This window comes from Haemorhous mexicanus, chromosome 4, assembly GCF_027477595.1.
Source record: "Haemorhous mexicanus isolate bHaeMex1 chromosome 4, bHaeMex1.pri, whole genome shotgun sequence".
NCBI classification, from domain to species: Eukaryota; Metazoa; Chordata; class Aves; order Passeriformes; family Fringillidae; genus Haemorhous; species Haemorhous mexicanus.
In genome coordinates, this window is record NC_082344.1 from 74,726,182 (window position 1) to 74,970,891 (window position 244,710).

General features: G+C 50.0%; 7 protein-coding genes and 1 long non-coding RNA gene across 20 annotated transcripts; 4 read left to right on the top strand and 4 right to left on the bottom strand.

The window, feature by feature from the left end:
• The first annotated feature begins 39,444 nt into the window (after window positions 1-39,444).
• Window positions 39,445-69,841, top strand: RNF24 (ring finger protein 24). 5 transcript variants are annotated; one of them, XM_059845452.1, is made up of 7 exons: window positions 39,445-39,519; window positions 48,467-48,543; window positions 57,779-57,928; window positions 63,992-64,034; window positions 64,926-64,967; window positions 66,948-67,027; window positions 68,556-69,841. In XM_059845452.1, the coding sequence occupies exons 3-7, from the start codon at window positions 57,786-57,788 to the stop codon at window positions 68,692-68,694; spliced, it is 447 nt and encodes a 148-aa protein (XP_059701435.1). In that variant the 5' UTR covers window positions 39,445-39,519; window positions 48,467-48,543; window positions 57,779-57,785; the 3' UTR covers window positions 68,695-69,841. The 5 variants fall into 5 exon arrangements, with proteins under 5 accessions (XP_059701435.1, XP_059701434.1, XP_059701432.1 ...); XM_059845449.1 differs by lacking the exon at window positions 39,445-39,519 and adding an exon at window positions 45,653-46,208; XM_059845451.1 differs by lacking the exon at window positions 48,467-48,543 and having other exon boundaries at window positions 39,468-39,519.
• A 2,891-nt stretch (window positions 69,842-72,732) lies between these two features.
• On the bottom strand, window positions 72,733-88,435 carry PANK2 (pantothenate kinase 2). Of its 2 annotated transcripts, XM_059845446.1 has the most exons (7): window positions 88,149-88,435; window positions 78,972-79,324; window positions 77,608-77,861; window positions 76,498-76,674; window positions 76,135-76,258; window positions 74,457-74,582; window positions 72,733-73,801 (listed from the first exon to the last, which is right to left on the bottom strand). In XM_059845446.1, the coding sequence occupies exons 1-7, from the start codon at window positions 88,357-88,359 to the stop codon at window positions 73,751-73,753; spliced, it is 1,296 nt and encodes a 431-aa protein (XP_059701429.1). In that variant the 5' UTR covers window positions 88,360-88,435; the 3' UTR covers window positions 72,733-73,750. The 2 variants fall into 2 exon arrangements, with proteins under 2 accessions (XP_059701429.1, XP_059701430.1); XM_059845447.1 differs by lacking the exon at window positions 88,149-88,435 and having other exon boundaries at window positions 79,115-79,256.
• Window positions 88,436-90,662: 2,227 nt separating this feature from the next.
• On the bottom strand, window positions 90,663-98,444 carry MAVS (mitochondrial antiviral signaling protein). Of its 4 annotated transcripts, none has more exons than XM_059845444.1 (7): window positions 98,287-98,444; window positions 97,092-97,221; window positions 96,801-96,981; window positions 96,234-96,451; window positions 95,304-95,877; window positions 94,113-94,267; window positions 90,663-93,673 (listed from the first exon to the last, which is right to left on the bottom strand). In XM_059845444.1, the coding sequence occupies exons 2-7, from the start codon at window positions 97,206-97,208 to the stop codon at window positions 93,026-93,028; spliced, it is 1,893 nt and encodes a 630-aa protein (XP_059701427.1). In that variant the 5' UTR covers window positions 97,209-97,221; window positions 98,287-98,444; the 3' UTR covers window positions 90,663-93,025. The 4 variants fall into 4 exon arrangements, with proteins under 4 accessions (XP_059701427.1, XP_059701426.1, XP_059701425.1 ...); XM_059845443.1 differs by lacking the exon at window positions 98,287-98,444 and adding an exon at window positions 97,861-97,960; XM_059845442.1 differs by lacking the exon at window positions 98,287-98,444 and adding an exon at window positions 97,359-97,847.
• PTPRA (protein tyrosine phosphatase receptor type A) lies at window positions 96,888-225,383 on the top strand. 5 transcript variants are annotated; one of them, XM_059845437.1, is made up of 24 exons: window positions 96,888-97,026; window positions 127,466-127,604; window positions 157,684-157,755; window positions 194,787-194,865; window positions 195,263-195,628; window positions 197,602-197,619; window positions 201,415-201,499; window positions 203,145-203,218; window positions 206,871-207,007; window positions 210,228-210,318; window positions 210,786-210,862; window positions 211,732-211,768; window positions 212,877-212,974; window positions 213,091-213,210; window positions 214,121-214,287; window positions 215,564-215,699; window positions 217,363-217,512; window positions 217,621-217,714; window positions 218,693-218,769; window positions 220,486-220,620; window positions 222,407-222,532; window positions 223,423-223,574; window positions 224,203-224,338; window positions 225,025-225,383. In XM_059845437.1, exons 3-24 carry the CDS (start codon window positions 157,744-157,746, stop codon window positions 225,097-225,099), a joined length of 2,442 nt encoding a protein of 813 aa, XP_059701420.1. In that variant the 5' UTR covers window positions 96,888-97,026; window positions 127,466-127,604; window positions 157,684-157,743; the 3' UTR covers window positions 225,100-225,383. The 5 variants fall into 5 exon arrangements, with proteins under 5 accessions (XP_059701420.1, XP_059701423.1, XP_059701419.1 ...); XM_059845436.1 differs by lacking the exon at window positions 96,888-97,026 and adding an exon at window positions 99,637-99,792; XM_059845440.1 differs by lacking the exon at window positions 127,466-127,604.
• On the top strand, window positions 138,469-143,363 carry LOC132326784 (uncharacterized). Its single transcript, XR_009486340.1, has 2 exons — window positions 138,469-141,264; window positions 142,584-143,363. It is a non-coding gene; the product is annotated as an uncharacterized LOC132326784 (long non-coding RNA).
• Window positions 225,384-230,723: 5,340 nt separating the features above from the next.
• MRPS26 (mitochondrial ribosomal protein S26) lies at window positions 230,724-234,324 on the top strand. Its single transcript, XM_059845454.1, has 4 exons — window positions 230,724-231,088; window positions 232,151-232,288; window positions 233,352-233,475; window positions 233,708-234,324. The coding sequence occupies exons 1-4, from the start codon at window positions 230,739-230,741 to the stop codon at window positions 233,837-233,839; spliced, it is 744 nt and encodes a 247-aa protein (XP_059701437.1). The 5' UTR covers window positions 230,724-230,738; the 3' UTR covers window positions 233,840-234,324.
• A 464-nt stretch (window positions 234,325-234,788) lies between these two features.
• Window positions 234,789-235,914, bottom strand: LOC132327010 (neurophysin 1-like). Its single transcript, XM_059845680.1, has 3 exons — window positions 235,785-235,914; window positions 235,493-235,703; window positions 234,789-234,838 (listed from the first exon to the last, which is right to left on the bottom strand). The coding sequence occupies exons 1-3, from the start codon at window positions 235,902-235,904 to the stop codon at window positions 234,789-234,791; spliced, it is 381 nt and encodes a 126-aa protein (XP_059701663.1). The 5' UTR covers window positions 235,905-235,914.
• A 2,951-nt stretch (window positions 235,915-238,865) lies between these two features.
• On the bottom strand, window positions 238,866-241,059 carry LOC132326964 (vasotocin-neurophysin VT). Its single transcript, XM_059845655.1, has 3 exons — window positions 240,834-241,059; window positions 239,764-239,965; window positions 238,866-239,126 (listed from the first exon to the last, which is right to left on the bottom strand). Exons 1-3 carry the CDS (start codon window positions 240,951-240,953, stop codon window positions 238,957-238,959), a joined length of 492 nt encoding a protein of 163 aa, XP_059701638.1. The 5' UTR covers window positions 240,954-241,059; the 3' UTR covers window positions 238,866-238,956.
• Between the last annotated feature and the right edge of the window lie 3,651 nt (window positions 241,060-244,710).

Genomic DNA, 244,710 nt, shown 5'->3' on the forward strand with positions numbered 1-244,710 from the left:
ATTTCCTATGGAATTGCTGTCTCACTCCCCATGGAGCAGAGGGAAGATGAAGGCAGCTCTTAAGGTAATTCCAAATTTAAGATCTTAAGTCACGAGGTCACTCAGGAGAAAGACTAAAAGAAGAAGCTAAAAAGGTAAAAAAGAAGCAGGATAAAAATCCTCCTCTATCACATCACAGGGCAGCCTTGTGTCAACTTTCACCTGAGGATGTGAAAATGCTGTAAATGCAGCAGGATGCTGCCCCTGTGCTCCTGGAGCAGCACAGTTACCCCTTTTCCAAAGGAACACAATAGGATGCTTCTTGTCCAAGTGCAGAGCTGGTCAAAAAAATGTCATTGCATCAGCTGTGTCTTCCTCCTTCTTTGAAGTCTGACAGGGCTGACAAAGAGGTTGCTGCCTGGAAATGTTTATGAGGGCACTTTTGGGAAATCACCATTTTTCATGATGGAAAAAAGCTGAGCCAGGGGATTCCTGTGCTGTTCCACCAGCACACAGAATCCTCCCCTGCAATGCAAAATGCACAGACACTGTGCTGGTGTAGGAAGAATCCTCCCCAAACTTCAGCCAGAAATTCCTTTGAGATATCACTCCTGGATGAACATGTTGATCCCTCCCACCCCTCTGTGTCACTCTGGATTGATGGACCTTCTGTGTTTCTTCTTTTCTTTCCCAGTTAAGAATTTCTGGCAGACCTTTTCCATCTTCATGGGTATCTGAGACACCTGACTGAGCACCTACAGAGAGTCCTCCTGGGCCAGCAAGCAGGTTTGAAAACAGGTGTCTTGGTTTGAAAAGCCAGGTGTCTGCTAAGGAAGGCAGGAGCCTCCCTTGAAATGGAAAATACAAACCCCCTCCCTCTGAATTGTTATAATTATGAAATTAAGGGGCTCTCAGGAAAAGATGTGGGAGCAGGAATAACAGTTCTTTACTAGGGAAGAAAAAAAAAATAAAATAAAAATGCAGTGATACAAAACAGCACTGCCAGAGTCAGAGCAGGCCCTGGCCCCCTGTGTGTCAGGGTGGTGGCACAGTCCCATCCCAGGGGGGCTCAGGGTGGTGGCACAGTCCCATCCCAGGGGGGCTCAGGGTGGTGGCACAGTCCCATCCCAGGGGGGCTCAGCCCTCCTGCAGTGCCAGCTGTGGTTCTGCTGGAGCAGGGATCCTGCACAAGGGGGGAGTTTTCCTCTGGAGCTCCAGGGCTGCTGGAGATGGGCCTGCTCTCCCTCTGGGAATGCAGGGCAGGAGAAAGCTGCTCCTCTGGGAATGCAGTGGGCAAAGGCTGCTGTGCTGTCCCAAACCTCAGATTGGATCCAGGTAGGAATGCTTGGCTCCTCCCCTGGGTGGAGCATCTCCCCATGGGATGGTGGAATTTGATCAGCCATGCAGGGACACTCACTGGCCATGGACGGAAGATAATTAATAATTAATGGCCCATGAACAGCAGAGATCTCCTGGAGGGAGGATTGGTTGTGGAAGAGATAAAGAAAACTGCCCAAAGAACAGAAAATAACTGCCCCACCTCTGACAGATGGGGATAGAACACACACACACACCTAGCTACACCTTTCAACCTGAGACACAGGGAACAGCCAGGAGATCCCAGGTCACATCAAAGAGCCCTTGGCACTCACCCTTCAGCAGCTGGAATGAGCTGGGGATCATGGAGAGAAGCCAGAGGGATGCTGGAGGCATTGGTGAGGCAGCTGCTCTCAAATCAAAGGTGTGATTTTCCTCCATTGGAGTACAGAAGATTATTTCCTAATGGATTTCTTCCAAAATCTAAATTCCCAACCGTGGTTCTCACCCTTTCTTCCAAATAATGGTTCTTTAAAGGGAAAAAACCCAAACAAATCAAGGACCATCTACCTTGGCATATCAGGGCAGTTCTACCCCTCTTCAGAGGACACCAGAAGGGAGACAGGCTGAATTGACCTGGTCATTCCCACCCAACTCCAAATTTTTGGGCAATGACCAGACATCAGGCTCCATAAACCCAAAGAAACTCCCCCAGTGAGGGGGGTGGGAGGATGTTTCTCCTCACCCTGACCTGTCTGTGAGGTTTTCCCCTATTTTTTTCACTGGGGAGCCCTAATTAATGACAGAAGCACAGACCTCCCAGGCTAAGTCAGCACAGGAGAGGGACCAGCCCTCCCTGCTCCCAGCTCTCTGGTAGAACCACGGTCTAAAATAAAAGGTTTCATGGTGCAAACTTTCCTGAGGAAGCAAGTTTTCTCCTGGAAAGAACAGAGTGTGTGTGGCAAGAGCAAATAGCTCCTTGGGAGCTGCCTGAGCAGGAAGGAAGATATTTTGATTTATTCTAGGTGTGAAACTTGGCCAGGGAAGCTTGCCAGGTGTTTGTGTTGGCTGCCCTTGGTCACCAGGCTGTGCTTCCAGCGGGAAGCTTTGCTTTTCAAAGCTGGGCTCTTAACATCCATAATCAGGAGAAGAGTGGACAGTCAGCAGCAAGGTCTGGCTTACACAGGGTTGGTGGAAGAGCTCAGATAAGAATGATAGAATCAGAATGATTTGGTCTCAGCTTTCTGTGGCTGAGATGATCCCAAGGTATTAAAAGTCTTTTTTCCCAGCCCGAAGACCAAAGAAGAAGTGGGGATTTGTCGGTTCTGCTTTCCAAGGTTGTTTGTTTTCTCTTATCTAATACATTCTTTTTCTGACCTGCTGAGATCTGTCCAGCAGGTCGGGTTGTGGCACACTGCCCACCCTCAGGGCAGTGTTATCTTTTTATACTAAAAACTACGTGTACTTTATTTACAATAATTTTCCAATACCTATCAGCTCTGTCAGACAGTTTGTCTCTACTCTAAACCAATCCAAAGTGCCACCATCACAGCAGAAGATGGAGGACAAGAAGGAGAAGAAGAAGGACAGGACACGCCCAGATTTCTCCATCTTCCCTCTTGAACCCCCATTCTAAAAACCCCAAAATTCTACTTTTTCATCCTGTGACAAATTCACCATCATTCTACTCAAACTCTTGTGGCTTGTAAATCTTCACACAAAGTTGGTAATTTTTTCTATGGACTAAAATCAAAGTCACAGATGTCTTTGACTCCGTGCCAAGGTCTCTGAGTCCCCTGCCAGGGTTTTGAATCACCCAGGGCAGCCAGAGGAATGTCCTGGGTTCCGACAGTTTGGGTTGGAAAGGACCTTAAAACTCATCCCATTCCCAGCCCAATAGCAGGCACACCTTCCACTATCCCAGGTTGCTCCAAGCCCTGTCCAGCCTGGCCTTGGGCACTTCCAGAGATCCAGGGGCAGCCACAGCTGCTCTGGGCACCCTGTGCCAGGGCCTCTGCACCCTCAAAAGGAAGGATTTCTACACAAGAGGTGACTCAGAGAAAACAGGTCTTTATTCTGCTCCAGGCCTCTCACAGCCTTTCCTTTGGGTGAAACTAAGTGTGCTGAGCTTACATAAAACATCCTGTACTTCCCTGACACCTGCAGCCAGAGAGGCAATTTAAGGACAGTCTTCAGCCACAAATATTCTTGGTTTCTTTGCTCAAAGTCAGACCTTTATTGTCATGGAAAGGATGTTGTGGTGAGCACTATCACTTCCAGTCACTGTCGAGAAGTGGGCCTTGCTCTCACACTCCCTGGAGCATTAACATTTGCTTTTCAGGACATTTATGAGCATCCCTGCCCCTAAATCACTACCTAATGGATTAAGAGAGACCTGCTGTAACAGAGACCTGGGCCACCAAACCCTCCTGCTCAGGCCCTGATGCCTCCTCCCAATTACACAAAAATTGCTTGAGCAAAACAAACTCCATGGCCAAGATCCCCCTGCAGCTGAGCCAGCAGAGCTGCAGAGGGAAGAACCTCAGCTGTTCATCCCTACCTCCTGTTCTTCTAGGGGAAAAAAATTAATTCTAATTTCTAACCCCATCTGTGGACCCTCCTGAGTCTGTGGTGGCTTCACCGTGATTAAATGGGACTACAGGCTGGGTGAGGGGACTGCCAGCAGTGCAGGGTGAACCAGGGTGGGGGGAGAGAGCTGTGCAGAACCATCCTGAAGGGCTCAGCCTTGGGACAGGCAGCAACAAAGCCCCAGCTCCACAGGAAAGCACCTGTGGCAGCCCTTCCCTGGAGAGCAGGAGATCAAACACCCAGGTGCAAGGGCCCCAGAGCCCATCCTCACGGCATGCCCTGTTCCCAGAGGGGGATCAGTGGGAGCCTCTCTGAAAACAGCCAGGTTTGCATCATCTCTTGTTGGGGTGGGGTTCACAGGGGTCCCAGGATGAGGGAAGAGATGAGAAAGTTGACTCCATGTTCAGAAGGCTGATTTATTATTTTATGATATATATTATACTAAAACTATACTAAAAGAATAGAAGAAAGGATTTCAGCAGAAGGCTGGCTAAGAATAGAAAAGGAATGAATCACAAAGGTTTGTCTCTGACAGAGACAATCTGGACAGCTGGACTGGGATTGGCCATTAAATAGAAACAACCAGATGAGACCAATCCCAGATCCACCTGCTGCATTCCACAGCAGCAGATAATCATTGTTTGCATTTTGTTCCTGAGGCCTCTCAGCTTCTCAGGAGAAAAAAATCCTAAGGAAAGGATTTTTCATAGAACATGTCTGTGACATCTTGTGAATCCTCACCACTGACCTGTAAAGAATGGGAGAGGGGCAGGAGGAGCTGCCTTTGAAAAGCCAACATCCCATGTTTAAATGGAATTTTCAGACTGGTTGGGCTAGGAATGACCTCCCAGTGCAGGACAGGTCTCAGATGCCATTTGCAGATCTCTTGGGTCATGCCAGAGCTCAGACAGTTGGAGAGAACTCAGTCTGGAAACCATTTCCATCCATGCTCCCTTTAGGCTTTGCTGTGGCACGATCCAGATTTCCTCTGCAAAGAACACTTCCCATCCCAAACAAGCCTGGGGAGGCAGATAGGGGCTGTTTATCCCACAGGGTGGGTTTTGTTTGAACTGGTTTGTGCTACTTGAAACAAACAGCCCAGTTCAGTGCCCTGCTACCACAGGTGCCTGAAAAAACAGCCACATCCCTTGGAAAAGGGAACAAAACATTGAAATGGGAAAAACAGAGATGGAACATGCACAGATTGAGGACACTGAGATTTTCTTCCTGGGGTCCCTTGCTCAGGGCACAAAGGGAGAGATCAAGACCCAAAATCTACTGTGGCCTGTAATCATTTTAGAGTCCCTCTCCATCATGGCTAAGAATTCCCCAGGCAGGAAAAAAAATTCCCTAAAACTGCCAAATGCCTCAACTTACCTTTAAAAGGAAAGAAAACATCCTGGTTTAGTATTCTGTGTCTTTCTACCCCCTTCAGGTCCAGGAAAGCTGCCCATACAGAAGGGCAGCAGTTATATCCCAATTTAAATCCCAGAGAAAAGTGATTTTCTGCTCAGGGCAGAAGGATTTTATGGAATTAAAGCCCCACATGCAGATGTGGGCAGTGTTGGGGACAGTCTTGCTCCACAGCCAATACAAAACACGTGTAAAAGTGCTGCCAGCACCCCTCATCCAGGGGAAATAATGTGGGGATGAAACAGGAACAGGTGAAAGCTGCAGGGTGTGATTGATCAGGTGTGGGATAAGACTCTGCCAGCAAAAAGGGCCCTGTGCCTCCTGCAGCCTGGCAGGGAAATGCAAAGTTCACACAAAGGGGATCAATAAGGAAAAACAAGGAATCAATGAGGAAAAAGAAAAATCAATAGTATTTTAGGACTCAAAGTAACAACCCCAGAAGGCACACTCCAAACCCCAACAGTTTTTCCTGGCCTGCAGGAGCAGTGAAGCTATTTCTCTCCCAAGGGAAGGGAGCAGAAATGCTGTGAGCAATTCAATAGACCCTGGCTTCCACCTGGTGAAGTTTTACAGTGCAAGGAATTTCCAGAGATTAGATCTCTGTGCTTTGTTTGCTAATTATCCTCTGCAAGCCACCCTTCATCTCTGGCTTTGTTTTGACACATTTATTGCGTTCCTTTGATCTCCACCTTCACAGTGACACCACAGATGATCATTGCCAACAAAGGATTAAATATTTTGATGTCTCCACAAGCAGCATCTGCTGTCACTCCAGCTCTGAGGCAGCTGCAGCATCTCACAGCCCTCATGCTCCAGGGCACAGGAAGATGATCACCAGCTGAGAACATGAAAATCACATTGAGGGGCTGGAGTGTGTCTAGGGAAGGGAACAGAGCTGGGGAAGGGCTGAGGGAGCTGGGAAGGGGCTCAGCCCAAAGCAAAGGAGGCTCAGGGGGGACCCTGTGGCTCTGCACAGCTCCTGCCAGGAGGGGACAGCCGGGGGGGTCGGGCTCTGCTCCCAGGGAACAGGGACAGAAGGAGAGGGAACGGCCTCAGGCTGGGCCAGGGGAGGGTCAGGGTGGGTATTAGGGAAAAATTGGCTCCCAGCAAACCAAGAGGTTCCAAAATGTGGTTTCACACACAGAATGACCATGTTGGAAGAGACCTTCAAGATCATGGAGTCCAACCCAGCCCCAACACCTCAACTCAGCCCTGGCACCCAGTGCCACATCCAGGCTTTGTTAAACACACCCAGGGATGGGGACTGCACCACCTCCCTGGGCAGAACATTCCAGAACTTTATCACTCTTTCTGTAAAACACTTTTTCCTGATATCCAGCCTGTGGAGGGAGGTGTGTGTGAAGAACAGCACCCTCAGTGGTGTTAGAAGGGAGAGAAGGGGGGGTCTGGAAAGGCTTTTACAGGCTTGAAAGGCAGAACATGAATATAGAAATATATCAAGGTATTTCCCTTGGTGCAGCTTGAGGCTGTGTGCTCTGGTTGTGTCAGTGCTGCTGGAGACAGAGCCCAGCCCAGCTGAGCACAGGCACCTTTCAGGAGCTGTGCAGAGTGATGAGGGCACCCCTGAGTCTCCTTTTCTCCAGGCTGAGCACCCCCAGCTCCCTCAGTGGTTCCTCACTGGGTTTGTGTTCCCAGCCCCTCTCCAGCCTTGTTGTCTTTCCCTGGACACTCTCCATTGGGGAGGTTCTCAGGGGTCCCAGGATGAGGGAAGAGATGAGAATCTTGACTCCATGTTTCAGAAGGTTGATTTATTATTTTATGATATATATTATATTAAAAGAAAATTATATATTAAAACTATGCTAAAAGAATAGAGAAAGGATTTCATCAGAAGGCTTGCAAGGAATAGAAAGGAATGATAATAAAATCTTGTGACTGACAGAGAGTCCAAGACAGCTGGACTGGGATTGGCCATTAATTAGAAACAACCAGATGAGACCAATCACAGATCCACCTGTTGCATTCCACAGCAGCAGATAATCATTGTTTACATTTTGTTCCTGAGGCCTCTCAGCTTCTCAGGAGAAAAGATCCTAAGGAAAGGATTTTTCATAAAACATGTCTGTGACACTCCAGGATCTCAAACAGAGGGCCCAGAACTGGACACAGCACTCGAGGTGCAGTCTCAGCAGTGCCAAGTACAGGGGGAGAATCCCTTCCCTGCTCCTGCTGGCCAGGGAGCAGCCAGATTCTCCAGACCAGTAAGAAGAGGAAGACAGACACATCAGATGTGCCTCCAAATTTGTCCCAGTAGGCAACTGGGAAAAAACCCTTCAATTTAGAAAATAAAGAAAAGGTTTTACTTACAAGCTATTGTTAATCTGTGGAACTCACTGCTGAAGGTACTTCTGAATATTTTTGAGATAATAAATTTCATTATTTATTGTTGATTTCCGCAGTAAATCAAGGTCAGGTTGGACAGGGCTTGGAGCAACCTGGTTTAGTGGAAGGTGTCCCTGCAATGGCAAGGGGGGTGGAACAAAATAGTCTTTAAGGTTCCTTCTAACCCAAAACACTCTGGGATTCTATGAAATACATTCCCTCCTGTAGGTTTGTTCCAGCTTTGTCAGAGTACTCACACAGAGGAAAACAAAAAACCCACATTGAGGTAAAACAAAGATGCTGAGTTTAAAATTGTGGGAGTTGCCTTGATTTGGTGAAATTCCCCTCCTTGCCCTGGGTGCTCAGGCACACAAGCTCACACTTGTCCCTGCAAGACCTTGCTGGGACAAATCAGCTCCAGGACTAAACCTGAACTGTGTCAAAGGAAATCTGTAGGTTGCAAAGGGGTTTGAGGGACAGTGTCACATGTGAGGGATGGGACATTAAAGATAAGGACAGCTGCTTTCCCTCTTTAGGCCACTGCGTGTGGGATGCAAGTTCTGCAGCCACCTCTCCTACTGTGACACTGTCACCTGAAATAGGAGGGGAGGTGTGTGAAGGACAACACCCTCAGTGGTGTTAGAAGGGTGAGAGGGGTGGTCTGGAAAGGCAGGACATGAATATAGAAATATATCAAATTATCCAGGTATTAGAGAGCATCCAAAGGAGAGCCATGAAGGGTATGGAAGGGCCATGAGAGGAGTGGCTGAGGGTACTTGGCTTATCCAGCCTGGAGAAAAGGAGATTGAGGTGAAATCTCATGGTGGTTTTCAGCTTCCTCACAAGGAGGAGCAGCAGGGCAGGCACTGATCTGTGCTCTCTGTGACCAGGGGCAGGCACTGAGGGAACAGGGTGAAGGGAAATTCAGCTGGATATCAGGAAAAGGTTCTTCACTCACAGGGTGGTTGGGGCACAGGAAAAGGCTCCACAGGGAAGTAGGCACAGCCCCAAGCCTGACAAAGCTCAAGGAGCATTTGGACAAGGCTGTCAGACATCCTAAGAGACAGCAATCCCACTGCCCTCAATCCCTGGGATTTGCTGACTGCCCCACTCAAAGCTCTGACTCCTCAGTGCTCGTAGCCAGCAGCTCCAGGCTGAGCCACGTGTCCCTCCCAGGAACTCCACCCCAGAGCAGGAAAACTGAGCTGCACTGGCTCACATTACAAACCCTGAACCAAACCCACCACCCTGGGGAAGCCCAGGGGCACCTGCCAGCTGTGCCAGGGCCAGCTGGTGACAGGAGCATGGCCCTGGTCCAGCTCTGGTGGCACTTGGCCAAGTTACAGTGCTTGTGTTCCCACCCTGCAGAGCACACAGACAGTTTTTTGGCCAGCCTCCCTTGGCTCCTCACTTCTTTTGGGACATGGGCCCACACAGCTGTCACTCACAGAGCAGAGCTGGATGTTACAACATTTGGGATGCTGGAGAAGAAATCACCTTATCAGGGTCTTGGTGCAAGATGTTGGCACAACCAGGGCAGAGGGGTTGGGAGCCTGAGGCTCAGCCCCAGGAACAACACAGAACCATTGTGGTGGTGTTTGAGGGTCCCAGGATGAGGGAAGAGATGAGAATCTTGACTCCATGTTTCAGAAGGCTGATTTATTACTTTATGATATATATTATATTAAAAGAAAAATATATCCTAAAACTGTACTAAAGAAAGAGAAAGGAGACATCAGAAAGCTAGAAAGGGATGAATAATGAAATCTTGTGACTGACCAGAGAGTCTGACACAGCTGGACTGGGATTGGGCATTAATTAAAAACAATTAACATGGAACCAATCAAAGAGGCACCTGTTGGGGAACAACCTCCAGCCCACATTCCACAGCCATCAGATAATCATTGTTTACATTTCTTTTCTGAGGCTTCTCAGCTCCTCAGGAGAAAAATCCTGGCAAAGGGATTTTCATAAAATCTGCCAGTGACAACCATAGAGTGGGTTGGGTTGGAAGGGACCTTAAAAGTCACCTAGTTCCAAACCCTGAAGGCCATGGATCCATCTCCCACTGGATCCTCACCTACCTCAGATTTTCCCTGAAGCAGCTCAGGAAGTGCTTCTAGCTGCTGTTTCCCCAGGAGATTTTCACCTCTAGGAAAGATGGAAAGACCCAGCAGGACCCAAAGCCAGCGTGCTGGTACCCCTGTCCACAGGCACCTCAGGGTTTGAGGCTTGGAGATGCTGGCACAGAGCTGGTTGTGGCCAGCAAACAAGAACCAGGGGGTTGTGCAGGCCCTTGTACTTCAGTCAAGGCTGGAAGACATCCAGGAGACCTGAAAACAAAGTCTCAAGACAGGAAAAAAAATTTTAAAAAGAAAGAGAAAAATTTAATAAAAACAAAAACAAACAAAAAAACAAAACCCACAAGAAAGGAAGGAAAGAAAAAAGAAAAAAAAAAAAAAACCCAGCTAATGAACGAACCCAAGACCCACACTCTTCCTGAGCAACTCTGCCCCAGGCTGAGCTCAAATAGAGCTCCAGGGCCCAGGGCTGGTGTGGAGGCTGCAGGTGAATCTGGTCCTGGCCATTAAGGCTCATTCATGCACTCACAGCCCTGACACCAAGGATGTCTCTGCAGGTGGGCAGGTTGTGGAGCTCTTTCCTGGTGGATTACAGCTGGGATTACATCTTTCCATCCAGCCACCATGAGCAGAACACCCCAGCAAAGGTGACTGGGCCATAAATGTCACACAAGCTCCAGAAAAGCCCATCAGGAGCCCTCAGAAATGCTCAAATACTTTGCTTTCACATATTACAAACACTCTCCTGCTGATCTCAGATATTTTAGGGCTGGTTCCCTTCAGCATCACCCCCTTCCAACTCTGGGGCTTGCACAGTGCTCAGTGATGGGTTCAGGACCCCCAAGCAAGTGGTGCCACCTCAGCCCAGAAGAGCAGCCCACACAGCTGTGCCATCTCCCTGGAAATCATCTCATCAGTGGGGAATGTGACTGGAAGTTAGGGAACTTAGAAATCTGGGCATTTTACCTTCCAAAGTGCCTGTTTTTACTGCAGGCCAGCAGGGAAATCCTGCAGCTCTGACACCAGCCGATGGCTTTGGGGATATTATCTCTTGTCAACATTAATACCCACGGGCACACAAAGGCATGTGGCTGGAAGGAAAGGAGTCCCACCCAAGGAAGGAAGGCTGCCTTCTTTTTATGCATTTACTCTAAAAAGGGATTCTAAACTCAGCTTTAGGAAAGGTCAGTTCCCATGCAAGCATCCATGTGAAGCTTCCGTGTCCACAGGAAGGATCAGGGGCTGTGACGCTGCTGCCAAGGGGCTGCTCAGTCCTTCAGAAGGTCTTGGTTTGTGTGAGAGAGCAATGGAGACTTCACAGTGAGCAAAACCCTCCTGCTGGCTCACAAAGCCAGAGCTGTGACAGTGTCAGCTGTCCCAGGAGTGCCCATGGCATTGAGATGAGTTGTGACTTCACATTCCAGGGACATCAGCACTGGGAAGGGGCAGAGCCAAGTCACAGCTCCCAATCTGTCTTAGGCTGGGGGTGTGTGTGTGTTTTATCACCGCCTGTCAGAGGTGGGGCAGTTATTTTCTGTTCACTGGGCAGTTTTCTTTATCTCTTCCACAACCAATCCTCCCTCCAGGAGATCTCTGCTGTTCATGGGCCATTAATCATTAATTATCTTCTGTCCATGGCCAGTGAGTGTCCCTGCATGGCTGATCAAATTCCATCATCCCATGGGGAGATGCTCCACCCAGGGGAGGAGCCAAGCATTCCTACCTGAATACAATCTGAGGTTTGGAGCAGCCCAGCAGCCTTTGCCCACTGCATTCCCAGAGGGAGAGCAGGCCCATCTCCAGCAGCCCTGGAGCTCCAGAGGAAAACTCCCTCCTTGTGCAGGATCCCTGCTCCAGCAGAACCACAGCTGGCACTGCAGGAGGGCTGAGCCCCCCTGGGATGGGACTGTGCCACCACCCTGAGCCCCCCTGGGATGGGACTGTGCCACCACCCTGAGCCCCCCTGGGATGGGACTGTGCCACCACCCTGAGCCCCCCTGGGATGGGACTGTGCCACCACCCTGACACACAGGGCCTGTTCTGACTCTGGCAGTGTTTGAGGGTTTTTTATTCGTACAATTGCATTTGTATTTTTAATTTTCCTAGTAAAGAGCTGTTATTCCTATTCCTGTGTCTTTGCCTGAGAGGCCCCCTCAATTTCAAAATTATCATAATTCAGAGGCGGGGGGTGGGGGTTGTATTTTCCATTTCAAGGGAGGCTCCTGCCTTCCTTAGCAGACACCTGTCTGTTCAGACCAAGACACCATCCTCTAACCCAAGCCCTCTTTTGAGCTGTTAGGTGGACCCTTCATCCCTGGAGATGTCCAAGGCCAGGTTGGATGGAGTTTGGAGCAATTTGGTCTAGTCGAAGGTGCCCCAGCCCATGGTAGGGGGTTGGAATTGGGTGGTCTTTTAAGTGCCTTCTAACCCAAACCATTCAGGGGTTTTATGAAACAAATATCTCAGAGACCTTGTGTGGCCTTCAAAACTCTAAAGTGAGAGAGACCTTGTAAGGAAAACAGCAGTGTGTGAGCTCAGGGCCCAGGGGACCCATTGTCCCAGATTGCAAGGCAAGATGTGTTCTGTTTGCCATCTGGATGGCAGCTGTCTTCTGTTCAGTGGGCAGTTTTCCTTATCTCTTCCACACCCACTCCTCCCTCCAGGGAGACACCTGCTGATAATAGGCTATTGATGTCACTGCATGGCTGATAAGAGCTACAGCATCCCATTGGGAGATGTGAGCCCAGGGGGAGGAGCCAAGCATTCCTACCTGGATATAATCTGGAGATTCTGGAACATCAGCACGGCTTCTCTATGGATTTCCCAGAGGAACAGCAGCTGCCTCTTCCACTGGATCTTCAGAGGAAGACTACAACCTTTTCTACAGGATCCCTGCTCCAACAGAACCACCCCTGACACTGCAGGAGGGCTGCAGCCACATTTCCAATGGGACTGCTGCCAACACCCTGACCCACAGGGTGTCAGGTTGAGTTCTGACTCTGTCAGTGTTGTTCTAGCGAACTGCATTTTTTCTTTTATCCTTTTATTTTCTTCCCTATTAAAACACTGTTATTCCTGCTCCCATATTTTTGCCTGAGAGTCCCTTAATTTAAAATTTATAACAATTCAGAGTGGGGGGAGTTACATTTTCCATTTCAGGGGAGGCTCCTGCCTTCCTTAGCAGGCACCTGGCTTTCCAAACCAAGACACCCCTGGCCAGGATAACTCCTGCCCTTCTCTGATCAGAGAGGGTAGGTCAGGACCCAGCATGACACCAGCAACAGGCTGCTTCCCTTGTGTGGATCCACACTTTATCACTTCACCCATGTGGATCCACACTTTATCTCTTCACCCTTTCCCACATGGAGTCACCCCCAGATGTGCAGACCTGGTCTGAATCCCACAGGAGCCCATGGTGCCTCTGGTTTCCATAACCAATGGATGTGGTGGGAAGGGGGAAGGAGGAACTGGGGTCCTTTTGAGGAAATTTGAGTTTTCTTCGATGGTCCTGGCACCACATGGAATTAACCTCTGGATCAGGATATTCAGGAGAATACGCACTCAGAGCTCTTCAAGGCAGGTCCTGGTGGGATGGGGGGAAATGTCCTTCAGACCAGCACATCAGCACTTTATTTGGAAGAAAAAAATTCAATGAGGTAATTGTGAGCACCTCACAGTGTGAACTGCTGCAGGTCCTGCTGACAACTGCAGCTTGTTCAGCAGCAATGCCCTAACTTTTCAGCAGGGCCTCCACAGCAGACAGGCTCTGGATTTGACCTCCTGCTGCAGGAGACTCCACAGACTCCCCTGCTTGTCTGGCTTGAGTTGCAAGCCCAGGGTGAAAGCCAGGTTAGGGTCACCACCCCACTGAGACCTGCTGAACGGGCCCAGACTTTGCCTTTTGTTACAGTCACAAGATTCCTTCCACCTGCCTCCCCTTTTTCACAGGTATCATTTTGAGCTGAGATGGTTCTCCTTCCTCCCTGGTTTGGGTGGTGTGGGCCTTAGCAAACCTTTCCTCCACCAGGGAACACTGCAATATGCTTGGCCAGCTAATGGATAAGGATTTTGACCCTCAGAAAATAGTTCCTGTGCCCAGGAGCTCCTCTCCTGTTTTCAGAAGGACACATTGATGATGGTAAGGTCAGATTTTACCTGAAGCAGCTCAGCAAGTGCTTCTAGCTGCTGTTTCCCCAGGAGATTTTCACCTCTAGGAAAGATGGAAGACCCACCAGGACACAAACTTCTGCTGGCAACCTAGGAGTGGGATGATGAGGTTTGCACTCCCTGCTGTGCAGACACCCTGGTCACTCCAGAGACCTCCTGATCATCCCAGCCTGGCCCTCCAAAAATTTGGCCCGCAGCTCCTGAGCCCAGCTCAAGTGTCTTGTCTGGCTGTGAGCCCATGGATGGCTGATAAAAAACCTGGAGGGTTTTTTTAGTGCCAGTGGCTCCAGCTGGTCTGACAGTGCTGGGGGCAGCTGGTAGGGCAGGGAGTAGGAAAACAGCACAGGGGAAAGATGTTGTGGTGTTGTTTTGTAATCCAAGGGCTCTCTGGTTTTATTCTGGCTTGGGAAAACCCTGAGGGATATCTCTGTGAGGAAAATAAAGAGGGAGAGCACTGAGCTCTCGGGGTCAGGCAGCTCCTCGTGTTTCCAGAGTGGGCAGGGCTGAGCCCTGGGCAGGATCCTGCAGAGCAGCAGCACAACCCACGCTGTTTCCATCCTGCTGGGGTGAGCTGAGGCCAGGACAGCCCCTGCAGCCCCTCAGCCTCTGCCCCACAGCAGGGATGAGCCAGACCTTGGCTCCTGGGAGTGCCCCAGTGGAGGGCATGGAGCTCCACTCCACAGCACTTCCCATCAGCAGTGGGGAAGGTGTCAGCCTGATTTTTTTAAGTTTTTCTAAGCCTTCTGATGTTTACATTCTTGTAATGAACTTTCTCACACACTTTATGTCAATAACTTATTGCTTTGCATTCTTTTGTGGAGGAGGAGAAATTTGATGGACTGTTGGTTTGTCCAGTGTCATTGGAGAGGTGGCACCGTCACCCTGCAATCCACTGTCACTTTTGGAAATCTATAAATGTTGGAGTCAGAAATTAAAAAACTCTCTTTTACCTTGAAAGAGCAGTGTGTCCACATCGTGTTATTTCGTGTCCTATAGTGACAGGAAGGTGGCACAGCAAGGGCTGGAGCAAGACCCTCAGCACAGGTGGGCTGGGAATTTATCCAATTTAACCCTTTGGTTCCCCTTGAGAAGGTGTTGCTGCCCAGGAAGGAACAAGTTAATCCCAGTGTCACAACATCCCTACCTACAGGAATGTGCCCTGTGTTGACAGAGTGACAAAACTATCCTTTTTCTCCTTAAAAAGGACAAAAGCCCAGAAGTTTCTCTCCTCAATAAAAACACACCTCATAGGACCTGGGGGACTTCACCTCAAACTTTAGGATGGCCAATGGGACAGAAGCCAAAAAGTCCCACCTGAGCAATTTATTAGAAAAAAAACAAAAGGAACTAATGGCTTTTGTGAGGTGTTTACCAGGAACAAGAACATCTTGCACCTGGCTCGTTTTTTCTCTGTAAAGAGTTTTGTTATTTTGCCTTTTATCCAAACCTTTTTGTTTCCAACGTCACAGAAGCCATCCTGCTGATTTTTTGCCTTCTAAGGTAGCTGAGCTATCTTGGGTGTGAAATAGGTCCCCAAGAGCCTATGAGACCTGGCTGGAGGAAACCATATATGACCTACCCAGGCAAGATGCCATCCTGCTTGTCCCAACAGGGTGAGGCCTGGAGCAGGTCTGAGGGCAGTGAATCCTCTGAAACCCAATGTCTGCTGCGAAAAATGCATATTTTATGATTGGCAAATATGAAAATGAATATTATGTGTTATATCAGAAAGTTATGCTGTGTTAATTTTCTTCAGTAGTGTGTTAAATATAGTTTTAGGTTATAACATAATGTTAAAATAGAAACTATGCTATGAAAGAGACTTTTTTTAAAGAAAGGACTCACAGCGAGGTAGCAGCACAGGACACCTAAATCTTTCAGAGAAAGAGAATTCATTGCAAATCCTTCAGAGAAAAAGAATTTATTGCTCCATTATCAGGAGAAACAAACTTCTTCCTGCCTCACTCAGCCCTGAAGAGCCGTCAGGATGCAGAGGAAGAAGCTGACACTGCCCAGACAGAATCCTGTGTTTGAATGGAATTTATGCATCATGTATGAGGTGTATGAATATGCAACAGGCTGTTGCTTTCAAGGGTTAATCCTCTGTTAAGGTGGGTCCTTTTTCAGGCTTATTTTGCCCAGAAAGAGGTACCTGGACCATCCATAACTCTTTGTTTTTATTGTCTCGTATTGTCCTAATACAAATTGTCCAAATTATTATTACTCTAATTATATTACTATTTTAATAACCATTTTATTAATTTTTTTTTAATAACCATTACTATTAATCTTTTAAAATTTTAAAAGAAGGTGATTGGCATTTTTTACATCTGCACAGAAGCTGAGGGACCCCAGAGCCCACCTGAGGTCCCACACTCCTCACACCACATCCAGGTGAGATCCTGGCTCACACAAACTCCTTCCCCACCATGCCAGGATTGCCATGAACATAAAACCCCACAGGGTTTAAACCCTACCAGCCTCCACTCAGTCTCATGTCAAGGCCTGGGTTGCTTCTTCCTGGCCCAAAGGGAATTTTGGGGCCACCCAGGAGTTTTCATTCCACTTGGTTTTGTCCCTTTCCTGCCCAAGTGTAGCTACAAGCCCAGGACATCATTTGGAAGATATGGGCACGTACCCACTCCTCTGTAAACCTCACAGGGCTCTGCCCACTGCCTCCAGGCTTCAGGCAGCCAGGGATATTTGGACAGACTTTGCCCCCAAAATCACACAATTTATAGTTATATATCTCAGGAGGGTTCATTGCCTTTCCCAGCTCAGGGAGCTGAAGGACTGCACACACTCCATTTTGCATCCTCCTGAAATGCAATGTTTTAGGTGGGAGGAGGTTTTTTGGTTTGGTTTTGCTGGTTTATTTCATATTTCAACAGTTATTGTTGCATTTGCCGTTGTCATCACACCAAAAGTTTGGGGTGGTTTACATCCCATCTGCCTGGGGGAAGGATTCAAATTCAGCCTTTCCTTTAGGACACACAGACTGTTTCTTTTCCAGATCAGGGATATTTGCAGGGCCCTTTGCTTCCACCATTCCCACAAACCCATGGCAATGGGAGAGCAGGTTTGCCCTGTCCCACCAGCACCCACCTTGTCTGCAGCAGCAGAGGCTGGAGGCAGCTCCTCACATGGCAGAGCTGCTCTCCACACACTGCCCAAACCCACCCTCTCAGAAATCATCTTCCGAGCCAACTTTTATCCCTTGTGCCAAGCTCCAAGTGTGTTTTCTCCCACCTCTCAGGCTCAAACAGGGATGGGGAGGAAGGCAAAATGTTCAAGAGATGAATCAGGAAACCTCTGGGATGTCCCACCTGCAGCTTGGAAGGAGAAGGAAGGAGGGAGCTGAAATCTGGATCTTTCCATAGCAAAATGGCCCAACTCTGCCAGGAGGGTTTTTTCCACTGTACAGCTACTATAGGCTTGATGACAGGAAAGCTAATTATATCAACACAACATCCTGTTTACCCAGAAACGAGGAAGAGGAGCCCAGAAACACTTGGGCTGTGAGGGCACACTCTGATCTGGTTTCATGACAGAAAAATCCCATCCATGCATCTGGCTCATTTTCTTCTGCTACCTGATCCCACTGCCCCAAAATGTGTCGGTTTTCCCAGAAAAAAAAGAGCCTGGAAAGCAAATTATGTAATGTCTCCCTGGTGCAGTTCCTCCCTGAGCTGGGAAACTGCTCAGCTCATCCTTGCTGGAACACGTGGGGTTTGTTGGAATCCCTGGAGGTTCCTGCCAACCCTGCAGGGAGCTTCCCCCAGGAGCACCCTGACCAAGCAGGATTTGCAATACCCAGAAAAAGCCACCCAGGAAGTCAGGGCACCTTGCCTCAGCTTCTTTCTCTGTCAGAGTTTTATTTAAAAAGTCCTGGTGCCTTTTTCCCACCCCCTCCCAGCCCCACACTTCACATTCCTGGCTGTGAGGCAGCTGGGTGTGCTGCAGGCTCTGCTCCTGATGTGGTTTCATTTTGGTTTCTGCTTTTTCACCAAATTTCTCACATCTGCCACATGCTCATCTGTGCTGTCCTGTTCCAGAGCTGGAGAAGGGAAAGCTCCAGGGAGATCTTCTAGCACCTTTTGCTACCTGAAATCCTGCCTCATAGATTCCTTCTGCCCCATAGATCCTGCCCTATAGATCCCCTGTGCCCCATAAAGGCCCTAAAGAGAGCTGATGGTAAAGGGGGAGAGTGACTTTTTACATGGACAGGTAAAAATGGGACTAGGGGAGTTTAAAACTAAGAAAGGAGATATTTAAACTGGATATTAGGATGAAGATATTTCCTGTGAGGGTGCTGAGCCCTGGCACAGGGTGCCCAGAGAAGCTGTGGCTGCCCCTGGATCCCTGGAAGTGTCCAAGGCCAGGCTGGACAGGGCTGGGAGCAATCTGGGATGGTGGAAGGTGTCCCTGCCCATGGCAGGGGTGGAACAAGAGATCTTTGAGGTTTCTTCCAACCCAAACCATTCTGCGATTCTCTGATTGATTTTATGATTTTACTCTTTTCCAAATTTCCCATCGTTTCACTTCTCCTCCTGAGCCTGAAGCACCAAGGGACAGCCCAGGGAGAGCAGGGCTGGAGGGAGGAGGATGATTTCTTCCTTTTGCCAAAGGAAGGCCCAGTCCTAATTAATGTCAGGCCAAATGCCATGGCCAGGGCTTCAGGAGCTCACTCCTGTTGCCAAATCCTCTTCCTTCCTTCCTTCAGGTCAGCTGCAAAACTGAAATGAGCATGGTTTGTCCCAGACTTTATTATGCATTAGCAAGGCCCAGATGTATTTATTATTAAATTTTATATTATAGTATATTGAATAAATTAAAATATTATAATTAAATAATTCTGTATTAAATATAATAAACTATACACTATACTATTATATACTATTATATACTATGCAATACTATTCTGTACAATATTATATTATATTATATTATATTATAATATATTATATTATATTATATTATATTATATTAATTATATTATATTATATTATATTATATTATATTATATTATATTATATTATATTATATTATATTATATTATATTATATTATATTATATTATATTATATTATATTATATTATATTATATTATATTATATTATATTATACTATACTATATTATACTATATTATACTATATTATACTATATTATATTTATCATATATTTATTATCCTGCACCACAGAAATGAGCCTGAAAAACACCCTGACCCACCTTCCCCCCCTTCTTTTGAGTCCTCTTGCTTCAAGACCATGTAAAGAGGAGGGGGAGGTCACTCCTCAGCCCATGTGACCTGTGCCACCTCATGGAGAACCAAAATAGGCTGTGGTGCCTTGGGAAGGCTGACCTAGAACAAAGACTGGACAGAGTTAAAGGATAAAGCAGGGATTTATTGAAAGGACTCCATGGATGCACCTTGGGCAGCACAGGAGCCCAGCCAGGGCTGCAGCCAAGATGAACCAAAATGATCACAAAAATGGACACCTGGTGTCGGAACTCAGGACATCCCTCTGGGAGTCTGGAGTTGCAGGGACCCCTGCCAGGGGGCTCAGAGACCCTGGCACACAGCCCAGAACTCCTGTGGGTTTGATTACAAACCATGGAACAAATTGCCACCTTTACACGAAGAGATAAAAGCCACGGTAGTTTAAATAGTGTAAAAATAAAGTACTCACAGGGTGTAAATGTAGGTTTTGGGATTTTTGGTATAAGGGTTTTTGGGGACAAGATGGAGGGGTTTGGGTGTGTCTAGCCTTTCTTCTTCTTCTTCTCTACTTCCATCTTCAGTGGTGATGTTGGCCCTTTTAGATTGGTTTAGAGTAGAAGCTCACTGTCTAATATAGATGATAGGAATTGGAAAACAATTGTAAATATTGTACACCTAGTTTGTAGTATATAAAGATAACACCACCCTGGGGGCAGGCAGAGTGCCTCTGGCTGTCCTTCCGAACGGATCTTGGCTGGGCAGGGAGGAAATTTTATAGATAAGGTGCAATAAACAACCTTGAGACCGAGAAATTAAGAGCCCTGACTCCTTCTTCAAGCACCGGGCTGGGAAAAGAGACTTTCAAACTTTTCTTGGGGTCACTCTGACCAGCTAGAGAGACTCCAACAACCTGGTCACAGGGTCTCTCACTTTGATCAGTTCTGCTCCATTTGCATCTTGCAGTTCATTGTCCAATTTGCCAATTTGTCCAATCTCTGCTCCATTTGTATATTGGAGTTAATTAGCCCAGCCAGTCCCTGCTTGTTTTTCTCTCTCCAGCCCACGGGGTTTGTGCTCTTGGGCTGAGATTTGGATCATTTGTCCTTGGTCCCAGCTAAAGAAGGAATTGTTTTGTCTCCCTGCTCTATGCAGAGAGCTCACCATCCCATAATATGAAGCACAGACCCACACACTAAAGCAGCACAGAATGTGAAAATAGAAAAGCCAAAACCTGAGGCATCAGTTGAATTCGGAGCAGGAATGGCAGAGCCTGGCAGTGCCAGCAGGATTTGGGGTGGGATGACCACCAGGAATACCTGCTGGATTGATGGAGAATCTCAGGTCACGTCTGCAAGGGGCTGGCTGATAGGACAGAGAGGGACAAAGGGACATGCACACCCCTCCAGAGCAACATCTGGAGGCCAAAGGTGAGGCAGGACTAAAGTCTGTGCCTGCTCCAGGGTCCTACGTGAGCCACTGCACCTTCATCTAGCAGGGTCTGGCTCACTCTGCCTTTTCCACTGAAAAAAAGTGGATTTAAGTGGCCAGAAGAACCCATGAATTTGGCAAATCTCTCTAGACAGATGAAAACAAAACAAGAAAAAATACACAACAGATGAAAAAATGGGAACATCTGCCACAGCTTATTCACACCAGCAGTACTAAATCAAAACAGGGTTAGGGCTAGAAACAAAAGCAAAATAACTCTTTTGGTTTGGGTCAGATTTCCTTTTTTTTTTTTCCAGTCTGTGTTTTCAGTGGAGGGGGTTCTTCTGTTTATTTACTTTGTTTGACTCAGCCTCAAAACTCCCTTTGATTTTTCAGTGGGAGCTGAGGGCCAGATGGGGTTGTTTGCACAGCTGCCTGCAGAGCACCAGCCCCTGGTCATGAAGAGTGCAGGGACAGACACTTGGGCACAACCCAGAAGTGCCACATGAGATGTCCTAGAGGGGACAGGAGGGGTGGACACAGCGTGTCCCAGCCTTTCCCTGTCCCCATGCAGCCCTCAGCACCCTGCAAGGGCAGGAGAGTGGTGGAGTCAGACAGTCCTGGAATGGTTTGGGTTGGAAGGACCTTTAAAGTCCATCTTGTTCCATGCCCAGGGACACTTTCCACTGTCCCAGGGTGCTCCAAGCCCTGTCCAACCTGTCCTTGGACACTTCCAAGGATCCAGGGGCAGCCACAGCTTCTCTGGGCACCCTGTGCCAGGGCCTCCCCACCCTCATAGGGAAAAATTTCTTCTTAATATCCCATCCATCCCTGCCCTCTGGCAGTGGGAGCCATTCCCTGTGTCCTGTCCCTCCATCCCTTGTCCCCAGTCCCTCTCCAGCTCTCCTGGAGCCCCTTTAGGCCCTGGAAGCTCTCTCCTGGATCCTTCCCCTCTCCAGCCTAGCACCCCCAGCTCTCCCAGCCTGGCTCCAGCCCTGGAGCATCTCCATGGCCTCCTCTGGGCTCTCTCCAGCAGCTCCACGTCCTCCTGCTGTTGGCCCCAGGGCTGGAGCAGCTCTGCAGGAGGGGTCTCACCTGCAGAATCCCCCTGCCCTGCTGGGGATGAGCACACAGAGGGCTCTGGGCTGTGAGTGCACCTGGCTGGGGCATGTGGAGCTTCTCATCCATCAACATCCCCTTTGCAGGAGGAACAAGATGTAAAAAAGGAGACCAAAGGAAGACCCTGAGGCTCCAGTGAGGGTCACAGACTCTGCCCTGGTCCTGGCACAGCACTGCAGTCCCATCCTAGCACTGCAGGATGTGGATTGGGACACCAGGGCTTGGCTGAGTGGGGCAGAGGTGTGGGGCTGGGATATCCCACCTGCTGTTCCAGAGGAGCTTCAGCACCTTGAAGGTCCTCTGCTAAATCCACCATCTCCACGAGAGAGAGGTGCCCCATGGCACGTCCCCAAGGCAATTTTTCCTCAGCTGAATCCATCCCTAGGGAGGGAGGAAGCACTGGGCCCACGGAATGCACGTAATACAAACTTCTCTGGGGCTGATAGGGGGTTTCAGGAGGATGTAAAGAGCTCCAGGGCAGCCTCCAACAGCCCTTTCTGCCTTGTCCCTGATGGAGCAGTGCAGGAAGGAGAAGCCTTGCTCTACCAGGAGCAGTCACAGCAGGCTCATGGCCAGCAGAGGCGAGTGGCTGCCAGACAAGGACAGAATCTGCTCAAGGACAGTCCCTTCCCTGGCAGTGAATCCAAGGATCTTCCCTGCCCCTGGCTTTCAGGGCCCCCTCAGATGCACACCAGGGATGAGATGGCTGCAGAAAACAGCTGGAAGCTTCCCACACAACTGGAGCAAAACAGTTGGTTTTTTTTTTTTCCCTCCTAATCTAATTCTTGCAAAATGCTGAACTATTTTAGCTGAAATTTTCCAAAAACACTTCAGCCTGGAGGCAGCCAGCCAGCCTGGGGGGAAAAGAGTGGAGTCTGGCAGAGCTATCAGTAATTAAAGGCAAAGCCTTAGAAAAACAAGGAGTGTGTAAATGATAGATCCCAGCTCTCCCTTTAGACAGGCAGCACCTCACCAGCCACTGAAATAGAGCTGCCATGGGACACCAGAAAGGAGGGAGGGAGGGAGGGAGGGAGGGAGGGAGGGAGGGAGGGAGGGAGGGATGGATGGATGGATGGATGATGGATGGATGGATGGATGGATGGATGGATGGATGGATGGATGGATGAGGGATGGATGGATGGATGGATGGATGGATGGATGGATGGATGGATTGATGGATGATGGATGGATGATGGATGGATGATGGATGGATGGATGGATGATGGATGGATGGATGGATGAGGGATGGATGATGGATGGATGGATGGATGATGGATGGATGGATGGATGAGGGATGGATGGATGGATGGATGGATGGATGGATGGATGGATGGATGGATGGATGAGGGATGGATGGATGGATGGATGGATGGATGGATGATGGATGGATGATGGATGGATGATGGATGGATGGATGGATGGATGAGGGATGGATGGATGGATGGATGGATGGATGGATGGATGGATGGTGGATGGATGATGGATGGACAGAGGATGGAGGGATGGATGGATGATGGATGGATGGATGGATGGATGGATGGTGGATGGATGGATGATGGATGGACAGAGGATGGAGGGATGGATGGATGATGGATGGATGGATGGATGGATGGATGGATGGATGATGGATGGATGATGGATGGATGATGGATGGATGGATGGATGGATGAGGGATGGATGGATGGATGGATGGATGGATGGATGGATGGATGGATGGTGGATGGATGATGGATGGACAGAGGATGGAGGGATGGATGGATGATGGATGGATGGATGGATGGATGGATGGATGGTGGATGGATGATGGATGGACAGAGGATGGAGGGATGGATGAGTGGATGGATGGATGAATGGATGGATGATGGATGGATGGATGGATGATGGATGGATGGATGGATGGATGGATGGATGGATGGATGGATGGAGGGATGATAGATGATGGATGGAATGATCAAAATGGGAAAAGAAAAAAAGCAGAGGAGCCCATTTTCCACTCAGACAAAGGGCATGATGCCCTTCATATGCTCAAGATGAAGTCCTACATGCAGAGCCTCAGTCAGAGAAGGTCCTCTCAGCCATCACTGAAGGTCCATCACAGTGCCATCAATTGCCCTCTCAGTGGGAGGAGGATAGAGATGCAAGCTAACCCAGTTTAGATTTTTATGGTATTTGCAGAAGCCTTTGGTTCTCTCCAGACCATCAGCAGTTCCTGGGGCAGAGGATTCCCAGAGGTGATGCTCTCTCTGAGCTGTGAACAGAACCACAGGGAAATCACACGTGGCCTTGGACCATGGAAAATGTCATCCTCAGCAGAAAACAGGTCTCTTCCTGAAATAAGAGGGATGTTTTGGGACATACATGGTTGAGACAACAGAAAGATGGTAAAAAAACTCACATACAGCCAGCAGCAGACAAAGATTTATTTGTTACAGAGGATTTTAAAAACTTTCTAGCCAATATTGCTAAAGCTCACAGACAATTGTTTTAGCCAATTACCAAAAGTACAAAAAAAAAATCATCTTACCTTTACTATTTCCCACAAGCAAGGGTACAACACAACCAAATTAATTCAAATGTGACAGCCCACATCACCTGAATGCCTGGCATATGGCTCTGAATTAGTTGCTATGATAATTTCTTTATTAATTGATGTTATTACTTTGGCCCCTAAGCTCTCATGGACCAGGATCACATTGAGCAAAATGCAATGCAACAAAAATGCATTTTATTGTGCAAATAAATGGATTTCCACCACATTTTTAAGCTGTATTTCAAATTTGCAAAAACAACAAATCTCTGCCTGGGTAGCTTGCTCCAAATTTACCAAGCAGCCCTCTTTGCTCTGTGAAAAGCAGGACCATGACCCATAATGTAACCACATTTCTCTTCCCAGAGAAAGGCAAGGCACAATTCTTCCCAAGAATATTTCTGGGTTTCACATTCTCTGAACCTCAGAGAAAGGAAAAACACAATTCTTATCTTATTTGCTGTGCCTGTGTTTGTGCCAAAGTAGAATGCAATGTGGAGATTGTTTATCCAAAGTGATGGGGTTTTGTTTCCTTGGATTATCAGGGCCAAGAGTGTGAGTGTGTGACAGCCACAAGATTCTGTGTAGTTGTGTGCAGGCAGATTCACTTTGGATGTAATGTAATATAGTGTAATATAGTATAGAATAATATAGTACAAGAAAGTAATTAATTAGCCTTCTGATAAGGTGGAGTCAGATGCATCATTTCTCTCTCCCCTCATTGGGGGCAAAAATATCATCTATACCACAAACCCCCAGTAATTCCACGAAAAGCCTCAGCAGGATGCACATCCCAAATGGCACAGGCTGACCTGGGGTTTCCAGCCAGCTCAGCCACGTGTGAGAACATCCCTGCAGAGCTCTGCTCCTGCTCAGGGCACTGGGAGGTGCAGCTGGAGCTGTAATCCACTGACAGGCAGCTGGAGGGAAGCAGATTTCCATCGAAACCACAGAATGTCAGAACTGCAGAGGCAGCAAAAGCTGTGAGCAACCTGAAACCCTGCTTTGGCCAAGAATATTCACATCTCATTTGGGACCAGCAGCAGGACAGGCCAGCACGTTCAGGCCTCTGGAACACTGACTCAGGAATTTTTGGCATGTTAAATTATCTCTTCTGGGATTTTTTTTTTTTGGTCTGTTTTCTTACTTTTGAACCATTTTTGCAGGCTCCTCTGTGCAGCTGAAGGGACCAGGCATTTTTGTTGCATGAAGATCCATGCCTGCAGTGTTTTTGTGGACACTCACACCAGTCAGGGTGGTAAGAAAAAGCACCAGGGATCTCAGGTGACAGCCCACATCACCTGAATGCCTGGCATATAGTTCTGAATTAGTTGCTATGATAATTTCTTTATTAATTAATTTTATTACTTTGTCCCCTAAGCTCTCCTTTCATGAACCAGGATCATGTTGAGTGAGATGCAATGCAACAAGAATGCAGTTTATTGTGCAAAGAAATGGATTTCCACCACGTTTTTAAGCTGTATTTCAAGCTTGCACCAAACTTCAAGAATTGAGTGAGATTTCAAACCTTTGTACTCTTGGACAGAGGAGTGGTACAGAAGTAGGATCAGGATCCAAAAGAATATTTGGCAACATTTCCATGCAAGACCAGCTTGGATGGGGCTTGGAGGAACCTGGTCTAGAGGAAGGTGTCCCTGCCCATGGCAGGGTTGTGGAAACCAGATTATCCATAAAATCACTTCCAACCCAAACCATTCTGGAATTCTGTGGTCATCCCTTCTTCCCCCAGCCCCTGCATCCCTTTCCATCAGTGGGTGAGCAGAGGGAAGGTCAGCTGTAGCTGGGAGAGCTGTGTCCATCCCAGCAGGAAATCCTGCTGTGGGATGGGACTGTGGCTGGGAGAGGAGGACAGGGAAGAGGAGACTCAGGATTCGCAGCAAATATCCTGTGCCAGCCTCATCACAGGCCCTGTGACAGTCATGTCCTTACCAGGCTTGTGAGATTTGGCTCAGGGCCCCATTTCAAGTCCTGTTTTAAATATATATAAATATATATTTTAAAAAAATAAAATAAATACTATATATATCCAAATATAGAGCTAAAATAAATATATATAACAATTAAAATATAAATATACCTATAAATATAAATCTATAAATGTATTTATATAAATATATTAATATAAAAATGGATAAATATATAAGTAGATATCTAAATTTGCTTTAGAGCTCCCTTCTGTGGCTCTCTCTCTTCTGTCCCCTTCCTCCTGCCACTCTCCCTCCCTTCCCTGCTCTGAGTTGCTGCTGTCCCCTGCTGAACCCAAGCCATGACCTTTCAGAGAGGCTTCCCCAGGGAATGGGCACAGCCCCAGGGCTGCCAGAGCTCAAGGACAGTTTGGACAATGCTCTCAGGCACAGGGTGAGATTTTTGGGGTTGCCTGTGCAGGGCCAGGAGCTGGACTCAATGATCCTTGTGGGTCCTGTCCAGCTCAGAGTGTTCTGTGATTTGGAGGTCACCACTTTTACCTCCTCATCTCCCACACAAACCATCCTGGGATCTCTTCCTGGTCCTGTATCCCTCACTGAAGAGGAAAGAAGGGTCTTCTCTGTCCTCCCCAACATGACACAACCTCCACAGAGTTGCAGTAGTTTCAACTCCAGAACACTTTGAAACTCTGTCTTTGAACCTTTGAAACTTTCAACTCTAGAGCACTTTGAAGATGGGGCTGAAGTAAAATGCAGAGATGCCAAGACCACAAGCTACATAAATTTCCCAAAGATGAGATCTTGCATTCACACCTAGCAGAACACTTCATTCCAGACATTCCCAAGGAATTTATCTGGATGAGTGGAGTTAGCAAATCCACCCATCCTTGGAGAACCAAACCCAAGACATGAAGCCCATGGAGGAGCTTTGCATCACTGACAAAAAAATACAAATTTACAAAGCTCACTGGGAGTACACCAAGCCCTTTTCCAGCAAGAAAAGCTGCCCCCATCCTTGCTGGGAGTGGGGGAAAGGGGAACATCCATGAATGTGGTCCCCACCCCACATTCCAGCCCCCAGGGAAGAGCCCCTTGCCCTGCCTGGTGGCTCCGGAGGTGTCTCCACATCAGCACTCCTGTGCTTCTGGACACAGCCACTAGAGGATGGCAGTGTCGCAGGCCACGCTGGGAATCACCAAATCCTGCTCTGGAAACCGGCAGCACGGTGATCCCATCAGTGCCAGGCTCCCAAAAGTATCCACCCCGAGTCATTCCAGCCCAGATCACAAGGGGGAAGTTCGCAGCCCCCAGCTCTTATTGCAATGCTGTGACGGCCCCGACGAGGGGAGAGAGTGATGCACCTGACTCCATGGATATCAGAGGGCTAATGAATTACTTTATTATACTATATTATTCTATACATCTAAAACTGAACCTGCCAAGCACTCAACCCTGCACACACTGCACTGAATTTTGTGACTGTCCCCCGACAGTCCTGACACACACACACACACACACACACCTGGCTCTGACAGGTCAAGGAAAAAAAACCCCATCACTGTGGGTAAAAAATCTCCACATTGCATTCTACTTTGGCACAAACACAGGCACAGCAAATGATAAGAATTGTTTTTCCTTCTTCTGAGGTTCAGAGAATGTGAATTTCAGAAATATTCTTGGGAAGAACTGTGCCTTGCTTTTCTCTGGGAGGAGAAATGTGGGGCTACAAGCTCTGCTTCACATCCCAAGCAAAGGCAGGCCCCTTGGAGACTGGAAATTGGGATTTTATAGGGGATCAGCCCCCAGCGTGCTTCTTGGTCCTCTGGGGACACAGCTGGCTGTGTTTTGATGAGTTACTCACTGTATTTCCAGATCTCACTGTGTCTCCTCTCCAGTTTCTGTGAGCACAAGATGATCAGAGCCCCGTTATCAGGGAGTTCCTGCCACCTCCATGGTTCTCCTGCATCCACCACCAGATGTTCTGACCTCTAGGCTCTCCATGGGATCATGATTTCCAGCAAAAAGCAAAGCCTGATGAGCCAAGGAGATGGAGGGAGCAAAGCATCCCCACAGGACACCTTGGAGGGGATTGTCAAGGCAAATATCTAGAAATAATGAATGCAAAGCAGAAGCCAAATTATGCCCAAAATATCCTGTCTGAGCCACAGCTTGAAGGAATATTCCCACTCCTGAGGAAGCATAACAACCAAGCTGAGCTGCAGAATGAGATGAGCTTTGAGCTGGAGCTCATTGGGGGATAAAACATCATCAGCTGTACCAAAATAAGGTCATGGATGTGAGTGTGGTGAGACTTGAGGCTGCCTCCTTCATGGGTGCCCAAGATCCTCAACAATCCACTGGGAATCCACCTTCCTCCTTCCCTGGGGCTGAATTCTGCCCAGTGGGGCTAGTGTTCTGCTCCAAGTAGAGAAGAAAATCTCCATTTCTTCATGGGTTTGAGCTAAGCAACCAGGCCATCAGGAAGAATTCATTATCTCAATATGCAAATCAGTCTCTAGTGTGCAAATAGACTGGATTTGCTCGTGTCTGCTGGCAGTGATGGTGACATCTTCTCACAGGTCACCGGTGGCTTTCCCATTCCCTCCCACAAAGATTCCAGGTGCATCCCACCCTTCCTGGTGGATCTGCTGGGCTGGTCCCAGCACACACCAAGGGCTCCCTTGAACTGAGGAGCCCAAAATGGAACGTGGTCTCCAGGCGTGATCTCACAGGGATCCCAGATCCTCTCTGCAGGTGTCCAGCCTGTCCCAGGATGTGGCATCAGCCTCTGCTGGGTCCTGTGGGCCTCACCTTCCCAGTGTGGTGCTTCCCAGTGTGGTGTTATCCACAAAATGACCCACTGTTGGCTCTGGGAAACACCAAGACAAACCTCAGTGGCTGGGAAAAAAATGGAATAAAGCTCCTTGAGTGCCCCACATGTTAGGGACCATCTTCACCAACCATTGGCTGCTTTGGGGGGGGCTGGAGGGCTATGGTGACACCTCTCCCCTCCCAAGATGTATCCCAGTCCTTGGGAGGGGAACCTGCTGAGACAGAATCCTTCCACAGCATCCCTGAAACCCTTTTTTGCTGCTAATTAAAGCCTCTGACGTCAGTGTTTTGATTCCAAGCAGTTGTGTAACACCAGGGCTCCGCGCCGCATCGAGGGCAGGGATGGAAATAGATCCACCAGATTCCAGCTCCCTGCTCCCTCCTTGCTGCCATGCCTGCATCCTGGCAGGGACACAGGTGGGATGGATGGCCCTGGAGAAGAGGTTGTTACTCCCAGAGGAAGGTGGGAGCAGAAGCACCCACCCTGTGGTGCCTTCAGAGGGGTGCCCAGCTTGATGCCACCTCCCATGGACCACCCAGAGGAGCATCCTGACCCCTTTTCTCTCCAGCAGGAATTTCCACGTGGTGGCTCAGCTTTCCCCACCCAAACAGAGTTATAAAAAGGCACTGTAAGCTCTGAGGTCCATCCAGCAAATTCCTCCAGCACCAAGGGTAGGTTTTCACAAGGGACTGGGCTGAAGCCTCAGAGCTGGAGCTGGGTCCAGCTGAGTCAAAGGTCCCTGCCAGCTTGCCAGCTGGATGCAGTGTGCCCCAGTTTTATGGGAAAGGCATCCAGCCAGAGGCAGATGAAGCAGAGCCCAGGTCAAGTGCTCCTCACCCGTGCACAGAACAAGGCAGGGGATACGTGAATGGAGTCAGGAGCCTCCTCCCCGGACCAGCCTCCTCTGCAGATCATAAATAACCCCAGGGATGCTCAGCTCAGAAATTCCTGCTGCCACATGGAAAAGATGCTGGCTGGAAGGGCAGAATGAGCTCTCCTGGCTCTGCCTGGAACAGCTGGTAAAGAGCATCTTCTGCACCAGGTTCAGGGTGGGCTTTGGCCACCAACTGAGCGAGGTCACCCAGCACTGCTGACCAACAGCAGCCCCAGAATTCTAAGGACACATCCCAAGTTTTCTGGGTCAAGACCACTCCCAAGGCCTTGGAACAGCCTTGTGTGGAGTGCAGGTCTGCTCTGCAGAGGCAATATTCCTCTTCAGCTCAAGCCAATGCTCTTGACATTGAGTTATCCAGATTTTGGGGAGCTGCAATGGTTTCCAGAGCTTCCTGCTCTCTCCCTTCCATGACATGGTGTCCCACACAATTCCCATGGGACCTGCTGATCTCTCCCCCTCTATTCCCATGGGCAATGTGAAAAAGCATCACTCTGTGCCCTGACAAGGACAACATGGCAAAGGCAGGTGGCCCCAGGGAGAACAGGTCACACCAGTGGGCTGTGCCTCAGTTTCCCAGCTATCAAAAGAGGATTAGTTTACTTCCAGGATGTGATGAGACCCAGGAAGGAACTCCTGGGGCAGGATCAAGCCTCACAAAGGCAGCAGCTTATCTGGACTGCTCCAAGCACTGCCCAGGAAGAGGAGATGTGCTGGAGCATCATCTCCCCACCTAGCCTGGTGACAGGCAGGGTCACCACGGGTGTGGACACGTGAGGAGCTGGCTTTCCTTGTGCCAAGGAACGGCTCCAATTGCTGAGCCCTGGTTGTATCCAGAGAGTAAACACAGAGAGGATTTATGGGGAGAGAGCTGATGCCACACCTGCCCTAGGAGACCTGCCACGTGCTGCTCTCCTGTCAAGGTGGGCAAAGAGGTGAGGCCCTTTCCTAGCACAGCTTCCATTTTGGGCTGGGATTTCCCCTGATGGAGAGATGTTTGAGGAGAATTTCATAGCAAAAGGGAGAAAACACCACAAGCATTGTCCTGTTTATGGAGCCCCAAGCACAATCAAGAGCAAGGAAACCCCCCTCAAGGGTTTTAATCCATTTTACACCTGGGGAAACTGAGGCACAGGGATGCAGCTGGGCCAGAGGGCTCACAGCCATTGTTCCTCTGCAAGCACTGGAGGATTTTGGGGTGCAGATGGGATCTTGCCTCTTCCCTCACTTTATTGCCCAGCTTGTCTCAGACACCAATCTCCCATCCAGCCTCTCCTTGTACAACTGCCCTGATTACAGCTCCAGCAGAGGATCCCACCCTTCCCTCCTCACCCACTGCCTCCTCTACCTGCTTTAAGTCCAACAAGGACCAACCTTCTCCCATTACAGGCTCGGGATCACTTCCCACAGCACAGAGATGACATCTGGGTTACTCTGCCCAGGCTCATGTTGCAAACCCAGCGCCACTTCCCATCTGCTCAGCCTCAAAAATATCTGAGGGACACCCATGCCAACTTCCCGAAAAACCACCTGCTGCTCCCCATGGCTCCCAGGGCCAGGGCAGCTTTGCAGGAGCACCACAGCTGTTGTCTGCACAGGGAAGTGCCTTCTCACCTCACTTGGGTGCCAGAGGGTGCTGGTGGGGTGGGGAGCTGCAAACCCTCATCTTGGGGATAAAGACAGATCCAGTTGGTCGGGGTGAGCATCTCATCATCCTGCTGCCAGCACAGCACACTGTGTTTTCCAGGTGTTTTGTGGCTCAGTGTGGACACAGAGGAAGAGAAACAAGCTCTTAGAAATGACCCATGGGCAGGATCCACTGATTCAGCAAGTTTGTGCAACCACAAGGCATGAGAGCTCCAAGAAAGGCCAAGACCTTGGCCAAAAAAAACCAACAAACCTTTGGAGGAAGGCTTAGAGAAGCCACCCACCTTTTGGGTGAGTGCTGATGCATTCAGCATTTCCTTCTCCCTGCTCTCCCAACCAGGCTGGTCCGGCTCCACCACAGGAAGGCTTGGCCAGCTCCCTGTGTTTACATCCCCTGAGATGCTATCAGGAGTCCAGGCTCTGCCTGTACTTGCAGGAGGTAAATCCATATTCAGTGCAAAGGGTGGGGACTTTCCTCCCTCCCAAGTTAAAGACAACTTCAGGAGAGCTGCCTCGGTGTCTGCTCTCAATGCACAGGCATTTGATGTCCACTTCCATGGATTTTCAGATGTGCAAGAGAGAGGTTAATCAGCCCCTCTGGCTTGTGGCAAGTGGTAGCCAAGAGAATGCGGCTGGAGATGAGATTTCTGGCAGAGGATTTATTTTTTATTAGGTTGTTTGTGCATTATTATCTGTTTATCTCAGAAGTTATTCTGTCTGCACAAGCATTTGCCATCATGCAGGACCTACACTTCCCATGAGGCAGGAGGGTGTGGTGGGGCCCAGATTTAATGTCCTCAGCTCCAAAAGCATTCAGCCATCAGACCTCTGGTCATCTCATCTGCTGGATGGTGGCCCTTTATACACAGAGAACTTTGTGGGGATTGGCACAAGATGAGCTTTAAGGTCCCATCCCACCCAAACAATTCCATCCCATGAGCTCCCCTCTCAATCCTCCCAAATTACACATTCAGGAAATCATGGAAGAATTTGGGATGGAAGGGACCTTAAGGATCATCCAATTTTCACCTCCTGGGAAATCTTCCCCATTTAAAAGTTGTCCCTGGCCTTATCCAGGAGCCCTGTGGATGCTCCTGCAAGGTTTTTCCCAGCTTAATCTTAAATCAATCCTGGCTTATCAAGTGTAGTCCCAAACAAAAGCAATCTGTGGAACAAGTCTGAGGAAGGGAAACTGTTCAATAAAGTTGGTCTGGACTCTCTTGCTCCTCTCCTCCTGCTTTGTTTCCTAGACTCTATTTCTGGAAAGAAAAAAAAAAATTCCAAAATGAAAATTACCCTCAAACCCAAATTTTTTGTCCTCCCTGCAACTAAATATATGTGTTAGAGGGAAGTGGCTGCTCCTAGTGAGGTGGGAATTTCTTTGTATTCCCAACACAGCTGCCCAGAGGGGAGGAAAATCCCAGAAACTGCTGAGTCTTGGGAGGCTGCCAGTGGCAGATCACTGGAGCTGTCAGCTCCAGCTCCTGGACACCCCAGAAATGTGCCTGGGATGGATCCCACCTGCAAACCCCAAGTGCTCCTGGACAGGATGTTCCTAACAAAAACCCAACCCAAGGGCTGGCAGAGCTCTGGGATGAGACAGTGAGTGTGTGTGTGTGTGACTGTCTGAGCCTGCAAAGGACAGCTTGGACCCCTTCCCAGTTTGGAGCATTCCTGTCTCTTTCTGGCTGATGTTCTCCAGATGTTTTGTATTGCAGCCTCATGTGGAAACCCTCTGGCCCCAGGGCTGAATCCTGCTCAGCCCTCCATGTTACACCCGGCAGAGAGGAGGAGGAGGGGGGTTTTACATCGCTCTTCCACATCATTTATTATATTTAAGGCATGAATCAACCCTGGGCTGCACCACAGCTGCCCCAAAAGTGCCTCTTCCCATGCCTGCTCATCCTTTTGAACTCTTTTTTCCCAAGGAAACACCACACATGGGATCACCCCCTCTCCACAAGCCCATCAAGTGCTGCAAAGCAGAAAGATACGAATCCAACCTCTGGCTTAGGAAATCCTGAAGCAGCAAATTGCCGGAAACTGAGAGAATCTAATGTGGAAAGCATTCCCTGGCTTGGCCCTGGCCTCACATTCCTGCAGAGCTGCTCCCCCCAGTCCCAGCCAGGTTTGGATACCAGCAGAGTGGGGCTGTGGCTCTGAGCCAGGAGGAGCTCCCATGCCACTGTGCATGCATGTTCCTTGTCCATGTTGTCCATTTCTGGTGGATTTTGTTGGACCCAAGGACCCTGCCCGTGTCTCTGACAGGTGGGATGAGGTGTTGGTGCACTCCTAAGGGATAAGGGGGAATCTGTCTACCCTCTTGGCTCTAGTTTGGTCCCTGAAGTGACATTCTAATGACACTCTAAGTGGCATTCTAGTGCACCATCCCCACCAGGGACATGGGTTTGGCAGCATGGCTGCAGTGGGACATCCCATTCCCGTGCACCAGTCACGGCCGATGGACACGGTGCCTCCAACAAACTGGTTTGACTTCCCATTAGGAAACATCCTCATCTACCATTAATAGGCATTGTAAGACACCCCTCCTTTATCATTCCTCCACACTCCATGCATCACTGAGGGTGAGAGCCATCCTGCCTTCTACCCTCTGCAATCTTCCCATGGCTGGGGCTGCTCCCACCTGAGCCCACTTTTCCCTGTGCCACTCTGCTCTTCCCTGCAAGCCCATCCTGGTGCCAGCGCTGCCTCCTGCCAGGACAAGGGCACTCAGCCTCAATGAGGGTCTTTTTCCCAGAGCAGGAGGGTGCAGGCCGAGCCCAGAGTGGTGTTAAGGGGGGAGGGAGGGTCAGGCTTCCTGACGGGAATTCCCGACTGCTTCCGCGCCTCTCAGGAACCACCTGCATCCTCCAGCAAATGCTCCCTGCTCTAGAAGAAGACACTTGAAAAGTTTTCCTGACCTCAGTGGTAGGAAAATCCTCATCTCCATCCTGACAGTGCTGAGCCAAACATCCCAAACTACCAGGGACATTCCCAGCAGGATCAGTCCCAGCCTATGGCTCTGAGTCCCCCTAAATGAAGCTTTCAGCATTGCCTGGTGATGTCCAGGTTGGTCGTTTTCCCCTGGCCCGTTTTTGAGGCAGGAGCAGGAGGAAGAGGATGGAACCACACAGATGCAGCTTGTGCTACTTCATCTCCAAGCACCTGCAAGCAGGCTCCACCCCAATTTACTTCCCAGCTTGGATGCAATCAGTGACTACCTGAACTCCCCTTTCCTATTAGGGCTGGCAGGATCCTGTGCTGCAGCCAAGCCCCTCGGAGCGTGATGAAGAGGAAGAGCTCTCCACCTCAATTTACTTCTCAGCTTGGATGCAATCAGTGACTACCTGAACTCCCCTTTCCTATTAGGGCTGGCAGGATCCTGTGCTGCAGCCAAGCCCCTCGGAGCGTGATGAAGAGGAAGAAGAAGAGCTGCAGGGTTTTGGTTGCCACACCTGCTCCACTGGCTCAGCGGGGCATGATCCTCGGGGTGGGATCGCCCCGGGTGGATGCAAAGGTGAGGAGGGAGGTGGGAGGGGGGTCAGCCCCGGGCAAGCCCTGCCAAAGCAGTGTCACTGCCTGACTCACAAAGTCATTAATGAATCAAAGCTCCCAAGTAATTGCTGTTATGAGGAAGAGGATGAGGAAGAGTGTGTGCCGCTCCACCCTGCTCTGCATTGGGCTGGCCAGGGGTAGAAGCAGCGTGGAAGGGGTGGAGAAGAGGTGTGAGAAAGCAGGGCTGCACCCTGAGTAGGGCACAGAGCTGGCAGTACCTGCTGAGCAATGCCACCACAGAGGGAAGGGAGACAGGGAGGCTCCCCACATCCCAGTCAGGGGCACAGATGGGATGGGCACACGCTGATATTTATAGAATCATAAATTCTATGGTATTTATAGAATCATAAATTCTATGGTATTTATAGAATCATAAAATCATTACGGTTGGGAAAGCACCCTAAGATCATCCAGCCCAACCTGTTAACAGAGAGTGTCCTTGGCTGAGAGGGGACAGGGATCTTGGATCAGCTGGCACAGCCACCCCAAAGACCTCAAGGGAAAGGAGGAGAGAAGGGGAGGCAGGGAGTGGGGAGAGCAAGCAGACAGGATGGATGAAGAAGGGAAAAAACAGAGGAGAGAGAAAAGAGAAAAATGAAGTGGATATTTTTCCAGTGAGGGACTGTCCAGGACATGGCAGGGCTATGCCATGGGACCAAGGAAGGGGGTGATCTGCAGGAACCCCACCCTTCCTCTGTCCACCAGGTCCACCATCCACAGCACCTCTAGGACGGGCTTGGCCAGGCTGGTGATGCTGAAGGTCCTCTTCACCACAAAGGAAAAGAGGTGGAGGTAGATCAGAGAATCATGGAATCATTAAGGTCAGAAAAGCCCTCTAAGATCATCGAGTACAACTGTTCCCCCATCACTGCCAATCCCACCACTGACCCATGTCCCCAAGGGCCACATCCACACAGCTTTTAAATCCCTCCAGGGATGGAGATTCCACCACTGCCCTGGGGACCTCTCAGGGCTTGACCATCCTGTCAGAGAAGAAACTTTCAGAGGAGCAGGAGATCCTGACAGGCTGTGGGAGGAAGCGATAGGGCTGCTGCCACCACTCCATCCTCCAACCTGCTTTCCAGGGACACTTCAGTGCCATCCCTGCACTTGTCACCCCATTTGAATTGGGGTGACAACAGATCTGCCGTGGCATTCATAGTCCAGTATTGCCAGAGAGGATGAGAGGAGAAAGGAGACACCTTCCACCTTCCCATGGGACAGACCCACCCTCCTTTATCACCCCATCTCCGTAAGGTCCAGGCATGCAGCCGGGCTGGATCACGAGTGCCTTCACTCATCAAGTAGGAAAAACAGGATTTTCTCATACATACAGCAAGGTGTTGGTAGCAGGAACACGTGGAACAGGGAGAAAGTGAGCAGTGTGGTTCCCTCCATGGCCAGGGGGGGAATCAGATACATCCCCACATCCCCAGTTAGCTGAATTTGGGTGCCTCCAACCCCCATCCTCCCTCTGCCAGCACGCAGGCAGGAAGGAGTCAGCCCATCCAGCCTTCCCCTTCCACTGAGGGGGACATCCTTGGCCATGTTCACATTCTCTGAAAAATCCCTTCACCCAGGATTATTCTCCTGGGAAGCTGAGAAGCCTCACAGCAAAGGAAAACAATTCTTATCTCATTTGCTTCTCCTGTGCTGTGCTCATGTGGAATGTGTTTGGAGATTGTTCACCCACAGGTGACTGTTCCATTGGATTCTGCTGGGAGTTGTTTTCACTCTTTGGCCAATCAGGGCCAAGCTGTGTCAGGACTCTGGAGAGAGTCAGGAGTTTTCATTATTATCTTTTTAGCCTTCTGTCTGTATCCTTTCTGTATTCTTTAGTATAGTATAGCATTCTTTAATATAATATAGTATCATAACATAATAAATTAGCTTTCTGAGAACATGGAGTCAGATTCATCATTCCTTCCTTCATTCATCGGGGCACCCTGCAAATACAGTATGTTCCCATGCAGGCAGCAGTGCTTCCCAAAAGGAAACTGAGGCAGGGAGGGTGGTGCACCACAGGAACCACTCTCTGTAACTGGCATAAAGCAATGTCCAGGAATTTATTTCTCCTGTGCCAGCACTGGAGTCATAGCAAACACCCTGCCTTGCCCATGTCCAGAGGGCCATTTCTGGGTGGTTTTTATTTTCTCTCATTCAGGGAAAGAGGCTGGACATGCCCCAGCTGTGTGTGCTGGCAGCCCAGAAAGCTCTGGGCTGATCCCCCAGCATGGGCAGCAGGGGAAGGGGTAGGATTTTGCTCATCTGTCCTGCTCAGGTGAGACTCCACCTGCAGAGCTGCCTCCAGCCCTGGGACCCCCAACATCAGAAGGACCTGGAGCTGCTGGAGCCAGTCCAGAAGAGGCCGCAGAACTGCTCCAAAGGCTGGAGCCAGGCTAGAGGTGTTCACCTGGAGAAAAGAAGGCTCCAGGGAGAGCTCAGAGCCCATGCCAGGGCCCAAAGGGGCTCCAAGAGAGCTGGAGAGGGACTTGGAACAAGAGCCAGCACTTTTCTCACCAGGAAAAAGGGGAATGGTTTCACAATGACAGAGGGCAGGGTTAGATCGATATTAGGAAGAAATATTTCCCTGTGAGGGTGGGGAGGCCCTGGCACAGGGTGCCCAGAGAAGCTGTGGCTGCCCCTCGATCCATGGAAGTGCCCAAGGCCAGGCTGGGAACAACTTGATCTAGTGGAAGCTGTCCCTGACCATGGCAGGGGGGTTGGCACAAGATGAGCTTTAAGGTCCCATCTCACCCAAACAATTCCATGACTCCGTGCCAAGGACAAGGCTCGCAGCACTCCCTCCCTCCCTCCCCTCCGGCTGCAGCTCCGGAGTGCCCAGGGCCGGCCCGCGTGGGAGGAACGGCAGAACTCGATTTCCGAGCGCATTTGCTTCCCAAATCCGTCCCGTCCCGGCAGCTGCCGGCAGCGGCTCCCCGCGGGGCTCTTCCCAACGCCAGGACTCCCAGCTCGAGCATGTCCGGGCGGATCCTTCCCATGCCGAGCGGGGATTCCCACAGCGGGAACAAGGCTTCACCCAGTGAAAACAACCAGCGGATCGGCTGCCTGCCTCAGCGCCCAGGAATCCCGAGGTCAGCGCCGGCGAGTCCTCCCACGGCAGCGCCGGGAGCCCGGGATGCGCATCCCAGTGTCCCTGCTGTCACAGAGTGCGGGATGCGCATCCCAGTGTCCCTGCTGTCACAGCACCCGGGATGCGCATCCAAGTGTCCCCTGATGCCACAGAGTGCGGGATGCGCATCCCAGTGTCCCTGCTGTCACAGCACCCGGGATGTGCATCCCAGTGTCCCTGCTGTCACAGAGTGCGGGATGTGCATCCCAGTGTCCATCCTGTCGCAGCACCCGGGATGTGCATCCCAGTGTCCATCCTGTCACAGCACCCAGGATGTGCATCCCAGTGTCCCTGCTGTCACAGAGTGCGGGATACTCAGCCCAGTGTCCCTGCTGTCACAGCACCCAGGACCGCCGTGTCAGGTCCTTCCGTGCAGCCTGGAGAGGGAAAGGGAGGGGGGAAAAGAGGATCAGCTTCCCTTGCACGTCTGGAACATCCCCGCAGCAGCGGGTGACGCTGGCTCTGGGTGACATCCCAGCTCCAGGCTGATGTCATTTCCCCCACAAGTGATGTCGTGTCCATGCAAAGGGACAGGGGTGGGGACAAGTGAAGGGGTGAGGGTTGTGATGAGCAGAGCGGGACACTGCCCACCCGCACACCACCCCCGGTGCCACCTCCTGTCCCCTCTGGGTCACCCCTCCTGCCACCTCGTCCCCACTGCCACCAACCCCTGTCATCTGCCTTCACCCTGTCCCTCCTGCCAGGTCCTGTCCCCATCTGCACTCGCTGCCACCCTGTCCTGTCCCTACTGCCACTTCACGTCCCCAAAGTCATCCCCTGTCTCCACTACACCATCCCCTTTCCCCAGTGCCACCCTGTCACTTTAAGTCCTCACTACACCATCACCGTCTCCAGTGCCACCCTCTGCCCAGGGTCACTGCAACGTCTCCTTATGCCCCCACAGTCACTCCCTGCCCCCTGTCGACCCTCCGTCACCTCTGTCTGTCCCATCCCATCCCATCCCCGTGTCACCGCCCGTCACCTCCGTTCGCTGTCACCCCCTATCACCCCATCACCCGTGTCACGCCCCGGTCACCTCCGTCACCTTCCCCTGTCCGATCATCCCTTTCCCGTCATTCCTTGCCACCTTCTTTCCCTGTCACTCCCCCGCGTCCCATCCTGTCCCCGTGTCACCCCCGTCCCCCCCCCGTGCTGTCCCCTCATGTCCCCTCGCCCCGCCCCGTCCCCGCTGTCACCGCTCCGCGCATGCGCGGTGCTCGCGGCGAGGCCGTGCCCGGCTCCGGGCGGGGCGGGGCGGCTCCATCCGGGTCCTGCCCGGGCCGGGCGGTGCGGGCGGCGCGAGCCCCGGCGGGACGGCGCGGCGGCGGGTGAGTGCGGGGGGCGGGAGCCCCCTGGGGGGCCGGAGGACCGGAACCCCCCCCGAGCGTCCGGATGGGGGGCGGGGATCCCCCCCCGGGGACCCCCATGTGGGGTGGGACCCCTCGCTGTGCCTCGTTCTGTGGGGAAGGGACCCCTCTCCATCCCCGCTGTGTGCCTGGGGTCCCTCCCTGTGCACCCCTCTGTGGGGCAGGGTCCGTCTTGCAGCTGCTCTTTGGGCAGGACCTCCCTGTGTGCCTTGTTCTATAGGGAAGGGACCCTCCTGCAGCCCTTCTGTGCGGTGGGACCTCTCCCTGTGCCTTGTTCTGTAGGGAAGGGTTCCTCCTCCATCCCCTCTTTGGGCTGTACCCTCTCCCTGCGCTTTATTCTGTGGGGACTGTCTGTTCCATCCCCTCTCCCTGTGCCTTGTTCTGTGGGGTAGGGTCCCTCCTCCATCCCCTCTTTGGGCTGTACCCTCTCCCTGCGCTTTATTCTGTGGGGACTGTCTGTTCCATCCCCTCTCCCTGTGCCTTGTTCTGGGGGGCAGGGTCCCTCCTCCATCCGCTCTTTGGGCTGTACCCTCACTCTGTGCCTTGTTCTGTGGGGTAGGGTCCCTCCTCCATCCGCTCTTTGGACAGGACCCTCTCTCTGTGCCTTGTTCTGTGGGGCAGGGTCTGTTTTCCAGCCCTCTGAGGGGCAGGACCCTCTCCCTGTGCCTTGTCCTATGGGACAGGACTCCCCCTCCATCCTCCCCCCCTGTGGGGCAGGGGCACCCCCTCCTCAGCAGCGCCCACGGGGGACAGGGTCCCTCTCTCTCTGCTCCACAGTCCCCTCTGGGACAGGGACCTCCACAGGGCAATGGAGCATCCCCCATGTCCCTGCAGACCCCAAAGGGGGCACTCTCAAGGGTCTGGGCTGTGCTCTTGGGGTGTCTGGCAGCACTATAGGGCTGCCATAAGGTTCTGCTTGTGGGACAGAGGGGACAGCCCCGAGGCTGGAGCCATGGACTGGGGCTGCATCACCCCGGAGGGATGGAGGAGGGGGCTGGGGCGGCACAAAGGGACAGGGGACATGTCCCCATCTTGTCTGGACCCCCTGATGAGGGGGAGCTCCTGGGGGTCCCACCCCACGCTCGGCTCAGGGTCCCCAGGTCACCTCTGTTCCCAGTAGTCGCTGGCTTGGAATCAGACACGTCCCCTTGCTTTCCTGGGGCCAAGACAGGACGCTGCGGGTTTCTTGTGCTTTGAAAGAAAACCAAAAAAAAAAAAAAAGAGCCACCCAGAAATGGGAAAAGCTGCTTTTTTGGAGTTACACTGGGCTGCTGTTCCTGCCGTGCCGCCACGTCCGTACCGTCCCTGCGCCCGCCGCTTTGGCAGGGGACCTGCGTGGGACCCTGGGGACTGGAAACCGACGGGTAAAAATGCACCTCCTGCGGTTTGGGGTTTTGGTTTTATTTTGTTTGTTCAGTTCAGCCTGGCTTTGTCTTCGCCGGGGTGCACGGAGTAGAACACGCCGTGGGTCTCGGTCACGCCACGAGCGGCGCCGGCTCCTTCGGATGTGCCAGCGTGTGTGTCTGGGGGCTGCTTCCCCCCTCCCGTGCACACCTTTGGCAGGAGGCTTGGATGACATCTTGCTCTGGCACGCTCCTCGCCTTTGATCTCGAGTTTCCTGCCATGGATAACGTGTTCGGCAACACGCGAGCCCGGCTCCGCAGCTGCCGGGGAGGGTGATGCGGGTGCCTCCTCCTCCTCCTCCTCCTCCTCCTCCTCCTCCTCCTCCTCCTCCTCGTCCCGGTTTTCCCCAGCTGGCTCCTGCCTACAGCTCCCGGCTTTCTTTTGTTTCGGGTGCCGCCAGGACGGGCTCTCACAGCCCAAGGATGCTCTGAACGGAGCAAAGCCAAACACAAAAAGACACCTCCCCCCCCATCCCTTTGTTTCCAAGCGTTTGCGAGCTCAGCTGGTTTTTACGCGGCGGCTATTCATGTGCCCAGGCAGATAAACCCGACTACTCAATGTCTCTCTTTTCTTTTTTTTCCCTATTCTAAGTTATTTTGGGTGCTTTAGTTTGCAGGGAGCACATCCCGGCTGCAGGCTGTGCCAGAGGGATGCAGCAGCTTTCTGGGAACGGGGTGAATTTGCCAGAAGCGTAACTGGAACATCTCGTGGTTGTCCTCTGGTGTCCTCCTCACATCTCCTCGGATGAGCAGAGCCATAAGCTCTCAGCACCACACTGAAATCTGGGATCACCAGCCCTTCTCCTGGGAGAGCTCTGACCCTGGTTTTCAAGACCTGCTGCCAGCAGCAGCTTTGGGGACAGAGGAAGGTGAACAAAACCCAGGCCCATGCTCAGTAGCGATGGCTGAAATCAGCTTTTTTTTTAAATATATCTTTGACTTTACAGAAAGCAAAATATAAGTTCTAATATTATTATCATCATTATTTTTTAGATTCCTACTGCTGTTTCATTTCCCTCAGGTGTTGGGTTTAACAGCAAAACCATCATCTGAATTCATTTGAATGCTATTTTTTTTTTTACACAACAGATGTACACAAAGCACCTTAAGCGTGTCAAACAGCCCCTGAGTAAATCATGTTGTTTGCTCTATTACTTTATTCATACAGGTTCGATGCTCCAGCTGATGCATCTGGAGTGCTGTGCCATCTGGAGCAAAAATTAAATACAAATTTGGCCCCTGGCCTGGAAAAATAACAACCTCGTGCCCCACTAATAATTGGCAGTGGAAGATTAGAGCCCCTGACAGAAGAACTGCTTGGGGGCAATGTGGAAGGAACCCAAAATGCACTAATTGATGTATTTAAAACATATTTAAAAAGGGAAAATAAATGCTTCCAACCCCATGTGCCAGAAGCAGGAGCAGCAATGTGATCCCGTAACCAAGTCACAGGGCTGTGCTGGCAGATGGTGGTCCTGATGGGTGGGTGCTGGAGCTGCTGGAGGTGTGTGGGGTGGTGATTTCCCACATCTCCCAGCCTTGCTGCTGGAGAAATCCCCTCCACAACCTCTGTTCCACCACTGCTCAGCTCAGGTTTGCTAATTTTGTCCCCGTTCACCAAGGCTGGGACACTCCAGGTCTGCTGCTTATGTTGCTGGCATTGCTGTTTGGTTAAAGGCTCCCCTTAAAGCTGAGTGTTGTATCAGATTTGGGGAGAACAAGATGTGGAGGTGGATCAGCTCTGCTGGAACTTACTGCTTGTGCATCCCAGGCTCAGATCCAGTCGCTTCCAGGTGTGATTGGGGATAAGTTTGATAGACCAGCCATGAAGGACACACTTGGGGTAAGGACACATTTGGGGTCAGCGTGCTCTGAATGTTGTGGGATCTGTTGGACCTTCAGATGAGGAATACTGTGTGCCACATGGGAAATAAGGTGATGGCTGGTGATGGCTGCTGGTTGCTGCCACTGTTCTTGGCTGGAGAGTGGTCCTGGCTCTCTCCTGGGGGAGAGGCAGGTGATGAGGTGGACAAGGAGGAGGAGGATTCCATGGCAAGGGAGCAGCAGAGCTGCTCAGGATTATGGATCTGAACCAAGCCTGGAGGTTCTACCCAAGAAGAGCCAACTTCCAGCTGCTTCCTGGACTAAGTGAGGTGTGGGATTACAGGAGGACTCCTGGCTTTGCAAGCAGGGCTTTTGTGCATCTGGACCATCTCTCCAGGCATTCCCTCTTGGGTCACCCCTCCCACTGACCTCCTGTCACCTCCACTTGGGCTGTGTGGCAGAAGATGTGTTGAGTGATTCACCCGTAGCCATAAAACAACTCTTGGATGTGGAAAAGGTGGAGAGAGGCACAGCTGGTGCTCGTTTCCTGTTCCCACCACCTGCACCTGGAGCCTTCTGCCTTGGGATGACCAGGCTGAGCCGTGGTCCTCCCCCACCTTGCCAGGCTCCTGCTGCACAGTAAACCGAAACAAGCCCATCCTTGGGGCCGTGGCAGGAGGTGCAGATCCTTCTGGTGGTCCTCAGCCAATTTGGACCTTTGGTGTGGAAGCTTAGAGGGTGTTTTTTGGGGTTGAAGCTCCCCCGGTCTCAGCAGCGGTTGGTGTGCCCGAGCTGGGTTTGTTTGTTTTTGTTCCTGCAATCATTCCCCTTAAAGCTGAGTGTTGTTGACACAAGATAAGATCGGCAGTCACAGCCATTCCCTCCCCTGTCGCTGTTGCCCTGGAACCGCTCAGACTCAGATTGGGAGTGGCCGTCCTGGTGTTCCCGTGTCCCCACCCCGAGTCGCTGACAGGGCTCTAAAGCGGCATCAGTGATGATGTGATACGGGGCTTAACTGTGAGTGAGCCCAGTCATCGCCTGAGCCCGACTTAACTGTGAGTGAGCCCAGTCATCGCCTGAGCCCGACTTAACTGCGAGTGAGCCCAGTCATCTCCTGAGCCCGACTTAACTGTGAGTGAGCCCAGTCATCGCCTGAGCACGACTTAACTGCGAGTGAGCCCAGTCATTGCCTGAGCCCGACTTAACTGTGAGTGAGCCCAGTCATCGCCTGAGCCCGACTTAACTGTGAGTGAGCCCAGTCATCGCCTGAGCCCGACTTAACTACGAGTGAGCCCATTCATCGCCTGAGCCCGGCTTAACTGCGAGTGAGCCCAGTCATCGCCTGAGCCCGACTTAACTGCGAGTGAGCCCAGTCATCGCCTGAGCCCGACTTAACTACGAGTGAGCCCAGTCATCGCCTGAGCCCGACTTAACTGCGAGTGAGCCCAGTCATCGCCTGAGCCCGACTTAACTGTGAGTGAGCCCAGTCATTGCCTGAGGCCGGCAGGTGCTCACTGCGTTGAGGAATGCCAGTGATCCCATGGAAAATGAGGAATGCCAGCGATCCCATGGAAAATGCACTTCAGGAGAGGATCCAAACCCACACCGTGGGCAGTGGTGATTTGCTTCCTGACCTGAGGGATGGGAAAACCTTGACATTGACAGTGGGCTGGAGCAGGGCCTGTTCTCCATCCCGGGATGCAGCAGTCCCCGCTGGAGATGGAGCTGAGTCATTTTTGGATGCTATTCCCTCTGAAACAGTAACACAGGGAATGTGTCATTTTTCTACTTGTCTGGCATGTTTAAATTCCATCAAAGAACAAAAAACAGTCCTAAAGGGTTCCAGCCCCATGTGGAGGGCTCCTGTGTCCTGCTCACGAATGGCTGCAGTGATGGAGGGATGGTGAGAGGAACAAGCCTGGCCATAATGCCAGTGAGTGGATGGACAGCAGGAGCTCATGGACCAAATTTGCTGGAAGCAGCTGGCTCAGTGTAGCTGAAGGCTGTGAGGTCTCACGTTGCTCCCATGCTGGACCTGCAGCTGGATCAGGCTGTGGAAAAAGCAGAGAGATCAAGAAACAGGAGGAGCAGCAAGGGCAGAGTGATGGGAAGCCTAGGCAGGGATATCCTGCTTTTTCTGCTTCATCTTCAGGACTGTGAGTGTGAGGAGCAAGAAGGAATGACTTCTCCAGGCTTATTTTGGCTTTAGTTTTGTTTTTTGGATGGGTTTGCAGGACACCAAGACTGCTGAAGAACTTGGATTCTCCTGGCTCTGAGGGGGAAAAGGATCTTTGCACAGGATAATCCTAGAGGCCCATCCCAGTGTTTGAGGGACAGCATGCCTAGCCAGGTCCTTTATGTGCTGTCTCCATGGAGGCAGGGGATGGATATCCATGTGGTAGCTCATGAAAGCCCTTGAGAATGGTCACATAGGAATTGGGACTTCTCCAGAAAGGTGGTGGGATTGAAAACCCAACTGAAGTGCACCTGCACCAACACCCACAGCGTGGTCACCAGCAGGAGAATGATCTGGAAGCCACTGTGCATCAGGAAAGCTGTGACACTGTGGTTGCCAGCAGAGAGTCATGTGGGATGACTCAAACAAATGGATTGCTGCAATGGATGGGGGTAACTTTCCGTGATTTACCAGCAGCCCTGGCTAACTGGGAGGTCCCAGCTGACTGGAAGTGAGCAGATGTGACACACAGCTACAGGAAGGGCAGGAAGGAGGATTTTACTACAGGGCTGTCAGTCAGTTGACAGGAGCAGATCACCCAAAGTGCCTTCACGCAGCACCCGCAGGGCAATCAGAGGATCTGGAGCAGCCAGTGTGAGTTTGTGACATGCAGGTCCTGCCTGACCAACCTGATCTCTTTCTGTGACAGGGTGACCTGTTTTGCCAGGTGAAGGAGAGGCCGTGGGTGTGTCTTTCTGGACTTTGGCAAGGCCTTTGACACCACGTTTTCGTGGCAGGGGCTGAACTCACCGTCCCTGGAGGGATTTAAAAGCCATGAGGATGTGGCACTTGGGGACATGGGTTAGTGAAGGCCTTGGCAGTGCTGGGTTAGCCTTAGAGAGCTTTTCCAACCTAAACGATTCCATGATTCTGTGATTTTATTATCCCCTCGGAGGATTAATGCCACCACTAATGCAGCTTTTCACTCGCAAAGCGCCTTAGAGGAAGTTGTGCCAGGAGAGTGCTTGGAGAGAGAAACTGAAAGTGCTGAGCAGGAGGCAGCTGCCCTCCTGATTCCAGCCTCTCCCAGCCTGTGCAGTAGGAGTGGGCTTCCCAGCTTCTTGGTTTATGGGAGTTTTTCGGGGAAAACACAAGAGCTCCGTGGCAGTGCAGCTTCCCAGGTGTGAAACCGGGGCATTTCAGCTCTTCCATTGGTCCTCTGAAATCCAGGAGGAGCAGCCTGGCAGGTAAGAAAGGGGGTGAAGCCAAATCACCCGTCAGAACTGGGTTGGAGGGTCAGATTCTCCCACCCAACAGCTTCAACTACAACAAATCCGCCCGAGTGGATCGAGTGGATCGTGCCTCCCGCCGACCGGGGCTCTCGGATTGTAGAGATCGAGTTAAACTTCTCTTCTCGCAGAGCTTTGTCCCGAGCAGGCAGATATTTCCTCGGTGCTTTAACGACTCCCATTTTCCTATTGTTCCCTGTAAAAACCCGTCGCCAGGCTGGGCTTCCCCCGAGGCAATTTCCTGTCTCTGCTCAAACGGAGCTGCGGGGTCGGGGTTTTTCTTTCGCTTCTTAGTTGAGAAGTGTTGGATTAGACCCCTTAGACCCCGATGTTTTGCTCTCTTTGCTCTCTTTGCTATCTTGTGAGATAAAAGATAAGGTTTTTGGAAATTGTGGTGGTGTTGGCCATCTGAAGTGGGATGGGATTGTGTGATGTTGGGTTGTTTGAGGGCTGAATAAATTGGGATGAGCTGGCTGGAGCCTGTCTGGTGGTGCTCTTGTGGGTTGGGTGCCTGTCACCTGAGCCCTGCACCCCAGTCTTGCTTGGCATTCACACCAACAGAGCCTCACCATTGTGCTGAGCGTTGTTTGGGGGTGGCACTTTGGGAGTAAAAGCAGGAAAAATGGATCATTTTCTCAACTGTGGCTTTGCCTGAGGGATGCTGAGCTGTCATGTGCTTCTGACCATTCCTGGGGCTTCCTCCTTGTATCCTCCTCCTCCTGAAGCATCTTCCCCATGCAGCTGCCAGTGATGCAGCAGGAGGAGCAGGTCGAGGAGGTGATGGGAAAGGCCTGGGATGTGTTGCAGCCAGGGGAGAGGGATGGAGCTGCAGACAAGCCTGACATCAGGTGGTTTATTCCAGCTTTTGATGCTAAATCTGGGAGCAGGAGTGTTGCAGGGAGATGGGACTGCAGTGGGGATGGGGGGGTATTCTCCCAAAGCCAACAGAGAATTTGTGCCTAAAGACTGAAAATGATATGGTCCTGCAGAAAAATGGGCTGAAGAAGAGGGATTCTGCTGCCATCCTTTCAGGCACCTCCAAAAGGAGGGGTTTTAAGACAAGCTGATGAAATTGTGGCCTTGTTTATCCTGAGGTTGGAACTTGAGTCCCTGTAGGTTTCTTTTTTTGGATGGAATTTAAAAGAGGAAAGAAGTAAGCACTGGCAAAAGTTTTGTTTCTTTCTTAGAAAACTTCTGTTTTCTAACAAATTTGTTTTTCCTCTCCAAAGGATCCCCTGAATCCTTTCTGCTCCCTCTAGGTTTGATTTATCTCAGCTATTGATGTTCTGAGCTGGCACATCCAACCTAGTAGCAAACTGCTCTATATCAAACCCCAGATTGCACACTGCCTGCTTCATCTTCTAAATCAAATAATTTATTCTTCAATATTATGAATCACTCATCATGAGGGTAGCTGCAGATCCCAGTCTGTTTCCATGAGGGTGCCATGTTATATTTTCCTTATTAACCCAGGTCCTTACCACAGAGCTGTGTGGATGAAGGCTGCTGTGTAGCAGGGCACAGCTTGGCTTTTGTTGCTCAGAGATTTTTCTCTTTTTTCTTACTATTAAAATGATGTTTTCCTAGGCCAATGCAGAACAAGTCAGGTAGTTGGGATAGATTTTTTTTTTTTTAGCTGAAGCATCCATTTCCATAAGAGTTGGAGCCCAAAGATGAGTTGTGTAGCCCTGGCAGGTTGCTTGCCCAGGATGGGATCCTGTCTTGAGCCTACTATGGATGGACTGATCAGGCTTGCCTTGGATACCCACATCATTCCAGACAACCCTGTGCAGCACTGGGCTGGAAATCCCCCCTTTTCACCCCAAAACCAGCCCAGATGCAGACTTCTCTGTGATGACTCGCTGTGTGGCAGCCATCTCTGCGGGCTGCTCCGTGCTTCTGTTTACATCTGGTAGAAAACTTCTTAAATTTCCTGGCAAGGGAGTAATTCTAATCCCTTTCAATGAGATCAAGGGATTAGTGTCTCAGATGCTTATAAAATTGTGAGGATTAGCCAAGCCTCCCCCCCATTCTTTCTATGCCACGTAACGTCATCAACGTGTTTTAAAAGGGGATCTCTGTGCTGTTACCAAGAGCTGAAACAATTTCTGGGAGCCTCTGCGAATCCAAGCATTTTAAAACAATGTCTTCATCCTCTCCCTTGCTGCCTCTGGATTTTTGTGCAATTTTTAGGGTGTTTTTCTCTTTTCTTCCAGCATCCCTGGTACCAAACCACGGTAGCTGTTCAAGCAGACACGTTGCGTGGCTTGGCTGCGTTGCGGCGCCCGTGCAGGTAAGTAGGGAGCTGAGCCCAAAGTTTTCCTTCACAGAAACTTGCAAATTCCCATCTTGAGAGGACCAGATCCTAAAAAAACCGTGTTATTTCACGAGTTTGCCCCTCATTTCAAAGGATTTGGGCTTTTGTGGTCCATTCCCAGAGGGGAACAGTGCTTCTGAGCCGACAGGATGCTCTCACCCCAACTGTTGGGAGCAGGATGAAACTCCACACACCCACATTCCTGCATCCTCTTAATTACAACCTGCACTTTCATTAGGACTTGCTGCCTAACCAGCTCGCAGGGAGCTGACAGGGAGGAGGGTTTAATTCAAACCCTGTTGCCTCTCCCCTCAGGGCAGTTTTTAAATGCCTTTTCTCCCGGGTCGATGGCTGTGTGGTCGCTTGACCTGTGTGAGCAAAGCGATCCCGAACTGCCGAGTGGTAGGAGCTCGGAGCCAGGAATTCCTGGCTCCAACCCAGTAGAGTTTCAGAGGCAAGCTTTTAAATATATACAAAGACAAGCTCATAATTTCCACTCTACTAATGAGGCCACAGCGTTTTCATTGAAATGTGCCAATAGGCACCGTGGTGGTATTTTAGCAGCCTTGTACTGTGAATCCAAATGTGATTTAACATGGCAGCCCCCGCAGAGCCGAGGAAAACCAGCTTCTCCCGCTGAATTTCAATGATGCTGCTCAGTATCACCTCCCAAAAATCCTCTCCATGGTGGGACCTCTCCTTGTGTTTCATCCCGACAAAGCTTCCCCCCGCCCCCCACCACGTTGGTGAAGGTGGGAATGGGTTGGGAAAGTCTTAATTTAAAGCCTGGGTGTAACAGATGTGTGGCTGGCTGGTGCTAGGCGGCGATTTAATAACCGGGCTGGCCAGAAATATCATTAAATTGTAGCAAAAAAATGGAACGTGAGGGCTCCAGACATCGTGTTCTCTCTTGACCTTTAAAAAGCCACTTGAAGCTGCCAGCCTGCTCGTTGCTAAGCCACCTCCTTAGTGCCACTCATATATTTTCCCTTCTAGTAGGCGATTCAACACCCGGGAATTCGTGGAGATCCACAGCAAACTGTTAAACGAAATTCCCACTGGTGGTTTTTAGCTTTGTAGCCTTGAAGCATTCAGAAAATATTTAGCAGGTTTTGTTCAGTCAGTTGCAAGAAAAATGTAAATTTTAAGTAACTCACAAAAGGTGTTTGGTTTAGTTTGCTTATTTTTTTTAAACAAGTTGTGCATCAGCAGCACAGCTGTAAATTGGGGTTTTGCTTATTTAGGGCTCAGTTTATGAGGAACCCCTGTAAGAAGCAGCATCCCTGGGCAAAGGAGGGGTGTGGGCAGATGGTGTTGAAAATTTGTCTATCACCTCCTGGTTACAGACCCCTGGGGCGTGGGTACACCTGGATTTTAGAATCACAGAATCATGGAAGGGTTTAGGTTGGAGTGGCCCTTCAAGGCCATCTCATTCCACCACCCTGCCATGAGCAGGAACACCTTCCACCAGACCAGGTTGCTCCAACGTGGCCTTGAACATTTCCAGGGATAGGGAATCCACAACCTGTCTAAACAGCTGTGCCTGTGCCAGTGCTTCACTCAAGTTCCTTCATTTTCTGCACCCCACTGAGGTCAGGCCACGATTCCAGGAGAATAGGGAAGAAGGATGGTATCCCATGGCATCACACCTGGTGCTGAGAATGTGACAGAGGAGGAGGTGCATTTGTTGGTTGGTGAATGTTTCTCTCCAAGCACCTCACTTGGTTGTGCAAGTCTGGCTGTGGAAAAGTTTCATTTTCCATTTCCTACTAAATTTTGAGGAGTTTTCCATCCTTGCAGCCACCTTTCTTGTGGCAATCCCATAGAGGTGAAGCAGTTTTTGTCCTGCTTCCATATGACTCCCAGGAGGTTTTTTTGCTGGACTCTGTAGAATGTTGCAAAACCATTCCAGTCTCTGTTAGCAAGGGAGAAGGAATGATTTAAAAAAAAGCTCCCCTAAATCCCAGGACTTGGGTCAAAACCAGGAAAGGGTGGACTGTCTGTGCAGCTCATTTTTTGGAAGTATTAGGAAAAACTGGAAGCAGCAGTGACGTGGCATTGGTGTGAATTCCCAGCAGGCTGGGATTTGGGATTGTCTGGGTTTCCCTGAAGCCTTTTTCAGGCTGTCAGGATTGTAAAATACAAACCTGGCTGGATCAAAAGGGGCTTGGAATGGCTGCTCCGTGGGATTTGTTTAGGGACCCTTTTTTCCCTGGTATCCAGTCACCAGCTTTTTCACTCTTCTCCATCCAGCTACCTCTTCTTAATTTTTACCTCAAATGTAAATGGTGCAATTAAAAGGGTCCACAGAGTGCATTCCTGAGGACTGAAACCCAGGATCCAGGAGCAGACAGCAGCAGCATAAAGAGGAATTCTTCCCTCTCTGGCCTCATGCTGCTTTTCCACCACAAGGCTTTACAGCCATCTGGATCCCCTTTCAGATTATACCCCCCCTCACAAAAATCCATAACCTAGCAACCTTATTTAGTGTCAGCTAAATCATTCTGCCTTCCTGTTCCCAAATTGTGCTTGGCTCTTCCAACTGCCTTTATAGGATGGCTGCTGGCAGCTGTGATCCCATCACTGGTTCAGGGTGCTCATCTCCAGCAGGGTTTTGTAGGATTATTGATCCCTGTGTGTTGCACTTATCATTATTTTTTTCCCTTATTAAAGGAGCTTAGGAAATGGGGGAAAAGGGGGTTTAGGAAGTTGTTTAATCCATCTGCTTCTCAGTATTAGAGTAGAGAGGGCAAGTTGCTCTTAGGCTCCATGGAAAGTGATTGGTTTTGGTTTAGCCTGAAGACGACTTGATCAAAGTGGGATTTTTTTTTTTTCCTTCCAGATGTGGTATTTTGGGAGTCCCCATTGCTTCCCACAGCTCTGTGTCATCACCCAGGAATTTTCAAATTCCCTGGAGTGTTTAACACCAATTTCTCTGCTCTGACCCTTCAGCTGCGTAGGCTGAGTGTTTCTCATGGAGTTTCCAATTTGTGTTCCCCAAGGAACCTGTTCATTGGGGAGCACTGTGAACAAGGAAAACCTACCACAAATGAAGGTGGGAGATTATTCCCACTTGCCTGTGCTCTCATTGCTCTTTTTAGGCTAAAATTCACCCATATTTAATAATGTGTGTCCTGCCACCATCAGCCCATAAAGGGAAGTGATGGCTCCTGCCTCCTCTTTTCACCTCGGGAGTACAAAGAGGGTTGGGGGCAGGAGGAGGCAGCAGCACATCCTTTCCCACCACACTTTGGGGAGGAAGAGTGAGCTCACCAGGTCGTGACGTTGGAACTGCATGCCAGGAAAAGGGGGGAAAAATAATTACAAATCCCCAAGGCCAAAGGGGAAAAATTCCTCAAGTGTTATTTCATCTCCGACAGCGAATTGGGCTGTCCTTGGGCAGCTCATGTGAGCCTTTCCGGGCAAGGCTCTGCCAGCTCTGCTTCAAACCCTCCTGGGAAGTGATTCCCAGCTCTCATTCCTGATGGGAGCTCAAGCAGGGCTCTCCTCCAAACTCTCCTTCCCCCTCCTCCAGACTGTGTTAAATCATGCTATTGATTTTATTTTTTTTTCTATTTATTTTTGCCTGTTTTCCTGGAACTTGCAAAATCAGCCCTGAGCAAACCTCTAGTTTGCTTTTCCAACAGTGCTGGGAGAAAGAACTTGACTTTACAGTGGGTGATGGGAGCTGCAGTTGAACCATTTCTGCACGTTTCTCTGCCAGTGGTAGCAAAAACATTTTCCATTTAAAGGTTCTCTTCAGTTTTAAAGGTCTGGGATTAATTGTTTCTTCAACTGCCTGGAATCAGAAGGGCTTGCTGGAAATTGCAGCAGTACAGTCGTGCTGTCGGATATTGCTTTCCTTAGACTTTCCTATTTTTTTCCAACTGCTTTGTCGTGATGTCACATCACTTTCTGTGTCCCCTGCCCAGAGGCAGTGGAGAGGGTTAAGGTTTTGTGTTTGGTGTCAGCCAGCTGGGGAACACAGCCAGGAAATTTCCTGATTCCAGTTCAAAAAAAGCATTGGATCCGCTCTCAGGGAGGAGGGATCAAAGGTCCATAGCCCTTTGTGCTTGGAGGTCAGTTTGGTCCCTTGGATGTCCAGGCACACAGCAAAAACCCACCAGCACCCCCAAACCTGCAGGCAGCCAAAATGGGTGAAACAAATGCGTTTTTGTACTGTTTGACACCCAGAAGTTCTTTCTGTTGCTGTGATGGTGCCGCATCACCCCAGCCAAGCTTTGCTGGATCCTAGTACAGCTCTGCCTGTGGTGTGAGGGACCTGTTGGGATGTTCCCTCTTCCCTAATCAATAACCCTGCTAAGCTTTGCACCATCCCTCACGCTCCTCCATTCCCTGCCAGGTTTGTGCAGTGAAGGATCTGGGCCAGGTTGGCTGCTCGGAGCTGGCAGTGGATGTGGCATTCCCATGGTAGCATCGTAGCCCTTTGAAATTGCGTCATGCCAAGAGGTTTTGTTTTCCCCCCATGCTCAATCCTGTTGTTCCTTGGTTTTGGACAGCAAAGGCCATCACTCCTGGCTGGAGCAGCAGTGAGTTTTCCCCTTGCTCCGTGATGCAGCTGAGTGGCATCTCTGGGGCGATGGCGATGCTGCTTTGGGGCTGGCTCTGCAGCTGCCTGTGATTTTCCCATCGCCACGCTGCGGATCCTGGCTCTGGACCAGCTCCAGAGACAGAGCTGAAGGAAATTCCTTCCAGCTGCTTGAGGTCAGGGCTTCGCTTTGCTTTTGGGGTCCACGAGGGGGATTTTTTGCCTGCAAGTTAAATGAGGGCGTCTCTGGCTGCTGCTTCTTAACACCTGGAAGAATCTTTTTCTTTTAAATATTATCCCGTTAGTCACAGCCATTAAATAACCTTCCTTTTGTAGAAACATTCCATGGAAGACTACCCTGCTTTGCAACACAACTCGGGCTGTTTCAGAAAGGTCTTGTCAGCTGCTCCCAGTTTAACTTTCAACCAGTTAATAAGGCTTTTGGTTAAACCTGTCTGAAACACGTTGCGAAACGCCTTTGAAACTCGAGACACCGTTCACGCCCGCTTGAAACCTTTCCCATCGATAAAATATTCCAGCTTGGAGTTTGGCCACAGCTTAGCATTCATTTTTCCCTGAGATTCATGATTTCAGCCTGCCTGTGTCTGGCTCTGCTGGGTGTTTGAAGCTCCTGGAGATGGGTTGGCTTTGCCAGCCTGGCCGGTGGGATGCCCAGACCACCAGCTCCATCCAGTTAAAGGCTGAGGAGATTCAGTCTGAGTTTGCTTTGAACCCCTGTGGAGAAAGTTGTTTGTCTTGAAAACATAAAGTAAATCCCTCTAAAAACAGGAGTTTATTTACAACAGCAGAGGCAGAAGCCACTGCTCCACCCAGCATGTGGGCTGTATTTAGGTGTGAGGATGCACAGCACATGCATGGCCCCTTTATGCACTGATGTTATAAATAAATAATAATACATTTTTTTGAAAAAGGACAAGCAGCTCCTTTTAATAAGTAAAACCCCAAGAAGGATCACACAGTTCCAATCCATGTGGCAAAGCAGCAGGGAAGCAAAAATCTGCAGCTTTCAGCCCATGGCATTACTTAAAGTGGCATCCCTGGTGTCACCCTCTGGCTTCAGGGACCACAGCTCTGCCTCACTCCCCTCCTCCTCCCTGCCTCAGTTTCTCTAGCTATGAGAAGACAATTGCATGCTGTATTAATCCCTGTGAGATCTCTGAGGAACGTTCTGGGTACGAGGTTGGCCCCACGTATTAAGGGCTTGCTGTGGCTCTGATGGGGATTAATTTGGGACGTGGCTTGGTGAGGTTTACCTTTCACAGCCCAACTGTAATCAAAGCCCTGCCACGCTGGAGCTCGCTGACCTGTGACACTCCTTTCCTTGGCTGCTCGATGGGCCATTAACCAGCACTTTGGCTTTTAATTAAAGCTGGGGTTTGTCCTCCTTGGAGAAATGTGGATGTGCTTGGCCCCACGTTGCTGAGTCATTGGAGAGTGTAAGGAAGGAGATGTGGAGCTCAGGTTGTTCTGCCATTTGTGGCTCTCTATATCCCAGGAAAAAGACCCATTGTTCCTTGCTAATTTTTACAGAATCATGGAATTACAGAATCTTGGAGTGATTGGGGTCGAAAGGGGCCTTAAAGCTCATCTCATTCCACCCCCTGCCATGAGCAGGGACACCTTCCACTATCCCAGGTTGCTCCAAGCCCCATCCAGGCTGGTCTTGAACACTTCCAGGAATCCAGGGGCAGCCACAGCTTCTCTGGACAACCTGTGCCCCCCATCCCAGAGGTTTCAGGGACCTACTGGGAGCCATGGATGCCCCACAAGCATCATCTCCCTGCTCTGAGGTGCCTTGACCATGGAGAGAGCAACAGGGAGGCTTTTGTTCTGCACCAGAAACTTTTCATCCTTCTTTATTGCTCCTTTTTTATTTCTTTTGGCTGCACCCTTGCAAATCTGAAGCAGCTTAAAATACAGTTCCCTCCCCCCAACTCCCCTTTAAAAAAAAAAAAAAAACAACCCCAAAGCTTGGCTGCTTGAAATCATCAGATTTCACTGGAGTCTTTTTAAAGTTAACAGTTTCCTGGATCCTGGGCAGACTGACTGATTTTTCCCCTTTAACCTCCGTGTTTTTTGCTGTAACGTTTCTCAGCTGTTGCAGCAGGAGGGAGGGAGGACCAGGGCAGCTCCAATGTGGAGAAGGTTATTTCACACGGGGGTTGGATGAATCTGGTGTGGGATTCCCTGGATTTGCACCACAGGGGACAGAAGGGTTGTCCCCAGGAGGCCGAGCCCCCACGACATGGCTGGCAGGTAGGTCATGGCTGCGTTCGTGACACCCTTTTGGGGCAAAATATTATGCAGGTGGTTCCATTGGAGAGGATAGTGGGGTGCTGGGGGTTGCTCTGAGCTCTGTTTCTGCTGACTGTTTATTTGCTGAGGGCTGTGATGGTTCCTAACTGTGCTCATGGATGTGGGGACTGCTGCAAGAGCAGCACAGCTCAGGCGCACATGAGCATGAGGAATTTTCCTGGCTTCATGGGATTTGCTGCAAATGCAGCCTTGGATGTTCCTTACCCACAGAATCTCTTAGTGGGTTTGCTGAGAAGAGCATCACAAGTTAAAAGAGTTGTAAAGGGAAGAAAAGCTACAGTCCAGTGCTGGTTGGTTTTGTTGCCTGTCCTCCAAGAGTTGTTTCTCCTTCCTTGCAAAAAGTCACCTGGAGCTTCCCCAGACTGAGGACGTTTCTCTGGGGTGGTTGAGGAGCTGGAGGCAGCCAGCTTTGGCCAAAGGCAGTGATTATCAGCACGAGGGTGAGGTGGGGCAGCATCCTCCAGCTGAAACATCCTCATGCCAGGAGCGTGACCGAGGGGAGCCCCTGACCCGTCCCAAGTCCCAAATCCCTCTGACCCAGCAGGGCTGAAACCCAAAGGCAGCCCCGCGACTCCAAGCTGCGCATTAACTCCGCCAGGGCTGGGAACAAAGGTTTGGGGGCTGGATTGGGCTTTTTAAAATTGATTTGCAAAGCAAACCAGCTCAGCTGAGCGGAACAGGCGTCGGTGGAGGAGCGTGAGCTGCCTCCTGGGTGGTTGCTGGGCTATAAAATCCCATCCCCACCAGCGCTGGCAGGGAGATGTGCCGGCTCCCCGAGCTCTCGGAGCGTTTCCACGTTGGCCAGGAGAGGTTCTGAACATGCGTGTTGGTCTCTGGAGGCTTTAATCAAATCCAGGCTTTACCAGAAATCGCCTCGAAACTTCCAGAGAGGGAGGAAACTGAAAGCAGCCGGAGCAGGGAGGCTCCCGGGCGGGTGTTTGGGGCTGGCAGGGATGTTGCCTTCAGCAAGGGGACAGTCCCGGTGAGGCAGCCGGGATGAGAGGTGAGTCTGCTCCCCGTGGGAAGTCAGAGGAAAACCCTCAAGGTTTGGCAAAAAAGGGGGCTCAAGGGGGAAAGGAGATTTGGGAGTGAGGATGCTGCTTGAAGGGACTCTCAGAGGACCCTTGGATTTTGGAGCTTCGCTCCCTGGCATGTGTGGGTTCAGATCCTGTGGTTTCCCCACCGTCTTCCCACCCCGTGCAAAATGAGGAGCTGTGCAATTACTGCACCGTGGAAAACTCCCCGCTCCAGGGGAGGGTTTTGTTATCCCTTGGTGATTTTATTTGGGAAACAGGGCTCAGACTGCAGGTACTTTCCTTGCTTGTAAAACTTCATCACACGTTGCTCTCCCGTGGGCAGAAGGGAAAACCAGGTATATTTTTAACTTCCTTTTCTAAGCTGGGGGCAGGGGAACTTTATGCCTGGCCAGCAACAGTTGTGATCATCTGAGGGCGAACGGTTCAGAGAATGATAGGAAGATAAGAGATAATAAATAAGAGCTATTAAAATCCTGGGGGAGAGGATTTGCTGAAATTGTTATCCCAGACAGCTGCTCAGGGTTTAATTGGGGCTCTCCAAGGGGAGGGAGGTTTTGGTCACGGGTCCCAGATGTGGGATATGACAGCCAAAATTGCTGCCTCTTCCTCTTGGCCGCCTCTCGCTGGTGCCTCGGGGCTTTCCTGGGGGGAAGGAGTCTGGGGCTGTGCTGAGGAGTAAAGCTGAAACCTGCAGAAGTGCTCTTAAACCACCAAACCTGTGTCTCAGATGGGAAAACAACCAAAGCCTCCTTTACAGAGTCCATTGTCTCCCCATAATTTCTCTCAGAGGCACTGCTGTGTGTCCTGGGAATGTCCTTGTCCTTTTCATCTTTGATGATTTTGGTGCAGGATTTCTATGGAATGAGGAGTCAGTCTTAGAAACCACTGGAGGGGAAGGGAAGGCAAACTTGCTCCAAGGCTTTCTGGCTGCTCTGAGTATTTTTACCAAGTTACTGTGGGGTTTGAGGGATGCTGGCTGCAGCTGGGGCTGCTTGGATGCAATTCCCACCCTCCATCTCATCCAGTGTTTAACTTGAAGGATGATGTGTGAAAGGAAAAGAGCTGGAGGAGAAGCTCACAATGGGAGAAGGAAAATCCCAGCTCCAGCTGATCCAGCCCTGCTTTGTTTTCAGGGTTACCAAGATGGGAACTTGGTTTTGGGCAAGGAGGAGTGGATGAGTGAGGAGTCATCTCCAGCCCTCTCCACATCCATTCAGGGGGACCACTGGTCTGCAAAGTGCATCCCTAAGGAATGTCACATCCCTGTGTTTTCTCCCTGTCTCCACAGCCTACCCATGAGCTCAGACTTCCAGCATTACAGTTTCAGGATGCCGAACATCGGGTTCCAGAACCTTCCTCTCAACATATACATCGTGGTTTTCGGCACAGCCATCTTCGTCTTCATCCTCAGTTTGCTCTTCTGTTGCTACTTGATCAGGTAAGGGAATATTGTAAGGGAATGTTTCCCAAGAGCTTCCCTGCTTCCAGGCCCATCACTGATCCCTCCATCCCAAAAAGAGGATGGCAGCATCTTATTTCCTTGGCAGCACCGATTTCCTTGACACATCTCATGTCAACCTGATGTCCCACAGAGCAGTGACATTATCCACTTAAAACCAAGAGATACATATTTGCTACCAAAGGGATGGAATTGTGGTCAGCTTCTCAGAAAACCTGGAAAGGGATGTTTCATGGTCCCTGCTTTCTGCTTAATGTTTCAACACATTTCCCTCTGTAATGAGTAACTCGTGTCCTGCGTGCCTAAGGAATGTTTAATACCTGCTCCGTTGCTTATTGAACACAAATTGCTCCTTCAACGGCACAGTTTGGAGATTAATGATGCAGAGTTGATGTGCTAATCTGAGCAATGGGGGAGCAGGATGGCAGGGTGAAAGGTTGCTCCTGTTTGGGGCTTGTTTTAATTATTTTATGGGCCATTGGGGAGATTGTTGGGCTGCTAATTGAGAGGAGAAACTCTTCCTGACCAAGGGAGAATGAGGCAAGTGGGGAAAAACCACAGTGCCTGAGAATTGAGGTGGTGATGGACATGAGTTGTGCTGATAACCCAAGATGGGAGGCTGGCTGTGCTTCAACCTGTGTCTGGGAGTAGAGGTCATCATTCTGCCAGCAATGGTAGCCAAAATTCTGCATTCCCAGAGCTCTCCCCTCCAGCTTTTCCATCCCCTTTCCTTTCCCTCTGTCTTTCCAGCTGGCCCCAGCTCCCTGCAATCTGTGCATCCATCACATCCCTTCCTCATGTTCCTGTAAAACAGGTACCCAGTCTCTCCTTGCACCACAGCAGCCAGTCCCACCAGGTTATCTATCTAAAGGGTGTTGAAAATATTTTATCCTGTTCTTGTAGACCAGGGAAATGAGATTTCAGTGTCAACCTTCTAAATACTTGATAATTCCCACCCATTTTCACTTCTGTATGAAGCAAAACCTCATAAAACATGCAGACAAGCCCAAACCCAGGTTTACTGAGGGATGATTCGGGCTGCTTGGACATCATATCTTAATTTTTTTCCCCACAATTATGAAAATTGTGTTTTGAATGTGTATGAAAATAGACCAGAGGTGTTCAGAGGGCTCAAGGACTTGTTTTGCTCAGGTGGAGCTCGAGTCTATATGGCTCACTTAGAAAATTGCAGAGGTGTTTGGACTTTGAGAGTATTTTCCTGGGCACTCACTGGGTGTGTTATGCCCCAAAGAAGGAATAACAAGGAGTAATGTCTGGAAGGTCAAGCCAGAAAATCTTTAAATTTAGAAGCTGGAGGCGTGTTTTAAGAGAGAGAGGGTGAGTAACCGGTGAGAGAAGCCAGCAAGGAAGTGGCAAGTCCTCAGCCTCCTCATGTCTTTAAATCAAGACCGAGGACCTTTCTGGACGAGACGTTTTGGCTCCTGTTCCAGAGGTGCTATTTAGCAACCCATGATAGATGTGCAGTTGGATTAGGTCATCCAGTGATCCCTTTATAGCCCAAAACCCTAGAGAGACTCTACAAATGGCTCTTCAGCCCTCCTCCCTCAGCTCTTTTATTGGCAGAACAGAACCAAAACAGGATCCTCCAGCCCCCATTGGGGAGGGTTTTTGCTGTGCTGTGGGTTTTAGCTGTGCCAGTGTCCCAGGAGCATCCACCTCCACGGATGCTGCTCTGTAATCTCAGCTCATCTGGGATATAAAAGTCTGAATTTTGGAAGCATTGTAGGTGGACAACAGGATGAGGACCACCCACCTGCAAGGGCAGAGAGACCAACAGAAGGGCAGGGTGGTCCTCTCCAGAGCTCCAGGGCTCTGCTTCCATCCGTGGGGGTTCTTTGCAGGTAACAGCAGCTCCTGGCTTTCCCATAGGTGCAGCCTCAACACTGCCCTTCCTCTCCCTCCTTTCCCATAACTCCACATCTCCAAATATTTGGTAAACACCAAGCAAGGCTCATGACACCACCCTCAGGCCCTGGTTCTCATTTCTTGCTCTGGATCAGAGCAGCCCCTGCAGCTCTCCCCATATCCCCAGCTGGGGAGGCATCCAGAGTGTGGAAGAGCCAATATCAGGTGTATTTACCCCAAATCACAGAGCTGATGGCATTAAATAAAAGGTGTGCTGGGGAAGGATAGGACATGGCCTGTGATTTGCAGCTGTGTCAATATAGGCTGTGCTGCCTGCTTCAAGGGAAGGAAAAGTGACATTTTTAATTGGATTGGCTGAAAACAAGAGTCCAGTTTCACAACAAAAATCATCATTGCCTGTGTATTGTTCAGGTGAACCTTGAGCTTTTCTGGTGCTGCAAACCACTCAGGTCAGAGCTCAGGTCCCTCATGGCTGCTGCCTCTGCTTGGCAAGATTACAGATAAAAAAGGAAGAACAAGGAAATGAGATTTTGCAGGCAGCTGGTCGTGTCTGATCTCTGGTGAATTAATGAAAGTGATAAACTCATGTTGCCTTTGGTCCCATAAAACCCAGTCCAGAAGGAGGCTGAGCTGAGCTATGCCACCCCCACTGTGGGTCAATTCTGCAGCATCCTCTCTCTGTGCTTTGCTGTGGATCATCCAGGGCTCATCCCTGCCCAGCCTGGAGCAGCTCCAAGTCTCTGGGAGGCTCAGGGTACACAGCACCTACAAAGTCTTTTTTTATAGGGTTGTTTCCTTCTGCATTCAGACTTGCCAGGAGCCAACAGTGGTTAGGTTTTGTGTTCAGAGAAAGGAATGGAGCTGGGGAAGGGTCTGGAGCCCCAGGAGGGGCTGAGGGAGCTGGGAAGGGGCTCAGTCTGGAGCAAAGGAGGCTCAGGGGGGACCTTGTGGCTCTGCACAGCTCCTGCCAGGAGGGGACAGCTGGGGGGGTCGGGCTCTGCTCCCAGGAAACAGGGACAGGAGGAGAGGGAACGGCCTGAGGCTGGGCCAGGGGAGGGTTAGATTGGATATTGGGAAAATTTCTTCACCCAAAGGATGTTCAGTCCTGGCACAGCTGCCCAGGGCAGTGTTGGAGTGCCCATCCCTGGAGGGGTTTAAAAGCCATGTGGATGTGGCACCTGGGGACATGGTCAGTGGTGGCCTTGGCAGTGCTGGGGGACTGGATGATCTTAGAGAGCTTTTCCAACTCAGACAATTCTGTGATTCCATTAAGAGCCCAAGGAGCCTGGCTGAGCTGAGGACAGCAACACAATGATGGGATAAAAAAACAGTGCCCAGGGCCTCTCTTCTCCTTCTACTATAAAGCATCTAATATGGAAATCTCAGGGGTAAACCTGCTAAACATTTTTCCTCTGCAATTTATCCACGTGCTGTAGGTGATTCAGTCACCCAGAGAAGCAGGGAGCTCCCACTCCTGCAGGAAGAGATCCCAGAGCCCAAGAGAGGCAGTTGTTCCTTCAGGGAGGGTGACAGCACACAGGATCAGCAGCCAGGCACTGTGTGGTCCCTTATCTCGGGCAGACATCTGCCAGGAATTCCTGGGGAGTCACAGCACTTGACACGAGATGGATGGAGGGAATAGGATGGAGGGAATAGCGCTTGCCAGGATCCGGGGTCTCCTCACACAGCTGCACCAGGCCCCACCAGATCCATCTGGCCCAGGATCCTGGCTCAGAGCAAGGAGGAGCAGGCTGAGCTCGCACGCTTCAGCACCAGCTGTGCTCGTGCTGCTCCCCAGAACCTTCAGGGAGGAGGTTTTTTTTTGGGAAAATCTCCCTGGCTAGCTCAGCACCAGCCCAGGGCATTGCAGATCCGTGCTTCCTGCCACATCCACAGCTAGCTGGTCACTTCTTCCCCACCACTGGTCTGTGGAAACCCAGGGCACTGGGAATATTTCTCTGTCTGCTCTGGGGTGTCCTGACCCCCAGGGGTGCACTGACTTTGACCCTCATTCATGGAGAAAGTTTCCCAAACTCCAGAATAGACTGGAATCCACAGAAGTGTGAAATAGATTATAGAGAGCAGTGTAAGTATGTCACTTGGTGAGAAATTTAGGGTTTGGGATTTTTAGTGTGTTGTGGATGGAAGCAAGATGGGGGGCACAGGGTGTCATCCTGGGTTTCTTCTTCATGCTTCTTCTTCCTTCTTCTCCATAGGTCTGGGTGGCATTTTGTAACTGGGCAGAAAAGTCTGCACTGGGAGCTCTGTGGGATCAGTTTTTGGGTTAAAAGGGAAAATAATCCAGGTGTCAGTTCTTAATTGGATAGTTTAGTCTTAAAAGCCCTTGGAACAAGAGACTGTTGGCCATTTTGTGCCTTCTAATGAAAAGCTGCAGAACTCACAGCAGTGAGACTGTTTCACTGATAAGAAATAATAAACACCTGAGTCCCAACACGAATTACTGTCTCAAGTACCTCCAACCCAGACCCAGAAAAACCCACAGCTGGGACCCCCACCACTGGTCCAAAGGTGCTCCAGTGGCTTTGGCTCATGGGGGCCAAACCCTGGTGGGCACTCAGTGCTCCATACAGAGGGATGCTGTTTCCCATTCCAGGCCAGTTTTCCCTTCCCGTGGTCTCCAGCCTGGCTTCTCCCCATCTGTGTTTCATAACCGCCTTCCCAGCCCCGGATCCCTGCGGGTCAGGCCGGTTTCATCCTGTTCCCTCTATTGTTCCTGCATCTTCTGCTCATGTTTCTGTTCAGGGTCACTGCCAGAGGGATGAGACCCCAGTCTCCTCCTCCTCTTTCTCTTCCTCCTCCTCCTCCTCTCCTCTCCCTCTCCTCCCTGCCTGCTGCAGTGTTTTCCGTGGTTCTGCAGGCGGGTTCCTGCCAGGCAGCATTGCTGGAGCAGGAGGGATGGCTCCCTGTGAAATTTGGGACTCAGGAGCTTTGTGCATCTCTCCCTGCAGCATTAAAGTGCATTTTTACCCATCCCTCACCTTCTCAGGCCCACAACATTTTGGGGGAAGGTGTCAGACATAAGGAAATACTTTTCCATCCCACTTTTGTACCTCCCCCACTGCAGCATGGCAGGGTTGGAAAATCCCCAGAAGCTCAGGCTGAAGCAGCCAGGGATTTCAGACAGCCCTCAAAATATTTTTGCAGAATAAAAATTCCAGGCAAGGGGGTTTCCTATCTGAAACCACTTGGGCTGGTTGGGGAAAATATTCTTGTGGCTCTCCAAGCCCTGCAGCCACACATTGACTCTGTATTGAAAGTCCTTGGCCAACTCTTCAGCCCTGGGGACTTACCTCCTGAGTTTTCCAAGCACTTTATTAAATGCCGTGTCTGGTAATGAGAGGCAATATTGGTTATTTTAATTTTAAGTGTATTTATTTTAGGAGCATAATGGGTTTCTCCAGCCAGCAGATGCCTGTGGAGCGCTCTGCTGACTCTGACTCTGGAGAGGAGAGGAGAGGCTGGGGAGGGAGAGGATGGAACCAGCACTTTGCTTGTGGCCTAAAATTCCTGCTGGACTTCCCACTGCAGCAGGTGTTCTTGGAACTGGCCCATCCCACTCATCTCCATCCCTCAGTTTGCTCCAGGAGTGGATGTGGTTTGATTGATCTTAGAATTGAGGATAAAGCTGAGTTTGAGGAACCCAGTGCAACATGATGGGGGCTTTGGTGGGAAACCTCTGGGCAGGGTCTCCTTCCCTGTCCCTGCTGGAGTGGGAGCAGGGCTTTCCTCAGGTCTGAACCCCCCTGCCTCGAAAAATGGTGCTGCATTCAGTGCTGGAGTTGTTGCCAGCAGAAGTGGTTGGAGACTGAGGGGATTTATGGCAGACTGGGATTTCCTCACCCACTTTTTCTGGTCTTAACTATGTGGTTGATGTGTGCTTGGAAAATCAGGGAGGTCAAAAGAGGGATAAGGGAGGAGTTGTGTGCTTTGGGATGGAGACATTGCCCTGCCAACGACAGGGAAAGCTGGATGTTGCCTAAACATGTCATTTCCTGTGGCCATTCTCATTTCTGAAATAAAAAATGTAAAATATGACATGTTAAAGCTGGAAAGGAGGGAAATGGAATGTCTGAGGTATTACAATAATCCTGATGTTTTTGCCTGCCCTCACGTTTCTCCCTGGTTTCATTGCAGGCTCAGGCATCAGGCACACAAAGAGCTTTACGCCTACAAACAGGTGAGATGATCCTCTAACTTCTTTTTCCTTTCCCTTCTCCTTAGTGCCAAATCCATCCATTTTTCTCATGCTGTTCCTCTCCTTGGGAGGTTTCTGGCCCTCAAAGGGCAGTTGTAACACCTAGAACCATCTGTCCCTGCTGATTTTATTGTCCCCTACCAGCTGGGCCCCCCAGGGCCATCCCTCACCTGCTCATCCCCAAGTCTCCCACTTTTCCACTGAGGTCCTGAGCAGTGGGAACATCTCCACCTCTGGAGCACCCCCACCTCTCCAGCCTCACCCACTGCACAGCAGTGATGCCATCACTCCCCCAGTCACCAAACTTAGATTTTGTGGGGTCTGGATGTGCTCCCAGGGTTGGATTTGGCTGCTCCAAATCCCTGAAGCCACAGGGCTTTTCCAGGGAGCAGCTCCATGGCAAGCCCAGCTCTCCCCTGTACCCACCTGCACTCACCAGTTGAAATAAACACAGCCCACCCAGGGGTGGGTGTCAGGCTGCTGCTTCCATGTCCTGTTTTCTCCAGGATTTGTGGGATTTTCTGCCTCTGACCCCGTGATCTGTGCAAGAAGCTGGGTGGAGTTGGGCTGAATGCACACAGTTGTCCTGCATTTATAGCTCTCTCCAGGTGCTCAGCTTGGATAGTGGGGAAATGAAGTGGTAGCCCAGGAGGCTTAAATTTGGGAGAAAACCTCCTGGATTTGGTCCTTGTGGTTTTATCTTTCCCCTCCTCCTGTCCCTGCACAGGGCCCCTCGTGCTCCCTGGCTGTGCTGGGTTTACTGGGGGGGTTTCCAGTTCTACTGGGACACTCAGTGGGATCCCTTTGTGGAGATTTTTCCTGGGAATGCTGATGGCAGAAGCTCTGTCCTGACCCCAGCTCTTTGCCTTGCAGGTCATACTCAAGGAGAAGGTGAAGGAGCTGAACCTCCATGAGGTGAGCACTTCTTGGGTTAACAAAAGCTCCCTCTCCCTCCTCTTCCTCACCCTGGGGAGGGGGCAAACCCTCAAATTCAACTCCACAGGGAGCAGAGCGTGCAGCCAGCTGGGCTTTGGAAATGGGGAAAGATCCTCTGCAAAAGTCTGGATGCATCTCTCTCCCTCCTCCTGTCTCCCCTTGGCTTTTCCTGCACCGTTATTGTTATTTATTGTGTTCTTCTTATCACAGTGATAAGAAGCTGTGGATAAGGAGAGGCCAAGGCAGTCTGGGCCGTGTATAAACAGTGTCCCTGAGCAGGGACGTTCCCTCTGGCCCTGCCAGTCGGGGTGTGACAATACCCAGCACAGCCCTGGGCAGGGAAAGCTGAAATCAGGATAAACAGAGGCAGATCCCTGCTCCCTCCCTGCCCCCTGAGGGCTCAAACACCTTCCTTTATCTCCATGGCCTTCCAGGCTTTTTGAGGCTGAGCGTTTCTATTCACAGCCCACTTTTCCTGATGAATTTGAGCAGGAGTCTGCTGAAATCCCACGTCAAAGCACGGCCTGGATTGATTTATTCCTCTAGAGACAACAAAAATGCCCACCCACATCTGGGCACGAGGCTGCTCATCTGCTCAGCACCAGCTCCAGTTGTTTCTAAACCACTGTTTTATTTTATTTTAATCCCCTGAGCAGAGCCCATCCCACGTTTTATCCTGAGCCTCCACTCCCCACAGCCCCCAGGGTAAATCCCAAGGGCCCGGGGTTGGGAGCAGTCCCTGCTGCAGGCCCCTATTGCTGATCCACTCCCTTTAAACCGACCTGCAGAGGGGTTTTTGTCAGCACACAGGCTTCAAAGCACTTCCTGGGGTGAGAAATAGGTTGGAGGAGGGATTTGGGAATGTGCCAGAGCCAGGAATGGCCTCAATAACGCTCAGCCCTCCTCCTCCACCTCTGTTCCCAGCTGTCTGCAGCTCCCCCAGCTTTTGGGGAGGACGAGGCCTCTGTGGGGAAGAGGACAGAGCTGTTCAAGCTCTTCCCTGGGATTTGGAAAAGCCTGGAAGGGTTTAGCTCAAAAAGATCCCATTTTGGGCATTTGTATTTTGGCATTTGCTGGCAGTGTTTCTGGAAAGCAGAGGAGGGGGTGGGAATTTTCCAACAGGACGGGGCCAGAGCCCTGTGGAGGGAAAGCTCCCACCCAGCTCTTCCCTCCCTGCCTGTGCCTCTGGTTTTCCCCTTTTCCCATCACTCTGCCTCTGGCAGGCCCTGGGGGAGCTCAGGATGTTCCTCAGGGGGTGACCCCAACAGCTGCACCTTGGCCCTGCTGCACTGAGAGATCCCAGGCCAGGGAGGCCAGGAAATCCACCCAGGAATATCCAGAATCCCCTGGGATATCCAGAATGAGTCAGGAGGAATTGGCTGTGAGGGTGAAGGAGGTTTTGGCTGAGAAAACAGCCAGCAGCTTTCCCAGCCCTGGGACAGGCATGGCAACAATCCCATTGCCTTTTCCTCTTCCCAGAGGTGTCCCTGTGGATGCAGTCAGTCCCAGGGATCAGGCAGCAGCGTGGATCCATCCCCGTGCTCCCTAAAACCTCCAGCACATCCCAGCTCTGGGGCTGTTCCCTGGAGGCTCCGTGGTTCCTTCCAGCAGGAAAGGGAGACCCGAGCCTCAGCCTGTGATCCTGGAGTTTAGGAAGCAAAATTTGGGAAGGCTTTAGGGAAAATTTCATTCCTTTGAGGATGATAAGGCCCTGGCACAGGGTGCCCAGAGAAGCTGTGGATCCCTGGAAATGTCCAAAGCCGGGTTGGACAGGGCTTGGAGCACCCTGGGATAGTGGGAAGTGTCCTTACCCATGGCAGGGGGTGGCACTGGGTGGTTTTTAAGGTCCTTTCCAACCCAACCCATTCCATAATTCCATGACTTTGGCCATCTGGTAGTTCTAATTGCAAGTGTTGCTCCCTGAGCACTGACACTCCCTGTGTATCCCACCCCCTGCAGATCTGTGCCGTGTGCCTGGAGGAGTTCAAGCCCAAGGACGAGCTGGGGATCTGTCCCTGCAAACATGCCTTCCACAGGAAGTAAGTGTGGGCCCTCCCACCCCATCCCAGGGCAGGAGGGGCAGGAAAAGGAAAAAGGGGCAGGAGAAGCCCCTTTGGATCACCTGGGGCACGTGGAGCAGCTGCAAAACTGAGTGACAGTTGGGGGAGCTGGGGATTTGTAGGATGCCCCGTGCTGAGTCAGCACTTGGCCTTGGTGATCCTCATGGATCCCTTCCAACCCAGTCTGTAATCCCATGAAAAATGTAAACATATATATTTTATAGAAGTGTGGTTTATGTAAAGCAAACCCACTAAAATTGTGTGTATATATATATAACAGTACTATATAATATTCCATATGCTAAAACTACAGCATATCCTACTGTATATTACAGACATTTTTATATTCTTTGAATGTTTATATAGACATTTTTATATATTGTTTATATTATTGTTTATAGACATGTTATATATTGTTTATACAGACATTTTTATATTCTTTGAATGTATATATATACATTTATATATCTGTTATATATATTATATATAATATACATTATACATTTATATATACACTTTTATACATTTATATATACACTATACTAGATATATTATATATAATGTATATTACCTAATATATATTATTATATACTAGGTAATATATATATTATATAAAATATATATATTATATAAAATATATTATGTATATATTAAATGTCTGTATATACATTTCTATATACACTATGCTATATATACTGTATATACTATATAAAACTATATATAATATATATTACATATAATATAATATAATATAATATAATATAATTTAATATAATATAATATAATATAATATAATATATAACATAATATACAATTGTATATAATACATAAAATCCATAATAGTGTGATTATATCAGTTATTTACATAATTTTTATTTAGCCATACACCTTATATACATGTTTGTGTATTATGGTATATTATTTACAGATTCTGTGTTTATCATTTCACAGACACTTTTTCTGTGTATATTTTGTTTATTTTTGGTAGGTGTATGCATTTTATATCCCTATAATATAAATATAAATATGAATATAAATGTAAATAATATCTAAAACATATCTATACAAAATCCCTGTATATAAACACAGAGAATCTCCCCAAAAAAAATCCCATAAAACATAAAGGCACCCAAATGGTGAATTAAAAACTGGGCAGCAGCAAAGCTCCAGGGCAAGGTAAAGGGGCTTGGGGGGGATTTTTACAGCTTCACATCAATGTCAGGTGTCCCCAATGATGTCAGGTGTGTCCCCAATGATGTCTAGTGTCCTTACTGATGTCAGGTGTGTCCCCACCTGTATCAGGTGTGTCCCCAATGATGTCGGGTGTGTCCCCATCAATGTCAGGTATCCCCAGTGATGTCAGGCATGTCCTCGCTGATGTCAGGTGTGTCCCCACCAATGTCAGCTGTGTCCCCACTGACATCAGACGTGTCCCCCATGATGTCAGGCATGTCCTCGCTGATGTCAGGTGTGTCCCCACTGACGCCCCGTGTCGCGGTGTCCGCAGGTGCCTCATCAAGTGGCTGGAGGTGCGGAAGGTGTGTCCCCTGTGTAACATGCCGGTGCTGCAGCTGGCGCAGCTGCACGGGAAGCCGGACCCGGGCCCTCCGCAGGTGCCGCTGCCCGGCTCGCAGAACATCGTATAGAACATCCCTCCCGGGCCGGGCCCGGCCCGCGCCCGCCCGCGGCGCTCGGACACAACCAAAGCACTTCGGCCGCAGCTGAGCGGCCCCGAATCCCGCCGGGATGAAGCCTGGGCTCGGATCCTCCGCCAGGGCCAGGAGGGGACTCGGCGTCCTCGGCACGACATCCTTCTTCCAGCACCTCCCTTCTCCAGCCCCGCGGCCGCCGGGAAGCGGCGCGGTGGCACCGGCGAGCTCCGGGAGCGGCGCCGCGGCCCCCGAGCTCCGGCACCTGCTGCCCCCGAGCGCGGGGCGGGCCCCGAGCGTCGCGGCCGGTTCTGCTCCCTCCTCTTCGCCTTCGGTTCCTTTGCCTTTGCGGCTCCCAGCAGGAAAGGGCATCTCGCCCCCGGAGTCGGGTGTCCCCTCGGCACCCGGTGTCACCCCCGGTGGTGGCTGAGCGGGGTCTCCCGGGTTTGGATTTCCCCCCACCCTCTCGAGGGTGGCTGCCCCTCTTCCTCGGCTACCTCAGGGGCCTGGAGCTCCTGTAAGGGGCACCATCCTGGCCTCAGCAGCAGCGAGAGCCATGGCGTGGGGGGCAGCAGCAATCCCGGCCTTTGGGATCATCCCGGCGCTTCCAGCCGGGCTCTCGGGGCAGCGGTTCCCCTTGCCAAAACACCCAAACCCCTCATCAGCGCCTGGGGGGAGCTGGGCCACCCCCGGCCTCTCGGAGCACGGTTTTTGGGTGTCCCCTGCCATCCTCAGCAGTCGCATTCCCGGGGTGGGGGAGGGGGGTGTCAGTATTACGGCAGCGGCTTTCCCGGGGGCAGGGCTGGGGAAAAAACCCTCCCAAAAAAACCCGGGACTGTTTATGGAGCGTGGAGCCTCATAGACGTGTTTGTACACTACAAATTCTGCAGCAGAATATTTTTTAAAACATTCGCTGGTTTTGGTTTTTTTGGTTTTTTTTGTTTTCCTCTGTTTGTTTGGTTTTTTTGTAAGCTCTATTTTTGTATATTTAATTGCTATTTGAAAATTCTAATAATGCGTCTTTTTTGCTAATCACACTCTTCTTAAAGAAAAACCAGGAAAGAAAAAAAAAAAAAAAAAACAAAACCAACCAAGAGTTTGCATGTGATTTGACTTGAAATGTAAATAAAAGCAGGTTTTGGAAGCGGGGGTGTGTTTGCAGGGGGTCTGTTCCCCCTCCCTTGTTCGCTGTCACCCTGGGGATGTCCCCAGCAGGGGAGGGACCACAGATGGGCGGGTTTGGGGTTGGGGTCACGTTGTCCATGTCCCCTTGCCCCAGCAGCATCCCATGGGGACAGACTGCAGAGCACCCCAAAAGCCCCAGCCAGGAGGGATTGTGCAGGATCCAGGTGAGCTTCCCTGCTGAGGGAGAGGATATTCCTCTTCCCAACCCAACCCCCGGCCCAAATCCCAGCCCAAGCCCCCGATGCCGACATCCCGCGGGGCTGGGCAGGGTTCAGCTCCCAGCTCAGCGCTGCGGGATCCCCGGAGCTGCAGCTCCAACCCCGTTCTCTGCTCACTTTGTTCCACTCCTCCTCTTCCTCAAGGCTTAACCAGGCGGGTGCCAAAGTCGCCCTGGGTTGTGCCCATGGGGGTGGCCGAGCTGGGGTCACCCCGGGGTGGGGTCCCTGCAAGGACCCCGGGGTGAAGGGGGAGGCGGGACTCCCACGTGTCCTGTGCCGCTGTCCCTGTCCCCAACCCTGCCTGCGGGGCTGCTGCCCTCTAGTGCCGGACGCACCTGGGCACCACCCAAACCATGGAAACCTTGGGATGAGCAGGAACTTTAAATCCCATCTCATTTCACCCAGCCCTGGTCAAGAGCAGCTCCCACTGTCCCAGGCTGCTCCAAGCCCCGTCCAGCCTGGCCTTGGGCACTGCCAGGGATCCAGGGGCAGCCACAGCTTCTCTGGGAAATCCATTCCAGGGCCTCCCCACCCTCACAGGGCAGAATTCCTTCCCAATACCCCATCCATCCCTGCCCTCTGGCAGTGGGAAGCCATCCCTCAGTGTTCTGTTCACCTTCTCCAGGAGGATCCCCAGGGACTGTGCTGCCCTTACAGCCATTTTTGGGACGATGAGCTCGCTGGGTGCCTCCCCCCTGCTGGGACAAAGTCTGGATCTCATACAGAGCTGCACAGAACAGTTATTTTTGGTGCTTCCACCCACAGCTCCTGCTCTGGATTGATGCTGTACCCTCCCCATCAATCCCATTCTTATCAATGATCAGTAATGAAGTTTTTCATCAAAGCCAAAACTGTTGCAATTTCCCCAAAATAATTAATGCTCTTTAAAATTTTTTTCCCCCTTCTTTAAGATGTTTTGAAATACAGCTGATTCCCAGAACCTGAAACATGTAGGATCAAGGACTGCCAACAATTTTAAAAAAGCTAAAAACCAAGTGGGGTCAACCCAAATTTCCCCAGCGCATTCCTGCTCATTCCCACCACCATCCATCCCACTGTGCTGGAGCTCCAAGAATGAGACATAAAGCAAACAAAGGGTTTGAAGCATATAAAAAAATAGCTAATATTTTATAACAAAGAAAAAAATCAGGAAGTTTACAAAAAAGGAATAGACAATAAGCCAGGAACTTTGGTGCTGGGATCAGACTGTGCTGGAGCTACTCCAAAGTCCAGAGAAAAAGGAGTTACACAGGCTCATGTCCAGAGTGAGGAAGTGAAACTTGCAGGATGCTGAGCCCAGGAACTCCAGTGCCTCAGGGCAGGGACTGGGGTGGATCAGGCTCTGGAATTGCTGCTGGGAATTCCCAGCTCACCACAGCAGAACCCTGGCAAGGTGGCTTCTGTTCCCAAGGCTGCTGTGCTTAATAAAAGCCAGGCTTTTTCCTGTGGATCTGAAGGATTCCCACACCCTCCCCAGCCCAGGCTATCACTGACCTGTTACATCAAGGAGCCACACAGGTCCCGAGAACACAGACATTCCAAAAAGCAAAGTTTCTGTGCCTTTTCCACGAGTTTTGGCCATGAGGGTGGGTGAAAGGCCAGCCAGGTACAGGTGTGTTAAATTTCAGGTGGTACAGCAGGAGCTGAGTCCAGAAACCCTTCAGTCAGCACTTTGGAAATGGAGATGATTTTAATGGAGAGTTTGGGAACCTTTGTGTGATTTCACAAGGAGTGAAGAATAAATGAGAACTTGAATTCAGCTGATCCCAAACAGGGTGCCCAGAGCTGCTGTGGCTGCCCCTGCATCCCTGGGAGCACCCAAGGCCAGGCTGGACAGGGCCTGGAGCACCCTGGGCCAGTGGGAGATGCCCCTGGCCATGGAATGAGAGGGGCTTGGAGGTCCCTTCCCACCCAAACCATTCCCTGAGCTGTATGATCCTGCTTCCAGCCCTCAGCTGTGCAGTAGCACCTTGTGGAACAAAGACCAGGACACAAATGCAACTTGTGTAAGGCTGCAGGAAAAACAAACATTTTCCTCCCCAGCCAGCACAGATCACCTTCCACAGGGGCCCTGTGTTCTTTTCCCTGATTTTACTGGGATCAAATCCCTGGTTGTGTCCAGAATCCCAGCTCAGGTCAGCCCAGGTTTAGAGGTTTAGAGACAAACACAGATCTCCCCAGCAAAGCAAACACCCTCTGAATCTGTTGTTTCCTCCCTTTTCAGAGGGAGGTGCCACACAAGGAACCCACCTTGGAGTGCTCAGATCTCAGGATACAGCAATGAGCAGAGCTGGGCAGGATTCATAAGACAGGGAAGGGCTTGGGGCTGTCCAGCACTTCCAGCCAGGCTCACAAGGGAATCAGAAAAATTGGAATTGGAAAAACTTCCAATTGGAAAAAATTCCAAAGAACTGGAAATTGGTTTCTGTGGGAAGAAACCAGGACTGGAAGGGTGTGTTGGGGTCAGGGTGATGGTCACTCTGCTATCCTGGGATAAACCCTGACACCATGACCTGATCTGAAGGATCTGACCAGCTTTCCCTGTGCTCCACAGAGCTGCTTGCTGGGAAGCCAGAGCACTTCCAAAGCTGTGTCTCCATGAGCTCCCATCCCCAGGGAAGGTGCAGATACCTTGTTGCTTTTAGAGAGCATTTATTGAGCGTGCAGGATCCACTCCAACCCCCCATCCCCAGGGTGTAACTTCCAGAGGGGCTCCACGCTGCAGTATCCTGCTCACAGGCTGTGTGGCAGCATGCACAGGGAAAAGAGGGAGCACAGCATGCATGGAGAGGGGAGAACTCCCCCAAAACAACAGGAGTGCAGCCATGAGAAATGTAACATGGAATATTACAGAGATCCAAGTGTGACTGAAGGAAGTGTCTCTTTGGTGGAGTTTGGTAACAGAGAGAAAACCCCAGACAAACAAACAAATATCCCTATTCCACCCTCAAATCTAGATCTCGAGGCTGACTGACACCCCTGACACCATCCCAGAGGGTGCTGGTGAGGTGCAGGAGGGCTGGAGGCTGCAGTGGGACTCACCCTGAGGCACAGACCCGTGCTGTGCTCTACCTTCCATCCCTGGACTGGGACAAGGACTTGGGGAACAGGGATAAAGCCTGGCTGGCAGCACAGCTGTGTCCCAGTGTGGATCCAGCGGGCCATATGGAGTCAGTTACACACACCAGGCCTGTGCTGATGCTCTTCCCCTTTCCCAGACCATTTTCCAGCACATGGAGAACCTCTGATTGTGAACACAGAACTGACCTGGGCACTTGGCACTCCAAGGGATCCCAGTGGAAGAAGCAGAGCACCCCTGCTCTGCTTTGTCACCGTCATTAAACATGGAGTAAAACTAAAAAAATTCCCCTAAAAAGGGCAATTCCATGTGATTGAAATGCCCCCCAGACCTTCCCATACAACCCCAGGTCCAGCCAGTGTATTCCAATCACATCCTTTGGAACAAACCTGCACTGTAATCCCAGATGGATTTCAGCACTTCCAGACACCCATCCCCACAGGCCACCACAGTGGAACAGTCTCAGTGGAGGCTGTGACACAAAACATGGGCTCAGTGACCCCCAAACCAGGGGCTCAGTGGCCCAGGGAGTGCCCTGAATCCAGAGGTCCAACACAGATCCTGCACAGAGTCAGGCTGAGTCCAGGAGTCCCAGGAGAGCTCCAACAGCGCCGAAGTAACCCTGGGGAGCAGATGGGGACATGCAGTGAAAATCCATGGAATGTGTTCCCTGACACAGGAACAGCAATGCCCACAGAATCAGGGAATGCCTGGGGTTGGAAAGGACCTTGCAGATATCCAGTGCCACCCCCTGCCATGGACAGGGACACCTCCCACTATCCCAGGGTGCTCCAAGCCCCACTGTCCAGCCTGGCCTTGGACACTTCCAGGGATCCAGGGGCAGCCACAGCTTCTCTGGGAAATCCATTCCAGGGCCTCCCCACCCTCACAAGGCAGAATTCCTTCCCAATACCCCATCCATCCCTGCCCTCTGGCAGTGGGAAGCCATTCCCCTTGTCCTGTCACTCCAGGCCCTTGTCACGTCCCTCTCCAGCTCTACTGGAGCTCCTTTAGGCCCTGGAAAGTCACCCTGGAGCCCTCCCTTCTCCAGGCTATTACACACACAGTTTAATTTTAATAACATATAAATGAGAGGAGAAAGATACAACTACAGGGAGGTACATTATAAAATAGAAAATAAATAAAGCTGTGGCTGTAGCAGGAAAGCCCTGAACTCCTCCTGTACTGCATGCACCCAACAGCTCCACATGGCTCTTTCCAGAGCACTCCATGGATTTGTATTTTGCCATGAGACAAATTTTAAAAAGAAATTTTACCTCATGTTCCAAGAAAAGTGCTTTTAACTGTCCCTTTGACCAGTAGTCCAGGGCATAGGCCAGGAGCCTCATGGAGATGGTGTTGATCCGAAGGAAGTTGCCCACAAACACCACACGGTTGATGTTCTGCAGGTGTGAAGGGGAAAAAAAGGAATATTAAGGCTAAATTCTATCTTCTGCTTGCAATGATAAAAACCCCATGTGGGGAAGGGTCTGGAGCACCAGGAGCTGGGAAGGGGCTCAGCCTGGAGCAAAGGAGGCTCAGGGGGGACCTTGTGGCTCTGCACAGCTCCTGCCAGGAGGGGACAGCTGGGGGGCTCGGGCTCTGCTCCCAGGGAACAGGGACAGGAGGAGAGGGAACGGCCTCAGGCTGGGCCAGGGGAGGTCTAGATTGGATATTTGGATAAATTTCTTCTTTGAAAGGGTCGTCCAGCCCTGGCACAGTTGCCCAGGGTGAGTCCCCATCCCTGGAGGGATTTAGAAGCCATGTGGATGTGGCACTTGGGGACATGGTCAGTGGTGGCCTTGGCAGTGCTGGGGGAATGGTTGGACTGGATGATCTTAAAGGACTTCACCAACCTAAATGGCTCTGAAATTCTATGAATTAAGTTCCTGCTGAAAGTGTCTGGCAGAACATGCAGAACACCACACACAATTCCACCACAAAGAAGGACCAGGCCATTTTAAGCCACCCTCCTCCTCAGACTCTCCCAGAAATTCCCAGCCCAAACAACAGCCTTTCTAACTCAGGAATTTGGACAGAACAGCTGATTTTCCTACAAAATCCTTATCCTGCCTGGGAACACTGATCATCAAGTGCCACCTGCTTCCCCTCCTCCCAGCTCTGGCCTTTGATCCATCATGAAATAGCTGAGTGACTCTACTGTTAAACTGGGGGTGGGGGGGAGGGAACTGATTAGGAGCCCATAACCAAAACAATTTTTAAAGAAAGAAAAAGACCAACCACGCAGTGATTATTGTGGATTTAAACCAGACCTCCAGCCTTACTTTTCCATCCCAAAGTAGTTTTGATCCAAGCTCTGAAGGTTTCTTGTTCTCCAACATGAAAACAATTCAGTTCCTCCTCTTTCTGAGGAATCAGATCAAGTCTTTTACCTGCTCCTGCACTCATATCCTTCTGTGGATTTTCCTTCCCTCCCCACACTGATTAACACTTCCCCTGAACTATTCAGGATCCTCTTTTCATTCAGCTGAGCTCCAGAGCAAGGAATTAGCAGATATATTATGAGCAAGGCTGTTCAGGACAAGTCTTGCCTCTTTTTGGCTGCAGAGCCAGAGGAGTCAGGAGGATGCTGGATTCCATCAGCCCATCCCATGGAAGCAGGCTCAGGATGGAGTGCAGAACATGTCTCTGCTCTTTCATAGCCCTGTACAATGCTGCTTGACATGAATGCAACAAGGCAGCACTGTAAAGAAGCTGAAAGCACAGAGATGCAGCAAAGGACGTGGCAGTGGTGGGACTCGGCCAAGAAATCCAGAGCAACTCATAAAAACAGCACAGGAGAAGATATCCAGCCTCTACACCCCCCATCCCTCCTTTCCTCCTCTCCCACTGCTTCCCAGAGCTGTTCCCAGAGAGAGGCACATCCCTCAGGCAGGCAGCAGCACACAGGTGATGTTTCAGGCAGGGAGCAAGGGGAAGAGATTCCCAAAATACCTCGTTAAGGGCACACATCCGTGCTATGGAGCCAATGTTGTTGGTGATGGTGATTAAAGTGGCCCTGGCCAGGTCCTCCTTGCTGACAGATTCCCTCTTCTCCTTGCTCATCATGTTTCCAAAGCTGTAAAGACAGTTTTGGGGTTAAAGGTCCCATCAGAATTCTCGGAGAAAATGAGAACTGCTAATTTAACCAAAGTGATTCACCTTGAAGGACTGATTTCTAACTTCAAAAAGCATTGCTATCCATAACTTATATCTCTTAGGAATGGTTGCTCTCCTAAGGCACCTAAATCCAGTTTTTCATCCTTGCAGGATCTCCAGGGGAAACAAAACCAACACGAGGCCCAGGCAGGGGGTTACCTGGATGCCACAGCCCAGCCTGGCAGCCCGAAGCGCTCGTAGTCTCCTCCGTAGATGTCCCTCACCAGTTTGTCCACCTTGGTGCTGTCCCCGTGGGATGCCATCTCCAGGGCCTCCTCAAACGTGGAGCAGCCTGTCAGAAGGCAGCAGAGGCCAAAGAAGGTTCCCCCTCCAAGGCTGCAAGTAAAGCAAAATGAAAATGAAAGCTCAGATTGTTCAACTCTGCATCCCAGTTTGCTCAGGTCACCCCATTCCTGACCTCTGTTTTAGGGAAAACCATTTTGGAAAGGCAGCATTTTCCCTCAAGTCTGCTCCTCTCACATGACCTAGAGGCTGTAAGGAATCCCTCACAGCCTTCTGCACAGGCCATGCTCTGAAATGAGACCTTGATTTTTTTTTTTTTATGTTACACTGTCCACTTTATTCCCAGCATCCAGAGATGTTAATCTTAAAATAAATGTTAGTTCTGAGGGGTAACTGGGGTGTCAGGGCAGATATCCAAAAGTTGGGGCAAAAACCCTGTCTTGTTCACTTCACAGCACACAGATGCTACTAATGATGTCTAGTAAGAGCAAGAACTATACTGAGGGAATTAAAAATTATTATCATTACTACTACTGCCTTTCAGGGAATCCAGGAAAGCTTAAAGCCACAGAACTCTATGGCTTTGCCAGGACACAAAAGCCACATCTTCAAGATGGGCAGCAGCTGGGGAACTACTGCTATGCCATTATCCCTTCCACCAAAATCTGGCAACTTCTGGAAGTCAAGATGGAAATCTCAACTTCTTGGATCAAAGCTAAGAGTTGTTAAAATCCCAAACAACAAGACCTCATAAAAGAAATAAATAAAGCCCTTAAATTCCTGCAGCAGAGCAACTGTAAAACCAGCTTTGATGGAGACTGGCTGCAGTAAAGACACCAAACCATGAAATCCACATCCTCTTTTCCAGGAGGGATCTTTTCTGGCAGGGAATAACCGCAGTAAGAGCAGGAGCTTGCTCACTCCCCTCACCACCTTTACTGCAGTTTGTCCCTGAAAATGCCATTTACAAGGCAGGAATGTGCTCCAGACCCTAAAATCCAAATCCCTTTACCCCCCAGCACTCACCTGGTGCCCGTTACCCGTTTATAGTTGTCTTTGGAATAGACAGCCAAAATGCTGACCCCTGAGCCAATGTTCACCAGAAGGAGAGGATAGGGATTCTCCAGGTTGAATGGAAGCTTCTGGCACCTCTCAGCATCCGTGGGGTTCTCAAAATAGTAACACTCTGAGTGGCCATTGAAGCCCACGGAGTCGATGTACAGCACTCCTTTAATAAGGCAGTCCAGCTCATCAAGCTTACAAAGCTCAAGGTCACCCATCTGGTGGGAAGGAAAAAAGAGGAATATTGAAGATTAGCCAGGGATTTGAAGTATTTATGCTCAGGGCTGGAAAAACGCATTCACTGCCAGCTCAGTCCAGCTATGTCCATGCTCCCTGTGGAGGATGAGGGAGAATGGATCACAGGAGAGCTCAGGGACTCCAAAGTACAGCAGCCCTGAGGTGAGGAACAGGGGAAACAATCTGGATGCACAGATGGACACTGAGAGAACTCCAGCAACTCCCACAGCCCTGATTTAGGCTCTGATGCTGAGGCACTGGTGTGAAAAGCTGGGGAAAATGAGGGGGGACTCACATTGTTTGATCAAAACATCCCACAAAACCCACCCAAAGGAACATCAAAAAAAAGCAAGGATGTCATTACCTTGACCACACAAAACTGGATATTAGGAAAAACTTAACAGAAATAGTTGTGTTGCCCAGGATAGTGGCAGAATCCCCATTCCTGAAAGGATTTAAAAGCCATGTGGATGTGGCACTTGGGGACATAGGTCAGTGGTGGCCTTGGCAGCACTGGATTGGATGATCTTAGAGGGCTTTCCACCCTTAATGATTCTCTAAAAGCCTCTTTATTTGCATTTTTCCAAGCCCTGACTAAACAAATATTTATCACATACTTTTCACCATGAACAAGGATCCCACTTAGAATGAAGCCACACGATGATGTCCAACCCCAACTATGAACTTCCTGACAGTTACATTTACCACCAAATATGCCTGAACCTCAACCAGCTCATTCACACAGGTGTTAGAAATGAAACCAGGCGAGCAAAGGAAGAAAACAAAGCAGGAGAAAGACAGCAATGAGTAAAAAAAAAAAAAAAACCACCAAAAAGACTGAGATTAGCACCAGAAGAGATTAAAAATAGAGAGGAAGATGTATAAGAAAGATCATAGTGAACAATTTTAGAGTTACATTCAGGGCAGGAAGTGTTTTAATTTGGAGATGCCAACTTGAACTGGAGTTAGGGACAGCATCAAAACACAGATTTAGAGAAATCTGAGAGCGTGCAGAGCAAAGTTTCTAGTTTGAAGCCTTCAAAGCAACGTCACTACCAGATCCTAATGGTATAGAAGCCAAAAATGCCTACTGTGCGAAAGTCCTGCTCAAATTTGTACGCTCCACCTCCCGTGGCACATAAGGTAGTGTGGAGGCTCGAGAAGTGCTTTTCGCTCCCCATTTGGATAAAAGCAGGCATGTCATGGGTAGGAAAGCGTATAAAGTGCAGATTGCCTTTACGTCCACACAGGGTAAGGTCCCTGAGCTCAAGGTGCACATCCCGAATGCCTGTGGAGCCATAGGCTACGTTTGAGGTCAGGTATTTGCGGATGCTTTTGAGGTTTTCCACTTCTTCCTCTTCTTCTTCGGCCGTGATGTCCTTGGGTTCAAAATAAACCAGTTTGACCAAGGTGCCTCCGATGTCCAAGCCAAACCAGGGAAAGACTGGAGAGAGAAGACAAAGAGTAAAGTGTTGGGGAGGATGAAACAGGAAAGCCTTATAAATATGATTGCCTGGTAAAAGATTTTGAGAATATAGAAACTATAAGTGAGATTGAAATGAAAGCAAGCTTTGAGATCCCTCAGTTACTGAACAACTGGAATACAATGGTATGGCCAGCTGAATGTAATCCCCTTTTGATCAAACAATTCCATCTGCTTGCAGACAGGTCTGAGGGTCAGAGCAGACACTACTAGCTTGGCAGAAGGGGCCCAAAGAGGAGATTTAGGGTTTAAAATGTAACACAGTATGGTAATGTAATGATTCTTATAGGCTGTATGTAAATGCTATAGGATTTGTATCTTGTACTAGACCAGTTAGTGAGAATTAGAATATTCAACACAGAAGATTTATTGTATTGTAATGGGAACCTCACTCTCTTACTCTCTCATCTCTCTCTCTCATCCTCTTTACCCCTCTCTCTTCTCTGCCTGCTCTGAGCTGTGGCTGGCAGCTCCCAGCAGGGGCCCTGCAGCCAGGCCCTTTGCAATAACCCACAAGTTCCACGACCTGGCTTCAGAGATCTCTCATCTCTGTCCGTCCCAACCGTCCCACCCCCGACACTCCTACAGTAAATGAGACAGGGTATGGCACAGCCATAGCATGAGCACCTTTCTAGTGCCCCTACCCATGGGGGGGGGGTTGGAACTTGATGGTCTTTAAGGTCCCTTCCCACCCGAACTGTCACAGTCATATTTTCTGGAAAAATCCCTTTGCCTGGGATTCTTCTCCTGGGAAGATGAAATCCTCAGCGAAAAAGGAAAAGAAGTTCTTATCCCATCTGCTTCTTCTGTGTTGGGCTCACATGTGGAATGTGTTTGGAGATTGTTTATCCAACTGGTGCTTGTTTCATTGGTTTCATGTGAATTGTTTTGGCTTATTGGCCAATCAGGGTCAAGCTGTTTTCATTATTATCTTTTTAGCTTTCTGTAAGTATCCTTTCTGTATTCTTTAGTATAGTTTAGTTTAGTATTCTTTAATATAATATAGTATCTTAAAATAATAAATTACCCTTCTAAGAACAGAGAGTCAGATTCAACATTCCTTCCTTCATCTGGGAACCCCACAAAAACAATACCAAAGCACCCTGTGATTCTATGGAAACGGTTTTCACTGAATTAAATAATGCAGTTCTCTAAGGACCCATGCGGTCTCTCCATTTTCAGGAATGCTGTCTTTGACAAGAGACTCCTCCAACATGAGCACAGCTCCTGTTCAGAGATCCCCCATGTTCGAATATTTGCTGTACAACACCCCAACACTGACATCCCTCCCCACACGTCTGACAGCTTCCATAGCCCTGCCAGATCCTGCGGCAGGTTTAATCCCCAGCTATTCCTTCTCCCAAGTTCTGAACCAGAGCCAGAGCCACGGATAACACCAGTGCTTTTACATCAAAGGATGTACAAACGTTCCCTAATTACAACACAGAGCTGAGGTAGACAAGCAATCTAAGATGCCGCAGGGAGACAAAAACAAATGTCTAATTGGATTATTTTATTAGTCAAATTCCCCCATGGTACAAAATATGCATCAGTGTCAGGCCCAGCAACATTTACAGCTGTGTTAGATAATGAGCTTCTTGAAAAAGATCAAGAGAAACCCCTGATCTGATGGAATCTGTGATTAGAGCTGGGAACTGGAAGAGATTAATATCACTATTAATGAGCTAAAGGAGAGGCTGGAGCCAACGAGATGCACAGGATCCAGAGCAAAGGGGAAAATGTAGCCACATGTAAGAGCTTATGGGAGCAGGATTCAATCCTTATGGTAGCTTCCAGAAGGAAAAAAGGAACTTTTAGAAAATAAATCTGAATACTGGAATCATAAATGTTGGAAAAAAACCCCATAATCCCAACCATTCCCCCAGCACTGCCAAGGCCACCACTGATCCACGTCCCCAGGTGCCACATCCACATGGCTTTTAAACCCCTCCAGTGATGGGGACTCCAACACTGCCCTGGGCAGCCTGCTCCAATGCCTGACCACTCTTCTGGGGTGAAAACTTTCCCAGGATCCAATCTAAACCTCCCCTAGCACAGTTTGAGGCCATTCCCTCTCCTCCTGTCCCTGTTCCCTGGGAGCAGAGCCCGATCCCCCTGGCTGTCCCCTCCTGGCAGGAGCTGTGCAGAGCCACAAGGTCCCCCCTGAGCCTCCTTTGCTCCAGGCTGAGCCCTTTCCCAGCTCACTCAGCCTCTCCTGGGGCTCCAGACCATTCTCCAGCTCTGCTCCCTTCTCTGGACACGTTCCAGAGTAGATGCTACCAAAGTTCCTTTGGAAAACAGGATCTTGTGTTTTAGTAAAATTCCTTATCTGCAAACAGATAAGGGTGGAACATGGAGAAGCCCTCATTCCTCTCCCTTTGGAGCAAGAATCCCTCATGCCGGGCTCCTCAGGGAACAATCTTTGCACAGGCAGCAGCCTGACAAGTTGGAGGACACATTCTCTCCTAGGCAGATTTATCTGGTGGCTGTACAGGCCCTTCCAAAGCTTTCCAGCTCCCAGGAGCTGCTGGCACTGGCAGCTCCCCACAGTATTTTTAATCCACCAAGTTATATTTATGTATTTCCACAGAGGCCACCCCCAACCATCACCAAAGGAAATCTTGAAAGAAGATGCAAGCTCTATTTTTGGAGACACATCCAAACCCCAATCACTCTCCATTTCAGAGGCATTTACTTCAAACAAGAAGAGACACAAAAATAACTTTTCATGAATGAAAGGGAAAGCAATCTGAATGGCAGCCCAACAGAGGGAGGGAGCAGGAGCAATCCAAGGACTTTTACACAGGCAGATAGTGATAAGACAAAGGGGAAAGGTTCTAAACTAAAAGGAGACATTTATGTATTAGGAAGAAATTCTTCCCTTTGAGAGTGGTGAGGCCCTGGCACAGGCTGCCCAGAGAAGCTGGCCCTGGATCCCTGGAAGTGTCCAAGGCCAGGCTGGACAGGGCTTGGAGCCACCTGGGATAGTGGAAGGTGTCCCTGTGTCCAAGGCAGGGGGACTGGAAGCAGAAGGTCTTTAAGGTCCCATCCCACCCCAACCATTCCATGATTCTGGAATGTATTTGTTCCTGTCAGAACATGCCATTTGATTTCTGCATTCTGAAGTCCACTGTGTTTTGGTTTTTTTTTAAGCATCCCCACTGCATTTGGATAACAATCTTCCCTCATACTGTCAGGCTATGTAGGGGTAAAAATGGGGAGAGAGCAGAGGCTGGGGACTCAGAGATGGCCTCAGATGTGCAGCAGGAAAGACAAACATCCAAAACCACCATGCTCTGAAGCCACATGCCTGAAAATGCCACAGGGGCTGCTCCATCACAGGCCAACAGGCTCCCACTTCCCAGCACTCAGCTGGCAGCACATGCACAGCTTCAGTAAAATAACATATTTGTTTTAAAGTTGCTAGTGAAGCTCACAAACTCCTACACTCAGTGACATAAATCTTCCAGATTTCAGGGCAAACACCAACTGGGTCTATCAGTTTAGGCAGCTTTCCTGGTCATAAAAAACAGAGCAAGCAGCTCCTTGGAAATTTCATCCCAAACCCAGTACCATCAACATCTTCAGGTTTTTATTAGACGTAAATTTAGTTTTTATTTGGGCAGAACATTAGGCATGGAGTTAAACCACACCAGTTATCCACTATCTGTCTCACCAGGAACAGGAATACTGGAATGATGCCAGCAGAGCTGGGAGTAACTGCAGCCAGGCTGGGCTCAGGGGTCACTATCTCCACTCAGCACTGGCCCTAAAAAGCAAATCCAACCCTCTGAGGTGGGACACAACTTCCGAGCAGAGCTGGCTCACACCTCCCTGGGGCACCAGCTGGAAAAGCTCCACACTGAGCAGCTGGTGTTCTCCATCTGCCAGGAGCTCAGCTGTACCTTCCTGAAGTCACCAGGGACAAATTCAAAAAGACACACTATTAAGGTAATTATCTTACCCCAAATGATTGTTAATTATGGAGTCCTCATTATATACATCCCAGCCACAGGTTAAGAATCCAAGGAAGAAGCATGTGAGCTCAAAATTAAGTACTTCTTTCCCAAGCTGTGAAGGATTCCCTATGCAGTAACACCTGTTGGAGAACTCAATCCATTACAGGGATAAAACTTCCCTATAAACCCTTTTTTTGTAGGAAAGGGGAATGGCACACAAACAAGAGGAGAAAACTATTCCAAGGACATGAAGAACTAGGAATTTTTTCCTGAGACTTACAGGAACATGCAGGGCTGCAACAGCTCTTCCATGTCTGAGAACTAGAAAAATCCAAGGGAGGGAGGAGGAAGCTCTCCTGGATCAACGCCATCACCATCTGCCACCAAGATTTCTCCTGAAACACTGATTTTTTTTTTTTCCCAGCAGATGAAAGCCATCCAGAGATTCCTCCCTTGTAAGCCTCTGAAGCAATTTTTCCAAGAGAGCTGCTGCAGATCTCCAGGAGCAGCAGGAGAATTGCTGGCATGCAGGAGCCCTCTGGGCATCCCCTAGACTGAATTTACTCAGTCAGAAGGTTCTGCTGGAATAACCAGACACCAGCAGAGATGCAAACACTGCCCTTCATCACCTCCTCCCTGCTGCTACTTGGAGAGCTCTGGGTGAGGGAAGAGCCTTGCAGGTCTCCTTTAACAACGGGAAGGATGGCAAATCCCAAGGCTGCCATGGGAAGCACTGCATGGACCTCTGGGCTCTCCTCCTGCCCAGCACCTTCTGGGAAGGGTTTAGTTGTTCCTTGGGTGTTTGGGCATTTCCAAGAAAGGCAGGAAATCCTCTGCTCTCAGCTCCAAACCTCCTGCAATCTGTCCCCTTGCAGAAACTGTTGTTTTTTAGAGGATGAGAGCCACGAAGCTCATTCTCAGTGAGCTGGGCAGAGAAGCTGTGACTGCCTCATTCCTGGCAGTGTCCAAGGCCAGGCTGGAACAACTTGTACTAATGGAAGGAGTCCCTGCCCTTGGCAGGGGGTGGAATGAGATGGTCTTGAAGGTCCCTCCCAGCCCAAACCACTGGCCTGACAAAGTTTTACTTTCCATGAACATTATAAAAGCAGTTCTCTCCATATATTTTCATATAAACAGTTCTTTGTCTTAAAAACAAACCTTCTTCTCAGGGGCAGATCTATGGATATGCAGCAATAAACAAAAGACTGGTCTGCCAACAAAGTTAAGGGCTCACAGTTCTGACTAAATAATCCCAGAAAAGCTCCAGAATCCTTTGTGTGCCCACAGCAAGAGCTGCCACCCTCCCTTCAAATCCCTTTTGCAGTCAGACTGTAAGATCTTCAGGGCAATAAAATGAAATTGCCTTTATCTGATATGTAAATTACTTCATAAAATTGGTCACTGTGTAAATAAAAAAGCCCTCAACAGACTTATTCTGGAAGCTGCAGAACTGTCAAGATGAAAGAGGTGATATAATTAAAGATCTCCATGGTGGATTTTCATCACAAAACAAGCACCTCGAGTTGTATTTCAGAGTGATCCTTAACTTCTGAGCCAATTATATCAGGAGCTAAAAAGATTAGTCTGATGACTTAGTTCAGTGTGTGACAGCACCTCTAGGCTTACTCTGAAATATTAAATATTATATTTTAGTAGTGTTATACCATGCTAGAAATTTTACAGCTGAGAAAAAAATACAATTCATTAGCATTTAATATAAAGTGACATTAAGTCTACATCTCCTCCTATCCCTAAAAACAGGCTCTGATAGGAATTCATATTTCATACACCATTCCAAAACAGAAAAGGATATTTAAACATCAAAGCTTAAATTTTGTACTATCAAAGAGGTGACAAAACAGCATTTAATTTTTACCTTTCCTTCGATACTCTATGAATTGAAAATTTGAAGTCATATGTCTATCATGTATTTGCATGATCCCGACAGAAGATACTAAAACTTCCAAAAAGGGATCAGTTGAAGAAAAATAATATTTTCTCAGGGAACAAACAAACAAGCTACACAAGGGAGAAGCACATTTTGCTCACCAGGGAAATAACCTCAATTCACCTCTGTTGAATACCCCAAGATTTCAGGATGAGCAGGAAGGGAGTGGAGGAAGGGGAAAAGGGGGAAAGCTGATGAACTGAAACGTTGATCTCTTTCTCTTCTAAAAAAGATTCATTAAAAAAACATTTCCCTGCTCATTATGACCATCATCAAGTTTCTGCCTGGCACTTCACCCTGCCCACAGGCACAGCTCCCTTAAGAACCATGATGGGAATATCCTCAATATTCATCTGGAGTGTTCCCAGTCCAATTTTTAAGTATGGATTTCAATTATGGCACTGATAATGCAGTACCAGGAAGGAATTTTCCTGTACTGTACCTGAAACTGACAGTTTTTGTGTATGACATGTCTGCCTGTCAGACTCCCTTTCCCAATGTAACACTCCAAAGCTTCAACAATCTCCACTTTGTGTTTTCAGGGACACTTCTTGGTCCCTTCTGAGAGCAGCAGTGCCCTTGACTTCTCCCTCTTCTGCCAGGGGCACACAGAAAATCCCAGTGTCTGCAGTAAAGCCCCTCGAGTGCACCAGGAAACATTTCACAGAATCATTCAGGCTGGAAAAGAGCTCCAAGCTCAATTCCAACTGTTCACACAGCACTGTCATCTTCACCCCTAATCCACGTCCCCCCCCAAGCACCACTTCCACATGACTTTCAAACAGGGAATTTAAATTGCAATTTAATTTAAATTTAAGAGTCCACAGCGCATGAAGGCACACAGCTGGCATACTGGATGCAGAGTTTATTTCAGATCTATCCCAAATCCAATCCTCTTCCCTGCTCTCTGCAGTGAGACAGCCCTGACTGCACATTACAGGCTCAGAGGGCTGAGGAGGAAGGAGGATCATGAGTCTGCCAAAATCCTTTCATTCCTGGGGAAGTGGGGCTCATCTGCCAGGGCACCTGCCAGCACAGCCAGGCAAGACAAGCCTCAAGGTCACCCAGCTCCTTTGCCACATGCCAGCAGCAGACAAGTGGGAGCTAAAGTAGGACATTTTTGATCCCACACCCATTAAATGCTTTCCTTTAATTTCAGCTGTAGTCTTCCTTAAGGTGGGATGGAGCATTTTAACTCCAAAACATGACTGACTGTGACATCAGGCATTGTACCTGCTAAGGGACTCACCTGCTCCTGCACATTTCTCTTCCACTTATCACAAGAATAATTTAGGAAAGTCAGACTACATTGTAATCCCAAATCCCACCATGCTGACCTTCCAGACTCAATCCAAACCCTTTTTTGAAAGCTGCCAGAACACCTGTCTTCCTTAAAGTATCCCATGCCACTCTCAGCATCCAACTTTAATCCACATTTTCCAGAGAAGACACAGAAACTGCCCCGGGCAAGGAACAGAATTATCATCTAATGCAGAGCTCCCTCATTTTCATACCAGAGATCTTTCATGTCCCTGCAGCCTTTTAACAAGTCTAATTAACAGCCTCAAGGTCCTCTATTCCTATTTATCACACTAAGTGCCTTTTTCACCAGCAATCAAAAAATAAAAACAGAAACACTCTTAAAACTTCCCATAAATATGGTAACAACAGTGTCTCAGCACTGCCAGCCACAGCTGAGATGCAGCAGATCCCTGTTTTCAGCCCAGATTCCTTGCTCACACTTTTGTAACAGCTGTGTAGGTACCAAGGAATTACACAGAGGCTGTTTCATTTTCAGGGTATGGCAATTTCCTTCCAGGAGGAAGGACTCCAGCAGAAGTCAAGGAATAATCTCTTGGTTATTCCTCAAATATGGCTGAAGTCAGGGACAGCCACGGCACCTGCACAGCAGCTCCTGCTGCTCCCAAAATGAAGGCTGCCATCCATTTTGCTGTTTCCAGTAGGACATTTACAAACGTGGTTCTAGGGATTTTTTTTTCCCCTTAGAAAGCCTGGTTTGATCTGTGTCCAGCTCCTGCCAAACCTGTCAGGTTCTTCCCTCCCAAAATTTAAACTATTCCCTTTGCTCTCCATTGCCTTGCTTTTACAGTTACCAGTCCAGCCTCAGAACCTCAAACCCTGGTCCCTCCATCTGTCCTGCTGTGCCGTTTTCCTCACTGTCACCTGAAGGTGCCTTCCCTTCCTTCCCATCCTAGGTCCCCAATCTGGGAACCTCAGCATCTTCCACAGCCCCATCCCATGTCCTGTCCCACCAGGCAGGTGTCACCTAACCCTAAACCTCCTAGAGCTCTTGGAGTTCAGCTTTTCCCACCCTTCAGCCCAACCTGCTGAGCCCATGTCACTGTCCCACCACATCCCCACCGTACTGTCCCCAAACTAGCCATGCGGAGCCCATGCCATCACCCCATAGTGCTGTTCCCAAACTGATGATGCTGGACAATTATCACCCCTCCGTGCTGTCCGCAGACCGGCCATGCTGGACAAGTCACCCTGTGTCCCCATGGTGTTCCAGCCTGGCCACGCTGTGCCCATGCCATCACCCCACTGTGCTGTCCCCAGCCTGCCCACGCTGTACAAATCCTCACCCCACCGTGTCCCCGCCGTGATGTCCCCACGCTGTCCGTGCCGTGCCCATCTCACGGCCCCCCGAGCTGCCCCGGTGTCCCCATCCCTCCCCGCTGCTCCCCAGTGTCGCCCCCGGCCCCACCTCCCCAGACCACGCCCCTAAAGCCCCACCCATCTCAGCCACGCCCCCTGATTCATTACCATAAGCCACGCCCCTCCCCTGCCCATCCCCTGAGCCCCCCCCCGCTTCTCTCCCCCCGCCTCGCTGCCGTTCCCGCTCCCCCGCACTCACGCGGGCGATTCTTGCGGACCGAGTCCCGCCGCTGCCGGCTCACGGACCCGCCGCGTTCGCGGGGCTGCGGACCCGCCGCGCTGTCCGCGCCCGCCGCGCTGCCGCTGCTCCGCCGCCGCAGCTGGGAGGGTCCGGCGTCCGCACCGCCGCCCCGACGCCGCGGCTTCTTCTCGTCCTCCGCGCCATCGCCACAGCTGCGTGGCGGCTCCATCGGCAGCGCGGCTCGGCCCCATGGGCCGCCCGGCCCCGCTCCGGCCCCGCTCAGCCGCCACCGCCGCAGCCACCGCCCCCGGCGCGCCTGCGCCGCACGGCCCCGCGGGGCGGGACACCCCGTGAGGCGGCCGCCAATCCGCGCCCCCCGCGGCGCAGAGCGACAGGAGAATCCGCCAATGGGAGGCCGGTGTTGCACGGCAGCGGGAGCTGGGTCCGCCTCCTGCTGTCGGCCGCGTAGAGTGATAAGGGCGGCTACCCAATCGGAAGCGTGCGCCCGGGTGAGGCGGGTCGATATGCGGCAGTTCTGGCCTATGGGCTTCTTTTGGCGCGAGATTGACAGGGCAACCGCCCAATGATCGAGAGAGCTGTCCGGGTAGGGCAGGAGAAGGCGCGGTGATTGACAGCCGGGTAACTATGGCAACACGGGGGGCCGAAGGGAAGTACCGCAGTAGGTTCGGCTGGGCTGGGCCGCGCGGAGGGGCTTATTTGAATATGATCTGCATATGCAGATGATGATGCATATAGACGTGGGGCGGTCTGCAACCCACCATGGCGGGCCTGAACGGATCTTAAAAACCGCTTCTTTCCACCCCCTGCCTTGGGCTGGGACACCTTCCACTATCCCAGGCTGTTCCAAGCCCTGTCCAGCCTGGCCTGGAACAGTTCCAGGGATCCAGGGGTAGCCACAGCTTCTCTGTACCTGTGCCAGGGCCTCACCACCCGCACAAGAAAGCAGGAAATTCTAAGATCTTAAAATCCTCAGCTCTCCTTTCCATCCCAACATAATTCTGGTGTGGACACATCCCTTTTCTTTAAACCCTGATCCTGTGTTTATCATCAAGTGCAGCAGGAAAACCCCAGGTGGTGGAAAAATTGAGGCAACCATGAAGAAGGGTGCAAGCAACAACCAACAGGATGGAAATTCAAAAGGAAAAGAAAGATTCCCAAACTACAGGATGCCATAACAGCTCCAATTGTAACATGATGGAGATTCCCATGTGGAATGTTAATTGCTGTCTGTCACACCAAGGGTGGAACTACAGCCCGGTGACCCAGGGTGCTCCTCACCTGCCCCGAGGTAATCCCAGCTCACCACAATCCTCAAGCATTAATTCGATACCTGAAGGATCAGCAACCAACATTCCACTAAGGTGTGATAATTTCTGTGAAAATTTGCTGAATCCTGGTTGGCAGAGTGAAAATGGGACAAAGGGATTGGTCAAATTCAGTTGGTGTATTTTAATATCCTGTTGGGTGAGTAGAGGAAGTGGATAAATGTGGTTGGCAGTGACAGGAGATAAAGGATGAGCTCTCTGAACACAAATAATCTCATTCAGAGCAGCGTTGCATTCATTTGGATAAAAAAGGAACTGGCTGAGCTGCCTGAAGCTCTTGAGTACTTTCAACCCCTGCTGACTGTGTTTGACACACCTGGGCTGTAACAGCTGGAGCTGGGAAGCTTGTGGGGTGTCTCAGCTTTGGGACACAGCAGAGCCCTTGAGAGCATGGAGAGGGCACAGGACAGGCCTGTTCCCTCCCAAAAGCTTCCTGTTTGTCCCCAAACAGCACACAGGGAGGTGAATGGTGGTTTAAGGATGTTAGTGCCTCTATTCTGCAGGTCAGAGCTGTTCAGGGCACAAGAAGAGAGGAGCAGCACCTCCAGAGCTGAACCCAGGTGGCCCAGCATGGAAAAGGTGCCCAGGACAGAATTCAAGCAGAAAACCTGGGTAATGAACAAAGCAGCATCCTGGCCGGGTGGGTACCAAGCTCAGCACACATCTGTGCACCATGTCCACCTGGTTACATCCAGTCCCTTCTCTTCCAGCCACAGCAGCTTGTGGCTCTGTTTCACCCTTCAAGTTTGCAACATTGCAAACCCCTTCTGAAGTGCCATGGTGTTACTCTGTATGGGTGAATGCTAAAAGCCTTCTGAAATTGTATGGTGACACTCTGTGTATCATGGCCATCTCAACTGTGGCAGTCCAGTTCCTCTTTGGTGACAACATCCTGATCTGTGCAGCTCAGCTGTTTGCTGCCTCAGGAACCACCTTCCCTGTTTTCATCCTGGGCATCCTACCACCAACAGGAAGACCTGCCATGACCTGCCATCCTCTAGACCAGGTCCTGTGTTTGCTCCAAAATGAGGCCTGCAAGCTGTCCCTGAACCCTGTCACCTCTTCCTGGCACCGATGGCCTCAGCCTCTCAGTGTCACTGCCAACAGAGCCCTTCAGAGCATTGCCTCCAGCCACAGCATCATCAACCTCCTGCTCTTCATCCCACAAATCACAACAAGTCAAGTGTGAAGCATCAAACCAATTTATTATAGTTAGTAAAAGGCTTTTTAGCCTGTTAGTAAAAGATGTGCTGGGACACAGCTCCCTCCTGCACCATCTCCTGCCAATGAGGCTTTAAAGTGCTACGTGACAACTGTGAAAATCCTGGCACTTCACAGCAGCAATCTGAACATGTGCTTTCCCCAGTCTGAGGTGGTGACAAACCAGCTGTTTCACAAGAGAAATCCAACATGAAAAGGCAAAGCATACAAGCTGTTGCTTAAATGTATGGAAAAACATGGGAAGAATTTCAGAGGCAAGTAAAGCATCAGAGAAGAGGGCCTTGGTATGGATGCAGCTGGTTTGGGATTTCATGGATCTGCACAGAAAGTGTAGAGAAGGCAAGTCCCTTCCTGTCCCTCCCATTAGGGAGTGATAACCATTTTATCTTTAATGGGAGAGCAGCCCCATGATCCCTCTCCTGGCAGAAGGGGCTGAGTGTGTTTAAAGGACTGTCCCTTCCTCCTTCAGCACCAGGCACTGAGCAAGGAATGAACATCTCGAGCTCTTCTGGAAAGCAGCCCTGACACACCACATCAACAACTTCCTCTTGCATCTGCTGGCTGTCCTTAGTTCCATGGAGGCACTTCTTGGATTCTTGGGCAGAAGGAAACTGTTGAGAGGGAGGAGCAGCCATTGAGGGCTGAGTGACCTTTCCCACAACAGGCCAAGCTCTGGGTGTGATGGCTGCACTTTGCAGCCAGGCCCCACGGGGCTGAGCTCCCTGCCAGCAGGAAGAGCGGATTTTGGGAAGTTGTGCTGATGGCAGGAATTTAGAATGAATAAATTACTGGGATGAAGGAAGTGATTCAGATGAGATCCCACCTGCAGTGCTGTGTCCAACATAAGAAGGATGTGGAGCTGCTGCAGTGAGGCCAGAGGAGGCCACAGGACTGAGTCCCCAGCTCTGGAGCCAGGCTGGGAGAGTTGGGAGTGCTCATCCTGGAGAACACTTGGAAGAGACCTTCCAGCAGCTTCCAGTATCTAAATGGGCTACAAGAGAGCTGGAGAGGGACTTTGGACAAGGACCTGGAGTGACAGCACAAAGGGGAATGGCTTCCCACTGTCAGAGGGCAGGGATAGATGGGATATTGGGAAAAAATTCTTCCCTGTGAGGGTGGTGAAGCACTGACACAGGTTGTCCAGAGCAGCTGTGGCTGCCCCATCCCTGGAAGAGTTCAAGGACAAGCTGAATGGGGCTTGGAGCAACCTGGAGCAATGTAATTACTCCAGGCTGTTGCTTCTTTGCTGCTTCACTGTTATGTTAGAATCACAGAATGGCTGGGGTTGGAAGGGCCATTAATGAGCATCTCATCCCAGCTCTCTGCCTTGGGCAGGGACACCTTCCCCAAGACCAGTCTGTTCCAAGCCCTTTAGACACTGGAAGGTGCTACAAGGTCTCCCCATAGCCCAGAGCATCTCAGACTCTGGTATGGCCTCCCTGCAGTGTGCAGTTGACCCTGTTTGTGTCCCAGCCTGGGCAGAAGGCTCCTATACCCCTACCCCATAGCAACAGGTATCAGGAAGGGCAGGAACTCCATCTACCCTTCCAACCAAGCTCCAAAAATCCAGCCTAAAAATCATAGACACCCAACAATCTTTTGTGGGACCAAGTCTGCTTAAAGATGACATTGCCTGAAACATTCCTCTTAAATCAAAAACCCCTTTCCCTGCCCAGAGAGGGTGAAATGAGGCTGATCCTTGATAATGCTTGTTAGATGCAGCTCTTTCCTGACCCTCATGTTTATCCCCAGGGTCAGTACTACATGAAGAAATCCCAGAAGGAGCAGCAGAGCCAGAGACACCAAGTAAGGCAAACTGAACATGAGACGTCCAGTGGAGGCTGCTGTACCCACCCCCAGGCACATTTTCAAGCCAAGATGAGCAGAGCCAAGAAAATCAGCTCTGCTATTACAGGATATCTGCACAACCTCTCCTGGCTGCATTGCACAAAGGGACCTGGAGGTCACCCTTTGGATCACCAGTATATGTTTCCCTGAGGCTTCCTGGGACCAAACAAGAAAGACATGGAGAATCACCATGAGCGCTTTCCTTTTTGACTCAATGGAACGTTTTGGAGCAAGATCTTCTCCTCCAGGGGTGGAGGAAAAGAGAAGGCTACAGCCAAGAAGATGGTTGGGAAATGGGAGGGAATGGACCCAAACCCAACAGCATCATGTACCAAGGCCTCTTCCAGCAGAACCTTCCAGCAAAAGATTTAACAATGCCCCTACTGCCCTTTGCTACTCTTCAGGCTTCAAATGCATTGGCCAAAATCCTGTTGCCAGAAGAATCCTCCTGGCTGTGTCACGGTCGTGGTGTCCCATCTGCTATTTCCGCAGCCGGGTGTACACGGCGAACGCCACAGCAGAAATGACACCGACGGCTGGAAGGATGTACAGCAGGGACAGGCCATTGCTGTCCCCCTTTGGAGCTCTGGCCTGAGGTGAGCCGGTGGCAGTGCCAGAGCTGGAATTCATGGAGCTTCCAAGGGGACTGACTCCGTCGCTGCCGGCTCCAAGCTGGACGCTGGGGTGATGATCCACATGGAGCTCATGGGTGCCCAGGGAGCTGCTGTCCCAGCTTGGAGCAGGAGAGGAGTCTCTGCTTGCTCCAGATGCCTCCTTTTCTCTGGGGCCTGCAGGAACCGAGGAGACTCTGGGCAATGGTGCTCCTGAGCTCAGGCTATCCCTGCTCACCAGGATTGGGTCGCTGCTGAGGCCAAGGCTGCTGGAGGTGGTGGAACGGGGGTTGCTGGGCTCCGGAGAGCTCAGGCATCTGCCGGCCACTTCTGGGCTGCCCTGAGGCGTGGACACAAGGACACCTGGCTTGCTGAGCTCCTCTTCCCTCTCCTCATCACTGTGAGGTGCCCAGATGCTCGTGGCAGAGCTCACCTGGGAAGCCAATCTCCCAGCCACGCCTTCGGAGCCGCCTACCACAGCTGTGCCCGGGACAGGGCTTGCCGAGGCCGGGAGCACCTTTAGGAGACAAGGAGAGGGGCTGGGTGTCAAGGGAAGCACCCAATGGCCTGGTCTTGGGCACACAGGTCCCACACAAACCCACTTCAACATAGTCCCCACAGCTGCACCAACAAGGCTGGGTCACAGGTAAGGTGAAGGAGGAAGACAGGCAGGAAGGAAGGGGAGTCAGGCAGAGGAGAGCAGTGGAAAACGGCACCTGGAAGCCAGAAGACTGACTGGCAAGGTAAGGAGTCAAAGCCCAAGAGAGTTTGGCTCCCTTCTCCCAGGCTCCACCATACAGCATGTGGATAATGTGAACACCACAGTGGGGGTAAAAAATCCCTGAATAAATTCATCACCAGCTCACAGTGTGACACTGCAAGAGAAAATCTCCTAACCACTGGGAGTGCAGAAGGACATGAGTGAAATGCGAGTGGCAAAAGGAAAGGTCACTTACTTTCTCCTTCGCTGGCACAGAGGGGGTGCTGCTGGCTGTATTCCCAACGGGCAGCTTCTTCTCTTGCGTAAGAGACTTCACAGAGCTGTCACGGGATGGGAAAGTGTCTCTGGGCATAGGGGTAGCATCCAGGGTAGCTGTTTCCATCAAAGCACCTGTCAGGGAGAAACCAAAGCATGTTGTGTTAACCAGGGGGCCTAAAAGGTGAGATTTGCTGATTTGCTCTTCCTCAAGGAAGCTGTGACAGGACAGTCCCCAGGCTGAGGGGGTGGCACAGGGAGCAGGACCCAGTGCCCTGGCTCTGCTCTGGCACCCGAGCTTTCCCTGCAGCTGCAGTTAACTCATGCAGGGTGGGCTGCAGGGGCTGGGGAGCACCAAGGGAAACAGAGGCTTTTGAGGCTCCTGAAACTCCATGTCCTCCCAGCCAGGAGGTGCTGACCCCACATGGCAGAGGGGAAAAGGGCTGGGAGGGCTGGGGGTGTCTTTTCCCACCCTGAGACCCTGGTGTGGAGAACAGGGCTTTATCCTGATTCTATGATGCCCAAAGGTGAGGGATGTAGGAGATGCTAAAATTCCCGCACATGCATACAAAGATCTCTGCAAACCATGGGGAGAACTTTCACACCCCAAAGCTGCTCCACTGACAAAATTAAAATGCATATAAATGAGATGATTGTTGTGGGTTCCTTCCAAACAAAATATTCTATTCCATTCCCTTAGCACTGCCAAGGCCACTATTAACCCAGGTCCCCAAATGCCACATCCAAATGGCTTCTAAATCCCTCCAGGGATGGTGACTACCACTGGCCTGGACAGCTTTTTCCAGTGCTTGACAACCTCTTCCAAAAAGAAATTCTCCCTACTATCCAACCTAAACCTCCCGCGACACAGTTTTCCTCTAATCTTGTTGCTTGTTACCTGGGAGCAGAGCCCCAGCCCCACCTTGCTCCACCCTCCTGTCAGGGAGTTATAGAGAGCAAGAAGGTCTCCCCCAAACCTCCTTTTCTCCAGACTGAGCTCTCCCAGCTTCCTGAGCTGCTCCTTATCAGACTTATGCTCTAGAGCCCTCCCAGCTCCACTGCCATCTCTGGACACACTCCAGCATGCCAGTTTCTTTCTTGCAGTGAGGGGCTCATAGCAGCACCTCCTGCTCCCTAGTGGCTGCCTGATTCTGCCAGGAGGGAAACCCACCTGCACTCCCTAGGTGCTCTGGCAGCATTCCGACCCGTTTCCTCTCCACATCAAACTGCTCCTGTATGAGGAGGGGGCTGCGCACATCCACGAAGCTGCCCGTGGGCTCACCATGCCCAGAGCTTGGCACAGGCTGCTTTTTTGGCACTGACTTTGGGGGCTGCTGCCCCACACCACGAGTGGCCCCCTCCAGCCTTGGCGGTGGCTCCGTGGAGATATCCGAGCTCTCTTCGGGCTCATTCCTGGGCTGCCCAGAGCTGTGAGTGGCACCTGCATCCCTCGATGGAACAGCCCTGCCCAGGGCCAGGCCGGGTGTGCCACGGTGCAGGTGGTTGGCATTCCCAAAAAACCCGTTGTCCACGCACACCGGCCGGCGGCTCAGCCAGTCCCGGCCCTGCTCTGGGGACACGGCTGGTGGCACGGCCACCCCTGGTGTCCCCGCTGACACCGGCACGGCCCCTGTGGGGTGTGAGAGATTCCCCTCTCTGCTGCGCCCACCGCTCGCTCCTCCATGGACTTTGCTCCCAGGTGAAATTGGCTGGGGATTCTCTTGCTCCGGGAGTTTTTTGGGGAGCTGAAAGGAAATGAATTGTGTTAATTCACTGGGATGAGGGGAGTTGGGACCATGGGGCTGTCCCAAACCCTGATCAGTGACCCCTGTGAGGCTGATTATGAAGGAGGTCTGGGGTCTCTCTTTGGGACCACCCAAGGGTCGGGGATTGTGGAGAGAAGCCTGGACTGGCAAAGTAGACCCTGCACTCCCCCCATGGAGGGAGACAGGAGAGGGAGCAGATACAGGGCTATATATAAGCTGTAAGCTACGAGATCAGCAGTGAGCAGCTGCTTTGGCTGGCCCTGGCCCCACCACAGGCTCCCCAAACCCAATCAAAAGGTCCAAAAGGGATCTTTGTGTCCCCATCCAACATGTACCCTGCTCACCGATTCCTGCACAGGGAGTCTGGCCTCCAGGTCCATGCTCGTGGTGGTGGCAGCACTGGGCAGGACAGGTGGATGGTCACCAGTGGCCAGGTCTCGGCGTGGCTGCCCAGCCAACGGGGCAGGATTTGGCCCCCGGGGTGGTGTCTGGGCACTGATGGAGGAGGCACTGGGATGGGCATCACTGGGAAGGGAGGAGGCAGCTGAGGAACCTGGAAGAGACAAGCAGATCACTGCAGGAAAAACTGAGGAAGCAGAGGATAAGTGTGGGGCCGAGGCAGCCCTGTGTGTGTCCCTGCCCTCTCCCCACATCAGCCAAGCCCACAGCACCCCTCTGTTCATCTTTCATCTTCCCTCAGGTGAGAACCCTAGCCCAGCACCAACCCAAGCACCTTCAAACATGGACCCATCATCCTCAGACATGTCACCAGTGAAAGACATCCCGGGGACAGTCACAGAAACCTCCAGCACCCTGGGATGCCGAGGCAGGCACAGAGACAACTTCATGCCCCCATCTCCAGCACCCCACAGGACACACCCAGGAAGGATGAGGCTACATACGAGGTCGAGGCTGCCAGGTATCGTAGACTTCCTGCAGCTCATCAGCCAAGTGCCCTGCGTTGTTCTGGTGCAGTGCCTGGATGAGATCCTGCACCCAGCCCTTCCGGCACCTCAGGTGCTGATAGAACCTAAAGACAGCTGCCTGGTTGCCCCGTGTCTCCTCCCGGGCAAGGAGTTCATCCTAGGAAAAACACACAGGGTATCTAAGAGAAGGTCTGGCTTAGAGGTAAGACAGCTCTTTTTTGCCATTGGGGAAAGAGCCTGGCAGAGCTCAGGAAAATAGGAAATTACTCTGTCAGAATCGACCAGGCAGGTCAGGGAATCGGCCAGTGACGCCACTCGAATAGTCCCAAACTTCTTGAGGTTTCTCGTAATATGGGTGTACACTTTGTCCTCAGCCAAACCCATCCTGGCTCAGCACCTGCAGAGGGACAGAGACTGAGGGTGAGCACAGGCTGCTGCTGAGCCTCAGGCTGTCTCCAGAAGCTCGGGCAGGCACCCGTGCCCCGGCACAGACACGGCGATGAGACAGGGGAAATCCTGCCGGAAAACACGCACAGAGAATTCGTTTGGGTTTAAGTTCAACGCTCAGCTTCACTTCCATAAACCTCGCGTCTTTCTACCATCGTCCACGCCGTGTTTATTCCCACTCTGCTTGTTTGGATGTTTGGATTCCGCCGGCGGGTTGGGGGGCCAGCCTGGCGGCAGGGTCACGACAGCCGACAGGGAAAAACAGGCGGCACGGCCAAGACAAGCGCCAGGAGCCACGGTGGGAATCCCGCATAAGCAGTGGAAAAACCAAAGGGGAAAACACAGGGCTCCTTCCCACAGGGAACAGCCGCCCGCAGGCCGCGACGTAGCTCTGCGCGCCCTCACGACGGGGGCCTCCCCGCCCTCAGCGCGACCTTCAGCCCCCGCAGGAGCTCCGGGAGGTTCTCCGCTCGCAGATCCGCCTAGCAGAGCGGCTGGCGGTGGCGGCCGGGGCCGTGGCGGCCGCGAAGGTCGGTGCGGCCCCGCTGTCCCCTCCCCGCTGCCCTCACGGCCCCTGAGGGCCCCTCACCTGCGCCCGCCGCCGCCGCGCGCCCGGCACCACTATGGTCCCACCCCCTTTGCGTCGCGTCAGCCGCCGATTGGCTGTGGCACACGCCCGTCACAGTGATTGACAGGTAGTGATTGATAGGGGGGGTGTCCAGTTCCGGGTCCCTGGGGACAGCGGGAACAGAGAGATCCTGGAGTGGGGACAGGGAGATCCTGGAGCGGGGACAAGGAGATCCTGGAGCGGGGACAAGGAGATCCTGGAGCGGGGACAAGGAGATCCTGGAGTGGGGACAGAGAGATCCTGGAGTGGGGACAGGGAGATCCTAGCGCGGGACAGGGAGATCCTGGAGCGGGACAAGGAGATCCTGGAGCAGGGGGACTGGGCTGTCCTGGAGCGGGGACAGCGGGTGCAAAGGGACAGGAGCGTCCCTCCTGCGAGGAGACTTGCCTGTTCACTCTGGAGAAGACTGAGAGGCCATCTCATCAATCCATATAAATACCTCCAAGCAGGGGATCACAGGATGGTGCCAAACTCTTTCCAGCGGTGCCCAGTGACAGGACAAGGACTAAAGGCCACAAACTAAAGCACAAGAAGTTCCACCTCAGCACGAGCAAGAATTTCTTTATGTTGAGAGTGGCAGAGCCCTGGAACAGCTGCCCAGCGAGGCCCTGGAGTCTCTCTCTCTGGAGATGTTCCAAACCCACCTGGACACATTCCTGTGTCACCTGCTCCAGGCTCTGTTCCATGGTGCCCAGTAATGGGACACGAGGCAAAGGGCAGAAACTGATGGAAGCTCCACCTGGGTATGAGGAACATGGTCTTTCATGTGAGCACTGGCACAGTTTGTCCAGAAAAGCCTCATCCCTGGAAGTGTCTGAGGCCACATGTGATGGGGCTTGGAGCAACCTGGGATGGTGGAAAGTTGTCCCTGCCCATGGCAGGGGGTGGAATGAGATGGTCTTTAAGGTCCCTTCCCACCCAAACCCTTCTGTGATTATAATTAATTGAAACCAGCTTTTCTCATTCTAAATTATAAAAAAGGATCATATTTCTAGGTTGTTTCTAATTAAGAAGAGATCATTGTAATGATCAAAACTTACCTCATGAAAAAAAAAGCCACTCATTCAGTTGCACCCAGGAATTTCTGTTCACAGAATTTCAGAATCGTACAATCATGAGAATAAATCACAGAATCATAGAATCACAGAATGTTAAAGGTTTGGAAGGGACTTTAAAGATCAACCCAACCCACCTTGCCACAGGCAGGGGCAACCCCCATCAAACCAGGTTGCTCAAGGCCTTATCCCACCTGGCTTTGAAAACTTCCAGCGTTTGGGCATCCACAACTTCTCTGAGCAACCTGTTCTGTTCTCACCATGGTCACAGCAAAAAATTTCCTCCTAATATCCAATATAAATTCCCCCTCTTTCAACTTGCATGAATTACTCATTGTCCTGTCTCCGCACCTCCTTCCTAAAAGCCCGCCTCCGGCATTCCTGTAGTATCCCACCAAAACATTTTGTTTGTAATTAATTTGCTAATTAATAGTTCATTAATTAATTAATTTTTCCTACTCCGGAATTTCGGGAAGCGGGACCGGGGGCGGAGGGGGCGCAGTGCCGCCTCCGCGCCACCAGGGGGCAGCACCGCCACGCGCCGGGGGCCCGCCTGGCCACGCCCATGGCCACGCCCCGGCCACGCCCCCGGCCCGGAGCCGCGCGATGGCGGCGGCAGCGGGCGGGCGGCGGCGGCGGCGCCGCTGAGCGCCGGGAGAGCCCCGAGGGGCGGCGGGGGCTTCCCGCACCCCTTCCCCTTCCCTCATATCCCCCTCCCCTTTTCCCCCGACCCCCCCCCGCGCCCTCCCCCGCTGCGCCGTCCATGGTTACGGGCGGCCGAGGCGGCCTCGCAGCGGAGCCGTTTGGGCGGGAGCCGGTGAGGGAGCAGCGGCCGCAGGTGAGCGGGGAGGAGGTCGCAGGTGACCCCCGGGGATGGACACGGCGTTGTTGTGGTGGCGTGGGGGGGATGGAAGGGGCGGGGGCCGCGACCCACGCGTGTCGGTGGAGTTGGGGCACCCCCACCCCACGGGTGCTGAACTTGGGGTTTGGTGTTTGAGTATTTGTAGGTGTGCTTGTTAGTGAGAGTGGGGATTTCTGAAAGTGATCGCGGGCTGGGGCTCTTGGATTTGCTCCCTTGGAGCGAGTCCAGAGGAGGCCACTGAGTTGATCGGAGGGATGCAGCTCCTGCAAGGAAAGGTTGGGAAAATTGGGGTTTTCCCAATTTGTCCAGTCTGGAGAAGAGAGGGATCCGGGAAGACCTAATGGGGGTCTCTCAGTACTTGAAAGGAGCCCGCAAGAAAAATGGAGAGAGACTTTTTACAAGGGTCTGGAGTGACAGGATAAGGGGGAACAGCCTCACACTGAAAGAGCGTACAGTTAGATTAGATGTTCGGAAGGAATCCTTCCCTGGGTGAGTGGTGAGGCCCTGGCACAGGTTGCTCAGAGAAGCTGGGGCTGCCCCTGGATCCCTGGAAGTGTTTAATGCCAGGTTGGATGGGGCTCTGAGCACCCTGGGCTAGGGGAAGTGTCCCTGCCCATGGCAGGGGATGGAACAAGATGAGCTTTAAGGTCCCTTCCAACCCAAACCATTCCTGATTCTATGAACTTCCACCTGTGGGTCTGCAGCAACCCACAGGGCTGAACACTGGAGTCCGAGCTGAGGACACTCCTCCAAGATCCAAAAAACATCTGCAGGGCAGGGCCACCATGGCCACGACCTCCTGCCACCACCCACCACCGCCCTGCTGCAGGATGGCCGGGCTCCCTGCACCCCTCCATCGGGCTCAGTGAGGAACCCTCCTGACCCACGGTCGGACCACACCCCCCTTGGCAGATCCAGGTAGCCAAAAGCTTCTTTTGGGACCGATATTCCAGCTTGGGGGCTGGTGGCCTGGCTGCTCGCTGGGCCATCCCTCCAGGAGATGCTCCAGAGTGGAGAATTGGAAGGGACAGTCTCCTTGCTGTGGGCTCCGAGGGCTCTGTCCCTTCCTTCCGCACTCTGTCCCTTCCTCCAGGGCTCTGCCCCTTACTCCAGGGCTCTGTCCCCTTCTCACTGGCTCTTTCCACTCCTCCAAGGGTGTGTCCCCTCAGACGGGAATCCCAAATGGGAACATCCCTGCTGCCCCTCTCCAAGCTCTCCCACGCTCGGGAGCTGCATCCTCCCTCCTCGGCCAGCGCTTGCTTGTTTCTGATCTTGGATGTCATCGAGGGTGGAAAATGTGACAGGAAGGAAGGGAGGCTTTTTTTCCCTCCTGCTAAATATGGACTGACATTAAAAATCCAAATACTGTCGTGAAAGGAATCCCAAGCTCTGTTTGTGGAGGGAGAGAAAACGATGTTTTCTGCCTTTTCAATTCCAGCTGGGAAGTTTCGCAAGGAGTGGTGGAGTCCTTGCCGGGAGCCTCAGGAATTTACTGAGCTCGTTCACAGGACGCTCTCCCAGCGTCTTATGCTAAAAAAGAAATTAGTCATCCCTTCTCTGCCTGCCCGTGGCTGGGGGGAGCTTGCTGCAAGTATGCAGGATGCTTGGAAATATTTAAGGATTTTTTCCTCCTGTACAAGGAGTTCTAGAAACGACAGGAAATAAAACTGCGGCCCCAACAGGAGTTTTTCATCTTTATTTTAATTCCTGTTGCTGCAGCAGCCAGTGGCAGGGAGGGGAAGGATGAGCTGGGGGGTGCTGCAGCCAGGTTTGCAGGGAGGATTTGTCTCTGTCAAGCATCAGATGCAAATTCGTGCTGTTATTCCCAGAGAGATTGGGAAACAGGCTTGGTGTGGAGCTCTGGGAGGAGGAATGGGATCACAGGGATGGACATGGCACCGCCACCTGCCTGATGGCGTTTACTGTGGCCAGGTGAAGAGCCAGGAGGCTTTTTGGGGGACAGGGACCCCACATCCCCTAGGACCTGGGGGTGCTGGGGAGACAGAGACTCTGTGCTGGGCAGAAAGTGGGCACTGCCACCTTCCCATTCTTTCCATCCCTGTTGGAGAGCTTCCGGGGGGAGTGCCTGGGGGAAGCTGCAGGGTTTTTGCCTGATCTTTATTAAAACAGTTGGTTAAAGCAACTGGTTGGTTATGGCTGGCTGAAGGTGGTGGAGCCATCGTCCCTGGAGGTGTCCAAGGAACAACTGAATGTGGCACTAAGTGCTCTGCTCTGGTGACAAGGTGGGGATTGGTCACAGGTTGGACTTGTGATGATCTTGGAGGTCTCTTCCAACCTAAATGACTCTGGCATTCTGTGAAAGCAGTGGGGGATCCTGGGAGGTGCTGAAATAGATATTTCCCATTTCCAGGGTGCTGGTGCTGCTGTGTTGTTCCCAGACTAAGGAGACACAGCCCTGCCTTGCTGGAACATCCCTCACAAATAACTGCACCTCTGTGCTGCTCCATGATACTGGTCCTTGTCCAACATCAACATCCTCGTGGATGAGTGGCTTGAATTCCCCCTCTCCCTGTCTCCTCCTGCTGCCAGCCTGCATCTATTCTGCTCCAACCCTCTGTGTTTCCAGCAGGGTGGTGGATCCCAGTCCAGAGGCTGTGTGACTTCTGCTGTGCTTGGCTGACCACTGTTGTGGTCTGTGATGCCTCAAAACACTGGGGAGCATGGGGGGGGGAATATTTTCAGTGGGACAGAGCACCTGTAGTGCTTCCATAGGGTCAGGAGTGGCACCTGTAGTGCTTCCATAGGGTCAGGAGTGGCACCTGTAGTGCTTCCATAGGGTCAGGAGTGGCACCAGCTGCTGCCTCGTCCTCCTGTCTGGTGTGACACGGGCAGAAGGTCGGTCATCCCTGGCAGCTGCTCTCTGGGCTCATTCACAAATCTCATTTTCCTCTGGAAATAAAACAAATCCCTGGGCTTTCCTCTCATGGTGGAAGTCATTTGGAGGCAACCAGAAATCAACCAGGCATCCCCAAAGCCTGTGGACAGGAAGAGACACTTGAGCACAGAGGTAGGAAATGTCCGCCTTTAGAGCAGTGGCTGATTCATCTCCTGCTCTTTAACTCTTTCCCCCCTGGTTTCAGTGGCATCCAGCTGGTTTCCTTCAAGGCTCAGAGCCCAGGGAGGCTCTGGCTGGATCACAGAACACTGCTGGGTTTTGTGTGTCGTGTTTCTGTGGTTTGGGGTGGAAAAGGAGCGGGGTGTGTGGTTATCCGAACTGGATAACCAGAACATCAGCAGTCCCATTAGGGAGGATTAATATTTAATATATAGGGTATGAACCATTGTGCTTAATCACTGTCTGAAGGGCTTAGGAAGAGATTTAGTGATAAGCAAGTGATTCCTGAGCTGTCCAGAATGATTTCTTGCATCTTCCTCTGGAGCAGCTGGTCCTGGATATCGCTAGAGGCTGGTGCAATCCTGTTCTTCCTGATGTCTCCAGTTTTTGTGAGTGGGTAGAGTGGCTTTCATCACGAGTGTCTGCTGCTCATTAAACTCCCAAATACTCTGGAAACCCTTTTTCTCTGATGCAGCTCACGTGGCTGGACTGTCAGCAGTGGTACCTGTCAGCACTTGAAACTTCTGTGTGTGGGAAACCTGTTGTGGGATCCATGGACATTGTCACTGTCACATACATCTGCCCAGGCACTAGTGCAGAGGCAGCTCATTCATTCTTTTGCTTGTCTAACCCTTTTAGGAGGCTTTTCATGTCATCTCCAGGCTCCCACCATGGGAGGGGTGCTGTTTTCCACAGCTGCTCCATGTGGCCTTACGTGGTGTTTCGTAGTACAGCAAGGTGGGGGCTGCCCCTCTGGGAAGGGGTTGCTGTGTTTGTGCAGGGAGGAGGTGATGGTGAGGAGTGCTGTGTCTAAGGATGGGGTCCTCAGCACAACAAGGACTTAAAGTGACTCCAGAAGAAGCAATAAAGATGCTCCAAGGGCTGGAGCCCCTCCACTCTGGAGCCAGGCTGAGACCTGGGGGTGCTCCCCTGGAGAAGGCTCAGAGCCTCTTCCAGGGCCTAAAGGGCCTCTAGGAGAGCTGGAGAGGGACTGGGGACAAGGGATGGAGGGACAGGACAGGGAATGGCTTCCCAGTGCCAGAGGGTGGGTTAGACAGGATATCAGAGAGAAAATTTTGCCTGTGAGGGTGGTGAGACCCTGGCATGGGTTGCCCAGAGAAGCTGTGGTGGCTCCATCCCCAGGCTGGACAGGGCTTGGAGCAACCTGGGATGGTGGAAGATACCCATTACCATGGCTGGGGGTTGCAGTGAGATGAGTTTTAAGGTCTCTCCCAACCCAAACCATGCTGTGATTCCACAGTTCTATGCCAGGGCATTCCAATAATGCATCTCCACAGCCACATGTCCTGCAGGTTTTGGGGGCTGTGTCTCCATGGAGGGAAACCCTCCTTTGGGCTGCAGGAGGGTGTGTGCCTGCACCTCCCTCCCTCCCTGGCCCAAATCAGAGCTCTCCTGGCTGGAAGCATCAGCCACAGCTTTCAAACCTGCCATGCTGTGGTTGCTGATGTGGTAGCTCTGTGATTATGGCAGCTGCAGTTTTGATGGTGGCAGTCAAAACACCTGAGTGTGGGTTGGGTCTTGGCATATTGGTCATGCAGAACATCCTGGTGTCTACTGTAACAGGCATGGAGGTTGGAAATCTTTTTAAAATTGGGACTACTTTTTTTTTCCAAAAAGACCTGTGGAAGAATTAGAGAATCAGAGGATGATTTGGGTTGGAAGGAACCTTAAAGTTCACCTCTTTCCAACCCCCTGCCATGGGCAGGGACATCTCTCACCAGCCCAGGTTGCTCCAGGCCCTGTCCAACCTGGCCTTGAGAAAGCTCCTCTTACTCTTTGTGCAAACAAACAGATCCCTTGCTTAGGCAGCAGAGACTCTTTATTCCAGAATAATTTGTTGTCCTAATTCCTTCCTGTTGAAGCAACTCCATTTTGCATGGAATAATTAGCACTAATTTGGGCCTGGGATGGAAAACAAGAGTTCTCTGACTTCAGAGGAGCAGACGAGAGCGTAACCTCTGCCTTTCCCACGTGAGTCAGGTCGTGCCATGCCATCCCTCCTCTGAAGCAAAATTAAAACCTGTCTGCGAGCCCAAACATTCCAGGGTGGCAGGAGGGAGCAGGAGGTGGAGGTGTCACCAATTTGAAGTTTTCTGCTGTTGCAGGGAGCTGAGGACAAGTGTGGTGAGGGGGGGAACGGAGCAGCACCTCCTTCCTTCTTGGCTGAGGCTGAGGAACAAATAAACAGAAATGTTCTCACTGCACTGATGTGAAAAGCTGCTTCTGAGCCAGCCTGGCCTGTTGGTGGATTCCTGGCACCCCAGCCAAGTACTTGAGACCTTTTTATTGCCATAACGAGGACTTCCTCATCCTGCCCCGCAGTCTGACTCGATCCACTGCTATTTTCTGGTCCTTCCAGGAAGACATCCCTGCTCTGCCTTCCTTTGTGGAGGGAAGGGAAACCAGCCAAATCCCTTCCCTGCCCCAAATCCCTGCATGTCTAAAGAAGGGGAGGTGCAGGGCATCCTTCCTGGTTTACCCAGGTAGCATGAGATGAATTCCAGTGGGAAGCTGCCTCTCCCCTGCCTGTCTCCCAGCTGCCTTTCTTGGTTCTGGCAGGTTCAGTGTTTGCTGATGGGGTTGTGAGCACTGAGGCCATGAACATCACTTCAGGATGAGTCCTGGAGGAAGTGGAAATAGGAGATGTCCAGCCTGGAAATCCCAGCTGGCAGAAAATGGGCTTTCATAGGCTTGATACCTGACCACCAGCCACCTTGGCTGATTGATGCTGCTTAGAAAAAGAGTTTTAAGACCTGGATTCATAACTTGGGGGTCCCAGACACTTCTTGGCACTCCAAACTCCATCAACAAAGGTGTGTTATAGGCTCATTGTGGAGGTGCTGCAGCAGCATACCTGTTTGAAAAACAAGGTTTGGCCTGTTGGAGCTTGTAGGTTTTGTGTATTAAGTAATAGGTGAGAGGAAGGCTGGATCCAGGTATGAGCAGTGAATCAATCAGCACTGGATTGCTCTGGGGTTGAACCAGCCCCCCTGGCATGAGTGTCCTCCCATATCATGCCTGATGTTTCGAAACAATCTCTGATTGTTCTGATGATCTAAACCCCAGGGGGTTAGCTGGCTTTGGGCTCCACCCCTGCAGTGGTGACCTTGCTCCAGGGCTGAGGAGAGCAGCAATTCCTGGTGTGACTGCTGAGGGCAGGATGTGTCCCTGGGTCTGTGCTCACATGCTCCTCCTCGGGGAGTTGGAGATCATCTGCCCAAAAGAGAATTTGTAGAGTTCTCCCCAAAACTGACACCCAGCCATCCTCACTTGTCCTCTGGGAGCACTGCTAATGGAATCACAGAATCACAGGATGGTTTGGTTGGAAGGGGACTTGAGAAGCATCTCATTCCACCCCCTGCCATGGGCAGGGACACCTTCCACTGTCTCAGGGTGCTCCAAGCCCCATCCTTGGACACTTCCAGGGATCCAGGGGCAGCCACAGCTTCTCTGGGCACCCTGTGCCAGGGCCTGCCCACCCTCAGAGGTAACAATTCCTTCCTAATATCCAATCTAAACCTCCTCTCTTCAGTGTGAAGCCATTCCCCCTTCTCCTGTTGCTCCAGTCTCTTTTTATATTTCCTGTAGGCTCCCTTCAGGTCCTCGAAGGCCCCAGTTAGGTCATCCCAAAGCCTTCTGTTCTCCAGGCTGAGCCATCCCAGTTCTCTCTCCTTCCTCACAGCAGAGCTGCTCCATCCATCTGATCATCTTGGTGGCCTCCTCTTTCCAAGAGGCCACAGTGGTGAACTTGCCAATTAAGCAGCAGATCCTCCTGGAATCCCTGGCACTGTCTGAGCTCCATCCCTTGCTTTCCACCTGAATTTTTGGAGGTAGTGTGTCAGTTCCTCCTCTGAGGATTTCCAACACTTCAGTCCCAACCTCAGGGCTGACAGGACTCATTTGTGTTAGTCAGTGCTGTTGTGGTCCATGAGCAGAGGGTTCTGCAGGCAGGAAATCTGGTCCTGGCCCCAGTGGGATTGCAACCAGCTCAAAGTACTGCTTGCTTCCAGCCAGGCATCTCTTATTCCATCCCCAAAAAAACTCTGCTGTACCCAGTGCAGACCCAGCCCTGGACCAGGGACAGGAGCAACAGGGCTGGAGAAAGAAATGACAGACCAAGGCAGGGAAAGAGATGGCAAAAAAAGCCAGGAAGGAACTCAGGTCTGGCTGCTCAGCAGAACCAGGAGGAAAAAGGGACAGATCTCCCAATCCTGATGCTGTTAGAGCTTTCTAGAAGGCTGGAACCCTCAAATAAGTAAATCTCACTGAGTAGGAAGAGAACTATGAAGAACAGGATTTGCTTTTGTGTGTGTGTGTTGTTTTTGGTTTTTTTAAAAGCATTTTAGTGGTTTATAAAGATTCCAGCAGCACTCTGGGAAAGCACAGCCTCCCGTTCCAGGCACCATGTTCAGCACAGGAATATCCTGGCTCTCGACCTGCAGGTCGAGTGGTACCATAAATTTTTCTGGTGATATTGTGTGGCAGGCCAACATGCAAAACTTTTCCTGCTGCTTTACAATTTGAATCATGTTTTTATCACACCAGCAGATAATCATCTCAGTCGTGTTCCAGAAGCGAAGCTCATGTGGATATGTTTGAGAAGCCTGAAAATAAATATATTCACATGTGTTTGCCAGTGTTGTTGAACACATGGCGTGTGTCAGAGCCTCTGGATTTCACTCTCTTGCAAACTGGCCACTCTTGAAGGCTCAGAGGTACAATTTTTATCCAAATGCTGCTGTTTCATACCCCTTCCATAGCAGACACTAATGCCATCCCCCTAAATGATGAATTAGAGATGAATGGAGATGAGTTATAAATGAATAATAAATTGGAAAGCATGGATAATCCTCGAGATTTTCTCTTGAGGAGACTTTAAACCTATTTGGCTACAGGCAAATAGATGTTTTTAATCCCAGTTGCTGTGTAGAATTTGCATCCTTGTTCTGGTGGCAGGGTGAAAATGCCAGGTGGCATCTTTGGGTGACTCGGTGGCAGCAACTTGTCTTTAGATACTGAGACTGAGATTAGAGAGGTTCAACTATTTTCTAATCTTATCTAGGAGTGTGCTTGGCAACCCTTTCCATGAAGAAATTTTCCCTTATACCCAATCTAAACTTCCCCTGGTGCAACTTGAGGCTGTTTCCTTCTGTCCTGTCTCTTGTTCCCTGGGAGCAGAGTCTGATCCCCACCTGGCTCCAACCTTCTGCCAGGGAGTTGTATTCAGACAACTAATTTATCATCTTTTTATACCTGTCTTGGCCTTCAGTGGTTGTGTGTGGGTTATTTTTTGACTCCAGCAGGTACTTGGAGGTGAAATCTGTGGCCCAGCCATTTGTGCTTGAACTGGGGCTGTGCTTCAGCTCTGGCTGTGCAGGTCTGGCCTCCCAGAATCCAACATCCAAACAAATAAAACCAGGCATAATAAAACAGGAAAAGGCTAGCTGAGAGAGAAAAGCAGCTGTGGAAGGGCTAAGGTGAATCTCTGCTCTCCTGAGAGGTAAATAAATGGTACAATCATGTTTTCTCATCTCTCTCATCCCCTCCTCAGCTGAGGCTCCAGAAAGGATGGCAAACCTGGTGGCTGCCTGAGCATTTTCCACCTTGGATCCATCAGCATTTAGGATGGTTTGGAGGATCTCCAAGTGTCTTCATCCCTCTTGGTGGCTGTTGTGTGGGTCCTTGTGGGACCTCATGTCCCTCAGCCAGGGCTGCAGGGGAACTGTTGGTGATACATGTGCAAAGCCACTGCTGCAGGTGCATGTTCCACAAAGGTGACACATGTCCTGATCCACCCAGGAGAGGCTCTGGAGGCACCTGAGTATCTGATACTGCTTCTTGTGTCCAGGTTTTATCCATGGGATAATGAAGGATTTACTCCTCACTTTCCTTAAAATGTTTTAGAGCAACTTCTGTGCCTGTGCAGAGGTATTTGCCTTTTTTTCTAGGATATTCTGTGGGGGTTGTCAAGTTTATGTAACTTCCCATATGTTGCCCTCTTCTTGTAGAAACCTGAAGATAAATTGTGAAATGCAGGGAGCTGCTTTAAAAGGAGACATCCTCAGCTGGAGCTCATCCTGTTTGCAGCCAGAAAAGGGGAACCTGGGAGCCCTCTGTCCCTGTTTCCTCTGTGGCACAGCTGAGTGAGCAACATGGGATGGAGCATCTGATGCTGCTGCAGGAGGAGGCTGTGGGGAGCTGGCAGCAGGCTCCTGAGCAGGCACGTGCTGGGAGGGTGGTGCTCTCTCCATGGAGGAGCTGCAGCCCCAGCATCATCCCCTGCAAGCTCTTTTCTCTTTCCAGAGCTGCTGCATTTCCTGCAGTGCCCCTCTGCCCAGCAGAGAGGTTTTTTTAGGTGGAGCTTTAAGTCAGTGTTTATTAAACCACTTTGCTGGGCCTGATCCTGCCTGGTGCTGCTTGGTCTGCATTCCCATGTCTGTCATAGAATCATGGAATTGTTTGGGTTGGAAAAGCTCTCCAAGATCATTGAGTCCAGCCATTCCCCCAGCACTGCCAAGGCCACCACTGACCATGTCCCCAAGTGCCACATCCACATGGCTTTTAAACCCCTCCAGGGATGGGCACTCCAACACTGCCCTGGGCAGCTGTGCCAATGCCTGACCATCCTTTGGGTGAAGAAATTTTCCCAGTATCCAATCTAAACCTCCCCTGGCCCAGCCTGAGGCCGTTCCCTCTCCTCCTGTCCCTGTTCCCTGGGAGCAGAGCCTGACCCCCCCCCCGGCTGTCCCCTCCTGGCAGGAGCTGTGCAGAGCCACAAGGTCCCCCCTGAGCCTCCTTTGCTCCAGGCTGAGCCCCTTCCCAGCTCCCTCAGCCCCTCCTGAGGCTCCAGACCCTTCCCCAGCTCCATTGCCCACATCAGGGGAGTCTGAGGGTGCTCGGTGTCCTGCAGATCCACATTTGTTGAGACACAGGCTCAGCAGCTGGTAGAAGATTCATGGCTCTTGTTCTCTGCAAACTTGAACAAAGCCCTTTGCTCATCACCCAGGTGATTTCTGCTAATCATTTTTGAGAATGGGTCAGTCCCAAGTGCAAGAGGAATTGTAGGCAGGATGCTGGCAGAGCTTGGAGCCTGCCTTCCCCTGGGGAATTACAGCATGTGCATTTAGGGTCTCCAAAACCATCCCTTTCTATTCCCTCTCCAACCCCCTGGAGCAAAGCCAGGAAGCCCAGGCACTGAACAAACTCCTCTTTTGAACTTCAGGGCTGAGAAACTGAATTTGTGCTCTGCCAATTGCTTTTTGTGTGTGGACAGAGAATGAGGAACTCTGTGCACAAGTGGATGGAAGAGGTGGAAAGTCCTGAGGGGAAAAAGTGCTTCAGGGATGAGCCACACCAGGCCTGGCTGGAGCCAGATGGGTCCCTTGTTTAGGGTCTCTTCCAACCCAAACCATTCCATGATTCAACGATTCTGTGAAACTCTGGCATTCTAGGCAGCCAGAGGCAGGAACTTGTTGATAACTGCCTGGAAACTTCAGCCAAGGCTCCTGGACAGCCAGGCAGCAGTGCTGGGAAAGCTGAGCTCCCCCACATCCAAACCCAGGAATTGACCCATTCACTGGGGTTTTCTGAAGTTACTGCAAGATCATGAGTGTCTTTAGAAAGCCAGGAACTTTGCAGTTGCTCAATACTCACTCAGCTGCTTTGGCATGGGTTATTTGGAGTGGTTTTATTTTTGTAGGGTGGATTCAGAGGTCCCAGCGTGGGATCTTTGGAGATGAGTGTTCAGCTGCTGTGGAAAGAAGTTCTTGAGAGGTGGGGTCTGGCTTGGTGGCTGTGGCTTCACTGGAGGTGACATGACAGCAGACTAGAACAGCAGTCTTGGAGTTTAATCAGTTTAAACTCTCTGCTGCACAAAACAAGTTCCTTGGGCAGCCTTTTGCTGCCCAGAATGCCAGAGTTCCACAGAATCACTGGATCATGGAATGGTTTGGGTTGGAAGGGACCCTAAAGACCTTCTGGTTCCAACCCCTGCCATGGGCAGGGACACCTTTTACTATCCCAGCTTGCTCCAAGCTGTGTTCAGCCTGGCCTTGGACCCTTAAAGGGATCCAGGGGCAGCCACAGCTTCTCTTGTGTTTGAAGGATGCAAATCTCACAGGCTACAGTTTGGAAGAGAATCTTTAAAATTGTGTTTTGAAGCTTTTAAGGATTCATCCTTTTAGAGAACTCATGATGCTGTGTGTGTGCAGGGGGACTTCATTTTGGGCTGTTCAGTGCTCCACAGGCTAAGAAAAGTACCACAGATTTAAGGAAATTTGAGTTCCTGAAGCCCTGAAATTCCACCCAGCTGTGCCAGAGAAGATATCATTGCCCAGCTGAGATCACTTCTTTATATTTAATATTGAATTCTCCCTCCCCTGCTGCTTCATTAAGGCAGTGGAGTTGCAGAAATGTCAGTAATTAACTAATGAAGGACAAGGGGGGGTAGTGCAGTGACAGCTTCCATAGGTGCATGCTGTTAATCCTGGCTTTTCAATCCAGCATGGAAAGGTCACCTCTGCCAGGCTCATCATGGCTGGGACTGGTCCCATCCCGCATCCAACACTTCCTGTGCCACTTCAGCTGCTCCCAGTCCCTTGGATGGTCATGGCAGTGCATTCCATGTCCCCCCTCCAAAATGGGATTTCAGGCAGGCTCCCAGCCCTGCCATCAGATCCTGAGCCCAGGGGTAGGAACAGGAATGCCACTTCCAGTTTTTTTTTCCATTTTGCCTGTTGCAGGAATTGTTGCTGACCTCTTCATTGTATTTGTGTTCCCCCCAGATGAAGGCAGGAATGAGAAATCTGACTCCATGTTCTCAGAAGGCTAATTTATTATTTTATGATACTATATTCTATTAAAGAATGCTACACTAAACTATACTAAAGAATACAGACAGGACACTTAGAGAAGGCTAAAAAGACAATAATGAAATATTTGTGACTCTCTCCAGAGCCCTGACACAGCTTGGCCCTGATTGGCCAAAGAGTGAAAACAACTCCCAGCAGAATGCAATGGAACAATCACCTGTGGGTGAACAATCTCCAAACACATTCCACATGAGCACAGCACAGGAGAAGCAAATGAGATAAGAATTGTTTTCCTTTTCTCTGAGGCTTCTCAACTTCCCAGGAGAAAAATCCTGGGTGAAAGAATTTTTCAGAGAATGTGAATGGGACACCTCTTCAAGCATTCCTTGAGCTTTGTCTTCTCTGGTGGGACTGGGCTGTTGGCACAGGGCTTTTCCAGGAGGATTGTTTTGCTGTGGAGGTGACAAATGGCAGCTCAGCTCCTTTGGGATGCTGTGACACTTCCCAAGGGAGCACCTGGAATGCAGAGCTCAGGCCTCTGTGCCTCTCCCTGTCCTGACTGAGACCCTTATTTAGGGTCCTGCAGGCTCTGCCCTGGGGACATTCTGAGTTCAGCCACTGGATTCATGAATTTTGGTGGGTTTTCTGGAGAACCAATCCTGTGTCAAGCCTTGGGAGGCTGCGTGGCCTCTGGCAGGTGCCGTGGCACAAACCCACCTTTGGACTTGGGCTACCAAGTTCCATCCGTGGGCCACCTCTCAGGTAACAGTGGCTTTTGCCAAAGACAGGATGGAATTTTGTGTCCTTCCTGTAGGAAGTTCTTGCAGTGACCCTCTTGTGACCCTTCAGCCAGTTCTGAAGCATCTCTGGCTACCCCAGTTTGCCTGTGGTCACTTGATGTGCAGTTCCAAATGACCCTGTCAAACTGTGGTGTTGGATGTTACATTTGAATAATTTTTTCTCATTGCTGGTGGTTTTACTTCATAGATATTTTAGAAGCTGGGCCCTGATTTTACTTTGAAACAGTCAAAACATTGAATAAAACACTCCAAAGCTTTCAAAGCATTTGAACTATGTTCTCCCCTCAGACATTCTCAGTCATTTCCATCCTGGATCTGACCCCAGATATCTGCTCTGAGCTATGCCCAGGTTGCAGAGCTCCTTGGATCTACCTCCAGAGAGAAACAAGAGGCCTGGGGAACATTGGGAATGATGGTTTGGGGGAGAGGAACTGAAAATGAATGTGGTGGTTAAATCTCTTCTTGCTACTAAGAGCCACTTGAATTTATTTTTGGGAGCAATTTTGGTCCATCCTATTCTGGAGCTAAATTCATTACTTACTTTTTGGATTATCTCTTCCTTCCCTCTTGGCCTTCAGCTGCCAAACCCTCCCTTCTCCCCCCATGCCCTGGCACCCAGAATTGCAGCATCCTGAGCTCCAGCACTGCAGATGTGCCAGATGGAGACACTGAGCTCCTGCAGGTCTCAATTTTGGAAGCAACACAAAAATGATGCCTTGAGAAAAACCTTCTTGTTTGTACTGAATTTTGTCAGAGCCCAGCCATGTTGAACAGGCACCTCGGAAGCTTTGTGCCAGAGAGCTCCCAAATGTTGCTGCTGTTCATGGAATGGTTTGGGTTGGAAAGACCACAAAGACCAACTCTTCCAACCAGCAGGGACACCTTCCACTAGACCAGATTGCTCCAAGCCCCATCCAACCTGGCCTTAAAGCCAGAAACGTCCTCTGCTTCTGAAAACCTGTTCCCTAAATGGTCTTTGTGGACAAAATCACACACCAAACACTAGCCCACTTAATTCTCACATCTGTTATTTTTCTTTCCTCTGGGTAGGGTTGTTTTTTAGCAGCTTTGAGTGCAAAGATGCCTATTTGTTAAGTGTTTCCTGGCTGCAGAGTTGAAACTCTTTAATATTCCTGTCTTCTGCGAGCTCTCTTCCATGAACTTTCCTTCACTCACCACTCTCCTCCCATTTATCAAAGCCTGCCTTGCTCACAGATTGGCTGCCTGCTGAGGGACTGGGGTTATTCCCATTGTGACACACCAGGCTGCCTGCTGTCCCCAGGGAAAAGGGGATAGATGTGAAATGACAGGAAGAGTTGGTGCTTCCATGCTTGTTGAGAAATGCTGGCTTTTGAAATGCCCTAAGCCTGGAGTCTCTTGCTTGGAGAACAGGTCTGATGTGCCTAAGGATGCTGACCACTTTCCACTCCAGTTCCCTTTTGCTTGGTCCAAAAGGGATTTATTCCCTCAGAAATGGGGCTCATTCAGCCCACTTTAGGTAATGGGCAGCTGAGGAAGCAACACTTGAATTTTTTCCTAGAATCCTGCAGGGACTTCCATGTTTAATAATAATTTGTCAAACCTTGTGATCTTTGATTTCAAGTGCTGTGAGCTGAACTCAGTGGTTTAGTCACAGAATCTCTGGATGGTTTGGGTTGGAAGGGACCTTTAAAGATCATCTCATTCCAGCCCCCTGCCACGAGCAAGGACACCTTCCAAAGACCAGATTGCTCCAAGCCCCATTCAGCCTGGCTTTGGACACTTCAGGGATGGCACAACCTGGACAACCTGTGCCAGTGCCTCACCACCCTCACAGGAAATCATTTCTGTCTAATATCCAATCCAAACTCTTTCATTCCTGTCTTCCAACCTTCCTTTCACCTCAGTGCCAGCTGTGCCTCTTTCACCATTAGCATCTGCACTTAATATTCCCACTTCCTGCTTAATAACTGGGGGGTCAAGCCCTGTCTTAACCAAATTGGGTGTTCTCTGTGGCCCTGGTGCAGCAGCACTGGCCCCTCCATCAATCCCTGAGCAGGGAGTGCTGTTGCCCCAGTGCCAAAAGGAAATGAAGGTGCAAAGAGCTGATGAGTTGTTTCATGGCAGGGGTGAGCTGATGTAAGATGGAGCTGGTGTTGTTTTGGAGAGTTGATTTTTCTGTTCCCTCCTTCCTGCACGTGTTGGACCACGTCTGGTGGTGAGTAAGGCAGCTCAGCTTGCTTACCTTGGTGTGCTCTGGGCACAGCACCCTGGCCTGGCCAGCATTTTGGCAGAGCTGTGTCCCACTGGGGCTGACACAGAGCCTGGCACAGCTGGTTCTGGGAGTGCTTGGGGTGGGAGGTGAGGAGAAGGGAGCTCTCACCTGGTGGCAGTGGCCTGTGTGATCATCCAGCCTAGAATTCCCAGCTCCACTGGGTGCCCTGTGTGCCTGACTCCTGCCTCTGGTTAGGCTGAAAGGAAAATGTGGGAACCAGATGTGGCCCACCAACACTATCTTGTTTAACACCCTATCTCCAGATGTTTCTAGCTTGTAGTGCTAATTTTCACTTGCAGTTATCCAAGAGACAAATCCAAGATGCTTGCTGCCTTTAGAAAGAGGAGTCCTACTGACCTTAATGTTATCTCTTGCTTTGCTCAGTCCCACATCTCTTGCACTCAGGTAGGACAAGCCTATCCATCCCCAAACTGTCCCTTCCATCTCAAAATCATCTTACAGTGGAATTTTTTCTTCATTGTCTGGGGAAGAGGATTGAAAAGCAAGAAGAATCAGATTTTTGCCCAGGAAATTTTGTACTTTGCAAGGGCATTTCATCACATCCTCCTTTGAAGGCTGTAAGAACATCTTTCTCCAAGGGATGCTCTTCCCTTGGGACAGCACGTGCTTTTCTTAAATTTCACCAGCACGTGACCACAGGGCATGGAAGGACTTGCAGGAATGTTCCTAACTCCCTTTGAAAGGCAAGCTGTTCTTCCAGCCTCTTACAGAATCACTCTGACAGGAGACACTGCAATCAGGCTGCAGAGGTAATTGCATTTGTAATGTGAAAGACAGAACAGGGTCTATAATTCTCATCCTCAACAGGCTCTGCAGAGACTCAAGGTAGTCAAAAAAAAAAACCCAAAAAAACCCCAAAAAAACAAACCCAAACCTACAGACCAAATCACTGCTTCTGACATTTGTGATTGGTCTGGACAAAATATTAGGAAACAACATACTCAAGGGGACAAGATGATCTCATACAGCTGACTTTAAAGCAACATGCTCCCGTGGAAACTTGTTTCCATGCCTATTCCAGAGCACTGGCTGCTGCCCGGATCTCCCCTGCCCCCCCTGGCCCAGCTCAGCTTAGTCAGCAAGTTCCAGTTCAACTTCTGCCTTTTATTTTGTGCCTGTACCTGAGTTAGCTCCATTCCTCAGTAACCAGCTCTTTGTCAGAGGAAAGACTTCCAGGATGCTGCCAGCAACTCATTGTCCATTTCCTGAGGAGAACTGCTTGCTTTTAAGTAGTTTGCCTGAAATCTTGACTATTCCAGTGCAGCTAAGGCTTCCTGTGTTGGTTGGCTTTCCTGGGATGAAGTTCCAGCCACCCACATGAGCTGTCTGCATTTAGTTCTGAGTCTGGAGAACAAATCTCTGCTGTAGGGTTTCACCATCACCACGTTGTTGTTCCTCTGCTGTTGCGATATGCGACCGTCCTCGATGTGGCAACTGATTTACAAGCAGTGGCTCCCCACTGTTTATTGCTTGTTTATTGCTGTTTATTGTTGGACTTTGAGGGGTGTGAGCACAGGAGCTGGGCTGGAGCAAGCTACAGAGGTTGGATGTAGCAGTGTTGAAGGAAATCACATTTGGATCCCGGTGGCATGGGCGAGGGATGCTTCTGCCATGGCACATCCTCCCTGCTCCTTCCTCCAGTGCAGATCAGACCTCTATGGTGTTCACAGCTCCTAAGTATGAAGGCAGTGGAAGCATCTTGGCATCCCAGGTGGAGATGAGCTTGTTTGCATCCAAGTTCCTCAAGGTTTTCCTCTAATAAAGCCTTGGCATGCCCCGTTTGGCTGGCTGGAACACCAGGCTGGCTTCTTTCTTCTGTGTCATCAGAGGTGTGGTGTGGACTTTCCCAATAGAACCTTGCTCATTCAGTCCCATTTTTTGAAAAAGAGTAGAACAGATTGTCTTTTCAGAGCCTGACTCTTGCTGGTTTTTCAGGAGCAGGGGCCAGCAGCTGGTGTGGCCATGAATGAAGTGATGCAGGAGAAGCTTCTCCAGAACTGACTGTGCCTTCCTCTCTGCCTCTGAAGGATTTACCCTCCCTGAAAGCTTTCCATTTTCATTAAATCCACCCATAGCAGTGAAACCTGAAGAAACCATGAACTCCCACCTCCAGCAGGCTGGCTGGTGTTGGTGTTGTTTGGGTTTTTAACTGGGGAGAATGAGTCAGCCTATCCTCAGAAAGCACCAGGACTATCAGCACCACTTGACCACCAGTTTCCTGTTGCTCCCTCTTGTTTCTCTCTTTTTTTCTTTTGTTGAAGCTTTTAAGGCCTGGATACACAATTGTGAGAGTTGGATGTTTCCTACTACTGGGACTCTACTGTGTATGTCTTCTCTGCTTATTTTTTTTTTCAAAAGGAGGACCAGAAAGATGCAGACATCAAGACCTTGTCCAAACCTCAGCTTCTAGAATCATAACTCAACTGATGGCCTTAGGAGCTGTCAGGTCTTTAAAAAAATCTTTATAAATCAGCATTTACACTGTAGAAATTCACACAACTTGATTGTAGAGTTGCTTAAAGCAGAGCTTAAAATATATTAACTGTTTTGGGGTAAAGCTTTAATGGTAGGTTAGGTCACAGAGGACTGATGACCATGAAGTTATGGCAAACTCATACCAAACTCTTGTGTTTGGTCTCTGGGTGTCCCAGACCATGCTTTGCATGCTGGGCATTCATATTTTTTATTTTCCTAAAAGAAAGGAACTCAGGGATGTGCAGGAATGCCAGAGCAGAGCTTGTGTGCTGGGGTGACAAGACAAATCTTTGTCTTGTCAGCATGTGGGAATATCTGCATGGAAACCTGTGTTTTTGGGGTTGGGAACCATCCTGACTGAAGGCAGAGCAGATGGGACATGCAGCCTGAACCAGCCTGTCTCGTTTATGCTTTATTAATTAGACATGTTATCAGAGTCATCTGTGTTTTCTTTCCTTTTCTCCTTTCCAAACCAGTTCTGCTGCTTCGCTGCCCGCAGAGCCTCTGATGAGGAGCCCAGTTTGAATCCCTGAGAGTTGCATGGCAGCACTTGTTCATTGTGCTGTGTCTTAGCACCACAAAAACTTGGGGGAGAGGACTCAGAGGAGTTTTGTGAGCTCTGGGGATCTGAATTTCGGGTGTTGATGGTGCTGTCCTGGTAGCACATCCTCCCCCTGTGTACTGTCAGTGTTTGTAAGAATTTCCACCTCATGTGTTAATCACAGAACCACAGAATGCTTTGAGTTGGAAGGGACTTAAAAATCAACTTGTTCCAAACCCTGCCATGGGCTGGGACACCTTCCACTATCCCAGGCTGCTCCAAGCCCCATCCAGCCTGGCCTTGGGCACTTCCAGGGATCCAGGAGCAGCCACAGCTTCTCTGGGCAAGCTGTGCTGCTGCTTTCTGTAGGATGCTTAAAAACTGCCATGGATCAGGAAGGTGACTGGATAAACTGGTGGAAGGAAGGTATAGAGATCCCTGGGCAGAAACAGTCAGTGCTGAAGACTGGGAAGTGTTCTGGGGAGGAAATAGTAGGGACTGGTGTGGGTCTGACCTTGCTTCCTAGACCTGCTGCTGATTGCTGTTGGAGGTATTGAATTAAGCAGATCTCAGATGGGGTCTGTTGTGCCTGATGGGACAGTGTCAGGCTGCCCCTGTGCACATTCACTTTTAAAATTTCACTGAAAGAGAGAGAAGCCTTTTCCAATGCTGGGGTGGGAGCCGGGAGTAGGGATTTTCTCAGCTTTCCCTTTGAACCTTTATCTCCCAGCAGGTTAACTTCTGAATCCTCCATGTCAGAACCCTTTATCTGTATGTAAGGGTGAAGTGGGTCATAAAAACCCTTTGAGTGAACCCCTTGTAGTCTGAAGCTGCTCCAGTGGAGGTTCAGGTTGGTCATTAGGAGGAAATTCCTCATAGAAAAGGTGATAAAGCACTGGACTGCCTAGGGGGTGGTGGAGTCCCCATCCCTGGAGGTGCTTAAGGGAACACTGGATGTGGCACTCAGTGCTCTGGTCTGGTTGACAGGGTGGTGATGGGTCACAGATTGGACTCAGTTATCTTGGAGGTCCTTTAGAGCCTGGGTGATTGTGTGTGTGCCCATCTCTGAGGTGGGAGATGGTGAAACAGGAATTGGATTCGATGATCCCTGGCTGGGTCCCTTTGAGCTCAGGATATTCTGTGATTCTCTGAAACCCCATAAAGCCACCCTGAGTATCCTTTCTGACACCTGGCTCTGTTTTATGGCCACCATTTGGTGAGGTGAAGGGAAAATCTATGGATTTGCTTTGTCTGATGCCCTTCCAGGGAAAATTCCCACTCCCTGAAGGAGCACCAGGATCATCCCTGCACACACAGCAGGAAAATGACTTTTAACAATGGGCTGGCTTGGATACTGCCCAGATCCCTTCTCTTACAGCAGGACAAGATGATGATCATGTCCAGGCTCTTCCCTGGCACACACACTCAGAATATGTTATCCTTGAAGTCCTTTTCCCAGGCGTGGCATGCCTTTGTGCAGGCACAGCGTGTACCCTGCTAATAGGATGCTGGTGTCTTCTGTCAGCCACTTAATTGGGTCCCTGGGTGCTGGGATATTTCCTGCTGCTGCATCCCCTTCCCAGAGCTATTCCTCCACCTTGGGAACCTCCCTGCTGATGAAGATGTGATGCTGAGCTTTCTGCAATGCCCAGAGGTTAAATCCCAAATAAAGCTTTGGGACTGCTCACAGCCCTGGGGGGGGGGGGGGGGGGGGATGCACACACTGAGGTTGCTGGAGGGATTTTAATTGTGTTGTGTTTATCGAGCTGGCTGTAAACACAGCAGGAGGTTGCTGCTTCTCCAGAGCCTGGGAGCCAAAGGTGTATCGATCCCAGGGAGCTGTGGGACCCAGGTACACACTGGTGGAGATCTCAGCTGGGTGCTTTCCAGCTGAGGATGAAATTTCTCTGTGTCCTGCCCTTCCTCCTCAACTGGTGTCAAGCAGTAATGATTTTATAACCCAACTTTGTCAGCTGATTCCTCCCCAAAGCAAGAAGCCCTGTTGCTAGGAGTGGGGTGGGGGGGGGGGAAAACCTCAGGAATACTCATCTTCAGCAGTCCAGCACTGCAGATAACATTGAGTCACTGCTGAAAGCCTCAAAGCAAAACAGATGTTCAGTTTCTAGTGACTGAGTAAGTATTAAAGGTACCAGATGAGCAAATTTTTAACTGAGATACCTAATTTGTGGTTGGCAGCTGAGACAAAGCATGAGCAAACAAGGTGCAATGCAGAAATGGTCTCCTTCCTGTCTTACACATGCTGGTGTGTTTTCATAAAACTTTTTTTGTTCCATTTTTTCCCCCATTTTTTAAATATGTCTTTCCGGCTTTGACTCATTCTCTCTGTAGTTGTAACCTTTAGTTCTGGGTGGGAAGGCAATTATTTTGTGAGACATGAGACCAGTGGCAGGGTGAGTGGGCTCTTGTTGCTGCCTCTGTCATCTCCTTGTTTGACAAGTCACTTCTCCAGGAGTAGTTTGTGTCTCTGAAGTTGGGGATAATTACATGTGTTGTCAAAAATAAGGAAACTGGACTTAATGGTGCATCTGCTCAGCCTGACTTTTGAATTCATGAATGAGTAGAAAACTTGGAATGTGGCTGTCATGCAGCTGTTAGCCTTCAAGCAAGAGACAATTTTTGATGATTATATTCTTTAAAAAAAAAAAAAAAAATTAGGATGAGGACTGTGATCCCAGGATTCTGGGCTTGTTGGGCAGCCAACACTGGGAGCTTCTTGAGCTGCTGCTGCTGGAGGTGTTGGGTTCCCACTGCTTTGATCCCTGGTGAGAAACCTGCAGCACTGTCTGGCTGTGTGGAACACAGGTGCTGAATCTCTCCCTGCCACTCAAACCTGAGCAGGGGACAACATAAAAGGGGAGGAATTGTGTCCTGTCCCTCTTTTCAGCATCGTGGGCAGCTTGTGGATTCCTCAGTGAGTACCTCATGTAAAACATGAAAACCCTGGGACAGAGGACCCTGATCAGAGCTTCCCTCCTTGGTAAGTCCATAAATCAGCTCACTCTGTACTTTCTGGAGGAGTGACTCTCATTTTGGCTGCTCAGCACCACAGGAAGGACAGAATAGATTTTGGGTTGCTTTCCCTGGGGTGTGGGAAGTGGATTTGTACTGCTAAGCCCACGTGGGAGCTGAAGCCAAGGCTCCATCCCGCCAGCCCTGCAGGATTTAAGGGTTTTTGGCAAGTTCTAGATTATTTCTATTAAGAAAAAGGCTTTTTGGATCTCTTCTGAGGGTTGCCTCCCTTTGGAGGCTTTCTCAGGAGCCCATGTGCTGAGCACTTAATCTTCCACCCCACTTAAGGGAAGAGGGACAGACACCAAACCCTGCTGGCACCTTATTTCACTTAATTCTCGCATTTAATTGCTCTTCCTTCGGCTTTTAAGAGAGTCTCTGCCAAAATCAAGAAGCTAAAAATTAAATTAATTATTGTGGTGATGGAAGCAATCCAAGGGGCCACCAGGCTCCTGGTCTGTGTGCTGTGGAGGAAGGAGCAGACTGGGATTGAGCTCATCTCCTGGGACACGCTGAGCTCCAAGAGTTAATTTTGTTCCTGACTTCTCTGTCCATGAGTAATCCATTTGTGCTGGGAGGAAATGGCAAGTTCTTGCAGTGAGGACAGGCTTCACTGCTGGAGAAAATGATGCCTATTTATCATATGATGCTCTCTGTGCCTTTTTTTATTTGTCCTTCATCTGAACTAAGCTCTTTGGTGATGAGCTTCCCTGTCTGACAGCAGATTTTGTAGAGCCTTGCACATGTTTTTCTTTCCTGCATTTGCTGTTTCCCTGCAATTCCTCACCAGTCTGTGCTGGGCCCACCCAGCTGGGAAGGAGCTGGACAGGGAAGGTTCTGGGAGTCCTGCTGCTGGGCATCAAATTCACCCCGAGGCAGCAAAGTGCCCAAAAGGGACAGTGATGGCCTGGGCTGTGGGAGACAAAACACTTCCAGCAGGTCCAGGGAGGGGGTCCTGCCCCTCTGCTCAGCACTGGAGAGGCCACACCTGGAGCACTGGGTCCCAGGACAAGAGGGACATGGACAGACTGGGGACAGCCCAGGGAGAGGGCTGGAGCATCTCTGCTCTGAGGAAGGGCTGGGAGAGCTGGGACTGCTCAGAAGGAGAAGAGAAGGCTCTGGGGCCTCATGCCTGACCATCAACACCTGCAGGGAGGGTGCAGAGAGGACAGAGCCAGGCTCTTGCCAGGGGTGGCCAGGGACAGGACAAGGAGCTGTGGTCACACACTGACCACAGGAGGGTCCCTCTGAACAGCAGGGAACACGTTTTGGCTGTGGTGACACAAATTGTCCAGGGATGTTGTGGAGTCTCCATCTTTGGGAATATTCAGCATTTTTCTGTCTGCAGTCATGGGCAGCTGGCTCTGTGTGACCCTGCTGAGCAGGGAGTTGGAGCAGACAATCTCTAGAACTTTCTTCTCACCTCCACCACTCTGAGACACAGAGCTCAAGGTCCTCAGGAGATGCAGGGCTGGGCTGAGCCCTCTGCAGGGGTGTGACTTGTGCACAAATGCATTTGGCATCGAACAGCACTGTGTGATCACATCTCCTTTGCTGTAAGAATGTAAAATGGCTTAATAATTCTTCTCCTGCTGTTTTGGATTAATTTCTATCTTTATGCTGTGTTTTCTTTGCTTGTTTCCTCCCTTCACCTTCCCAGCTGTCTCAGAGCAAACTTCCGTGACTCTTATTGTTCTGCTTGTTTTCATTCTCCTTCTTGGGTAAATGTTTGGTGGATTTTTTTAAAGTGTGGTTTCCTAAAGCTCTGCAAAACGCTTTTTTCCTGCTGCATTTTAAAGTATTACTTGCAAAAGAAAGAGCAAGGGGCTTTAATTCAGGTGCATGTCTTCCTTTATCTGCTTTTCTTTTAAAAAGTGACTAAAGCCACTGATAAATAATGCTAATTTTTGCTGCCATCTGTGAATACAGGACCAAGCTGTTTCAGAGCAGCATTTTTTAGTGCTCTGCCTGTTCAGGGAGGGAAGGAAAAAGGCTCTTGGCTTTAGCAGCAATAACCTATCTCCCACAAGTTGTAGTCTGTGCTCCCATCTACCACTAAAACCCAAAGCAAACAAAGATTCTTGCAGAGACAGGAAACCTTTTGGGTGTAATTGCTGGGAGGTCTTTGCTTGCAGGATTTTTGGGTTCACCCAGAAAGGCAGCCGAGCAGGGCTGCGGTTCACTGGGGTGGATTTCTGATGAGCTCTCACTGGGCTTTAATTGGACTTTTTTGGCAGCTCTGGGAGTTTCAGACACCCTCTGCAAGAGTCTCCTGGCCATGCTGAGTGAAAATGTCCCAGGGAGGGAAGGAGGGAGGGAAGGGCTGGTGCGTGGTGGAGGCACAGCTGAGCTACGCCCTGACGACAGCCCTGCCTCCAGGCTCCTTCATTTTGGCCTCAAGCCTTAGTTTACATAATCCTGCCCTGATCCCTCATCTTCTGCATGGATCAGCCTTAGAAGACCCTCCAGTTTGACCAGATCAAACTGGGAAGCAGGTCTGTCCCATCGTCTGAGCCAAGAAGTGCTGGTGTTGGTGGAATCAGGTGGCTTTGGCTGGATCAGAAGTGCCAGGACTTGATTTTGGGGCTCTTTTGGAGGCTGGAAAAAAGAAATCAAACCTTGAACATGGTCTGGAGAGCTGTGGGACAGGTGGGGCTCCTGGAGACTGTGGATTGAATAGGTGCAACCCTGCATGGGGGAGGTCTCACCTGCAGAGTCCAGGTGGCTTTTTCTCATGTGTTTATCTCTGGGTTGTGTGAGTTTCCCAAACCAGAACTGGGCTGTGATTTAGGATCAGTTTCCCAAACCAGAACTGGGCTGTGATTGAGGATCAGTTTCCCAAACCAGAACTGGGCTGTGATTGAGGATCAGTTTCCCAAACCAGAATTGGACTGTGATTCAGGATCAGTTTCCCAGACCAGAATTGGACTGTGATTCAGGATCAGTTTCCCAAACCAGAACTGGGCTGTGATTTAGGATCAGTTTCCCAAACCAGAACTGGGCTGTGATTTAGGATCAGTTTCCCAGACCAGAATTGGACTGTGATTCAGGATCAGTTTCCCAGACCAGAATTGGACTGTGATTCAGGATCAGTTTCCCAAACCAGAACTGGGCTGTGATTTAGGATCAGTTTCCCAGACCAGAACTGGGCTGTGATTTAGGATCAGTTTCCCAAACCAGAACTGGGCTGTGATTTAGGATCATTTTCCCAGACCAGAATTGGGCTGTGATTTAGGATCAGTTTCCCAGACCAGAATTGGGCTGTGATTGAGGATCATTTTCCCAAACCAGAACTGGGCTGTGATTCAGGATCAGTTTCCCAAACCAGAACTGGGCTGTGATTAAGGATCAGTTTCCCAGACCAGAATTGGACTGTGATTTAGGATCATTTTCCCAAACCAGAATTGGACTGTGATTTAGGATCAGGTCTTTAGGGAAGCTTGTCACAGTGATGTGTAATAGCATAATAAAACCCTAACTGCTTCACTTTAATGTGTCAAATGACTCATTTACAGTGTCATCTGGGAGAGATGAGGCTCTATGAGATAAGTAAGACTTGCATGGGGAGGGAATATTGAGTAATGGACCCACAGCTATAATTGGAGGAGGAATAGATCTTCCATTTCACATCTGAGGAAGTGTTTTATCTGCCCAGTCTGTAAGTGGATGATTCTTCTCTCAACTTCCTCCACATATTCCCCACTTCCTCTGTGTAATATTCCTGTTATTTATAACTGCTGCATTTTATCCTGGGGGCAGATGCTGCCTGCATTTCTGTATTATATAGAAGTTGAGGTCCAACAGGTTGCTGGATAGTCTTGACCTTTTGGGAGCAAAGAATTGATATGGAAGCAGGGAAAACATTTATGTCCCTGTAACTAACCCCTTTTTCTCTATATTTATATGTCTGACTATAGAGCAGCCCTGTCCATCTCTTCCCATCCCACAGGAAGCCAGGGAAGTGGCAGACAGACATACAAAGGATTATTATATTTGATCAGGCTTGGAAATGGGCTGGAGATAAAGCCCTTGGTGTTTACTGGACCATTAAACATTTATTATCATCTCTCCAGCGTGCTGGTGGTGCTGTAAATAACAGTTGTGACAAAAGAGTGGGGTCAGCAGTTGCCTTTTGCACTGATGTTTGTAAATGCAGAAGCAGGTCCTGTGATTTTGAAGAGCTTGGCTGGGGGGAGCATCTGCCCAGATGCCATGGAGAGAAGGGGCAGATGAGCCAGCAGGCCAGAGCTCCTCTTTATCACAAGGAAACGCTGAAATTGTAGGAAGTGAGAGAATTCAAACAACAATGAAAAAAAGACTAGGGCCAGAGTTAGGAGTTAATTTATCCCTGCCCTTCCTAACAAAAATACTTAATGCACTTGGATCAGAACAGCTGTTGGATCTGGATTTAATTAGGTGGAAGGAGGGTTCAGGCCTCTCTCTCCCCAGCTCAGCCACGTTCCATGAGGCATTTCCATCATCAGACTTTTATTTTCCTTCCCCCCCTTCCCAGGATTTTGCAGGGAGAGGAGAAGTGTTGCTGCAGGGCTGGGACTCGGCTCACGGGGCCTGAGCTGCAGCACCTGGTTGGATGATGGGGCTTTTGAAAGGGGGAATATGAAGGGATTACTCTACTGCTGGGAGGCCACAGCCTGGTGATTCCTACTGCAGGCAATCCCTCTGAAGTCAATGAGATTGGAAAGCATGTAAATCAGTATGGAATTCAGCATTTTCCTGGAAAAGTGGGGGGAGATATTTGTTTTCCTTGCATAAAAATTACTTCTAATAATGCTCCACAGACACGACTGATCCTTCTCATCACTCTGTTGCTCCTTCCAGTCCTAGAGTGGCTCTTGCTGCCCTCTCATTTTTAAATAATTTTGCCAAAAAAGCCTCCTGTGTGGGAATTCTGTGTGGTTGGGAAGCGTTGCTGGGAATGACTCAGGCGGGAGCGAGTCCTCGTGCGCTTGGGACCTGCGGTGTGAGCAGAGAAAGGAGACAGGCTTGTTTTCACACTCTCATTTTGTGTCTCTGACATGCTGCTGTTCCACCATTCAGATGTCATCAGGCTGAGGGATAATTAGAGGGAGCTTGTTTTGCTGCAGAGCCGGATTGGGAGTCCACATGGCCATAAACAGGCTGGGTTGTTTCTTGGGGAATGCAGAACAGTGGAGGGGGTGTCCAGGGAGCTCTGCTGCAGCACCAGGGAGAAGATGCTCTGCTGCTCCTTCTCTGTGCCTGCAGAATGTATCTCCTTTCTCCAACTTCAAATAAATCCATAGAAACACAGAATGGTTTGGGTTGAAAGGGACCTTTGAGATGGTTTAGTTCCAACATGAGTTGGAACACAGGGACACCTTCAACTAAACCAGGTTGCTCCAATCCCCATCCAGCCTGGCCTTGGACACTTCCAGGGATGTTGGATGTGAGGATATTGGTTTTTTCAGTGGTGCTCTCTAGCCTGGCAGTATCCATCACCTTCACCAAAATGTTTAAGGGATACCTGGAAGCTGCTGTCAGAGCTCTGGGGCATCAGTTCTGCTGCTGCCTTTGCTGTGGGTGGGTGGTTTGGGTGTTCATTCTGTGTGAGGCTTTAATGCCCTAATAAAGCATTAGAACAAAAGAGCATCAGCTTTTCTCTTGCTCCATTGAGGAGGCTGTTGAATTTTACCAGATGCTCCCACGGTACAGGTGGTTTCAGCTGTTTTGGACTCACCTTAAAAAATGCACCTTGCCTGTTTGTGCTTTGCACAGCACAGGGAAGATGTAACCAACTTGAGCTGAAAATGAGATCTAAAACTGGAGGAGTCCTACAGAAAGTAGCTGAGGAGCCAAATATGAATAACTGAGGAGAGAACCAAGTCCCATGAAGTGGTTGCCAAGGGAATAATTCACTTGTCTCTCCCCCAGCCTGGTGGAATATTGTTTTCCTCTCCTCCTTGCCAGCGTACCCACAGCTCCAGAGGAGCCACTCTCACTCCTGTAGATGCTTTAACTGATACATTTCTAATTCCACCTTGAGGCTGTTTTCATGAGCAGAGGAGTCTTTGAAGGCACCTTCTCCTGTTCCAGGCCTCCAGAAGGGTTTGTGCTGTCCAGAGGTTTGTCCTCTCTTCCCACTGGTGCTGGCTGGCCTGATGAGTACCTGGCTCCTGCCCACAAACTTTCACTTTCCTCTCCAAAAATAAGGGCATTTTTAAGGCAGCAGTCTAGATTTGGATGTAAAACCTTGCAGAAAATGAGATCATTCCAGCTTCAGGCCAAGTGGTGTGTGTTCTTTGGTGTCCTCTCTGCAAAACAGAACAATTTAAGACTCATTTTTTGTCGTTAATTAACTGCTGCTGTATTAACAGGCCGTGTAAACTTGAGTTATTCCCTGAAATATGAGCTTGGTCTTCAGTCTTCTCCTTGACCATCTCCCTGTCTTCTGCAAGGTTTTCCTCCATCTGAGCTTGGAATGCTTGGATAAACTTATTTTATATGGGGACTACAATAATGGCTGAGACAATCTCAGTTTAATGGGACAATCCCAATCACAAACAACAGAACCCAGGCATTTGGGGCAGAAAAAGGCTGTTTGATCTTGGCACAAGGCACTCACTGGGTGTTCCTCTCTTCCAGGGTGCTTTGAGAATAATCATCAGCCTTAACAAGGATTGATTGAGTGTGTGCTCCTCATCCTCCTGGTTTGGTTTTAATCAGAAAAAGCTTTGGTCGTCGCGTCGGGGAGGCAAAGAGGTGAATGAACGTCCCTTTCAAGGTACAGCAGAGGCATGGATGAGATGTTTGGGGTGTGGGGCTGGTGCTGGTGTAGCTTTTGGAGGTTCCAGGGGGTACAGCTTCCTCATGGATTCACATCCCTCAATCCTACACAGAGAAATCTCCATCGTTCCCTTGTTTCATCCTAACGAGCTCAGTCTTAGTGTTGGCTTTGTTTTGGTGTAACCTTGGATAAATCCAGTGGTTTGTCTTCATTTACCTTTAAGAATCTTTCATTTTTGAAACCTCTGGGTTGTGTCTTAAGTAGAGTTTGGGCATCAATATTTGCGTTGTTTTGAAGAGAATTTTTAATAAATTTCTTTTTGTTGTCTATACAAACCAGTATTAGACTAAAGTATCCTGAATTAGTATTAGACTGAAATGTATTCTTACTTTGGTGCAGATGGGCACGAATTCTTGCAGGAATGATTTATAAAGGAGGGGGGAAAGAAAAAGCCCAGGGTCTTTTTGAGGAAGGGAAGGCCATGGAGTAAGAAGGAAGGTTCCAGAGTAAGAAGTGTTACTCAGAACATTGGTGAATTAAAACCCAACATCCATCAGGGAGTTTGTGGGAAGTTTTTCTGGTCAAAGTTCTTCCCGTGGTCTAACCTGTGGAAAAGATTGAAGAATGCTTTTAAAAATTAAAAATAAAAACCCTACTATAAGATTTCTTCTTGGGTGTTTGGAAAGACAACCAAGTGGATTCAGTGCAGGGATGGTGCTGCTGGAGCAGCAAAGGGAGATGTGCCTGTGAAACCTGGGGATTTGTATCAACAAGCTCTTTTCCTCAAGCATTTCTTGTTGCTGTGGCTTTCACAGGTTCACCCTGTCTGGAGAAGTAGTTTGTATTTGTGGTTTGATATTTCCTTAAAGCCTCCACACAAGGTCCAGCTGACACTGCCTGCTTCACAAACATAACCAATTTATGGTTTCCTATAAAAATTCTTTGAACTCATTGCAGATCTGACTCGATACCCCAGTGCCAAACTGAAGCCAATCCTAACTTTTAGGGTTGACTAAATCCTTCCCTTGGAATCTGTGTGATATTTAGCAGTGAGTTTCAGATCTGTTTGTGTGTGTTCCTCTCTGTACTTCACTGAATTTCATGCTGGGTTTTGTTACCTGTATTTTCAAGTTGATTTTTTAAATTTTTTGCTTGCTCACTTTTTGATTTGGGGAAAACTCTTGAGGTCAACAGCTGAATGAATCCCAGTAATTAGTGTGCAGGGCCAGGAGTTGGACTTGGATGATCCTTGTGGCTCCCTTCTAACTCAGGGTATTCTATGATTGTAATTTACTGAGAAGTGGCCAGCTGTCCTAAGAGAAAGACTTTGTCTTTGGTGCCTGTTTTCTCCATAGCTGATCCCAGAAAAGGATTCTTTGAGACTTCAATGAGACTGAAGTCTCAGAAGTAATTAATACATGATGCTCAGCATAAACATTAATAGAATAAACTCCATTTATTTTTAAGTTTTTGCTAGTATAAGAAAAGGCTTTTTTAGAGGAGTAAAAGCTTGGATGTGCCTATCAGGGCTTCTGAGCTGTTTGGGGTTGGAATTCAGTGGCCAGCTGGAATCCTGGAGCTGCTGGGATTGGCAGGATGTGCCTGGAGCCACGTGAAGAGCAGTGGCCATGAACTGATCACTGCTGTGACTGGCCAGGTGAAATGGTCCCAAAAAATTTGTGTGTGTGTGAGTGGTTTGTCTTGCATGATGAAGCCCCATGTGGATGTGACTCTACTGGCTGAAATGAAAGAGTCCTCAGCACCTTCCTTTTAAAATTTGGATTAAACAGAAGCTTCTTCAACAGAGTCCTTTTGGAATGAGACAGCAAAGTCCACCCTGAGGCCATGGGACTTGTTCATCACCTCAGGTGGAGAGGGATTCTAGGTGGGATTCAGAGATGAAGTGTCAGAGGTGTCCATCATATCCAGGGCCCCTTGACTCTTATGGGCTACTGGAAAGACATTTTGGGCTGAATGTTTTTTCTCTCTCTAAAATGAGAGTTATGAAGCAGCTGATGGGAGCTGGAAGGGCTTGCACCCATTTCTGCTTGTGTTTCATTATCCATCACTTCCTGATTGGTGTCACAGGGCCAGGGCATTCAGATTTGGATTATGTGGGGGAAAAGTGATGCATGAAGCCTCTACAAAGCTGCCCACTCAGATTTCTGGGCTTTGTTTGCACTGGTCCCATTTACTTGTCACAAGTTGCTGTCTTCTTTTTGTCAGCTCTTTCAGCAATGTCACATTTATTCCAGCTCAGGCAGAGTAGCAGTAGTGCTGGCAGAGCAGGGAGCCTGTGTTTGAAGAGCACAGGTGAGAAGACTTCTGAATTTAGATCTGAAATGCTGATTATATCCTAAAAGGTTTTTCTTGTGCTATTGGAAACCTTGGGATCCTGGACATCATTGTGCTCCCAGGTGGTCTCAAATCAAAATTGGCTTAAAATGCATTTCTGGAGGAGGGGAAGGAGGGTGGGAGGTAGGAACAGACCCACTGTCAGACAGGTGCTATCTGTCCCAGAGGGTATGAGTGGGAACTGTAGAATATTTGTTTGGAAAGGTTCTTTAAAAGTCATCTCATTCCACCCCTGCCATGGGCAGGGACACCTTCCACCATCCCAGGTTGCTCCAAGCCCTGCCCAGCCTGGCCTTGGGCACTGCCAGGGATCCAGGGGCAGCCACAGCTTCTCTGGGCACCCTGTGCCAGGGCCTCACCACGCTCATAGCCAAGAAATTCTGTCTAAAATCTGGGTTCACACATTTTCCATCATAATCATTTTCGTGATCCCAGCAGGTTTACAGGAAGGGTAGGTGGGAAGCATTCCTGATGCCATGTAAAACCTGGAATGGGAATGTGGGCAGGATCATCTTCTCCAAGTCCTTAGACCACCAGCCCTGAATTAAGCTCACAGAAATAGTTTTGTTTGAGAAAATCAAGAGCCTTGTTCAGAAATGCTGGAATTTCTTTGGAAATTCAGCTTTCAAAATCCGCAGAGAAGCCACCTCTGCTCCCGGCAGCGGGTCGGAAGCTGGGGTTTTTGGGATTGCTGCCAAGAAACATTTCTTGGAAACCCTTCTATGTGCAGTGTGAACAGCAGGACAGGAGGTCTGGGTTTGAACTCAGGATGATAAAACCAGGGAGGTTTTGGCAGGGCTCTGTTCAGATGTCTCATTCTTGGCCTTTCTCCTTGGGGTGTACGAGCAAACTCCTGCCTGGGCTGGCTCAGAAACTTCCATCTGACTTTGTAGCAGAGCTGAATTTTCCACTGACTAGGAAAGTTTTTCAGATTGAAACAGCTCTCTAATTTTTTGGATGGATTTCTCCAAGCCCTTGACTGCACCTAATCTGTATTTTTGAATGAAACTAGTGCAGAACTTTCCCTGCAGGGGCAAGAATTTTCATAAAATCATGAAATGCTTTGGATTGGAAGCTACCTTGGAGACCATCTGCTTCCAGCACAGGGACATCCTCCACTAGACCAGGTTGCTCCAAGCCCCATCCAGCCTGGGGATTCCCTGAAACCATCCCCTGATTTTGTGATTCTTTGAAAATGGATGAAGCTGTAGCCTGGAGTATCAATTACTCCTTGACACAGGTCAAACTTCCCCCTTTTTTTTTCTCCTGTTCCTCATTGCTCTCTTTGAATCCCTTCTTTCTGTTTTTTTTTTAGGAAACTGTAAAAATTATGTGGAGAAGAAAGGAAAATCTCTTTTTTACAGCAAGGGCCAGGACAGCATATTTTTTTAAATCCCTGTGAGAGCAATTTGTCAGAAAACCATGAGGGAAGCACAGAGCTTGAGCCTAGTGGAGCCAAGCTGAGCTTGAACACTCCCTTGATTGGAGCTCATATCACCAGCAGGACCAGAAATCTTTTTATCAGTGACTTTACAGGTTAAGAAGGAGAATTTCCCAAAGGATGGGGTTCTTCCCAGAAGTTTCATTCTCCAAGGAGGCCCTGAGAAAAGCAGATCCACTGGGAAGTTGGTAGCTCCAGACAAGTAGGTGCATGCACTGGTGTGCATTCTCACCTGTAGGTACACACAGAGCTTTCCCAAATTGCCCAGAACCTGAGAAAATGGAGATAAAATCAAAAAGGCAATTGCAGTTAATTACACTTCCAAGGCAGCTGGAGATTGGTTGGAATCCTGTGGGATTTCTGAGGCCTCCCAGTGCAATTTCAGGTGCAGTGTGGGCAGGGAGGTTTGGTGTCTGTGGTTGGAGATGTCTCAGTTGTGACTGTCAGCTCTGTGCATGGCAGAGATGTCACCACCAAAACACAGCTATTGTCTCATGGCAAATTCTTCACAGAAATTTTGAGTTTCAATTAAAAAAAATTTCTAAAAAAGCATTTTGTGCATGACTGAACTTTGTTGTTCTTTTTCCAACTACATACTTTCCCATTTCTTCCCATCCCCACCAAAACCTGGCCTGAATTTTGTGGTTTGGGCAATGGGGAAAAGCCACAAAATAAGATAGTTAATGTCTTATTTTCTATTATGTGAGCTTGGAAAATTAAAAGAAGAGCCTAACTTGTAACTCCAGAAGAACCAAAGTCTTGAGGGATTCAGCAGTGGGAGTCACAAAATTCATAAAGCTGTATGGGACAGTATTTCCTGCTGTGCCCTTCTGTTCCTGAGGGAATTTAGGTCAAAAAATGCTCTGCTAACTTCAGATTTTTGCTTTGGGTCTCCAAACACATTGTACCCATTCCCATCCAATTCATTGCTACCTGAATTTGCAGTTTTTGGGAGGTCCATGGGGGTATTTGTTCAGGCCTAGACTTCACCAGTAGCAGAAACACGTGATGTTTTTAAAAAAGATAACACAGACTTGTTTTTATTCCCTTAAGATGGCAAATCTTTCTTCAAAGAATCATGAATTAAACAAGACAGTGCCTCACAGCGGGTATTAAGGAAAAAATAATAATTTTTTTTAAAGCCTTTGGAATGGTCTTTCCCTCTGGCATCTTCACTCAGGTTCTGCAGTCAGTAATTCAAAGGAGGTTTTGTGGGGAGGCGAGATGCAGGAGTTGATATGACTTCCCCAAGGGTGAGAACTTTGAGAGCTGGGACCTGAGCATTAATCTCTGTAATTCCAGCTCAGCACTTCGCTGTGAGATCATTACTTTGTGTGTGATTAATCTGTGCAATGCCTCCAAAGCCTCCAAAACCATAATGCTGCCCATGTATTGAGGAATGTTGCTGCCAGTTTGAGTATTTGGGAGTCTCTTGCCATCCCAGACACCTCTTTGCTTCAACTTTGAATGCAGGGAAGCATTCCCTGGTCTTGGTTGGTCTTTCTCTGTTCTAATCATCAAGGCTGATGTTGTCTTCTTGGAGGAATTCTGTTTTCAATAGGGACAAAGAGTTCTCAGTGCAAAAATCAGCTGAAATGCATTTGGTAAGTACAGGTACAACTGCAGCCATGACAGCATCAGTCAGAGTTTTCTTGCAGTGATGAGTAACATGTTGTGTTTCTAAAACTCATTTCCTAAAGACAGGAGAGCAGGAACAGGACACAGTCTGTGTTTATTGGCCCCTTCATCCCAAATAACCTTCAGAACCTCCAAGCATTTCCAACCACGTTTGAGAAACTTCAAAACCCTCAAATCTTGCAAATTCCATGAAAACTGAGTAGCAGTGGGGGGATGGGCTGGGTGGAGAGACCTTGAGACTTCCCAGACTCGATGCAAATTCTGCAGTCTAAATTTATTTTTAGGTAATCCATGTCTGATTTTTAGGATGTGTGGAAACCCAGGGCACTGGGAATATTTCTCTGTCTGCTGTGGGGTGTCCTCACCCCCAGGGGAGCACTGACTTTGACCCTCACTCATGGAGAAAGTTTCCCAGACTTCAAGATAGACTGGCATCCACAAAAGTGTGAAATAAATTTTAGAGAGCAGTGTAGGTGTATCACTTGGTGAGAAATTTAGGTTTTGGGATTTTTAGTGTGTTGTGGATGGCAGCAAGATGGAGGGCACAGGGTGTGGTCCTGGGTTTCTTCTTCATGCTTCTTCTTCCTTCTTCTCCATGGGTCTGGGTGGCATTTTGTAACTGGGCAGAAAAGTCTGCATTGTGTCTCTGTGGGATCAGTTATTGGGTTAAAAGGTGAAATAATCCAGGTGTCAGTTCTTAATTGGATAGTTCAGTCTTAAAAGCCCTTGGAACAAGAGATTGTTGGCCATTTTGTGCCTTCTAGTGAAAAGCTGCCAAACTCACAGTAGTGAGAGTGTTTTACTGATAAGAAATAATAAACACCTGAGTCCAAACATGAACTACCCTCTCAAGTGCCTTCAATCCAGACCCAGAAAAACCAACAATTAAAACCCCCACAAGGATGTTACCAACTCCTCAGCTGAGGTCATGGTATTACCACAGCCTCGAGTGTGATGCTGGGCAGTCACTTCGCCCTTCCGCTGCCTTAACCCCAGTTTTATACAGGATGACTTCATCCCCCTTCTCTCAGAGGCACGTGCTGCCTCTTTCCCATTGGCAGATTTACCAGCAGCACCTCACACATCTCCAACTCTTTGTGAATCCCATCAGCACCCAGAGCCCCGGGAGGATCTGATGCGTCACGTTGCGAAGTGTGAAATTGAAGATTCAGCCCCACTTTGATGCTTTGGCTCTGTGAGCAGCAGAACTAATGTGGCTCAGCATACTAATGAGGGAAGGATTTATTGTTCAGGGCCTGGCTGGTGGTGCTGAGCTTCACCCTTGGAAAATTCCTGGGAGGATGGTCTTCCTCTGGGGATGGGCCTCGTGGAGTCCTTGGCAAACAACTGGCATGGCAGTGGCAAGGGGAAAATCCCAACTTTCAAGGAAATAACTCAAAATTATTATACTATTATAATAATATATATTAATATTTAATTAAAATTCTTTTAATTTTAAAATCTTATGTATTTTTATTAAAATATTCTTATTATAAAATATATTATTAAAATTATTTTAAAATATTTGTTCATAAAACACCTTAAGGGAGGTGGTAGGAGGGATTGAAGTGGAAATTGTGGCTTTTCATGGAGAGAAAGTGAGGGTGAAACTAAGGAGAGGCCTAAGCCCACAGGTCACCACAAGGATAAAATTAAGATGCCAATGGCTTTCAGCATTGCTGGGGACATCAAAAATGTTTTCATTTTGGAGAAGCCCTTCTCCAGCACTGTCTGTTTGGGTCACTGATATCTGTTCATTTTTATTGCAAAGGATAAAATGAGTGAAAGTGTTGCTTTTAACCTTGTCTGGGCTTGGTGGAAAAGCACTTAGAACTAAAAAAGAACTTAGAACTAAAAGCTGCTGGTGATGGTACCTGGAAATACTGACTGGAGAAGGCTTCATTGGGATAAAAACTCTTTATGAAGACAGGACTTGATAATTCTGTGTGTTTGTCAGGTGCCACATCCTTTGGGTTTTGCTGGGAGAGAGGAATCCTTTACACTCCTCAAATTTGTCATCTGGGCAGTTCAAATTCTCTAGAAAAGGGTGGGGAGAATTGGGAGAATTTTGCTTGCAAGGATGGCATCCACCAGGAGGGGAGAATGCCATGGACTGAGGGCTTGTGCATGAGGGTGTGGTGGTTTCTGGGATGTTTTGAGATTTCCCTGAAGGCTGGCCAGGTTGGAGACCCAAACCTCTGAATTATGTGTAATGTAACAGCTGAGTTAATGAAAAATCACAGAATCATTTGGGTTGGAAAAGCTCTCCAAGGTTATTGAGTCCAACCTGTGACCCATTCCCACCTTGTCACCCAGACCTGGGCACCAAGTGCCATGTCCAGTCATTCCTTGTACACCCCCAGGGATGGATCTCCACCACCTTGCTGGGCAGCCACCTGCAATGCTTAACAACCATTTCCATGAAGAAATTCCTTAAAATCAGATGATCTCCTGAATATTTGTCCTCTTGACTCACCTGGAGAGCCTCCAAAAGCCAAGATGATTTTGGTTTAGGTTCCCTTAGCAATGAAATGTGCATCAAAAATCACAAACACACCAATTCTGCTTGATTTGCTTGTCTTCTCCACATCCAGCTTTTATATCCCTGGGATGAAAAGAAAAGAAAAATTAAATTCCACCAAGAAAGATTAAATTCCTTCTGAACCACACAGTCCAGAACTCAAAGCAGCATCTTCACCCGGCGTTGCTTGAGGAACCCCAAGAGTTTTAGGAGCCTGATTGGAAATTCCAACAGCAAACCAGGACTGTTAGCAACCAACTTCCAACTTGAAATGCTCCAGGAGCACAATGCACTACAATTATAGCAGCTTTCCCAGGTCAGGAAACAAGCCCAGGCACTGCTGTATTCCTGTGTGTGATATTTCTGACACACAATGTTATCTTGGGGATTCTTACGTCGGCTTTTATGCGGCGTGGGGAGGGTGGGGCAGAGGTTAATTGGTCATGTTAATGGTTTTCATGTTCCTAATTTAGGCCCTCAGTGCTGTCCTTGGGTTTGGAGGGAGTTACAGGAATTATTCATTCTATTGTGGTGCTGTCACATCTGTGGTGTGGGGAGATGGCTTCAGTTACAGCCCAGATGACTGAAAAACTCATTCAGTCGAGTTTTGGGGTTTTCTCCTGCTTATACCAAGTTGGAAAGTCCTGAGAATCCTCATGGATGGACTTGGTGTGAAACCAGACTTGCTCTTTACAGACCTACACCCAGCTGGGCTTCAGCTGAGGGACAGGAACTCCTCACTATGGATTTATTCCAACCCATCTCTGGCAAAATGTCTTTAATTCTCCCAAAATGTCTCTTTGGACATGTGTTCTGGAAATGCAGTGGAAACTAGTGCAGAGTTCATGGCTTTGTGGTTATGGGGCTTTTTTCCTTCATAGAATTACAGAATTATATAATTGTTTGGGTTGGAAAATGTCTCTAAGATCATTGAAGCCCTTAGCCCAGCACTGCCAAGGCCACCACTAACCCATGTCCCCAAGTGCCACATCCACTTGGATTTTACATCCCTCCTGGAATGGTGAATCCATCACTGCCCTGGGCTGCTCTACCAGGGCTGGACAACCCTTTCCATGGAGAAATTTTCCCTCATATCCAATTTAAACCTGCCCTGGTGCAACTTGAGGTCATTTCCTCTTGTCCTCAAAATAAAAAAAGCCCCAGAAATTAAAACTCCAAACTACTGCAACACCCAAACCTTCAACTTGTTTTGTTTAGTGATCATTCCTAAAATAGTTCTGTTCACCAAAGCTATGGAAATAGGCACTTAATGCATTGGTTGAGGGGTACAGCTCAAAGAAAAATGAAAAAAAATTGGCTTTTAAATTTTTTTTATTCTTCAATGTCTGGTGAAAGCAGAAAAATCAGTGAGGAAGTTAAAATTTTGGAATCTTCAGCTTCCTAATGGCTCAAAATGCACCTTTTTGCATGAATTTAAAGTTAACAAATGTTCCAGGCCAGGTTGGACAGGGCTTGGAGCACCCTGGGATAGTGGAAGTGTCTCTGCCTGTAGCAGAGGGTGGGACCAGATGATCTTTAAGGTCCCATCCAACCCAAATCACTCTGTGATTCACAAAAGATATTAAATACCTGTCTCTTTCTCTAGAAGCTAAAATCTCACAGCCATCCTGGGGTGGTTACAGAAGGAACACACACAACCCTTCTGCCAGGGATCAAACTTTCTTTTTATTTATGATGTGCTCCTCTCACACATAAAAAGCCTATTTGCTAAAGACCATTTGCTTTTCTCCAGCCAGACCGACAAGGCTGTGCTCAGGAAGCACCAGAGGGATGGCTTCATTTTATAAAAATAAAAAAGAAAACACTTCAGACAGAGCTCTTGGTGTTGTACTTCCTCTCTTCAGGACTCCAAGTCTTTCACAAAACTGAGCAGAATCCCATGAGGCCACAGCCATCCCAGGGTGGTGGATTGAATGACTTAAGTATCTTTTTCTGGTCTGATTTGTGACTGTAGCTTTAATTTATTGCCTCCTCTGTGAACCACAGATATGTTTGTTATTTGCAATTACATGGTAAAAATAAAAAAAAAAAAGCTGTATTTGGATTTTTAAGTCATTCTTGTTCTTTGCAGTGGCATTTGTTGCAGTGAAATCCTTTTATGAGGCTTGTGGGGAGAGCTGGGTTGAAATAGTTTCTCAAAGGGACACGTGACAGGCTCAAGGAAGGGATAGGTTGGATATTGGGAAAATTCCTTCATGGAAAGGGTGGTCCAGCCCTGGGGATCTAAAAGCCCTGTGGATGTGGCACTGCTGGGGGAGCAGAGGACTCAATGACCTCAGAGGGCTTTTCCAACCTTAATGGTTCTCTGATTCTAAGCACAAAAATGAAGTTTTTATCCCTTCGTGGGGCCAAAGTAGTGTGGCATTCACCCAAGTCAATTTTACACGTGGAATATTTGGAATATTCTTTTTTTTTTTTTTTTTTAACTGTAGAAACCCACCTACCTGAAATTTAAACACCCACAGGAGCTGAACTTCAGTTTCTCTTTCAAAAAATTGTCCCCATGACAGGCACCTCATGGTCTGATGTTTATGGTCACCATATTCACATTCCTTGAGTCAGGAGCCTCCTCCTTGTCACTTAACACAACTTGAAAATGTTCATGCTGAAATTTCCCATGTGTGTAGTATTTTCTCTGTTTTGCTTGGCTGAATCTGAAAATTTTGCATTTTTAGAGCAGGGAGAAACTTGTGCTCCAGATCCAGGGATTAGTGATAAAATATTTTGGGGGAAAAAAAATTAGCTTTCATATTTGTTCCAAATCCATCAATCCCTTAAAAAGGAGAAAAAGAAGATGCCCAGAGAAGCTGTGGCTGCTCCTGGGTCCCTGGAAGTGTCCAAGGCCAGGTTGGACAGGGCTTGGAGCACCCTGGGATGGTGGAAGGTGTCCCTGCCCATGGCAGGAGGTGGAACTGGATGAGCTTTGAGGTCCTTCCCACCCCAAAAATTCTGGAATTCTCATAGGATTCTGTTCCAAAGGACACAGTTACCAATCACACTGTTCAGCAGGGCTGCTTTGGGGAGGCTCTGCTGTCTGGATTCCAGTCTGTTGTGAAAAGCCATCTCATCCACAATGTGGTAGAGTTGTGGACCCAGTGCATGGAGCAACCAGGCGTGAAAAAAAATCAGATTGCTCATAAATATTTTACTGTATTTTTAAAAACGTTGCCCAGTAATTGCTTTCCTATCATTACCTTCTGCCTGCACTAAAATAACATATGCCAGCGTGAACCCCAGTGGCAGTGGGGAAGGATTGAGTGGGAGAAAATGAGGTTATCTCTTGATCAGTATTTTATCAGCTCAATAATAATATTTTGATTAGGAGAAGTAGTGCACTGTCCCTCAAAGAGGCACAGGCTTCTTGTGATTTCTGTGGCACCAGAGTTGTTTGGGGAGGGTTGAATCCCACAGAGCTTAAAAACACCAAACCACTAAGACCAAAGCTCATCTTTTACTAACTCTGTCATCTGCTTTAAATCCTTTCCATTTCTCCAGCCAGAGTGCCTGAAAGGAAACTGGAGCTCTTCCCTAGGTGGTGTTGCTGCCTCTGATCTGCTCTGGACACCTTTCATGTAGGAGAGAGAACTTGTGAGCAGGGGCACATCAGAGGGGCTGGAGTTAAGGGATTATCTGCACCCAGGGTCAGGGTGCTCTCAGGGCTGCTCCTCCTTCCATCTGTCCTGGCCATGTGTGTGAGGTGGCTCCAGTTACACAATCACAGAATGGCTTGGAAGGGAAAGAACCCTAAAGATCATCCAGTTCCAACCCCCTGTCAAGGTCAGGAACACCTTTCATTATCCCAGGTTCCTCCAAGCCCTGTCCAACCTGGCCTTGGACACTTCCAGGATCCAGGGGCAGCCACAGCTGCTCTGGGCACCCTGTGCCAGGGCCTGCCCACCCTCCCAGGGAACAATTCCTGCCCAACATCCCATCCATCCCTGACCTCTGGCAGTGGGAGCCATTCCCTGTGTCCTGTCCCTCCATCCCTTGTCCCCAGCTCCTCTCCAGCTCTCCTGGAGCCCCTTCAGGCCCTGGAAGGGGCTCTGAGCTCTCCCTGGAGCCTTTTCCAGGTGAACACCCCCAGCTCTCCCAGCCTGGCTCCAGAGCAGAGGGGCTCCTGCCCTTGGAGCATCTCCATGGCCTTCTCTGGACCTGCTTTAACAGATCTGTGTCTTTCCTCTGCTGGAGAGCTCAGAAAATGCCATTGATCAATGCCTTGGCACAACCCTGCAATTCTTGGCTTTGGGATCTGGCTGGAATTACTGAGCTCAGCCCAGGCTCCCTTTGCTCTCGCTGCTGGGAAATGAGGAATAACCCAACTGCATCCCAGGGGTTCTGCAGCTGCAGATGGTGGTCAGTGAGAGCTGCAGGGTGCTTTGTACCTCCCTGTCCTTCTCTGAGCACACTCCCCACGCTCCCTGCCTGCTGTAAATCACTCCCTTCTGGTGTTGAGAGCCTCTCTCTCCATCCCATGGCTCAGGAGGCAGCAGTTCCTGATGGATGCAGCACAGCAGATCATGGCACTATGCCACCAGCCTCACCAGTGACCTCAACAAACCCCTCTCCCTGCTCCTGCTGCTTAAAATCCAGGATAAAAGGCAGTATCTCATCAAGAGGAAGGTCTGGAGGTGATGCTTGCACGAAGCTCTCTTTGTTGTAGGTGTCTGTACTCCCAACATCCTTCTCATCCTCAGAAATCTAAAGGCTCTGTGACATTCAGCAAAGGACTGCAGTGCATGGGGCTTGTGGCAGTGTGCAGTTAATCACCAGGCTACATCCAAAGAAAAAAGAGAAACCCTTTGCTCATAAAAAGGGCAGAAAAGGGATCAAGTTTTTTGCATAAATCAAGAGATCTTTGCAGCAGCGCGGTGCCATTGCTGGGAAAATTCATGGGGACCTCAAAGATGAAGGGGAACAGGAATGCTGAGCACCACAGGGTTGTATTTTAAAAACCACATAGTTCATCTCTTTTTTTGGATGTTAGAGAAAATTGTGTGGGCAGAAGTAGTGGTGGAGTCTCTGCACTCGTATCAGGGAAGCTGCTGATGGGTTTCACCAAATATTTTCATGGTGAATTGAGATTGTGGAGGAGATAAATCACAGAGCTCTCCAAAATGCCTGGAGGTTCCTTGTGAAGGGTGGCAGACTGGATTTCTGGGCTTTGAAGGTGCTGCCATGGAGGAGTTACCAGAAAGACAAAGAAATAAATCCAGGATTACTGCTGGGATGTTTGCTGATAGTAAATATACCCATGAGATGTGCAACAGAAAAACCGTGAGTGCCGATGCTGGGTACGGTGCAAGTATTCACAAATTGGTTTAAAAAAATCCCCAAACCCTCAGTGCTTAAAATGAATTCTGCAGGGAGAAGAGGTGGAGATGCCAAAACTGGGAGGAGCTTTGATAGGCAGCGTTGAAAAGCCATTTCCTGAGTGGGAGGCTGGAAGGATGGATCCCTCGGTTGGGAACGCTGCCTTTCCTATTGCCCCCCCTCATTCCCTTTTTTGCTGGGCCATATTTATTATTTCACACGGGTTCTAATTCCTCATTGGTGCACGGGGGTGTGGGAGGGGGAAGGAAATGATGATGCTTTCTTTGCAGGACTTTGGGAAAAGCTGCAGAGTCAGGGTTTGGCTCTAAGAGCTGGGTAGAAGTGCCACGCTTCCGAGTGAATTCCTGCAGGTGAAGTAACCTGAAACCTGGCATTTGGGGTGTGGCAGAGGAAGATTGCAACCTGTCCAGTTTTGCCTTGTAATGTAACACACTGTGGAAAAAAAGAGCCTGACTGGGTTTTTTTTTAACACATTTTTTTGTCTTTTAGGCTTGTAATGGCTCAGTGGTTTTGGGGCGCTCCCCAGGCGAAGGTGGCAGGGCTTTGTTTTCCTCCAGAGCCCTGTTTCCCTTCACACAGTCACAATCAGACAGGAAATGGGTTTCTTGTCCAGCCAGCCTGGTTTTCTCGACAGCAAGAGCTGCCTGGGTCCTGCTGGGAAGCACTCTAGCTCTGCTCAGCCCTGTGCTTCTCTGTGCAATTCCTCCAGAGCAGCATCCAGCCCAAGCTCAGCCTCACCTGGCTCTGCACAATGCTCCTTGCAGATTTTCTACCTTTTACCTCAAAAAAAAAAAACCCACCCAAGCAGCTTTGCCTGTTCCTTTTTATGTCATTGTAGAAAATGCAGCTGTCACACCCACTGGCTTCCTTTTAGGTTTTACCCAGCTCTGGGCTCAGGGTGCCTTGAGTAAAGGGATTTATGCCTGGACATGGCAGTGGCAGGCTTTTCTCCTGGCATGACCAGACTCTCAATGTGACATTCAGAGCTGTAAAACACTCCCTGACAATAGCTTGTGTTGTTCAAAGAGCAGCATAAATAATCGAGGTGGGGGGGTGGGTTGGTTTTTTTGGGTTTTTTTTTTTTTTTTTTGTGAGAAGAATAACATCTCTCCAGGCTGGCTGGGGAGGCGAAGGGCAGGCACTGTTGGAATGTGGAGGGGAAACTCAGGAAGGGATGACATGGAAAAGGGGGACTTGAGGTTGTTTTCTAGAAGGTTTTTAACATCATGGCATTGGGCTGTCGCTCAGACAAAGTGTTGGAACACCTCTGTAAAAAGGAACAAACTCTGTTCCTTTTTATTCATGGTTTTATACAGAATAAAATAATTCCATGATGCAAGTTTCTGTGTGTTTGCAGGGACCTTGTGGCTCTGCACAACTCCCTGACAGGAGGGGCAGCCAGGGGGGGCAGGCTCTGCTCCTAGGGAGCAGGGACAGGAGAGGGAACAGCCTCAGGCTGGGTCAGGGGAGGCTTAAATTGGATATTTTTGCATGGAAAGGGTGTCCAGGCCTGGCACAGCTGCCCAGGGCACTGGTGGAGTCCCCATCCCTTTAGGGATTAAAAAAACATGTGGATGTGGCACTTGGGGACATGGCAGTGCTGGGGGAATGGTTGGATTCAGTGACCTTGGAGGGCTTTTCCAACTTTTTATTCTGTTAATTTGCCCAGGGCTTTATCCAACTTGAAAACCTCCAGGGATGGAAATTGCCCAAGCTCTGGGCACCCAGCTTGACTGACCTCATGGTGGAAAAGCTTCTCCCTGCACCTTGAACATCTCCATTCATCTTCTGCCCATCACCTCCTGTCCTCCAACCCAGGGAGAACCAGGCTCTCCCTTCTCCCCAGTGTCCTTGGAGATGCTGGGAAGCTGCTCAAAATCCCCTTCCTCACCTGCTGCTGGTAGCTAAATATGCCCAAAGAGAAAAAGAGACAAAATTTGTGTTTGTGCATCTACCACATACCTCAAATCAAAAACAGAAAAAGAAATTTTTTGAAGAATTTACCAAAAAGATGCATTAGCAATTCAGTGACATTTCTTCCTGGTTCATTAGCCCATGTATCTGGTGACTTGCCTCTTCTGAAACTTTCCTAGAAAACTATTTATTTTTTTATTTTGCTTCAGTCTTTACATCCCCTGCTGTCAGTACCTAAGAGGTGACGTGATCCCAGCATTATTTTGTCAATTAGGCATCTTTTTGGTGCTGTGACCTGAATACAGGGCAGAGCAACTGCTGATTTAATCCTCTCCAAATGATTTGTATCTTCTTTCTTACAATTCTTTTTTTTTTTAAATCAAGAATTTCACCACCAAACCAGCTTCTTTTTTGTTGATTTCTCCAATCCTGTGAAAATAAAACACTGAATAAATGTATTTTGTGCTATGAACGTGCAGAGAGATAAGCTTACACAACCTCATCTATTAAAATTTTATATTTGTAAAAAAAACAACTTTAAATATGCTTATTTTATTTTTAAAAATGTTCTTAAAATGAGCTTTAACTGGGGGAAAAAAATCCCCCATGCAGTAGCTGTGGCCATGCCCAGAGTCTGCCCAGCACGTGCCGTGGGTATGAATGAGCACCGACAGTTTTGTCTCGGGGCTGGATTAGGCACAGTTGCTACTGGAAACTGCACAGCCTGGCTCAGGGAGGCTGTTCCTCTCCAAAACAGAGCCCCTGCCCATGGCAGGGGGTTGGAATTGGAGGATCTTTGAGGTCCCTTCTGACCCAGATTGTTCTGTGATGCTCTGGAAGTAGCGCCGAGGTTTGGGAACTCACTGGGGTGTGAGGACGTGCCCCATCCAGCATCACTAAATGTCACTTACTGGGTTTTGACCTCTAGCAGCATCCAGGGGAGGCTTTTCCTTCTTGGATTTGCTTTGAGCTGCAATGTTCTTACCCTGATTTCTTAAAAAAAAAGAAGAATAAAAGAATTTTTCAGGACTGGGTTTTTGCACAGTTTGGGTTTCAGCCCCGCCGCTTGCAGGGGCAGTTGTCAGTCCCAGAGCAGCAACAGTGGCTTGGTTTTGAGGTGTAAAACAAAAGCTTTTGTGCTGGTGTGTGCTGCTTTCTGCTGTCAGAAGGGAAGCTGAGCCCTGTGCTCAGCCCTTTCCTCCCCTGGCCTTCCTGTGAGCCCATTGAGCTGACCCCTGTCAATCAGCAGTGCTTTCAGAATGAGTGTGTGGGACAAAGCTCCAAAAAGTGTCTGTGTCAGCTCGGGAGTGCTGCCTGCTCTGCTGGCTTTGGGGCTGTGCAGAGCTGCTCATGTGCAGTCACTTTTGCACAGTCATTTTTGCCTGTTGGAGGAATTGGGCTCAATAATCCTCCTGGGTCCCTTCCAACTCAGGACATTCTGTGGTTCTAATCTGGGATCTCTGATCTATCTGTAGCAGAGCTCAGTAATTTTCTTATCCTAGATCCCATTCATTCTTTCTAGACTCAGTCTAATAAAGCCAGCTTTGAGCTGCAGAAGGGACAGGGTGGTGTGGCATCCCCTGCAGAATCACTGGGAGCTCCATGTATGGTCTGTGCACAGGAGATGTGGCATTTTAGTACTTAAAGGGATTTAAAGAGGGAGAGTGATTTTTTTTATACAGGCAGAGAGTGATAGGACAAAGTGGGGGAAGGTTTTAAAATAGAGGAGGAGAGATTTAGATTGGATTTTAAATGGAAATTCTCTGCTGTGAGGCCCTGAGAAGCTGTGGCTGCCCCATCTCTGGAGGTGTCCAAGGCCAAGCTGGATGGGGCTTGGAGCAACCTGGGATGGTGGAAGGTGTCCCTGCCCATGGCAGGGCATTGGAATGAGATGATCTTCGAGGTGCCTTCCATCCCAAACCACTCCATGCTTCTCTAACACCTTTTGCTGCAGGGAGATCTCCCCTCCCCGTGCTGAGCTGCCCTTTGCAGGCTGAGAAAAGCACAGTCAGGTTTTATTTCACCCTGGCAGCATATTTTAAAACCAGGCTGACAGAGCAGTGGATGTTGAGGCAGTGGTGATTATTGGGACTGCTAGAGCAGCATGGGGAATGCAAGGATGCAGAAATAATAAGAATTTTATTGGCTTGGGTTGTTTGGATCACAAAACCTACTTGCTTTTAGGGTTTTTTTTCAGATATTTGCTCATATTTTTTGTCACTGACTGCTGTGCTTGAGTGAAACCCCCCCTGCCCTGACCTTGGGAGGTGCTGCTGCTGTCAGTAGCTCTCAAGGCAGCTTTGCCACCAGCACCAGCCTGTCCTCCCCTCTGTTGCCAGAGAAATCCTCAGCCCTCCCAGAGCAATGACCTCCAGTTTATTCTTCTATACCTGGAATTCTCCCTGGAGCTGTGTTGTGCAACAGGGAGCGTGATTCCACATGTGTTTTATGTAAGCCAGAGAGGATTTTGGGTGTTGTGTTGGAGAATCAAAGCCCTGTTTGGGGGAACCTGCAGTCTGACTATCCAGTTGGACAAGCTCAACTTTCCCTGCAATTTAAATAGACTCTGCCAGAATGTTAATTGTGCCAGGCTCCAGAATTACCTTTTAACTCCTTAGGAGCCTGTAGAGTTTCCAAGCCACCCTCACTCTGCTGTTTAAATGGAAAACAGCAGCTTTGGATGTGTGTGTCCATCACCCACTTATTCCCCTGGCTGCAGTGTGTCATTTGGGATAATGCAGGACATTTCTGCACAGCTCAGGAAGGTCCTTTCCTCCCCATCTGCTTCCCCACTGTGTGGAAGTGGGGATCTCCCTCAGAGCACAGTTTTTGCCTTAATTCATCCCAGAAGTTCCTTCTCTTTGAGGCTGACTATTTGATACCCACAGTGTCTTGGCACTTCAATTCTGTTTACTTGTTCTCAGTTTATGGCACTTTCCTGACTAAATTCAACCAGAATAAAGAGCATCCAGAGAGAGAAATTCCAGTTTGTGCTGAATATCAACAGCACTGGAGAATCAGCTGCTCAGACCAGGGGCAAACTCACTCAAAAATCATTATCTCGTTTATTAGAAGGCAAAAAAGAGCTTCAGGTGTCAGAGATAGAGAAGGGATCATCTCCAGTTTGGTTTGTTGTGGTATTGTGGGAACACAGGTGCACCTAGCCCCAGCTGGAGCTGTGGCAAAACCTGTCCCCTGGAAATGCTGGAAGCTTTGCTGTTGATTTACATGGATGCAGAGTGCAACCCTGCCTGCTCACAGATTGTTATGATTTTACCATCTGTAAAATTTTCTGCAGCAAAACCTTCCTTTGACTAGAGGAAGTTTAGGATAGCAAGGAAAACAGGCATAAATTAGGGCAAAACCATTTGGGTTTGTTCTTGCTGCAGGGCAATAGTGGGAAAAGAAAATGAAAATTAACCTCCCTTTTCCCAGGATACTGCCTTACCTGGAGCTTGTACCTTCCCTAAGAGGTGGCAGATGGATTTCTTTGTTTTTCTTCAGGCTTGTGAAGCATCCAGGATTTTTGGAGGAGCAGCTCTGTACCTCAAGAGTTCGATTTAGATGTCTCCTTGTAGCCTGACATATTCCAGCTGCTGCTCCTGGTAGGGTGGAGCTGTCACACACAGGATCTTCTGATGCCATCCTGGACTCTGTCTTTAAGGTTCCTGGGATGGTCTTTAAGGTCTCTTCCAACCCAAACCATTCTGTGCTTCTGGGTTGTTGGGGGTTTGAGTACTTGGCACCTTCATTGTTAATTATTTTTTTAAAGTTTAGGTAATTCATAATCTCAGACAAGTCCTGGTAGCTGAGGTAGGACAGAATATTTGTGTGGGAAGGCAGAGTCCTGGCTAAACATTTGGCTTTCACTTGAGGGAAGGACCTGAGCGAATTTGAACCAAAAGTGTGTGGGTTTAAATTTAATTTAAAAAAAAACAACCAAAAGCCAACTTTTTAAAGCAGCATTTTGTATTTTAAACAAAGAATACAGAGCTATGGGCAGGCTTCCAGAAAAGCAAAAAATTCATTGTTGGAGTAGGGTCTTTAGTGGTGAAACAAAACTGAAACCCCCAAAGGGAACCAAGACCTGTGGTGGCCTGAAGGCTGCAGGAGATCACTGTGATGGATTAAAGGGAAGCTCCACAGCTGCACACAACACCTGCCACCACAGCTCTGTCAGAGCTTTTCCATCCATGAGGAGGTCTCATCCGTGACTTTTGGCTCCACTTTCCATCTCCAGGATGTCCAAAGGTTACAGAATTCCCATGGTAGGATTCCCAGTGCAGAGCTGGAAGGATCCTGCTGCTGGTGTGATGACTCCTGCAGGTTTAGTCCTGCTGTGTCCACTGTATCCCTCCAAAAAATCATCAAAACCTCTGGCAGGAAAAAAAAAAATCAACTCCTGGATCTTTTGCTGGTTTTGAGAAGCTGGGTGGACTAGACCTGGAGGTGGCTCCTCCAGGGCTGCCCCTCCAGACATTTGCCCTGTAGCCCCTTTGTGTTGTATCGATACCCTTAATGCTTCCAGACCTGGTGCACATGAGGGTTTGTGCCCCAATTCTCCTGGTCCTTATGTCTGCAGAGTCCCCACGGACTTCAGTGCTGTTTGTGGGGCAGGGGGATTGTCAAGACTCTGAATTTCCTCCAGCCTGAAAGCTACAACAGAGCCAACATGATTGTTTGGTGCAAAGGGCTGAGCAATCCACAGCAGGGAACAGCCTGGTCCTGCAGTGTCCATCCCTTCCCTCTTTGGAGTTACCACAGGGACACCCCTGTCATGTGGGGGGGGAGTTGTGTCTAGGTTCAGGTTGGATATTGGGAAAAGTTCTTCATGGAAAGGGTTGTCCAGCCCTGGCACAGCTGCCCAGGGCAGTTTGGAGTCCCCATTCCTGGAGGGGTTTAAAAGCCACATGGATATGGCACTTGGGGACATGGTCAGTGGTGGCCTTGCAGTGCTGGGGGAATTGATGTTCTTAGAGGGCTTTCCCAACCAAAATAATTCTATGATTTTATAAAATTGAGTGGATTTATTCACAAACTTTACTTTGGCAATGAATTTAGAGCCTGATGGTCAGGTCTGGAGATGCAGCTCTTTCATGAACACACTGAAGTGGTGCAGTGACAGGGACAGAAGTGAAACCCATTTTCATTTGGTCTCTGCTGCTCTGGTTTGGGTTTTTTGGGTTTTTTCTTCTGATGTTTAGCTTTGTTAAAAGCCTTTATCTGCACTATCATCATCTGCTGAGGGTTTGTTTGAGGTTCAGCTGGAGCAGGATGGGGCTGAGCTGCACAGGGGTGTGTAGGTGTGTAACAGGGTGTCCTGATCAGCACTGATAACAGATCTGGAGATGCAGACACCTGGCCTTCAGAAAGCCACCAAAAAGGGCTCTGAGGACCCCAGGTGTCAGTGACAGGCAGAAAGGAGCTGTTGCTTTTTTGAGCTGCTGTAACTCTGATCTTGTGTCCTGAAGGAGAGAGGCACAATATCCTGGCTACAACAACGTTGTATTTAAATCCACAGCTCAGAAATCCATCTGTGGGAGGAATGAAGAATATCCTATTGCTGTCCAGTGCTATAACCTGCTGGAGTTTGATCCTTGGGTTGCTTCCTGAATGGTCACTCCCTGTCCTCATCCCTCTCCCCTGTCCCAACTCCTTCACACACAAAAATCCCAGCCAAAACCACCACTTGACTCCTGCATTATGTGGATCTGTCTTAAAACCAGATCCTGCTTGCTTTCAAGTGGATAAATCTCTGCCTGGGGCTTGGCAGGTATGGGCTGGGATCTGGTGCAATGATGGGCAGGAAAACCCAACTGAAACCTCTCCCAGCAGGAACAAAGATGTTTCCATCACAGTGATTTGCACTGGTGAGCAGGGAGTGGCAACACAGGTGGGATGTGGGTTAGGGACAACCCATGTGTCCCTTGGTCAGACATGGAAATTCTTGAATTTGACATTTGGCAAGCAAATAGCACGATGGGATGTGGGATTTATTTCCCAGAACTTTTAGGGAAGCACAGATCATATAATCCTGGAATGGTTTGGGTTGGCAGGACCTTGAAGACACCTCCCACTATCCCAGGTTGCTCCCAGCCCTGTCCAGCCTGGCCTTGGACACTTCCAGGGATCCAGGGGCAGCCACAGCTTCTCTGGGCAGCCTGTTCCACTGCATTCATTCACTCCCAAAATGCACAGGACACAGCACAGCCTCTTGCAAACTCTTGGTGTGTGTCCCACCTGCTCTGTTCACGGAGTAGGTTGGATTAAGATACCTTCCCAAAAATGAAAGCAGGCCTGAGCCATCAGCAGAAGTTGCCCTTGAAGCATTTTGTGAGGTTCTGCCCCCAGTGCACTGCTCAAAACCTTGTGTCCATTCCCCTTTCCCAGCTGCTCCCAGCAAACCCAGGCTGTGCAGAGGACAACTGGTCATGCTAGTGGGTTTTTTTTCCCCCTTCATACTTTTGTTTATTCATTAAGGAAGTCAAAAGAGGAAGAGGAATAGAAAGGTTGCAAATGTTTTGCTTAGAAATGAGACCTGAGTGACTGGGCTGCACGTTGCCCTGTGTGGGACACGTTGGGCAGCTCCAGTGGCCCCGGTGAGAGCTCAGGAAGACCCAAGGTGCCCTCCCAAGGTGTGCTCAGGTAGGGTCACAGCTTGTTTGTGTGTCTGCTCACATCCATATGGCCCAGGGTTCCTATGGAAACAGGCTGGGAGAGCTGGGGTTGGTCAGCCCAGAGAAGTGAAGGCTCAGGGAAGATCTTCCCGTGCCTAAAGAGGCTCCAGGAGAGCTGGAGAGGGACTCTGGGCAAGGGCCTGGAGTGACAGCACAGGGGGAATGATCTTTGCACTGACAGAGAGTAGGTTTAGACTGGATATTGGGGAAAAGTACTTTACTCTGAGAGTGCTGAGGCCCTGGCACAGGGTGTCCAGAGAAGCTGTGGCTGCCCCTGGATCCTGGAAGTGTCCAAGGCCAGGTAGGGCAGGGCTTGGAGCAAGCTGGGATAATGAAAGGTGTCCCTGCCTATGGCAGGGGGTGGAACTGGATGATCTTTGAGGTCCCTTCCAACCCAAATCATTCCATGATTCTGTATGCCAATCTTTGACTGTCAGATTTTCACTCATGAAAGCCTCTCACAGACAGTTGTGCATCCACTGGCTTCCCAGAGTCTGGCTCTTAAGGCCAGTGTCCAGATCAGTGTCATCCTGGGATTTCTTTTCTTCCCAGCTGCATCACTTTCATTTGTAAAGGATGCCTCTTTTCAAACAGCTTTTGCACATTCCAATCTAAAAACCAGCAAGGTCTAAATTTTACAGGCACCAGGAGATCTTGGGGTGCTTCTGCTCCAGGATCAGGCACCAGCCCTGCATCCCATCCACGGGAGCAGACCTGGACTGTAGCTCAGAAAATGCCAGGGAATGGTTGCTCTGTGCACACAGAGAGGGCGAGGGAAGGAAAGCAGAGAGGTTTGCCAAGGGAAATGGTGCTGTTACACACACAGAGTGTTTTCTTTGGGTGTTTGTTTCCCAGCCCTTGCCCGGGATGCAGAGCTGCCTTTGGGAGACTCAGCCCGCAGGGTTTATCTCGGGGTGTGGCTTTGCTGCAGGCTCTTATCAGGTGTGTCCTGGTGAGCAAAACCATTCAAACAAAAGCCTTTCACCTCCATTTGTGCACAGTTCCTGAGCTTGGCCGGGAGCTGGTGTCTGCACCGGGGTGGGATTGGTCCACAATTAATGTGTCTGCAAGAAAACTGATGGGTTTTTGGTTTTTAATACTTTTTTTTTTTTGGAGATGGAAATCCTAGGGTGGACTGGTACGGATGAATGAGGTTAGAAACACCAGTGAGGCTACATGGAAGGACCAGGACCAAAATTAATTCGATTAGAATTACAGAATGTTAGAATTACAGAATCTTTAAAGTTGGGAAAGACTTTTAAGATCACCTTTGGAAGGAGTTGCCACGGTTTAGAAGCGTAGCAAAGCTTTTCCTCCTGAAAACTGCTGGCTTGTTCAGCTGTGAGGAGAGAGCTGGATGCTTTCCTTGTTCTCAGCTGCTCCTTTAGCTCTGACAGGCTGTTTGCTGGGATGAAAGGAGAGACATCAACAGGCAAAACTGTGAGAGCTGCAGCGTTTGTTGCTGTCACACCTGCGTGGTGGCACTGCCAGCACTGCAAACAGGCAGGTAGAGTAAATAATGCTGGATTTCTTATTTTTTTAGTTCTGTTTCTACAAGAAAGGAGATAACGACTGGATGCTGTCCCATTTTCAGCCTAGGAATTGTTTGCCAGACTTGAATTACAGGAATTGCTGTGGTGAGGCAGAGCAGCTCCATTAACTGGGAGCTGGCAGGGGCTGGGGGAGCCCTGGGCCCCGCGCTGTGCTCCCGTCAGGAGCGATTAAAGGAGCTGTTTGTGATGGAAACAAAACCAAATTGGGCTGATGCTTTAAGGGGAAATAAAACAGGGAAGAATAACTTTATTGAGCTTGTTTATTAAATCTTGCTGTGTTCCCTTCTGAGCAGCAGAAACTGTTGGAGCTGCTGGTGCAGCCAGCTCGTGTTTTGTCTTTCCCTTTTTTGAACTTGATTTGGTGTGGAGAGGCTTTGCACAAAACCTTTTCACATCCCTTTGGCTTAGATGCAATCCTAAACTGATCTGCTGGTGACAGACTAAAACTAATTATCACCAAAGAGTGCAGAGAAGAGGTTTTAAAGCTGTTGTTTTGATAAGATGGTGGGTGTTCAGAGAGGCTTGGGAATTACTGGGTGTTAGGATGCTGACGTTGGCCCATGCCAGGTTCCATATTCCATCATAGGGAGGGAGATGAGTTTGCTTTCACTGATAAACTACTTAGAGAAGGTTCTGCTTAAAGATGGGGGGGAAAAGCCACCATCCAGCTGCTCATGCTCAAGGGGAGCACAGAAGAGCAGAAGGAAGCTGGCTACAGATTTTTTTTTCCCTTTGTATCTCGCTAATTCCTTTGTCCCTGCAGCTGAAGCAGCTCAGTTCTGCTCCCTGCTCCAGCTGGCTATGGAGCATCTCCCAGTTCCCATGTGCCTCTGCCCTTTTAGTGTTTCATCCTTCCACCTTTATTGAAGATCATCCAGTTCCACACCCTGCCATGGGCAGGAACACCTTCCACTATCCCAAGCTGCTCCAAGCCCTGTCCAGCCTGTCCTTGGACACTTGCAGGGATGAGGCAGCCTCAGCTTCTCTGGGCAGCTTGTTCCAGGTTTCCCCTGGGCTGGTTTGGTGTTTCACACCCTTATTCTCTGAGCAGTGATGAATTTTTGGTGCTGTACAGAGCGTATTGTGTTTGCTCTCACCTGTGGCACAGTGAGAGTTACCAGATGGTTTGCTCAAAGTTGATTTTTAACACTTCCAGTAGTAGTAGCTTAGTGCTTGCTGCTCTTCTGCTGTATGTTTTTTAGCCAGGCAAAGTGCCAGCATGTCTGTCAGAGGAAAAACTCCTGGCTGGATCCTGGAGAATAAACCAACCTCAAATTCCCTCTGAAGGGAGAGAACTCCATTCCCACAGGGAGGATTTTTCAGCATAATGGTCCCATTGGGTAAATTAGTGACCAGTTTTAGAAGGAAAACTGGATGACTTTGGGAGCATCCCCTGGTATCCATAAGGAGGAGGGAGATGTGGTGCAGCCCCAGCCCCTGGAGCTGGAGCTGAGCATCACCAGCAGCAGCAGAGCCATTCTCTGGGCAGGGACACCAACCACAGCCCTGCAGGACACCTGTGGGATAGCTAAAGAAATCCATGCTTTGCTAGAAGCCCCTGAAGGTCTTAGTAAAAATCCCTTGATAGTTACCTACTCCAGGTAGCCCTAGCTGTGTATGGTGATTTAATGATTTAACTGAGTCTCTGCTGTGATTTTTGGGGTGTCCTGGGCAGAGCCAGGAGTTGGACTCAGTGATCCTTTTGGTTCCTCCCCAGCTCTGGATATTCTACAATTCCAGAAGGAAAAGCAGTCACTTTGTAGTTTATTTGTTCCTCCCTTATCCTTGCTCCTTCAATTAGAAAGATTTAGAGGTTTGGTTTTTTTTCTTTTAGGACAGGGATCATCAGGTTACTCTTATCATACCCTGATCCCAGCACCCATTCCTACCTCTGTTGCAATAAGAGGTACAGTGGAGTGGCTCTGTTTTTATGTTTTTCTTCTCATCAATTTGATACAGCAAAGTGCAAGGGATTTGGGTCTCCTGCTCTTTATTTGGTTTACACACACCTCAGAGAGTTGTTTTTCCAGCAGCCTCTTTCTACAGCCACCTATAGCTCCACCTGTTTCGTGCCTCAGGGGGAGTTTAGGATGTGATATTTAGGAACCAGAGAACAGAAACCAGCATTCCAGAGGAAGCAGATCCCACCAGCTCCCCTCACCCCTTCTCCTCTTGTTTTGGGTTGCTGTGGAGCTGTGCCTGCCCCAGCAGGATCCCGGAGGAGCTCCAGCCTTTTCAGAGGCAGCAGCTCCCTCTCTGCGCTGTCCCAGAGGACTGTGGCAGATTGCAAACACTCTCAGCACAATCATAGCAGCCCAATTAGCATAATGATGCTGCCTAATTTATGCACAAATTGCCCTAATTTATGTGTGTCGATACATATGATTAAACCAAGCACAGGTGGAACAGGGTTTGGTCTCACCTAGCCAATGAAGCACAAAGCTTCCCACTCCCAAAATGTGTGAAAGGTCCAAAAATTCCTTCTTTCTGTTACTAAAATAAGGAGCTTTGTGTTGTTTTGCTCTGGCAGCATGAATGGGGTGCAGGGCAGGGCTAAACTCATGGCAGGAGGTAAGAGAATAAAGGATTCCTGGGCTGAGATTTGCATGGATTAAAGGCAGCTTTAATTTGCCCTGATACACTTGGGTTTCAGGTGGATTAACAGGCAGTGGGATTTGGGGCTGTCTAGCCAACAAATAATACCTGCCTTCCTGTTATTTTAATTATTTTAATAAGGGATGGAGGACTCTGGAACTGTGGGCCACCTTTGCCAACCCCTGATCTTGAGCATTTTTTGTGTGTTGTAGCCATTTTTGTATTTTATACCATTAATATTCCCAAATAACAAAACTGCTGTCGTCATCTGAATTCCCAGAGCATTTTCTCAGCAGGGTTCTTCCAAAAAGCCCTCCCAGACTGTAACCTTGTATTCCTCATTTTAATAAAAGAAATAGGTGATTTTTTTTTTCCATAGAATCACAAACTGGTTTGGGTTGAAAGGGATCTTAAAGATCATCTTGTTCCTATTAATCTGTCATGGTCTCCATCACCTGTGAAATTCTGTGATTTTCCTGCACTTAGCACCGTGCAAAGCTGTGCTTGGAATCTCTCAGCCTTGTGAATGAAGGAATAAATTGACCATGAAAATATTGACAGCACATTTGCTTATGCCAACTTCCTGACTGGGTCCCATAAAATTTACTGCTTTGTTGAAATGCACAGAGCTAACCAATACTCCCATCCCAAATCCCAAACATTGTACTGGGAAGAAAATGAACTCTATCCCAAAAATTAACTCTCTCCCAGCCAAAACCAGGACAAGCTGGTCACAGCACCAAGCCTGTCTGAGGTGGAGAAGTTTTTGGACAGCTCTCTCAGGCACAGGGTGGGATCCTTGGGGTGTTCTGCACAGGACACAGTGATTGGACTCAGTGATTCTGATGGGTCCCTTCCAGCTCAGGATATTCAGTCATTCTAACCATCCTGGAAGACATTTGACCCTGAGTTTTTCATAACTGGAATCTCTTTCTGAATCAACTTTGTGTAACAGCATTGTCAGAAATACCTGGATCAGGGCAGTGTTGGATTTCCCAGTGCTGCCAGGATTAGAAAACTGAATTTTCATGGTAGAGAATGAAAGTTCCTTCCTGTATCTGGCATGTCTTCCTTGCCATTGGTGTGGTGTAACAGCTGGTTAAATTGCTTTCATCCAAATGCATCCAACTGGTATTCAAATAATAATTATGAATTATTATGGTATTCCTGAGGTCAGTGGGTTGCAGGGATGGCTTTCCACACTCTGATGACACCAGATCCTCCTGATGCAGCTTTTTGGGAGGATTATCTGGCAAGAGGATTACACTGCTGGCACATCATGGCACAGTGGGGTCAGGAAAAGGCAGAGGAGTGGAAAGGATTGTGTGGGGCTGCAGGAGCCAAATGTGGGACACTCAGCTCTGTGCCACACTTGCTCCTTGGCAGTCACACTTCCTCTCTGCACAGAAGCTGGTTTCTGAGGCCAGTGAGTAATTTCTAAGAACAGATGTGGATGTAAGACACTCCTGTGAGCTGTACAACATGAGATGTTTTTACTCTCATACTCGAGTGCCTCGCCGTGCTCTGTACCTGTCACAAGGAGTGAGGGCTGTGAGTCACTGCAAGTCACACATCTCAAATTCCCCTCTGCTCCTGCCACTGATCCCTTTTTACAGCCATGTGAAGGCACAGCCAGCTCTACACCCCATTCACACACGTGCCATTGGCATTTATGAGCTCTCTTGTGTTCCCTGTGCCTTTGCACTTGCTGGTTTTTGTGATCTCCCAGTGTACACTCCTCTTGCAGGAGGTGCTGTCCTTGTCATGCAAGGAGCTTTGGGGAAACTCAGCTTCATTGCTGATTCCCTTTGAACTCTTAGATGGTGGGAGTAGCAGCAGGGGAGCTGGAGAAGAGGAGCCTTTGGGGAGACCTTCCAGCACCTAGAGAGGCTAAAACAGAGCTGGAGAGGGACTTTGGACAAGAGCATGAGTGATAGGATGAGCTTAAGCTGTAGGAGATTAGGTTTAGATGGGATATTAGGAAGAAATCCTTGGTTTGAGGATATGAGACCCTGGCACAGGTTACCCAGAGAAATTGTGGACTTGCCATCCCTGGAAATGTCCAAAGCCAGGCTGGACAGGTTTGGAGCAGCCTGGGGTAGGATGTCCCTACCCATGGCAGTGACACTGGACTTGATCATCTCCACAGGTCACTTCCAACCCAAACCATTCCATAACTCTGTGATTCTCTTGCACTTAGCACCATCCAAAACTGTGTTTGGAATCTGTCAGCCTTGTGAATGAAGGAATAAATTGGCCATAAAAATATTGACAGCACATTTGCTTATGCCAGCTTCCTGACTGGGTCCCATAAAATTTACTGCTTTGTTGAAATGCATGGAGCTAACCAAAGGATGGCAGGGCTTCACCCCTTCTGCACAGGGAGGAGAGGACAGGCTGAAGGCTGGACTGAGTTCTTGTAGCCCTCAGACCCCTCTGCCCCAGGACAGCAGCTCTGGGAGGTGTTGGGAAATGCTGGATCATAAGGAAGAAAATGCAAGTGGTGTGTGGGAATACCAACAAGTCTGGCACATCTGGGGTCACTCATTTAGAGGCAGAGCCAAGAGAAAGCAGATGCCTCAGCTGTTCTCCAGTTCCCTTAAAAAAGAAGTATCAGGAAAATAACCCAGCTCTCCTCCTCCCTGGCAGATCCAATGTCTTTTAATCTGCTGTGTCTCACAGCTTCTCTTACAATGGAAGTTGCTGGTGGTCTGCTGGGGTTAAGCAGCAATTCTGGCAGACTTCAGAGCAGACATGATCTCCAGGTCTCGTTGCTTTGAAGCTCCCAGTTCTATCACACTCGACTAAATCAGATTTTTTCTTCTCAGTGTGCCCATCTGATTGCAGTGCTGAGGCTTGTCTAATTGAACAAGTGCTCGAGTCAACACTTGAGCAGGATGGAAAACAATGAGGAGATCACCCAGGGATTATGTCTGAGCTCCACAGCTCCTGGCACTGACAGAGCAGATGGCTGGGTCACATCCTGCCCAAGGCTGGCCAGGAAAGATGTCGATAGGAAAAAAAAAATAAATTAATTTGGTTTAAATGTATTCAACTCGAAATCTAGAAGTGCCTCAGGTCTCTAGTTCTGTGCTTTAGAGCAGCAGCCCAGAAGATGGGATTAGTTGGGGGTTGGCTCTGCAGACTCCTGCAAGGAGCCCCTCTGCTGCCTCAGAGCTGATGTGGGTAAAAAATATTTTGGGAAGGGGAACTGAGATGCAGGGAGCGGAGATAACTTGGCTGGTCCTGTGAAAGTGAGGAACAGCCAGGAGCAGTGTGGACATGGCAAGTGAACTGTGAGGCCCGTGGTGTGGCTGTGCTGATGGAGCCAGGAACCCAAACCCGAGAGCTGGTGGGGAGGGAGGTGGTTTGTGCAAGTGTGAGAACATCACAAACATCCCTGCAGGTCTCCAGCCTGTTCCTTATAGGATCACACTGGATCCTACAGCCAGAGTCTGTATCCAGAGAGGTTTGGGCTGGTGGCTGTCCCACGGGTATATGGCCACCAGAAATCCTGGTGACCTCCATGTGGCTTTCTGTCCCCTTCCCTTGGGGTGGGAGTAAATGAACCCACAGAACTGCTTTTCCCAGTGCCCAAACTACTTCTGTCTGGGGAAATACACCCTCAGAAGAGCCCTCACTACAATAGCAATTCTCTATTTCCTCTAGCTCTGGACCCTCCTACACTTTATTTGCTTTTACCCAGACAGCAGTGCATCTATCAGGCCAAGCTGGGAATATCAAAGTCCCTTCATTTGCAACTGCTGCTGCCCTGCAATTCCCTCCTGCCACCTCTTCCCAAGAGCACTTTTAACCCTGGAAACTCCCAATTTTGCTTTCTGTACTTAGAGGTTATTTTCATTTCTTCGAGTGTGTCCGTAGCTTGAGCAATAATAAAAAATTGCATTTTACATCTGGTAAAATGGAGTGGAATTGCCTTGCTGGCAGCAGTAAAAATGCTGTTGCCCTAAGATGTTGCTGTATTTGTCTTCTTTGGATCTGAAAGCTTTTTTTGTTTGTTTCTTTCCAGGGGGCAGCACTGGAAGAACCTTTATGGGCTCCTAATGAAGTGCAGGTGGACGATTGACTGATGATAATTAAGGTAGGAAGAGGTGCTGGTAATTTTGGCATCTTCTCATTTGTCCTGTCCTTGCAATAAAATGGTGCTGGCCAGTGGCCATCACTCTATTTTGGGGTTCAGTACACAACCATGGCTCTTTAACTTGTGCTAAAGTGTCCCTTTAAACACAGATGGAAGGGAAATCTTATTTAAGAACTACCTGGGAACGTAACTAAGTGGAAAAAATCTGACTTCCTCCCCCAAAGGATAATAAGGTCTCTGTTGGTGCAGAGTTGGAAGGGACATGACTCTTATTTGAGAGCACTCAGCACAGGGATTTTTTTGTTCTGCTGAAACCCAGTGGTTGGGTTGGAATTCAGGTTCTAACTTGCAATCTCAGAAAAAAAAGAAGAAAACTTGAACTAAAGATATATTTTATTCATTTATTTTCATCATCTTGAGCGTCTGTGGAAAGCTGGTCTATCTCCAAATGTGGCAAGAGAGTGCTCAGTTCTTGATGGATGAAACAGAGGAAAATCCCTGATTTAAAAGCAGTAAACTGTTGTACAAACTTGGAGAAGAAAATACAAATGTGAGCAGAGTTGAATGGATTTATAAGTAGTTTTTGTGCTGATTTTAGACCTGAATTCTTGCCTTGCTGGGTTTTTCCTGCCACGGTGGCTGTGCTTGGAGGCATCATCAGGAGGGTGAGATGGTCACTGCTGCTCTCTGCCCCCTCTTCCTGAAGCAAAGAGGGTCACCACAGAGACTCCCAAATAGCTACTGGAACAGAGGCTTTGCTTCCTCTCACAATTTGGGTTTTCACTTCTGACTAATGGGTTCAGTTCATGGCTGCTTGGTTTTTGGTGTCAGCAGAGAGCTGTTGGAAGGAGAGGGGGAAATTCAAGCTGCAACAAGAGCAAATTCTTTGAACGTGGCTTTACCGTTCTCCAGCCTATTCCTGCTTTTTGTTTGGCTTGTGATAAGATGCACTGCTGTGGAATTTGCTTGGAGCAGGGATTTGCATGAATTATTGTTCCTTGCAACGTGCACATGTGTGCAGGCCCTCTCCCCATGCTCCAGGTACCCCAGCACCCCTTTGCAGGAGGATTTGTGTGCTGGGGTGCAGCGGTCAGCAAAAGCCAAGTGCTTGGGGGAAGGAAGGCTGCAGTGGTAAAAACAAAGTGCTGAAATAAGGGGAAAACTCCTCCAGGGCTGTGCAGCAGCGTTGGGATTTGTGTGTTTATTCTGTGTGCTGACTTCTCATCCCAGCATGATTTTGTAAAAGCAACATCATCCTGTTAGGGAAAAACTCAGTGGTGCTTGGTCTCTTGCAGGGTTCACTTTTTATTTAGGAGGTGTAATGGCATCAGTCACAGCTGCTGATTGATAGAGCATGGCCCAAAATTATGTACAAGATGGGAGTAAACAGTCATTTGGGATGGTCTCTTGATTCTGCACTTGGAGCTTTTCCTTTGAAAGGTTTCCCCCTTCTCCTAAAGAGATCTTTCTGTAAATCCCTAAATCACTAATTAAGCAAATGAGCTCCAGTGACATCAGTCTAAATCCAAAAAAAGCTGGTGTTTTGGAGAAACCTTCAAGCTGCAGACTCCAATTATCCAATATTTAAAATTATGGTGTCTTACAGGAGTAGAAAAAGCAAGGAAAGAATTACTGGAATTTTGGATGACTTCAGGTTTCACATACAAGATCAAGTTTTTTTGTGTAATTCTGAATTCTACCCTGATGCTAAATCTGGTGTCTTCACTAAATTTGACTACATCTGATGACATGAAAAAATTTGCTTGCAATTCTCTTACTTCCTTTTTGTAAAGAGTAGAAAAGGTTAAAGCAAATACATTGGGATGTTCATCTGCAATACTTTGTGTAATGTATTTATTTTCTGAAAAATTGACTTTGATGGGGAAAACTGGGGGAACTTCTGCCCCCAGAGCACCGGGGGCAGGTTTGAGTGATGGGAGCATCAGTTTGTGAGGTCCTGGGTTGGGAGGAGCACCAATGTGTGTTGATAGCAATCAGAGCAAGGTGCTCAGTGTGGTGGAGATGTGGCATTGTGTGGGGTTGTATTTAGGTGTGCACATCCCTACCAGAGCTGCTGAAAAGGGCAGAAACCATCAGGGTGTGGAGGGGACACTCCCTTGACACCAGTGCCGCGTTTTTGAGAGGGGGAGCGCTAAAACCACAGATCTTGCTTCAACACAGCCCATCCAAAACCATCCACAACTTCTGCACCATCCATATCCTCCTCCAGCTGTGTTGCCAGCAGTTTTTGGGGAGGTGGGAGCCAGGCTGATGTGCCCTGGATTTGCAGAAGAGCTCAACACGTGTGGTTTCCTCCACCGGTTCCCCCAGCGCCCGTCCCCGAGCTGTTGTTTTCGGTGCTACCCACAATAACTGAAATGTCTTTCCTGAGAGATAAGTCAGTAATTGTGGTTGGCTCCTTCCTCTGGTGTTTGTTCTCTCAGTAACTTGAAAGTTCATTTATCACTGGGGTGCTGCTGGTGCTCCCCTCCAGGGGTACCCTCCAGCACCCTCCACCGTGGTCCCACAGCCTCTCCCTCAAGGATTGCTCCTCAAAAATGTGCCCCAGCTTCATCTTCTCCTCAAGCAGTGCAGTTGTGACCAAACTTTGTGAGATGAGAGAGGAGGTGGTGGATCAGGACTCGTTCCAGCCTTGCACTGCTTCACCTGGTGGATTCTCTTTGATTGTCCAAAGTGGTTTTTCCCCCACTTGGATTTGCAGTTTTGGTCAAAGCCAGCACCAGCTGCAGTGCTTCTGAGCCCTTGAAAGATTGCTGTCAAATTTTGGGACTTGCTGATGTGCAGGCTGATCCTTGGAGTACACTTTGGAGACAAAGAGTTTGCCCAGAGACCAGAATTCACAAGTGAATGGTGCTCCTAAATCCCACTGGCACTTCTCCCCACCTCTTTCCTGTGAGGCTTCAAACTTCTACATGAAATTTGATCCTGTTGAGGTGAGCTGACCTGGCCTGCTGCATCCTGAAAAAATACAGAGTGCAAACCCTCATTCCCAGCACACACCTCCAGCGCTGGGTGGTTGGAGCTGAGCATGGAATGGGGACAGGAAGGTGAAAACTCCTTGCAGAAACCACTCCAGGCAGCGTGTCAGGACCTGCAGCCCCTACCTGGAGCTGCTGGGTATAAATAAACACATCCACCCTCCTTATTTCTGACAATGGCCTCCCTGAGGAGTAATTTATTTTTTTTTTCCCCAGTAGCTTGTTCTGCAAGCAGGTTTCCTCTTGCAGGTGATTAGGAAAACCTCATTTTTATGTTAATTAGGCATAACTATCAGTGCACAGACATCAACTGCTCTCACATCCTTCTGAGATGTGTGATTTTTATTGAAATTCAGTCCTGAAAAACCGATACCAGCAACTGATGTACCTGTTGCCTGAACAGATGGGAAACTGCACCAGAGGGGTTGCTGCCTCATAAAAACATTGCCAGGGTGCAGCAACCACAGGTTCAGCTTTCAGGAGGGTTGCAGCTGCAGGAGGTTTAGGTTTTTAGTTGTGTTTGCTTGCTAAGTTTGAGGGCTTCCTCAACAACTTGTCTCCACTGAGATCAAGCCACGCTAATTTAGTTAATTGCAGCTAAGCACAGCTGCTGCTGCCACTGGTGGGTCTGCACCTCTAGGAGCAAATCATTTTCATGTTGATGTCTCCAGACACATCCCTGCTTTGATTGTGTTTGGTCCAGTGGGAGGGTTGAGTTGATTCACATTTTCAGTAGAACAGGTCCTTCATTTTGGGCAGATTGGCTGCACCATCCCTCCAAGTGCTCAAGGCTGGATGGGGTTTGGAGCAACCTGGCTTAGTGGAAAGTGGAAAGTGTCTCTGCCCATGGCAGCAGCATGGAATTAAATTGTCTTTGAGATCCCTTCCAACAGAAAAGAAGAGGGAATTCAGTCAGATGTGCTCTGGCTTTGTGGGTAAAACACAAGTGCAGCTGCTTTGCTGACATTTTTTCACAGTACCAAGCACTGGAGGTGCCAGAGGAAAACATCAGGTCCCAGCTGATACAAACCAAAATCCATGAAATGCTGGAGTTGCACCCAATTGGAATTGCACTGTCTTGCCCCAACACCACAAGGAGGTTTCAGGAACACGTTTGCCCAGGCAGACACAGGTCAGCAGTGGGATCAGCCAGGTCAGTGCTAACACCATTAACTTCTCCTGCCTCCTTTTCCAGAGCTCAGTTCTCTGATATTATTTAAGGATTTTGTAATCCAGATCTTTGAGGTTCCTTGCTGAAAGCTAAAACAAATACATCCATCTTATCAGGCCTTTCTTTCCAAGAGCAAAGCCTGGAAATCCCCTGGCAGGCTGGCACCGTCACCGGTGTTTTCCTCTCTCTGCCCCAGCCACTTCTCCTTCAATATTGCTGTACAGCTCTGCCCTGGATTATGCAATGATGAAGAAGAAGGAATGAAAAATTACACAGGAATTTGGCAAGGGAGATGTGGACCCCTCACAGCTCCAGTTGGATGGATTTGTGATGCATTAAACACATGGATGTGGTGCAGAACTGCCTGTGCTTGGTCAGGGACCTGTTCCCTTTTCACACAGAGTCATTCTGAGGGCAGGCAGATAGCTGGGTTGGGGATTTTTGTATGTGGATGTCCACAGGGAGATAAGGCAGGCTGGAAAAATTAATTATTTTGTGTATTTCCCAGGGCTGTGATCCGTTGATTTTTTTTTTTTTTTTTTTTTTTTTTTTTTTTTTTTTTTTTTTTTTGGTTAGGGTTGGGATTAAATTTATTGATGGCATTTTCTGTTTGGATTCAGATTTTTATTAATTTTTTATTTATATGACAATATTACAAGTTGTGAGTTCTGTAGTATTTTACTAACAAGTTATAAAAGGGTTTCATATTTACCTTGATAAGGTTTTCTAAGGAAAAACTATTTAATGAAGAAATGACATTTAAATTATTTTTTCTTTTACTTAATAATTACTTATGTTTTGTAATGTGGACTTTTTTGTTTAGTTATAAAATATTAGTTAAATTTATGAAGAAGGACTAATTACTGCTTTAAAACTTCAGTTTTAGCTTTATATATATTATTGTATTTTAAAACATTCAAGTTTTCTATTTCACACTTCTCTTCAAACTACATACTTAAAATCTTAGTGTTATTAATCAATTTTGGAAACTTTCTCTACAGCTTCAGGTCAAATGTAGTGTTTTCTTGAGGGTCTGTGCCTTTCAACACAGAAAATCTAAAATTCTCAGCATCCAGGGTTCCAGCAGGGATCCTTTAGCTGTGCTGGCCTGAGGTGGGTGCATTTCATGGGAAGTGATACCTGGCAGCAGGTAAAAGCTGCAGGTGGGGAGAAGCCAGACAAGCTTTTGATGCGTAAATCCTCCAGCTCTGACACAAAATGTGATATTTTTCTTACAAACTCCACCAGTTTCTCTGAGCTTGGTCAAAATACAACAGCACTCAGGGTGAGAGAGGGCACAGTTGGTACCTGTGGAGCCAAGGGATGAACTTGCTGGGGAAGGAGGTAAATTATTGCCTGGGGGGTCTGGAAGGGTGCTCTGGAGGAGGAGGAGGACAGCTTCATTTGGTTGACCATTGCTGAGGGAATTTAATGTCCAAACTTGATTTTTAATGCATATTTTTTAGGTGCCTATCCATATAGAAGTTATTTTCCTTTCTTCTCCTGTCCTGTCTCACCCAGGTGTGAGCTGTAGTGCAGGAAGTGGGTGGTGAGCCAGTGAAATGTGCAAGATTTGGGGAAGGAAATACTGCAATCCATAGCTTTGCTGCTGCAGAGAGCATTTGTGGGCTGGGGGCTGTGTCTGAGCTGCTTGGCCAGGTTCTGCTTCCATTTGATGTGGTTTGTGTGCCCTGCTGAGCAATTCTCTCTTTGCAGAGCTGGAGGGAGGGGAGAAGCTCTTTAAAGTGAAACATTTCAAATTTAGATGGAGTTTATGCTACAATAAAGTTGTGTTTTACCTCCTCATGGCTCTTTTTCCCCCATGGAAGGTGCCCAGCTTGGCTGCACCTCACTCAGCAGATTCTTGGCAACCTCAGGTCTTAACCTTGGGCTGAGCCTCTGAGGAAGCACAAGGTCAAGCTGCTGTTGCTCTAGAGGAAGTTTCTAGGTTCAAAATTCAACTAGACCTGGCCCTTAATTAAAAAAAAAAAAACCCAGAAAAAAAACCATTAAAAAACCAAAAATACTAAAAAGCAAGCAAACAAAAAAAATTAGTATGGGCTGCTTCCAGTTTTGTACAGGAGGGTGAAGAAGTCATAGAATCACAGAACCATAAAATATTCTGGGTTGAAAGAGATCTTAAAAACCATTTAATCCAATCCCTTGCCATGTGCAGGGGCACCTTCCACTAGACCAGTGTGCTAAATCAACAAGATCATGTGAACAAGACCAAGATTTTGTAAAAAACTTTGAGACAAACTAGTTCAGAGGATGAAAGGTTGGCTGTTTCTTCCCCAAAATGAGTGGATGTTATGGCACCTAAAGTGACATCTGAGCTTCTGAGGAAGAAAAAGGTCAAGCTGCTGTTGCTCTAGAGGAAGTTTCTAGGTTCAAAATTCAACTAGACCTGGCCCTTAATTAAAAAAAAAAAAAAAAAAAAAAAAAACCAGAAAAAAAACCCATAAAAAACCCAAAAATATTAAAAAGCAAGCAAACAAAAAAAATTAGGATGGGCTGCTTCCAGTTTTGTACAGAGGATGGAAAAGTCATAGAATCACAGAACCATGAAATGTTCTGGGTTGAAAGAGATCTTAAAAACCATTTAATCCAATCCCTTGCCATGTGCAGGGACACCTTCCACTAGACCAGCGTGCTAAATCAACAAGATCATGTGAACAAGACCAAGATTTTGTAAAAAACTTTATATTTGAGACAGACTAGTTTGGAGAATGAAATATTGTTGTTTCTCCCCCAAAATGAGTGGATGTTATGGTATCTAAAGTGACATCTGAGCTTCTGAGGAAGAAAAAGGTCAAGCTGCTGTTGCTCTAGAGGAAGTTTCTAGGTTCAAAATTCAACTAGACCTGGCCCTTAATTAAAAAAAAAAAAAAAAAAAAAAACAGAAAAAAAAACCATAAAAAACCCAAAAATATTAAAAAGCAAGCAAACAAAAAAAATTAGGATGGGCTGCTTCCAGTTTTGTACAGAGGATGGAAAAGTCATAGAATCACAGAACCATGAAATGTTCTGGGTTGAAAGAGATCTTAAAAACCATTTAATCCAATCCCTTGCCATGTGCAGGGACACCTTCCACTAGACCAGCGTGCTAAATCAACAAGATCATGTGAACAAGACCAAGATTTTGTAAAAAACTTTATATTTGAGACAGACTAGTTTGGAGAATGAAATATTGTTGTTTCTCCCCCAAAATGAGTGGATGTTATGGCATCTAAAGTGACAGCTGAGCTTCTGAGGTGGAGGTGGGACTGAGCAGAGAGGTCTCTGCAGCTGCATCCCATCTGGGTTTTGTTATTTAAGGTTCCTCCTTGCAGAGGAAACTTGTGGGGAGGTGAGAGCTCTGCAGGAGGGGGAAATGGCTGAAGGGATTAAGCAGCAGAAAGGTGGTGGAGAAATGTGGAAGCTGAGTTGGGTTTTTCAGAAGAGGAGTTGGTCAGGATTCACGTTGTGTTGGTGTTTTATTCTGTGTAAGAGGACTGAGGTGTGTGGAAATGTTTGGGATGTCCAGCATCTCCCTGCCTTCATCCCAAAGATGAGCTCAAAATTACAGGTGGTGACTGTAATTTTGAAGGAAAGAGTTAAATCTGAGCAAAACTGAAATTATTTGGAAGGGCTGGAGCTCTGCTCTTCAATGCTTCCCCAGACTGGGAGGTGCAGGAGCCCCAGGAATGGCTGAAACACCTGAGGATCCCCATGAAGGGTGGTGCTGGCTGGATTTTCTTCTTCCCAGTGTGTCTTGGGATGAGCACTCAGGATGAGGATCCTGCTTGCACACTGCCAGAGCAGGTGTCCCTTCCAGACATCATTTTCTGTCAGAAAACCAACCTGAAACTCCAGCTGCAGTGGATCAGTGCCTGCAGCTGCCTCAGGCCATGCTGCTGCCAGGTCACCACGCTTTCAAAAGAAAGAAGAACCCCCTGCAGGTGTTGGGGGGGCAGAAGGACCTCAACCCCCACACTGAGGTGCTGCCCCAATCCTGCCAGAGGCTCAGTTTGGCTGGCCTGGAGCTCACACCCACCTTGGGCAGGATGGAGGTTTGTTTGCTCAAATGGCAGGTCACAGGAAATGAATTTTCTACTCCTCAGGTGCTGTGAGCAGCATTGAAACCACCCCGAAATATTTCACCAGGGATGCTCCCAGGTGCCCACAGCACAAAAACAAACTGGGGAGCCCAGTCTGGCACTGGTTTTGAGCCAGTTGATCCATGGAAGATCAGCTTTGATGAAGGTGCTTCCCAGCTGCTGTTTTGCTTCAGAGCAAAATCTGTTAAAAGTCTTTTTCCCAAGCAGCCAAAGGCTTGATCAAAACCTATTTAATATCTATTTCTTTATTTTTATGTGCTTTGAATCCTGAAATGTATCATTTAGGAAGATGTTTTAGATGTGAGATGTTGGCTGGCAACCCAGCTCTGCATTAAGTGCTTTAAAACATCTACTCCCCACTTCAATTTTATTTGCTCTTAAATTAAAAAAAAAATAGATGATATCTGCTAGACACCAGTTTGTTCATCCCTCAGGCAGGTGTTCAGGGGTTTGCGTTGTTTTTAAAGTGGCTGTTTCTGGGCTTTTGGAAGGGCTGTCAGCCTGCTGAAGTCCATGATGAATCTGTAAGAGGTGCTTAATTGGGAATGCTGGTTAAATGATGGGATGCAGACAATCAGCAGGATGCTCAGGCTCACCTTTTGTCCCCTCACTGTGCCCTGGCCATCCCTGCTTTGTCATCTCATGGGGTTTGAGCCTTAGCAGGGGAAGAAATTCTTCCTCAGTGCTCCATGTCTTGCCTGTAATGAAATGACTTTACTTCCTTATGCAGCAATCATAATTTTAATAAATTTTCCCTGTCACAAAAGGAAAGAAATGTCATGAACTGATTTTCTCCTTCTCTTCACCGTGAGGCAGATTTTTGCTTTTCAAAGGAAAATACCTTTTAAAACATTTGCACTTCCTTTCAGCTTGAATGATTTCATCCATACTCTGATTTTTATTAACAAAGGCTCACAGCAAGATGACATTCAGCCCTTTCAGCTGTTGATTTATCCCAGTCTTTATTCTTGGGAGCAAAAATATGGAAAAATTCTCTGTTACACAATTTTTAACATGCATTTTCAGAGTTTCATACCACAGGGTGTTGTGGGGGTTTTTTTTCCCAGTGATGCTTTAACATCTGAATTTGGTACAATTCGCTGCTTTTGAAGCATTTGGTGACTTTTGCTTTGTGCTTGATCCACTTTTGATGTGAATTGTCCCAACTTCTGTTTCGGGGGAGGAGCAAAGTTATTTTTTTTTCTCACCAGCCCACATGGCATTGAATCCATCTGGAGCACGTGGCTGCTGTAATACAGAAACCACACTTTTTTTTTTTCCTTTTCCCTTTTTTTTTTTCACAAATTCTTCCCTGTGTGACTTCAGTAGTTAAAGCTGGTTCAGTCTCCTGCCCTAGGACTGCCTTGCTGGAAGCTGAAATCTGTTTGTGTTTAAAGATGCTGCTTCTATTTTGGTAGGAAAATGCATCACATCAAGAAGTCTTTCTTCCCACTAGCTGCACACTCAGCCTGGAATAAGGTCTCCAGGGGCACATCCTAATGAAATAACCCACTGGGACACAAAACCCCCCACCTCATAGTGGGATCAAGCTTCCCAAAAGGAATAATTCAAAGTCTTGAGTAGCAGAGGTTGGGCACCATCGAGGCTGGTGACTGGTGAGATGGTGTGAGGAGAAAGTTGTTGGCTAAACAAAGTCTGATGTGTTACAGGATAGGAATTTTTATATGGGATGCTGGGTCTCATCAGCAGAAAATAGCAGGGATTTGGGAAAAGGCAGCTCTGAAATCTTGGGGATGTTGGTGGATGAAAGGCTGGACGTGCCCTGGGTGATCCCACATTGTGGGCAGCAGGGAAGGGAGGATTCAGTGCCTGAAGAGGCTTCAGGAGAGCTGGAGAGGGACTTTGGGCAAAGCATGGAGGGACAGGACCCAGGGAATGGCTCCCACTGCCAGAGGGCAGGGATGGATGGGATATTGGCAAGGAATTGTTCCCTGGGAGGGTGCTGAGCCCTGGCACAGGGTGCCCAGAGAAGCTGTGGCTGCCCCTGGATCCCTGGAAGTGTCCAAGGCCAGGCTGGACAGGGACAGTGGAAGGTGTCCCTGTCCAAGGCAGGGGGTGGCACTGGATGAGCTTTGAGATCCCTTCCAACCCAAAGCATTCCATGATTCTGGCTCTAGGATGGTATTTTGATTCCATTCAGCTAAGCTGGGATGCAGTGAGGGTCATTAAGAGGGGGGGTGGTTAATTAACCCACAGAACACATGCAGGGGGTGTCTGCACCCAGCCACTCCTCCTGGGAACACGGGATGCACACAGCAACAGCAAGGGTTGTGCTCTTGAACCGAACTTCAGAAGTTGAGAATGTGGTGAAGAATGATGGAATGAAGGAATTTCTCCCCCAAAAATCGATGCAGTTGCACAGGGGATGTGTCAGGGGCTGAAGGGACTCCCCTACAGCTGCCTTCCCATCACTGTCCCTGCCTTCCCCACATGGATCAAGATGAATCCAGGACACAGCACTGGAGAAGGGGTTGGGTGTCCCTCTCTGAGAGCCACCACCCCCCCAGCTGATGATCCTGCTGCTCTTACCTCACACCACACAGCCCATCCTTCCCAATATTCCTAGAGGGATTTGCAGAGCCTCTGAAGTGATTGAAGTGCTCACAAGTATTTGAATATCCCACAAAGTATTTATCTGCAATTAAGGCCTTTGGAAAACATTGTGAAACAGGAGCCATGGTTGGAGTCCTGCTTCCCTTTGTGTCAAACTGGCAAATGCTGGCTTTGATCCTCTCTTATCCCCATGGATTGGGGCCATCTCCTTTCTTCTCTTCTCTGCACTCAGGACCCACAGCAGCATCTGGGACTGTGCATGGGGCCCCAGACAAGCAGCAGCCAGGCTCATCTCTCCAATTTTCAGGCTCGCCAGCACCTTTTGTGAGATGGTACCAGCTTTGGTACTTCAAAGAAAGGTGTCAGAAATGCAAAAATGAGCAATTAAGGATTAATCTGCTTGTGGGGATGGGTATCTGCCTCCCCCTCCTGATTGCAGTGTAAATTCGTGGTTGACTTGAGGCCTGTAGTGGAGCTATTTATACCTCCAAGGTTTGAATTATAGCTGGATAGATTATATCATCCCTTTGTTTAATCCTTTTTCCTTTCTTCTGTCAGGCTTTTGACCTCAGTGATTTTCAAAGCAGTCAGATTCGCTTCCTACGGTTTTCTTGTGCTGGTATTTGTATCCAGGAAAGGGGAGGAGAATTTAGATGGCTTTTTCTGTACTGTTTTATTTTCTCTTGCTCTCCCTTACTCATTTCCTCATTCAACAGCCCAGTCCTTTTTTTTTTTTTTTTTCCCTTTTTAACCTTTTCAGGCATTTTCATTCCACAACTGTCATTGCCTTCCTAAGGCTTTTTATATTCTAGGGCTTCAAAACAGCAGAGGTAAGAGGCAGCCTGGGTGAATATTCCACTTTATAGCCTTGAACTCTTCCCAAAAATCTTGGGAGTGAAGCTCTCCTGCCATGCACCTGCCTGCTGGTCAGACCTACAGCTCTCCTTCATTTCCCCCCACCCATGGACACAGCAGTGTGAGGGAGGGTGTTGTTGCTCTTGGATTTATTGGCTGTGATTTTGCAAATAAATGCTTTCTAATCACTTCCTTGCTGCTCCTTGCAGCCAAGAAAGGGAGACGTGCAGCCAGGGAAGGGCAGGCTGCCTCCCTGTGCTCTGCCTTTCCCTTTGGATATGCACTTCCTATTTCCAAGACTGCTTTTTTTTTAGACCTCTAATAAGTGTTAGAGGGTTTAGAATATATATTTCATCTTGCAGCTCTCTAAAAGTGGTGTTTTAAACAAAAACACCCCAAAGTTGGCCCCGGGTCAGTGGCTGCAGTGGTTGCTGGCTCTTTGCTCTGTTGCTGCAGTTTGGATTTTCCTGTACTTCCCATCCAGGAGAAGCTGTCAGAAAAATAAAGGGCACAGGAGATATGGAAGTCAAGTGAATATTTTTAAATATCAGAACATGCTGTACAAGGGTGGGAATTAAATTTTGCTGCTGAAGCAAGCACAGAGTTCCTCTGCAGTGTGAGCTTCCCTCACATCTTCCTCGATGGGTTTTCCTACCTGGAGCAGCCCTCCCACCTAAAAAATTCCCATTGGCCTTCAGATCCTCGTGTGGCAAGGATTTACACACATGGTTGAATGGTTTTGGAAAAGAGGGAATGAAGATCTCCAGCAAAACTCCTGGCAGGAGTGGAAACCTTTAAAAAGTGATGCTGAGCTGGGCACCTGTGGGATGGGAACAGCTTGAATGAGTTCTAATTCCCCATCCCTGTATTTCCCCATCCCTGGAAGTGTTCAAGGCCAGGTTGGATGGGGCTTGGAGTAACCTGGGCTGGTGAGAGGTGTCCCTGTCCCAGAGGGAGGACCTTGAAGTGGCAGCAGGCTCTTGGATCCAGTGGGTCATTATTTGCTGAAGTGATGATCAAGCCCAAAATAACCTTTTTTTTTTTTGTAATAAATTAGAATAGTTTTTACCACCAGACCTGGGTATAAAATCCTTTTGGAGAAATAGGATGGTGGCTGGAGTAGAGTTTTCCCACCTAGTGCTTTTTTAAGGGCATTTTCAGTTGAAACCATTGCATTTTTGACACCCTTTATCAGTATGTGCTTAACCTCCAGCCTGGTGGATATCTGGGGCTCTGTTTGTCTCTTGCAGCCCTCCCAACATTTGTGAACAATTATTTCTTTGGAGCAGCATTTGAGCCCTCAGTCCTTTTCTCTCCAAGCTGCTGCCCACAATTTTGTCCACATCTCAGCCTTTCTCCTTGGTATTTCTGGGAAGTGGAAGCTGTTTCCTGGTGCAGGAAACCCAATTATTGGATAAACTCAGATCCTTCATCTGGAATGAAGTTGGGAATATTCATCAGGCAACACCAGAATCATAACCTTCATTTTCAGACACTTGGGGAGGTTGGAAGCAATTAGGGCTGAGCAGATGGGATGGGTCCCTCTCCCCTGTCCCCTTATCCCACCCTTTCTTACTCTTTTCTCTGCTTTCTTTCCCTCCTCCCTAAAAAAGGAGAAGGGGAAAGAAAAGCAAAGTAACTTGTATGGATAGAGGGGAGGTGTAATTATGAGCAGTGGGACCAATTTAAAAAGGAAGATTTCAGGGAGACTCCAACTTCCTTTGACATGTTGAGGGGTTTTGGTAGAGGATAAAAGGAAAATAAACTAATTTATTCCTAAATTGTAATTCCTTTTTGGTATTAATCTGTTTCATTAGTGTAGTTCACAAATGCTTACAGGCAGGGGAGAGAAGGGGGGCAGCAAATTGAAATGAAGACATTTTCAAAAGGAAAATCTTGCTAGGAAAGGCTTCCTGCAGGGAGAAATCATATCCCAGGAGAAGAGCTGGAAACTCCACTGCTTTGGACTTCTCAAGTGAGGCTGGATAGAGCAATTTGGGAAATTTCTTGTAGGGAGCAGTTTTTGCTGCATGGTGGGTAGGACCAGATGGTCTAATTGATCCCTTCCCTGGGCAGTCCATGTGGTTTTCATTTCCTCCTGGGAAAAAAAACCCTTTCCTCCTGGAAAGGGCACTGGGCTGAGGAGTGTGGTGGCCCCAGGGATCTGTCACTGCTTACAGGGTTGCTGTTCTGGGCTGTGAATCTGCTACTCTGAAATATTTTTAATTTAAAAAATTTTTTTATATCCCCTACTGTGACTGTTTCTAGGTTTGGGAGGGTGCAACCCTCTTTGCAGAGAGTGCTCTTCACCTTCCTGCAGCTGAGGCATCTCCCAAAACTGCCTGGTGTCCATGGGTGTCACCTCTGGAGCCTGTGAACTGAAAGTGGTTTCACTGAGATCTGAACAGCTTTTTTTTGGCTTTCACCCACAAAAAAAGATTCCTGTTTCCTATTTGCTCCATGAGCTCTGAGAATGGGGAAGAAATTGGGGCAGAATGTATCATCATAGTATCACAGAATGGGCCTTAAAGCTCAGCCTGGTGGATATTTGGGTATGAGTGGGAATGGTTGGAAAGGTTCTTTAAAGGTCATCTCATCCCACCCCCTGCCATGGCAGGGACACCTTCCACCATCCCAGGTTGCTCCAAGCCCCATCCAACCTGGCCTTGGACACTTCCAGGGATCCAGGTGATGCCCTGGGAAGGCTGACCTAGAACAGAGGCTGGATAGAGCTAAAGAGTAAAGCAGGGATTTATTAGAAGGCCTCAATGGATCCACCTTGGGCAGCACAGGAGCCCAGTCAGGGCTGCACCCAAGATGAACCAAAATGGTCCCAAAATGGACACCTGGTCATGGGGTCTCTCCCTGGGATCAGTTCTGCTCCATTTGCACCTTGCAGTTCATTGTCCCATCCCAGCTTTAGCCCAGGCACTCCCACCCTGCTTGTTTTTCTCTCTCCAGCCCACGGGGTTTGTGCTCCTGGGCTGAGATTTGGATCATTTGTCCTTGGTGCCCAGCTGGAGAAGGAATTGTTTTGTCTCCCTGCTCTGTGCAGAAAGCTCACCATCCCCTCATACGAAGCCCAGACCCACACACTAAAGCAGCACAGAATGTGAAAAATATAAAAGCAAAAACCTGAGGCATCACAGGGGCAGCCACACCTTCTCTGGGTACCCTGTAGCTGGCCAGAAACTTTTTATTTCCCCTTTCTTTTCCCCTTGGTCATCCTGCAGGGTTGGTGATGAGAAACCCTTGTGCAGCAGGTTAGGATTTGCCCCAGCTGTAACATTAAATTTTGTGGCTGCTGGCCCTTGGTGTGTCGTGGCTGAATCCCAGCTTGATGGCCATGAGTGCTTTGCCACCAGCCTTGTTTATCTACCAAGGTGAATGCTGTTGATGGGAAGAAAAGCAAGGATCTGTGACTTGGTATGGATTTACAAGGAGGAATGGGGAGATCTGGGAATCATTTCTTACCTAGGAAGGGTGGTTGTGATGGAGGAAACAGCTGGAGGACATGGGAGGAGGGAAGAGGTGAGAAAGTGGACTGTGTGTAGCATTAAGGAGGAGATGGATTGAGTTTGGATTAGTGATGAATGTGAATTCTTGGGATAGAGAGAGCTGGAGCAGGAAAGATGAGGATTAGAGATCATTGGATAAAGGAACAGCTTGTGTGGTGCAGTTGAGCAAACCCAGCTCCATGGTTGTGTTTGTTCTGGAGACACAAGGGTACGTGTGACCACCGTCCACACTTGCCTGGTTTTAAGGCCCTTGGCACTGCAGTGCCCATCTTTATTTGGTTCTCTACTTCAGGGCTCACATTTTCTTATTTCATGTGCAAGAACTGAACCTCAGCTCTGCTGTCCCCTCCTCAGGGAGAGCCTGTGGAGCTCTCCCCAGGATCTGTGCTCAGAGCACATTCACTCCCTTGCACAAGAGCAAGGTGAGATTTCTGGAGGATCTGGTTTACCTTCAGAAGAAAAGAAGACTTTTCAAAGGAAAAGTCCATCCTCCTTGACAGTGACTTTATGCCCTTGGCAGCTCTAAATTCCTCCTGAATTCCCCCAGTGGTCAGGGACAGCAGAAGTTGGATGCTGCATAATCTCCGATCCCCTGCCGGTTCTGCATCCCTCCTCTCAGCAGTGATTTGTAAATATTATTTTCCCCCCAGTATTTTAAAGGACATTTTCATCTCCCCTGGCAGAAGGAGGAGGATATTTCTGGCACTGCTGTTGTATCAATTTTGCTCCTTGTTTAAGATTAATATTAAAAATAATAACAGCACCAAAGCAAACACAATTTCGGTGTTTTCCTCTTAATTTACCCATTCACCTAAAGTCCTGGAACTGCAGCTTTGCTACCACTTGAGACCCAAAATGCAAATTTAACTGAAGATCACATGGAAATCAACTCATCCATTTTCTGTGTGATGACTGAAGGTGCATAGAGGGAAAACCACACTGGAATTTAAACCTTGGCAGAAAATAGGGAAGAACTGTGGGCTGCTGTCATGTTGATGGTTTGGGCAAGGCAGTTTTGATTTTGGTGTGTTGTTTCTATTTAGCTAATTCTTAACAGCATCATGGCAATTTTAGAAAAGTTATTTCAGTCAGCAGCAAAACTGCAACACAATAAAGATAGATTTGTTCCCCTGATAACAGTTTTGATCAAGGTTTCCTTTTATCCTGCAGTTTTTAAATAATTGGCCCGCTTGCTCTTGGCTTTTATTGTACTGGGGATATTATAAACTCAGATTGTTTTGTAAACCTCTAATTTTAGACACATCTCGGTGCTTATTGTTCCTTTCATCCCTTTTTTTAATACCATGGCACAGTTTCTGCAGAGAGGTGGAAATCATCTGCATCCTGAGACTTTCATGTCTAGACTGGATGAAGGGCACAAAAATACAACCAGAGCAATCCCCTCCCAGACTGTTTTATAAAAACACTTCTCCACCCCAGCCCCAAACCCCACAACTCACTCCCTTCACCATAACACCAGGCAGAAATAAGTGGAAGAAAATCATAAATGCAGCTTTATGGGGTGAGTGTGTGAAATCAGGAGCAGCTTTCCAAACCAGTAGCTGTGTATAAAAGCCAGCACAAGCATCAGGGACACAATTGAGTTGCTAAGGCAGAGTTTTCCAGTCGTGCCCCGTAGAGCCCCGCATCGTCTCATTATTCCGCTCCAGCGTCAGCCAACAATGGGGGGAAGATAAAATTTGTAAGATAAAAGATAAAAGCCTTGCAACCCCTTTGCTTAGAGGGGTCAATATATCCCAGCTCTTTGTAGGGCAGTGTAATTTTAGGCTTTTCCAGGGTGGATCACACTGAAATCCTCACGGCAGCACTTCCATAAATAGGTCAGGAGGGGACTCGGCACCGGGAGAGCAAGGCCAGGATTGCACCTTGCTCCGAGGGAATTGTGTTTTCTCAGTGGAAATAAGATGGTTTTGTCATTTTATGAACTTATTCACCCAGTTTGTAAAGAGAAGAAAAAATATGGGTCAGTTGGGCAACAGCAGTGTGTTTTGGTGGGCTGCATTTGGGATGGAAAGCTCCTGGAGCCTGGGATTAAAGCTTTCTGCAGCAGCAGCAAGGAGTGATTTAACTTTTTTTCCTCCCCAGAAGGAGCTTTGGAAATTATTTGTAACAGGTGTTTCACCTTTCTGAACCTTTTTCTGGTATACTGGACTTGTTTGGCAGAGATTATAAAGCAGTTCTGGGGTTGTTTATAAGCTCCAGCACTTCTGGGTGACCTTGCATCACATCTTTGGAAGCAGCTTAATCCCTGAACATCCTAAAAGAAGGATCTCAGGGTTTTTATTGGTAGCTTCTGTATTTTGCAATACTGTGACTAACTGCCAGGTGTTGGGCATGGTCAAGGGTTTGGCCACAGTGGTAAAAGACTTGGGAATAATGGGGTGAAGTTCTCTAGTCCTCCTCTCCTCACTGACAAACTATTAATTAATTCAAGGAGGAAATAGGAGGACTCTGGAAGGCAATCAGGTGCCAAGGTAAATACAGCCTGGCCCTGCCTTTAACTGACTTTCACAAAGAGTCCTCCTTGAAAAGAGCTGGGATAACACAGCCCAAGGTGAATAGAAGGCTTTGAACATCCATGAGCAGGTGATGCAGATCCCTGAGAGGTTTCCTCTCTCCCTCAGTATGGGAACGAGCAGCAGGCTGGGATCTGTGCTCCCAGAGCTGCTAAGAACACTTAGGATCAGAGCATGCAAAGGATCCATAACAAATATATTTAAAATCCACTTTTCTCTGCCTTAAGATGGATTTTGCTCTCAAACCACACCAAAGATAGGTGGATGTGTGGGGAGACTGAGGAGCTGCATGGAAACCTTGAGTTGTTCTTCCACCCAAAGCACAGATAGGGTGGAACATTTGTCCTGTCCTGGTAGAGACAGGATAGACAAATGTTGGAGATGCTTCTCATTTTGCTGGGGAAAAGGAAGGAAAAAGACCACTTCTGTTGGTCCATTCTGTGGGAATGCCAGGGCTTGGTTCAGCAGGGAATTAAGACCTCTTTGTGTTTGCTTCACTTCCCAATAGAGCTTCTTCCATCTAGTGCAACCAAAGGACTTCCAGGGTAAGGCTTGAAATCAAATTTACATCTCCCAGTAAAACCTGGGGTCATTTGAGGACCTGTATTTGAGGTGCATGTATTTGAGTCATTAAATATCATCTGGCAGCCCTCTTTGCACACAGAACCTGATGGAATTGAGAGAAAAATGAGCAAAGTAACACTGAACCTTTTTTAGGATGACCCAGAGCAGTGACACTCAGGAGAAGCAGAAGCAGGAGCTCTCCCTTTCATGCAGTCACCCATCAACTCAAACACAGGTGTTTTTCTCTCTCCTTCCTCTGCTACTCAGCATAATCTGTGCTGCCACTCAGGTTACATGGCCAGAGGCTGCAGCACAAGGAACAACCCCTCACTTTGCTCAGCCCCGTCTCCTCCTCACTGTCACCTCTCCAGTTCCTGCCCTTTCCCATCAGCCTCTCACTCAGGAGCCTCCTTTGATCCTGGTGCTGGTTTCCTCTATAAAAAGGGTGGGAAGAGCCTGACTGGCAGCTCCCTTGGGCTGGGAGAGGGGAGCTGGGTGCACAGTAACACACACAAAAACCTGATGCTGTTATTCTGTCATGCTGAAACAATATCCAGCTCCCCGAGGCTGAAGCTTCTGCGCAGCGAGGAGGGATGGAGGTGATGGCAAAGATTTGGGACACCTCGCTGTCCTTGGCTGCCCAGCTTGTCACCTGCTTCCAGGCTGGCTCCCTGCCTCATGGCAGGTGAGAATTCCCAGAATCTTGTAGGTGTGGTTCTGGGAATGCTTTGCTCCAGGGACCAGCTCGGTGTGAGCAGGAGGGCCAGTTTTCCCTCCTCCCACCCTCCCCCCGTGCTCAGGTTACTGCAGGGCTTGTGCAATTTGATGTCCCTGAGTGCTCCTGTGCTTTGTGACTCATGGTTTTTACCTGCCAGGCTGTTAAACCCCCAATTTTGGTGTTCTACATCCCAGCTGTGTTCCACCATCCCATTTGAAATGGGAAAGAAGCAAAAGCCCCATTTGAAAATGCTGTTGGGCCATGAGGATCTTGTGGGACACAGGAAAAAGCCTGGAGTGGTGCTGGGCAGCAGGGACAGGTTTGGATGGATATTGGGAAGAAATTCTTCCCTGTGAGGGAGGTGCAGGGAGAGAACAAAGACGCTGAGGCACGAGGTGATGCTGATGGTGGGACACTGGGTGCCCCTCTGATGGGGCATCAGACCAGAAGCACAGATCATGTTCACAGTTAACCACAAATTGGAGCCAGCTGTCAACACAGAAATATTTAACCCTTGTCTTCAAGTGAGGGTGGGGATGGGTGTCAGCAGGGACCAAAGGCTGCTCCAGCACTGAGAGCTGGGAGGGTGGAAAAGTGGAGCTGGAGATTTATGGAGCCCCTGAAGCCAAACTGGAGGGATCCTGTCATCACTTCCAGTGAACCTTCCATCACTTCCTGCCCTGTAAAGCAGGAGTGGTGCACACACCCATGGGGTAAACCAGCACCTTTCCCAGTTCATACTGGGCTGCCCAGCTGGTCCTCAAACCCCAGATCCCAAGTCTGATGCCCCCCTGAAGCAGTGAGGCAGGAGGGGAAGATGCCAACTGCAGGCTCTGTTTCCTGACTGACCACAGAAAATGTACAATATTGTTTTTCTCCACATTTTCTTGAAATCTGTTGAAAAGCTTTGTCTGTGGAGGGAGGAGGGATCATGTGGGGGATGGGGAGGAAGAAATAATGGGGGCTCTGTTCAATGGAACTCCCCTTACAGACAGTTTGTGTTGTTATTTTCTCCCTCCAAACACATAGATCTGATCTGAAAATCCCAGGCTTAAAAGCACAGATGTTTAGTCTGACACACAAATGTGGCATCGTTCCAGCAAGTGGAACATCTGGAAAGGTCCTGGTAAAATCTGAGGAGCTAATCTGGGATGAGAGGAGTTAAAGCTGCTCAGCAACAGCTGCATCCTTCAGCCAAATCACCTGAAACTTCCCTTCCCTCCAGGTCATTCCCTTGGTACTGAAGCAGCTTTCAGAGGGGTGTTACAGCTTCTCCAGTCCCTCAAAGTGTCCTCTTTGAGGAGCAGGAGGAGAATCGGTGGTGGGGATAAAAAAACAGCCCATGGCAGTGCTGGATCTTGTGAGGTGGTTTTGGGGATCTCATCTCATCTCCAGATAGGTCAGGGGGAAGATGGTGTTGGTTGATTCTGGCCCTACTTTAATGTCACAGCCAGAGATGTGTTGGGGTGTGAGTTGGGATGGGTGGCCTTTCATTTCAAACTCATTAATTTTAATTCCAGTCCATGCCAGCATGGATTAAAAGTCACCCCACTGCTGATGTTCCTCCCTTGACTCTTAATGATGTCTCAGCTTCTGCCATGAATAACTGGTTCCTCCAGGTGGTTTAAGAGTATCCCACACCTGAAATGTCCTGCTGCTGCCAGGAAAGGCCACCTGGAAAGAGCAGAGGTTGCCCTGCTTTTCCTGTGCTCTCCCCTTCCAGTCTTTTCCAATGGTGCAAAATCAGCTTTTGAGGCTGAGCTGTGCCTGTCATCTTCACTGCTTTGGAGCTGGGGGCAGTCAGAATTCCACTCAGGAATCCTTTGTCTTCATCCTCTGCAAAGTGGTGGTAGAGATACCAGACTTTCCCTCAGCAAAGTTAATCCCTTGCACTGCTCATGGGATAATTCATTAACTGAGAATGAAGATGGGACCATGTTTTCCAAAGACTCCAGGTGTGCCTTTCCTACAGCTCCCAGAGTGGGAGGTGGGGAGCAGTCAGCATCCAGATGTGTCATTGTACACACATTTGTACATCAGAGCATCAGGGATGTACACAAGATATAAAGAGATCCCATAACATCTGGCAAACTTGGGTTTTAAAAGCAGGCAGATCACACCCAGAACCCATGGGATGGATTCCTGTGGGGGAGAGGAGTAGAGGAAAGTATTCCACAGAGGAGTAAAGGCTGGTTGGTTCATATTTAACTTAAGGCACTTCTGGAAATCACATCTGGATCTCTGAAATTACGTGGAGATGGTTCCCTTGAGATCACTGCCCTAACATGAGGGTGTTATTAAGGTAGGAGTAGACTCATTTAGGTTGGAAAAGTCCTCTCAGATCATTGAGTCCAACCATGAACCCAGCACTGCTGTATCCAAAAATAACCCTGTAATGAACTGACTGCTTGTAACATCCCTATTGCTTTGTCTATGTATTACATTCTGGTAATTACATATTTTGGTTTTAAGCTTTTTGCACCTCCCAAAATGACATCTTCTCCTTTTCCCCCTCCTCTTTGGAGCATCCCTTCATTTGGTTATGGAAGGATTGCAGGTCTCCCCCCAGTACTGTGCAAGCACAGGATGGCTTGGGGTACAGCATCACCCATGGAGGATGAACCAATCCCATAATGATCATCCAAGAATGTCTGATTTGGGACAGGGCATGGCTTGGGGTACAACATCACCCATTTAGGATGGACCAATCCCATCTATAATCATCCAGGAATGGCTGATTTGGGACAGGGCATGGCTTGGGGTACAGCATCACCCATGGAGGATGGACCAATCCCATAATGATCATCCAGGAATGGCTGATTTGGGACAGGGCATGGCTTGGGGTACAGCATCACCCATAGAGGATGGACCAATCCCATAATGATCATCCAGGAATGTCTGATTTGGGACAGGGCATGGCTTGGGGTACAGTATCACCCATGTAGGATGAACCAATCCCATAGATGATCATCCAGGAATGGCTGGTTTGGGACAGGGCATGGCTTGGAGATACGTGTCACTGAAGGATGGGAGTGGATTTGGTTTGGACTAAGGACAACAAGGAGGATTTGAGCCAGGATGGCCTCAGGGTGGATGGCAAGGAGTCAAAAGTGGTGACACCAAGCTGAGAGTTGCAGATGATTGACGTGAGGGACGGGATGCCATGCTGAGGGACCGTGGCCAGCTGGGGAAGAGGAACCTTGTGATCCTCATGAGGTTAAACAGGGCCAAGTCTGAGGTCCTGTGCCTGGGTTGGGACATTCCCAGGATCAGAACAGACTGGGGGATGAAAGGACTGAGAGCAGCCCTGCCCAGAAGGATTTGGGGGTGCTGGTGGGTGAAAAGTGAGCCAGCTCACAGCCCAGAAATAGAATTGGGCTGTGTCCAAAGAAGGGTGGCCAGCAGGTCAAGGGAGGGGATTCTGATCTCTGCTCTGCTCTCAAGATGCTGCACCTCCAGTGCTGTGTCCAGCCCTGGATCCTCAGTACAGGAAGACTTGGAGCTGCTGGAGCAAATCCAGGAGGCCACAGAGGTGCTCCAAGGGCTGGAGCCATGCTGGGAGAGCTGGGGGTGCTCACCTGGAGAAGAGAGGGATCCTGGGGAGCTCAGAGCCCCTTGCAGGGCCTAAAGGGGCTCCAGGAGAGCTGGAGAGGGACTGGGGACAAGGGATGGAGGGACAGGACACAGGGAATGGCTTCCCACTGCCAGAGGGCAGGGACAGATGGGATATTGGGAATCAATCATTCCCTGTGAGGGTGGGGAGCCCTGGCACAGGGTGCCCAGAGAAGCTGTGGCTGCCCCTGAATCCCTGGAAGTGTCCAAGGCCAGGTTGGAGCAACTTAGTCTAGTGGATGGTGCCCCTGTCCATGTCAGGGGAGTGAAACTACATGATCTTTAAGCTTCCCTCCATCCCAACCCATGCCATGACTCTGTGAAAACGAGATGAGTTTGTCAGGCTGGGCCCTCGCGCCGCCAAACACCGTCCTGGTGTGGAGCAACAGACTTGGTGTTGTGTCCCTGCAGGCACAGAAAGCCTCTCTGTTGTGTGGGAGCTCCTGTACCATTTAATGCCTGGTTTGGGGGGTCTCTTATTTAACAGCAACACTGAGGAGCCTTCTGTGTATTATGTTCCTATCCAGAGCGTGATGGAAAAGGGTGTTTTTGTAGGAAAGCTGCTTTTCAAAGCCTTTTGAAAGGAACAGCAAGGACTTTCAAGGATGGGGATGTCTCGGGTGCTGTCGTCTTCATTGCTGTTGGAATGATTTAACCTGAGTGGAGGGCTCTGTCCTTCTGCATGGGATGGAAATGAATTTAATTCAGCATAATTTTGTTTGGCTTAGGTGCCTAACGCAGGGGGATTTGAGCTCTGTCGTAGCCTCTTAAGGTTTATTTTCATATCACTAAAATCTAAGTGACAAATGCTGATGTTTAATGGCTGCTCAGGGAGACCTTGTTTATTGGAAAAAAAGCAAAATGGGTCATAAAAAACTGAATTCCAGCATTACCTTGATTCTGTTGTCTCTTTCATATACATCCAGGCTCTGCTGTCATCAAGGAAACTTGAAATTCCCTCTCTGTATTTGTTTTGCACATGAAATGGCCAGAATTCTTCTCTTCACTTCTGCCTACGTGTGTCCAAAAATACTTGTGCAAATACAATCTCCAGCCACTCCAGGGGAGCTGTTCCTTCCGGCAGCTGCTCCCCCGAGCACAGCAGCTCCTCCAGGCTTTTGAGCAGGTTTTCAGCAGAGAATTGCCTCACCAAAGGATGGGAGCATTATTTTGGGGGGCTCTGTATTTTTTGATTTGTCCTGATGGGAGTTTTACAGGTATGTGGCAGGATGGAATAATTAAACTGGTAATAATGAAATTACCTCAGGAACTTCTCTTTTCTAGCACTGAGCTGCGGGTGACAGGACAAAGGGGAATGGCTGCAAAGCTACAAAGGGCAGGGTTGGATATCGAGAAGAAAATCCTCCCTGAGAGGGTGGGTAGGCCCTGGCACAGGGTGCCCAGAGAAGCTGTGGCTGCCCCTGGATCCCTGGCAGTGTCCAAGGCCAGGTTGGATGGGGCTTGGAGCAACATGGGTTAGTGGGAGGTGTCCCTGCCATGGCAGGGGGTAGAACTGGATGATCTTTAAGCTTCCCTTCAACCCAAACCATTCCATGACTCTGTGGTTCTGTTCTTGGAGATGATGGGGTGCATCCACCTTCACTTTAGGGAGGAACCTCAGGCTTCTCCTGCAGCTCCATCTAGAGGGGAGGAAGATGGGCTGGTCATGGAGGCTGGTGGCCTCTGTGGACCACCATGGCTCTGCTGTCCCCTCCCTCAATATCCCACCTTGCCAGGGCTCTCAGTTGTGCTTTTCCTGACCTTGGGGTCACTCCTGACCCCAGAGCCACATTGCTGCTGGAAACCCTTGTGTTTAGTGGGGAGGACACCAGAGGCAGACCCAGCTCCTTGCCAGCCACTGCTGGGGAGGAGCATTTCTCTACTGAAGCCCAAAAGCAGAAGCAGGTGCTGCTCCCTTGGCTGAGGATGTGGAAACCACACACAGCTGCTTTGAGATTGCTTTTGGGGTGGATTTCACAAGAGAAATAGTTGTGGTTTGGACCAGGGCTTTCCTGGAGAGGAGGTCCCATCTGGACCTCCCCAGCATCTCCATGGACCTCTGGGCTTGCTCCTCCAACTTCAGCTTTCCTTTTCCTTGGTTTTAGGTGATACTCTAATTTTCAGTGTCATCCTGGAGGGAAGAACACAGCAGTGCTGAATGTCACATTACTTTCCCTATCCGAGTCCTAATTCTCCCTTTTTTTTTTCTTTCTTTTTTTTCCTTTTTTTTTTCTTTTTTTTTTTTTTTTTTAATATATGTATAGGGTGCTCTGGAATTCCCAGCTACCCAAAAAAAGGCTGGTGTAGACCTTAGCAACAGGGTATTTTTGTTCAGATTGTATTTGTTCTCCTGTGAGAGCCATTGTTCTCTGCCATGCCTTGACTGCTCCAAAGGCTGGAGATAAAAGCCCTGGCTGACAATAATACAGTTGAGTTCAGCCTTTTGTTGGGGAGATGAAAATAGAGGATGAATTGTGAATAACATGGGAGGGCTAAAAGTCAGTGGTCCCAGGATGTTGGTTAATCACTTCAAAGATAAGAAGCTGCATTTTAATTATATATTTTTCAGACCTATTGAACATTAGGTTTTGTGTTGGTACCAGCAGGGGCTTGTACCCACCATGGTGTTTAGGACTAGTTCTTACAATCTTGAGTCAGCAGGAAATATGTTTATTGCAGTGATATTTGGTTTGTGGTAGGTTTATAGCAAAATCTATATATAATTTGTAGTAGCTATATTATAATAGGTTTGTAGGTATATAAATCTGAGAAACATAGAATCACAGGATGGTTTGGGTTGGAGGGAAGCTTGAAGATCAGCCAGTTCCATCTCCCTGCCATGGGCAGGGACACCTTCCACTCACCCAGGCTGCTCCAAACCTGCCCATCCAGCCTGGCCTTGGGCACTTCCAGGGATCCAGGGGCAGCCACAGCTTCTCTGGGCACCCTGTGCCAGGGCTCACCACCCTCCCAGGGAGCAATTCCTTCCCAATACCCCATCCATCCCTGTCCTCTGACAGTGGGAAGCCATTCCCTGTGTCCTGTCCCTCCATCCCTTGTCCCCAGCTCCTCTCCAGCTCTTTCCTGGAGCTCCTTTAGGCCCTGGAAGGGGCTCTGAGCTCTCCCTGGAGCCTTTTCTGGGTGAGCACCCCCAACTCTCCCAGCCTGGCTCCAGCCCTTAGAGCATCTCTGTGACCTCCTCTGGATTTGCTCCAGCAGCTCCAAGTCTTCCTGATGCTGGGGATCCCAGGGCTGGACACAACACTGGAGGCTGACCTCCCTTGACCTTCTGGGCACACCCAAAAATGTATTTTTACATGATGTGTTTATAGCAGTAGCAATGATGGAAGGTGCCCAGCTTGGTTTGGCTCGGTGAGCTGTGCCTGCAGCATCACTTTGCTTTAACTATGGACACCCCTCTAGGGCATAGGAGATGGAAAGGTGAAGAAAAGGCAGGTTATAAAAAATGATGGAAAACAGATGGGAAAACAAGAAAGAAAGATAAAGGTGGAAATAGAGCCACTGGAGCAAGCAGGGTGTGGTCATCTTTCAGGAGCATGAGGAGAAATATTCGGGAGACTGACGTGCTCAAAGTGCTGACAATGTGAATGACAACAAGGATTCACAGAGTGACCAGGTTGGAAGAGACCTTCAAGGCCATCCAGTCCAGCCCAGCCCCAACACCTCAACTCAACCCTGGCACCCAGTGCCACATCCAGGCTTTGTTAAACACACCCAGGGATGGGGACTCCACCACCTCCCCGGGCAGAACATTCCAGAACTTTATCACTCTTTCTATGAAAAACTTTTTCCTAACATCCAGCTTATATTTTCCTTGACACTAAGATCACCCCTAAACTCTGCAGGTCTTGGAAATCCTTTCCTTGCTGAGGGTATTTTGGTGGCACTCTGAGCAACAGCTCCTTTTTGCTCAGATATTTATGTTCCAAGGGCGCTTCCTGCTCACATCAGCTTCTAGCAAGGCTCCTCATCCCTCCTGGCAGATCCTCCCTCCCCAGCTGCCCTCACCTGCCATCCATGTAATTGGCAATAATTTCCCTAAATGCTCACAAAAGCAGATGTTCTCTCTGTGGTCGCATCCAGCCAGCTTATTCTGCCCTGGATACACGAGCACACAGCATTAAAGGACTAATTCCTGTAAATAAGCCTATTAAAAGGTTGGAAATAATGCCTCCAACTAAACCATCAAATGCAGCTCAATCCCACTGGTTGTATTAATTTGTTATCTGCAACGTGCCAGTCCCAGTCTGCCCAGGACCCGGTGCCCTCATGCTTGGCCAGTTGCTTCTTTGTGGTGCTTGGTGGGTGTCTTGTATTGTTTCCAGCTAATAAATCACATTTATAGGTAATTAACACTCCATCTAACACTTCCTCAGTATTGCTGATGAGTGGGAGAAGAAAGTGCTTCATGCAGTTGTGAGTGGGGGACTCTGTGCTTTCAAGGCTTTAGGTGATGCTGCTGGAGAAAAAGAAATTAATCTCACTTCTTTTCCTGCCTCTAAGCAGGGGATAAAGAGGTGGGTGCCCAGTTGTCCTCCAAGTTCTGGATGTAAGGAATGTGGTTTTTACAATGAGAGTGGTAAAACACTGGCACAGGTTGCCCAGAGAAGCTGTGGCTGCCCCTGGATCCCTGGAAGTGCTCAAGGTCAGGTTGGACAGGACCTTCAAGACCATCTTGTTCCACCCCCTGCCATGGGCAGGGACACTTCCCACTATCCCAGGTGGCTCCAAGCCCTGTCCAACCTGGTCTTGGACACTTTCAGGATAGGAAGCTCTTATAAACTCTCTGAAATCCATGAACTCACTTTTCCCTGGCCCTGCACGTTCAGCACCATTTCATCCACTCACTGCATTGGTCATCTGAGAAAATGGAAAAATCATGGCATGTTGATAGGCTGACTTTTTAAGGCAGCATGTCTCTGGGCTTGCAGCTCCCAGAAATACCTGTCAGGCAATTTTCCTTTCACCTGGAAACACACTCCCATGTCTTATTTGTGGATTGTGCTGAAAAACAGTTGTGTCTGGCAGCACAACTGCTCCAGTCAGACTTTTCAGCTTGAAACCTTCAGCAGAAGACGTGCCTCACAATGCTTTTGGCACTCACAGAAGTCAGGGAGGAATACGCTTCAAACCCAGCTCCCCTCCTTTGCAAACCTGCTTTATAAAACCCTCGCAGCCACTGGTAAAATCATGATTTTGGTTTATCTGGAAACCAGAGAAACACAGTTAATGAGGGATGCAGGGGATGCATCTCTGGCCCTGCTCTGGCTGTCACCATTTGTACCTCATTCTCAACCCTTGTTTTTTTTTTTCCCCAGTCTAATACATGCAAATATATGTAAAGAGTAAAGACTGTTCCACCGAGTCTTGCACGTTTGCTCAAAGAGGAGGAAAACAACAAGTCGATCTTACAGGGAATTTGCAGGCTGAATTTTTAAGACCTGTCTATAAAAAAAAAAGACCCAAAAAAAAAAAAAAAATAAAAAGGCAGCTGTTTGGCCACGGGTGCTGACCGAGGTGATTCTTCCTGGCATCTGTTTTCCCTGCACTCGCAATCGTAATGTCATTAATATGGAGCTTATGGAGAACTGGAGTATATCCTAATTAGCAGCCTCTGATTTTTTTCCTAGTTTCATAATCAGTGATCTCGGCTACACCACAAGTGTTACTGTGGCAACAGGGCTGAACTGAGCAGCGGTGCAGAATTACCGCAGGTAAAGCGGTGATTTCACGGCTCCCGCGGCACTTTCTTAGCCCCGGGGGCTGCTCCGTGGGACGGGCTGGCTGCTCCCCGCACCTACAGGTGTCCCGGGTGGATTTCAGGGTAAGCACAAGCACGGAGATTAAGCTGCATGACCGAACGCATGCGTTTTAATTGGGGCTGAGCCTCTGGAAGGAGATTTTAAGGCTGTCATGCGAGTGATCCCCTGCCGACACCTTTGTTTTAAGTAGGATGCTCCGAGCCCTCGCTGCCTGAACGCTCCCGGCTCAATCTCGGCGTGGAGCTGGGACTTCATGCCGGTCCTGCAGAAAGGGCTGAGCCCAAAAGCTGGTTTTTGTTTGTTTTGGGGTTTTGTTTTGTTTTTTCTTTGTGGGGTTTTCTTTTATTTTAAGCCTCGTTTCTCCTCCCCACGCACCGCTCCCTCTCTCTGAAAGGCATTTTGCTAGGTAGGGATGTTGTCATGCTGAATAATAGCCATTCTTCATCCTGACTCCTCCATCAAAATCAGCCCGTCCTTTTCATAGCTGGAATGTGAACTGTGCTCGTGTTTCCTTTGTACACACCTGGGACTTAGGAGGGGACACCCTAGAACGGGATATTTCAGGAAATATGCTCCTGTGTGCCTTGACTCTTTTTTGTGTTGATTATTAATTAATGGTTGTGAATACTGAGTTGAGGCAGCTTCTCCCGTGTCTCCCTGGCGGTTGTTCTCCACTTCCCGGTGCAGTGCTGCGGCTGCAGTGCTGATCCCATGGGGAAAGCACACCAGGAGAGTGGTCTTGTACTAGCCAGGGGTTTTTACAAGCTCTGAGGGCTTGTCTTTGGCAGTTCTGTGTTAATCATCCCAGAGAAGGTCTCACCTCCCTCTCCCCTTGGCAGAACAGCTCCTCCTGCCCCCCATCCCTCACATCCATCCCAGCACCTTCCTCCTGGACCAGGCTTGGACTTGGTCCTTCACCTTCTTCCTCCCTGCCCTGACAGATCCCTCTGCTCTCCTCCTCAAAACTTCTTCTCTTGGCACTCACCTGTCCCTCCTCGATGCTCTGTCCTTTAGGAAACCCTCTCCAGCTGCTCATTCTCCATTGCTACAGGCCCAGGAAGCTTTTCATCCCCTCTGTCTGTTCCATAATTTGTTCCCCAAGCCACCCCAGTTTATTCTGCAGTACTAACTGGCACATACTCCCATGATCACACATCTGTGGTGCCAGGAGAAAAGAGTAGCTGAGGGCAAATTAAGCCTGTCCTAATTATGAGAGTTATTAGGAAAATTATTATTAGGAAAATAATTTGTATTTGTAGTTCTTTCCCTCCAAGGTACCTCGGGCGGTTTCCAGGAGGTGGCTGTGGTAGGGGTGCCCTTCCATGGACAAGGACTTGAAGGCTTTGGTCTTAGAAGTGCCACAGATCTGCTCCTGGCTTCATGCAGGGATGTAGCCTCATCCCCTGGCTTTTACTTCCATATTTTTAGCATGAGACCATCGAGTCTGTAGGCTCCTTGTTAGTAGTTGCTTGTTTTTAAACATGCAGGGACAGAATTCTTCCCTTAAAGCAAGATATTACAGAAGAGTAAGATCTGATGTGCCAGTTACAAGGGACTCATTGTGGGGGTGGGAACTGGGTGATCCTTAGGGTCCCTTCCAACCCAAACCATTCTCTGGTGCAGTGACTGGTACCCACTGTCACCATTTCTGCATCTTTGTAGGAAGTGGAACTATTTCATGTCCCAAAAACATCCACATTTATTGTTTTTCTCTGATTTTTAGGTTTTGTTTTTTTTTTCTGAAAATCCCATCAGTTTATTTTTCAGTTCCAGAAGTGTTCAGGCACAGAAGTTTTCAGAAGCTCTCAGGCATATGATGTGATTTTTGGGGTTGTCCTGTTCAGGATCAGGAGTTGGACTTGGTGATCCTTATCAATCCCTTCCAACATCCTGCACGGTGTAGGGATCTCCTCCTCAGTGCTGGCTGCTCTCTTACTCCACTCTGAGCTTCAATCCCAACAGCTTTGCTTTTTGAAAAGTTTGCAGGACAGGCAGTTACAGAATCACAGTGATTGATTTTGGAAGGAACCTCTGGAAGTCATCTGATCCAACCTCCTGCACCAGCAGAGCTGCCAGATCCGGTTCCACAGGACAGTGTCCAGAAAAATTTGGAATGTTTCCAAGGAAGGAGAATCCACAACATCCTTGGGCAATTTGTGTCAGCACCTCACAGCCAAAATATGCTCCCTGCTGTTCAGAGGGACCCTCCTGTGGTCAGTGTGTGCCCACAGCCCCTTGTCCTCTCCCTGGCCACCCCTGGCTCTGTCCTCTCTGCGCCCTCCCTGCAGGTGTTGATGGTCAGGGATGAGGCCCCAGAGCCTTCTCTTCTCCTTCTGAGCAGTCCCAGCTCTCCCAGCCCTTCCTCAGAGCAGAGATGCTCCAGCCCCTCCCTGGGCTGTCCCCAGTCTGTCCATGTCCCTCTTGTCCTGGGACCCAGTGCTCCAAGTGTGGCCTCCCCAGTGCTGAGCAGAGGGGCAGAATCCCCTCCCTGGACCTGCTTGGGGAACCTCCATCCAGGTTCTGGCTGGTGAACACCTGATCCTCTCCATCCCCCACGATGGCTTCACACACGTTGCTGCTGCTGGGTGGGGTTTGAGAGGATCACCATGGGATGGGTTAACCTCTCACTCAGGTTCATATCCACAGGAAAGGCTGATCCTGGTTCAGAGCAGCAGATTTTAACATTATCCTAGCAGTGACAGATATTTCTAGGTGCCCAGAAATCCAGGTGGGAACGGGGTTGGGTTCCCTCATTGCACATATAATGATGTTACTCTTTGAAAGATGAGTGTGTGTTCACCTGTTGGACTGAAGGACATGAAAATGCTCCCAGAACTGGAGCCCCTCTGCTCTGGAGATAAATGGGAGAGCTGGGGGTGTTCAGCTGGAGAGGAGAAGGTTCCAGGGAGGCCTTCAAAACCTTCCAGTGCCTAAAGCGGCTCCAGGAGAGCTGGAGAGAGACTTTGAACAGGGGCCTGGAGGGATGGGACACAATGAAATGGCTTCACACTGTCAGAAAGCAGAATGAGGTAGAGAAATTCATTAATGTGAGATTGTTAAAGCCCTGGCACAGGTTGCCCAGAGAAGCTGTGGCTGCCTCTGGATCCGTGGCAGTGTCCAAGGCCAGGTTGGACAGGGCTGGGAGCAACCTGGGCTAGTGGAAGGTGCCCCTGCCCACAGCAGGAGGTTGGAACTTGGTGATTTTTAAGGTGCCTTCCAAACCATGCCATGAGCAAATCCTGATGTGCAGGAGAGCAGTGATTAGTGGCAGGTTGAGCAGGTGGAGAAAGCCAAGCTCCAGGCCCTGCCCGCAGGCTCATCCTCCTCCTCCTCCTCCTCCTGCCCCGCTCCATACAGGGGCTGTCACTCGTGTGGAGCTGCCTGTTTATTTAATAGAAGAAAGAAAGAAGGAAGAAAAAAAAAAAAAGAAGAAAACTAAATGGATTTTCAGAAAGGGTGAATGGCTGCTGTGATTCATCTTTTCTGGTGAAGAGTGGAACAGCAGAGGGTGGGGGGATAATGTTCAGTGACACATCAAAGGCCTCGCTTCAGCTTCGGAGACACATGCAAGGAATTAGTCACTGCGTTTTAGTGCAACAAAACCCTTTTTCCTCCCTAAATTCAATTCTTCTCTCCCTGTGATGGCCAACTCGCTGCAGCCCTCGGCTATTCCATGTGTGTTTTTATCCTCTGCATCTCATTGAGAGCTTTGGGTTATGATGCAGTTGCCCTGCTCTGGACCAGCTCCTCTGCCGTGGATCACAGTTCCAGTGAGAGGCTGGAAATCCACAAACAGGATTTAAAAGGAGCAGGGAGGGGGAGAGGGAATGGCAGGTTTGTTTTGCAGGGTGGCTGAGCCATGCTGATGGCTTGCTGCCACCAAAAAGAATAAAAAAATGACCTTTTTCCCCTTTCTTTATGCTTGTGCTTGTTCTCGCCCTACTGTGAGCTGCTTCAAAGAGCCAACCTTGCTCCCAGTTCTGCACCCTCTCCCCCTGCCAACAAATAAAGAGGAAAACTGAACATTATTTTTATTTTTCACTGCACTCGGAGCCAGCACAAGGCAGTCTCAGTCAAGCCACTGCCTTTCAGCATCCTCCTGATGACAGCAGGGATTTCTGGGGTCCCGGGAAAGCTGGTTAGAATTCAGGTTGTGTCTCCTCAGTGCACACAGAAAAAGATTGCCTCATTTTCCAGGAATTAGGAATATGTCAGAGGTGGGGGTAAATCCTGCCTTTGATTGTGGACGGCTGTATCCGGGTTGGACCTGGGCACTTTCTGCAGCAATAAACTCTAATTCTTTGCATTCTGGAAGCACGGCAGGGTGATCCTGCAGCCTGACCCCCCTGCAGCACCAGCACAGGCATTTTGGAGCCACTTATTACTTTATAAAGAGATTATTTCCTTTCTTTTTTTCTCCCCTCTCCGGCATCAATCATCCTGACAAGATCTGCTTCTTTTAAAACATGAATCCTACGGCTTAAAATCCAGCCTTTCCTATGAGGAAGATCCCGAGCAGTTTATGGAAGAATGCAGTGTACATACACTATATATCTATATACATACAAAAAAATACGTATATATATAATATTTATGGGCACACCAGCGGCAATTACTGAGTTTTCCAAGCCTGATCTTTAAAAAAAGAAGGAGCCACGATGCCCAGCATCCCGACCCTCTGGAGCAGCAGTGCCAGAGCCTCCAGCTCCCTTCTCTATATACATACAAAAAAAATACGTATATATATAATATTTATGGGCACACCAGCGGCAATTACTGAGTTTTCCAAGCCTGATCTTTAAAAAAAGAAGGAGCCACGATGCCCAGCATCCCGACCCTCTGGAGCAGCAGTGCCAGAGCCTCCAGCTCCCTTCTCCTGGGCAGAGCCGGCGCCCTGACGTCAGGGTGTTTTTCTGCAGAGCTCGCAGGATGTTGCAGCCGGCCAAGAGCTGTGTTTATGTTGATAACATTACAAGTATTTCCTCTCCGTTTCCGAAAGCAGCAGGGAGGGGGAGCCGAGGGGGAAGGGAGACTCGGGTTTCTCCAGCTTTGGGGTAGGACTCTCGAGGCCTTTTATGTTAAGGAGCGGGGGAACGATGAACTGCTGGCGGTATTTATGCTGCTTTTGGGAATAGGGAGTGTTATAGAGCAGGGGCTGGGAAGTGGGAGCTGGGCTGGCACAGCCCTCCCCCAGCACGGAGCTCTTTGCCTGCTCCCTGCTCTGGATCTGGTTTTAAGGTGATAAAGCAGCTCTGGCAGCTGATTGTCGGTCACAGGAGCAGCTCCAGGGATTTGGATTTTTGGGTAATGATGGGCACAGCAAGCTGGGATGCTCCCAGCATCCCATCCCTTCTGACAGTCACAGTAATAAAGCCATAAAAACTCAGGTTCTGCACGGACCGCCCGCATCCAGCTTTCTTCACCAAAGCAGAGCAAGGCTTGGGGAAATCCAGCATTATCTCCCCTTGCCAAGCCCTTCCTCCTCCTGCAATCCACTCATGGATCAATGAACTGATTAAATGTAGAATCAAGGGGGGTTTAGAGCTCCCTGCCCGCTGATGTAATCCCAGAGCTGTGCTGCCGGCTCAGCGAAGGAGGGACCCTCATCGATGGCTGGACTTGATGAGCTTAAGGGTCTTTTCCAACCTAAACAATTCTGTGATCATCCCACCATCCCAAAGGGGCTTTGCAGCCAGTCCAGGAATCTCCTGTAGCTCTCATCCATGTAGCCATTATGGTTTATGGAAATAAACCCAAACTCTTTTATCCTTTGTGGGTTATTTCCTGATAATGGAGAGCAGAGAGGGAATTCATGGCTTTTCCTTCTTTGCTCCTACCCTCTGTGTCCTGCTTTGATACCAAGGGAAAGTGTGGGGAGGATGTGGAGAGGCTCTGGCACAGCTTGCCCTGAACAGGAGCAGAAGTGGGATGAGTGGGATCCCAGTTATCCTAAATGAGTGGGATCCCAAATGAACAAGGACCCGATGTGAATAGGGACCCTGAATTAATGGGATACGAAATCAATGGGAATGCCAAATGAATGGGATTCCAAATGAGTGGGATCACAAATTAGCAGAACCACAAATGAATGGGAATCCCAAATGATTGAAAATCTCAAGTGAACAGGATCTCAAATAAACAGATCTCAAAATTATTGGGGATCCCAAATGAAGGGGATCCCAAATAGACAGAACTCAAAATTAATGGAGATCCCAAATGAACAGAATCCCAAAAGAAGGAGAACTTTGAGAAACAGATTGGGGGAAGAGAAAGGAGCCATATTCACCTCAGTGAATGGTGTTTCTGTGCAAATGTTCATCAAAACACAGCCAGTGGTCACTTTTTTCTTAACAGTTCTTCCAGAAGAGCAGAGGCTTCCCCTTTCCCTTGTCATGGTGTCCTTGCTGTGGCAGTGATGGGTTCCCAGTGAGGGAAGTGGTTGTGAATATGAGATCTTGGTGCTTTCATCAGCCCTTGTGAGGTTTTCAGAGCATCTCTGTGCCATCATTTCCATTCTCTGGAGTTTCAGTGTGTGTTTAACTTCCTCCTGCTTTTGCACGTGGGTCCCATCAGGATGAGCACCTTCTTTCTGTGGGATTCCACAGTGGGATGCTTGGACAATCTGCCTCCTGCAGAAAGGTACAAAGATCATAGAATTATGGAATTGTTTGGGTTGGGAAGGGACCTTATAGATCATTCAGTTCTACCCCACTGCTCTGGACAGAGACATCCTCTGCTATCCCAGGTTGCCCCAAGCCCTGTCCAGCCTGGCCTTGGACACTTCCAGGGATGGGGCAGCTTCAGCTTCCCTGGGCACCCTGTGCCTCACCACCCTCACAGGGAAGAATTTATTCCTTATAAATATTAGATTTTCTCCCCAAAGCCAAACCTGTGTAGACCAGGCTCTGACAAGCGTCTGACCAAGCTGAGTGGTGTGTATTAATCACCATGAGTGGAACATGTCATCAAACCATCAAACTACTGCTGGTGGGTTTTTCCTGACATCCCACCCTGGAGCACAGCCTGGGGGAGGTATTGCAGGACCAGTGCTGCTCTCACCAGTGACAGGAGGACTGAATCAGTTCAAATTCATGCAGACAGATATTTTAACTGGTGATGAAACCCTCTGGAATGCTGGCTGCTCACTCCAGTGGGACCCTTGGAGAAAGCCCTGCCCTGCTTGCAGCAGCAGTGCTGGCCATGGACGGAGCCTGTGGAAAGCTCTTATCTCCAGAGCTTGATTTCCTTCTGGTTCAGGGTTTGTCTGACCTTTTGGTCACTGAGTAAGGTCGAATTTTGCCAGGTTTTCTTTTGGAGGGGGAGGAAAAACATGTAAGTAGGTGGTGCTGGTGGGAGGATACTCCTGGGTGAGGTGGGAGGATCTTGTATTGCTGATAGCGTTTCCAGCGCGTGGATGACTTCAGTGTTGTCCTTCTGCCCGGAGTTTGGGATGGGTCTAGATGAAGCAGATTTAAATAAATAGAAGAAGCACAAACAACACAAGATCTATTAGAGGGGGAGGGAATAAAACCCGTTCTTGGCAGCTCCTCAGGTTGACTTGGCAGTGAGATCTCGCAGCTCTCTCCTGGGAGATCCTGGAGATGCAACTGGACACAGGACAAAAGCCTGAAGGACGGGAGTCGTGCGGCAGCTGCCGGCCCATGGCACAGAGCAGAGCTGTGTCTGAGCCCTCTCTGGGCTCAGAGCAGAGGAGAGGTGTTGGCCCATCCTTGGAGGGCCCCGTGGCCACGTGCTGGTCTGGACTTGGCAGCTTTGGGCTCTGTCCTGGCCAGCACGATGACGTCTCACGTCTCTGGGCCTCTGGATCCGTAGGTGTTTGGGAGGAGATAATGATACCCATTTCTCAGGAGCTTTCTGAGGTCTCCAGAGGAAAGAAATCACCATAAAAATCTTGTATTAGAAAGGGCTGGGGGAAATGATTTTACTGATGTCATCGTCCTGTAATTCTGCTGGACGTTTCCTGGGAAGCACGTACAGTATGGGCGTGCAGCCTGAACTTGCTGAACTTCTTGGATTATGTGTGAGTGTTTGTTCTGACCACATACACAGGGAATCCAGCAGGGTTTGAATGGAGCTGAGTGTTCTGCCCCTGCCCAGGAACATTTCAGGTGTCAGTGAGGCAGGGGGAGCTGACCTCTCCTTCATTCCTGCCTCCACTTCTGGAGCATTTGGGATCAAGGTTCTTTGCCACGGTCTTCAGCTGAATTGCCTTTGAGTTTGCTCAGAGTACAGCCATTTGCAGACCACTGTATGAACTATTTATTAATCTCCTTTAGGACCAGATACTTGGTTTTAATGCTCAGTTTGTTCTTCTCATGCTCTCCCACAGTTCACCCATTCCCTGCTTCATCCATGGACACTTTGCTGCTCCACCAGACTGGGATTTCTCCATGTTCTTTCCCCTTGTTGTATGAACTCACCCATAAATCCTTCCCATCCAGATGCCTGCAGGGACTCCAGCCTCACTTCCACTCCTCCCTCTGAGCTTTACAGGATGCACAGCAACATCCTCACCTTGGAATATTTTGGGATGAAATTGCATGAGGGTTTAAATAAGTGTTCTGTGCTTTCCTCCCCAGGTCAACATGGATTTGTGGTTCTTTCTCCTTTTGCTCGGAAGTGGCCTGATAAGTGTAGGTGCTAACAACGTTACAACAGGTAAACTGTGCTCCTCATCTCTCTTTTATCCCATCTTTAGGATCAAAGGAGTGAGTGGGAATGTTTCATTCCTTCTGCCCTCCACATAGCTGAAACATAAAATGTTGGAAAGAGGGTGATGAGCTTCAGGTGCTCATAAATGGGGCCCACAGGTTTAATTGATCCTCACCTCCAGGGGCTCTAATGTTTGGACATCCCCATAAACAGCACCTGTTCAGGTTATATTTTTTTTGACATTTGTATCTCCTGCTGTGCAGAGCATTTCCTGTCCTGTGCTCAGGATTTGTTGGGTGTTTTATCCTTGTAGTTACAGTCACACAAATCTTAAGCATCTAAACTCCCTCAGTATCACAGAAGAGAATCTCACAGCGCTTCCCCTGTGCTTTTCCCTTCTCAGAGCCACCCACAACAGTGTCCACCTCCCCCAGGAGCCCCACCAAAGCTCCTACAGCAGGTCCTGAGGATGGGACCACACCCAACACACACAGACTCAACATGAGCACTCCAGGGACTGTTCCTACCACAGCGCCAAAACCTCCTCCAACCACAGCTGCCAGAATCTCCTCCAATGCCACCAGTGGCAGCCTCAACATCTCCTCCACCCTGGGGCCAACCCTGCCTGTGCCTCCAGCCCCATCCCTGCTCCCCAGCGTGACGCCGTCGGTCCCACACGCCACCGTCCCCAGCACGGAGGCAGAGACAACAGAGAGGAATTTCAGCATGGTGGTGACAACACAGGAGACCTCTTCTGCTTCCCACAATGGTAGGCACCTCCTCCACCTCTTCTTCTTCTTCTCCAGGCCACCCTGCCTCTGGGTTTGTTTCTTTGCTCTTCTTTTGTCTGGCTGAGCAAAATGGAGCAAAAAAACTGTTAGGGGACAATTCCGTGGTGATGCAAAACAAGAGGACTCTCAAATCTCTTCTGATCTCCCTTGTCTGACCAAAGGTTTGGGCCAAGATCATCTTGTGAAAGATCTCCACAGGTGGGCTAGATGATCTTTGCTTCCAACTCAAACTATTCTATGATTCTCTCCTTCCATTATCAGTTTTCCCCATTAGTTGGGCAACTTCAATCTTTGAAGGGTCCAGATGAGAGAGAGTTGTCTCTGTTGCCATCCTGATCGCATTCCCCTCTTGGCACATCAAGAAAATGACCCCATAAAACATTGTTTGGCTGCTCAGTCCACGTTAAGAGCAAAAAATCAGGCAAAAAGAGGCTGAGGTGAGCAGAAATCTTTGCTGAGCTCTTGCTCTTCAGCCATGATTTGCTCATTGTATTGTTTGAGATCCAGCTTGGGTAGTGCCTGTCTCCAGCTTGCAACAGGAAGATGGCAGTGCCTGCTGGACCTTGGGATTTAGTGGAAAACCAGGATTGGTAACTTGGTTGTGGATTAGAAAACCCTGAAACAAGATGATGGTGGAGTTAACACAGGGACGTGTCAAGTGTATATTCCTTAAGAACCAATTTCCCAAGAGATGTGTGTACCCTCTTCCTCTGGGAATCTTTGGAAACCACAGCCCCTGAAGCTGCAGTGAAGTTGTCTTTGCTGCCAGCATAGGAAGGGATGTGGTTGAAGGAAGTTCAGAACCCAGCCTCTGTAGTGTTCTGCCACCCCTGAGCTCATCCAGCTTCCTTCCCAACACAAATCCTTTTTTGCAGAGTGGAGGAATCTGACATAGACTTAGACACACACATGGGGCAAGTTTGAGATAAATTTAGCCTCCACATAGGAGAGATGGAGGCAAAAGCCTTAAGTGCTGCTAATATCTGGATTTTGTAATATGATGTCTGCTCATGGGGGGCTGGATTCATTATTTTTGTGTCTCCACTGCCTTTTTGTGATTTGGGTTACCAGTTTTGGTGAACTCCCCTGGTGTATGCCATGCCACATTGGCCATTGCACCATCAAGGCCAGAAGTGGCTTCTCACTTGATGTCAGCCCAGAGAACAAATGATCAAACCTAATTCTTTCTTTATCTCAAGTAATTTGTCAAGGAACAAAATCAGTTTTAGGGCTGCCCTTGCCATGAGGGCAGGCCTAAATTAGATTTAACAGGAAATGTTGGTGTTACCATGGAAGAATTAAGTGGTGCTCAAGAAGGGGACTGAGCCAGAAGGTCACATATTGTAGGGGCAGTTCCTCTTGTCCAAACCCACCAGGATTGTCCTCAGCCCTGTGCTGCAGCTCTTCACACCCAGCTCATGGCCATGGGGTGCCTGTGCCAGCAGCACTGCCCTGGCAGAGCCAGGCTCTGCTCTCCCTGGCACAGGTTTGTTCCTGTGCCCTGTGGATGAGCCATCCAACCCAGCAGGTAGAGACTTCCCTTGGATGCTCCTCACCCCCATCCCTGAGCCCAGCTGCTCCTAATTGAACTCTTGGCTCAGCCACACTCTTAAAATGATGCACCAGTGTTATCTCTTGATATTTGAGTGCTAATGAATTACACCAGTCACTTGCTGGTTGTGGGTTTAAACAGTAAGTTGTGTTTAGTGATGTTAAAGCTTGGCTTCAGCTCCTTGTTCTGCTGCTAAAAAACTCAGGATTTGTTCCTTTTTCCTTACTCAGAAATTCATTTTAACATCCTGGGTTTATAGCTAGTGTTTTAAAGGAAAGATTTACAGGCAGATGATGAGAGTTACTAAATTTGTTCCTGTCTTGGTCTTTGATCCTTCCTGACTTACAAAAATGTCTTGTTCCTTTGTTGCTAAGAGACTTTTGTTTTCTTTTTCTGCAGGTAACTCTGACAGAAGAGGTAAGAATGTTACATTTCATTGCTCTTTACTCAGTAAAAACAATTCCAGAAGCATTCTGCTATTAGAGAGCTCTCCTTAAGACTTCCAAATGTGTTTTTATGAGGCCTCTCAAGCTCTTTAAAGGAGCTGGTGACACACTGATATCTTAATTTCTGTTGAGCTTTCCTTTTTAGAACTAAACAATCCCATTCCAATTTGTACATGTCCTGTTAGGTACCAATTGTTCCTGCTCTGAGAATGTCAGCACATCCCTAGAGCTGCATGACCAAAGTCTGAGAAGCCATTCAGGATATTTCCTCTTTTTTTTTTTTTTTTTGCTGCTGAATTGTCTTTATTGACTGTGACTTACACGATTTGATCCAAACCCATCCTGCAGATGATGGGAATAATTATTGTTCTCCTCATTCTGTTGGCAAGCAGTAACAGAAATCCATTTCTTGTAAGAGAACAGCACTTTAGGGACATTTTTCCATCTCTTAGCTCTGAGAACTGGCATCTCTACCAGAATGTTTGCAATTACTGATGGCTTTAGCACTCCAGGAGCGGGCAGAGCTGGGCTGGCTCCCACCTGGAGGAATCAGCTGCCTCTGTGTGTTTTCATCCTGGCTCTGATGGGTGCTGCAGCTTTGCAAACTCTGCCTGGTGCTGCTCTCTGTGCCTGCCTCACCCAGCCACGGAGCAGACTGATGCTCTGAGCACTGACTGGCAGCACACATTTAGCAGAGGGAATAAAAGGGATGCAGGTCTGAGGGAACTCGTTTGAAATTGTGGCTAAGCCTCTGCAGAAATGCTCAGTGTAATTCCCTCAGATCTGACCTGGCTTAGGCCTGATTTTGTGCTCTCTCTGCCATTGTGCATCCCTGCTCCTGAGGGCAAAATAAAATAAAAAAAAAGTGGGAATACATCTGACTTCCTAACAAGATTTATATGAATATTGCTAATATTATTATAAATTTAGTGAGGAAATCAGATTAAATAAGGCATTTTTAACAAGAGCATAGAGTGATGGAACAAGGGGAAATGGCTTCAAACTGGGAGTAGGTTTAGATTAGATATTGGGAATAAAGTCTTGACTTTGAGGGTGGTGAGACCCTGGCATGGGATGCCCAGAGATTTGTGACAGCCCCATCCCTGGAAGTGTCCAAAGCCAGCTTGGATGGGGCTTGGAGCAGCCTGGGATGGTGGAAAGTGTCCCTGCCCATGGCAGGGAGTGGAGTGGGATGATTTCTAAGGTCCCTTCCAACCCACACCATTCTGTGGCTGGTTTTGTGGGCAGATGTTGCCAGCTGTGAGCAGGGATGGGCTGCTCAGCCCTGTCCCTCTGCCACGACTGCACCCAGGTCTGGGTCACCTGCAGGGACCAGCCTATAAAGCACCTCTGCCATCAGCTGGGACATGCTCCCAAGCTCCAGGGTGGGGTTTGGTGGCTCCTCAGAGGGGCCAGGAGAAGATTTTAGCCTCCTGCTGCCTTCCAAGCTCAGGACTGCGGTGGGTGCTGCAGCGCCAGGGGAGCAGAAGGTTGAGTCCTTGTCCCTTTTCCAGGTGGATTGCCAGCATGAAGCTCTCAGGCTGGGGCTGGAGCAGGACAGGAGCTGTGGGGGGGTTGGCACAGCTCAGCAGGGCTGGCAGGGAGCAGCTGGGGACCCTCCAGCTCGTTTCCTGCCTGGGCTGGGTGGGTTGTTAACGGTGGGAAAGCTCCAACTCCTCATCCCACCAGATGTGTGGAAAGAACAGCTGCAAAATAAAGCCCAAAACCTCCAAACTCCCTGCACCCTGCTGCCAGAGCCACCCCTGCCCTCAAATCTGCATCCTGCTGCCCCTGCCCACAAATCACCAGCCACTGCTGCCCTGCAGCTCCAGCCTGGCTCAGCACTCGTTAGGCTGAGCTTAACTCCAACCAAGGCAGGAAAAAATGGTCCAACTGTGACTCAGCACCACAGGTTTTGGCATGGCAGCTCTTCTTCCTCTCCTGCAGACAGGATGGAGGTGGTGGCTGTGCTCAGAAGTCTCGGTGAGAGACAAGGGCTGGCTGTGGTTGGACCAAGACCAACCTGTTCCTGGTTTTGGGAAGTGTCAAGATGGGGAATGCCAAGGCTCATCACCTTCTGAGGTGTGCAGGAGGCAGAATTCCCAATAAATTCCCTTTGGGCTGTGGGAGGTGCTGCCACATTAGGGCAGTAGATGAGAAGGACAAAGACATGCAAAACCAGGATCATTAAATTTTTTTATTTGCCACACTGGGCCGTTACCTTGAAATCATGACACAAAAATCTTATGTTTTAATGGAAATAACATTCCTAGACAAACACAGAAATACAATCAGAGTGCCCTTGGGTAGCTCAGAGATGGACAAAATAAACCCCAGCTAAGGAAATGTGCTGGCTGAAATTGCTGAGCCACATGGAGCAGGGATCTGCAGGGAAAAGGATGCACAGAAGGTGGAAAAGGGTCCTGCCCTGCAGCCTCCTGGGGCTGTGTAGACACTCTGTGGTGGCCCCATCAGATGGAGGGAGCTGATGGAAAATGGAAATATCCCCAGCTGGCATGGCTGGCATCCACATTTATCTGAAAAAAATGCCCTTCAGGGCCCTTCTCCTCTCTGGTTGGAGCTGCTTGGCTTCCAACCCATCTGGGGGATTTGCCAGCACCAACCACTGATTCACTGACCTCCAGCATGAGATGTGAGATGGAAATGGTTTATTTAAAGGAAAAATGAAATCTCTCGTGGGTCATTCAGGATGGGAGTGTTTCAGACTAATTTAAGTGTTTTTGCAAGGGAATTCTGAGGTACCTGCCCTTGAGGAGCTTCTGCAAGGGAGCCAGATTGGGTCACACTTGGGTGCCTGGTGGTGTCTGAGCTCTCCTGCTCTCTGAACTCTGTATTTCCAGGGAGGAAAGAGTAGGGGGTTGGACTAGATGGTCTTTGGAGGTCACTTCCAACCCAAATTATTCTATACTTACAGAATTGGGGAATAGTTCAGTTGGAAAGGATCTTTAAACTCATCCAGTTCCACCCCAGACACCTTCTACTGTCCCAAGGTGCTTCAAGCCCCATCCAGCCTGGCCTTGGACACTTCCAGGGATCCAGAGGCAGCCACAGCTTCTCTGGGCAGCCTGGTCCACACCAAATCTCACCTTGGGAGCTGTGCAGATCCCAGGGACAGCTGAAAGCTTTTGTCCTGTTTGACAAAGAACTGGAAGCAAAATCGTGGTGGTGTTCCAAATGTGTCTGTGGGATCTTAGAGAGCTCACAGTTTTCACCCATTTAATATAAAGTTCCTTATCATACACCAAACATTCCTTACAAACTCATGGGCCTGGTAGGAACTTCTCTGCACCCTTTAGTCTCAGGCAGAAAGTTTTGTAGATCACCAGCTGACAGAGGAAGTTTCTGCTGGTAGCTGCTGGGCCACCATGTGCACATTCAGTTGTGCAGAAGGAACCCCAGAATAGCCCAGTCCCAGCTTTCTCCATCTCTGTTTTCATCTGCAAGGTCACAATTTCACAGTCACCAACTCTTGGAGAAGATTGAGGCACTCTGAGTGGTGGTTTCAAGTTTAATCTGACCTGGGAGTGTCTGAGGCACATGGTGCTCACTCATCCTTTTCTGTTTTCACTCTCAGGCTGGAAAATTGCAACATCACTTAATGCTATTTATTATTTATTATGGTTTTATTACTAATATCATCATCAGAATTGTTCTTCAAGCAGAAATTGTAGAGCTCTGCCCTGTTCAGTGATGGCCCTGGATGTTTTCCAATGTCCATAACCACACCTTTCTCTTCCTCTTGCAGATGAGACTCCCATTATAGCTGTGATGGTGGCCCTGTCCTCCCTCCTAGTCATAGTATTTATTATTATTGTTCTGTACATGTTGAGGTAAGAGCTGCTGTGATGCTGGATTCCCTTGTTTGACAGAAACAATTCCTGAATGAACAGGAATGAGCCTTTTGTGCTGTCTCCCAAGCTAAAGGCTGACACAGCTGGTGCTTTGAAAAGAAACCTGGAAGGACAATGAATGAAAATGATGTTTGGGGTTATCTGGTGAATGATGTTCATTCCTTTCTCTGCAAAGCTGCTCCTCCTGTGGGGAATTCCTGTTCTGCCTTTCAAAATGTCACTTTTAGCAGGGTAGATTGAACTGAAGCCCTGTCAGTGTGGGGAAAAGCAGGTGAGGTTTCCTTGTGAGGCTGCAAATGATGGATTGAGTAATCCTGGGAGGCTGAACACAAAGTCCTTTCAATGTGTTATTCCTTGATTCCCATCTTGATAGCAAGCAGGATCCAATATCCAAACTGTTTTGGATACTAAGCCTCACATGGTCCCTGTGCACCTTTCACTGTGAATGGCAGGAGCTTGTGAGGAGTGTTAGGTGATGCTGTAATTGAAATTACAGCACAATAAAACCTTCTTAGGTCCATTTTTTAGAATCCAAGCATCTGCCCTGCTCAAAATGAAGCATTCCCAGCTCCTGAAAGCATTACCAAGAATGTCTTTATTCACCTGCAGTAAACACTTTAATTTACTCACCAGTTTGGTGAATAAGTCTTAAAAAAAAAAGCAATTTCCTTAGCAGTGGAAAACTCCCCTCTGTCTCCTGGCTCCAGGCCTGCCCTCACAGCAGTGAACCTGAGGAGAGTTTTGCCTCAGGAGTTCAGCAGCAGCAGAGTTTGAGTCCTTCCCACCTGGCTTCCAGCCCTAAAAGAAAGGGTTTGTGTTCTCTGCCCAATGATTCAGCAAAACTCCAAATTTCAGGCAAAGGGAGCACGAGCAGCTGCTCCAAGTTAACAGCACATGGAGCAGGGATTTGCTGCAGGACAGATCAACCTGGGCTTTATGTGCTCTGCTGGCTCAGCCCAGGGAGCAGGGACTCCTTGGGGTGCCCTCTGGAAAGAGCACCCTGAAAGCTTCTCCTGGTTTCCAGCTCTCTCTGGGCTCCTGCAGCTGTTCCAGATGTGCTCAGTGAAAAGCTCTGCTCACAGGCAGGATTTCAGAGCTCCTGCAGCCTCCTGGACCCACCAGCTAATCCATGAAGCCTTGAGAAAGTGTGGCCAAAAAAGGGAAAGCTCTTTGGGTGCTTCTGGATGCTTGTGATGATGTTTATAAGTTCTCACCTGCAGTAAGTTGAGTCAGTGTGCTGTTACCAGAATCATCCTTATTCCTGTGTGGCCTTCTCCACATCATTGCTGCTCTTTTTCACTCAGTAATAGGCAGCTGGATTAAACCTGTTTTGTCTATATCCATTGAGCAAACTATGTAGAGTTCTCCTCTATGATAAGAAAGGAGTGAGATATTGCTACAGAATTTTTTTATGCTCTCTTTGTTATGTTCTGCTGTTAGATCAAAGTAGAAAATAAGTAAAATCTGAACCAATAACTTCCTTTTTTTGAGAATTTCAGAATTTTGCTACCTTTTAATGTCCTACTCCTGTCAATATTCATTCTGACTTAGGTCTCATCTGGGAGGGGACCTGGGCTTCCTGGTGGATATTTACTGACTTTTCCACCCCAATTCTCCTTGGCAGGTTCAAGAAATACAAGCAGGCAGGGAGCCACTCCAACTCCTTCCGTCTGTCCAATGGCCGGACAGACGACACAGGTGAGTCCACCTGGTGCCACACAGGCTCTCCCCCACCTCTTATTTTTGTAGGCAAATATTTTTTCATTTCTATTTTATTGTTGTTGTTGTTTCCTGACCTCCTTTGTTCCATGTTTTCCATGGGTTTGGCAGACTTTCATAGACGGAAGGTTTATTTCCCAGCTTTCATTCCACTGATTCAATGTTTGCCCTCAAGTGGTTGATATTAAAATGGGTGATCACTTCCAAAATCACTACTCACATTCCTCTTGAGTTTTCACAACGTTTCTTTGACTCAAATAAGAACCTTTCTTGAAAAAACACATCTTTGAAGAGCAATTAAACATTTTTTTGCTCTCTCAGATTAGGATGGTCTCTAATTAAAACTCAGATCTTCACACTAACTGTGGACACCAAACTAATATTTCCAGGAGAAAAAAGAGAATACATTTATTTTCATTATAAAAACAGTTTTGTACCTCCTAAACATGCACAGATGCATTTTAAAGCCTTGTGTAATGTCTAAATTCTTCTGCCCCTGAGCTGTGAGCCAGAGCTGACTTTGAGGGTCTGAAGTTGGCCATCTCCATCCATGTGTAGACACTGATTAAGATCTGAGGAGACCTCTTAAACTAAGTTCAGATGCTTTTTCAGCACTCCTTCCACATAAACCAAACACCTTCTGAGAAGCACTCACTGGAATTCAGCACCTTTTTTATTTTATGTTGGCTGCTAAGACCTTCCCTGCCATCTTACCTCCCTGTAAACGGAGGTGTGAACTTCATAAACGCTCAGCTGTGTTGGTGTAACCCTCACATGGCCTTTCTGGGCTCTGCTGAGCTGCACAAGCAGCAGCTGCCTTTGCTGTGCCCTCCTGGGAATTGTTTCACAGTGGTGGTGCCAGACTTTCCATGGGAGAGAGGGAAAAGTTGGAATTCAAAGCCAGGTGGTCTCCAACCCCAGCACTGACTTGTCCTCAGTGCCCTGTCCTGCCTCTGGGAGGGTGTAGATCCCAGAGTGTTAATCATCATAGGATCACTGATGTTTTGGGATTGGAAAAGTCCTTTAAGATCATCCAATCCAGCAGCACTGTCAAGGCCACCACTGACCCACATCCCCAAGTGCCACATCCACATGGCTTTTAAATCCCTCCAGAGATGGGGGTTCCACCACTGTCCTGGGCAGCTGTGCCAGGGCTGGACAGCCCTTTCCATGAAAAAATGTTCCCAGATGTCCAATCTAAACTCCCCTGGCCCAGCCTGAGGCCGTTCCCTCTCCTCCTGTCCCTGTTCCCTGGGGGCAGAGCCCGACCCCCCCGGCTGTCCCCTCCTGGCAGGAGTTGTGCAGAGCCACAAGGTCCCCCCTGAGCCTCCTTTGCTCCAGGCTCAGCCCCTTCCCAGCTCCCTCAGCCCCTCCTGGTGCTCCAGACCCTTCCCCAGCTCTGTTCCCTTCCCTGGACACACTCCAGCCCCTCAAGATCTTGTTGTGAGAGGCCCAGAAGTGCCCCCAGGACAGGAGGTGCCCCAGCAGTGCCAGCACAGGGAACAGGCACAGCCCTGCCTGTGCTGCCACAAGCCAGGTGTCACTGTGCTCAGAGCAGCCTGGTCTGGTGGAAGCAGTTTGGACCAAGATGCTCTTTAACACCCCCTCCAACCCAAACCATTCTGTGCAGACACGAGGACAGCCCTGAAAGCAGCGTGGGGTCCCTGGGGTCCCTGTGCTCCCCTGGGCTTGGGTGGGCAGTGCTGGCCATGGGGCACAGCTGGTGGCCCCTGTGACCCCCCTGTGGGAGACAACTGCTCACTTTGAAAATCTAAAGAGGTTTATCAAACCTTGACAAAAATACAACAAAAGGATTATGTAAGGAAAAAGCTGCAGCACTGGGAACTGCCCTCGTGGATACCACGTGGCCAGTTCATCTTCAAGCTGGATGCTCAGTCTTTTATACCCCTGGGGGCTGCATCAGCCAGCCCTGGCCCTCCCAAAGTCTGTCAGGCAGCTCTTCTGTGCCATTTATCACTGGAAACTGCTTTCTTGTCACTGCATTGGAGGTCAGGTGTTGCCATGCCTCACCCCCTGAGCACCCCCTGAGCTTCTCCATCCCCACCTGCCCCATGCAAGGGACACCTGTGCAGCTTCTTTGTACCTGTCCTGGACAGCCCAGGCTGTCTGATGGCAGCAATACAGGGGGGAAAGGGAACTGTGGGGAGAACAGAGGACATCTAAACTGCAACAACATAACTATGCATCACTAAAGCTTCTCTTAACATTCACACAATAGTCATCCCTTAATTGAGAGAGCCAACTGTCGCCACATTTCTCTTCATGGAGAAAAGCAAGGCACAATTCTTCCCAAGAATAATTCTGGGTTTCACATTCTCTGAACCTCAGAGAAAGGAAAAACAATTCTTATCTCATTTACTGCTCCTGTGTTCTTCACAAGTGGAATACATCCTGGAAGAGTGGTCACCTGAAGGGGATTGATAATTGGATTCTGGTGTGAGTGTTTTGATTCACTGACCAGCTGAATCCAGGGGTGTCAGGACTGTGGGCTGACAGTCACAAGATGTTGTGCACTGGAGTGCTTGGCAGATTCAGTTGAGATGTAATATAGGATAATAAAGAATAAATATAGAATAATATAGTATAATAAAGTAATTAATTAGCCTTCTGATAAGATGGAGCCCTACTCATGATTTCTCCCTGCCACGGGGGTCATCTTCTTACTATGGCATTATCCATCCATGATAGTTACTATAATGTTACTATGCATCCATGATAGTTACTGTAATGTTACTATCCATCCATGATAGTTACTATAATGTTACTATGCATCCATTATAGTTGCTACAATGTTGCTATCCATCCATGATAGTTACTATAATGTTACTATCCATCCATGGTAGTTACTATGATGTTACTATCCATCCGTAATAGTTACTATAATGTTACTATCCATCCGTAATAGTTACTGTAATTTTACAATGCATCCATGATAGTTGCTATAATGTTGCTATCCATCCATGGTAGTTACTATAATGTTACTCTCCATCCATGATAGTTACTATAATGTTACTATAATGTTACTAACCATCCATTATAGTTACTGTAATGTTGCTATCCATCCATTGTAGTTACTGTAATGTTACTATGCATTCCTGATAGTTACTATAATGTTACTATCCACCCATTATAGTTACTATAGTGTTGCTATCCATCCATTGTAGTTACTGTAATGTTACTATGCATTCCTGATAGTTACTATAATGTTACTATCCACCCATGATAGGTACTATAATGTTGCTATCCACCCATGATAGTTACTATAATGTTGCTATCCACCCATGATAGTTACTATAATGTTACTCTCCATCCATTATAGTTATGTAATGTTACTATCCATCCATGGTAGTTACTGTAATGTTGCTATCTATCCATTATAGTTACTGTAATGTTGCTATCCATCCATGGTAGTTACTATAATGTTACTCTCCATCCATGGTAGTTACTATAATGTTACTATCCATCCATTATAGTTACTATAATGTTACTATCTATCCATTATAGTTACTGTAATGTTGCTATCCATCCATGGTAGTTACTATAATGTTACTATCCATCCATGGTAGTTACTATGATGTTATCCATCTGTAACACCTGGGTGTCCTTGCAGAGCCCCAGAGCATGCCCCTGCTCGCCCGCTCGCCCAGCACCAACCGCAAGTACCCCCCGCTGCCCGTGGACAAGCTGGAGGAGGAGATCAATCGCCGCATGGCTGATGACAACAAGCTCTTCAGGGAGGAGTTCAACGTGAGTGCCCTGCTGCTGCCCCCACGTCACACAGGCTGCCCTCAGGGTTGGGTCTAGGGCCTGGTTTTTGGTTTGGAAAGACAGGTGTCTGATAAGGAAGGCGGGAGCACCCCCTGAAATGGGAAATGTAAAGCCACTCACTCTGAATTGTGATTTTGAAATTAAGGGGCTTTCAGGTAAAGATATGGGAGCTGGAAGTACAGAGGGCATCCTGGAGCAGGTCTGGGTGAGACAGGCTCAGCACACGTTGTTCTGGGTGCCTTCAGTGAGCTCTGCTACACTGTGGGGGTGCTTGGGCTGCCCTGCTGCTTCTCTCCAGGCTCCAGCCTGGGACAAACCTTCCTGCAGTGTCCCTGCCTGTGGAGGGGGGTGGAATGAGGTGATCTTTGAAGTTTCTTCCAGCCCAGACTGCTCTGGGACTCTCTCTTGGTTTGAAAAGACAGGTGTCTGCTGAGGAAGGCAGGAGCCTCCCTTGAAATGCAAAATATAAACCCCCTCCCTCTGAATTATTATAATTTTGAAATTAAGGGGCTCTCAGGCAAAGATATGGGAGTAAGAATAGCAGTTCTTTATTAGGGAAGAAAATAAAAATAAAATTAAAATGTAGTGATACAAAACAGCACTGCCAGAGTCAGAGCAGGCCCTGGCCCCCTGTGTGTCAGGGTGGTGGCACAGTCCCATCCCAGGGGGGCTCAGGGTGGTGGCACAGTCCCATCTCAGGGGGGCTCAGGGTGGTGGCACAGTCCCATCCCAGGGGGGCTCAGGGTGGTGGCACAGTCCCATCCCAGGGGGGCTCAGGGTGGTGGCACAGTCCCATCCCAGGAGGGCTCAGGGTGGTGGCACAGTCACATCCAGGGTGACTCAGCCCTCCTGCAGTGCCAGCTGTGGTTCTGCTGGAGCAGGGATCCTGCACAAGGGGGGAGTTTTCCTCTGCAGCTCCAGGGCTGCTGGAGGTGGGCCTGCTCTCCCTCTGGGAATGCAGGGCAGCAGAAAGCTGCTCCTCTGGGAATGCAGTGGGCAAAGGCTGCTGTGCTGTTCCAAACCTCAGATTGTATCCAGGTAGGAATGCTTGGCTCCTCCCCTGGGCGGAGCATCTCCCCATGGGATGGTGGAATTTGATCAGCCATGCAGGGACACTCACTGGCCATGGACAGAAGATAATTAATAATTAATGGCCCATGAACAGCAGAGATCTCCTGGAGGGAGGATTGGTTGTGGAAGAGATAAAGAAAACTGCCCAATGAGGAGAAGATAACTGCCCCACCTCTGACAGATGGGGATAGAACACACACATTGCTTTGCAGTCTAGGACAGGGGTTTTTTGAAGGCTGAGTGGTGGCAGGGCTGATTCTGTCCTTGAATCTGTGATAAGGCATTCACCCTCATGCTCACTGCATAAAGCAGACTGTTTCTAGCAAATAGCTCTTCAGAGTTAGGTTTTCCTGGGTTCAGGAATGATCCTGGATATCTCGAGGTCTTCCAGAGCTCCCCTGCTTGCTGGTTGCCTCCCAAGCTCTGCCCCCCACCTCCCAGTCCTCATGGCCTTAAATCCACAAACAGCCAAAAGAAAGCTTTGACAGAGAAACAGGAATGAGCCCATTTTATTTCAGTGAGCTGTTAACCCTGAAACACAATGGTGACAGTGCATGGGACAAAGGCTGGCCTTCAGCTGTGAGGAGTTCAGCTATTGTGCTTGTCCCACAAGGCCAGAGCATTTCTTCAGGGATGGCTACAGCCTCTTCTTGACATTGCTGGGCTTTGCAGCTTGTGACAATGGATCTGTTTATGGAATGGAATGGAATGGAATGGAATGGAATGGAATGGAATGGAATGGAATGGAATGGAATGGAATAGAATAGGGTAGGGTAGGGTAGGGTAGGGTAGGGTAGGGTAGGGTAGGGTAGGGTAGGGTAGGGTAGGGTAGGGTAGGGTAGGGTAGGGTAGGGTAGGGTAGGGTAGGGTAGGGTAGGGTAGGGTAGGGTAGGGTAGGGTAGGGTAGGGTAGGGTAGGGTAGGGTAGGGTCATTAAGGTTATAGAAGCCTTCTAAGATTGTAGAGTTCAACCATTAACCCAGCACTGCCAAGACCACCATTAAGTCATGTCCCCAAGTGCCACATCAGTGCCACATCTACACTTTTGTTTTTTAACACTTTCAAGGGTGGTCACTCTACCACTGCCCTGGGCAGCTTGTGCTTGGGCTTGACAACTCTTTCAGTGAAAATATTTTCCTTAATATCCAATCTAGACCTCCCCTGGCACAACTTAAGATTGTTTCCTCTCCTCCTGTCCCTGTTTCCTGGGAGCAGAGCCCGACCCCCCCTGGCTGTCCCCTCCTGGCAGGAGTTGTGCAGAGCCACAAGGTCCCCCTGAGCCTCCTTTGCTCCAGGCTCAGCCCCTTCCCAGCTCGCTCAGCTGCTCCTCATCAGACCTGTGCTCCCAGCCCAGGTCCAAGCCATGACATGGCACCATGAGAATGTGGAGAAGATAAAAAAAAGCCACTCCACTTTGTCCAGCTGCTACAAAACTTGATCTCTTTCCTGGCCGTGCTGTGATGAAACCAAATAGGTGCAATGAATGCCCAGGGAGGGGGATTTTTAGGGTTATAAATACCTGATTGCCCTGGACACTTCCTGCCATCCTGTCAGCTGGAGGAAGGGATGGTGGATACCTCCAGAACATTCTTTGCTGTTCAAAGAGGATGTGGAATAACAGTGCTGGGGAAGCACCTTCTGTGCTCAACTGGGAAACCCAGGGACAGTGTCCCCTGTCACCCCAGCCCTCCCCCCCCACCACCAAAGGGCCCCTGGTGCTGCTCCTGCCATCACTGGGTGGGCTGGGGCAGTGGGGGCTTAATCAGGTCACAATTAGCAGCAGTGTTAATGAGGGAATCTCACAGGAGCCTCCGTGGACAAGAATCAGGAATGAACTCGTTGGTGCTGCCGGGTGGGATCGGAGCTGGAGGCTTTGCTGCCACCTTGTGTCCATGGATCAGGAGAATCCAGATCTCTTTCCACATCTTTCCAAAGGGATTGGCTGTCTCTGGTCCAGCCCAGCTATTTAAATGGTCACTTGGAGAGTTGCTGCTGGGGTGGAGGTGAGGGGTGTGGGTGGTGGGGACATTCTGGAGGGGCAGGATGCTCAGGTGTGGCATTTGCCAGCACATTGTTCCTGCTGTGCCATGAAAACCTCATGGAAAACCCTTTTTTTCCTGCCATTTCAGGCTCTCCCAGCGTGTCCCATACAGGCCACGTGTGAAGCTGCTTCCAAGGAGGAGAACAAGGAGAAGAACAGATATGTGAACATTTTGCCCTGTACGTGTCAGAGCTGGTTGGATGGGGAGGGAAACACTCAGGGGCTCCTGCCAGGGCTCCCCATTCCTGGTTTTGTGATGGGCAAGGGCACAGATGAGGGCATTTCACCTCCCAGGTTGGTGGCTGAGTCTGCTTTAGCTTTGGATACCTGTGAGGAGAAGCTCCATGGAGCCATGAGGCCATGAAGAGTGAAAGGAATGGGAAATGTCAGAAGGGACAGCTCTTGCCTGGTGGTATTGGGCAGTGGGCTGACTTAGGGTGTCCTCAAATGTCCACTCTGTTGAAAAAAAACTACCTTGGACAAGATCCAGGACCTCTCTGGGTTTGAGCAAGAGGAATTTGGGGGCATGAAGGTGTTTTTGCAGTCAGGAGCATGGGCTCCACTCCAACTTCTGGATTCTCACTAGGCCAAGTAGCAGCAGAGTGGAGGGGGTTGTCTTTAATGCAGAGTTTTAATTTCCCTCCAGATGATCATTCCAGGGTTCACCTGACTCCTGTGGAAGGGGTCCCTGACTCCGACTACATCAACGCCTCCTTCATCAATGTGAGTTTTGGGAAATCCCTGCCAGGGCAAAGCCAAGCTTTGGAGAGGGCTGGGGAACCACTCCTGCTGGAGCTGGGCATTTCTGATCAACAAACAGCTGAGAAATCATAGAATCTTTGAGGTTGGAAAAGCCCTCTAAGACCCACAAATGCAAGCATTCCCCCCCAGCACTGCCAGGCCACCACTGAACCATGTCCCCAAGTGCCACATCCCCAGGGTTTGAAATCCTTGAAAACTGTGGCCAGTTGATCATCAGTGCTTGCAGGGCTGGATGTGGGAAGGGGATGGAGAAGAAATCAAGGAATCCAGCTGAAAGGGAAGCAACGTTGCCCTGCTCTGCCCCTGGGAGGAGATGGGTCCTTTGTGGTTGTCACCATGTGGCTCCAATCAGCTGGGAAGGGTCATGTGAGAGATGCAGGCACATGAAGCAAAACAAGACTCAAAAGAGCTTTTTCCTTCCCTCCCCAGTAAATCAAATACACAAAACCAATCCCTAAGAGTTCTACAGCCCCTCTTCCAAGGATCAGTGCTGAGTTTCACGTGGTGCTCTGAATGCAGGGTCTGACTGCAGTGGAAGGGCTGTCAGCTACCACTTCATTAGTGCCTTGTGCCAACAAGTGGGGTCATTCCTGCATTATGTGAGCATGGGGAGAGTTCCTGTGGGAAAACAACCCTTTGCACAAGGATTTTCAATGATTTCAGCCCATCTTTGGAGCTGATTCTCCCCTCAGAGGCTGCAGCCCCTTCTCTGCACAAGGGAGAATGAGCAGTAGAGCAGATGCCAGCTCTGTTTGTTCCTGTAGAAGCATTTCATTACTCTTGTGTTAGAGAAATATTAATTTTTCTTCCTTTTTCTTCTTTTCTTGCAGGGGTACCAAGAGAAAAACAAGTTCATTGCTGCACAAGGTAAATTATTGACTATTCCCATTGCTCTGTTGGGGGCAGCTGGGCTGGGTCCCTCTGCTCAGTGGAGCTGTGCCCCTCTACCCACAGCATCTTGCAGAGCTCCCCTGGTCAAAAGGAGGCTTGGCTGCTCCACAGATTGTTCCCAGAATGATTTTCCCAGTCAAAGAGCAGTGCTGGATGTCTTGGTGGACAGAGAGAAGTCCTACCTGTGCAGTCCCATGGCTGGAGGGTTTTGTGACATCTGGAAAGTCTGCCAGGGAGCTGCTTAATTAAATCCCCCAAATCACAGAATCATGGAATGGTTTGGGTTGGAAAGGACCTCAAAGTTCATCTCATTCCACCCCACTGCCATGGACAGGGACACCTCCCACTATCCCAGGTTGCTCCAAGCTTCCTTGAACACTCCCAGGGGTTGGATAGAGAGAAACATCCTTATGATCTTCAGAAGTCCAAACCCATCCCTAAAACCAAAATTCCCACTCACAGGGTGGGGATCATGTCAGCAACAGGATGTTACCTGCCCATGGGAGTGCTTTGTGTTTCCTCTCTGGACTTGCCAGTGGGTCAGGGCATTCCTGGCCAGTTTCCCTGGCTCTGGCTGGAGAAGGAGGCTGGATCAGGTCCCTCAGCACTTCCAGGCTCAGGTTAAGCTTTGGCTCTGCTGTTCTCTTGGCTCACCCTCAGCCTCAGGCTTGGCAAGGGAGTGTAGGCTGAGTTAGCTTCGTGTCTGGCAGGCAGCAGGGAACTATTCCTGTGCCACACTGAAATGGGATCCCATGGCTAAAACCCAAAATCCCAGGGCAGGACTCTGGGACATCCACAATTTCCCTGAGTGACCTTGGGCAAGTCCATGCTCTGTTTGTCTGATTTCCCTTTCTCAAGCTAAATATGGAATTCCTGACCATAAAACAAATCCAAATATTCCAGGTATCGTATGATAGGATTATTCCTTGGATCAGGCATGCCCAGACACCACAGCACCTCCTGTGACCTATTGGCAAAAAATGTGTTGGATCATCTGTGACGTGTGACCTCACACGCTGGGTTTTGGCCCCAAATTGTGAGAGGTTGATCCCAAAGAGGACTTTTTGTTTTACCTTCCCCTCAGGACCAAAGGAAGAAACAGTGAACGATTTTTGGAGGATGATTTGGGAGCAAAACACAGCGACAATTGTCATGGTGACCAACCTGAAGGAGAGGAAAGAGGTCGGTGCCAGAAGGTTTCACAGGCTGGGATTTGACCCTATGGGCATGTCCTGGAGCCATTCCCAGCCTTGTGAGAGTGTACACAGCTCACCTGCACTTGTTTTTCCCCCCTCCAGTGTAAATGTGCTCAGTACTGGCCGGATCAGGGCTGCTGGACCTACGGGAACATCCGAGTGTCCGTGGAGGACGTGACCGTGCTGGTGGATTACACCGTGCGCAAGTTCTGCATCCAGCAGGTGCCAGGGACCACCTCCCCATCCCATCCCATCCCTCCCCTCTCCACACTGGGCATCCCAAAGGTGTTGGCTCAACTCTTCCAAGGGTCTATGAGAGCAGAGTTGGGATGAAATGAGCCCCAGCACCCATTTTTAAACAGAGTTGTTAAGAATTTATTCATCCCAAGAGCCTGTTCACAGTCTTAGCACATGGCTGTGCTGAGAGCAGGGAAGCTGAGGGATGCCAGGGCTGAAATTCCATCCTGAAGTACTCCAGCACTTGCTGTTAGCAGTGTTGGTTCCTGCTCTCACCCACAGACACTTAATGCCTGAAAATAATCAGATTTATCCCCTCAGCTGAGACAAAATCCAGCGCTGTATGTGTTGGGTTTGATTGCTTTCCCATCTGTCACCACATTTCCTTGTCCTCCAAGGAGACTCTGGGTGTTTTAGTCACTCTGTTTGTTTTCCTGCCTCTCTTAGAGGCAGGCAGGGAAGAGTTGGTGCCTGTAAATCTGTCTGGACTTTGAGGATGATCCTCCTGAGCCTCATCCTTCACTCCAATGGCCTGGATGTGTGTGTTTTCCTCCCCTGCCTTTAATCCGAGGATGATCTGGCCAGAGGAGTGGGAAAGGATGGAGGAGCAGCTTCTGTTTGAGCTTGTTGGGGATGAAATATGGCAGCTGCTGCCAGGCCAGATCCACAGGCTGGCATCTCACACCCCTCAGATGTGGGATGTGGTGCTGGGTGGTGAAAATGTCATGTTTTTAGAGGCTGATCTGTCCCAGAGCCTGAGTCCATGCCCTTTCAGCTGTGGATGCTGCTTTTTAAGCTCCATCTCGGGTCTGCACCTCCCTCTGTCTCTTCATTTTGGGGGAAGAAGGGAAAACTGAGTATTTCTCCTTAACCTGAGTCCTCCTTTGCCCTGCAGGTGGGAGATGTCACAAACAAGAAGCCTCAGCGCCTGGTGACCCAGTTCCACTTCACCAGCTGGCCTGACTTCGGGGTGCCCTTCACCCCCATTGGGATGCTGAAATTCCTGAAGAAGGTGAAGACCTGCAATCCCCAATATGCAGGAGCCATAGTGGTGCACTGCAGGTGAGTCCTGCTCACAGCCAACCTCTGGGTCACCTGGAAAGCATCTCCTGTCTCAAAGGAAATTAGTATTTTTTTTTCAGTCAGGACTTTTTCATTATCTTTGTTTAACTTTCCTGTGTTAAACGGGGATGTTCCTCATGGGGACATGCAAAAAAAATGCATGAATTGAAGGAAGTTCTTGGAATCAGTGATTTTAGGGTGTTACAACTCATCTGGAAGGGTCATTTGGGTTGGCTGGATGCTGAGTGAGCCAAGGTGAGCACTGGTGGCATCTCCCTTGGCAGGAGAAGATAACATCCCTCTTTGGGAGAAGGCATTACTGAGCTGACACAGATTGCCTGGAGCAATGGCCGTGGAGATTGGCCTCACCTGGAGGGGTTTCAGGCACAGCAGCAACCCTGGGGGAGCCACAGGGGCTTCCACATTGCAATAAGGAGAAGCCCCATGGTTAAAGGCCGAGATGGTCACATTTGCACCATTCCAAGTCTTTTTTTTTATCTTCTTGGGAAGCAAGAAGAAAGACCACAGATGGGCAACCAGCCCTGTGTGACCCTCTCTGCTGGTTTCTGCTCTGCCTCTCGGGAAGGGAGTCCCAGTGCTGAGCAGGTCCTTTTCCTGGAGAGCTCAGCATCCCCTTCCTGTGCCCCAAACCAGGGCATGGCAGAGGGTGGAGCTGACTCTCCTTGTCCCAGCCAGGTGCACTGTGCTCCCCTTCCCTTATCTGTCTCCCACTTGGGGCTTGGTGACTCTCCAGCTGATTCCAAGAGCTTTGTCTTCCCTTCATGTCTGCTGGTCTCATTGAAAGCAATCCAGTCCCACCCCCTGCCATGGCCAGGGACATCTCCCACTGTCCCAGGTTGCTCCAAGCCCCATCCAGCCTGGCCTTGGGTACTTCCAGGGATCCAGGGGCAGCCACAGCTTCTCTGGGCACCCTGTGCCAGGGCTCCTTATCCTCCCAGGGGACAATTCCTTCCCAATATCCCACCTAACCCTGCCCAGAAAAGGAATTGGGGTAAAAGTGAGAAAAGCCATGGCTCAAGACCACAGAATGATGGAATGTTTTGGGAAGAGACCTTAAATCCCATCCAGTGCCACCCCCTGCCATGTGCAGGGACACCTCCCACTATCTCAGGTGGTTCCAAGCCCCGTCCAGCCTGGCCCTGGGCACTTCCAGGGATCCAGGGGCAGCCACAGCTACTCCAGACACCCTGTGCCAGTGCCTGCCCACCCTCCCAGGGAAGAATTCCTTTCCAATGTCCCAACCCTTGTCGTGCAGTGCCGGGGTGGGACGCACGGGCACGTTCATCGTCATCGACGCCATGCTGGACATGATGCACACGGAGAGGAAGGTGGATGTGTACGGCTTCGTCAGCCGCATCCGGGCCCAGCGCTGCCAGATGGTACAGACAGATGTGAGTGTGCTCCTGCCCTCTGGGCAGGCATTTCCTTCACCCACTCAAAGCCTGTGTGAGGGTTGTGTCATCCCTCGTTTTGGGTGATTGTCTTGGCTTGGAAAGCCAGGTGTGTGCTAAGGAAGGCAGGAGCCTCCCCTGAAATGGAGAAAATTAACCCCCCCACTCCAAATTGCTATAAATTTTTAATTAAGGGCTCTCAGGCAAAAAAAAAATATGGGAGCGGGAGATAACAGTTCTTTAATAGGGAAGAAAATAAAAAGATAAAATAAGCAATGCAGTAAACGAAAACAATTCTGACAGAATCAGAACTCAACCTGACACCCTGTGGGTCAGGCTGTTGGTAGCAGTGTAATTGGAAATGTGGCTGCAGCCCTCCTGGAGTGTCAGGGGTGGTTCTGCTGGAGCAGGGATCCTGTAGAAAAGGGTGTAGACTTTCTCTGAAGATCTAGTGGAAGAAGAGGCAGCTGCTGTTCCTCTGGGAAATCCAGTGGAGAAGCTGTGCTGCTGTGTCAGAATCTCCAGATTATATCTGGGTAGCAATGCTTGGCTCCTCCCCCTCGGCAGAGCATCACACAATGGGATGCTGCAGTTCTTATCAGTCATGCAGTGACATTCAATGGTCTGTTATCAGCCCATTCCCCTCCAGAGGGAGAAGTGATTGTGATCACTCAGAGAGATGAGGCAAACTGCCCACTTGACAAAAGACAGCTGCCATCCAGATGGTGATAGAATACATCTTGCCTCGCAATCTGGGACAGTGATGCTGGGTCACATGAGCTCTTTGCGGGGTCCTGCTCTTTTTAATCCCCTTTGTAGAATCAATAAATCATTTAGGTTGGGAAAGATCCTTGAGATAGAGTCCAACCATTCCCCAGCACTGCCAAGGCCGCCACTGATCCATGTCCCCAGGTGCCACATCCACGTGGCTTTCACAGTGGTGGAGTCAGACTTTCCATGGGAGAGAGGGAGAAGTTGGAATTCAAAGCCAGGTGGTCTCCAACCCCAGCACTGACTTGTCCTCAGTGCCCTGTCCTGCCTCTGGGAGAGTGTAGATCCCAGAGTGTTAATCATCATAGGATCACTGATTTTTTGGGATTGGAAAAGTCCTTTAAGATCATCCAATCCAGCAGCACTGTCAAGGCCACCACTGCTTTGGGCATCTGTGCCAGGGCTGGACAGCCCTTTCCATGAAGAAATTTATCCAGTATCCTACCTGACCCTCCCCTGGCCCAGCCTGAGGCCATTCCCTCTCATCCTGTCCCTTGTTTCCCCCTGGCTGCCCCCTCCTGTCAGGGAATCGTGTGGAGCCAGAATGTCCCCCCTGAGCCTCCTTTTCTCCAGGCTTGGGGAACACTTTGTGTCACATCTGCTTTGCTTGGTGTGGTAAATAAAGAAACAGTCCCCATTTGGTGGCAGAAAGGTTGTCACTCAGTTTTTTGGGATCTCAGAGGGTGGGCAGGGGGGTGGTGGGTTTGCACCCAGCATGTGCTCGCTGGGCATGGAACATGGCAGAAAAAAAAGATCAGGGGAAAAAAGCAAAATAACTTTTATAGCTAGAGGGGGAGCTGTAGTTATGAGCAGTAAGACCAATTTTAAAAAGGAAGATTTCAGAGAGACTCAGACTTGCTTTTACTCCTTCCTTCTCCCTGCAACGCTGCAGATGCAGTATGTGTTCATATACCAAGCACTTCTGGAGCACTATCTGTACGGTGACACAGAGCTGGAGGTGACCTCCTTAGAGATCCACCTCCAGAAGATCTACAACAAAGTGCCAGGGACCAGCAGCAACGGGCTGGAGGAGGAGTTCAAGGTGAGTGTGGCTGTTGTCCTGTCCTGGTGGATCTGCTGGGATGGTGCAGGGATCAGCTGGCACTGGGTGGCACTGAAACTCCCCTCTGCTTTGCTCCTTGCCCTGCAGAAGCTCACTTCAATCAAAATCCAGAATGACAAGATGAGAACGGGCAACTTGCCAGCCAACATGAAGAAGAACAGGGTGCTTCAGATAATTCCATGTAAGGCTTGTTTGGCTGAGTGTCTGGTGGGTGTGGAGACAGGAATTAGGCTGAAGAGATGGGGCAAGCAGGGACCTTGTGATGTTCAAGGAAAAGGGCAGAGTCCTGCCCCTGGGGAGGGACAAGCCCAGGTACCAGTCTGGACTGGGGTCATCCAGCTGGGTGGAAAAGCAGCTTGTCAGGAAAGGTCCTGACAGACTGCAGCCTGAACCTGAGCCAGCAAAGTGCCATTGAGACAAAAGGGACAGTGATGGCCTGGGCTGTGGGAGACAAAACACTTCCAGCTGGTCCAGGGAGGGGATCCTGCCCCTCTGCTCAGCACTGGGGAGGCCACACCTGGATCACTGGGTCCCAGGACAAGAGGGACATGGACAGACTGGGGACAGCCCAGGGAGAGGGCTGGAGCATCTCTGCTCTGAGGAAGGGCTGGGAGAGCTGGGACTGCTCAGAGGGAGAAGAGAAGGCTCTGGGGCCTCATCCTTGACCATCAACACCTGCAGGGAGGGTGCAGAGAGGACAGAGCCAGGGGTGGCCAGGGACAGGACAAGGGGCTGTGGGCACACACTGACCACAGGAGGGTCCCTCTGAACAGCAGGGAACACGTTTTGGCTGTGGGGGTCACCAGGTGCTGACACAGGTTGCCCAAGGAGGTTGTGGAGTCTCCATGCCTGAAGATACTCAGACTTTCTCTGGACATAGATGGGCAGCCAGCCCTGTGTGACCCTCTCTGCTGGTTTCTGCTCTGCCTCTAGGGAAAGGAGTCCCAGTGCTGAGCAGGTCCTTTTCCTGGAGAGCTCAGCATCCCCTTCCTCTGCCCCAAACCAGGGCATGGCAGAGGGTGGAGCTGACTCTCCTTGTCCCAGCCAGGTGCACTGTGCTCCCCTTCCCTTATCTGTCTCTCACTTGGGGCTTGGTGACTCTCCAGCTAAAGGCCATGGAGGTTTATCCCAAATCTCAGATGGTTTTGTTCTGTTCCAGATGAGTTCAACCGAGTAATCATTCCAGTGAAGAGAGGGGAAGAGAACACAGACTATGTAAATGCTTCCTTCATTGATGTAAGTCTTCTCCAATGTTCTTCCCATCTTCTCCCAATGGAAACCACCTCATGCTGCTTCCTTTGGGAAGAATTTATCCCAAACACTCCTTTTATGGGTTTTGTGCAGCTCACTCCTTGTGACTTTGCTTTGTGGCACTGGAGGTGCTGGTTTCTTTCTCCAAGAAACCCCCAGGTATATCCAGCTCCTTGTGGGAGAGGAGAGCTGGAGCTTGAGCAGACCCTCCAAATCCTGGGCTCACTTCTGCCCCTCTGGGCTCTGCTGATGGCTGTGGAGAAAGGATCCATGTATCCATGGAAATAACACAGCACTGGCCATTTGGTCAGAAAACATCCACCAGATTAGCTTGGGGAGCAATACACGATCCCAAAACCTTGGAGAGGGGCCAGGTCAATCCCATTACACCTGTCTGGGTGGTGGCAGGAAGAGAGGCAGGGAGGTTAAGTGCTGTCCTCACTCTGAGGAGGACATAAGTGATTGCACTTCCTTCTCTCCTGAGCAATCTTGGGGACTCCAGGGAGACATCTCGGATGAGTATTGATCTCCATGCAGTGATGCCAGTGCTGGCCAAGTCACAGACCTTGCTCTTTTCCAGCCCAGTTTCTGTTTTCCTCTTCTAATGACACAGGGCTCTTTTTTCCCCCAAAAAGGCAATCACTGGGTTTGCCCAGTGACTAAACTAAAACCAGTTTATTCCCAGTTCTAACATCCCTAATTAATTGCTCCCTGAAATCTCCTTTGCTGGGTGCCTGCTGTGGCTGTGGGAGCAGCCAGGAGCAGCTGCCTTGTTGTGCATCCAGATCAGAAAGCTTCCATGGCACGTAAGCAATTTGGGCTGAGGATTCAATTTCCTGCCTCTGCTGAACTTTGCTTAAATGACAAACTCCAAATGACGAAGCATCTGCAGTCACAGTCTGCAGGGAGGGCACAGGGGAGTCAGAGGAGTTTGGAAACAAAATCTCTTTGTGGCTGTGGAAGAGCCAGAGTCATCCAGCCTTCCTGCTGGTTTTCATAGGTCATAGAATGGTCTGGGTAAGAAGGGACCTCAAGGATCATCTAGTGCTGTTTAGTTTTGCTTGCTTCTTCCAAAAGTCCCTGTGGTTTTTTCGGGGTCCCCTGTGGCAGGAAGGAAATGATGAATCTGACTCCATGTTCTTGAAGGCTAATTTATTATTTTATGATATTATATTGTATCAAAGAATGCTATACTAAAGCTATACTAAAGAATAGAGAATTGATACTTACAGAAGGTTTAACAAGATAATAATAAAAACTGGTGACTGACTCCTCAGAGTCCAACACAGCCTGACTGTGATTGGTCATTAAGTCAAAACAATTCACATGTTGGATAAACAATCTCCAACCACATTCCAAAGCAGCAAAACACAAGAGAAGCAAATGAGATAATATTGTTTTCCTTTTCTCTGAGGCTTCTCAGCTTCCCAGGAGAAGAAATCCTGGGCAGGGGATTTTTCTAGAAATATGATGGTGACAAATCCCCAATAAAAAACATACCTGGGGTACTTGGAGCTAAGGCAAAGCTCTGCTCCAGCACTCAGAGCTTGCAATATTGCTTAGGTGTTCTGGAAACCCAAATGGATAAAGCTGGGTGTGTGTAGGGGATGTGATCCTCCCAAAATGGAGCTGAGCTTGGTGGGCCAGCCGTGTCCAAGAGGTTCCTGCTGCTGGTGCACTGACCCTGCTCCCAAATTCCAGGGCTATCGCCAGAAGGATTCCTACATCGCCAGCCAAGGGCCGCTGCAGCACACGATAGAGGACTTCTGGAGGATGATCTGGGAGTGGAAATCCTGCTCCATAGTGATGCTGACAGAGCTGGAGGAGAGGGGCCAGGTAAGCTCCCAGGATCAGCTGCACTGAACACCAGGGAGATAAATAAATGAATGAACAGCAGGAGTTTGGAATGGGATGACTCTTAGGGGCCTTCCAGCCAAACCAGTCTGTGATGCTGGGATTTTGTGAAGCCTGTGGGATCCCACTGTTAGCATTCAGAAATACATAATCACAGAAGGATTGTATGCAGGTGCTTTTATTGAAGAGCTCTGGGTGTCAGGGGTACAGACCAAAATCTGACTCCAGCATGGGTTCAGGATGAACATGTTTTTATACCCTTACCATTATATAATTGCATGTTAATTAATAAACTTAGATTATTCTATTGCATGCATTTATCTCATCCAAGCATGGATTCTTGTAATCTCCATCAAACCCCCCAAACATGTTTCTCATGATTCTTGTTACTGTGGGGAGTCCCAGCTGTCAGTTTTTCTGGGTTTGGATTGAAGGCACTTGAGACAGTAATTCATGTTTGGACTCAGCTGTTTATTATTTCTTATCAGTGTAACAGTCTCACTACTGTGAGTTCAGCAGTTTTTCATTAGAAGACACAAAATGGCCAACAGTCTCTTGTTCCAAGGGCTTTTAAGACTAAACTGTCCAATTAAGAACTGACACCTGGATTATTTCACCTTTTAACCCAATAACTGATCCCACAGAGCCCCCAGTGCAGACTTTTCTGCCCAATTACAAAATGCCACCCAAACCCGTGGAGAAGAAGGAAGAAGAAGCATGAAGAGGAAACCCAGGACCACACCCTGTGCCCTCCATCTTGCTTCCATCCACAACACACTAAAAATCCCAAACCCTCAATTTCTCACCCAGTGACACACCTCCACTGCTCTCTATAATCTATTTCACACTTTTGTGGATTCCAGTCTATTCTGGAGTTTGGGAAACTTTCTCCATGAGTGAGAGTCAAAGTCAGTGCTCCCCTGGGGGTCAGGACACCCCAGAGCAGACAGAGAAATATTCCCAGTGCCCTGAGTTTCCACAGTTACAATTAAAGTGCAGTTTGGCATGATCCAGTAAAGCTCAACACCACCTGGTGTTGGGCAGCTGCCAGGAGATTCTTCTATCCAAATCCATGGAAGAATAGGGGTTACTCACCCTGTGCTCTCTTTATAAGAGCTGAATGAGAGATGCAGGACTCCAGGCAGCTCTCCAAAATGCAGTCTATTACATCCAAGGTGTCACAGCAGTCCAGAGTTATGGGTGACAGAGCTGTGTCAGCTCCAGCTGCAGGCAGGCCTGCAGACCCTTAGTTTAGGTTACAATGCATTCTAGACTTTTCTTTGCTGAGCATCTTCACACAGTAGAACCAGTCTATACCTTAACTTTTACCTATAGCCCATCATAACTGCTATAATTACCATATTCATGTTACCATTCTCCAATCACTGTCAGTTCATTACAGTTTAAACTAGAAGTTGTTTTTCAGTTTTCTTGCAGTAGAAAATTCTGAGCCCTTTTTTCTACTTGCCACATTTGCTGCCTTGTTTGCCTGTGCTCTCTTTCTGCTGGGTAAAAACATCTTCTTCTTAAGGGTGGGTTTATCCTTTGCTCTAAGCCATAAAACCCCTTCTAACTAACACACCCTTTGCCTCCTTGGTTATCCAGTCAGACTGGCTCAGCAATTCTTCTCTTCTCTATGAAAACTTGCTTCCATCTCTATTCCTTCATCAAACTCTACGTTCAAAAATCTTTCTGCCAAGCAGACATATCTGTGAGACTTTCTTGTCAAACTTTCACCCTTCCCAACACTCCTGTGCTGCCTCCTCAGGAGAAGTGTGCCCAGTACTGGCCCTCCGACGGCTCCGTGTCCTACGGGGACATCACGGTGGAGCTGAAGAAGGAGGAGGAGTGTGAGAGCTACACAGTGAGGGACCTGCTGGTGACCAACACCAGGGTAAGAGCCTGGCTGCTCCCCCTGGGTCTGGTGGTGTTTGAGGGTCCCCAGGACGAGGGAAGGGATGAGAATCTTGACCCTGTGTTTCAGAAGGCTGATTTATTATTTTATGATATATATTATATTAAAAGAAAATTATATACTAAAACTACCGAAAGGCATGAATAGTAAAAACTTGTGAGACTCAGAGAGTCCAACACAGCTGGCTGTCATTGGCCATTAATTAAAAACAATTCACATGCTGGGTAAACAATTCTCCAAATCACATCCCAAAGTAGCAAAACATGGAGAAGCTGAAGCTTCTTCTCAGGAGAAAAGAGCCTAGTGAAAGGATTTTTCAGAAAATATGTCAGTGATGCCTGGGGACCTCTGTGTGCTCCTGGATTTCACTGCCATGAGCCCCTGCTGGTGTTCCCTCAGCTCCATCAGCTCCCCATTGTCCCAAAGGGATTTTATCCCTGGGTGTCCCTGTCCTGCTGCTCATTCCTGCTGCCCTCACCACCAAGCCTCCCTCCTGCTTCCCATTCCCCACACTTCCCCTACTCCGTGCCCTGGGAATGCCATTCCTCCACCAGCAGCTTCCCTACAAGGATTTTGCTTGCTTCTTCCAAAAATCCCTGTGGTATTTTCGGGGTCCCCCATGGCAGGAAGGAAATGATGAATCTGACTCCATGTTCTTAGAAGGCTAATTTATTATTTTATGATATTCTATTATATTAAAGAATGCTATACTAAAACTTATCTCCCTCCTGCTCCCCATTCCCCACACTTCCCCTACTCCTTGCCCTGGGAATGCCACTTCTCCCCAAGCAGGGATTGTTATCCCAAAGCCCTGAGCCCCCCTGGGTCCAGATCCCTCAGCCTGACCTGGAGCTGTGCCCTCCCCACAGGAGAACAAGAGCCGACAGATCCGGCAGTTTCACTTCCATGGCTGGCCAGAGGTTGGGATCCCCGGGGATGGGAAGGGGATGATCAACATCATTGCAGCGGTGCAGAAGCAGCAGCAGCAGTCTGGCAACCACCCCATCACTGTGCACTGCAGGTAAAGCCTGCCTGGAGCAGCTGGGCCACCCCTCTGAGGGGTCTGCTCCACCAGGAGCTTGGCAGATGGTCACAATCCCAAACTGTGTCCTGGGTAAAATGGGAGGGGCTGGGGTGTGGTATTTTTGGGGTCCCCCATCGTTGGGAGGAATGATGAATCTGACTCCATGTTCTTAGAAGGCTAATTTATTATTTTATGATCTATATTATATTAAAGAATGCTAAACTATACTAAAGAATAGAGAAAGGATACAGACAGAAGACTAAAATGATAATAATGAAAAACTTGTGACTCTTTCCAGAGCCCTGACACAGCTGGCTCTGTTTGGTCACTAAGTAAAAACAATTCACATGAAACCAAACATGCACCTGTTGGATAAACAATCTCCAAACCACATTCCAAAGCAGCAAAACACAGGAGAAGCAAACGAGATAAGAATTGTTTTCCTTTTTCTCTGAGGCTTCTCAGCTTCCCAGGAGAGAAATCCTGGTGAAGGGATTTTCCAGAAAATACGACAGTGACACTGGGGCAGGGCTGCCTCCTCTAGTTCTCCAGAGCTTCCCAGGTGGATTGTCCTCTGGGCAAAGCCAGCAGGGGTTTTCCTCAGCTCCTGGTTTCTCTTTCCCAGTGCTGGAGCAGGAAGAACGGGCACCTTCTGTGCACTGAGCACTGTCCTGGAGAGGGTGAAGGCAGAGGCCATCCTCGATGTCTTTCAGACAGTCAAGAGTTTAAGACTACAGAGGCCACACATGGTGCAGACACTGGTAGGTGCCTCCTGCCCCTGCCAGATCCTCAGCAAGGTTGGGCTGGGGGCTCAGTGTTGAGCAAAAACCTCTTTGGTGCAAGGTTTTGGCTCTCCATGAAAGAGGGAGTGAGGGGAGATGTGGGTTCATCATCCCTGCAAGTGTCCAGGGCCAGGCTGGACAGGGCTTGGAGCAGCCTGGGATAGTGGAAGGTGTCCCTGCCCATGGCAGGGGGTTGGAGCAAGGTCATCCTCAAGGTTCCTTCCAACCCAAACCATTCCAGGATCCATGGTTCTGTGAGGGTGGGCCAGGAGCTGTCTCCCCTTCCCCTTGTTAAGGCATCAAGTGCCTTTTAAGCACTGACAGAAGTTGTAGGAACCTCCTTGGGGACATCCTCAGCCACAGTCCATACATTAATGAGCTGAAACACCTGGAAGAGTGTCCTGGAGTGGCTGTGGAACCCTGCCCATTGGTAGGGCTGGAGCAGGTGGGGCTGGGCGAGCTCTTGCAAGAGGGGATTGCTCAGGATCCAAACAGAACCTCAGAGAGGGAAGGGGAAAGCAGAATTTCTTTTGCCATGAGTACCCCAGGAAGGGTTTGGGGGTCACAAGGATGTGGGACCTGCTCTGGACACCTGCCCAAGCATGAGGTGGTGTCTCAGGTGTGGATTTTCCTGCTGTGACCCTGTTCTCTCCCACATCCCACAGGAACAGTACGAATTCTGCTACAAGGTGGTGCAGGAATACATCGACGCCTTCTCAGACTACGCCAACTTCAAGTGAAGAAAAACAGGAACAAAAAATCCACACCCACCCTCCCAAAAACAAATGACAGAAGAGTTGCCTTCTTTAATATTTTGTAATATTCTGTTTGTTAATATACCCCCCCAAACAAAACAAAAAAAACAAAACCTATGTGTATATATCTTAACTGTTTTAGAGGTTGGTACCATAAGCTTCATATTAGCTGGAGATTTTATATGTAGCAAAGTGTTAGTGCAGATACTGTTGGCTCCTTTTTTTCCAATGTTTTATTGGGGAATTAAATAGCTTGATGTTTGGATTAATATTGTCATACCATCTCTCTTCTGGAGAGTTGATACAGGCTGTTATTTTGTTTGTAAATTTTTTTTTTTTTTCTTGAGGGAGTAAAGCCTTTATAAAAAAAAAAAAAGGAAAGAGAGATATCCTGGATCTCATCTGAAACAAAACCCAACCCCCCCCACCAGCACAAGCTTTTCCAAACCTGCAGGGAAATGGTTTCACATTTTTCTGCTGGTCAGCTCTTAAAAAAAAATGAGAAAAAAAAAAAAAAAAGCTGATTCTGTGTGTGTGTTTATATATAAATACCCTCATTTTTGTACCAAGAGCTAAAAACTTTCCTCCCTCAGGGTCAGGCCACCATGTACTGCTGGTTTGGAAACTGTAATTCCCACACAGCAGCGCCCAAATGTTGGGATTTTGACCCCAAAAAAGCAAAGCCCAGGAAAACAAAAGGATTTTTGCTCCCTGAAGGAAAGGTCTGTGTGTTTGGAGCTGGATTTTAGAGCAGGGACTGGGGCTGGCCCTGTGGCCCTGAGCTGAGGGTGGTCACTGCCATCCCTGCTGGTGCTCTTTGCAGCAGGTGAGCTCCAGCCCCAGCTGCTGGAGGAGGTGTCAGATCGTTTTTCCTGGCACCCTGAGAGATCACAGAATGAGGGAATGGTTTGGGGTGCAAGGGATCTCATGGAATATCCAATCCCACCCCTGCCATGGCATGGACACTGTCCACTATCCCAGATCTCTCCAAACCTCTTCCAGCCTGACCTTGGACACTTCCAGGGATCCAGGAGCAGCCACAGCTCCTCTGGGCACCCTGTGCCAGGGTCTCACCCCCATCCCAAGGAAGGTTTTTTCCCAAATTCCCACTCCAGGCCTGCTCTCTTTCAAGAAGAATCCAAAGGCTCAAGAAATATCCTGAGGAGCAGGGGTGCAGCACTTGAACATTAGGAAAAAAAACAGGTTAATATGGTTGATTTTATTATTTTATTCCTTATGAAGCAGTGCCTGAGAAAACACCTTGTTCCTCCTGCAGTCAGGGGCACCATGCCCAGCTTAATGGGGGCACTGGGAGAACTGGTTTGGAGCAGAGGCTTCACCCCAGGGATTTCTCTGGACACCCCAAACAGTGCTGGGGAGCACGGGGAGGGTGTCAGGGCCCACAAATTTTGACAGGGATGTTCTAGGCTCAGGATATGGGGTTGAAATCTAGGAAGTTCTGGGTAAAAACAGCCCAGGAGTCAGAGTATCCAAGTTTTTTCAGCTTTTTCCAGCCAGGCAGGATTCACTGGAGGGTTCAGTGGAGGCACACAGGCAAGGGGGCACCCTCAGCCACACAAAACACCCCCAAAAGTTGCTTTGCTGCTGCCATCATCCCCACTCCATCACCTGGTGCCCCTCATGAACCCCCAACGTCACCCCATTGCTAATTCCAACTCCTGAATTTTGGGGGCTTTGGGCCAAGGCTGTCAGTCACACTCAGAACTAAATATGGTGACCCCAAAGAAATGGGGACCCTCCTTGAACAAGAGGGCTTCATTTGTCCCCACAGATGCTCCACCCAGGAACAGGGACCACCCCAACAAGTCCCTCCATTTCCCTTTTTTTCCTTCATTCCCAGGGTCTCAGGGGGTCTGGGGAAATTTTGGGGTGCCAGGAGCTGCCTTGAACTTTTGCCACAGCATCTGCCTTGGCCCCATCCTGCATCCAACTGCAAATATCAGAGAGATGAGCAGCTGCTGGAGATAATCCAGGGCCAGATCCTGCCTAAATCCCCTTCCCAAACTCTGCCACATCCCCTGGGCTGGGAGCTGAGGGCTCCACTGCCAGCATCCAGCCCCACTTTGGGGGGAGAACCAAGGAAATGGGGGCTGGGGTGGGGCAGGGAAACTGAGGCACGGGGACTTTGCTCCCCTCCTTTCAACAAGAGCATCCCTGGAGCTGCAGAGGGACCATCTGGATCCATCCCTTTCCCAGGAAATGGGAAATGAGCCCCTTCTGGGGGGTCCCCGGGGCAGAATCCCCAAAAAGGGTCTCAGGGTGCTGGTCTGTGGTGCCAGGAGGATCTGGGGGGAAGGAGGCACCGGGCACTGGCACGGGGAGGCCGATGCCATCAGCGAGGTCACGGTCCCCCGTGGGAACGGTGGCCAGGCCGACGTCACTGTCACCGAGCCCTTCAAATAGCGGTGCCTGCCCTGCCGGCCACCGGCACCTCCGGCCACCGCGGCCACTGCCACCACCGGCACCTCCGGCCACTGCCACCGCCGCCACCCCCGGCACCACCGGCCCCCGACCAGGTGAGGCTGCCCCGGCCACGGCAAGGCACGGGCCCCGGGTTGGGGGGGTCCTGCTTGCCCCAAATCAGACCCCAGATGGGGTCTGGGGGGGTGGGGGGGTGTCCATGCTGAATCCAAACCCCAGCAGCACCCCGGGGTGCTGAGCCCCTCCAGCTTCTGCAGCCCCACACGGCACCCAGAGGATCTCCATCCCAAACCCACCCCAAAGTGATGCTGGGTCACCCCCTCTGGATTTCCATCCCAAACCCCCCCACGGGTGCTCATCTTCTCTGCATCTTTATCCCAAGCCCACCCACGGGTGCTCATTCCCTCTGGATTTCCATCCCAAACCCACCTATGGGTGCTCACCCACTCTGTATCTCCATCCCAAACCCACCCCAAAGTGATGCTGGGTCATTCCCTCCAGCATCTACATCCCAAACTCACCCCAGCACCACCCATGGGTGCTCGCCCCCTCTAGATCCGCATCCCAAACCCACCCGTGGGTGCTCATCCCCTCTGGATCTCCATCCCAAATCCAGCCATGGGTGCTCATCCCCTCTGGATCTCCATCCCAAACCCATCCCTGGGTGTTCATCCCCTCTGGATCTGCATCCCAAACCCACCTGTGGGTGCTCACCCCCACTGGGTGTGCATCCCAAACCCACCCATGGGTGCTCATCCCCTCTGGATCTCCATCCCAAATCCAGCCATGGGTGCTCATCCCCTCTGGATCTCAATCCCAAACCCACCCATGGGTGCTCACTCCCACTGGATTTCCATCCCAAACCCACCCATGGGTGCTCATCCCCTCTGGATCTCCATCCCAAGCCCATCCATGGGTGATCACCCCCTCTGCATCCCCATCCTCCCCACTCAACCCCTGGGCTTCTACCGAACCCAAACCACCCCTGGCAGCACGCACGGCTGCTCAACCCTCCCGCAGCCCCCCGGGGGTGTCCCCGGAGCGGATGCCGGTGGGACAGGGCCGCCTGTGTCCCCGCAGCCCCCCGGCCATGGCACCCCGCGGGTCGCTGCTGCTGCTGGCGCTGCTGCTGCTGAGCTGCGCCCTGCCCCGCGGCCGCGGCCAGCACTGGTCCCACGGCTGGTACCCGGGGGGCAAGCGGGACCTCCGGACCCCCGCCAACCTCCAGGTAGGGTGTCCCCAGCGGGTCACCCCCCTCCGGGTCATTCCCGTCCCTGCCGGGGTGATGCCCACCCTGGCTGCGTCCCCCTGCCCAGGGTTTGTGTCCCCCTCACCCTGCTCCTGGGGTTAAAATCCCTCTGGATTATCCCCGCCCGAGTTATACTGCCCCAAATTATCCTCCCTGGATTATATCCCCTCGCGATTATCCCCCCGCTGAATTCTTGGATTTATCTCTGCCCCAGGTTAAACCCCACTGCGGGTTTATCACCCCCACGGGCAATAAATGCCTTCAGTTTATCCCTCTCTCTGAATTATCCGGGTTTATCATCCCCACGGGCTAAAATCCCCCCAGGTTATCCCTCTCCCCGAATTATCCGGGTTTATCACCCCAGTTTATCCCCCTCCCTGAATTATTTGGGTTTATCAACCCCCCAGGTTATCCCCCTCCCTGAATTATCCAGGTTTATCACACCGGGTTATCCCCCTCCCTAAATTATCCGGAATTATCACCCTCAAGGGCTATAACCTCCCCCCAGTTTATCCCCGTCTCTGAACGATCTGGATTTATCACCCCCCAGTTTATCCCCCTCCCTGGATCATCCCCCCCAGATCATCCCCTTTTCCCGTGCTTATCTTCCCCACCGATTTCCTTTCCTCCCCGAATCCCCTTCACTTGATCCACCCTGGAATTCCCCCCACCCGCGGGGTATTCCCCCTATCCCGGCTGCTTTTCCCCCACGGGTGTCCCCCCTTTCTTCCCCCCTCCTTCAGGTCCCGTCCCCTTTGGGGCGCTGCCGTCCCCTCCCGTGTCCCCCCCGGCGGGAGGAGCCGCTGCCGGTGAGCGGGAACGGGGCTGGGGGGTCCTGGGGGGGTCCCTGGAACCCGGTCTGACCCATCCTGGGGGTCCTGGGGGGGGTCCCCGGGACCGGGTCTGACCCCTCCTGGGGGTCCCCGGGACCGGGACTGACCGATCCCCCCGCCCCTCTCACGCAGCCCCCGGCGCTGCGCCCCTGACCGGAGCCACCGACCCCCGCGGGAGCGAACCGGGACCCCCCCGCGGGGAATAAAGGGGCTGGGGGGGATTTGTGCGCAGTGATGGTGACGGAGGGGGGCTCACGGGGAGAGGGGGCATGGGGACAATGGGGACAGTGGTGTCCCTTGGGGCTGTGGTCCCGTGTGGCGGGCGGGGTTTGTGTCCCCAGAGGGATGCCGTGTCCCGTGGGTGGCAGGTGTCGCGTCCCTTGGGATCCTTGGGTGGGGAATTCGTGTCCCGTGGGGACGGGTGTCCGATTTTGGGGTGCCGTGTCCCGTGGGGCTGTCCCTGTCCCGTGGGCGGCTGTTCCCTGGGGGATTCCCCGTCCCTTAGGGTTCCTCTCCGTGTCCGGCGGGGGGTCTGTGTCCCTGTCCTGTGGCGGTGTCCCTGTCCCCCGGGGCTGTCACTGTCCCGTGGGGCTGTCCCTGTCCCGTGGGTGCCCGTGTCAAACGGCTGTACCTGTCCCGTGTAGGGTGTCCCTGCCCCACGAATGTCCGTGTCCCCTGGCTGTCCCTGGCTGTCCCTATCTCGTGTAGAGTGTCCCTATCCCCGCCGGTGTCCGTGTGTCCCACGGATGTCCGTGTCTCCTGGCTGTCCCTGTCCCGAGTAGGGTGTCCCTTTCTCCGCCGGTGTCCCTGCCCCGTGTAGGGTGTCCCTGTCGCCGCCGGTGTCCGTGTCCCATGGCTGTCCCTGTCCCGTGTAGGATATCCCTGCCCCACGGGTGTCCCTGTCCCATGTAGGGTGTCCCTGTGGCCGCCGGTGTCCGTGTCCCCTGGCTGTCCCTGTGCCGTGTAGGGTGTCCCTGCCCCACGGGTGTCTCTGCCCCGCCGGTGCCCGTGTCCCCTGGCTATCCCTGCCCCACGGGTGTCTCTGCCCCACGGCTGTCCCTGTCCCAGTCCCGCTCCCCTCCCGAACTCCATTTCCCATCATGCCCCGCTCTCCCTCCCTTCCCGTGGCGCCGCGCGCGCGGAGTGTGACGTCACCCGCCGCGCCGTGCCGTCACTCGGGCGCCGCCATGCTGCGGGCGCTGAGGCGCTGCCGCTCGGGGTCCGTCCCGCTCCCAGGCCTGGCGGCCGCGTTGGACCCCGGCCCCTTCCCGGGGCTCTGCGCCCCCTTGGCCCCGCGGGCGGTGCCGGCGCGGGGCCGCAAGACCCGGCACGACCCCCCCGCCAAGTCCAAGGCGGGCCGGGTGAAGCTGCCGCCGCCCGTGGACCCCGAGGAGCTGCTGGTGGTGCTGGAGCGGTACCGGCAGCACCGGCTGGTGCTCAGCGCCCTCCGGTACCGGGGACGGGGATGGGGCTGTGGAACGGGTCAGGGTTGGGCTGTGGCCGTGGAGATCGAGGCTTTGGGGGGCTGGAGGCAGGGGGCGGCTGTGGGACAGGGGAAGGTCGGACATGGGCTGGGGCTGGTTGTGGGGCTGGGGTGATTGTGGGTTTGGGAAAGGGGCTGGCTGTGGGGCAGGGGAAGGTCGGGACTGGTTATGGAGCTGAGGAGGGCTGGGGGTTTGGGAACGGGACTGGTTATGGGGCAAGGGAAGGTCGGGACTGGCTGTGGGGCTGGGGAGGGCTGTGGATGGTTGTGGGTTTGGGTTAGGGTCTGGTTATGGGGCTGAGGAGGGCAGGGGGTGGGTGTGGGTTTGGGTAAAGGACTGACTGTGGGGATGGGGAAGGTCGGGACTGGTTATGGGGCTGGGGGTGGTTGTGGGTTTGGGTTAGGGACTGGCTGTGGGGCAGGGCAGGGTTGAAGGGCTGGGTGTGGGGTTTTTGGAGCTGCCTGGATTAGGTACAGGACTGGCTGTGGGGCAGAGGGACAGGTGTAGGGCTGTGGGGCAGGGGAAGATTGGGGGTAGCTGTGGCTCTGGGTGTGGAGTTGGAGGATCAATGAAGTGCTGGGGGGCTGATGTGGAACAAGAGAGGGTTGTGGGGCTGGCTATGGGGTGGGAGGCTGGATATGGGGCTGGGAGGCCGAGGATGTTGGGCTTGTGGCCATTTGGGGCTACTGTGAGGGGCAGTGGGGCTGTGGGGCAGTGGAGGGGTGGGTGTGGGGCAGGGAGATCTGGGGGGTAGGAAAAGGTGCTGGGGTTTGGACTGATGATGGGCAGGGAAGAGTGAGGATGGTGGTACTGGGAGCACTGAGGGGCAGGGCAGGGTCAGCGGGGTGGCACTGGGAGCACTGAGGGGCAGGGCAGGGTCAGCGGGGTGGCAGGGCAGGGTCAGGGGGGTGGCACTGGGAGCACTGAGGGTCAGGGTGCTGGGGTGGCTCTGCTGTGGGGCAGTCCGGGGAGAAACCGCTGTGCTGCCAGCCCGGGCAGGAGCTCAGTGCCCTCCCCTCCCCCTGCAGGGCGGAGTTCAGAGCCGAGGTGCTGCAGAGGAAGCGGGAGGAGCGCCTGGCTGCCGAGGGCTCGGTGGAGGAGCTGGAGGAGCACCGGCGGCTAATGGCCTGGAACGAGGAGGAGAACGCCCGGCAGAGGGCCCGCAGGTCAGCACGGCCCCTGCAGGGCGTGGGGGGCACTGCCCTGCCGGCTTTGGCTTCTGCTCAGGCAGAACTGGGCCCAGTCTGGGCTAATATTTACTGAGAAGCTTGTGCAGGGTCACTGTGAGCTGGGTTAGCAACTGGTTCAGGGCTGGGCCCAGTGGGGAATGGTCACACCCAGTCACCAGAGCTGTCCCCAGGGGTCAGGGCTGGGCCCAGCCCTGTTTTTGCTGATGATCTCCATGGGGAGATTGAGTTCACCATCAGCAGATTTGCAGATGGCACTGAGCTGGGTGTGAGTGTGGGTGTGCTGCAGGGCAGGAGGGCTCTGCACAGGCTGGATCCAAGGAGATCAGGGTTAACAAGACCAAGTGTGGGGTGCTGCACTTTGGCCACAACAATCCCTGCAGTGCTACAGGCTGGGGACAGAGTGGCTGGACAGCAGCCAGGCAGAAAGGGACCTGCAGGGACTGATGGACAGCAGGCTGGACACGAGCCAGCAGTGTGCCCAGGTGGGCAAGAAGGCCAGTGGCCCCTGGCCTGGATCAGGAATGGTGTGGCCAGCAGGAGCAGGGAAGGGATTCTTCCTCTGTGCCCAGCACTGGTGAGGCCACACCTCGAGTGCTGTGTCCAGTTCTGGGCCTCCAGTTTAGGAAGGATGTTGAGATGCTGGAGTGTGTTCAGGGAAGGGCAGCAAAGCTGGGGAAGGGTCTGGAACTCAAAGTCCTGGTAGGAGCAGCTGGGTGGGCTCAGCCTGGGCAAAAGGAGGCTCAAGGGAGACCTTGTCACTCTCCACAGCTCCCTGACAGGAGGGTGCAGCCAGGATGGGTCAGGATCTGCTTCCTGGCAGCCTGGGAGCAGAGGACAAGAGGACACAGCCTTTTCCACCCTAATTGGTTCTGTGATTCTGGGAGATCCTGACCTTTTTAAATAAATCTTCCTGTGCATCTGTCATGGTTCCTGTGCCTTTTGCTGCTGAGGGCCAAGTCAAGGTGCTCTGGGCAGCCTCCTGCTCTCCTGGGGGTGGATGTGTCACCTCGTCCATCGCATTTTCCTTTCTGTCTGGCAGAGAGGAGAGACTCAGGAAAGAAGAGGAGGAGCAGAAGAGGAGGAAGTTAGAGATTGCAGAGAAACAGGCCAGGAAAATAGAGGCTTTCTTGGAGGAGAAGGAAAAAGAGGTTCTCCAGCTGCAGGTAAGAGCAGCTGGTGCCTCCTGGGAAGCAGGCTTGCCAGAATTCCCTGCCAGGGAGCCATGTGGGAGCCGTGGGCTTGTTTTCCACGGATTTTTCAGTTGGCAGCTGGGAACACAAGCATCAGCACCTTCCAGGGGTGTTGACAGCGCGTGGATGGGAGAGAGCTTGAGCCAGAGCTCTGGAAACAGGCTGGGATAATCCTGAAGGGGACAATCCTTGTCTTTTGCTTCAGGAGGAAGCCAAAAACTTCATCACCCCCGAGAACCTGGAGGCTCGGATCGAGGAGTGCCTGGACAACCCCCGGAACTACAACTTCGCCATCGACAAGGACGGGCGCATCGTCAAGCGCACGGTGCTCTCATAGCAGCCCTGGCAGGGGGCTCCCGACCTGCCTTGTGTCCAGAGCCCCCCCATAACACACAGATCCTTCCTTGGAATGTATAAATTGGCCACAGAAGTGGTGGAGAAGGGGTCTGGCTGTGCTGCCTCCAAAGGGTTAACGCAGCGGGAAAGGGGGTGAGGGGAAACTTGGAGGCTCCAGCAGCCTGGCTCAGCCCTGTTGCTGTGCCTGTGATCCCACCTCCCACGTGTTTGGATCTCTGCTGCCTTCACACACAGCATGTGGGGAGGAGCAGGAGCAGTCCCGAGGCAGAGCCTGGCTCAGCTCCTCGCTGTCAGCTCCTCTGGATGCTTCCAAAAGCAAAGAAGGGCTGAATGGATTTGTAGGAAACACTGACCTTCCCTTTTTTGTTGTTGGGGGAAGGAATTAATTGTAATCCTGATTTCACACTTCAAACCCTCCTTTGCACATCCCTTGGTGTGGCTGAATAAGAAAATGTGTTTGAATGATCCAGGATTTCTGCTGTCTCCTTATTCCTCCCTTTAGGCTTAATTTGTTCATAACCACTGAAGGTATAGATAAAATTGTAATGACTTTGGGTGTTCTGGGTTGTTGGGGTCTTGCAGGCTATCAGCTTTGTCCTAAAACTTCTGGGTTTGGGCTGCCCACTGTTGAGCCTGGAATTTGCTGTGTTTCAGCCATGGTCTGCAGGTCCCTCTTCCTCCTTCCCTCCCTCCCTCTGTTCACTGACCTGAAACCCTCACTTTTTACCTCCACTTTTCCCTAAAAATATCTTCTCCCGAGCCTGCACCTCAACCAGGCGAGCACACAAAACTCACACACTTGTGTCTGGGTTGTTTTTCTGTCCAAGTTTTATTTCTAATTAAGCTCATCACTTCAGTCTGAGTCACAGCCCGGGGCCGGGCTGGGACAGCGATGGATGCGGGATGCTGCGGGTTCTCTCCCGGCTGGGCTACACAAACAGCAGCTCCTGGTCACAGGATGAGTCAGTGCCACAGCCCTCTGAGGGGAGACAGGGAGGAGTGTGGTGTGAAACCAGGCAGCACCCACCAGCCCCCAGGGACCCCCCAAAACAGGCCCTAGAGATCCCTGAAACAGCCCCCAGGGACCCTCTGAACCAGCTCCCAGAGATCCCTGAAACAGCCCCCAGGAACCCCCAAAACAGCCCTCAATGACTCCCCAAACCAGCTCCCAGAGATCCCCAAAATGGCCCACAGGAACCCCCCAAAACAGCCCCCAGGAGCCCCCAAACATCCTGAGACACCCCCCCAGCACTGGGTTTAATGAGCTCCAGCTCACTCCATTCTCTGATGCTTTCCAAGATTTACAGCAGGATCCCTGGTAGTTTAATTTAGGAAGGAGGGTGGGATTTCTGGAAAAACTAATGAGAGCAGGAGGGAACATGGCTCCTGCACTTGCTCACCCCCCAAAATTTGCTAGTTGTCTGCTTCCCTCTGTCCCAAACCCTCCCGCTCTCATCCCTTCCCTGGGGTCTGGACAGGTCCTGGAGCGTGCTCTGGCTGTCGGGGCGATGGATGGACACACGGATGAGACAGGCAATCCTTGGGCACCCTCCCCTCTCCCACTATTCTATAGAACCCTGAATTCCCTCCCGGCTGTGCGAGGGCTCGGAACCGGAATCCCGGGATGCCGTACCGCCCTCACCGGTGCTGCAGCAGATGCCGGGAGCGGCGCAGCTCCCTCCGGAGCCGCAGGGTTTGCGTCCCGACTCGCAGGGGGTGGGCAGAAAGTTTTCCTCCTGGCAGCGCAGCGCCTCCGAGGTGCCGATGTAGCAGCCCAGCTCCTCCCCGCAGCAGATGTTGGGCCCGAAGCAGTGGCCCTTGTTCCGGGGACCGCAGGGCAGGCACTGCTCGGGGAACGGGGGGGAAGAAGGTTGGGAGAAGGGAAGGATGGGGCTGGGAGTGCTCCGAGCCCCCCCAGGACCTACCTTCCTGATGTCCATGTCCAGCACAGCTCGTTTGCCCCCGATGGGGCAGTTCTGGATGTAGCAAGCAGAGGAGAGAGTCAGGAGCCCCAGGAGGCAGAGGGCCAGAGCCTTGCAGGACATGGCAGCGGGACTGGGGGGATTTTTGGCTGCTCATCCCAACAGCTGGCCCTGTATTTATAGTCCTGGCTCCTGCTTAGGGATTCTGGCACCGGCGTCACCCGTGTTCCTTAAAAACCACAAGGCATTGCTTCCCACAGCGAGGGCTCGGCTAATAGCTGGAGGTCGAGGACGTGAGGTCAAGGACAAGGTGCTGGTTTTCTCCTCAGTGATGAGTCTGGCAGGGACGTGTGGAGGTTGTGGATGCAGCTGGATGGATGTGTGGAATTTGTGGATGTAGCTGGAGGAACCTGTGGAGTTTGTGGACGGAGCTGGATGGATATGTGGAGGTTGTGGATGGAGCTGGATGGATGTGTGGAGGTTGTGGACGGAGCTGGATGGATGTGTGGAGGTTGTGGATGGAGCTGGATGGATGTGTGGAGGTTGTGGACGGAGCTGGATGGACACGTGGGGGTTGTGGACGGAGCTGGATGGATGTGTGGAGGTTGTGGACGGAGCTGGATGGACACGTGGGGGTTGTGGACGGAGCTGGATGGATGTGTGGAGGTTGTGGATGGAGCTGGATGGACGTGTGGAGGTTGTGGACGGAGCTGGATGGATGTGTGGAGCTTGTGGATGGAGCTGGATGGATGTGTGGAGGTTGTGGACGGAGCTGGATGGACGTGTGGAGGTTGTGGACGGAGCTGGATGGACGTGTGGAGGTTGTGGACGGAGCTGGATGGACGTGTGGAGGTTGTGGACGGAGCTGGATGGACATGTGGAGCTTGTGGACGGAGCTGGATGGATGTGTGGAGCTTGTGGATGGAGTCTGGGCTTGGGGCCCTTGTCTGGCAGCCCCTTTGGGCTGCTGAGCTGTGGTGTGTCCTGTTGGGAACCCCTCTGGCATGGAAAGGGTAGGGATGAAGGAAGGCTGCTGCAGGTGGGATGTGTCCACCCAGGAGTGGGGTGAGAAGGGTGTGTGCTTCCCTTGGCTTCAAATCCCTTTGGGTGAGAGGAAGCAACCCCATATCCTCTGGGATCAGCCATGGCAATGTCCCTGTTGGCCCTGGCCTTTGGGGGATGCTCAGCACTGGGCTCATCCCTCTCTGGGATAACAGTGACACCCAGCCCATCCCCACCCACCTTCATCCAACAGCTCCAAAGCCACCTGAGAACAGCACACGTCTCGGGCAAAGGCCTGAAATCCCAAATTTCCCCACTGCTTCTCCTTGGAGCTGCACACAGGGATTCAGTGTGGTGTCCTGAGCCCCAGCACCAGCTGACAAAGCCCCCCCTCCTCCTCCCTGAGAAGCAGAGCTGAGGATGAGGCCGAAGGCTGACGCAACCACCCAAGGTCCTGCTCACCCCAGCCCCTTGCCTTCCTTATCCCAATTAGGAGCTTTCCAGCTTGAATAAATTTCCTTGCTGAGGACAAAATTTGACGTCCACTGAGATCATTACCCTGCACTGCCTTAATTGGGAATTAGGCAGCCCAGAGCTGGACAGCCATGACCTTTTCCTGTCCCCCTGGCTTGCTTCAAAATCCACCACTTAGCAAGGCTGCCACGAGGGCAGCCAGGTCCCTGTCACCCAGCCCGGGTCAGTGCCAGTCCCTGGGGACAAGGCAGGCACTGGGATCCATGGTAATGGCTTGGAAATGGGGCTCAGCACCTGCTGTGTGCTGTCCCAGCAGCTCAGCTCCGGCTGCTGCACAGGGTGGAGGGAGGGAATTCTCATCCCAGAGCCCCTGTGGCTGCTCCAGGGATGCCCAGACCCCTGCAGGATGTGTCTCAGGTAGAAAAGTGGGGAAAACCCCCAGTTATCAGCCCTTGGTGCTTTTTGGGGACTGGACTTTTGCCTGATTTTGAGGTGTTCATCAGACAGAGCATTCCCAGCTCAGCCACCCATTCCCAGTGCTGCAGGAATGTTGGGAGTTCACATCCTGCATCTTGGAAAACCTGAGTGCTAGAGCTGGGCTGAAAGCCCAGTTCCCTCATCCCAGCTTGGAGTCCCTCGGCCATGCTGGTGTCACCCCTTTCCCAATGATTTTGGGGTGATTTGGGGTTGCCCCCCTTCCCCAGGGCTGGGATCAGACGCTGGCTGTGGGAAGCAGGTCCTGGATCAATCCTGCATCCCCTGCGGGGCGCGGGGAGCTGCCGGGGGCAGGATGGATCCCGCCGGTGTCAGCGAGCTCCACCTCCCGGGAGGTGCCACCTCCCTCAGGGACAGTATAAAGGACGAGCTGTCCCCTGTGCCCTGGCCAGTCCCAGCCCGGAGAGACCTCGGAGCAAGGACCCTGCAGGGTAAGAGAGCCGGGAGAGGGTTGGGATACCCCAAATTCTGGGGTGACTGTGGGATAACGGGGACTGATCCTCCCTGTGGGTGTCCAGAGGGGATGGGGAAAGATGAGACCAGCCCTGGAGGGGTCTTTGGAGCTGGGAGCCCAAACCTCTCTGCTCTTGAGGGATTTGGGGTGCTTTTCCCAAGGAAAAAGCTTTTCCTTACTTTTTATAATTTTTAGTAGATGCTGTGCTGATTGCTGAAGGCAGCGAGGCCCCGAATCTGCCCCAAAGAGGGGCTTGGCCACGAGGTAAGGTGACAGTGGCACATCCCAGCTGTCCCCAGTCCCCTGGGGCTGGGGTGCTGCTGGGTGGGACTCCATGGCCAGATCCCAAATTCCAGCTCTGCCTGAGCTCCTTCCCATAGGAGCTAAAAGGACAGAACCAAATCCTGCACCCAGCCCAGCCCAACCACCTGCACTCTGTGGGGATTTGGGGACAGAAGACCCCCCCAACACCTCCATCCTGAGCCCCAGCCAGATCCCCTGGATTTGGGGACAGAAGAGCCCCCAACACCTCCATCCTGAGCCCCAACCAGATCCCCTGGATTTGGGGACAGAAGATCCCCCAATACTTCCATCCTGAGCCCCAGCCAGATCCCTTGGAGCCCCCCAGGAGCCACCCCCAGTGCCTAGGACGAGGCCACCACAGTGCACGAGGGCTTTTATTGGGTCTGCTATGTACAGAGCCGAGCTGGGGGGGTCTGTCAGGGCAGGGGGGACTCCCCACACCTTGGCTCAGAGCAGGGGGTGCTTGCCCTGCTGCTGCTGCCGGTTTGCCAAGTGCATCAGCTTGAGGAGCAGATCTCCGGCCGAGCCATCCAGCACCGTGAGGTTCTTCTCCTCCGCCGCCTCCTGAGCGTCCTCGCTGCCCTCGTCCAGGCAGCCGGTGTCCATGGCGCACGTCTCTGCCGCGGGAAGAAAAACGTGGCCGTGGCACGGGTTATTTGGGATCATCAGGGGGGTGTTTTCGGCTGGGGAAGGGGTTGGTGGCAGCCCGGGGGCCAGCACAGTTCGTGCTCCTGTTTATTTCTCCCGTTAAGCAGGGAGCGGGGCTGGGGTTTCTGGCACGTCAGGGAGGCGGTGCTGGCCAGGAAAAGTTCATGGTGGGTCAGGAAGGAGCTGTGAGCCCAATCCTTTAGAGTCAGAATGGTTTGGGTTGGAAGGGACCTTCAAAGAACATCTTCTGTCAACCCCTGCCATGGGCAGGGACACCTTCCACTATCCAGGTTGCTCCAAGCCCAGTCCAGCCTGGCCTTGGACACTTCCAGGGATCCAGGGGCAGCCACAGCTGCTCTGGGCACCCTGTGCCAGGGCCTCCCCACCCTCCCAGGGAGGAATTCCTTCCTTACAGCCAGCCTGAATCCACCCATCCCCAAATTACCTCCGAACACCCCCAACACCTCTTCCCCTCCACACCTCACCTTCCCCTCCCTAAAACTCAACCACACCACCAAAGAAGCGTTACCTGCAGGGCTCTCCCCCTTCCCATCCCGCCAGGCTCCCCACCCACCCACCCACCCCGCGGGCTCCGTGCCCGGTTACCGGCGGTGCAGCAGATGCCGGGCGCGGCGCAGCGGCCCCCGGCGCCGCAGGGCTGCCCGCCGGGCTGGCAGGGCGAGGGCAGCGAATCCTCCTGGGCGCAGCGCCGCGTCTCCGCCGTGCCCAGGTAGCAGCCCAGCTCCGCGCCGCAGCAGATGCCGGGCCCGAAGCAGTTGCCTCTGTTGCCGGGACCGCAGGGCAGGCACTGCGGGAAGGAGCTGCCTCAGTGCCCGCACCCCGAACAAACCCTTCGTGCACCCCCTTGTACTAGAAACCCGCACGAGAATGCGCCCTTGGGTATAGAAAGCAGCTCCCCACCAGCTCCTCTTCCAGCTCCTGGACGTGCCACGCTGCCACCAGCAATGGTCACTGCCACCAGCAATGGTGACCTTGTGTCCCCGCTTTGGGGTGTCCCCATGACCTCTCTGTCCCCGCTCTGGGCTCTGTCCTGTCCCGCTCCCCCCACCGGCCCAGCAGGACTCTCTGTTGAGCCTCTTCTCCAGGTGCCAACAGCACTTCGGAGCTGTCACTCCTCCACCACTGCCACATCGTGTGTCCCCAGCCACCCCGAAAACGCCACTGCTCCCGGGAGCGTGGCACAGCCAGCGGTGCCCAGAGGTGACAGGGAGCTTCTGCACCCCCCAGAGCCACTCTGTCTCTGGGTAGAGAAAGCAGCTCCCCACCAGCTCCTCTTCCAGCTCCCGGAGGTGCCACGCTGCCACCAGCAATGGTCACTGCCACCAGCAATGGCGACCTTGTGTCCCCGCTTTGGGGTGTCCCCATGACCTCCCTGTCCCTCTCCGTGCTCTGTCCTGTCCTGCTCCCCCCCAGCCCAGCAGGGCTCTCTGCTGTGGCCAAGCTTGAGCCTCTTCTCCAGGTGCCAGGACCACTTCGGAGCTGTCACTCCTCCGCCACTGCCCCGTCATGTGTCCCCAGCCACCCCAAAATCCCCACTGCTCCGGAAGCGTGGCACAGCCAGCGGTGCCCAGAGGTGACAGGGAGCTTCTGCACCCCCAGAGCCCCCCGGTCCCTCCCGGAGCTCCATCCCGTGTCCCCGAGCGCCCATCCCGTACCTGTCGCAGAGCTGTGTCGGCCAGCGCCCGCTTCCCGCCCCGGGGGCAGTTCTGGATGTAGCAGGCGGAGGACAAGGCGAGGAGGCAGAGGAAGGAGAGGGGCAGCGAAGGCTCTGCCATGGTGCAGGGTGCCCGCGGCCGTGCCAGGGGAAGCTGCTCCAGCTGCTTCTGGCCCCGTGCTGAGAGAGCTGCTATTTATGCTGCCATCACCCCTTCCCAGGGGAGGAGGAGGAGGAAGAAGAGGGGTGGGTTGGGTTTTTTTGTTGTTTTTCCATTTTTTTTTTTTAATCCCTGTCTTTTTTTTTTTTTTTTTTCCTTCCCAAATCGCATCCAAGCAAATCTGTAATTGAGATGATTCAGTGCAGCAGCACTCGGGGCTGGTGAATCCCACCCTTGGCTGCTCCGGGGAGCACGGGCCAGCCCTGGGATGGGCTTGGGAGGGGCACTGGATGGGCTGGGGGAGGGTTCAGGGAGAGGTGCTCCTTCAGAAGGAGCCGGTTTGGGGAGGGATGGGGGTTTGGAAGATGCAGTCTGGGGAGGGATGTGGGTTTGGGGACAGATGTTCATTTAGGAGATGTGGTTTTGGGAAGAATGCAGATTTTGGGAAGGTTCTGGTTTGGGAGTGCTGCTGGTTTGGGGTGGATGTGGATTTTGGGAGAGGTGCTGGTTTCAGAGGGATGCTGCTCTGGGAGCAATGCTAATTTGGGGAGGGATAAGGGTTTGGAAGGTTCTGCTTTAGAGAGGGTTGTTTATTTGGAGGATTCTGATTTGGGATTGATGCTGGCTTGGCAGGACGCAGATTTTGGGAGAGGTGCTGGTTTGGGAAGGGATGCTGGTCTGAAGGGGTGATGGTTTGGGAAGTGGTGGTGGTTTGGAGCATGCTGGCCCAGGAGGGATGCTGCTTTGTGGGATGCTGATTTAGGGAGGGATGCTGCTTTTTGGGATGCTGCTTTGACTGATGCTGCTCTGGGAGGGGAGACTGGAGTGGACTGATGGGGTTGGGGCTGGGAGGGAGCCCCGGGTGCACAAAAGCACCCCAGACCCCAGGGGCTGGGCTGCAGCACTGGGGTGCAAGGCAGGACTCTGTGCCCAGAGTGATCCATCAGTGCCACCCACGGCTCTCCTGCCTCTTCCCCCTCCTCTCCAAGAAAGCAGAAGGCAGGAAAAGCAGTGGGAGAGGGGAGACCAAAAGAAAAGGCACCTCTGGGGCTGGCACCAGCACACCCATGTCACCCATGGGCTGTCAGAAACATCTGTACAGGAAAAACACCATCAACACCCCCTGCCCCATCCAGCCATGAACATTCCTGCTGTTCCCAGATCCCTTTTCCTGCTACACCGAGGACAACCTCAGCAATGTGAAATTAAATGTGCAGAGAGGAATTCCGTGCCTGTGAGTTTCCATCCTCTGCTTCTCCCCCCCAAAAAATGCTGGGACTGGCTCACAGTGATCAGGAGGGTTTATTTGGGGGGCTGGACAATGTGGGGGTGCTGCCAGCTATGGTCCCACAAAGTTATCTTGACATAAGGTGGGGAATTGAGGCAGAGAACCATAAAAATCAGCCTGGACATCACTTGGTGTGGCTGAACATATTTTTCCCCTACCCCTCATTATTTTCCCTCATTTTGTCCCCCTCATTAACATCCCTTTTTCTGCTGGACAAACACCCCAGCCCCGATTAGAGGGTGGTACCCTGGGTGAGGAAGGGGCTGCTCTGCCTGAGCATCCCAAGGAAATGGTGATCCCACTTCAATCCTCCCTGGAAAACCTTGGTGTTTGTTTCAAAGTGTTTTGAAAAGCTCCACAGGAAGCAACGCTGGAGGGGGCTGAACCCCAGAGCACCGCCAAGGGAAACTGAGGCACGCAGGGAAGCATTTAATGCATCAGTGCTGGGGGTCCCAGCCCGCCCCCAGCTCCTGCCCTGGGCTTCTGGAGCACGGATCAGCCCGGGGGGGTGACAGTCCTGGCCTTTGGGGCTTTGCTGGCACCACCAGGGCCATTTCCTCGCCTCGAGGGGGGTGAGGGTGGCCACGGCCCCTGACTCAGCTCTCCCTGGGACCGAGGGAGCGGCGAGTTCCCAGATTTGCCCCGTGACGCTGAATCCCCCACGTGGGGCAGCCGCGGGGGATGGAACACCAACATCATTAACGCCAGCCTCGTTTCCCCATCCAAACCCATCCCTTCACAGCGGGAGCCCAAACCCACTTACGTTGTAGGGCCGAGGAGGACGCAAAAGCCCTCGGCTGGGAAAACTTTTCTTTAAAAGAAGCCCAAATGTCAGCTCTAAATTGGGTGTTACGGGCTCGTGCTCCGTCTCTTCATTACTGTATCGTAAAATTACATTAGCTGGGAACGATCTGCATTCAAATGACTCCGTGTCTGGAATGATAACGCAGGAATATGAGATTAAAATGTAATTATGCTCTTTAAAGTCAAGGAAGGTTAATAAAATGTTTTTCCGAGTTGCAGAGGCTCCGCAGCCGCAGCGCGGAATCACTTACGGGAATCAAGGGGAGGATGAGGTGGGAACGGGGAGGGGGAAAGGGGTGGGAAACACAAAAAGGGGGTTTGGGGAGGAAAATGTTGGGGTCACCTGGGGTGAGTCATGGGGCAAGGGATCCCTGGGGTGGGCAGAGCCAGCCCTGCTGGGCTGTGGTGCTCCCTGGTACCTGAGGTGCTGCTGGGCCTCCATCCCAAGTCCTGATCCCAAGTGAGGCCTTGGGGCTGCTCAGAGTCCGACCCCAAATCCTCCAGCCCCAGCCCCAGGGTCCCTTCTCTGTGTGTCCAGCATGGATTTGCTCTGCCACGTCCCTGCTCTTCCCCAGAGGGTGCCCCTGATCCCCTAACAACCCCCAGAGGCTGTGGCTGGTGCCAGGGCACTCAGCAGGGTGTCAGTGCTGCCATCCCCATCCCAGCTCCCCTCGGGAATGAGGGAAGTCCCAAAGGGATTGGGAATGGGGCAGCAGCCTCAAATCTGCCCCTTTGCTCAGCCAAAGTACAGCCCCAGCTCCTGTCCTCACCAGCAAAGGGGCTGGGGCTGCCAGAGGGGCTCAGCCATGGAGATCATGGAATCCTTGAGGCTGGAAAAGCTCTCCAAGATCATCCAGTCCAGCCAACACCGCCAAGGCCACCCCCCATGTCCCCACCTGTCACATCCACATGGCTTCTAAATCCCTCCAGGGATGGGGATTCACCCAGGGCAACTGTGCCAGGGCTGGACACCCTTTCCATGAAGAAATCTTCCCAAATATCCAACCTGAACCTCCCCCTTCTGTCATTAACAGCAGGAGCTTTGTTAGCTCTGGAGCCCCAGAGAGGTTTGTGGGAGCCCTTCTGGAGGCAGGAGAAGGGATGGAGGTGATGGAGCTTGGCTGCAGCACACAGAGCTCCCAGGGCCAAAGTTTCACCAGGATAAATGAGAGGGACACCATCCAACCAGGATAAACCAGAGGGATGTTGGAAAATGGGATGAATTTCACTGATTTTTGCATTTCCTGCCTTTCTGTGGCTGGAGGAGGATGCAGCAGGGAAGGAGAAACTTCTTGAAGACGTCACATGGAGAGGGTCAGGCTGGCAAGGGAGAGCTCCCTGCTCCTGCCTGGGGGCTCTAATGCTCCTCAAATGGATCTGTCACTGTCACCATGGCCCTGTGGCTGATGGTGGGGAGGGGGATCCTGCACCTCCTCCCCTCACAGCACAGCTGAAGATGCTGCTCTGCTTCCCTGACAGCTGGAAAACAGCTTTGATGCCTCTTTAAAGGCAGCACAGGCAACGTCAAGATTGGCTGGGGCACTGCTTTGATCATTTCCAGGCCAAATCCTTCCTGCTGGGGTGTGGATGTCACACAGGGAGGTCACTGACCAACAAGGGATGGAT

Excerpts from the sequence above, each read along its gene's own strand:
- PANK2 (XM_059845446.1), bottom strand. The coding sequence starts at position 88,359 with ATGGAGCCGCCACGCAGCTGTGGCGATGGCGCGGAGGACGAGAAGAAG. Across the intron at positions 79,325-88,148 it reads GGTCCGCAAGAATCGCCCGC|TCTTTCCCTGGTTTGGCTTG; the intron begins GTGAGTGCGGGG and ends TTCTCTCTCCAG. Across the intron at positions 76,259-76,497 it reads GGCTGGGCTGTGGCATCCAG|CTTTGGAAACATGATGAGCA; the intron begins GTAACCCCCTGC and ends CTGTCTTTACAG.
- MRPS26 (XM_059845454.1), top strand. The coding sequence starts at position 230,739 with ATGCCCCGCTCTCCCTCCCTTCCCGTGGCGCCGCGCGCGCGGAGTGTG. Across the intron at positions 232,289-233,351 it reads GCCCGGCAGAGGGCCCGCAG|AGAGGAGAGACTCAGGAAAG; the intron begins GTCAGCACGGCC and ends TCTGTCTGGCAG. Across the intron at positions 233,476-233,707 it reads AAGAGGTTCTCCAGCTGCAG|GAGGAAGCCAAAAACTTCAT; the intron begins GTAAGAGCAGCT and ends CTTTTGCTTCAG.
- RNF24 (XM_059845448.1), top strand. Across the intron at positions 64,968-66,947 it reads AGGAGCTGAACCTCCATGAG|ATCTGTGCCGTGTGCCTGGA; the intron begins GTGAGCACTTCT and ends CACCCCCTGCAG. Across the intron at positions 67,028-68,555 it reads AAACATGCCTTCCACAGGAA|GTGCCTCATCAAGTGGCTGG; the intron begins GTAAGTGTGGGC and ends CGGTGTCCGCAG.
- MAVS (XM_059845444.1), bottom strand. The coding sequence starts at position 97,208 with ATGGGTTTGGCTGAGGACAAAGTGTACACCCATATTACGAGAAACCTC. Across the intron at positions 95,878-96,233 it reads TGCAGGAATCGGTGAGCAGG|CTCCCCAAAAAACTCCCGGA; the intron begins GTACATGTTGGA and ends ATTTCCTTTCAG. Across the intron at positions 93,674-94,112 it reads CTGTGCCAGCGAAGGAGAAA|GTGCTCCCGGCCTCGGCAAG; the intron begins GTAAGTGACCTT and ends TGTCTCCTAAAG.
- LOC132326964 (XM_059845655.1), bottom strand. The coding sequence starts at position 240,953 with ATGGCAGAGCCTTCGCTGCCCCTCTCCTTCCTCTGCCTCCTCGCCTTG. Across the intron at positions 239,966-240,833 it reads CCGACACAGCTCTGCGACAG|TGCCTGCCCTGCGGTCCCGG; the intron begins GTACGGGATGGG and ends TCCTTCCCGCAG. Across the intron at positions 239,127-239,763 it reads CGGCATCTGCTGCACCGCCG|AGACGTGCGCCATGGACACC; the intron begins GTAACCGGGCAC and ends TTCCCGCGGCAG.
- PTPRA (XM_059845437.1), top strand. Across the intron at positions 207,008-210,227 it reads TCTTCAGGGAGGAGTTCAAC|GCTCTCCCAGCGTGTCCCAT; the intron begins GTGAGTGCCCTG and ends CTGCCATTTCAG. Across the intron at positions 214,288-215,563 it reads GCCATAGTGGTGCACTGCAG|TGCCGGGGTGGGACGCACGG; the intron begins GTGAGTCCTGCT and ends CTTGTCGTGCAG.
- LOC132327010 (XM_059845680.1), bottom strand. The coding sequence starts at position 235,904 with ATGTCCTGCAAGGCTCTGGCCCTCTGCCTCCTGGGGCTCCTGACTCTC. Across the intron at positions 235,704-235,784 it reads TGGACATGGACATCAGGAAG|TGCCTGCCCTGCGGTCCCCG; the intron begins GTAGGTCCTGGG and ends TTCCCCGAGCAG. Across the intron at positions 234,839-235,492 it reads CTGCAGCACCGGTGAGGGCG|AGGGCTGTGGCACTGACTCA; the intron begins GTACGGCATCCC and ends GTCTCCCCTCAG.